The following is a 246,086-nucleotide window of genomic DNA, read 5'->3' as shown; positions in this document are numbered from 1 at the left end:
CTGCACTCAGGGTCGCAGAGCTAGAATCAGGTGGGAGCTGGTAACCCAGCCACCGAGTAGCCTAAGGTTGGGGTCTGAGCCACCTTGCAGCCCTAACCCTCAGGGGCAGAGTGAGACTGGTTTTGGCACACTGGGTAAGTGGATAGCCACTTCAGCAGTGATTCCAGCGACAAGCACTTCCCTGAGAAAGCTTCTGCTCAGCAAGTTTACAAGTTCAAAGTGCCTTTTAAGTGGGCTGAAGAGAGATTTAGGGTATCTACCTGCTGGGGATTGAGAAATCAGCAGCCTCCAGTCGTATCAGAACTGTGATTAATATCTCATACCCCAGAAGACCATGTGTTGCCCAGACAATATTCAATAACATATACATACTGCTTTGTTTTTGGTCGTGTTTTTTTTTTTTTTTTGGTTTGGTTGTATTTTTTTGTTTATTTTGATGCTGTTGTTTTTTTTCTTAATTTTAACCTTTTCCATACAGATCCTTTTTCTTTCTCAATTTTTCTAGTTTAATTATAATTTCCCATTGCTGCCTTTTTCACTAACTAGAACTTCATTTTCGCTAGTGTTTCTACTGCTATTATTTGGTTTTCCACCCAATTTTATCCCGTAAAGTTTTCTGTTTGCTTGTTTTGGTTTGATTTATAGCATTTCTGTCTTTCCTCTCTACTGGGTGGAGGTGGGGTACTGTGTCTGATCAGGTTAGCAAAGAGCTGCTGACCTCAAGGGAAGCACCCAAATGGGCACCCCCAGAAGGTGGTTTTTTTTTTTAAGGTTGTATCAAAGTACCCCACTGTACACCTATATTGCTCTGTCTACCTCTTTCTGTGCCTCTCTTCTTTTGTCAATATTCCTTTTACCCACCTCCTCTCCTTTCTAAATTTTTCTTTTTTTTTTCTTATCATTTGGTCCTCCTTTCTTTCATCCCATTTTTGCTCTTCAACCTTCTCTCCCTTCTGGTCCTGTAACCCTTAGTCCACAGGCACGAGAACTTAAAGAGCAAGAGGAAGTGAAAGGAAAATTAGGGCAAGGAAACAGGTAAAAGAAATCACTCATGAGGAAGAATCAGCAGAAAACTCCAGGCAACATGAAGAACCAGTCCAGAACAACCCCACCAAGGGACCATGAGGTAGCTACTGCAGAGGATTCCACCCATAAAGAAATGTTAGGAATGACAGAGAGGGAATTTAGAATACACATGTTGAAAACAATGAAAGAAATGATGGAAACAATGAAGGAAACTGCTAATAAAGTAGAAAATAACCAAAAGGAAATCCAAAAACAAAATAAAATAAGACATGAATGACATGAAGAATATAAAAAAGATATAGCAGAGCTGAAGGAACTGAAACAGTCAATTAGGGAACGTAAAGATGCAATGGAAAGTATCAGCAACCGGTTAGACCATGCAGAAGAAAGAATTTCAGAGGTAGAAGACAAAGTTCTTGAGATAAGTCAGATAGTAAAAGAGGCAGAAAAGAAGAGAGAGAAAGCAGAACGTTCACTGTCAGAATTATGGGACTTTATGAAGCGTTCCAACATATGAGTTATAGGAATTCCAGAAGGGGAAGAAGAATGCCCCAGAGGAATGGAAGCCATACTAGAGAATATTATAAAAGAAAATTTCCCAAATATCACCAAAGATTCTGACACACTGCTTTCAGAGGGATATTGGACCCCAGGTTGCCTCAACTCTAACCGAGCTTCTCCAAACACATTGTGATGAACCTGTCCAAAGTCAAGACAAAAGAAAAGATTCTGCAAGCTGCCAGGAGTAAGCGCCAGTTGACCTACAGGGGCAAAACCATCAGAGTGACTGCAGACTTCTCTAATGAAACTTTCCAAGCAAGGAGACAATGGTCATCTACCTTTAATCTACTTAAACAGAACAATTTCCAGCCCAGAATTCTGTCCCCTGCTAAGCTAAGCTTCAAAATTGATGGAGAAATCAAATCATTTATGGATATACAAACACTGAGGAAATTCGCCACAATAAGACCAGCTCTACAGGAAATACTTCAACCTGTTCTGCACACTGACCACCACAATGGATCAGCAGCAAAGTAAAAACTCAGAAATTAAAGGACAGAACCTAACCTCCACGCTGATCCAAAAGATAAAACTAAGCAATGGACTCTCACAAAATAAGACGAATACAATACTACCACACTTATCAATTATCTCAATAAATGTTAATGGCTTGAATTCCCCACTGAAGAGACATAGATTGGCTGACTGGATTTAAAAACACAAGCCATCCATTTGCTGTCTGCAAGAAACACACCTGGCTTCAAAAGACAAATTAAAGCTCCGAGTCAAGGGTTGGAAGACAATTTTTCAGGCAAATGGAATTCAGAAGAAAAGAGGAGTTGCAATCTTATTTTCAGATACATGTGGATTTAAAGCAACTAAAGTCAAAAAAGACAAAGATGGTCACTTTATATTGGTCAAGGGAAAAATACAACAAGAAGACATTTCAATTCTAAATATTTATGCACCCAATTTAAATGCTCCCAGATTCTTGAAACAGATCTTACTCAGTCTGAGCAATATGATATCTGATAATACCATAATAACAGGGGACTTTAACACTCCTCTTACAGAGCTGGACAGATCCTCTAAACAGAAATTAAACAAAGATATAAGAGATGTAAATGAGACCCTAGAACAACTCTGCTTGATAGACTCATATAGAACACTCCACCCCAAAGATAAAGAATATACATTCTTCTCATCACCCCATGGAACATTCTCCAAAATTGATCATATCCTGAGACACAAAACAAAAATCAACAGAATCAAAAGAATTGAAATTTTACCTTGTATCTTCTCAGACCATAAGGCACTAAAGGTGAAACTCAACTCTAACAAAAATGCTCGACCCCACCCAAAGGCATGGAAATTAAACAATCTTCTGTTGAATAACAGATGGGTGCAGGAAGAAATAAAACAGGAAATCATTAACTTCCTTGAGCATAACAACAATGAAGACACAAGCTACCAAAACCTGTGGGATACAGCAAAAGCAGTTTTGAGAGGAAAATTCATCACTTTAGATGCCTACATTCGAAAAACAGAAAGAGAGCGCATCAACAATCTCACAAGTGATCTTATAGAATTGGAAAAAGAACAACAATCTAAGCCTAAACTCAGTAGAAGAAAAGAAATATCCAAAATCAAATCAGAGATCAATGAAATTGAAAACAAAAGAGTCATTCAGAAAATTAAAGAAACAAGGAGTTGATTTTTTGAAAAAATAAATAAAATAGATAAACCATTGGCCAGACTAACAAGGAACAGAAAAGTAAAATCTCTAGTAACCTCAATCAGAAATGATAAAGGGGAAATGACAACTGATCCCACAGAGATACAAGAGATCATCTCTGAATACTACCAGAAACTCTATGCCCAGAAATTTGACAATGTGAAGGAAATGGATCAATATTTGGAATCACACCCTCTCCCTAGACTCAGCCAGGAAGAAATAGAGCTCCTGAACAGACCAATTTCAAGCACTGAGATCAAAGAAACAATAAAAAATCTTCCAACCAAAAAATGCCCTGGTCCAGATGGCTTCACTCCAGAATTCTATCAAACCTTCAAGGAAGAGCTTATTCCTGTACTGCAGAAATTATTCCAAAAACTTGAGGAAGAAGGAATCTTCCCCAACACATTCTATGAAGCAAACATCACCCTGATACCAAAACCAGGAAAAGACCCAAACAAAAAGGAGAATTTCAGACCAATCTCACTCATGAATATAGATGCAAAAATTCTCAACAAAATCCTAGCCAATAGATTACAGCTTATCATCAAAAAAGTCATTCATCATGATCAAGTAGGCTTCATCCCAGGGATGCAAGGCTGGTTTAACATACGCAAGTCCATAAACGTTATCCACCATATTAACAGAGACAAAAATAAAGATCACATGATCCTCTCAATAGATGCAGAAAAAGCATTTGGTAAAATCCAGCACCCTTTTCTAATTAGAACACTGAAGAGTATAGGCAAAGGTGGCACATTTCTAAAACTGATTGAAGCTATCTATAACAAACCCACAGCTAATATTTTACTGAATGGAGTAAAACTGAAAGCTTTTCCTCTTAGAACTGGAACCAGACAAGGTTATCCTCTGTCACCTTTACTATTCAACATAATGCTGGAAGTTCTAGCCAATACAATTAGGCAAGACAAGGAAATAAAGGGAATCCAAATGGGAACAGAGGAGGTCAAACTCTCCCTCTTTGCTGACAACATGATCTTATACTTAGAGAACCCCAAAGACTCAACGACAAGACTCCTAGAAGTCATCAAAAAATACAGTAACGTTTCAGGATATAAAATCAATGTCCACAAGTCAGTAGCCTTTGTATACACCAATAACAGTCAAGATGAGAAGCTAATTAAGGACACAACTCCCTTCACCATAGTTTCAAAGAAAATGAAATAACTAGGAATATACCTTACAAAGGAGGTGAAGGATCTCTATAAAGAAAACTATGAACTCCTCAGAAAGGAAATAGCTGAGGATATTAACAAATGGAAGAACATACCATGCTCATGGATGGGAAGAATCAACATTGTTAAAATGTCCATACTTCCCAAAGCAATCTACCTATTCAATGCCATTCCTATCAAAATACCAACATCGTAATTTCAAGATTTGGAAAACATGATTCTGCGTTTTGGTTGGAACTGGAAAAAACCCCGTATAGCTAAGGCAGTTCTTAGTAACAAAAATAAAGCTGGGGTCATCAGCATACCAGATCTTAGTCTGTACTACAAAGCCATAGTGGTCAAGACAGCATGGTACTGGCACAAAAACAGAGACATAGACACTTGGAATAGAATTGAAAACCAAGAAATGAAACTAACATCTTACAACCACCTAATCTTCGATAAACCAAACAAGAACATACCTTGGGGGAAAGACTCCCTATTCAATAAATGGTGTTGGGAGAACTGGATGTCTACATGTAAAAGACGGAAACTGGACCCACACCTTTCCCACTCACAAAAATTGATTCAAAATGGATAAAGGACTTAAATTTAAGGCATGAAACAATAAAAATCCTCCAAGAAAGCATAGGAAAAACACTGGAAGATATTGGCCTGGGGATAAACTTCATGAAGAAGACTGCCATGGCAATTGCAACAACAACAAAAATAAACAAATGGGACTTCATTAAACTGAAAAGCTTCTGTACAGCTAAGGAGACAATAACCAAAGCAGAGACAACCTACACAATGGGAAAGGATATTCGCATATTTTCAATCAGACAAAAGCTTGATAACTAGGATCTATAGAGAACTCAAATTAATCCACATGAAAAAAGCCAACAATCTCATATATCAATGGGCAAGAGACATGAATAGAACTTTCTCTAAGATGGCAGATGAATGGCTAACAAACACATGAAAAAATGTTCATCATCTCTATATATTAGAGAAATGCAAATCAAAACATCCCTGAGATATCATCTAACCCCAGAGAGAATGGCCCACATCACAAAATCTCAAAACTGCAGATGCTGGCGTGGATGTGGAGAGAAGGGAACACTTTTACACTGCTGGTGGGACTGCAAACTAGTACAACCTTTCTGGAAGGAAGTATGGAGAAACCTCAAAGCACTCAACCTAGACCTCCCATTCGATCCTGCAATCCCATTACTGGGCATCTACCCAGAAGGAAAAAAATCCTTTTATCATAAGGACACTTGTACTAGACTGTTTATTGCAGCTCAATTTACAATCGCCAAAATGTGGAAACAGCCTAAATGCCCACCAACCCAGGAATGGATTAACAAGCTGTGGTATATGTATACCATGGAATACTATTCAGCCATTAAAAAAAATGGAGACTTTACATCCTTCGTATTAACCTGGATGGAAGTGGAAGACATTATTCTTAGTAAAGCATCACAAGAATGGAGAAGCATGAATCCTATGTACTCAATCTTGATATGAGGACAATTAATGACAATTAAGGTTATGGGGGGGGGAAGCAGAAAGAGAGAGGGAGGGAGTGGGGTGGGGCCTTAGTGTGTGTCACACTTTATGGGGGCAAGACATGATTGCAAGAGGGACTTTACCTAACAATTGCAATCAGTGTAACTGGCTTATTGTACCCTCAATGAATCCCCAACAATAAAAAAAAAAAAGAAAAAAAAAAAAACCACCCTGAGATATCATCTAACCCCAGTGAGAATGGCCCACATCACAAAATCTCAAAACTGCAGATGCTGGCGTGGATATGGAGAGAAGGGAACGCTTTTACACTGCTGGTGGGACTGCAAACTAGTACAAGGTTTCTGGAAGGAAGTATGGAGAACCCTCAAAGCACTCAAGCTAGACCTCCCATTTGATCCTGCAATCCCATTACTGGGCATCTGCCCAGAAGGAAAAAATCCTTTTATCATAAGGACACTTGTACTAGACTGTTTATTGCAGCTCAATTTACAATCGCCAAAATGTGGAAACAGCCTAAATGCCCACCATCCCAGGAATGGATTAACAAGCTGTGGTATATGTATACCATGGAATACTATTCAGCCATTAAAAAAAATGGAGACTTTACATCCTTTGTATTAACCTGGATGGAAGTGGAAGACATTATTCTTAGTAAAGCCTCACAAGAATGGAGAAGCATGAATCCTATGTACTCAATTTTGATATGAGGACAATTAATGACAATTAAGGTTATGAGGGGGGAACAGAAAGAGGGACGGAGGGAGGGGGGTGGGGCCTTGGTGTGTGTCACACTTTATGGGGGCAAGATATGATTGCAAGAGGGACTTTACCTAACAATTGCAATCAGTGTAACCTGGCTTATTGTACCCTCAATGAATCCCCAACAATAAAAAAAAAAAAAAAGAAAAGAAGTTGGGAGTTGTGTTAATCTGCTAGTGCTGTCGTAAGAAGGTACCACATGTGGGGTGGATTAAGCACCAGAAATGTATAGCCTCCCTGTACTGGAGGCTAGAAGCATGTATTCAAGGCACCAGCAGGGTTGGCTGCTCTCTCCTTGGCTTGCAGATGGCCAGATTTGTGTCCACAGGCATCCTGCCTGTATCTCTGCATCATGTGATCCTTTGCACATGTCTGTCTCTGTGTCCAAATTTCCCCCTTTTTTAAGGACTCCAGTTATCTTGGATTAAGGCCCATCCTAACAACCTCATGTTAACTTGATTACTTTTGTAAAAGTCTGATCTCTAAGCAGGTTCACATTCGGAGGTGCTGAGAGTTAGGACTTCAATATATTAATATAAATTCTGAGGGAACACAATTCAATCCATAAGAGAAAGCAAGTGTGGACTGGACCACGATGGACCTCATAAGATGTATTGAAGAATATGGACTGATTTCTAAAGCAGTGGAGTATCACTGACGGGTTTTAAGCAAGGAAGTGTTATAATAGTCTTCACCCTTTAGAAAGATGACGGTGTGGATTGGAGTGTCAAGGACAAGGAAAGGGCACCCTAGTACATTTTTATAAATGAATTTAATAAATCACTGTGTTCTCCTTCTTCTACAGACACGAGTACTTAAAGAGAAATGATGAGTAACCCAACATATTGGATTTAGTAAGCAAAAATAATGTGGTTGGGGCAGCAAGAGTGAAGGTGGTGCCTTAAGGGCCTATAGCAACAACCTCATCAAAGGGAAGATGGTGGCCTTGACTAAGAAAGTGGTACATGGAACAGAGAGACGAAGGTAGTATTGGACCATGTTAACGGAATGGAAAAGATGAGACTTGATCATTGGATGGGGATGGTGAAGGAGAAAGAGGCTTGGATTTCAGGAAGGGAGAATTGGATGTTGGGTACATGTCAGTGCCATTCACAATAAAAAATCGAAAACAAGAAAGAGTTACATAGCAGGAAAAAACAATAAAAGTGGGTTTTGAATGTCTAGTGTCTGTGGGACACTCAAGCTAAAAGTCTTCACTAGAGAGGTCTGGAGCTTTGTATGAAGACAACAGATACAGACGTAGTCAGCACTTGGACGTTAACTGAGATCGTTGGAAGAGCTCTGACCTGCACATGCATGGAGTGAGAAGAAAAGAGGATATGCTGAGAAATGCCAATGTTTACAATATTGGTATAGTAGAATGAGAGGGAGTGGTTACAAAATCAAGAGAGGGTGGAATTTCTATCACCAAGGCTGGAGAAAATTTCAGGAAAGAGGTAGTCTTTAGCCCTATCTAATGCTACTGTGTTCCACTAACATAAGGACTGGAAAGTGTTGATTTGACTAACTAACAAGGAGGTGACTGATAACCAAGGTGAGAGAGAGCAGCGTGTTGGCAGTTGTGAGGCCAGTTGGGTGTAGACTGAGGAATTAAAGGGAGGTGAGGAAGTGGAGACAGCAAAACCAGCTGCGACTTCAAGAAGCATGGCAATATGGGAGGAAGACACACAAGGCCGTGGCAGAGAGTCAAACATAAAAAGGAGTTTTCAAGAGGCGCTAACAAGGAGCTGATGTAAAAGCTAATGAGAATAAGGTAGTATAAAAGAGAGAGAAGGTAGGAGAGAATGAGATCCAGGCTGATTTGCTTTGAGGAAGCAGAGTCCTGGTTGCTGTGGCAGGAGAGAAAAATGAGTGTGTGAAGAAGCAGGAGCGATGGGAGGACATGAAAAAGGTAGTTCTCAGATGACAGCTTCAATTTCATACTTTGAGTGAGATGAAGAGATGATGGTCATTTATGGGGACAGAAGAGGCATGGGAGGGGGCCCATTGCTGGGCATCTACCCAGAAGGAAAAAAAAAATCCTTTTACCATAGAGACACTTGCCCCAGACTGTTTATCGCAGCTCAATTTACAATCACCAAAATGTGGAAACAGCCTAAATGCCCACCAACCCAGGAATGGATTAACAAGCTGTGGTATATGTATACCACAGAATACTATTCAGCCACTAAAAAAGATGGAGCTTTACATCTTTTGTATTAACCTGGATGGAGGTGGAACACATTATTCTTAGTAAAGCATCACAAGAATGGAGAAACAAGAATCCTATGGACTCAATTCTGATATGAGGACAATTAATGTCCTAGTACATGGTGGGGGATAGGGGATAGGGAGAGCTGAGAAAGGGAAGGAGGGAGGGGGTGGGGGCAAGGGGTATGGTACACCTTTTGGGGGCAGGACACAATTATAAGAGGGTCTTTATATAACAAAATCAATCAATATAACCTGTTTCTGTGTACCCTTAATGAATCCCCAACAATAAAAAAAAATTAAAACAAAAAACTACTAGAAGAAAATATGGAAAGATTCATATGTATATATTTTTATAACTTTGACTTGGATGCTTCTTTCTAGGCATTGTATAAAAGCCAGAAAGCATAGGAGACTTCAGTTTTTCCTTTATGTACTTCAGTGTTGCTTTAGTTTCTATGAGAATTTTTTATTATAAAAAAAAAACTAACCCCGTAAAGTAAACAAACAAAAAAAGAAAATGGAAGAAGGCAGGATTAAGAGCTGTGGAGAATGGGAGAGAAATTGATGAGATGATATGGACAGATGCCTGGGAAGAGCTGGAAAGTTTGGCTGCAGATCATGTCCTCTGCACGATGGTTAACAACATTAACAACAGTGGAGAGGGGAGTTAAGTTCAGGATGCTGCAGAAGTGGATACGAGAGCAGAAAAACAGCACTAAGTAACTCAGGGCATGACTAAAGAAGTGAAATAGTGAACTGCGGAATATACAAAGTATAATTATTTATACAAGTGAAGATTGCATTCAAAAAGTGGTAAAATCAAGAAACTAGGAGTGGAACAAACATTGATGCAACACTACCAATAAGGCCATTATATTGTCATCATGATGTAATGACGTAAATGAGTACCCATGTTAGGGTTTAATAGAAATGAACAACAGTTTCCCAGGAGTGGCTCAGAGAGGAAGTCTTGCACTTGACATGCCTAGATTAACAGGAAGTTCACTTTTTTTTTCTTTAGAGATAGAGTCTCACTATGTCGCCCTCTGTAGAGTACAATGGCATCACAGCTCACAGCAACCTCCAACTCTTGGGCTTAAGCAATTCTCTTGCCTCGGCTTCCCAAATAGCTGGGACTACAGGTGCCTGCCACAAAATACCTGGCAATTTTTTTGTTGCAGTTGTTTAGTTGGCCCCGGGCCGGGTTCGAACCTGCCACCTTTGCTGTATGTGGCTGGCATGGTAACTACTGTGCTACGAGCGCTGAGCCAGGAAGTTCATTTTATCAACCCCCAAATCACATCACTCCCAAACATCAAGGAATGCTGATGGAAAGAGAGCCCTTCTGCTCTTATCTTTTGTAGTGGAACTGGAAGACAGTATATTCCTGATACTACAGAATGGTCCAATAGCCAGCTAAGAGTGGTTATTGGAGATGGGTGGAGGTACCTCTAAGGCTTCGGGGTAGAGAATTGGTGTCACAGCTGCTAATAGGGGAAACCAGGGACTTTCCACTAATTACTGCCACAAGGCTGACAGGCTCTCAGCAGGTGTGGTCTTACTCCTTGGGGATCACTCTCAGGCAAGTAACCCCCTGTACAAGTGAGCTTGGACTCTCCCCAGGGAGAGCACACTTGCCCTTTGAATGCCATTCCCCTCTAGAAAAGAGTGTTAAATTCTGTGCACTTTTTCCTCTTCCTGAGTCCAGGAGAGGCTGTGAGCCCCCCATGCTTCTGCCGTGTGTCACACTGGTAAGGGTTCACACACAAGAGCCAGTGGGGGTAACTGTATTATTTGTCATCCAGAGCACGATGACACTTTTGTCCAGGACAGATGCTAAATCCTAAAGGAGCCCAAGAAAATAGGAATATCCAAGATGGTTCCAGGCAAATCAGGATGATAATCACCCTAAATATGAGCCACTGGGAGCACACTGAACCCCCATCCACTTTTGTGGACCCCAATTGTTCAGCTGATTTGATGCAGGGACTAGGCCACTGGTTGTACCTCTTTGTAGCCCCAAGGTAATTTAAGTGGCAACCTTGCCCCTGGCCTGATACCCATCTTCTTTAGATATAATCTCCTTTCCCCTGACTGTGAAAGGTCACTTGAATCTTAAATTTGAAGCCAAGGGCTTGACCTCTTGGTCTCTTTCCTCTTCAAAACCTCTGGGATCCACATATTAATACAAATGGATCTACCCTTCTTCAGCTTTCCCTAGATCATCAGGAGGTATTTGGAGAAGCAGCTACATTCATCTTGGGCTTGGGGACATCTGTCTTCACGACACCTATGTAAATCGAGAGAAGTCACTAAAGAAAGAACTCCCTATAATAATAAAAACATTCTCCAAAACAGAATACTCTAGCACAGAAGACTTGTCACAAGGCACTGTCTTAGGTTAGTACCGTTCATTTAAAGTCTACTACTGTATTTGCATGATTCCAAATAAGCACATTCTACATATACTTTCTTATTGAACCCTAAACTCTGAGAGTTAGATTCTACTATTATCTCCATTACTTTTAGATGAGGAATGTTAAATGATTTTCCCAAGAGCATCCAGAAAATGGTAGAGGCAGGATTTGAACACGAGTGTGCCTGATTCTTGCCACGGGCTGTCTTGCCTCCCCAACACTCTATGGGTGTGGTGGAGAGTAATCAGAGATATTTTCATGCTAGGAGGTCACTCCAAGAGAAACATGTTTGAATTTAAGTTTCTGTAGTTGGAAGCTCCACATGAATACCAAGGGGTTCTTTGAGGATAAGTAGCTGAAGTGAAGCAAATGTCAAAATCATTGAGGTGGACAGTGTGAAAGGCTGGGTGACCCAGCCATGTAGACATCGCATAATTCAAAATGACAGCAGGACACGGGGGTGCAGAAGTAGGTCAAGCCGAGTGCAAAACCTGTTGATGAACGAGGAGAAATAACCAGGAAGTATGAAGATGACAACGGGAAGGAAGGAGGGACAGTGGTAGAGCCCCCAACCCCCTAGCAGGAGCCTCTGATAAGCCGGAGCTCCTGCATGAAGGTGGGTTAATAATAGCATGGAAGTAGGAATGGGAGTATGGAGGATTTCAACCCCAATGCCAAAACCCAAGGAATGTGGGTGGGAGAAAATAGGAAAACCTACACTTGAGAATGTTGCAGAACAGATGAGATCAAATTCCAGAGGCTGTGGATGCGAGAACATTGATTAATCCCAGAAAGCAAGTGTGGAGGGAAGGGAGCAGTGAGAGTTTGGACCAGCAGTGAGGGCACATAGCAGTATGGAGATGAAGTATACAGAGGAGATATCGTACCATCTGCTGGAGCTTACAGCTCGGGCAGGGCCAAGGTGTTTCTACCTAGCCACAGGGCTGCAGAGGGAACCCCTCCCAGTAACCTCTCCGCAGGTGACATCCAGAGGAGTCACCACTGCCTGGATGGAGTGTGGTTTTGAGGGCGTCCTCAGCTTGATGCGCAGTCAATGAATGAGCGGGAGAGAGAGCAAGAGCTTAGGGATGAGAAAGACCTCAGTTAGAATCCTATCTCTACCACTTACACAATTTAAGACAAATTTAAAAAATTGTTCTAAGCCTCAATTTTCCCTTTGGAAAAATGGAGTGAACAATACATGTAGTACCTATCTCTCAAAGCTGTGTCCAGGTTCAACAGGCTAGCAAATAATATTTCCAAAGACTTTGTCCAGTACCTGGCACATAGTAAATGCCCAGTAATGTTAGTTCTTCCTATTTGTGTTTCAATAAAAAGTGATAGAGACCATGGTATAAGAAATACAGGGTGATATTAGTATATACAAGTGGAGGCAGCAACATATTTAGGGAAGGGACTGGGGAAGCCTTTGTAGACACTGAGTTGGGTGCTTCCAAGATGAGGAGGTGATAGTATTCCTACCAAAGGAAATTCACAGGTGAAAGAGATAAGGTGCATGGCAAAATCCTGGAAGAATTGCAGAACAGTTGGAACAGAAGATTGTGGCACAGCTAAGGTAGGGGGTTAGAGTGGGGAGAGCTCCTGTGACATCCAGACAGAAGACCAGAAGGGTGACCACAGAGGTGGAGGAAGATGGGCAGATTCAGTGGTATCCAGGGGGTAGTAAGAAAAACAAAAGGACTTAGAAATTGGGAGAATAGAAGAAGTGGGGTAAGAAAAAGAGAGAGGAGTATTTGAGAGAAATTCTTATCTGTATTTACCTCTATATCCCTGCCTCTGCCACAGCACCTGCCCAGCAGTATACACCCACTAAAGATTTGATCTTTACACAGGTACATCATGTTTTCTTAAAATTATCTTCCTGACCTCTGCCTCTGACATTTTAATCATCAACCAACAAAGAAATTCCTTCCCTCCTCTCCTTCCTATGTATTTTCCCCACTTGCCCCAGGCACCCATGAAATTTGCACCACCAAATTCCCTAAGGGAAGGAAAGGTGTCTAAGGTTAGCATGACAGCAAGGTACCGACTGTCAGAAAGAAAAGGGCTCTGTGAGATCCAGGCAGACAGACAGATCCCAGCCACCTGCAGAGGTCTGTTCAACCACGGCAGTTTCTGGCCACCTGAGAAAGTACATCTGCTGGAGTTTCTTGGACAGTGTAAATGAGTTGCCTGTCACCTAGAAGGGCATAGAAGGTGTAGAATTGCTTGAGCACTTGTAGGGGCATGAATTGGAGTTAGATGGAAGAGAGAGAGAGACCTGCCAAAAGGCTTGTGGTCTGCAGTGAAGGTACTCTTAACAGTGATCTACATAAACTGACGTCCAGAAATCGGATAGGCACAGGCTTCTGAGCAGATAATGGCAAATAAGTATGATAACCCAGACCAGAAGCTCAACTGCCTCAGACGGCTCCACCCACTAGGCCTGGTACCCGTGGCACATTCTATCCCCATGAAAACTGAATCCTGACCTAAGAAAAAGCAGATAACTCTCAAATGCCTAAAACTAAGTTGCTGCTACTCCACAGACTGGATCTCAAAATAGCAGATAGTCCCGAGTTTGCAGATTGAGATCTGAATCTACAACCTTTTCTCATTTTTAATGTTGTATATGGATGTTTTTCACTCTTGGGCTGGTCATGTATTTGTTTCTTTTACTGTTTTATCCAAAGAGTATTTTTTCTATTTATTAATACATTTTATCTTTATCTTTTACTGCTTTATCCAAAGAGTATTTTTTCTATTTATTAATACATTTTATCTTTCTTTCTTATTCATATTCTTCTACTACTTTTATTAATTTATTTCTCTATGTTTCTGGTAGTGATTTGATATTTTTCTGCTTTTTGAGCTTCTTTAGATAAAAGCTTAATTCATTTCTTTTTCCCTGATAGTGTTGAAAATGTTTTCTATGAATTTTCTTCTGAGTACAATTTTGAAATAAAACTGTGGGTTTGTATACAATGCTCCCATTGTAATATATTTCCTATCTATTCTGTAATTACATTCTTGATTTCCTCTTTGATATAAACAATAAGTTGGACGACTGCTTTATATTTTACAAGTATTTATGTTTATTAATTTATATATAAACAGTAATTTTTGAAATATGCATACACAAAAGATAAAAAATCACAAGTGTAGAGCTAGATGACATTTTGCAAAATGAATATACTCAATGTAACCATCACTTAAATCAAGAAATAGGACAATTTCTATTACCAGAACCATAGACGCTGTACCCTACCATAATCTTTTGCCACATCCCCAAGGTAAGGTCTATTCTGACTTCTATCTTCTATAAGGTAAGCTCTTATCACTGATTTGTTTTGCTTGTTTGAAAACTTTATGCAAATGAAACCACATAGTGTGCACTCTTCTGAATGTGGGATTTTTTTTTTTGCGCAGCCTTCTCTGTGAGATTCATCCATATTTTCATCCACTGTTGGGTAAAGCAGGAAAGAATTAATTTTCCTTGCTGTATGGTAGTCCACTGTGTGACTGCACCATCATTTTTTATTTATTCATGTTATCAATGATGGACATTTCAACTGTTTTCAACTTTTGACTGTTACAAATACTGACAATACATACATCCTAGCACTGGCCTTTTATTGCAAATATGTATCCATTTTTGTTGAACATGTGAAATTGCTGAGTCATGAAGTATGCATACTGATTAATTTTAGCAGATGCTGCAAAATAGTTCTCCAAAGTGTTTGTCAATATTATCAGAAAGAAAAATGAATTAAGATTTTATTCCAAAAACCTCAAAAACCAGAAAAGCACTTGTACTGATTTCCTTCCCACCAAAATGTATGAGAGTTGCACTTGCTCTGGACCCCTACCAACACTGGGTTAGCCAGTCTCTTTCAATTGTAGCCATTCTGTGGACATTTCATTATAATAACAATTGGCACATATTGGATGATTAATAAGATTGAATAACTTTTCATATATCCTTTGGCCATTTGGATAGTCACCGTGGTAAGGTGCCTACTCAAGTCTCTTGTCCATTTTCCTTTTTCCTATTAATTTGTAGGATTCTTTATATTTCTGGAGTTGAGTTCTTCCACATTTTATGTGTATTGCAAATAACTTTTCTCCATCTGAGGATTGCTTTTTCATTCTCTCAATGGCATCCTTTGATGAACCAAAGTCATCAATTTTCCTTTGTGATTAGAGTTTTTGGTGTCATATTTAAGGAATCATTGTCTACCACAAGGTCATGAAGAAATTTCTCTCTCTTATTTTTTATTTTAATTTCTTTTAGAACAATCATTTTTTTTAATTTTTTTTTATTAAATCATAGCTGTGTACATTAGTATGATGATGGGGCACCATACACTTGGTTCATAGACCGTTTGACACATTTTCATCACACTAGTTAACATAGCTTTCCTGGCATTTTCTTAGTTATTTTGCTAAGACCTTTACATTCCACATTTACTAAGATTCACATATACCCTTGTAAGATGCACCGCAGGTGTAATCCCATTAATCCCCCTTCCTCCACCTACCTCCTCCCTCCCTCCCCTCCCTTTCCCCCTTCTCCCTATTCTTAGGTTGTAACTGGGTTATGGCTTTCATGTGAAGGTCCTACATTAGTTTCATAATAAGAGTGAGTACATTGGGTACTTTTTCTTCCATTCTTGAGACACTTTACTAAGTAGAACAATCATTTTTTGAGTAATATTTTCTTTTCAGAAAGGATGACTAGTTGGTAAACCTTTCCAGTTTCAGAAAATGACCTTTTCTCATCCTTGTTTGTGAGTATGTGGTCATTTCTGGGTTACCTTTGATTTGCAACCTATTTCTGTGGGAACTTTGTAATGTTGCTCCAAAGTTTACCGGCATTGACTCCACAGATGCAAAGCATAAGGATAATATCAGCTTTTCTATTCTGGAGACAAATTTCTGTTTTCTATTTAGTACTTATGTATATACTTATATCCATCTTTGAAATTCAGAAGTTTAACCAAGATACACCTACGGTTATTTTGTTTGTTTGTTTGTTTACCTGCTGTAATATTTTCTAGTGCTTGGTATATTATTTTGATTTGGGGCCTTCATCTCTGCAAAATATTCTTCTCTATTTTTATGCTTATTTCTTCATCATCTGGTCTGGAAATTCTATTACATATTTGAATATTTTGGAAAAAAAATCCATGTTTCTTTTCCTTTCATTACATTTCATACTTTTTCCTTCTGAATTCTCAGAGCATTCTGGCAGTCCATCTTCTATTGCACTAATTCCATTTTGGGCAGTGCCAAATCAGCTATTTCCTGTCTCTATTGAGTTTCATTAGTTGTAAGTCATGTGTTTCTTGTCCAAGAACTCTTTCTTGTTTCGTGTGACTCTTTCTCATGGCAACCAGCTCCTGTCATATTAAAGCAACATTCTCCCAGTTCTCACCAGGAATACAAATTAGAGTGAAAAAAAAATATTTCCCTTACTTCTGCATAACTTTTTCACTGGAAGATATTTTCTCTGAATTCTCAGGCTAGTCTCCCTGTTTTAAGACAGTAATAGCCTGGAATGGCAGGACCGGTGTCTGAACCAGGAAAACCTGGGTTTGAGTCCCACTTCTGGTGCTTGAAAGGCAATACAACTTAACCAGTGATTTTCAGCTGGTGTGCTGTGGCACACCCGTGTGCCGCGAGAGAATCTTAGGTGTGCCTCAGAAATTTTTAAAGATTGTTAATTAATTATTTTTGAAATAAGTTCAAACCACAGTGAGTATATTCTTTTGTTTTTTTAATCGCCATAATTTTAAGAGTGCCATGGAAGTTGGGTTTAACTATAGGTTCAAATATGCCATGAGATAAAAAGGGTTGAAAACACTGCCCTAAACCCTCTGAGCATTGGTTTAATGGGAACAACAAAGCCCTATCCTAGAGCTCCTCTGAGGATTAAATAAGATAAGGTATGTTCATACATTTACAGTAGTATGAGGCCATAGGGTTTATTATTATCTTTTTTTTCATCATCACTATCATAATGAATTACTGAGTCCTTTTTCCGTTTGTTCAATCTCACAGAGAGAATTCTGTTGGTCCAGATTTCATGGCTGAGATGTCCAAGAAAGCAGTATGTTAGAAATAGTACAGATCTCAGCTTAATTTCCTCCAAAGGGTTACCACACATAGGAAATTCTGCCTGGCCAAGATTTCTCTCACTCAGAAATCACCTGTGCCAAGGTGATTTTTTAAAACCAAGACTATGAATGAGACCTTTCTTTAATTTCCATGAGTGACACACAATTGTTCTATAACTCATTGATATTGGAAGGATAAATGAGTCAAAACTACTGGATTTAGTTAACATTTTGGTACTAAATGTTGAATGTAAAAATTACTATAGATAATAGAAATGAACACATAAATGTTTTAGGTAAAAAATAGAGTCAAATATTTCTAACCTTTGGGGATAAGGGAAGCTTTCTAAGGATTAAACCCAAGGTATAAAACATAAAGGAAAAGATTGATGGATTTGATCATGTTATGAATGTAAGACTCCTGGAAGATAAAAATCAACATTACAGACGTGGAAAGAGAAAGGCCAAACTAGAGAAAACATTCGCCACTAAAGAGCTTTTACAAATCCATAAGAAAATATAGAACCTATAACCAAAAATCGGAACACAAAATTTTTTTGAGGACACACAAAAAATTAATTAACTAAAGAAGAGATGCTGATGGCCTTGAAATGGGGGGAAATGTATTAATGTGGTAAAAACAAATGCAAATTAAAACAGCACAGTATTGCTCTTCCTCAAATGTACATCTGGAAAGATTATTAAAAGTCATACTACCCAGGTGGGGAAAATGGCATATTTATACACTGGGGGTGGGCCTGCAAAATGTTCTCGTTTTATTTATCTATAGGATAATTCGGCACTATTTATAATCAGCTTAAAAACATGGCACAGTTGGATACAGAAATTTTAATTCTTTAATTTCGATCTTAAGTAAACAAGTATATGTACCGACCATTTTTTAACCATTAACACATCAATCATAGAGATATTTAGAATAACAGAAGATAAGAGAGAACATATTGTCCTAACAACAGTCTGATCCTATTTTTGAAATACATTTATAAATTCACAGAGTCTTCTTGGTTACTCAGATATGGGTGTTTTTCATTTTTTAAATGTATCTGAAGTATCCAAATTGTTATTCAATACCACTAAGATGTATACATGTTTATATATAAGCACACATACTGTTACATTTTATTTACTAAGATTTATTAATAATTTTTATATCTATTTTTGTAAGTGATCTTGGTTTGCTATTTTCATGTTTGCACTATCTTCATCTGGCTTGATAACAGAGTTCAGCCAATTTCACAAAATGAATTGGGATGCTTTCATTTTATTTCTGTGCTAGGGAACACTTTAAATAGCAGAAGAATTATCTGTTCCTTGAAGTTTTGAAAGAGCTCCCCATAAAACCATCTGGGCCTGACTCCTTTGGGAGGTGTTGTTCCCTGACTACTTTTCCCATTTCTTCTGTGTTCCTGGTCCTCTCATGCTTCCTACCTGTTTTTGATGCACCTGTAGCAGTACACACACACACACATACACACACACACACACATATTCACACACACACACACACCACACACACACACACACATATTACACATACACACACACATACACACACGTACACACACATACACTCACACCACACACACCACACACACATATTACACATACACATATACACACACACATACACACACATACACATACACACACCACACACATACACACACCACACACATACACACACGTACACACACATACACACACATATTACACATACACACACATACACACACCACACACACATACACACACATATACACACATTACACATACACACACACATTACACACACACGTACACATACACACACATTACACACACGCGTACACATACACACACATACACACACGCCTACACATACACAAACACATACACACACACTTTTTCCAAGCAAATAAAGAATTTCCTTTAACATAAGTAAACATAAAATTGAAAAAGCATTCTCCTATTATATTTCATATTTTTGCATCTGTGATTAAATCTTATTTTTTATTCCCAAAGTTGTGTGATTCTTCTTATTCCCTTTCCTCATATCTATTCGTTTTGTCTGTCTTTTAAAAATCACCTGAAATGAATTTTTTATTCTGAGGTCTTCATCGGCCTGCTGAGCAAGTGCCATCTGGAGCCCAAGATGAAAGACAAGCAGCTGCCAGGGGCAAGTTCTTATGCTGCTGGCAGATGTTCCCCAAGGCAAGAGGGAAATGCACAAAGCCTCTTAAAGCACAGGGCAGAGATAGCACTTGTCACTTCCATCCACATGCCATTGGCCAAAGTAGTCTCACAGTCAACCCCCAAGTTTACATGTATTGGCTGGGGAAACATGCACTGCCAGTGATGAGGCCATGGCAAAACTATAGATCAAAAAAGGCCATCTACCATGCCCGAAGATGGGAACATCATTAATCCTGTTTAAAAGATACCTTGGACTAACTGATACACTTTCATGGTGCAAGTTTGTTACCTGCAGGTAAAAAGGTTATCAGAATCTGAAAAGGATATGTAATATCTTTCAGCTGTATTGTAGCACTGAATTTGTTTCAACACACTGAAGGCATAACTACACCAACAGCAATTTATTGATCAAGTAGACTGGCCAATTCATTGATTCCCCAAAACCGATGGCTTAGAAATCTTGTACTATAAACCAGATGGTAGATTAGGAAAGAGCAGCATACAGAAGTCAGGTAAAATGACTGACCATAATGATGTCAGAGTAAGTCTGCAACCTCCTATTCAGCTTCCTTTCTGCTGCTAGATCCTATAAAGCCATGTGTGATATAATGACTTTGGGTCAACAATGAACTGTTTATGTGACTGTGGCCCCATAAGATTATAATACCGTATTTTTACTCCACCTTGTCTATGTTTAAATATGCTTCAGTACACAAATACTGAACTTAGCAACTGTGCTGCAATTGCTTCTGGTATTCAGTATGGTACCATGCTGTGTGGGCTTGTAGCCTTGGGTCAATAGGCCATACCATACATCCCCGGTGCGTCGTAGGCCTTACCATCTGGGCTTGTGTGAGCATACTATGTGATGTTCAAACAATGATGAAATTGCCTAAAGACACATTTTTCAAAATGTATCCCTCTCGTTAAGTGATGCAAGACTGCAGCCTGAATTCTGTTCTATAGACCGGTGTCATCCAATAGAACTTTCTGTGGTGATGAAAATATTCTCTGTTACCCTGTATAATAAGGCAGCCACTAGCCAAACGTGGTTATTAGACACTTGAAATGAGAAACTCGTTTTACTTTATTTAACCTAATTTAAAATCACATTTACATAACCACATGCAGCCAGAGACTCCATGTTGGCCAGGGCAGTTCTTATGAATGCCCACACTCAGGATGAAGAGGCCAAAACCATTCTAATCTGGGGGCTTCTAAATGGAAAATCAGACATCTAAGGGAGCATATCTCAGATAAATAGCACTATAATATTGCTAAAGCATGTAAAAAAAAACCCAACTCTTTATTTTGTTGGATAAAACAAAGTTACAAGGCCAAAGTGAAGGTCAACAGGAGGAGGAAAATGTAATCCTCCGACAGGTCAAAGTCAGGTATTAAGAAATGAAGTTTACTTTCCTCTTTTCTCCTTGTTATTCTCCTTCTCCTCCTGCTATTTCTCCTTCCTTCCCTACTTTCCTTCTTTTGCAAGTGAACTCAATTTTATTTCTATTTTTCTAGGCAGCAAAAATTAAATTTCAGGCAATCCAGTCTTCTTTATTCCCCAACTTGGCCAATGCTGCCTCCTCCTCCTCCCTCTCCTTCCTCATTTTCAATCCCATCAGCTTTCACATCTGGCTCTTTCAGGGACATTTGTATCCCTGCAGACACACACCAAGTTGTTGTGCATGGCTCAGATGTAAGTAGGTGTGGCGCTGCCACAGGCCTTGCTTGCTGTAGGTGCCTTGGGCCTTCCGTGTAGACATCCACCCTGCTCCGGTGCCTTAGAAGGGTAGAGGAGCACTTTGAGCTTGGCCACTCCGAGCCTGCCTTCCAGAAGTGAGGATTGGTTCCTCCACGGGGCTCACACCCCCAAAGCAGATGTATCTGCCTCCGGCCTGCTTACCCAACCTCCATGTGGACTACAGGGGAAGGCAAGCCATTTTCTTGAAGATATCCACTATTAGCCATCAGCTTAGACTCAGTTATGTTACAGTAACAAACAATCCCCAAACCTCTGAATTGTTGCAAAGGTACCTTTTGCGCTCAAGCTGGTTGTACCACAGCTGCTCCTAACTATTCATTGACTGTGTTATGGTAAAGTGAAAAAAGAAAGGGGGCAGGATTCACAAAATTACTCTTAAAACTGCAGCAATCAGAAGTAGTACAGGTCACTTCTGAGCACAGTCATTGTCCAAAGAAAATCTCATGACCGATCTTGACCTCAATGGTAAAGTAAAATATGATAGTGGACGTCTAGGCCTTTAAGAGTGGCCTTTGGCCTGAATTCAAATTTTATAGGACAAATCCTTTTATTAAAAGGAGAGCAGCAAAGAGAGATGACATCATTGGGTCTTCCCCCTCTCCTTTGGCTCCCCATCCCAGATCCTTTCCCAGAGGGACTGACAGTGAAATTTTGGGATATTAATATGGAATCTGTTTTCTAGTCCCCATCACCATACTTAACACCCTACAGTCTGTAGATTCTTTATCTAGACTAGGCAGGATAGTATGTTCTTCATAATCTACTCTGATGACATAGAGTATCAAAACTCTAAAGCCCATGTTCTTGAAACTCAAACTCTTCTTTGAAAACTGTTCTCTCAAGTGTGTTTCTGAAGCTCTTATTTCTGCACTATCTTCACTTCCTTGAGTGGGAAGCAGAAAATGTACTGGTTGCTTCCTGAGTGGAGAGAGAGTTCATAGAAGAACAAGAAATACGTGGGGAAACGATCACTCAATAGAGTATTATTGGACCACACTCTGGCAGGGTAGTCTGTCTTTAGCAAGGAAGCATAGATTTTCCTTTTGGAACTGAAACATCTTGGGATTGAAGGCAGCGGCTGGTACAATATTGGAGCTGTCTACCAGAATTCTTTAGGACTACTGCTATCCTGTAGAACATTCTGAGAGGACAAGAAGGTTCTACCACTGTGCTGTGCCTTATTCACAAGAGGCCCTTGGCCAGATGTGGCTTTTAAGGTCTTAAAATGTGACTTGAATGACTGAGGAACTAAATTTTGTTTTTTTGGTTTTTAAAATTAATTACTTTTTATTTCAAAATATGAAGGGGGTACAAAAGTTTTTGTTACATGGATAGTTTTTTTTACTGCTTAAGCCATGGCTATAAGTGTGCCCATCACCCAAATAGAGTTCCTTGTATCCATTTCGTAGGCTTTTGCCTCCTCCCATTGTTGCCCCGATGATTTTACTGCCCTCTGCACACATGTGTGCCCCTCAGTTAGCTCCAGTTTCTTAGAAAGTACTTGTGGTGTTTGTTTCTCCATTCTTGAGATACTTCACTTAGGGGAATGGTCTCAAATTCCATCCAAATTGCCACAAAAGGGATTATTCACCCTTATTTATGGCTGAGTAGTATTCCGTGGTATACATATACTACATTTTGTTAATCCACTCACGAATTGATAGACACATGAGTTGATTCCACATCCTTGCAATTATGAATTCTCCTGCAATAAACATTTGAATGCAGGTATCTTTTTGATAAAACGACTTCTTTTCCTTTGGTTAGATACCCAGTAATGGGATTGCTGCATTAAATGGTAGGTATGCTACCATTAATTCTTTGAGGAATCTCCATACTGTTTTCCACAGAGGTTGAACTAATTTTCAGTTCACCAACATCTATTGTTTTTGGACTAGGGACTAAATTTTATATTTTAATTAATTTAGATTCAAAAAGGCACCTGTGTCTAGGGATTATCGTATTAATGCTGTTGTAGAAGTTATCAGAGATGGTGCTGCTAAAAGTCATATAGTGACCTTAATGTCTAACTATTATTTATACATACTAAGACCATACAGTGCCTTGTTTTTGTTTTTAAATTTTTAAGGAAAATAACTTCAGTTCATATAAACACATTGGCATTATAGGTATAACACTGTTGGTTAAAAGCAAACAATGCCTTCACTTATTATTTGGCTGGAACTGTCTGACCTAATAAGCAGAGGCTAAATTTACAATTAATTAAGATTTTATGTTCACTCAGCCAAGACATGCCTCAAACCATTTTTTGTTCAGCTAGCCAGCAAGATACTTACAGCCATATTTAGAACATCTTGCGACTATAATCAACATATGCAAAATACTGCATTTCGAAGAAGTTCTTCTATTATTAAGTTAGTAATTCTGTTGTAGTAATAGGGTTTTTCTCTATTATGCTAACTGTAAGCATATTTGTAGTAAATGAATATGGCGATATATCACATGGGAGTTTATATGTAATTTGATTGTTGGTAAATTAACACATGGTTTTCCTACTTTGCTATCAAGCAGCATATTTCTTTATTAGAGATGAGGAAACCAAGGCTTAGAGAGATTAAGCAATTTTTCCAAGGTTATACAGTAGGTATGTGGAATTATGATACATGAATTCATATCTTTTTGATCCAAAGTTCCTAGCACCCAATAATACTGCTCTTATTTGCTACATAATGGTAAAACCTCAGTGCAATCCCCTCTCTTGTCCTTAATATAGAGAACGAGGAAAGCCACGGCTCCCCGTCAAGGAGCTAACTGATGCCAAATGGGCTGCGGCTACTGAAGGCCTTCTGGGCGCGCCCCAGCTGAGGCCTCTGGGTTTCCTGGTGGAGGAAGGGAAACCGGAACAGATGTGAGACTGGAATCTGAACCATGTCAGAAAGCTGTCCCAGACAGGGTGGCCATTAGATGTTATGTCCCTATCTGTATGTTTGGTGAACATTAAAGGTCAGACATTCGGAAGGCAGGCTATGCCTGGTTCAAAATCTGCCATCAGGCCCCGTGCTCCAAGCTTAACCTCGCACCTCAGCATTAATCCGGTGACCTTACACAATTTTATAAGCTCCGGTCGGTACCTGCTGCATAAATCACCCTCCTGAGAATTCATAACAGTGATGCTCAAATTCACTTAAAATACAACGGGAGGCAGATGCTCACTTTTTTTATTTGCTGTTGTATTCTTGGTCCCACTTGGCCATTTTTGAAACGGGAAAGCGTTTCCCTTGCTGGAATGCTAAAGGGCAGAGCTGCTGGCCGCGCCGCCTCCTTCTCCCACCCCTGCACCCCGCTGTCCTTGCAAACTTTGGACAGAGGAAAGGTGGGCACTGGGCGTGGAACTACAAGTCCCAGCATGCCCGGCGCCCTCCGCACAGGCGCACGGCGACCACCTGGCCAGCCGGCCAGCCAGCCTGCGGAGACTCCCGGTGCCCGCGGCGGACTGGGGCTGGGGGCGGACAGCCCGCGCGGACCGGCCGGGCGCCAGGGCGGTCCCGGGATCGCGATGAGGGCGCCGCGGCGCGCGTGAGGGGGATGCGGCAAGAGGCGGCGCGTCGGGAGGAGGAGTAGGCGGTGGTGCCCTCGGGAGGGAGCTGCGCGCGGGCCAGACGGCTCCCGGAGGCTCCGCAGTGCCGCCGCCGTCGCCCGGGAGGCTCCGCGCGGGAGCCATGTAACCCTGCGGCGGGCTCCGGGCTGCTCCGTCCTTCCCCAGCTCCCGGGCTAGCGCGGCAGCGGGGCCACGATGAAGAAGCAGTTCAATCGCATGCGCCAGCTGGCCAACCAGACGGTGGGCAGGTAGGTCACCCGCTGGCCGGCGGGGCCGGTGCGCGCCCGCGAGGCTGCCTCGGCCGGGGCGCGCAGGTGATGGAGCCCGCCTGGCCTCCAGTCCTCCTCCCGCTGTCCGTCCCCCTGCGCCAGCTCGCTCCAGGCGCGGCTCGCGGGCGCGACCCCTTTTCTCTGAACTTCCCAGACCCCGCAGCCCTTCTCGCTCGCTGCCTGCTGCTCCGGGGCTCCAGTTGCCCCGTGCAAAGTGTGACGCATCCTTTACCTGCGTCCCCAGCTGCCCCTTCACCTCGTCCTCCCTGCCGTTCCCCGGGACTCTCTTCTCTCTCTGGCCGCGTATCTTCCTGGAAACAGGTGTTTGCTGTGATTGTGCTGGCGGCAGGCGAACTGCAGTCGGGCTCCGGAGATCCCTTCCCTCCCGTCCCCTGCGCCGAGTTCAGGGCTGCTCCTGGGTCCAGTGGAAGTGTTGGGCCTGGTCGGCCTGCCCCTCCGCCGTGCTTGTTTTCAGGGACTATGACTGTACCAGATTCTGGATCACTTTCCTAGCCGCGTTTTTAAAAGGCGTTTGGTGGTGGGGAGAGGATGGGGGTGGGGAGTGTGAAAAGAGGGAAGGTGCTGGTGGAATGGCGCTGCTCTGGGCTTGGTCCTGAGTCTGATTTCAGGGGGAGGAAGGACGCTTCAGAAAGGAGGCCCACTCCTCTGGAAGATGAGATAGCAGAGGATGGCAGCCAGGTAGGGAGAGGGACCGAAGCACCAAAGGAAAGAAGAGCCAGGTCCCCAGGGGAAGCTTTGAGACCCAGTTTGCTGTCATCACGATGTAAATGGACTACATCTGGGCTGGTGACACCAGGAGCGGCTCTGCGGGGTGCCAACATCTATTAAGGTTACATAAGGATTTTTTGGTGGGTCTCTACTAAAGCCAGATATTTTCTGAACACAGGATTGTTAGGGAGAGGGGATTAGGGGATTAATTTTTGAGGAACCCCTACTCCCGGGGAGGGTTTTCCCTTGCTACTGTGGCAAAGGAATGAAGGTGTGCAGTTCTAAAGCAATCGGAAAGCAAAGAACCCAGCCTTGGGTGCAATTCAAGTGCACGTTCAACACATGGAGAGCTCTCCACTAGGTTTATCAAGAAACCAAATACCTTTCTTGGGTGGGAAGTGGAGCCTGAGCTGGCACCTGCTAGGGTGGGGGTGGGGGTGTCTCTGGTGAATAGGGGACATCTAAACTCCTGTCTAAGCATACTGCCCTAGTTACAGTGGGCATTTGAGGGCAGGGGATGCTGTGGCTTCTTATGCTTCCAGGGACTCCAGATGGTTTCCAAGTAACAATGTCTAAAATTGACTTGGATTCAGTTTTCCTTCCCAAACACATGTGCTTTAACATGAGGGGGAATTTATGAATAGCAGAGTCAGATTAGCCCAGATTTCTGGCATGGTATTGCCATAAATATAGCCTCACGTGGACTGCCTTGATATGCTGGATGCCGAGATAGTGTTTTCCCGGTGCTTGTTGTTAAGTGGGTAACAGTCAGGCTGACCGGCATTTAATGTCTTCTTTATCTCCCTGTAGGTTGGCATCTCCCATCCTATCAGACCCACCAAGTGACCAGGAAGCCCCTGACTTTAGACTTAGATTGCCTGTTTCTCTTGGTCTCTGGCTTTGAGTTCAGGGCTAGAATCTAAATGTTTGGAGGGTATTTATGCCTCTTCCCTGGCCTCCCTGAAGCACAGATATTCTTTCTTTTAAAGGGGGAATATTTTTGAGCCTCACCATGGAGGGAATGGAAAAGGATGAGGGAAACTTGGGTTTCAAAAAAAGAGTTGTGTTATTGAGAGCACGTTCTTGGAAGTCTACGCAGCTGGTCACCAAGGGCACCATCCACTTTTTGGTTGGGACTCTGGTGGATGTTGGCATATGCATGAATTCTTGTCTCTTTCTCAGATGCTAACCATTGTGCTGTGTACCTGGTAAAGTGGTGGGCCTCTATCCCTGTTGATGACATCCAGAGTGAACCATTTAAAGCAAAAACCAGTCCATGTTACCTGGCTGTTTAATAAAAGCTTTCAATGACTTCTCATTGCAGTTAGCATCTCAAATCTGGCCAGTGGCCTACAAGGCCATACCTGATTTGGCCCCTGTGGGTCTCCCCATACTCATCCGTTCTACACTCTTCTTCAGTGCGCTCCAGCCACATGGCCTTTATGACCCCAAACACCCCAAACTCATATCCATCTTGGGGCTTTTGTCCTTGCTGTTTTCCCATCTTCCTTGTCTTGCTGAGGATGTGCTCCTCCCAGGGACCTTTCCCCATCCTTTTAGTCTTAGTGAGAAGGCCTTTGAGAGGCCCTCCATGGCCCATGCTCTCCAACCCATCATCCTTTCCATTTTTGCACAGCACTAATCACTGTTCCCAATGCTCTTATTTTTTATTTTCTTGTCTGTCTGCTTCTGATAGAATGTATTGATTGCCATTGTATCCCTAGTGTATATAGTACAATGCCTTGTAGATAATTGATGCTCAGTCAATGTTTATTGCCAAGATTAAAGCAGTTTAGTCTAGAGTCCTTGAGGGCAAATGAAAGAAGCAGCATCTTTATCTTATTGACCATATTTGGAGTCATGATTCTGTGTGTCTTGGAATAAAAGGGCCACAATTTGCTTCTTAATGTCTTAAGTCAGTAGAAGCACATAGGTTTGGAAGTTTGGACTTTTAGGTATGCAATTACAAAGCACTTTCTTGAGTCTTACCCATGTGTTTTTATGAAATAGGGACTTTCCTCTCTCTTGGAGGACTGATAGATATACTTGAGAGTTGCTCTTCCATGTGGCTGGTCTTCCCTACGCTGCAGGTCCTGGAGCCCTGCATATAAAATTAATAGGGAAGCACTCCAGTTATTTTAAGAATGTGAGAATTTCCCTGCTTAAACATACTCTGTTGGGTTACTTTCTCTTGAAGTGTTCATATCAGCAACTGTGAAAAGAGTTGATAAAACCTATTGTATTTAACTGGGAAAAGTTTCCTCTCCTCCTTGGTCTGGTTCCCCAGTCTTTGCCCTTCTGGGAAGCTGCCCCTGTGTATCCTGTCACTTCAGTCCTCCTTCTTGGCCACCATGTGCCTCCTCCTTGGCCACCATGTGCACAGGCTTCCCAGTGGGGCGGATTGGGTTTGTCGCCCACTGACTATGGAATGTACAACTTAAGTTGAAGTTTGCACATAAGTTTTTTTTTTTTCTCTGCAAAATGGAAATAATAAGGATTGCACTGTGCTAATGTGGTAATTGTGGTAATGATGACATGAGAAGATTACCTCTGGAAAGTGCCTAACAGTGCGCAGGACTAGGAAATGCATAGTAAGTAGCAGCTACAAGTATCTTTGGGCAAATGTTATAACTATTATTGGATTATATGCTCTGAGGCCTGGCCACATTCGTTTATTCATTCAGTACCTATTTGTTAGATGCCTTCTGTGTGTCAGACACTGCTCTGGTTTGGGGAACATTGCAATACAGAGCAAACAAATTACCCATTCTCTCGGAACCTGCGTTCTATCTTTTTTTTTTTTTTTTTTTTGAGGCTGGGTTTGAACCCGCCACCTCCGGCATATGGGGCTGGCGCCCTACTTCGTTGAGCCACAGGCACCGCCTGGAACCTGCATTCTAAAGGCATGCTATGGTTACAATGATTAGATTGTATTATAATTTTTATCTTTTCTTACTTAGCTTCAACCCTAGACTTAAAATTCTTTGGGGGCAGGGACAGCTGCCCTGATGCTGCCTCAGGTAGTAGGTTCTCTGAAATTCACTGGCAACAGAATAAATAAATGAACAAAAGATCCAGGCGTTATAGACTGGGGAGTCTTACCAAGTAGTTCAAAGATGGAGAAAGCTCTTGACACAGTAGTTCTTTAATTTTGTGATGGGAATGGTGTTCAGAGCAGTGAGGAACAGGTAGCTGTACTGACGAGTTTTGGAAGCACACAGTAAGATTGAAGTGAGAAATTAGTGCATGCTTGATCTATGGTACAATTTTTTACCTTCAAGAAAGTCCTGTAGTTGCTGGGGTATTAAGCATCCAGAAAGGCATAGAATATTTTTCTTGGAAATAATATTGGGTTTATATTGGTTGGAAGAAAGCCCTGAGCTGAAATTTAGCTCCTAAGAGACCAGCTAAGAGAAATCAAGAAGTAAAGTTGTCACCTTGGTCTGGTGAGCCTGCACCTCGGAGGGCTGTCAGGAGGTGGAAGGGAGCCTGTCGCACTGGGGTGCTCAGCACATGGTTGAGGGCATTCATTGTCATTTTCCTTTTCTGCTTGCCCATTCAATGTTTCAAAAAATGTTAACGTCCTAATCAGAAAGGGCTTCTTAGGAGCAGATAGCGAAGGCCACTGCCCAGTATGGCCCAAATGGACCCTGTGCTCTTGTGTAAAATAGTCAAGGTGCCTGGGAGCAGGCAAGGAGCTGTGGGCATGTGGAAGGGACATGGTTGGGTCTGGTAGGATTGTATGGTTTTAGAGGCTACAAGTTGGGAGGCAAACACAAACTTTTGTCTCCAGAGCTCTGGTTTTCATTCCTAGACTGCTCAGCCCGCAACGCTAGGTGGCTTGGTTTCTGGTGCCCAGCCTTGCCAAGATCATTGCTGCTGTGCAGTTCTCTAGTCCATCTGCAGAGGTCCCAGCATTGGCCAGTGGTGGCGAGGTAGGTGCTGAGGCCCCAGCAGCTTCCAGGAGCGCCGACGCTGCAGACATTTCTGCTTAGGCCCCAGCAGCCAAAGCCAGTGAAGATCTTTTCCTTGAAGGTTTCTCCGAGATCCTGCCCTGCCCTTTAGCAGCCTTCTAAGAGCCATGACCCAATCAATAGGACATGAGGGAAAAGTCAAAACCAATTCCATATAAGTCATGGGACTGCTTTGTTCCCTCGCTGCTGTTACCCTGACTGTGGCTTGGCTGGGCCAGACCAACACAGGCCCTGCCTAGGCTTCCTGCACAGACCCAAACCTGTCCTCCCAGGAGCACTGTGCACACGGATTAGGTCTCAGAGCAAAGTTCTTCGTGAGAGTTTTGCAGAAGCCCCGGCTTAACAGCCTACATACGGTGCAGTGTCGACCTGGGGCATCACAGAATGTGCTAACCTGTGATCACTGGGTTGGCAAATCCGGGGAGAATGTTTTTTGCTCTTGTCTCCTAAGTTCCTTACTGGGCAGATCTGCCTGCTTTCACCTTCTGCCAGGCTTCAGCCGTCGGCCTGAGGCTGCTGGATTTCCTGCAGAACTCTGTTATCCTAGACCTGCAAGTCATTGAGAGGAAGCCATGCTCTTAAATAGCAGTCAATCATTTCTCCTCTCATTTGTTCTCCACTAAAGAAATTTATCAAGATTTTTTTTTTAATGGTGAATGATAAGGACTATTCTTTTTTCCCCTTTAGAAAAAAGGAATCAGTAGCCATGTGACTATCAGAGCTATTTATGCCTTTCTCTTTTAGAGGGGATCCATAAGCATCCCTTTTGTTCATAATCAAGAGCAGGTTATTTCAAATACTGTTTGATAAGGACAAAAAATAATAAAATTATGGTTCAGCTCTGCCTTGAGGTATTTGCAGGCAGCGAGAAAAGGTTACGGAGGGAGCAGGAGAATCCGGAGCTCCCCGGGGCACGGGGCATCCGGCCGAGGGGGCACCCAGAGCCCCACTGCCTTTGGGAAGCTTATGGCTGTCTAGCAATTTAAAACTCCCTTCTGTCCAGGAAGCAGATGTTTTTGCTTTCATTTTCCAACTTTAGAGCTTATTTTTAGAATAAATGTTTATTTTCCCACAGAATTCAATTTACTTTTTTTAAACTGTCTTTTTGGTTATATAATATTTTAATGTATACTATTTAGTGTTTAAATAATATTTAAATGTGAAATTATTGCAGAAAAATCATAAACTTATGAGATGGTCAAAAATGGAGAAATACATCTCATAATCTCTTGACCTTGGGTGGTGCCTGTGGCTCAGTGGGTAGGGCTGCAGCCCCATATACCCAGGGTGGTGGGTTCAAACCTGGCCCCGGCCAAACTGCAACAAAAAAGTAGCCGGGCATGGTGGCGGTCACCTGTAGTCCCAGCTACTCAGGAGGCTGAGGCAGGAGAATTGCCTAAGCCCAGGAGTTGGAGGTTGCTGTGAGCTGTGTGATGCCACCGTGCTGTACTGAGGGCGATAAAGGATAAAGTGAGACTTTGTCTCTACAAACAAACAACAACAAAAAAAAAATCTCTTGACCTGAGACCACAGTTAATCTTTTCAGTATAGTCTTCAAAGTTTTTTTTTTTTTTTAGGTGATTCTCTTGCCTCAGCCTCCTGAGTAGCTGGGACTACAGGCGCCCGCCACAACACCCGACTATTTTTTGTTGCAGTTTGGCTAGGGCCAGGTTCGAACCCGCCACCCTCCATATATGGGGCTGGCGCCCTACCCACAGAGCCACAGGCGCCATCCTAGTCTTCTAAGTTTTAACAGACATTCTTAGAATATTCTTAGAAAAGAGTGGAGTCCGTACAGTGCATAGTAGTTTTATAAGTTTTGTTTTTCTTCATGTTGCATCTTGAATATGATCCTTCTTTGTCACTAACAATATATCTACAGCATAATTTTTCAAGGTCATTTATTATTTTACAGTAGTTAACTGATTTATTTTGTTAATCATTTACCAAATATTTCTCACCTATTTAATTCCTAGGACAAAGTCTTAGAAGTGGAATTGTTGGGTCAAAGACTGTGCATGTGTGTGTTTTATATATTCAGACAGGTACACATTATTTTCCCTTGTCAATCTCCTTTTTCCATCCCTATCAACAGCTAACATCGCGGCTTTGTTAGTTATATGGGTGGAAACAGAAAATTCTCCTTTAACCTTCTAATTTCTAGTGAAGTTGAGCATTTTTGATGTTTGGCATTTATTGCCTTTTCTGAATTGCCTGCATATGTCTTTGCTCCATTTTCTAAAGTCATGTTCATAATAGTTTTTTAATAGTTTTTATTACATTAAACATATGCACGCTCTGTCATATGCCACAGATTATCTCCCTATAGTTTTGTTTTAATTTTGTTTTATGCCTTTTTTTTTAAATGTAGAAGTCTAATACGTATTTTGTGATTTTAATTCTATCAATTTATGGTTTGTGCTTCAATGTTATGTTTAGGAATACTTTTCCTAGACCCAAATAACAGACATTTTCACAACTAGTTATAATAATTACCATCAAATCTTTAAATGTCAATTATTAATTTTGGTATATGACATGAATTAGGTGTAACATTTATTTTTTTAAAATTAGTTACCCTACTTTTAAATTGAATAGTTTAATTTATACCAACTGTATTGAAATATCGTCATCATTATGTGCTAAAAGATTTCATCTACTAATATTTATTTATTTTTACTAATAATATAATAATTACTGCTTTTATTTTTAATATGGATTTAAGTTCTATAAATTAAACTATACAGTAGATGAAAAATTAAAATATCAATTTAAATGGAGATACCAGAAGAAGAAAACAGCCATCCCTGTGGCCAATGCAGTGGTCCGCATTCTTGGTCCCATCATTTACACTGCCTTATAATTATACCTTAGTGACCAGAGTATACGCATAGAGCTATACATTATGGCCCTTATTAAAAACTTTTGTTGATTTTTTAGGGTAATTTTGACAACAGGGGATTTTCATCTTATAGACTTAAGAATTAGGCTACAAATATGATTTGGCTGCCCCACCTCGTGAATCTTTTTTTTATTTTTTCACCATACACTGGTTTTATATACCATTTGACAAATTTTCATCACACTGGTTAACACAGCCTTCCTGGCATTTTCTTAGTTATTGTGTTAAGACATTTATATTCTACATTTAGTAAGTTTCACATGTACTCTTGTAAGATGCACCGTAGGTGTGATCCCACCAATCACCCTCCCTCCGCCCATCCTCCCACCTCCCCTCCCCTCCCTTTCCCCTTTCCCCATATTCTTTCATATGAAAGCTATAAATTAGTTTCATAGTAGGGCTGAGTACATTGGATACTTTTTCTTCCATTCTTGAGATACTTTACTAAGAAGAATATGCTCTAGCTCTATCCATATAAACATGAAAGAGGTAAAGTCTCCATCTTTCTTTAAGGCTGCATAATATTTCATGGTGTACATATACCACAGTTTATTAATCCATCCGTGGATCTATGGGCATTTGGGCTTCTTCCATGATTGAGCAATTATGAATTGGGCTGCAATAAACATTCTGGTACAAGTATTTTGTTACAATGTGATTTTTGGTCTTCTGGGTATATACCTAATAGAGGAATTATAGGATCGAATGGCAGGTCTATTTTTAGATCTCTAAGTGTTCTCCAAACATCTTTCCAAAAGGAACGTATTAGTTTGCATTCCCACCAGCAGTGTAGAAGTGTTCCCTTTTCTCCATATCCACGCCAACATCTCTGGTCTTGGGATTTTGTGATATGGGCTAAACTTACTGGAGTTAGATGATATCTCAAAGTAGTTTTGATTTGCCATCTACTAATATTTATTTCTAGGATTTCTAGTTCATCCCCTTGATCTGTCTGTTGGTTCTGGCAAGACGTTGGATAGGCTCCACTGCTCAGATTTGCAGTGGTGGGTCAATCCTTGTGCGAAGACGCCATGTATTGGGTGGGGGTGGAGTCACACTGAGCTGTGCATCTGAGCTTCAGCCAGAGCTGTTCCTTGGGAATTAGAATCAATAGGCTTTGCCTAAGGATCTTGCTTTCTCTTAAGCTCAGCTAAGCTCCAAATTGCTCCCTATGAAAGAAATATTTTCTTGACTGTGATTGTTTCTTTGTTCTTTCTTAGTATTATTTTATTTTATTTTTTTGAGACAAAGTCTCACTTTGTTTCCCCGGTAGAGTGCTGTGGCATCATAACTCACAGCAACCTCAAACTCTTGGGCTTAAGTGATTCTCTTGCCTCACCCTCCTGAGTAGCTGGGACTATAGGTGCCCACCGCAGTGCCTGGCTATTTTTAGAAATGGGATCTTGCTCTCATTCAGGGTGGTCTTGAACTTCTGAACTCAGGTGATCCACTCGGCCTCCCAGAACGCTGGGATTACAGGTGTGAGCCACCATGCCTGGCCTCTTTCTTAGTATTTTTTAAATGTGGAAATTGACATCTTCCCATCTGCAAATAGGGTACGTTTATGCAAGGCTGTATGTAATCCTTAAAGGAGTTTTTATCCATTAGGACCTATACAGTTTTGCTGTTAATTTTAGATAATTTTTCATTATTGTTACTGTAGCTTCAGTGCTTAGAATCTTTTGTTAAGTTACATTTTTTCCCATAGCTTCTGAGCCTTTTGGCTAAGATCAAGTGAAGTTGTATTTGGTCTTATTTTTTATTACTGGAATTTAGGGAAGTTAAATTGATTTTTTTATATAATTATCTTAACAGTCATCTTCACAAACTATCTCATTACTTTTAAATAGTTTTCTTTAAAAAAAAAAAAGGAGTGGGTGGGATTTTCTAGGTAGATAATCATGTCTCCTACAAATAATAATTTTGTATCTTTCTCTCCAGAATTTTTACTTACTTTGTTTTCTTATCTAATTGACTTGTCTAGGACTTAGAGAACAGTGTTGAAATACTGTAGCCATGTAGTATGTGGGCATCTGTGTCTTCTTATTAATCACAATCAAAATGATGGCTGGTTTGAGAGTTTGATTTTTAAATCATGTTACATATCGCAAACTTTTATTATTTTACTTCGAGTTTTTCTTTGCATCAGAGTTAAATTTGATTTGTTATCATGGCCTATACAGATAGTCATAATGTTCCCACCCCTTTTGATATATTAATATTTATGCAATAATTTATTCTGTAAATATCTATCGATCACTTAGTATGTTCCACACATCATTCTTTGTGCTGGGGGTACATCAATGACAGTGTCCCTAAACCTTGTGTTTTGGGTGCTTGAACCTCAATAGATTTTCTAGTATTGGTTGCCTTCCTGCAATCAGTTTTGACTGTGGTTTGTTCATTTTTTTTCTATACTACTAGATTTAATTTTTTATTATTTTATTTAGGAAGTTGGCATTCAATATTCATAAGGAAAGCATTTGAATATTTCCTTTTGCTGTATCTGTCATGTTTTGATAGCAGTGTAAAGCGAATTAATGAACTTCTCTCTTTTTGTATGGAAAGAATGAGGTGGGGAATTACTCTTTCTTTGAAGGTTGGAAAGAACTCCCCAGGGACATTTTGCGGATGTAGTTCTTTGAAAGTTTTCCAAATTTCTTGAACGGTCAGTGGGCTATTTGTGTTTTCTATGTTCTCTTGGGTCACTTTGAATAACATTTATTTTACAAAATAAATAAAAATAGCATTCATCTTATCATGATTTTAAAGTTTAGTAGACTCTTCCTGAGTATATGATTGTATTTCTATTGTCATTTCTAATTTACATTCCTTTCTCTTTATTCCTCTTGCCTAGCTTTGCCCCAGAGGGTCTGTTGTCATTTAGATTTCTTTCTCATTAGTTCTTGATAGTATTTTTTTCCTAGTAAATACTGCGTTTTAATTTTATTATGTATTCTTTTTATTTTTGAGACAGAGTCTCACTCTGTCACCCAGGCTAGAGTGCCGTAGTGTCATCTTAGTTCACTGCAACTTCAAGTTCCTGAGCTCAAATGATCTTCCTGCCTCAGCCTCATAAGTAGCTGAGACTACAAGCATGAGCTACCACCCCGCCTGATTTTTCTATTTTTTTGTAGAGATGGGGTCACACTCTTGCATAGGCTGGTCTCCAACTCTTAGCTTCAAGCAATCCTCCCACATCGTCCTCCCAAAGTGTTAGGATTACAGGCGTGAGCCACTGCGCTCAGCCAAATTTTGCTTTTTTAAACTTCAGATTCCTTCCTCTGATTTGCTTGGGTTCATTTTGTTCTTTTCCTAGTCTTCAGTCTTCTGTGTTTTGTTAGTCAAGATAGGTTAGGCTCTGTTGTGATAACACATGAGCTCTGGCATCTCAGTGGCTTAACGTAGCAGAAGTTTACTTTAAGTTCATGTGAAATCTGATGGGAGTCAGGGTGACGCCTAGGACAGCTCTCCATCATGTGTGATTCTGGAATCTCCTATATCCATCTTCCCCTCCAGGCACTGCTGAAGGTGGGGAGAGAATATTGAAATGGCATACTGGCTCTTAAATATCTTGGCCTGGAATTCACAAATGTCACTTCTGTTTATTTCATTGGCTAGGATGAGTCTTCCCTGGACGTGACAGGGGATGGGGAACCTCTACCACCGTTGAATCCCAGGAGTATTCTCTTTCTCCTCTCCCACTGGGCACTGTGCTTTAAACCCCGATTCCCTCTGCTGTTCCTTATCTTCCAGTGTCCAGGTTTGAGAATGTCAGTCTTTGTGTCCATCACAGGAGACGGCTATAGATTCTCTTTGTCCTCCATAGTAATTAGATCCCTCAAAGAGGAGCATCGTAAAGACAACAAATTTTAGTTTTTAATTTTTTTTAAAGCCCATCATACAACAGGGGGAGGAATAGCAAAGAAATCAGGAATTCTCATCCTACCTTACTGGAACGGTACATGCTTTATGGGATTATTGCTCAGGCTAAGTGAGATAATAAATATAACATCCTTAGCCTAAGCCCTGGTTATAAGAAACATTCAATAAATGATAGCTATTACCACTATCCCTTGCTGTGCTGAAAGCTGCTTTGACGTGAAGCATTTGTTGTGCTATATTTATATTCCTAAGTACCTGGAAATCACAAATGGAAATGAATACCCATTTGTCCTCTTTTCTTCTATCAGACCTAGTTTTTCTGTATTTAACCAAGAACATGACTGAAGGAAATACCTCGAGGTATCAGTAACTGTAATGGCTTCACTCATTCAACCCACATTGTGACTACTAATTAGAGTATCACGCAGGCTAGTGTAGGTTAAGCTGCTGTAACAAAAGGACCCAAATCTTGGCAGCTTACAGCACTTGCCAGCTGGGGTAGAAACAGCTCTTCTAGGACCTGGCTGCCTTAAGTTCTGTTCCATACCTGCCTCTGTGACCGGAAGAGACAGGAAATGAGGACTCTGGCTCTTGCTATGTGTTCCAGAAGTGCCACTTCTATCAATTCATTGGCCAGCGTGAATCACATGTCCACTCCCCACTCCAGATGGAGCATGGAAACACATTCCTGCTGTGGGTCTGGAAGAAGGAGAGCCGCAGAAGCCACCCTCTGTCACGATGGGCTTTATATGGGCACTATTTTAATTCACTCACTGCAGCATCTGTATGAATTGGGTGCTATTTGCAGCCCCATTTCACAGATGGGGAAATGGATCCTAAGAGGGGCAGAGCCATATTTGAACTGGGTCCTTAGCAGGTCAGTCACGGTCAGATGCCTCCATGGCTCTGCCCTCCCAGACCCTGTTATCTCTGCAGCCTCAGGGCCCCTCTCTTTCCTTCAGTTTACATGGTTTCAGAAATGCTAATTAGCTGCAGCTGACTTCAATAAAAATAAAAATGTCACATGCATTTAAGATAACTGAGTATCTTGTATGTACCCTTAACCACAAGGAGCATAAAATGAAATTTCTGCCAACAGAATACTTTTCATTTTGTTTCCTTACTGCAATTTCAGCAGAAAGGGTAAGAGAAAGTTCTTTACAGTGAGCTGTGTGCTCTGTGTTGAAAGAAATCAAGTTTCCGTATCTGCAAAAGCCCTTATAGACTCCTATGTAACATACTTAGTCCAAACAAGACCAGAAAAGGGACAGTCTAAGAAAGGAACGTGGGAGCAGCCTGAGCTTATTGTGTTCAGAATCTCATGCACACGGTCTCCTTTGCAGACAGGTGTGCGTACAGGCTTGGTTTTGGAAGATGCTGTTTTTTAAAGTACATCCTGTGACATTTGTGCAGTACCATGCAGACCCTCCTGATGAATCCTCACAACAACTCAGAGTAGGGTCCAGTGTTTCCGCCGTTGTCTACTCAAGTCTCAGGACAGGTCAGTGGTTGGGCAGTTGGTGAGGACAGCCACCAGGATTTGTTTCCAACATTGATAAACTTCCTCCATGTATCCTTTAATGATTCTGCAGTAGTGTAAAAAGCATAAAAAATTAAAACTCTACTATTGATGGAATGATTCAGTAAATTCTGGCATATTTACATACTTGTAACTATTATAGTGTTTTTATAACATTCGAAACATATCTCAGGGCTGAGAGAAATGTTTCAGATAGGAAAACAGGCTTGGCAGGTGCAGATAGATAAGATTGCACAGTATTTTTAAAAATGCATTGAAAAGACTGGAAGGAAATCAGGAAGGACTATAGGTTAAACATTCCACGTTTACCTCTGGGTAGGATTATGAGTGATTCTATTACTGCTGCTTGTGCTTTACAAATTCCTTAAAATAAACATGTATTTTATTACAGAAAAAAAAAAATGGAAGATGCTCCTAGGGCTCACAAGTGGGCAATTGTAGTTAGAATTTCTTATAATGATATTTTAACTCTGGATCCTTTGAAGGTCTAAATCCAAATGTGTTTCAAGTTTTCTTGGGCCTTGGTTTCAAACACGGGAAACCTCTTATCTTCAATGTTCTGGGAAGAACATGACGTCAGATCTTGTTTTATAGAATAAAATCATCTGCTCTTAAGAAATGATATGCTAGTAGACTTTTGGGTCATCACTACTAATTTTAAAGACCTAATACTTTGAAACCTGGTCTGTGTGACATGTAGCTGGAGACTGGTGGTTCTCCCATGGTCGTGAAGATTCTTTGGTTGTAATAGCATAAATAGACTCTGGCTAATTTTAGCAAAAAAAAAAAAAAAAGTTTGGGGAACAGCAGTGGGAGTGGCTCGCAAAATCAAAGGAGAGCTGGACAGTGCTTCCTGGGAGTGACCACAGTGTGTCCCTCTCTGCAGGCTGTGAGGACAGCCTCTTCAGAGGCCACCGGCACCAGAGTTGCCTCTCATTTGTATTCTTTTAGTGGGTCATTCAAGTGATTCACAGCTGACAGCGAGAGAGGACATTCTCACAAAGACAGCAGTTGGGGGAGAGGCAGTTTGCAAAAGGAAAATCAAAAGCTCTTGCCCAAGGGACAGAGAAGGGATGAAGCTGTTCCTCATTTCCAGATGTTGCCCAGGCTCTCCGATCAGTAGCCTCCAATACCCCACCTTGATGACTTTGCCAGGCTTCTACTGATTCAGCGTGTGTCCTTAGCCATTTTTCAGCCCTTGTAGATACAATTACTTACTATGAATTTATCCCTGAAATGCATTTCATCCATTTCTTTTTTTAATTTCTGTATCTGAATTAGAGTTTGTGTCTCTTGCTTGGCCTGTAGCAGGGACCCCCTTCCTTGTATTCTTGACTTATCTCTTCTTGCTGACTTCCTGCAACACAGGCCAGACTATATTTTTGAATACATGCACTCAAGAATGTTATTTTTCTTCTTTATCAAGTTTTTTCCCCTGTGTGTGGGGGGAATTCTAGGGTTATGGGAAATGTTGCATAACATAAATTTATCTTAGAAATTTACAATCCATATTTGTATTTAAAATTCTAAGAACTTCTGCAATAAAGAAAATTGGTGACCATTTGTATCTTTTGGATAGCGTTCGGTTATGATAACAGATGTCGTAATACAAAGTGGCTTAAACAATAAGGAAACTATTTCAGATGACAGGGTGTCCAAAGACAGGGAGAGTCCAGGTGCCTCATGATCGGGGTATCTGTTTTCTTCAAGATGAAAATACAGGTTTTTGGGAGCAACTAAGGCCATTTGCTTCCGTGTTGACAAACCAGATCCAAGAGAGAAGAGCAGGCCAGATGGTCCGCATCATGGGATGAGAACCCTTTCCTCTACTCTCAGCAAGTTTATTTCACGTGTTTATTATTGACTGGTTTTTTTGGAGACAGAGTCTCACTATGTCACCCTGGGTAGAGTGCCGTAGCACCACAGCTCACAGCAACATCAAATTCTTGGGCTTAAGTGATTCTCTTACCTCAGCCTCCCAAGTAGCTGGGACTACAGGTGCCTGCCACAACACCTGGCTATTTTATTTTTTTTTGTTAGTGTTGTCATTGTTGTTTAGCAGGGCTGGGCCAGCCCCTAACGACTGAGCTACGGGTGTTGAGCCAGTTTATTATTGACTGTTAACACTAGTTGGAGGGAGGGGTTGAGGCGGGCTGATTGGGTCCAAGAAGGCAGGGAGACTGTGACTGGCTCTGGAGCTGGAGGAACCCTTGCTCCATGTTGGGAGACCTTCGTGACAGGTGCAGATACCTGACAGAGGCAGAGTTCTGGGAAGGAGGAGGAGGAAAGCCTTCTGGTAAACCGCCAGTGCTGTCCACTGTGGCTTGCTTTAGCCCAGCATTCTGAGGGTGAAAACCATTTCTCATGGGACACCCCTTTTTTTTTCTTTTATTTGAGATTAATGTGAGGGCACAAATGGTTAGGTTACAGTGTTTGCATTTGTCAGGTAAGGTTCCCGTTGTAGTTGTCCCCCTCACGCAGGAGTTCTGCCACGTACCCTTGTATTGTACCCATTAGGTGAGAGCTCACCAATCCCCTCCCCTCCTCCCACGTCCCTCCTCCCATTACACCATTTCCCTCCTGCCCCCAGTTAAGTTTTTCGCTTGTGTGGGCGTGTCTTAGTTCATCTACTAGCTTCATATTAGTATTGAGTACATTGGATACTTGCTTCTCCATTCTTACGATACTTTACTAAAGAAAATGTTCTCCAACTCTATCCCAGTTAATACAAAAGAGTCTCCATCTCTTTTTATGGCTTGAATAGTATTTCAGGTACATGGGTTGATGGGCACTTGGATAACTGTTTTTTTAAAGCTAGAGCAGAGGTCCTCAAACTTTTTAAACAGGGGGCCAGTTCACCGTCCCTCAGACCGTTAGAGGGCTGGACTATAGTTTAAAAAGAAAACTATGAACAAATTCCTATGCACACTGCACATATCTTATTTTGAAGTAAAAAAACAAAATGGAACAAATACAATCACACCGCCTCATGTGGCCTGCGGGCTGTAGTTTGAGGACCCCTGAGCTAGAGTTTGCAAAATGTATCCTGGGGAATGCTGGTTAGCGAAGTCCCAACATTCTCTGATGTTTAATATTTTCACTTGGGGCCGGGCTGCTGCCTCTCCTTTCTATTTATCAAAACTGTTCTTCTACATTCTGGAGTGCTGGTATCCGCTGCTGTGTAAGACTTGGTATAATGTATTCAGTTAGAGTTCTGCACACATCTGTCTCTTCTCCTGGTCTCTTTTTTTATTTTTTTGAGACACAGTCCCACTTTGTCACTCTCAGTAGAGTACCATGGAGTCATTGCTCACAGCAATCTCAAATTCTTGGGCTCAAGAGATCCTCTTGCCTCAGCCTCCCAAGTAGCTGGGACTTCAGGCATCCGCCACAAAACCCAGCTATTTTTAGAGACAAGGTCTCTCTCTGTCTCAGGCCAATCTCGAACTTGTGAGCTCAAGCTATCCGCCCGCCTTGGCCTCCCAGAGTGCTAGGGTTGCAAGCATGAGCCACTGCTCCTGGTCGAGATCCTGTCTCTCAAAAAAAAAAAAAAAAAAAAATAGCTGGGTGTGGTGTCATCTGCCCATAATCTCAGCTATTTGGGAAGCTGAAGTAGGAAGATTGAAAAGTTTGAGGTTACGGTGAGCTATGACCACACCACCCACTCCGGCCTGGGAGAGAGAGCGAGATCTCTATCTCTTAAAAATAAATAAATAAAATTTAAAAAAAGAATCGTCCAATTCATCCTCAGAGTTCAGTTCCGACATGCCCCTTCCGTCCTTTGTACGTCCACAGCACTGTCCTCTTTGCTCACCCCTCTTGTTTCATCCTGCCTGGACTTCCAGTTGCTGTCCATTCTGTTTTCTTCACTGGACTGGATGCTGTGTGTGTGTGGGGACCAGGCCTTCCTCAGCTCTGTGTCCTGTGGTGTCCACCATGCTTTGTAAATATGGGTGGGTCCTTATCAGGAGTGTGGAGATGGGGCTGTGTATGCTGCTGTGAAAGATGTCAAAGATAGGTTTTTATGGCCCCTATGTGGAGGTTTCCCATATGTATCTGTTGGTTTATAATCATGCCTTCATGATCGCTAAGATTTTCCTGTACTAGCAGAGATCTGACATGGCTTTAGAATTACTGGTTCCTAGTATATTGCCATCATCTCCAAAGTCTGATTCTCCGTTGTGGAGCTATACCTTTGCCATTAAAGAGTCACATATACCAAGAGCAATGTGCCAGCTGTGGAAGAGTGTTGGGTGCAAAAGTCATTCATTAAACAGGTGTTTCTGGACCTCTTACTTTTGCAGGTGCTGAGAGTAACATGCTGAATGTTACTGGGGCTCTTAGTATCAGCACCTGTGGAAGGGGGAGAAGGAAGCAGAGTGGATGGAGGGAGCTGAGCTGTGACGCAGTCTCCATGAAGGCCTTAGCTGGTTCCCCGGTAGGGGGGAGTGCAGTGATGTCCTGAGTTAGGGAGAAGGGGCTGAGCCTTTATGTCTCTGCACTGAAGTCATCGCATGTGGGCTTCACACTGCATGTGACCTTGCGGCAGAGGCAATGTCAAAGGGGCCGATGGCCGAGGGTGGTCGTGAGGCAGCAATCCCAGCAGCTGGGAGTACATCCTTCGTTCCTGAAGGGGAACCTGGTGCCAGGTCCTCTGTTAGGATGCAGATGGGCAGCAAAGCAGTTAAGCCAGTCATTTCCATAGAGCTGCTATCTCGATGGTGAAGTGTTCATGGTGTGTTGAGAACATTATTGGGTTTGACTGGAGAAAGTCACGAGAGCTGAGACCTAAGGGGTGAGGCGTTGTTAGCCGGCTGAAGAAAGTGGAAATTGCATGTGTGATTGCTGAGGGGTGTAGGTGTGGTTTTTTTCAAGGATGTAAAATCCATTCTCTATGCTTGGAATATCACTGGCTGTTGCAATGAGGCTTCTAAATAGGATGCCCATCTCATTTATCATCCACCATATTTCTGGGATTATATAACTAATGAAGCTAGGACAGCAGGCAAAAGCCTAGACAATTGGTGTGGTCACTCTACTTATAGATTGGATTCTTTGCAAGGACCAGTGATAAATTACTGAGTGGCCACTTGACCCCTCCCCATGATTCTTGGGTTATGAGCGTGGATTCTGATGACACATTCCCATCTGTGAATTTTTTTGGCTCCCTGGTTAACTAGTTGTAAAATCTTGGACAAGTCACTTAGGGTTTATAAGCTTTCATTTTCTTATCTTCAAAATGAAGATTACTGTCCTATCATATGTTAAAAGGTAAACTTAGGTGCATGTAAATTCTAATGAGTTTATATGAACCTTCAGTGGTGGACCCTGACAGGGTGCTAGGAGGAAGCTCAGAAGGTGTCTGTAGAAGCCAAACAGAAAGTATTTGATTGGTTGAAGCAGAAAGTCCCTGGTTAGAGGTTAGTTGTCTTTTTCTTGATTGTAAAGTCACTAGTTAGGGATTCGTTGGTGGTTTCAGATTGGTTAAGCTTAAGTTTCACTTTACAGTTTATGTCGGGTTGAGTTTCAGTTTCTCAGGTAGGAACCCAGGGTGCTGGCATCATCTTAGACCAATTAATTTTATTGACACTTACTTTACAAGAATTAATACACATAAAAAACATAGTTCCTGGGACAAAGTGAATCCTCAGTGAATGTGAGCTGTATGTTGTTGTTTTATGTGGGGACAGCAAAGTTGGACTTGGATTGTAGAGAGACCTCACCAGAGGCAGAGGGGAGAGGATGGGATGCTGTCAACCAGGAGACTAGTCAGGTAGTCCAAGCGAAGATGATGGTCAGCTGAATCAGATATGTGGCCGTGGGAAGAGTCATGGACAGGTGCTAGAGATGAAGGTGCTAAAAGCAGGGACTTGGTGGGACTTGAGGGCACAGCAGGATGGGCAAGGGGTGGGTGCTTGTGCCAGTCCCTGAGAAGGAGCCCATGAGAAATGCCAGTGAGACAAGGTGGAGTCAGTTGGGCTAAGCCCAATACAACACAGCTGGTCTGCTCAGTTTAGGGCAGTGTTTTTCAATCTTTTTTATCTCATGGCACACTCGAATCTATAGTTAAACTTCCAAGGCACACTTAAATTATGTTGATCAACAAAGGAGTAAAAACTGAGCAAGAGTGAGACCCCATCTCTGCTAAAAATAAAAAAATAGCCAGTGTTGTGGTGGGTGCCTGTAGTCCCAGCTACTTGGGAGGTTGAGGCAAGAGTATCTCTTAAGCCCAGGAGTTTGAGGTTGCTGTGAGCTGTGTGATGCCATGGCACTCTACCCAGGGTGAGAGAGTAAGACTTGTCACACACACACACACACACACACACACACACAGGTTAAAAGAAAAAGAAGATACTATGCTGTGTACTTCTTTCAAAAATAAACGGCACACCAGTTGAAAGTCACTGGTTTAGGTCCTAGGTGACCCCACGTCTTCCATGCTTGTTGTTTTATAAATTTAGCTTTAACCTAAAAGTGTGTATCTTGAGTAGTTTAGGGTGATTGGTTTAGGAGATTGACTTTTGAATTAGAAATGTTGTTTTGGTCATGGGTTATGCTAATTATTGTTTATTATGGGTCATGGGTTATGCTGATTGTTTAAGATAAGGGTTAATTATTAAGGATTAGCATGGTTTTTGCTTTGAACTTTTATGTATAAAACTGTGGCTTGGGAAGTGGAAGGGCAGAACAGTCTTGAGACTGTTGGTGTTATAGAATAGTGCGGGAACAGACACGTCTTCCTCTTTGCCCCTGGAGTTGGGAACGATCCTTAGAGTTCCTTGGCGAATGGACACAGCTTTCCCTCTCTGCCCCCGTCATCCCATGGTGTCCTCCATTTGTTTCTGTCTCTGTGTCTCATTTCCTTTTTTATAAGGACACCGGTCATACTGGATTGAGGGTCCACCCTCCTCCAATACAACCTCCTCTTAAATAATCTGTCCCGACCCTCTTTTCCAACTGCAGTCACATACCGAGGTTCCTATGGTTAGGATTCCATATTTTCAGAGGTCAAAGACCAAAAATAAAAAATATTCTAAGACACAAAACGAAAGGAAAACAGAATCCAGGTTCTGTGTGGGCAATAGTGGCCTTGATTTCCACTCCAGTGAGGATGAGTTGAAGAAGGAAGTCAGCACGTGGGTAAGAGTGGATGGGGGTTTTAAGGTCAGAAGGGTGGGGGTGGGTACATTTCCTTTCCTGGTGTAACATCTGTCGGAAGGGTGGGGGTTGGCCCATTCACGCTTCCTAGGTGGGACATCCAGTTTTGGTGGGTTGATTCTATTGGGGTGGGTCCCTCCACTTGACTCTGTCACAACCTACAACACCCATGAAGCACACATTTCTTATTCAACAAATGGTATTTTTTTCTGCCTGCTCTATGCCCAGCTCTCAGTGGTGGGGCTGTGGTGGGGCCCTGTGGCCAGCAGAGATGAGTAAGTCTGATAGTCTTGCCTCTAAGACTATCCAGTAGGATATACTCCAGTAGGATATATTCCAGTAGGAAAAATAAGCCCTAAACCCTTGACAGCTATTTGAGGCTAAGATGATGGGTTATGCTAGACTGTTGGGAAGGCGGGACAGTCACGTATGGCTTTAGTGACCAAGAAGGACTCAAGGAACGAAAGGTGATTTCATTTGGACTTTGGAAGCACACATGGAATATTTGACAGACAGAGATGAAGGAAAGATAGAATTGAAGATTTAATACAGCAAAATGCACTACAAAAAGGGAGGCCTGTTAGTCTAAGGCGTGAATGCGCATAAAATTACTAACTCATTAAATAGATTATGTGACATCCATGGATGGAATGTTACCTGAATCAGATGCACGTGCACCACCTGCAGCCGTCTCTGGGGTGCACTGATGGGAGAAAAGGGCAAAACGCAGCACACCGTGGGGAGGGTTTGACCTAGTTTCTGTGGAGTGCATGGGGGGGTGAATGGGCTCCCGAACACATGTAGTTGATGTGTTTATAAATGCGTAGAGTCTCTGGAAGAATGTAAAATCCTGCCTGCAGTGCCTCTGGATAACTGGGAACAGGGAGTAGGGGAGTGCATGTGCAAGTTAGTTGAAACTCATTTTTTAAAACACATTACCGTTCTAACTGCCCTTACTTGTACATTTTGAAAGACCTAATTTCTCTTAACAAAAGCTCCTGACTTAAAAAGAAATCACTGTCTTACTTTGTTCTGTAAAAGTCTATTTATCTGGAATATTTGGTTTATTGATTCACTCACTGAACAATGGCAAACATGCCAGGGCCCAGGGCTGTTTGGACCCCCATGTACCCGAAGTTCCATACCTCACATCCTTGGTGGCTGCAACCAGGCCAGTGACCCTGGAGCTGCTGTGTGCTGTCCTGCCCACGCCATGTCTCATGTTGTGAGTTTGCTTTGCATGCTGTGGGGAGCAGCAGAAGTTGTCATTCACAATTCAGCAAGCACAAATGCAAGGTCAAAGGCAGGTAGGTCACCTGCCACCAACCAGGATCTGCTTGCAGGCAAGTTATTCCCAGATTGTCCCAGGGAGGCGTTTCTCCTGGCCCGTGGTGAGTACCATGTGGAGCTGGGATGCGCTTGCTCCTGCTACTTACCGTGGTGGCTCCCTAGTCCTGTTGACCTTACCCCCTTGGGGTCAGATTTTAAGATTGTTTCTTAAAAATTCAGAACAGTCTAGTTGCTATCTTCTCTATTAGGGTTATCTGTTATGTTCTGTCTTTCTATTCCTGGCTAAAAGCTTAATTGTCCACTATAGAATTTATCAGGCTTTCTTAATCAATGTCCTTTTTTGATAGCCCTGAAATGTATACGCTCTTCTTGTTGGGGTTTCTCAGGTTCTGACACATCCTCCCTTGGGTGGTGAGGGGGGCGCCAAATCATACATCCATGCGTGGCCTTGTGCATACGGCTCCCAAGCTTGTTGTTGGGACTTTTCTACACCTTTAGCTGATACAGATTAATTCCTCCTTGAATTGAGGCCAAAATGAAAGATAAGGAAGCTCACATATAAATATAAACAAATGTATGTATTTATGTGCACGTGTGTCTGCGTCTGTCCGGCACGGATGCAAGCACACGCACAAGCTCAGATACGCCATCACATGGACACAAGGCAGGTGTTTTCAGTGGTTTTAATTCTTCGTGTCTACCTGGCATAGTCTGAGGTACCCCTCTTGTTTTTCCCTGCTCCTCCTTATCTTCTGCTCTCTCCTTATTTTACTTTTGATTTTTTTCTTTCTCCTTACCTTTTAACAAAAGTCTCCTTTACTTCCCACACGTCTTACAGTGCTGTATATGACGAATGCCTCTCAGGGTCAGGTTGTTGTGAGGCAACCATCCAAATTCCTTCCCTGCTCCCCACACCCTGTCCCACCCCTCACAGGTATGAAACTCTGCATGGAGTTGAAACGCATTCTTGTCAGTAAAGTGTCACAAGAATGGAAAAGCAAGTATCCAATGCACTCAATACTAATAGGAAGCCAGTAGACGATCTAATACAGGCCCACGTAGGAGGAAAACTCAGTTCAAGTTGGGGGGAGGGGAAAGAAAAAAGAGGAGAGGGAGGATTGATGTGCTTCCCCTGAATGGGCACAATGTAGGGATGTATAGCTCACCTTTTGGGTGTGGGACATAACTACAAGAGGGACTCTACCTAACAAATTCAAATATTGTAACTTGGTTGTTTGTACCCCCACTTTAACCTGAAATAAAAATAAGAAAGAAGAAACTCTGGTGAGATCTCGATTCAAAACCTCCCCCCACCTGCCTTTACCTCCATCTCTCCTGGCTTTGCAGATAGATGAGTACAAAAGATTCTGCTGCAGGTCATTCTTTGGATTTTCAAAAAAGGTTCTGGTCCTGTCTTTCTTGATTCTCCCGACTCTCCTGGGAGAGGAGGGAGGAGAAGCAGCTTCCCTTACAATTATCCTGTAGTAGGCACTGAGGATGTGCAGTTTAGGCTGGGCGCGGTGGCTCACGGGAGGCCACTCTGGGAGTGGCTGAGGTAGATGGATTGCTTGAGTTCAGGAGTTCAAGACCAGCCTGAGCAAGAGCAAGACCCTGTCTCTACTAAAAAATAGAAAAATTAGCCAGGTGTGGTGGTGGGTGTCTATAGTCCCAGCTACTTGGAAGGCCGAGGCAGGGGGATCACTTGAGTCCATAAGTTTGAGGATGCTGTGGGCTATGATGATGCCACTGCACTCTAGCCTGGGCCAAAGAGCAAGACCCTATCTCAGAAAAGAAGGAAATGGGTTCTACTTTGGAGAGGTATATGGAAGGTCAGATGTTGGGAAAGTGAGCTGTGGCCAGTTGAGCACAGGGGTTGAGATGTGGTGGGCTAGGCAGTGGGAATTACTGAAGGCGATTGAAAGGTGGGGTGAGGTTCGAGGCATTGTTGTTTTAGAACGTGCCTTAGGTACAGTATACAGGGTGAGCTGAGAACTCGGGGAGGCCTAGAATGGAGGAAGTCAACCAAGGAAATGTCAAACAGAAGGAAGATCTGGTTGAGCCTCTGGAGTTTTACACAGGCATATTTGGGTGGGGTGAGGAATGTTCCCCAGCATTCTTTTGTTCATCCTGAAGCTTAGGGCTTGAGCAAGGAAGGCGACCATCCCCAGCTGAGAAGGTATAAAGTAACCCTACAACCCTGTGCTAAAATTGCCGCACAAGCTTTTAGGAGGAAGCTTTTAAATTGAACAGAAGATGACAAAGGCACATACACGTAGAATGTGTGTATAGGAATATAGGGTAGGAATATGATGTACAAAGTCAGACAGTAAAGTTCTAGAACTCAGCCTAGAAAAAGTGGTACAAACCTCATTATTATCACCATGGTCGCTTTGGAAGTACTCCCCTTGGGAAACTAGGCACCAGTGCCAGGGCCTAGTCCACTCTTCAAAGTAATTTTGAAGCTGAGGTCTGACAATTAAGTTTGTGAACTCATCCTGGAAAAAGTGCTTTGATGAGGTGCTGGCATTGGTGCATAGCTTCCCAAGGGGAATACTTAGAAGGTGACTGTAGTGATATTCAGCAAGGAGGAATGTTAGCACTTTTTCTAGGATGAGTTCATGAACTTAATTGTCCTACCTCATGTTAGTACCTATCCTTATAAGGATAATTCATAAGCAAAAGTTCTTGAGTGTGATTTTAAAAGTATGAAAATTGTAAACTGTCATTTTTAGAAATGATTGTCTATATAGAAAACTTCCAACCTGCTGTGAGTTGTTAGAATTATTAAGAGTTCACAAGGTTTGTTCAATTTCAAAGAAAGGTTAAGTGGATATATTAATATGAGATGCAATACATTTCAGGCCAAGGAAAATTGTGGGGATAAAAAAGACATTACATAGGGCGGTGCCCGTAGCTCAGTGGGCAGGGCGCCGGTCACATACACCGAGGCTGATGGGTTGGAACCCCGCCCAGGCCTTCTAAACAACAATGACAACTGCAACAAAAAATAGCCAGGTATTGTGGTGGGCGCCTGTAGTCCCAGCTACTTTGGAGGCTGAGGCAAGAAAATCGTTTAAGCCCAAGAGTTTCAGGTTGCTGTGAGCAATGATGCTACAGCACTCTACCCAGGGCAACGGCTTGAGACTCTCAAAAAAAAAAAAAAAGACATTACATAGTGATAAGAGGTTAAGTTTACCTAAAAGCATAATAATCTTACATGTATGTGCACCTGAGAACACAGGTTCAGATTCACAAAGGAAAAGTGGTAGAACTGAAGGGGGAAGCAGACAAGTCCACGGTACTAGGTGAGGAATTTGACACCCCTCTCTTAGTTAATGGTAGAATTATTACACAGAAAATCAGCCAGGGCATGGAAGACCTTATGCCACCATAAACCAGTGGGATCTAATTGACATTTATTAACCTAACAATACGTGTACAACATACAGAGGATACATAATTTTTTCCAGCGCTCATGAAACATTCACCTAGGTTGACTATAGCCTCTGTCATAAAATAAATCTTAGCAAATTAAAAAATTTGAAAGCATACAAAGTTTATTCTCTGAGTATAACAGAATGCCACTAGAAATCAATAATAGGAAAAAAAAAACCTAGAAAACCCCAAGTGCTAAATAATATACTTGTAAATAAATATTCCATAGGACAAAGAGGAAATTTCATGGGAAATTAAAAAATGTTTTGAATTGAATGAAAATAAAAATATATCTAAATTTGTGGGATGCATCTAAAGCTTACAGGCAATTTAACTGCCTCAAATGTTTTAGAAAAGAATAGTCTCAAATCATTAATCTAAGCTTCCACCTTAAGAAAATAGAAAAAGAAGAACAAAATACACACACCAAGCCTGTTAAGTGGCCATAATAATAATAATAATAATAATTTAAACAAAAGCACAAAAATAATCCAAAATCAAGCAAAATGAAAGAAGCAATAAAGAGATGAGTGGAAATCATTTAAATAGAAAACAGAAAAAAAATAGAATAAATAAAAATAAAAGCTGATCTGAAAAGATCAATAAGGTTGGTCCAGCCAGACTAGGGAAAAATATGAGAAGACATATTATATATTGTACAGAACATTTACTTCCAGGTTTAAGTAAAATTAAGGTTAAAATTTACTTTTAGGTTATGACCTGGGGAATGGATTTGATAAACTATTGTTGAGTTTGTCCTGTGTGCCTGGCACTATTGTGGGAATACCAGAATGCTTGAGAGGAATCCCATCCTCAGGTCTCACGTGGACTCATGAGAGAGATGGACCATATATTATAGCTTCTCTGAGACATTGTGCAGTGTGGTGAGTCAGGTGATTGCAGGTTTTTCAAGATAGGGTAGAATTAAGTGATCTTGGAAAAGAAGATTGAATGATAGAGATTTTATGTTATCCCACTGCATTAGTTATAGAAGACATGGGAATGTATGAATCTGGGAACAGGAATCTTCATTTTCTTCACTTGTTGTGACAGTCAGAGGCTCTGAAGACTTTATATTATACCCTTGAGAGGACAGAGCATCCCTTGGCTTTATGAGAGAGAAAAAGTCATAAAGGTTTGAACTGTGGTTAACTGTGCTCATCTTCATGCTTTTTCAAAGGTGCCCATTAGATTTTAGTTTGGGAAGATGCTTGACATTCAAGACCATCTCACGAATTTGGAGGATTCAGGATCCATTTGAACATTAGAAGAGGCAACGTTGTATGTTAACAGCAGGCACTGGCCAAATCTGACTCAGAATAGGACAGTTGTGCAGCTCAGCCAAGATTACAGACAGACCAAAATTAGGCATGGTGACCAGGAAGAGCTGTGATGTGTTCAGGTGTTTCCTTTTACCTGGAAATCACCGACAGAAACCGGCACTCACAGTGCAACTGAAGTTTTGAGTCTGGATCATTTTGTTTGTTTGGTTTTTGTCCTCAAAAGAAGAGTTCCCACGGTGCCTTGAGCCTTGTACTTTGCTTGGCTGTATATGCAGCCATCTTGGCCTTAATATCCTTAAGGCAAACAAAATTCATTTCCTTGTATATTATGCAATGTTAGAAAACCAGTATTGTTTATGAATTACAGGAGTTGAACACACAACATTGCTGGGGCACAAAGCTTTCCCTGGCCTACCGGGAACTAGAGAGTTCCAACTAGAGATCCAGTGCATTATAGTGGATGTCTGAACACTGATCTCAAAACACCGACTAGAGAAAATAGAAAAAGCAAAAAACATAAGAAGCAGAGCACCATCCTTCTTTCCTCTAGGATGTTTTCTGAGCAACCTTTTTGATTTCACTTTCAGTGTTACTAGGGAAAGGTAAGTAGCCTACTTATCGCATTGTTTTGGACTAGCATCTTCCATGATTATCCCAACAGTACTAGCAGCAGATTTACAAACCACATTGCCAACTTATGTGTAAAGACCTGTGTTTGGGTCCTGGTGCTAGGTTGGCCTTGGGATTTCATTGGCCTTCGTGACCAATTCCAGCTGATTGATACTTTGCTGAGACACTATCTTCAAAAGTAGAGAGGGTCGGAGCCAGGACTTGGCCAGGAGGGGCTTGAATAAATAAGAGGTCAGTAAACATTTTTGTTCAGGGCCAGCCAGACAGTAAATATTTTAGGCTTTGTAGAAAAGACTCTGCTGTTATAGTATTAAATCAATCATAGACAATGCATAAATGACTAATCATTGCTGTGTTCCAGTGAAACTAGTTATAGAAAGGTATTTGAGCTGCATGTAATTTTCACATGTTACAAAATATTATTCCTTTGATTGTTTTTTCAATTAAAAAATGTAAAAATGATTCTAACCTTGGGTCTTTACAAATCCAGGTGATGGGCTGGATGTGGCCTGCAGGCCATAGTTTGTGGACACCTGTGATAGACCTGCAATAGATGGTCACTGGCTGCCCTTAGCTTGGGAGGAAACCTGGTGGCGTTTGTGTTGTTTACATGAATTAAAACTCTGATGTTGGCTGAGCGTGGTGGCTCACACCTGTAATCCCAGCACTTGGGAGGCTGAGGTGGGAGGATTGCCTGAACACACAGGTTCGAGACCAACCTGAGCCAGAACAAGACCTCATCTCTAAAAATAGCCAGGTGTTGTGGCAAGTGCCTGTAGTCCCAGCTACTTGGGAGGCAGAGGGAAGAGAATCACTTAAGCCCAGGAGTTCAAGGTTGCTGTAAGTTATGATGTCATGGCACTCTACAAAGGGTGACAAAGTGAGCCTCTGTCTCAAACAAAACAAAACAAAACAAAAAAACCTCTGATGTCTTGGAGAATTCAGTGCCAAGAGGTCTATGAAGCATAAGGCCATACTCTGTTTAATAAATCATTGCTGTTAATAATTTACAGAAAGAAACCAAAGTCTAGAATGCAAGCCATTTGCAAATGGGCATACCATTACCTCATTGCCTTAGACCTTAGTAGAAGTGATGAGTGCTTAACAAAGACAGTTGTGTGTAGCAACAAAGGCAGGAAAAAGATATGATGCCTGATGAAATATTGGTTCTCCTGGCTGCCCTCCTTGGCTAGTTTCTCTCTACCATCCTCCTCTACCTAAGACAGGCATCTCCGCCTCTGAGGCTGGACTTAGGTAATTAGATACTGTCTTAAAGGGGGCAGTTGTTCTGCCTACCCAAGTTGACCTCAAAGTCAATAGGAAGTGTCAGATTTTGTTCTGTTAAAGTATCAAGATGGTGGTGGTCCTAGGCCGCCCTTTCTCCTTGTCTGCGGCACTGTGCTTTCTGTCTACTCTCATCCACAGAGACTCTTAAACCAGAAATCTACCTTGGTGGACTGGCCAAGTTAGTGCAGGCTCTGTACCACAGGGTAAAGTTCTGTCTGGCAATCTCGTTTGATGGTGACTATCACCAGCCACTTATTCCTTTGGTGGACGTGATTGTCTTTATGTGAAAATGAATCTTCAGAGTTTTGGATTCCTTTAATACTTCTCATCAACTTGCTAACCATCAGACCCTCTTCAAATACTTCCTGTGGCCAGAAAAACTAGCTCTGAACATGTGACAGGAGACATCACATCTTTCTTTGGGCCTGCACCCAGCTAGAGGAAGTAACTCAAAAAGGCAGGTTGGTAGTGGGACCCACTTGCTGCTGTCAGATTCTCCTTTTGTCAGGTCGGTTTACTCTTTGATACTCCAAAATTATAGTATTTCTTCTCTTTCCTAGTTTCCTCAAAATTCTGCCTCCCCAGTGCTTTCTCTCATGGCCCTCCTCACCTTCTGGTTCCTAGAGAAAATTGAACTCAAGTTAGAGGCCCACCTGGATCTCTAACCATGCCTTGCCTCCTCCCCACCTGTTCTAGTAGAAGCAGGTGTCCTTTCCCTAACCTTCCATCTGTGCCCCGGTTCTCATCTCCTCCTGGACCTCAGTATTGTATCAAGTATCCCTTCTCTCTCCTGTATGTTCAACTAATCTTTTAAATAGTTTGTCTGGAATCAGGCAGACCTCTTGGGAGGTTAATGTCAGGAAAGAAGTGTTCACATTTGTCCAATGTTCAAATGTGAACACTTGAGTTCATGTTTGATCTGTTTCATCTCAACAACAGAAGCTCCCCCCAACCCCCACTTGCCTTTCCTTCCTTTTATAGCCCCAAACTCTTGGAAAGACTCGTCTGCATTCATTGGCTCTGTTTCTTTGCCTCTCTCATTCATTGCACATCCTTCCCTACCTGGCTTCTAGCCCTATTGCTCTACCAACACGCTCTGCCTGGATCACTAACGCATCAAAGGTCCCGGACTCCATACCACCCAACCCAGTGGACGTCTCATCTTGTGAGTCTTTTTTATCTGACCCTTCAACAGTCTATGGCATTGTGGGTCACTTTTTCTTAAAGTGCCTCCGTTTTTCTTCCCCTTGGCTTGAGTGATACCCCCACATTGTTCTTGTTTTTCTGGCCACTCCTTCTCTGTCTCAATTGCAGGAAATAATGGATTTCCTCAGGGATCATTCTGTAATCCTTCCCTATGCAATTTCCTTCGGTGCCTGTTCAGTGCAGATGACTCACAAACTTTCTTCTCCTGAGCCCTCTTTGAGCTGCAGATGGTAGATCCACAGGGCCAATACCATGGAAGAAATGTAAATTTTGAGCCAGAGAGTAATGTGTTTTTGCTTACATTTTTAAAAAGATCACTCTTTCTGCATTGTGCAGAATAAATAGTAGGAAGGCAGAAATGGAATGCGTCAGACCTCTTGGGAGGTTAATGTCCAGAAAAGAAGTCTCGGGTGATGTCTCCTGTCACATGTTCAGAGCTACTTCCAATTCGACATGTCCAAGACCCAATTCATGATCTTCTGCCCACACTTCCTGCTGTCACCGTCCATCCCGTGGATGAATCAGAAACCTAACCCCACTTTCTTCTTCCAATTCGCCACTGTACACTCTTGGCCCTTTTCTGTGTTTCGAAGGTAGTACCCAGAGTAGTCTTCAAAATACAAATCTGATGTCATCCCAGGCCAATTCCTTTCAGTGTTTTCCTTTACTCAGAGGATAATGGCTGGAAACATCTGAATACAAGGCCTGACAGTTAAGTTCATGAACTTGCCACTGTGTGCTGCTGTTGGCAGCACTGTTCAAACCGCTCAGTGAGGGTTCGTGACCTTGGCGTATCAGGGTCTTGTGGCTGTGTCCACGACCACATGCCGCAGCATTTTGCTGAGTGTTGTTCATTATTGTTGAAAGTTTTTGTTGCTATCTCTAGAATGTCAGAGCTTGAATTAGAGCAATGAACAAACATTTGTAAATTTCTTGTTAAACTTGGCAAGAGTGGAAGTGAAATCAGGGGCATGTTAGTCCAGGTTTATGGGGATAACGGCCTGAAGAAAACAGCAGTGTGCAAAGGGATTAAAGGTTTTTGTGAGGGGAGAGGAAGCATCACTGGTGAAGAGAGGTCAGGGCAGCCGGTAACGAGCAGAACTGATGAAACGTTGCCAAATTTTATTGAATTGTGTGTCAGAATCATCCGCTGACTGTGAGACGCATAGCAGACCAATTAAACATCAATAGAGAACAGTTAGGAAAATTTTAACTGAAAATCTTGGCCAACTCATGGCTCTTGCATTATGATGGTGCACAGCTCACATAGCACAGTGAGGGAGTTTTTATCCGTGAGCACTAATTATATTGGAACACCCTCCCTACTAACTTGATCTGGCCCCAAGTGACTTTTTTCTTTACCCAGAGATAAAGGAATTGTTGAAAGGAAGACATTTTGATTACATTAGGGTAATATGATGACAGCTTTGATGGTCATTCCAGAAAAAGAGTTCCAAAGTTGCTTTAAAGGGTGGACAAGGTCCTGGCGCTGGTGCATAGCTGCCCATGGGGAGTACTTTGAAGGTCACTGTAGTGATATTCAGCAGTGAGGTATGTAGCACGTTTCCTAGGATGAGTTCCTGAACTTAATTGCCAGCTCTCATATGTCCACCAGAGGTTCTTGACAGTCTGGCCTTGAGGTACCTCTCAACCCTCCTGTCCTATCCCCTCTCTCTGCTTCTGCACTTCTCCCCTTTCTGCTTGCCGTGTTCTCTGCTGCCCTGACCACTTTTATTTCCTTAGCCTATTCTTCCAGATTCTTGGCTGAAGTGTTGCTTTTGGGGAAGATTTTTCATAATGCTTAATACCAGTTTAGGTCAGATTCTCTTCTTCCTCTTTTTTTTTAATTTCAGATTAATTTGAGGGTATAAATGATTATTAGGTTACATTGTTTGCATTGGGTGAAGTCCAAGTTGTAGTTGAGCCCTTCCCCTGGGAGGTGTGCTGTGTACCCCTATCTTGTGCCCATTGGGTGAGAACTGACCAACGCCCCTCTCCCTCCCCCCACCTGAGTTAATTGTGTTTTTCTCTTGTGTGGGTGTTTGGTTGTTCATCCACTGGTTTCACATTAGTATACTTGCTTTTCCATTCTTGTGATACTTTACTAAGGAGAATGTTCTTTAACTCCATCCAGGTAAATACAGAAGCTGTAAAGATGTCTCATAATGCTTGACTACAGTTTAGGACACATTCTTTTCTCATAGAGCCACATTTCTTTTCTTTTGTAAGTTTATCTTAGTTTTGTAAATATATAGAGGGTTCCAAGGAAACATACACATTTTAAGAAAAGAAAAAAAAATCTATATTAAAATTGTAATACTCAGTATATACTGATAACAAAAGACAAATACAAGTCACATTTGAGCACCTCTTATAAAATTGCAGAAGTCAAACGTGACTTGAGCATTATAATTTTAATATAGTTTTTTCCTTTCTTAAAATGTGTATCCTTTTTTTGGCACCTTCTGTATATTTATTTATAGGATAATTTGATGACTATCTTTTATGACATAAGGGACTGTGTTAGGGTTCTTCAGAGAAACAGAACTAATGTGTGTATGTGTGTGTATTCATGTGTATATTTACATGTGTGTTTATGAGCGAAAGAGAGACTGATTTTAAGGAATTGGCTCATGTGACTGAGGGGACTGACGTGTCTGAAATCTTTTGGGCGGGCAGCATGCTGCAGACCCAGGGAAGATTTGGCAGTTGCATTCTCAAGTATGAGGGCTTTTCTCTTAGGGCCTCCATTGATTGGATAAAGTCTAACCACATTGGGAAGGGTAATTGGCTTTACGGAAAATATACTGATTTAAACGTTAATCATTTGTAAGGATGTTAATCACAGCAATATGGTGTTTGGCTTCAAACTGGGTACTGTAGCTTAGCCAAGTTGACACATAATATTAACCAGTGCAAGGACCGTATCTGCTTCAGCCCATTATCGTATCCTCAGCGTCTGTCCCAGTGTGTGACATGGAAGGAAGGCAGTGCAAAACTGAGTGAATGGATTTAGGAGAGTTAGATTTCTGCTTTCACCTGCAGCCAGTGCCAGGATGTATAACACATTTCATGACTGTTTTTCAGAGTAGTTTTCTCTGTTCTTTCTAAAACACATATTTTGTTGATAAAGTTTTGTGATTCAAGAGACGTCTCTAATTCTTTTTATTTTTTTACCGCCCTTGAAAAAAATTTCAGATTAATATGAGGGTACAAACAGGTGACAATGTTTGCATTTGTTAGGTTTGCATTTGCAGCACTTTAAAAAAAAATTTCAGATTGCTATGAGGGTACAAATGTTTATTTAGGTTACATGGTTTTCATTTGTAAGGTAAAGTTCAAGTTGTAGTTCAGCCCTTCACGGGGTGGTGGTGGGGTGGTGGGAGGTGTGTGCTGAACACCCTCACATTGTGCACATTGGCGGAGATCCCATCCATCACCTTCCCTCTCCCTGTCTCCTCCCCCTCGGTAGACTGTACTTGTGTTTTCCTTTCTAGTGGGTGTGGAGGTTGTTTATATTCTTGGTTTCATATTAGTATTGAGTATGTTGGATACTTTTTTCCCCATTCTTGTGATACTTTACTGAGAAGAATGTGTTTCACCCCCACCCAGGTAGACACAAAGGTGTGAAGTCTCCGGCTTTGTCTCTAATTTTTGACAAATTTCTTTCCTTGTAATTCATCTACAGTGCCCCTTAGCCTCTGAGCCTTTTTTGTCTCGTCCTATAAAAGGGATGAGATCTTCTTAATCATGGATTTGCTCTTCTCTGGTCTTCTGATTCTTTTTCCCAGAGTTTTCTTGGTTGTAGTAGCTGGAGCCAACTTTCTTCTCAGGGTGATTGGACCACGGCTTTCTTCAAGGAGATAATTGCGTTTTTCTTTCCCAATGCTTTTCCATTTTATTGGCCATTTTGGCTACAGCAGCACAATGTGCTGAATTTTCTATTTCTAAAACCAAACTTATCATCCTGGCCCTGAGTCCAGAGTTTTCTATTTCTGTCATTGGTGCCAGACACCATGACAAGAATGCTTGAGAGTCATCCTGGAATTTTCCTACCCCCACTATTCTCATTCAATTACCAGTTTCTCTTGATTCTTTCTTTATATGGTCCTTCAAAATCGATCCTTTTTGTTTTTCCATTTCTCCCAATGAGCCCTTGTGGGCTTGTGCCATAATAATAGATTGATTATTGGCGTCCCTGCCACTTTTCTCTCCCACCTTCAACTTACTGTATCCAGCAATCCCCCAGGACTCTTACTAAGTGTCAGCATTAAGTATGATTTCTTCTCCCTAACTCCCAATATCCTGTCCTACTTCAAAACTTGGTGGTCTCCTCTACATACCAGATTAACACCCAGACTTTATTTCCTTTTCTTATTGGACCTTCGGTACAAAGGGTTAAACTAATTTTACTTTTCAGACCATGTTGCGCTGTCATCTTTGAACGCTGTAACCCTGAACTCTTGCTTATTTCACTTTCTCTCTTAGTAAATTGTGAATGTCCTGTTTTTCTCTGTGTGTGTTCCTATAAAATAGGTATCATTGCTTTGGTTATTTTAATTTACATGACTTTTACTCTAGACCTCATTATATTTTGTTTTATTTTATATATTTCACTGTCTTTTGGATCTATCTGTGATGCCACGTGAACCCATAGTTCAAAGCTTCTAATTGCTGTTTCTCTTTTTCTTCACCTTGTCATTTGTGTTTATTAGAACTTTAGTACCTTTCTTCTTAGAGGTCAGATGTATTGGTTAAATTAATATTTTTATATTTCATGGTTTATATTGTTCTTATGAACGATGTATTGTTATACTATATTTTGTAGTTGGGTTTTGGTACTGCAGAGTAATGAGATTGATTTCTTTATAAATTATCAACAACCTTGATGGAGTCTCTTATTAATTTATGTAGTTGCTTGTATACTAACTTTTTTAATATTGCGTTGAATTATATGGCATTGCTGATATTTGACTATTTTGCCTATAAAAACTGTAATTTCGGGCGGCGCCTGTGGCTCAGTCGGTAAGGCGCCGGCCCCATATACCGAGGGTGATGGGTTCAAACCCGGCCCCGGCCAAACTGCAACCAAAAAATAGCCGGGCGTTGTGGCGGGCGCCTGTAGTCCCAGCTACTTGGGAGCTGAGGCAAGAGAATCACTTAAGCCCAGGAGTTGGAGGTTGCTGTGAGCTGTGTGAGGCCACGGCACTCTACTGAGGGCCATAAAGTGAGACCCCGTCTCTACAAAAAAAAGCAACAAAACTGTAATTTCAAATCATTCAACTTAATAATCATATTATCTACTATGGAAGAGTTTTTTTCTCTTCCTTTATACCCTATGTTTTTTATTTCCATAGGCTTGTGTTAAATAGCAGATAATGAGTGTCCTACCATTTTCTTAATTATATTATTTATTCTAGGTTTTGGATTCATGTAGAGATACTTTATCAAGCTTAACAGAGTCCTTATCCCAGTTGATAATGAAGTATTCTTTTTTTTTCAAATCATGATATATGTTGAATTGTATCAAATGCTCTTTTTGTATCCATTGTGATATCATATTTTTTCCTTTACTACACATAAATAAAGTAAATGAAATTGATGGATTATGTTTACATTGAATCATCTAGGTATCACCGGGATAAACAGTGCTTAATTATAATGTTATTTTAAGATAATACAGTTGGGGGTCTCTCTCTCTTGGGGCTGTTGAGGGTCCAGTTTCTCCTCAGCCAAAGATGGGGGCCAATATCAGCCCCTGAGGACCATTGTCAGGCTGCCATGAATGGGCAGCCTTGTGTTCCTGCCCCAGACATTTGGAGTAAAAAAAAAAAAAATGATAAAGTTAGGTTTGTTTGGCTAATATTTTATTTTGAATTTTTGTACCACATTCATAAGGAAATTGGCCTATAGCTTAATTAATTAATTTTCTTATAATCCTTGCATGACTTAGAAATCAAGTTTGTAAAATTTAGTCTCATTAAGTAAGTTGGGCAACTTTAGTTCCTGTTTTCTGGAGCAATTTGTGTAAGATGGGTAAAACTGTTTCTTGAAAGGCAAAACTCCTCTGAAAACTGTTGGGTCTTGAAGGTCAAAACCATTTGTCCTTTCTGACCTTAACTGTGTTCCCATGTCATCCTTCCCATCTACTGGAGCTGGCCCCTTATTTCTGCTTCTGTTTTAACATGTTTCCTCTTGCTGTTCTTCTTCTTGATGTAATGACTTTTCTTTCCTTTGTTTATCTATAGCCAGGGTATATCCAGAATCACTCTTAAAACCCTTTTTGATGCCCTGGGTCTTCTGCAGACCTCTTATTTTTGGCTTTCTATGGCATCAATCATCTTTTTCACTCTTGTGACCCTTAGCACAAGTACCACTCCACATATGGGCTGACTTATCCCTGTGTGTGTTCTGTCAAGGGCCCTCTGCCCTCTCCTCTTCCAAATATGAATTTTAGGCCTCACTATACCTAGCGCCTCACTTCTCTTCAAACCTCTAATTGTTGGTGGTGACTATTTGATTATATCACATTCACCTTTGGTCAGCCTGGCCTTTTCATTGTTTCATAATTGCTCCAAACGTATCCACACCCTAAAGCTTATTCATTCTATCTTTCTTCTCTCTGGAATATTCTTCTGCCTCATACCTGCATGTGTGGATCCCTTCATTTTATTCTGTCTTTGCTGTAATGGCACTCTCTTGATCTAACCTTCCTTGGCCATCCTATTTAAAATTGCAGTCCCACCACCTGACATTCATGATCCAACCTCTATATCCTGCTTTATTTTTTCCCCCAATGGCACTTACTTTATATATATATATTGAGATTATTTTTCCCTTCCCATTGCAATAGGAGATCCACAAAGGCAGAGATTTTGGTTCACTTTATTCACTGATGTATCTTAGTGCCGGAGGAGTGCCTGGGATCTATTTAGTACTCAGTGAATGTTGGAATAAATGAATAAACTTAAATATGCAAGACTTTTGTTAAGAATTTTTCCTGCAATTTAGGCTTTCTACCACTATGTGGCAGCAAAAGAGTTGTCTAGGCCTTGGGATTTGAGATTGCAAGGGAGTTGAAGTCTTTTCATAAGTATGTATTCAAATGCTCCTCTTCTTTGCCAAAAAGACCTATGAACTTTTTCCCTCTGATTGCTAAATTCTCTTGGGTTAGGAAACTTATCTTCTCCCTTTAGATGAGAAAATCATCTTATAGTGGGACTCTTTGGAGCTAGTCACCTCTGTGACTAGTTACTCCCTTTTCTTCCCTGGTTCTGGGGTCCTTCCTGGGCTCTGCCTCAGCCCCATCCCTCTTAGAGTGGGAGGAGGTACAAGGTAGGGGACATTTGGTTCTTTAGATTGTTAAATCTTCACTCCTCAGATTATTTTAAATTTGTTGTCTCCTGACTCTAATTTCTTGTCATCATCAGAGATATTTTGTGATGCTGTCCTATGAACTGTTAATCTGAAGAGTCAGCAAGGTGTGTGAGATTTGCTTCTAGGTCCAATCTAGTCATTAATTGCCTTGGGACCTTGGGGAAATTGTGTTGCCCCTGGAGGCTTAAGACTCTCCCACTGTGAAGTGTGGGACTTAGATTAGGAGCCCTGTAAGGTTTTGTTTTGTTTTTTCTTCCTAAGCAGCTAAACAAAAATCTAAGGAATATGTTTTATTTATTTTTTTTCTTTTGATAGGGAGCTATTCCAGACAGCTCTCATCTGGTGTTTTGCTTAATTTACACACAATGATTAATTTACAACAAGCTTAGCCTGTATCCCTTGGCAACGCTTAGCAACTGCCTGCTTTCTGAAAGTAGTTCAGTAAGGTTGTTTAAAGGGACATTATCCCATATATCAAAGCAGAGAACTGAGGATTAAGTTGACTGTGTCTGCTGGGCACACGGCCCCTTTCAACTTGGCAGTTATTTTTCTTTAATCGCTTTACATTCTCCTGTCTTGGTTTTGCCCACCTGCACACTTTGTATGAACCCTTCCAGGGGTTATTCCTTCTAGTGTCTTTAGGTGTTATTCACAGAGTGCTTACCATATTCTAGAACATGATCTAAATTCACACCACACCTTGTCTCATTTAATCTTTCAACAACTCTTGTGAGGTAGAAACTGGTGTCACCTTTCACAGATTAAAGAAAAGATCTTGAGCCACACAGCTAGTGTGCAGAGCCCGGCACTCAGACCTCGGCTGCCTGAGTCCAGACTCTGTGGTGTGAACGCTGTACACTGTACTGCCCCCTCCGCCCCGTTATTTCACTAAAGTCGCCTGTTTACCTCAGTCAAAAGTGTATAAAGCCAGATACTAGTTACAGTGGTAAGGACAGAGTTTAGTGGGTTAATATCCTACTGCAGTAGGAAGGTACGGGGTGGTGGGTGGAGGGGGGAGTCCAGTGTGAACTGTGTCAAAGGAAAAGAATGAAATTCTATAAAATAAATTAAGGAGATTTATTCTGAGTTGAATATGTGTGACCATGGCCCAAAGAGTCATGCCCAAGAAGCTTAAAGCAAGTGGTCCCCTGGGCGGCGCCTGTGGCTCAAGGAGTAGGGCGCTGGTCCCATAGGCCGGAGGTGGCGGGTTCAAACCTAGCCCCGGCCAAAAGCCACAAAAAAAAAAAAAAAGAAAGAAAGAAAAGAAGCAAGTGGTCCCACAGGAGTTGACTTGCAGTTTGGTTTTATATATTTTAGGGAGATGGGAACACATGTAAAAACATTAAATCAGTACATGGAAGGTGTGCATTGGTTTGGCCTGAAAAGGAGAGACATCTCCAAGTGGGTGTGGGGGCAGTGCTTATGGGTTATAGGTGGGTTAAAGATTCTTTGATTTATAATTGATTAGAGAAATGAAGTTTTGACCAAAGGCATGGAATGTTTTAAGTTAAGGAAGTTTGCTAATCTTAGAAAAGCCATGGGACATATACGGAGACTCAACATGTTAAGTACATTGAAGAGCGTGTGCTTTAACTTTTGTCTTACATGGCCTTAGGCTTGTTAATGATTTAGTTTCTTACTGGTACAAAGAATAACTCCAAAAGGGACAAGGAGTAACTTGGTATTTCTAACTTCCCTTCTCCTCGTGCCTGGCAACTCAGCTTTAAGGCTTTTCTGGGGTCTCTTTGGCCAAGAGGGACTCCAGTCAACTGGGGGGGCTTAAGATTTTTATTTTAGTTACAACTGGACCCAGCTGGGATTTGTGTGGAGCTGACTGAGGGTTTTAAAGAGAGACTGTGGGAGTAGTAGGCAGGCTCAGTAGCGTCAGGGGAGTGAAGAATTGCAGAGGGTGAGGGTTGGTCAGGGTCGGTGCTGATTAGACCAGCTGTGTGTTTAAGCTGGCAGCAGTCCAGGAAGTGAGGGATTCACCCTCCCCATAGAGACCCTATTTCTTCTGATGATCACATTTCAAAGGAATGGCTTTCATACCCTTGAGAAAGACACTCTTGGGTTATAAGAGATACAGATTCATCTTAAAGGGCCATAGGAAGTATTCACTACTGTGAGGCCTTTGTAAAAAGGGATCTCAGAAAGAGTGGTAAGGGGTCAAGTATTGGCTAGAAAAATGGTAAATTTTTGTGGATCCTTGAGCTTTCTCAGGCACTTTAAGGGGGTTGAGTCGAGTCATCCTAAGGATAAAATCTTGACCTATTAGAAACTTTAAGTCTTTGTTAAATATGATGAACCTGAGGAGAAGGTTGGATGAAATAATTTGTGATGAGTGTCTGTAGTTCCTATAAGCCAAGATTGAAGCTTTGTTGAAAAGAGGGCTCAGAGGAGCCTGGCTAGAGTGTGAAGGAGAGAATCTTTGTCACCTCTGTGTTTGTACAGTTGAAACATTGCAAGTCTGTAGAGATCATTCCTGATCATTCATGGTTGGTTTCTAGAATGGGTTTGGTTCCAGATCGTAAAATCACAGGTCTTCTTTTTTCTGCCAGAACTTGCCCAGTTTGTCTGTGGTCTTTTCCTTCCTCCACAGAAGGAAACATTCTGTGTTTCCTTCCTTAACATCACAGTTTCTGTGCCCAAGCTTGGGACTACGTGAGGGCTCCCCCATATTCCCATGCCATTCCCAGCTGTGGTGGAGCTGGGGGGAGTGTCCTCTCTATAAGCAGTGTGGAGTGTTCTTCTGTCTATTCCTGTTTGAGCTGAAAGGGCAGTGCTGCTGGGTGCAGGCAAAGGTTGGGGCAGGAAGAGGAAGCAGCAGGAGTGGCCAGGAACCGCTTGAGTGCCGGGAATAGTGCCCTCTGTCTGTGTAGGATGTCAGCACCGCAAACAAGTTTCATATTACTGAACTTTTAAATGTGTGTCTATCTGTATTTGTCATATCCCTGTGGTGTGGGGGCACAGTTCCTGTTTTACAGTTGAGAAACTGATACGCAACCAACTGAAACTCTTGGCTCTTGACTCTTTTCCATGCATCTTGTTTTCGTGTTTTCCATTTCTATGTTGTACAATTCACATTTGCCTGGGATGGCGTGGCAGACCTGGTTACCTTGAAGAGGGTCGTTTTCTGTGATACCTGTTGTCCCACTCATCCTCCTCTTTGAGTTTTCACTTTTCCCGTCCTCCACTTTTGCAAATTTTAAGTACTCAGCTCTAGGAACTGCGCCTCTGTCCCCTCCCCTCCACCTGCTCTTCTAGCTTTCTGCACTCAGCCATTGAGTCTTGTTGGATATTTTTTCCTTGTTTTAGGATACACTTTGACACCCTCGGTAGAGTGTCTCGGCATCATAGCCCACAGCAACCTCAAACTTTTGGGCTCAAGTGATTCTCTTGCCTCAGCCTCCTGAGTAGCTTGGACTATAGGTGTGTGCCACAATGCCAATTTATTATTAGAGACAGGGTCTCACTCTTGCTCGGGCTGATCTCAAAGAGTCTTGTTGCACTGATCTCGTCCCTGTGTCTCCTTCCATGTGTCTAAGTGACAATACGCTCCTCTCTGTATGCACTATTAAACGTGTAGATTAGGTTTTGTATTCTCTGGATAAGGAATATATCTGCTCTGAATTTCTCCAGCATTGGAAAGCTAACCATAGCATTCCACATTTCAACATTTAATGACACTAGTGAGTTTTGCTTGAATATTCGCCTATTGTTTTTATGTCTCCTGCTTTGTTTTGGCATTGGACATAATACAGTTGCATTACACAAATCTACTCTTTAAATAAGTAGTAGTTCCTTGCCTCATGGAGTTTATTTTCTAGAAATGGTGATTTTCTCAGAAGAGGTATATAACATTTGGGTGTTGGAGAATAAGGTGAAGAAATCACTGAGAAATAGAGAATTTGGAGAAACTTCAATGTTTTTCCCTTTCTTTTGTCTCTCTCAGCCACCCTTGTCTCAGCCTCCCAAGTAGCTGGGATTATGGGCATGCTTTACAACTCCTGGCTCATTTTTCTGCTTCATAGAGACGGGAGTCTTACTTTGCTCAGGCTAGTCTCAAACTCCTGAGCTCAGGCAGTCCACCCACCTTGGCCTCTGAGAGTTCTAGGATTCCAGGCATTAGCCACCATGCCTGGCTTCAAACTTTGTATTATCCTATAATCATGTTTAGTATATTAGACTTTAAAAGTCCAGTTTATTCTAATTATGGCAAGTTTAATTGCTTTTAATTATTTTGAGTATTTGGTTGCTAAGGAGACTAACAGGCAAGCTACCAGGGTTGGAAAGTTCTGAAAAACAAAATGCATTTTTTTCTTCATCTCAAATAATGAAGAGATGAAATTAGAGAAAGAGAGATTCTGTGTGATTCAGAGAAAGAACATCCTATAGAAACCCTGTGGCTTCAGGGTTTAGTCTTTGGATGGCTTTAATTTAGAAGGGACATATCAAGGAAATGTTTTCAGCTAAGGTATAAATGATCAAATGATGTTGTATTGCGTGAATTTTATTTAATTGAGAACCTAACATCTAATTGAGTAGAGGCAGCCCCTCCTACTGTAAGAAAAGCATCCATGCGTGTGTGTGTGTGTGTGTGTGTGTGTGTGTGCTTACGCCTGTATGTCGGGTATTTTTGTTCATGTTCAAATAAGATGAAGAATAAGAAATATCAGGTTCCGGGCTGCGTGATAAAGGACAGAAAAGCTAGATCAATTTCATGGGCTTGATAAAAGTTGATAAACAGAAAGGGGACAATTAGACTTCTCACTTTTGGTCTTCTGTCTCTCAAGAACAGTACTCTTCTGACCTAAAAGGGCAAAATGAGCATTAGTGATTTGGCGTTAAAGCCTCAAATTTTGTAAGAGAACATTACTTTGTTTTTAACATTGTTACTTCGCCTTGTCCAATTGGCAAACAATAGCTGGTAACTTCTATTTTTCTATAACTAAAAAAATTACTTGTAAAGAACATACCACATCTTAACCATGGTAAGTGTACAATCTCATGGTGTTAGGTATATTTACACTGTTGTACAAGAGGTCTTTTTTATCTTGTAAAACTTGAACTCTGTACCCATCAAACAATGACTCCCCATTTTTCTCTCTTTTCAACCCTGGCAACCACCGTTCTCCTTTCTGTCACTATGACTTTGACTACTTTAATTACCTCATGTAAGTGGAATCCTGCATTTGTGTTTTTGCGTGTGGCTTGGCATTTAGCATGGTGTCTTCACGGTTCATCCATGCTGTAGTGCGTGACAGGATGTTCCTCTGAGTAATATTCCATTGTGTGTAAGTGCCCCATTCTATTTATCCATTCGTCCATCAATGGACATGTGGGTTGTTTCCACCTTTGGCTGTTGTGAATAATGCTGCTGTGAAAGTGGGTGTGCAGGTATCTCTCCCGGATCCTGCTTTCAATTCTCTTTCAATTAATTATATCTCCAGAAGTGGAATGACTGATAACTTTTAAGAATTTATAGATTAGAACAGAAATACTTGAAGAGCAGAGCTGAGGAAAGTCATGCTACTTTTGTTGTTGTTGTTTATTTTTAAGAAAAGAAGATTGATTTTTAAGGTGTAGTCGATTGACATGTTTGACTCAAGTCCCAAGCAAGGTAGTAGGACAAACAATTAAAGAGTTGACTTGAGGAAATGTAGGAGAGGAAGCAGGGGTCACCAGGAGCCAGCCTGGTAAGGGTAAGAATAAGTCATGGAGGGCTAACCTCATTTAGTTTTTCTAACCTCATTTTGTTCTTCTAACTGGGCCACTGGACCTATGATGTGGGCAGATGGTAGGGCCACTGAATGTGCCGGCTTAGGCAAGGGCTGATAGTAACTGTGGGTGATACAAGGAGAAGTGTGGGATGTGGTGTTTTTAGACTTAGTGGAGCTGGGTTATTATGTATTGGTGGCCCCACTGAGGGGTAGAGGTAAGAAATAGCTTATGGTGGGTCACTATGAAAGTTTTGAGACAGGATGTGTTACGGCCCCTTATTGCATTTCCAAGAAACACAGTTGACAGCGTCCTTTCTGCCTCACCCGTGCAAGGCTCACCTTGCTCCGCTTATCAGTGTTGCTGGGAGGGCTTCCTTTGTTTCCGTCCATGCAGATTTTAGGTTTCTTGATTTTTTTGTGTATCTCAAAACTTTTATAATGACCCACATAGTATTGTGCTGTTTGGGCCCTGCCCTGTTGACGGATGGTTTGAGCCAACAGTCAGGTGTATAAGCTCATATTCATAGATGGTGGATGTGCTCGTTCAGAAGCCAGCTGTTGACTTTCCAGGCATCCTTCTTCCTCTCCTGGGCTGACCAGTTCCCATCACCTAATAGCTGTCTGTGCTGGGTTCCTTTAACCAAACTCCTTCCCCTTCCATGTCTTTTTGATAATAAGTAAAACAGTAGATTGTCTTTCTATTGGTCATGTCCTCACCATCATAAATACAGTAGAGCCTCCCTAGCTGATCACCTCTCTACATTGACCACCTCCTTAAGCTGACCTGATTTTCACAGACTGGACATGCAGTGCATGTACCTGTCAGCACAGGAGGCCTGGTTCCTTCTGTTGGTCACCTCTGTGTGTTGACTAGTCTATTATAGTCCCGTGGTGGGCAACTTACAGAGATTCTGATGTATTTAAATAACATTTTGTAAGAAACAATTTGACCGTTTAAGAGTAATTTCTAAAATTATCATTGCCCATTGATATATGGGATTGTTGGCTTTTTTCATGTAGATTAATTTGAGTTCTCTATAGATCCTAGTTATCAAGCTTTTGTCTGATTGAAAATATGCAAATATCCTTTCCCATTGTGTAGGTTGTCTCTTTGCTTTGGTTGTTGTCTCCTTACCTGTACAGAAGCTTTTCAGTTTAATAAAGTCCCATTCGTTTATTTTTGTTGTTGTTGCAATTGCCATGGCAGTCTTCTTCATGAAGTCTTCCCCCAGGCCAATATCTTCCAGTGTTTTTCCTATGCTTTCTTGGAGGATTTTTATTGTTTCATGCCTTAAATTTAAGTCCTTTATCCATCTTGAATCAATTTTTGTGAGTGGGGAAAGGTGTGGGTCCAGTTTCAGTCTTTTACATGTAGACATCCAGTTCTCCCAACACCATTTATTGAATAGGGAGTCTTTCCCCCAAGGTAAGTTCTTGTTTGGTTTATCGAAGATTAGGTGGTTGTAAGATGTTAGTTTCATTTCTTGGTGTTCAATTTGATTCCAAGTGTCTATGTCTCTGTTTTTGTGCTAGTACCATGCTGTCTTGAGCACTATGGCTTTGTAGTACAGACTAAAATCTGGTATGCTGATGCCCCCAGCTTTATTTTTGTTACTAAGAACTGCCTTAGCTATACAGGGTTTTTTCCGGTTCCATACAAAACGCAGAATCATTTTTTCCAAATCTTGAAAGTACGATGTAGGTACTTTGATAGGAATGGCATTGAATAGGTAGATTGCTTTGGGAAGTATAGACATTTTAACAATGTTGATTGTTCCCATCCATGAGCATGGTATGTTCTTCCATTTGTTAATATCCTCTGCTATTTCCTTTCTGAGGATTTCATAGTTTTCTTTATAGAGGTCCTTCACCTCCTTCGTTAGGTATATTCCTAGGTATTTCATTTTCTTTGAAACTATGGTGAAGGGAGTTGTGTCCTTAATTAGCTTCTCATCTTGACTGTTATTGGTGTATACAAAGGCTACTGACTTGTGGACATTGATTTTATATCCTGAAACGTTACTGTATTTTTTGATGACTTCTAGGAGTCTTGTCGTTGAGTCTTTGGGGTTCTCTAAGTATAAGATCATATCATCAGTAAAGAGGGAGAGTTTGACCTCCTCTGCTCCCATTTGGATTCCCTTTATTTCCTTGTCTTGCCTAATTGTATTGGCTAGAACTTCCAGCACTATGTTGAATAGTAAAGGTGACAGAGGACAACCTTGTCTGGTTCCAGTTCTAAGAGGAAAAGCTTTCAGTTTTACTCCATTCAGTAAAATATTGGCTGTGGGTTCGTCATAGATAGCTTCAATCAGTTTTAGAAATGTGCCACTTATGCCTATACTCTTCAGTGTTCTAATTAGAAAAGGATGCTGGATTTTATCAAATGCTTTTTCTGCATCTATTGAGAGGATCATGTGATCTTTATTTTTGCCTCTGTTAATATGGTGGATAATGTTTATGGACTTGCGTATGTTAAACCAGCCTTGCATCCCTGGGATGAAGCCTACTTGATCCTGATGAATGACTTTTTTGATGATAAGCTGTAATCTATTGGCTAGGATTTTGTTGAGAATTTTTGCATCTATATTCATGAGTGAGATTGGTCTGAAATTCTCCTTTTTGTTTGGGTCTTTTCCTGGTTTTGGTATCAGGGTGATGTTTGCTTCATAGAATGTGTTGGGGAAGATGCCTTCTTCCTCAGTTTTTTGGAACAATTTCTGCAGTACAGGAATAAGCTCTTCCTTGAAGGTTTGATAGAATTCTGGTGTGAAGCCATCTGGACCAGGGCATTTTTTGGTTGGAAGATTTTTTTATTGTTTCTTTGATCTTGGTGCTTGAAATTGGTCTGTTCAGGAGCTCTATTTCTTCCTGGCTGAGTCAAGGGAGAGGGTGTGATTCCAAATATTGATCCATTTCTTTCACATTGTCAAATTTCTGGGCATAGAGTTTCTGGTAGTATTCAGAGATGATCTCTTGTATCTCTGTGGGATCAGTTGTTATTTCCCCTCTATCGTTTCTGATTGAGGTTACTAGAGATTTTACTTTTCTATTTCTCGTTAGTCTGGCCAATAGTTTATCTATTTTATTTATTGTTTCAAAAAACCAACTCCTTGTTTCATTAATTTTCTGAATGATTCTTTTGTTTTCAATTTCATTGATCTCTGATTTGATTTTGGATATTTCTTTTCTTCTACTGAGTTTAGGCTTAGATTGTTCTTCTTTTTCCAATTCCATAAGATGGCTTGTGAGATTGTTGATGTGCTCTCTTTCTGTTTTTCGAATGTAGGCATCTAAAGCGATGAATTTTCCTCTCAAAACTGCTTTTGCAGTATCCCACAGGTTTTGGTAGCTTGTGTCTTCATTGTTGTTATGCTCAAGGAAGTTAATGATTTCATGTTTTATTTCTTCCTGCATCCATCTGTTATTCAACAGAAGATTGTTTAATTTCCATGCCTTTGGGTGGGGTTGAGCATTTTTGTTAGAGTTGAGTTCCACCTTTAGTACCTTATGGTCTGAAAAGATACAAGGTAAAATTTCAATTCTTTTGATTCTGTTGATATTTGTTTTCTGTCCCAGGATATGATCAATTTTGGAGAATGTTCCATGGGGTGATGAGAAGAATGTACATTCTTTATCTTTGGGGTGGAGTGTTCTATATGCGTCTATGAAGCATAATTGTTCTAGGGTTTCATTCAAATCTCTTATATCTTTGTTTAATTTCTGTTTAGAGGATCTGTCCAGCTCTGTAAGAGGAGTGTTAAAGTCCCCTGTTATGATGGTATTATCAGATATCATATTGCTCAGACTGAGTAAGGTCTGCTTCAAGAATCTGGGAGCATTTAAATTGGGTGCATAAATATTTAGAATTGAAATGTCTTCTTGTTGTAGTTTTCCCTTGACCAATATAAAGTGGCCATCTTTGTCTTTTTTGACTTTAGTTGCTTTAAATCCACATGTATCTGAAAATAAGATTGCAACTCCTCTTTTCTTCTGAATTCCATTTGACTGAAAAATTGTCTTCCAACCCTTGACTCGGAGCTTTAATTTGTCTTTTGAAGCCAGGTGTGTTTCTTGCAGACAGCAAATGGATGGCTTGTGTTTTTTTAATCCAGTCAGCCAATCTATGTCTCTTCAGTGGGGAATTCAAGCCATTAACATTTATGGAGATAATTGATAAGTGTGGTAGTATTCTATTTGTCTTATTTGGTGAGAGTCCATTGCTTAGTTTTATCTTTTGCATCAGTGTGGAGGTTAGGTTCTGTCCTTTGATTTCTGAGTTCTTACTTTGCTGCTGATCCATTGTGGTGGTCAGTGTGCAGAACAGGTTGAAGTATTTCCTGTAGAGCTGGTCTTGTTGTGGCGCATTTCCTCAATGTTTGTATATCCATAAATGATTTGATTTCTCCGTCAATTTTTAAGCTTAGCTTAGCAGGGTACAGAATTCTGGGCTGAAAATTGTTCTGTTTAAGTAGATTAAAGGTAGATGACCATTGTCTTCTTGCTTGGAAAGTTTCATTAGAGAAGTCTGCGGTCACTCTGATGGATTTGCCCCTGTAGGTCAACTGGCGCTTACTCCTGGCAGCTTGCAGAATCTTTTCTTTTGTCTTGACTTTGGACAGGTTCATCACAATGTGTCTTGGAGAAGCTCGGTTAGAGTTGAGGCGACCTGAGGTCCAATATCCCTCTGAAAGCAGTGTGTCAGAATCTTTGGTGATGTTTGGGAAATTTTCTTTCATAATAATCGCTAGGATGGCTTCCATTCCTCTGGGGCATTCTTCTTCCCCTTCTGGAATTCCTGTAACTCGTATGTGGGAACGCTTCATAAAGTCCCATAATTCTGACAGTGAACGTTCTGCTTTCTCTCTCTTCTTTTCTGCCTCTTTTACTGTCTGAGTTATCTCAAGAACTTTGTCTTCTACCTCTGAAATTCTTTCTTCTACATGGTCTAACCTGTTGCTGATACTTTCCATTGAATCTTTAAGTTCCCTAATTGACTGTTTCAGTTCCTTCAGCTCTATCCTTTTTATATTCTTCATATCATTCATCTCTTATTTGATTCTGTTTTTGGATTTTCTTTTGGTTATTTTCCACTTTATTAGCAATTTCCTTCATTGTTTCCATCATTTCTTTCATTGTTTTCAACATGTGTATTCTAAATTCCCTTTCTGTCATTCCTAACATTTCTTTACCGGTGGAATCCTCTGCAGTAGCTACCTCATGGTCCCTTGGCGGGGTTGTTCTAGACTGGTTCTTCATGTTGCCTGGAGTTTTCTGCTGATTCTTCCTCATGAGTGATTTCTTTTATTTGTTTCCTTGCCCTAATTTTCCTTTCACTTCCTCTTGCTGTTTAAGTTCTTGTGCCTGTGGACTAAGGGTTACAGCACCAGAAGTGTGAGAAGGTTGAAGAGCAAAAAAGGGATGAAAGAAAGGAGGACCGAGTGATAAGAAAAAAAAGAAAGATAGAGAAAGGAGAGGGGGTGGGTATAAGGAATATTGACAAAAAGAAGAGAGGCACAGGAAGAGGGAGACAGGGCAATATAGCTGTACAGTAGGGTACTTTGACAGAACCTTAAGATACCCCACCTTCTGGGGGTGCCCAGATGGGTGGTTCCCTTGAGGTCAGCAGCTCTTTGCTAACCTGATCAGACACAGTACCCCACCTCCACCAAGTAGAGAGGAAAGACAAAAATGCTATAAATCAAACCAAAACAAGCAAACAGAAAACTTTACGGGGATAAAATTGGGTGAAAAACCAAATGATAGCGGTAGAAACACTAGCAAAAATGAAATTCTAGTTATTAAAAAAGGCAGCAATGGGAAATTATAATTAAACTAGAAAAATTGAGAAAGAAAAAGGGATCTGTATGGAAAAGATTGAAATTAAAAAACAAGAGAATATCAACAACGTCAAAATAAACAAAAAAACCCAACAAAACAAGAAAAAAAAAGAAAAAAATACACAACCAAAAACAAAGCAGTTTGTATATGTTATTGAATATTGTCTGGACAACACGTGGTCTTCTGTGGTATGAGATGTTAGTCACAGTTCTGATACGACTGGAGGCTGCTGATTTCTCAAACCCCAGCAGGTAGACACCCTAAATCTCTCTTCAGCCCACTTAAAGGCACTTTGAACTTGTAAAGTTGCTGACCAGAAGCTTTCCCAGCTTTCTCGCTGGAATCAATGCTGAAGTGGCTATCCACTTACCCAGTGTGCCAAAACCGGTCTGACTCTGCCCCTGAGGGTTATGGCTGCAAGGCGGCTCAGACCCCACCCTTAGGGTACTTGGTTGCTGGGTTACCAGCTCCCACCCGTTTCTAGCTCTGCGACCCTGAGGGTGGAGCTTGCTGGGGCAGATCACTGCCAATGGTTCCGTGTGACCCACCACCAAACACTATTAGCTCCGTCTGGCTCAGCGGCTCAGACTGGGGCCCTAGACAACGGCCAAAGTTCTCCGCACTCCCGCTCAGGCCTTCCCGAAGGCAGTTCAACTCAGTGGCAAGTCCAAGGACATCAAAACAGTTCACAGGTAAGGCCTTTCTGGTTTGCAGTCTCGCTGCTACTGAACTTACAGTTGTGGGCGGGTTTAGACGGATTGAACACACGCGACCACTTGCCGGTTTTCCACTGTTTTAGTCCTCCTCTTGGGGTCCAGAAGTCTCTCGCTGACTCCCTGTATCCTCATAGGATGATGATAGGTAGATCCCACCAGCCAGAGATGCCTGGAGTCCTATCTCCCCAGACTCACGGTGCCCAGATGCAAGGAAGCTGTTACTCGGCCGCCATCTTGCTCCGCCTCTCATCCTCCAGGTCCTTTATCGCATCCTGTGAGGTTCATTGAAGAAGTGAGATCCATCTTGTTTAAAGTTGTCTTTCCTTGAATTACTGTGAAAACAAGGTACCATAACTTAGTATGTTCTTTTACTGATGAGACTTGGTCTGAGATACCTTTTTTTGTTTACCTGTATGAACTTGTTGGGGATTATTTGTAGATTCTTGGCTAGATTAAACTGTACTTTGCAGGTTTCCAGAATGGATGAGTGGAAACCTGCAAAGATTTAGCAGAGGTATCTCACCAAGGACCTTAGGCTTCAAGTGCTTTTATTGTTGTCATTACAATGAGGAATTCAATACTTTCAGTTGGAAGGATACTCATTTTTCCTTTCTTCTTGGCTCTTCTTTCCAAATTATGTGTTATCTTCATGCAGGTTAGTGTATTTTCTTTCTTTTTTTTAAATTCATTTTATTTATTTTATTTATTTATTTATTTATTTATTGTTGAGGATTCATTGAGGGTACAATAAGCCAGGTTACACTGATTGCAATTATTAGGTAAAGTCCCTCTTGCAATCATGTCTTGCCCTCATAAAGTGTGACACACACCAAGGCCCCACCCCCTCCCTCCGTCCCTCTTTCTGCTTTTCCTCCCCAACCATAACCTTAATTGTCATTAATTGTCCTCATATCAAAATTGAGTACATAGGATTAATGCTTCTCCATTCTTGTGATGCTTTACTAAGAACAATGTCTTCCACTTCCATCCAGGTTAATACGAAGGATGTAAAGTCTCCATTTTTTTTAATGGCTGAATAGTATTCCATGGTATACATATACCACAGCTTGTTAATCCATTCCTGGGTTGGTGGGCATTTAGGCTGTTTCCACATTTTGGCAATTGTAAATTGAGCTGCAATAAACAGTCTAGTACAAGTGTCCTTATGATAAAAGGGTTTTTCTCCTTCTGGGTAGATGCCCAGTAATGGGATTGCAGGATTAATTAGGAGGTCTAGCTTGAGTGCTTTGAGGTTTCTCCATACTTCCTTCCAGAAAGGTTGTACTAGTTTGCAGTCCCACCAGCAGTGTAAAAGTGTTCCCTTCTCTCCACATCCACGCCAGCATCTGCAGTTTTGAGATTTTGTGATGTGGGCCATTCTCACTGGGGGTTAGATGATATCTCAGGGTTGTTTTGATTTGCATTTCTCTAATATATAGAGATGATGAACATTTTTTCGTGTGTTTTTTAGCCATTCGTCTGTCATCTTTAGAGAAGGTTCTATTCATGTCTCTTCCCCATTGATATATGGGATTGTTGGCATTTTTCATGTGGATTAATTTGAGTTCTCTATAGATCATAGTTATCAAGCTTTCGTCTAATTGAAAATATGCAAATATCCTTTCCCATTGTGTAGGTTGTCTCTTTGCTTTGGTTATTGTCTCCTTAGCTGTACAGAAGCTTTTCAGTTTAATGAAGTCCCATTTGTTTATTTCTGTTGTTGTTGTAATTGCCCTGGCAGTCTTCTTCATGAAGTCTTCCCCCAGGCCAATATCTTCCAGTGTTTTTCCTATGCTTTCTTGGAGGATTTTTATTGTTTCATGCCTTAAATTTAAGTCCTTTATCCATTTCGAATCAATTTTTTTGAGTGAGGAAAGGTATGGGTCCAGTTTCAGTCTTTTACATGTAGACATCCAGTTCTCCCAACACCATTTATTGAATAGGGTGTATTTCCCCCAAGGTATGTTCTTGTTTGGTTTATCGAAGATTAAGTGGTTGTAAGATGTTTGTTTCATTTCTTGGTTTTCAATTCGATTCCAAGTGTCTATGTCTCTATTTTTGGGCCAGTACCATGCTGTCTTGAGCACTATGGCTTTGTAGTACAGACTAAAATCTGGTATGCTGATGCCCCCAGCTTTATTTTTAATACGAAGAACTGCCTTAGCTATACAGGGTTTTTTCCGGTTCCATACAAAACTCAGAATCATTTTTTCCAAGTTTTGAAAGTACGATGTTGGTATTTTGATAGGAATGGCACTGAATAGGTAGATTGCTTTGGGAAGTATAGACATTTTAACAATGTTGATTGTTCCCATCCATGAGCATGGTATGTTCTTCCATTTGTTAATATCCTCTGCTATTTCCTTTCTGAGGATTTCATAATTTTCTTTATAGAGGTCCTTCACCTCCTTTGTAAGGTATATTCCTACGTATTTCATTTTCTTTGAAACTATGGTGAAGGGAGTTGTGTCCTTAATTAGCTTCTCATCTTGACTGTTATTGGTGTATACAAAGGCTACTGACTTGTGGACATTGATTTTATATCTTGAAACATTACTGTATTTTTTGATGACTTCTAGGAGTCTTGTGGTTGAGTCTTTGGGGTTCTCTAAGTATAAGATCATGTCGTCAGCAAAGAGGGAGAGTTTGACCTCCTCTGCTCCCATTTGGATTCCCTTTATTTCCTTGTCTTGCCTAATTGTATTGGCTAGAACTTCCAGCACTATGTTGAATAGTAAAGGTGACAGAGGACAACCTTGTCTGGTTCCAGTTCTAAGAGGAAAAGCTTTCAGTTTTACTCCATTCAGTAAAACATTGGCTGTGGGTTTGTCATAGATAGCTTCAATCAGTTTTAGAAATGTGCCACTTATGCCTATACTCTTCAGTGTTCTAATTAGAAAAGGATGCTGGATTTTATCAAATGCTTTTTCTGCATCTATTGAGAGGATCATGTGATCTTTATTTTTATGGTGGATAACGTTTATGGACTTGCGTATGTTAAACCAGCCTTCCATCCCTGGGATGATACCTACTCGATCATGATGAATGACTTTTTTGATGATAAGCTGTAATCTATTGGCTAGGATTTTGTTGAGAATTTTTGCATCTATATTCATGAGTGAGATTGGTCTGAAATTCTCCTTTTTGTTTGGGTCTTTTCCTGGTTTTGGTATCAGGGTGATGTTTGCTTCATAGAATGTGTTGGGGAAGATTCCTTCTTCCTCCATTTTTTGGAATAATTTCTGCAGTACAGGAATAAGCTCTTCCTTGAAGGTTTGATAGAATTCTGGTGTGAAGCCATCTGGACCAGGGCATTTTTTGGTTGGAAGATTTTTCATTGTTTCTTTGATCTCAGTGCTTGAAATTGGTCTGTTCATGAGCTCTATTTCTTCCTGGCTGAGTCTAGGGAGAGGGTGTGATTCCAAATATTGATCCGTTTCCTTCATATTGTCAAATTTCTTGGCATCGAGTTTCTGGTAGTATTCAGAGATGATCTCTTATATCTTTGTGGGATCAGTTGTTATTTCCCCTTTATCATTTCTGATTGAGGTTACTAGAGATTTTACTTTTCTATTTCTTGTTACTCTGGCTAATGGTTTATCTGTTTTATTTATTGTTTCAAAAAACCAACTCCTTGTTTCATTAATTTTCTGAATGATTCTTTTGTTTTCAATTTCATTGATCTCTGATTTGATTTTGGATATTTCTTTTCTTCTACTGAGTTTAGGCTTAGATTGTTCTTCTTTTTCCAATTCCATAAGATGGCTTGTGAGATTGTTGATGTGCTCTCTTTCTGTTTTTCGAATGTAGGCATCTAAAGCGATGAATTTTCCTCTCAAAACTGCTTTTGCAGTATCCCACAGGTTTTGGTAGCTTGTGTCTTCATTGTTGTTATGCTCAAGGAAGTTAATGCTTTCCTGTTTTACTTCTTCCTGCACCCATCTGTTATTCAACAGAAGATTGTTTAATTTCCAAGCCTTTGTGTGTGGTTGAGCGTTTTTGTTAGAGTTGAGTTCCACCTTTTGTGCCTTATGGTCTGAGAAGATACAAGGTAAAATTTCAATTCTTTTGATTCTGTTGATATTTGTTTTGTGTTCCAGGATATGATCAATTTTGGAGAATGTTCCATGTGGTGATGAGAAGAATGTACATTCTTTATCTTTAGGATGGAGTGTTCTATATGCGTCTATCAAGCACAGTCGTTCTAGGGTCTCATTTAAATCTCATATCTTTGTTTAATTTCTGTTTAGGGGATCTGTTCAGGTCTGTAAGAGGAGTGTTAAAGTCCCCTGTTATGATGGTATTATCTGATAGCATATTGCTCAGGCTGAGTAAAGTCTGTTACAAGCATCTGGGAGCATTTAAATTGGGTGCATAAATATTTAGAATTGAAACGTCTTCTTGTTTGTTTTTCCCTTGACTAATATAAAGTGACCATCTTTGTCTTTTTTGACTTTAGTTGCTTTAAATCCACATGTATTTGAAAATAAGATTGCAACTCCTCTTTTCTTCTGAATTCCATTTGACTGTAAAATTGTCTTCTAACCCTTGACTCAGAGCTTTAATTTGTCTTTTGAAGGCAGGTGTGTTTCTTGCAGACAGCAAATGGATGGCTTGTGTTTTTTAATCCAGTCAGCCAATGTATGTCTCTTCAGTGGGGAATTCAAGACATTAGCATTTATTGAGATAAGTGTGGTAGTATTCTATTAATCTTATTTGGTGAGAGTCCATTGCTTAGTTTTATCTTTTGCATCAGTGTGGAGGTTAGGTTGTGTCCTTTAATTTCTGAGGTCTTACTTTGCTGCTGATCCATTGTGGTGGTCAGTGTGCAGAACAGGTTGAAGTATTTCCTGTAGAGCTGGTCTTGTTGTGGCGAATTTCCTCAATGTTTGTATATCCGTAAATGATTTGATTTCTCTGTCAATTTTGAAGCTTAGCTTAGCAGGGTACAGAATTCTGGGCTGGAAATTGTTCTGTTTAAGTGGATTTAAGGTAGATGACCATTGTCTTCTTGCTTGGAAAGTTTCATTAGAGAAGTCTGTGGTCACTCTGATGGATTTGCCCCTGTAGGACAACTGGCGCTTACTCCTGGCAAGTTGCAGAATCTTTTCTTTTGTCTTGACTTTGGACAGGTTTATCACAATGTGTCTTGGAGAAGCTCGTTTAGAGTTGAGGTGACCCGGGGTCCCGTATCCCTCTGAAAGCAGTGTGTCAGAATCTTTGGTGATGTTTGGGAAATTTTCTTTTATAATATTCTCTAGGATGGCTTCCATTCCTCTGGGGCATTCTTCTTCCCCTTCTGGGATTCCTATAACTCGTATGTTGGAACACTTCATAAAGTCCCATAATTCTGACAGTGAACGTTCTGCTTTCTCTCTTTTCTTTTCTGCCTCTTTTACTATCTGAGTTATCTCAAGTACTTTGTCTTCTACCTCTGAAATTCTTTCTTCTGCATGGTCTAACCTGTTGCTGATACTTTCCATTGAATCTTTAAGTTCCCTAATTGACTGTTTCAGTTCCTTCAGCTCTGCTATATCTTTTTTATATTCTTCATATCATTCATCTCTTATTTGATTCTGTTTTTGGATTTCCTTTTGGTTATTTTCTACTTCATTAGCAGATTCCTTCATTGTTTCCATTATTTCTTTCATTGTTTTCATTATGTGTATTCTAAATTCCCTCTCTGTCATTCCTAACATTTCTTTATAGGTGGAATCCTCTGTAGTAGCTACCTCATGTTCTCTTGGCAGGGTTGTTCTGGACTGGTTCTTCATGTTGCCTGGAGTTTTCTGCTGATTCTTCCTCATGAATGATTTCTTTTATCTGTTTCCTTGCCCTAATTTTCCTTTCACTTCCTTTGCTCTTTAAGTTCTCGTGCAGTTGCGGGTGGGTTTAGACTGATTGAACACACGCGACCACTTGCCGGTTTTCCACTGTTTTAGTCCTCCTCTTGGGGTCCAGAAGTCTCTTGCTGACTCCCTGTATCCTCACAGGGGTGATGAAAGGCAGATCCCACCAGCCAGAGATGCCTGGAGTCCTATCTCCCCAGCCTTACGGTGCCCACATGCAAGGAAGCTGTTACTCGGCCGCCATCTTGCTCTTAATTCTTGAGGATTAGTGTATTTTCAAATACTGTTTAGACATTGGCCCAGAATTAACACGGGTCTAGCCCTGATACCCACAGGTAAATATTATGTCCTGTGACCCAAATATTAAGCCAAAGGGGGGAAGAAATAACAACCCCCATTCACCCTCAAATATATTTGCTCTCTAATTAGAGAAACTGCAGATACACCCCACTCCAGCTCTTAGACATCCCCCACCCTTCCTTGCTCTTCAGTGAAACACCAGCATATATTTTGCCTTTTTGTCATTTGCTGTGGATGTGTTTATTAAAACTTGATTTCTTTCTTCTTCTGTTTTTTTGTTTTAAATTTTTTTTTTTTTTTTTTTTTTTTTAGAGTCTTGCTTTATCACCCCAGGTATGGTACAGCGACATCATCATAGCTTACTGCAACCTCTGACTTCTCAGCTCAGGTGATCCTCCTGCCTCTGCCTCCCAAACAACTGGGACTTCAGGCACCTGCCACCATGCCTGGCTAGTTTTTCTAATTTTAGTAGATACAGGGTCTTGCTCTTGCTCGGGCAAACTCCTCAGCTCAGGCAATCCTCCCACCTTGGCCTCCAGATTGCTAGGATTACTGGCATAAACCATTGCACCCAGCCAAAACTTATTTCTTTTATGGCTTAGATTTTTAGCAGTTTTTATTGTTGTTTTTATCAGAAAGTTTAATAATAAACATAATAAACCCACAGTGGAACCTCTGCCAGTTGACCACACAAGGGACTACAACAAACTGCAATGGACAGAGGTGGTCAACATAAGGAACTGGGCCTACTCTACTGATATGTACATGTGGTACGTATCTGGTTTGTGAAGATCAGGAAGGCAGTCAGTGTAGGGAGGGGATCATCTGTGGAGGGCCTCCTGTATTTCATTCTAAATCTCCAGTATCTACTATATTGGTCTTGTCTTAATAAGCTGTCTTCTAGTGCACCCTGATGCAAACAACCCCCACTGCTTTTGTCTGGGAGCATCCTGTGGTTAGGCAGCTTACTGTGGGCAAAAAGCCCCTGGGACTCTGTTCTTAGCTTTGTCACAGAGGCTCTGCCATGTGTTGGTTAGACTGGATCTTAGATTTGGAAGGGATGGCAGGTTCTGCACACAATGAATGAATAACATGGTGCCTTTTAGATCTCAGGGCTGACCTAGGGTCAGAGTGGCCACTGATGTTTGTTGCTAGTTGGCCACGCTCCTCATCTAAGAAGTCTTTTAGTGGCTTTTGTCCCCCAATTTCTTGGGGTGCAGCTTATATCCCAGTTCATCTCTCCTTCTTCTGTGAGAGTAGGAACACACCTGGGATCGCCAAGGGGGGTGAGTGAGGAGAGGTATTGGGTGATTCACGTGGGCAGCAGAGATAGGGGAGAGATTCTGCTCCTTGTGGGAGCAGATGATAGGTCCCACTCAGTGTGACTATAATAGGGACTGCGGTTTTCCCCTGCTCAAGTTGCCACATGGAAGGGTGGGGATTCAGTCCCAGATATACATTAACCTGAAAGTAAATTCTGGCTTTCCTGGCCAAGTCTTGAGGCTGCAGGAGAGAGCCCTGTCTACATGAATCCCACTGATGCCCATGGTGTGGTCACACCCTCCCCTTTGTGTGTGGGGTGGGAGTGCCATGGCCTGATGTGAATCAGGAGTCCCTGGAGGTCTGTTCCTACTCCCTCAGGATGCTGACCCTGACCTGGTTCCCTTCCTGTGTATATGGTAACAGATGGCATGCATGTGCTTTCTGTGGTGCCTGACGGACATGTAAACAGGTGAGGGTGACATGGGTGGTGCTTCCGAGTTCCAGAAAGCCCCTCCAGGTAGAACTCTTCACAGCGTGCGAAAATGTGACAACTTTAAAATAGTTGTACTTGAGGAAGGGGCTTCTCTTTCACTTTGCACAGAGGCACGTGCGGGGCCAACAGCAGCCTGTTTGTAGGTTCTCAGCTCAGTGACACATATTGTAGAGAAAGTCCCCTCCTCAGTGAGGTCCCAGAGCTGGGACAGGGGATAAGTAGCCACCTGGTGATCTTGGATTCTTCTTCAGTGTGTGTCTTTGGAGGGACACACTTGGGCTCTGCTCTCACTTCTTCCACTGCCCAGCTAAAGTGTGATCTTGGGTGTGCTGTGAACCTCTCTGAGATGCAGTTTCTTCATTTTTGACATGGAGATACTGGAGGCATATTTGTGTTTTCCATATGGGAAGTTCATATGATTTAGGAGGCCTGTGTAAAAGAATTTTACAAAATTATTTGGGTTTTGCAAACACTTAACATGTTTGTTAAGTTTGCAAACATGTTTAGAAAGAGCTTTGCAGTAGGGGGAATAGTCTGTATAGATCTAAGGCAGCTTGAAATGGCCTAATCAGTTTGGGGAGTGAGGAGAATAGGGACAGCGGTGTTCTGTAGCCATGGCACTGAGTTTCAGCTGAACAGGAGAATCACCTCGCAGGGAGCTGCCACATCTATGCCTGGATGCCGCCCTCCAAGGCTGGATGCCATTGGTCTATGATTTAGAACCCCTGGTTGCTGGCGTTTTAAAAATCTTCCCAGGTGATTTACACATTGATGCTTGTCCAGGTTGGGGACGCAGTTGGGAAGCTGGGGTTCCAGGTTGGGGACGCAGATGGGAAGCAGGGCTTCCAGGTTGGGGATGCAGATGGGAAGCTGGGGTTCCAGGTTGGGGACGCAGATGGGAAGCTGGGGTTCCAGGTTAGGAGCGCAGATGGGAAGCTGGGGTTCCAGGTTGGGGATGCAGGTGGGAAGCTGGGGTTCCAGGTTGGGGACGCAGATGGGAAGCTGGGGTTCCAGGTTAGGGGCACAGATGGGAAGCTGTGGTTCCAGGTTAGGGGCATAGATGGGAAGCTGGGGTTCCAGGTTGGGGACACAGGTGGGAAGCTGGGGTTCCAGTTGGGGATGCAGATGGGAAGCTGGGGTTCCAGGTTGGGGACGCAGATGGGAAGCTGGGGTTCCAGGCTGGGGACGCAGATGGGAAGCTGGGGTTCCAGGTTAGGGGCACAGATGGGAAGCTGGGGTTCCAGGTTGGGGACGCAGATGGGAAGCTGGGGTTCCGGGTTGGGGACGCAGATGGGAAGCTGGGGTTCCGGGTTGGGAATGCAGATGGGAAGCTGGGGTTCCAGGTTGGGGATGCAGATGGGAAGCTGGGGTTCCAGGTTGGGGATGCAGATGGGAAGTTGGGGTTCTCCTGTCACCTGGAGGACCTGTTAGAACATGGAGTCTTGGGCTGAACCCAGAGTTTGTGGGTCGGGAGTGGAGCCCAACAAATTTCCTACCTAACAAATTTCTAGGTGCTACTGGTGCTGCAGGTTGGGGACCACACTCTCTGAGAGCCACTGGTCTAGCCAATGTGTGTAGTATGTGATGTTGACTAAACTGTGAATGTCCAATCTTGAGGGTGGAAGAGCAGGTAAAGACCTTAGAACAGGTTTAGAAAAATAATTGTCCCAGTGTAAAGGAAGTATAAGTTAATGTATATTAAACTCTTAGCAAGTGATGGTGACAGTGAAGCCAGATGTGGTGTGTGGATGTAGCCCATTAAACACTCCAGATAACACATGCCATCACTCAGATCACCCATATTTCTGTTCCCTCCTGTCCCCCCTAGAGACAGAAGGGCAGTACCTTCTCCCAACTACAGGCTTTGCTGGAGCAGCAGTTCTTAATGCTAAAGTTGGGAGGGGGTAATTCTCTGTTTATCCATCCATGTGCCTCTCCTCTGATCCCAGCCTGCACATTTTCAGCAGCCGCCTTTGGTGGAATCTTTATCTAATTGCTCTGTCCATGGCAGAAAATACATGAGTGTCCCTTGTGCCCTGTTGTTGCACAGCTTAAGGGAAATTTTGCTGGGATTTGGCTGGCCTTGAGGTCTTCCAACGTCTTTCCAATTCTAATCTTTCTTTCCCTTATTTTCTCTGTGCTGGCCCCTGCCCCGACCCCATCTCAGGTACCTGTCTGCACCTGTGGCCTTAATTGACTCTGGACTTAACCTTTCTCTTCAGACCTGTGGTATCTGCCATAGCTCTTCTTCTCTGCTAAGGTTTGCTATCTGTTCATTCATTACAACCATTGTTTTCTTTTATTAGTATGTCTTTGGCCATAGTTATAATAGCTGCCTTTAAATCCTTGTCTGCCAGTCCCCAGGGTTTACTTCAGTGGTATTTAATCTTTTGGCTTCTCTGGGCCATGCTGGAAGAAGAGGAGTTGTCTTAGAACACACATTAAATACAGAAACTGTAGCAAAAGCTAATGAGAAAAAAAAAAAATTCCATGTCCAATTTTTGTGTTATCTGTCACCACAGATAAACAAAAATGACTTCATACAGTCTTAATTATTTAAGGGCCATTTCAAATAGTCTTTTAAAATCATTGAGTAGAGCCCAGGTGTGTGATCACAAATATAGAAAATGGGGGTGGCACCTGTGGCTCAGTGAGTAGGGCGCTGGCCCCATATACCAAGGGTGGTGGGCTCAAACCCAGCCCTGGCCAAACTGCAACATAAAATAGCTGGGTGTTGTGGCGGGCGCCTGTAGTCCCAGCTACTTGGGAGGCTGAGGGAAGAGAATCGCCTAAGCCCAGAAGCTGGAGGTTGCTGTGAGCTGTGTGATGCCATAGCACTCTACTGAGGGCGATAAAGTGAAACTCTTGTCTCTAAAACAAAACAAAACAAAACAAAACAAAAAACAAATGTACATATCTAAATAACAAACATCTTTGGCTTTTTTTTTTTCAGTTGGGTCTTTATTTAAAAAATGTGATCTGCCAACATAGCATTTTCCCCCAAGGCAGGGAGCAGAAACCTTCACAGGCTTCACAGTCTTTTGCTCAGGAGCTGCCTCTGTGGGAGCCTCAGCAGCAGCCACTGCAGTCCTTTTCGATACCTTATTGGCCTTTTTTGCTTCCTTTGCAGCCCAGGTGGCTTGTTTTTCTTGAGCTTTTCTAACTTCTGGTTTCTGATGATTTTGCATGGCCATCACCTCAGCAAGCGATGCACCAGGGATGGGCCTCTGGAATCGACTGCCTGGCCAGCTCTTTTCCTTGGAATGTCCTCCCACTGTCCTTTCTTGTGTTGTCTTCTGTAAGGTTCAGTCTAGTTTATCTGCCGAGCATTCCTCTTGGAAAGGAATGCCAACTCACGTTTTGCCTTCAGAAACTGGATAACCTCGCCATCCGTCCTGGTGTGACTTCTTCCAAGTCGGGTAGATCTTATACCTGTGAAATGACACAGCTTGACTTTCATGGCAGCAGCATCAGAGAAAAGGCTTCTTTTTTTTTTTTTATTATAAAAGTAAAAGTGAGCAACATAAATCTAGCAGGGTAGTTGACATTGTACTTGAGAAACTAATGCATCAATATCTGATTGATGAAAATAGTTGGAATTCTTAGTGAGTTATCAAGGTGTTCATGAAATATTTTGCTTCTAATTTTACTCTTAATGTGCTTCATTCTTGAAAATAGTTGCTCACAAAATTAGGTGTTGCCCAAAAGTGATGACATGAATAAAGCATGATTGTGATGCAACTGATATTTGACCCTGGGAAGGTAGGACCAATAAAAGTACAGTAGAGACCCATTTTTTTTAAGTTGAATGTCAGATTGCAGCTCTGTGCATTCCATTTGAAAATTGGCAGGTAGGTGAGGGGAGCGGCACGAGGAGGAGACGCCTCTGTTGCCACCGCAACAGATTGACTCCAGGTCCCCACATTGGGCCTTGCTGTCAGCAAGCTTCAGCTCCGCAGCTCAGTTTGCTGCAACCTCAGATTTCCTTACCTCCAGAAAGAAAAAAATTGACCCCTAGCATCCTGGAAGATTATTTAAGAATCTGAAATTAGGGACTTCTGGGAGGCGGAGCAAAATGGCAGCCGAGTAACAGCTTCCTTGCATCTGGGCACCGTGAGTCTGGGGAGATAGGACTCCAGGCATCTCTGGCTGGTGGGATCTGCCTATCATCACCCCTGAGAGGATACAGGGAGTCAGCGAGAGACGTCTGGACCCCAAGAGGAGGACTAAAACAGTGGAAAACCGGCAAGTGGTCGCGTGTGTTCAATCCGTCTAAACCCGCCCACAACTGTGAGTTCAGTAGCAGCGAGACTGCAAACCAGAAAGGCCTTACCTGTGAACTGTTTTGGTGTCTTTGGACTTGGCACTCAGCTGAACTGCCTTGGGGAGAGCCTGAGCGTGAGTGTGGAGAACTTTGGCCTTTGTCTAGGGCCCCAGTCTGGGCCGCTGAGCCAGATGGAGCTAATAGAGTTTGGCTCTGGGACACAGGCAGCCATTGTGAGTGATCTGCCCCAGCAAGCCCTGCCCTCAGGGTCGCAGAGCTAGAATTGGGTGGGAGCTGATAACCCAGGGACCAAGTAGCCTAAGGGCGGGGTCTGAGCCGCCTTGCAGCCCTAACCCTCGGGGGCAGAGGGAGAACAGTTTTGGCACACAGGGTAAGTGGATAGCCACTTCAGCAGTGATTCCAGCGACAAGCACTTCCCTGGGAAAGCTTCTGCTCAGCAAGTGAACAAGTTCAAAGTGCCTTTTAAGTGGGCTGAAGAGAGATTTAAGGTGTCTACCTGCTGGGGTTTGAGAAACTAGCAGCCTCCAGTCGTATCAGAACTGTGATTAACATCTCATACCCCAGAAGACCACGTGTTGCCCAGACAATATTCAATAACATATACATACTGCTTTGTTTTTGGTTGTGTTTTTTTTTTTTTTTTTGGTTTGGTTGTTTTTTTTTGTTTATTTTGATGTTGTTGATGTTGTTTTGTTTTTGAAGTTCAACCTTTTCCATACAGATCCTTTTTCTTTCTCAATTTTTCTAGTTTAATAATAATTTCCCATTGCTGCCTTTTCTAATAATTAGAACTTCATTTTTGTTAGTGTTTCTACCGCTATATTTGTTTATTCACCCAATTTTATCCCGTAAAGTTTTCTGTTTGCTTGTTTTGGTTTGATTTATAGCATTTTTGTCTTTCCTCTCTACTTGGTGGAGGTGGGGTACTGTGTCTGATCAGGTTAGCAAAGAGCTGCTGACCTCAAGGGAACCACCCATCTGGGCACCCCCAGAAGGTGGTTTTTTTTTAAGGTTGTATCAAAGTACCATACTGTACACTTATATTGCTCTGTCTCCCTTTTTCTGTGCCTCTCTTCTTTTTGTCAATATTCCTTTTACCCACCCTCTCTCCTTTCTCTATTTTTCCTTTTTTTTCTTATCACTCGGTACTCCTTCCTTTCATCCCTTTTTTGCTCTTCAACCTTCTCACCCTTCTGATCCTGTAACCCTTAGTCCACAGGCAGGAGAACTTAAAGAGCAAGAGGAAGTGAAAGGAAAATTAGGGCAAGGAAACAAATAAAAGAAATCACTCATGAGGAAGAATCAGCAGAAAACTCCAGGCAACATGAAGAACAAGTCCAGAACAACCCCGCCAAGGCACCATGAGGTAGCTACTGCAGAGGATTCCACCTATAAAGAAATGTTAGGAATGACAGAAAGGGAATTTAGAATACACATGTTGAAAACAATGAAAGAAATGATGGAAACAATGAAGGAAACTGCTAATAAAGTGGAAAATAACCAAAAGGAAATCCAAAAACAGAATCAAATAAGAGATGAACGATATGAAGAATATAAAAAGGATATAGCAGAGCTGAAGGAACTGAAACAGTCAATTAGGGAACGTAAAGATGCAATGGAAAGTATCAGCAACAGGTTAGACCATGCAGAAGAAAGAATTTCAGAGGTAGAAGACAAAGTTTTTGAGATAACTCAGATAGTAAAAGAGGCAGAAAAGAAGAGAGAGAAAGCAGAACGTTCACTGTCAGAATTATGGGACTTTATGAAGCATTCCAACATATGAGTTATAGGACTCCCAGAAGGGGAAGAAGAATGCCCCAGAGGAATGGAAGCCATACTAGAGAATATTATAAAAGAAAATTTCCCAAATATCACCAAAGATTCTGACACACTGCTTTCAGAGGGATATCGGACCCCAGGTCGCGTCAACTCTAAACGAGCTTCTCCAGACACATTGTGATGAACCTGTCCAAAGTCAAGACAAAAGAAACGATTCTGCAAGCTGCCAGGAGTAAGTGCCAGTTGACCTACAGGGGCAAATCCATCAGAGTGACCGCAGACTTCTCTAATGAAACTTTCCAAGCAAGGAGACAATGGTCATCTACCTTTAATCTACTTAAACAGAACAATTTCCAGCCCAGAATTCTGTACCCTGCTAAGCTAAGCTTAAAAATTGACGGAGAAATCAAATCATTTACGGATATACAAACATTGAGGAAATTCGCCACAACAAGACCAGCTCTACAGGAAATACTTCAACCTGTTCTGCACACTGACCACCACAATGGATCAGCAGCAAAGTAAGAACTCAGAAATTAAAGGACACAACCTAACCCCCACACTGATGCAAAAGATAAAACTAAGCAATGGACTCTCACCAAGTAAGATGAATAGAATACTACCACACTTATCAATTATCTCAATAAATGTTAATGGCTTGAATTCCCCACTGAAGAGACATAGATTCGTTGACTGGATTAAAAAACACAAGCCATCCATTTGCTGTCTGCAAGAAAGACACCTGGCTTCAAAAGACAAATTAAAGCCCCGAGTCAAGGGTTGGAAGACAATTTTTCAGTCAAATGGAATTCAGAAGAAAAGAGGAGTTGCAATCTTATTTTTAGATACATGTGGATTTAAAGCAACTAAAGTCAAAAAAGACAAAGATGGATTAACAAGCTGTGGTATATGTATACCATGGAATACTATTCAGCCATTAAAAAAAATGGAGACTTTACATCCTTCGTATTAACCTGGATGGAAGTGGAAGACATTGTTCTTAGTAAAGCATCACAAGAATGGAGAAGCATGAATCCTATGTACTCAATTTTGATATGAGGACAATTAATGACAATTATGGTTATGGGGGGGGAAGCAGATAGTGGGAAGGAGGGAGGGGTTGGGGCCTTGGTGTGTGTCACACTTTATGGGGGCAAGACATGATTACAAGAGGGTCTTTACATAACAATTGCAATCAGTGTAAACTGGTGTATTGTACCCTCAATGAATCCCCAATAATAAAAAAAAAAGAAATATTAAAAAATAAAAAATGAGAAAAAGTGGAAAAAAAATAAAATAAATTTGAGGAAATTGCAGGGAATGATAATAAAAATAAAAAGACAAAAAAAAAAAAGAATCTGAAATTAGGGACTTCTTTCAAATCTGGACATGGCTAATCGAGGTGCAACAAGACCCAATGGACCGAATACTGGACATAAAATGTGCCAGTTCAAACTAGTACTTCTGGGAGAGTCTGCTGTTGGTAAATCAAGGCTAGTGCTTCATTTTGTGAAAGGCCAATTTCATGAATTTTAAGAAAGTACTATTGGGGCTGCTTTTCTAACCCAAACTGTGTGTCTTGATGATACTACAGTAAAATTTGAAATATGGGATACAGCTGGTCAAGAACGATACCATAGCCTAGCACCAATGTACTGCAAAGGAACACAAGCAGCCATAGTTGTATATGATATCACAAATGAGGAGTCCTTTGCAGGAGCAAAAAATTGGGTGAAAGAGCTTCAGAGACAAGCAAGTCCTAACATTGTAATAGCTTTATCAGAAAACAAGGCTGACCTAGCAAATAAAAGAGCTGTAGATTTCCAGGAAGCACAATCCTATGCAGATGATAACAGTCCGTTATTCATGGAGACATCTGTCAAAACATCAATGAATGTGAACGAAATATTCATGGCTAAAAAGTTGCCAAAGAATGAACCACAGAATCCAGGAGCGAATTCTGCCAGAGGAAGAGGAGTAGATCTTACAGAACCCACACAACCAACCAGGAGTCAGTGTTTTAGCAACTAAATCTCCAGTTTGAACTAGCTGGAATTTTCTTTTGCTTTCTAAATGTTAATAACAGTGAAACTGGAGCATTTAACCAGCCCAGTATGACTTCCAAAAAGAAGAGACTTACAATAGAGTCAAGTTTCTAATACAGAATTATTTTAAGTGTTTTGAACTTAATTTTTAATAACATGCATGTGTCCCTCTGACTAATATTTCAGCAATAGAAGGGGACAATGAGAACGCTGTGTACACTTGTTTCATTGGAAAGTTGGGGGAACCATTCCTCATCACTAGGGATATGGACAAATGATTAACCAGCCAGTTTCTCCACATTGGTACAGTAGTTACCTATGAAAAAGATATGCAACTTATTAATTTGGGATTTTTAAAAGTTTATTTTTTTAGAACAAGATTCTAAAGATATTTATGCTTAGCTACAGCATTCAGGCAAATCATAATTTCTCCTGGTATTTAAAGTGTACATTCCACATTTTACTAAATTAACCACACTAAAACTGTCCCCCATCTCCTGAGGGAAAAAATGAACATTAGGGCATCTAAAATAATAGCCAGTCTTACTATTTTTTTAACTGGGGCATAAAAGTCAAATGTAACCCCGTCTCAGAGATATGAAAACTGATAAATGCATCTTAATGGATAGTGTTCCCCTTCACATGTGTGAGCTCTTCAACAAAAATGAAACAAACCAGGTGTCTGTGATTTCTATGTAATCACTGCGGGCCATTACGTAGGTTTTGTTGTTTGTGGGCAGGGAGGGAGCGTTTGTTCCCTTTTGACATCATATAGTCAGTGCACTAACAATTATGTATATTCAAACTTGATTATTTTAAATTCGATCTTCAGCTGTACTGTAAATAGGGTATTGTAGTCTCCATATATGTATTACTTTTCTGTAATGTTTAAGAGTTCCTTAAAAGTACAAAATGTACAGTTACTAAAACAGCTAATTCTTTCCCTCTTTGGACAGAAGGGGCTTCAGTTCTTACATGGTTAGAACTATAATAAACAATGTACCCGTAATTTGTAACGTAAGTATTGCAATATGTTAGTAATAATCTTGCAGCCTTGTTTTCCAAAGTTCATTTTATTTCGATCAATTCAGTATATTGCACTAATTATTTTAGGTATTTTCATTATATGAAATCTACCATGTGTCAGAGATGATTTAACTTATTTAAGTATTGGACTGCTAGGAGAACTTATACATTTACAATAATGCAGACTTAGTAAGGAAAATGGTTCACCAGTGCTTAGTTTTATATTGAGGTGCTCAGGTTGGAATAAAGTGGTATAAAAAGCAAAAAAATTAAAAAAAAGAAAATTGGCAGGTGACATGTTATGTCAACTGAAAATGGAGTCGCAAATGCCCCCAAATATTGATTTCTTAGAAATCTTGAAATCTGTTTTCAAATTCTTGTCTCAAATTGAATAGCAAGGCTTCGTATTTTTTGCTGTTTACAGGACTGTGTTTAGCCAATGTGTTGAAATGCATAAAATTCTTTGCCTTAATTTGAGTTTGCCTGAATTGTTTGCCTTAATTTCAGTTCATTTGGAACACTGTTATGGTTTGAAACATTGTATGGATAAGGGTTTCAGAGTGGCAAAATCTGCAAAAAATACTAAGTTTGTAAGCTAGTTTTCATCATCAAATTCTGGAATAAATTTGGTTTTTGATACCATAACATAAATGACTTGGTAAACTGTCACAAAATCATAATTTTTTTTAACATTTGGCCTTGACTTAGCCACCTTACTTCTGAAGAGTAAATGATGTCACCATAGTTGGCATCAATACTTTTTTTATTATGGGTTAATATGAGGTTGTATACAATTAGTTTACCTTATTTGTGTTTGTAATGTAAAGTCCAGTGTCTGAGTTGCAGCTGAGTCCTTCACCCAGGAAGTGTGCCGTATACCCTTACACTGTACCCAGCAGCCTGGAACTTAATGGCGCCCCACCCATTCTTGAATTGAATTGTGTTTTTCTCTTGTGTGGGCCTGTAGTTGTTAATCTGTTAATTTCAGATTACTGCTGAGTCCATGGCATATTTGTTTTTCCATTCTTGAGATACTTAGGAGAATGTTCTCTAAAACCATCCAAGTAAATAGAAAGATGCAAAGTCTCCATCCTTTTAGTATTCTACAGTATACACATACCACAGTGGTTCATGGCCACTTGCATTGTTTCCACATCTTTGCCATTGTGTATTGGGCTGCTGTAAATATTTTAGCGCACATGTCCTTCTGATAAAATTATTTTTTTTCTTCTGGGTAAATACCTAGTAATGGTGGGATTGTGAGATCAAATGGGAGGTCTACTTTTTGTTCCTTGAGGATTCTCCATACTTCTTTTCAAAAAACTGTACTACTTTGCAGTCTCACACCAGTGCATATGTGTACCCCTCTCTTGCACCCACTGTCAGCATCTGCAACTTTGGAACTTTTGTGGTGTGGGATGTTCTCACTGGTATTAGGTGATATCTCAAAGTGGTTTTGATCTGTATTTCTCTGATGATTAGGGGTGGTGAGTATTTTTTCATGTTTGTTGGCTATTCTTCTGTCTTCTTGGGAAAAGGTTCTGTTCATGTCACTGGCCCGTGGATTGAGGATGGTTTGCTCTTTGCTTGTTGATTTGCTTGAGTTATTTGTAGATTCTGGTAACTGGCCCTTTGTCCCATTTGTAACATGTCTTCTCCCACTCCGAAAGTTGTCTGTTTACTTTGTTGATTGTGTCCTTAGCTGTGAAAAAGCTTTTTAATTTGACTAGGTCCCACTTATTTATTTTTGTTGCCGTAGTTAGATAAGAATTAAAATCTAGCGAAAATATCTATCATTAATTTTTATTAGGTATTTGAAAATTGGGAAACAAGTTCAAAAACATAGTAGCTTTTTTTAACAGTGCAAATTAAAAATGTAAGCATTTTCCTAACCCTGAATCTCCCAGGCTCCCCTTCCTGGAGGTAACCCCCCTTAACAGTTATGGTGGATACTTGGTGGACATGTCTGGGTGCGTGTCTGCACATCTCTGTGTGTGCACATGCGTCTCTGTAAGTACATATCCTATTCCTTTTTGAAAAACATAGATTAATGCTGTATGTATTATACTTCTTCTATTATTCATCAGTCCATACAGGTATGCTATCCATTTTTATGATTGTGTGGTATTTTATTCCACAAATATGTCATAATGTATTTAACCAGTTCCCCATGGAAGAATATTTTGTAATGAAAACATTACAATTTGAGACTGGATAAACATCTAAGAAGAAATAATGGCAGGTGATGCAAACTGGAGTCTGAGCCAGCTGTAGAAAAAAAAATAGTAATGATATTTTCCTTGATGTGTATCTGGTTGCCCTGAAAACCTGAGATGTCTTCAAAAGCCAGGATATCTCTCATGAGGCCACTCGTGGAGGTAAATACATGTGAAATAGTTCTCTAGTTCATAGGAGTTTGCACAGGAACTTTATGGCCACCCTGTATATGAGTAAAAAAGACTAAAGTACAATGAATGAAAAGACAAGACCATGGACTGTTGACAATGACTTCAACTGGAGAGCCTGTTTTATTATTTGTTTACTTAGTTCCTTTAACCGGACAATTGAATTTAATTTTGAGTGCACATCAATTATACTGTTGACTCAGGCTACAAAATAGTTTTAAATGATCTGTCATACAGGGGAAACCTTTGATGGTGTTGGAGCAGAGCTGAGAACGCTCTGTGGTGGCATTTTAAAGCTATTAAGGTCGTTCCACTAAGAACACAATATAGAGAGTGTTGTTGATGGAGCAGGTCACGCTGTGTTTCCACCTGTTCTGAAATGAGGTCCTTTTTACCTGTCATTTGCTCAGCATAAAGATAGCATAAATTGATTTACTTCATTTGATAGGTAACATTCTTTAAAGTAATTAGTAGGTACAGGCTAATGTGCTACAAAGTGTGCTTTGCTACCCTAATTAGAGCACACATGATTGGTAAACAGGGGAGTAGCATCAGTACCAAGTAGAAGTTGCATTATTTCCCACACAGTTTCCCCTTGTGTGAGCATTTTGTTTCACCAAGTAACGGGGAGCTGAACACAAAAGAAACGAATATAGCTGACCTCATGAGGTGTGGAGAAATAAGCTATGGTTCAAGATGCTTTGTCTCGGATGCTTTGTCAAGATGCTGGGAGGGATGTAGGGAGAAAGGTCTCTCAGACCTCGGTGCCTTTTCCTTTAACTCTGTGAATTGGCAGGGGCAGTCCTCCCCTATACCTTGTTGTAAGCTGCTGTCACTTTTTTTTGTTGTTGTTAAATGTAAAGACCTAGAATAACTGTATTTTCAAAAAAGTAAATTAGGTTTATTATGGTTTTGTACCATGCTTGTGTCTTTGTTAGAATTGCTACTCCTTCTGGTGACGACATTGTATATCCTTACCCCAACCCTGTCTTCCCTACGAGTGCTGGTATTTTTAGTGTGCAGTTTTGCATAATGTATGGTTTTTCAGAAAACACATACTGCATTATAGCAGAAATGTCTCTGTTCTATAGCTATGAATAGCATTGAGGTGCTCAACCAACCAGACAAGTGTCACTTAGAATGTGATCTTCGATAATGACAAATATCAGCCTGCTTCTTGTTATTTGCTTTTTTGGGTAAGAATAAAATGGAAAATGTGAGAACTCTGGTTCACCTTCTCAGATGAAGTATATAGCATGGAACCTTTCTGTTAAATATAATATTAATAATTTTGAATCAAAGGGTAGAAGTGCTTTTTTTTTCCTTTCCAAATTGTCATCTTTCTTGGCATCTCCTTTACTGTCTCTTGGGGCATAAATGTCCAGAATTTGAAATGATTTAGTTACTTCTGCAAGGTAACACTGGGTGCTGCCCCCAAACCACAATGTCGGCATCAACCCACTCATTTCTCAATTTTTATTAAATTTGATTGGTATGAAACATGAGTATCCTTCAAGTATTCCTGCTAATGTATTCTTCCTATAATTCATGCTAAAGCCTGCAATTCTGTTTTTCTAGTCAGAAGACACTTCAGTAAATTGCTTACCAGATTACATTTGTGTAGCCCCATGCCAGGGCACTTCTGGCCCCTCAGATGCCGGAGTTGCTTCACCATCTCTACTTGATTGCAGGCTCCATGAGTGCAGAGACCGTTTCTTCCTGGGCAGTATCATACATTCTAAGAAGGAACACAAAATACATGTTTACTAGGTTCTAACATTTAGATTAGAGGTGCAGGGACTGTTCAAAATGCTCTTTTATGTTTTCATGAGAATGAGTCCTTTCCAGGGTACATGTGTCTGAAATCTCACCCTGAGATATATGTGTGTGGGTGTCAACTTTTTATATTCTGGATAAAGCACTTTTCTGAGTCTCTTGCGCTCTTGGTGAATGACCCCAACATTTAAGCAGCCCCCTATGTCCCTCTGTCTGTTCTTCCAGCTTGACCCTGTACCATCTGTGAATCTACGCCAGTATTTTCATCTTAACACTCTTCACTTGTGTTCATAATGTTGGCTGGGCTTGTTAACCTGAATCTGATTTTCTGTTTTGGCTTGAATGGTGGTTGCTCCCTGGAACCCGATCTCTCTGCTTCTGACATTTGTCAGTAACCTAGTCTTTCCTTCTGATATTCGTCCTTTGTTGTTATTTGGCTTTAGTGATTTCACTTTAGATGTGTCTGACCCCACATCCTGCTTTTGCTAATCAGTAAGTATTGCCCAAACCTAGTTCCTAATAGGTTCTGATAAAGCTTAATAGTATTCCTGGATTATTGGCCATCTAAGGTATTAATTCCTTTGAGGTCCCATATAGTAGCACATATCATAAAAGATATGTGACTTTTTCTCATTTATAACTCTTTGCTTTCTTTTTTCAGGCTGCATTGAACGTTGGTTGACTGAGCATGACGTGGTCCAGGGAGTGTTTGCTTGCATGAGTGATTCTGGCATGATTCAGTTTGTTTGTCATTGAAATGTTCGTTTTCTCCAAGACCATAAAAAATAGCCTGTAAAAGAGCATTCAGATTTTCCTTATGCTGCAATTCAAGGGCACTGGATTCACTTTTGCCTGCTAGATTAAAAGTTGGTAAATATTGCCAAAGTTGAATTTCACTGACATGGTAAGACTTGTTGGAGGCTTGTTCAAGTCTAAATAAAAATGGTCAAATATTAGAGCTATTAGCTCCAAGGAAACTCAGCATCTTCCAGCCAGCTCCGTTTAGTAGACAAGTACTCGTGAAGGGAGAGACAGATGAAAGGAATTGACCACAATCCAACGCAGAGCTGGTTAATGAGGACCTGGGGCCAAGTCAGCTTTTCTTAGTCACAAAATTGTATACAACAAGTTGTTTATCAAAATGTTGACTAGATTCTAGCATTTAGATTTGAGGTACAGAGACCATTCAAAATGCTCTTTTATGTTTTCATGAGAATGAGTCCTTTTCAGGGTACACGTGTCTGAAATCTCACCCTGAGATATATGTGTGTGGGTGTCAACTTTTTATATTCTGGATAAGGTGCTTTTCTGAGTCTCTTGCGCTCTTGGTGAATGACCCCAACATTTAAGCAGCCCCTGTGTCCCTCTGTCTGTTCTTCCACCCTGACACTGTGCCATCTGTGAATCTACGCCTAGTATTTTCATCTTAACACTCTTCACCTGTGTTCATAACGTTGGCTGGGCTTGTTAACCTGGATCTGATTTTCTTTCTCCATATTAATGGGACTTGAAGGAACAAAACACCATTTTTTAAAAGTGGCAATTGCCTTGCAGGGTTTCATTGGCCCTCAGGGAACCTTGCCTACAGTGAGTAAGACTCGGTAATCCCCAAGCCCTGACGTTCATGGACAGGGGTCGGGAGGATGTCAGGGGCTTTCTCATGCTCTGGAGATATTCACCTCTCTGCTGGCCTCCATGTCACATAGGTAGGAGTGGAGAGGGGGCCCAGGAGCTTCAGAAAGAGTCTCCTCTCCTTTCCCACCCCCAGTGGCACCAGTACTGCAGCCTCCCCAGGACTGATCTTTATCTTTCTGGGTCCCAACAGAGTACCAGGATTAGTGGTGCCAAAGAGCTTAGGAGGGACAGAGATTTTGCATTCACCACTGTTCCTGTAGGGTCTGTGTCAGTTCCTGGAATATAGAAGGTGTTCAGTAAGTATTTGGTGAATAAATAAATGAAAATCTGGTTAAAGATCAACGCTTTCTTTAGCACCAGGCACATAACAGGTGGTCTAGGGCCTGTGTGAAAATTGGAAGAAGTACATTGTATCACTCACTTTGTCTTTGATCAGTGTATCAACTTTGGGGGCGTCATTTCTGCTTACTTCATCAGGAAGTTTAGATATGACAGGATCCATGGAGTCTCTTTCAGGTGTACGTTTATGGTTCTAGACATCCACGTGATACGACTCTGGATAGCTTTATCAGTATCAGAAGTAATAGTCTTCATTCCTATGTCCTTCCTGTCAATCACACAACCTGCTCATGTAAGGCTGGCCCTTTCATCGTGGCCTCTCTCTGCAGCTGCTGTATCCATTGGCATTAGATTGGGTTGAATATAATAGGAACATTCCAGATGGTGAAGCTATAAACCAAATAATTTTTATTTTATGGAGGAGTCTAGAAGGTGAGAAGGCTGTGCCTGGTACTGGAGACACACACTTTCACACCACCTCCAACCCTCTTGCTGATTCAAGACCTGCAGGCCACCATCCTTTCTAAAAAGGCTGTGTCTCCACCCAGTCCATTGAAAAAGACTTTCTAGAAATTGAGTTGTGTGCACTTTTTTCTGCATCTCACTGGCCCAAAATAGAGGTGGTGGCCATATCTGGGTTAAAAGGGCCCAGGGAATCTAATCTGTTATTGCAGGGTGAGTGTGCTCTGCTAAAAAAACAGTTGTTAGGGGCGGCACCTGTGGCTCAAAGGAGTAGGGCGCTGGCCCCATATGCTGGAGGTGGCGGGTTCAAACCCAGTCCTGGCCAAAAACTGCAAACAAACAAACAAACAAAAAAAAACAGTTGTTAGAAAAATGAGCTGTCTGGTCAGTCTGTTTGAGCAGTCTTTATTTCATTCTGGTTTCAAGAGTGTCGACATGAATTGGATTTTGCCTCTGGTGTTCTTTGGAGTAGTTGGAGTAGGCAAGATTGAAACGCCCGTTCCTTGCCTGGGTGTACAGCTTGTCCACAGGGCCTCCTGCACCTGCTCAGCTGTTTTGTATTAACTTAGGGGAGGGTGGTATTGTGTAGCATAGATTTTAAATCCTGATTAAATACATCCTTACTTTTGAACACTTTCCCAAGTCAGTTAGAGTGATTTATGTGTTCCTAGAAATTTAAACCACAAATCCTCTCCATTTTCTTTTTGTTTTTAATTGTTTGGGATTCATTGACGGTGCAAAGAATTAGGTTAAATCCTCCCCATTTTCATTCACAACATTTGTCAGTTTTTCTTTTTTTTTTTTGTAGAGACAGAGTCTCACTTTATGGCCCTCAGTAGAGTGCCGTGGCGTCACACAGCTCACAGCAACCTCCAACTCCTGGGCTTAAGCGATTCTTCTGCCTCAGCCTCCCGAGTAGCTGGGACCACAGGCGCCTGCCACAACGCCTGGCTATCTTTTGGTTGCAGTTCAGCCGGGGCCAGGTTTGAACCCGCCACCCTTGGTATATGGGACCTGCGCCTTACTGACTGAGCCACAGGCACCGCCCTTGTCAGTTTTTCTTGATTCATTGTCTCAGGAGCTTTTCTCTTTTATGTCTTTTTGAAGAACCTATATTAGCTTTGGTTAATTCCTTCTATTACTTATGTCTTTTATGTTTATACAAAAATGTACATGTATCTATATAAAAATGCCTATATATGTATTTTTTTTCTATGCTGTTTGGTTTCCATCTGCTGTGTTGTTTTTAATTTTATCTTTTTTAAGGGAGAAATGAATATGGATCACATGGTCAGGTGACTTTTTTTATAGTCAGGTGACTATAATCACACCTGTAATCCTGGCACTGTGGGAGGGTGAGGCAGGAGGATTGCTTGAGTTCAGGAGTTCGAGACCAGCCTGAGCAAGAGTGAGACCTCCTCTCTACTAAAAGTAGAAAAAATAGCCACAGGCTCCTGTAGTCCCAGCTACTGGGGAAGCTGAGGCAGGAGGTTTGAGCCCTGGTGTTGGAGGTTGCTGTGATCTATGATACCATGGCACTCCACCCAGGGTGGCAGAGAGAGACTCTGTCTCAAAAAAATAAAAATAAAAGAAGAAATAAGAGTAATACACAGAAAAATCTATTTTAAGTGTGAGAAATGTTATTTCACTCAGTAAGAATTCTGAGGCCTTGTCTGTGTTCATAGCAGCGTATTAAGTGCTGAAGAGCTCACAACGTGTAATAAAATGACTGTGACCGGCCCCAGGTTTACAGGGGGAGGTGGGGACAAATCGTAGCCTGCTGGAGTAGAGTAGTTTAAAGGAACTATTCTTGAGACAAGTTTGGCAGTTGCAGGGATAGAAATGTAAATGTGAGCAAGAGAAAGAAGGAGGGAGCTGGGGACCACAGGGCAGGCGTCATGTCAGGAGTTGCCTTTATCCTGGACCCTTCAGACTTTCCTGGCAGCCTCACGTTCTCAGTGACCCAGATCCACTGCAGACACAAGCTGCCTGACAGCGCAAGGTTACCTGGCATTTCCTGTGTTGCCGAGGCAGCTTTCGTTACACTGTGGCTGACCTGTTCTTCTGCACACCTAGCGTGGCCACCTTCCTTCCTGCCAGTTTTCTGATTCCCAGTCCAGCTGCCTACGCGTGCCTTTTCCCTTCTCCCTGGTGGACTCCTTCGCCTCCGCCTGGCTTCTAACCCACCTCTTGTGCCCCCCTGCCTCTCATGTGTTCAGGCCCTACGCTCATCTCGTCCCTGCTAACCCAACTTCTCACTCTTTCTCCACCCACTCCCTGTCAGCTGTAGCAGGCATGCCTCAGTCTCCCCAGGGCAGGCTGGCCTGTGGCTCGCATAACAAGGTGTGGCTGGATTTAGAAGCAGGTGCCGTGTGTCTTGGTGGTGGTGAGCAGGCTCCCAGGAGCTCTTCGCAGATGGCCCCAGTGCAGATGGAGATGGCACAGGAGGGTCGGGGGAAGGAGCCAAGGATCCTAGGAGCGTCTTCAGGCATCGTATAAAAAGGACAGCAAAATTTGCTCGCCACTTGGGAGCAGTGGCCTCATCTGCTTTGTTCTTTTTCCCTAAAGCATATCATAACCCTGAACCATGTTAGGGCAATATTATATAGAGTTTTGTAATCTTTTTTCTTTCCTTTTCACAATATTCAGAAAGGCAAATGCACAAGGTGTTGATTGGTACATCAGTTATAAGAGGAACACTTTGGACAAAACTTAACTGTCAGCTGGGGTGGTGGTGGGGGGGCGTGTAATGAATGTCAGTACAATCGGTGTTCTCCTGTGCAGCTGACTGAGAGTGGGGCTGAGACCTGATGCGTGAAGACGTCAAGTCCCACCACAGTGCAGGGAGAAGAACCCAATAAGGCAAAAAAAGAATCAGAGCCTGCATGTACATCTCTGTGTATCTACAGATGTTTAGAGAAGGGACAGGGGGTGGTGCCTGTGGCTCAAAGGGGTAGGACGCCGGCCCCATATGCCAGAGGTGGTGGGTTCAAACCCAGCCCTGGCCAAAAAAAAAACTACAAAAAAAAAAAAAAAAAAGAGAGAGAGAGAAGGGACAGGAAGGGGGGAGACCTTGGAGGGTGCTTGGGGGAGAGATTTGCTGATGAGGGTGTGTGGGTGAAAGAAATCCACTCCCCGCCATTCCTTTCAGATTTCACCCTATGCTGCATAAACCCTGCCCGGACTCTTTGCAAGAGAAATTAGCTCTTTGTGGCACATATTGCAAATATTTTCTTCCAGTCTGTCATTTGCCATTTTATTATCATATCCTTTGTTCAGCAGTTTAAGAAAATTGTGTCAGGAAATCTATCCTTTTTTATTATGATTTCTGAACTTGGAGTTCTGCCTGGGAAGGCCTTTCTCATCCTAAGGTTATGTATTATCTTCATTTTTGTGCCCCCAATGTTTTCAGCATTTTATTTTCTTCTCAACTAATTATGTAACCCATTTGATATTTACTTTTCTGTGTGGTCTGAGTAATGGAACGCAGTTATTGTACAATCAATGGACCCAATTTTACATATTCTAAATCCCCATACATCCTTAGCTACTTATTAAAATTGATCTAAAATCGAGGTCTCTTTGTCTACAGAAGCTCAATTAAGTCATTCACCGATGGTGAAGATTTGAGAAACATGGGTGTGAAGTATGTAGCATAGCTCTGGCATGAAATGAAAGCTGCTGTTGTAACACAGAAATGGGAACAGCAGACAGTGCTGTGGGTATAAGGCTTGGAAATGCCTTTTGCAGGGTGTGTGGATGAAAAAGTCCAGACGTCCAGAACCCTCAAGCTACATTAAGCAAAGGTAAGCTTCATAAGGACTGGCAGTGGGCGGTTTGAGCAATGCCAAAACCTAACCACGGGCAGGTGAACTGCCACTGGGAGCTGAACCTGCTCCATAGCTAGGAGGCACTTTCCACCTGTTCTCCTGTCCTTGCCTTCCCTCACCACACCCATTCCTGCAGGTTTCTCTGCAGACAGCTCATGAAGCCACTGGCCCTACAGGTCCAGTTTTACTAACTGTCTTCTATTTTAAAATTGCAAGAGAATAGAGTGAATTCTCTACTGTCTGGTCCACTCTGGCTGGAGGGATGGGAGTTGCCACATTGTCTAATGCAGTGTTTTTCAACTTTTTTTTTTATCTCACAGCACAGTTGCACCTAGTTAAATTTCCATGGTACACTTAAATTATGTTGGTCAAAAAAAAAAGGGTTAAAAAAAAAGGAATATACTTATTGTGCCTTGACCGTCTTTTGAAAATAATTTAATTAATGATCTTTAAAAACTTTTACAGCACACCTGAGATCCTCTCCTCGCACGCCAGTGTTCTGAGGCACACCAGTTGAAAATCACTGGTCTATGGGGTAGCTGCTTCCAGAGGTCCTAGAGCTCAAGTCTGCTGAGCATGGCAGCTAAATCCCCTTCTTTTCTACTTCCCTGTAGGTAGATAGAGAGCAATGATTTTCTACTGGTTTTTAAAAGTAGTAAGACTATATATAAGAAAATATAAAAAGTTGGCCCTAGGTCATTGTGAAGTAGGTGAAGTTTAATTTTGCATTCCCATCCTCATTCTCTTTCACAAGAAAATTTTTTATCTCGAAGACACTTTGGGGATTGTTAGCATTTCCAAACTTTTGAAAAGCTGTCCTGATATAGAGCCCATGGAAGTGGTCTCGGAGGTCAGACTGATGCTTCTCCAAGCTTTGTGACCTTGGACAAGTTAATGTCAGCTCTAAAACCTCAATTTCCCCCATCAATAAAATGATGCTATTAATAGCCCCGATCTCAGGGATTGTAGTGAAAGTTAAGTGAATGTCGAGCTTTTGCTGTCTGGCACTTAGTGAGGGTTCAGTGAATATTTGTTTGGGTGATTTTTAACTAATACAGATCCTACTCGTGACAGTGCATTCTTGCTCTTCTTTCCGTATATCCTTGTGCCTTGATCAGATGTTGAGATTTACTTTCTGTAATTCACATTTTGAACATGTTGGAAGTATAATGAACACATTGGAAGTATAATGAATATACTTTTCCGCCCCACTCTTGCCACATTTTATTTTAAAAAGTTGCCTCACTTTGAACCTCAATGACATGTTGCTATTTAGTAAAGCACTGGTCATAGTGCAGACCTTCCCAAGTCCCTGCCAATCCCCTTCCTTCCTCCTTCCATGGAAGCTTTTTCACGTGTAAGAATCTGGTTAAGTGTGTTTCCTGCACAGGCCTAAGCGGCTGATGGGATATGTCTTAGTTCACTTTTTGTTTTTGTTGTTATAACTGAACATCAAAGACTGGTCAATTTATAAAGAATATGGTCAATTTATAAAGAATAGGGGTTATTTAGCCTACAGTTCTGGAGGCTGGGAAGTCCAAGCACATGGTGACAGCATCCGGTAAGGGCCATCTTGCTGTGTCATAACAAGGCGGAGGGTGTCACATTGCAAGGAGGGCAAGAGTTTGTGTGTCAGCTCAGGTGTCTCTTCTTAGAAAGTCACTAGTCTTATCATGAGAGCTCCACCCTGATGACTTATCTAATCCTGATTATCTCCCAAAGGTCCTGCCTTCAATCCATGTATGAATGTGGGAATAAGTTTCCAAAACATAGAATTGGGGGGGCACATTCAAATCAGGCAAGGTCTAATAGAGGATAAAGTCTTAGGCCACTGAAAGATGGGAAGTTTAATAGTGGTATTTTGAAGGGGCAAGGAGTGGACTACCTTGAAAAAATTAAAAAGTCACCTCAGATGGGACTCACAAGCTTCATTAAATGTGCAGCTCCATCAGAAGAAGGAAGTTCATTCTTTCAATAGGTTCTGCATTGTTTAGACCCTAAAGAGACCACTTGGATTCATTAACTACTGACTGACTGAAGAAGATTTGGAGAATCTGCAAGTCAAAAACAGATTGAGTATTAATTTTGAGTATTTAAGTTAGAAATTTAGAAATTAATCTTTTGCCACTGAGTGAATGTCCTCCTTATGGTTTTCTTTCTAACAGGTGCTCACAGCTGTGTGTATCTTACCTAAAATCTGAGCTTCACAGGGATGGGGCAGCAGTGAGCAGTCGAGTCTCTCCCCTGCCTCTGTTACATGGATGATCAGAGACACCTGCCATGACATGTCTGCTCTTTGAGTGCTTTTTTCTTTTCTTTTCTTTTTTTTTTCTGTGAATGTGGATATATATTCTTGTGGAGAGAACTTTCTAGTGCAGATGTCCTGGTGGGATTGGTTGTTCTACAATGGCAGAATGATTTGGAGTCATCTTCACTGTGCAATGACACTCAACTATATTTCCTACAGCAAGCAATATGGTCCACCAACAAATGTTACTGTATTGATTGTTCATGTTATTTACTTATATTCTACCCCATTCCAAAGCAGACATATAAGTTTACTCAGCATCTATCACCAGATGTTGCTAAAGATCATGTCCAGCTTGGGGCAAGTTCTGCTTTGGGGGGTTAGGGTCACTAATAAACAAGCTTAGCCACTTTTCGTGGCTTAGATTTGGCTGCCAGTAATCCTGCTTGTGCTTTTACTACTGATTTTCCTTGTGCAAGGGACCTGGGAGGTTCTCACGTATGTTGTATCTCAAGATGCCAGCATTTACTCCGTTCTTGGAAGGAAAACCAGGACCAAGTCTTATGCCAAGCCTGTAGTAAGCTTTTGGCTATGCCTTTGTCCACAGTGTGTGGGTGCAGAAATCCTATGAATGGAACGTTCCAACTAAGTCTGCCATTCTAAAAACATAGAGGTCAGCCAAGTATGGGGGCTGTGCACAGCAGCCATCTCTCATTCCCCTCCTTTACCTGCCCTGCCCCCTGTTTGTTGTGGGGAATCTGAAATCCCCTGACCACAGTCCTCTCACCATTACCTCAGGCACCCAGGAGAGAAGACTAGGAAAGGGTGCTCATTGCTGGCCGGGCTTGGGCCATGCAGGTATGCAGGGATTCCTTTTGTCTCTTTGGCAGGGTTCAGACAAAACAACTATCTTGGGTCCCTTTCTTGAAGGTTAATCCTGTGACCTTATCTTTGCATTTCAGGTTTTACTTTGAAAGTAGTAAAAAGGGGTGGTGCCTGTGGCTCAGGTGTAGGGCGCCAGCCCCATATACTGAGGGTGGCGGGTTCAAACTCTGCCCCAGCCAAACTGCAACAAAAAAATAGCTGGATGTTGTGGTGGGTGCCTGTAGTCCCAGCTACTCAGGACGCTGAGGCAGGAGAATTGCCTAAGCCCAGGAGTTGGAGGGTGCTGTGAGCTGTGATGCCATGGCATTCTATGGAAGGCAATAAAGTGAGACTCTGTCTCTACAAAAAAAAAAGAAAGTAGTAAAAAAGGGCAAGGGGGCATATTGAGATGAACTAAAGAAAAAGAACACCAAGAGATAGGGAACAGTTAAGGGTTGAAGTGTGTCCCCTCAAAACCTGTTGATCCCATGTGTGTCTGTGAATGTGAGCTTTTATGGAAGTAGTGTTTGTGCAGGTGGTATGTTAAGATGAAGTCATTAGGGTAGGCTCTCATCCGGTATGACTGTGGGTCTTTATAAAAATGAGATATTTGGACACAGAGACAGGTGTGTCCTGAGAGAAGATGATGTGATGGCACATGGGGACGGCCCAGGGGAATGGCCATCTACCAGCCAAAGAGTGTGTGAGGCCACCACATGCTAGGAGACTGGAACACATTCTCCCTCACAGCCCTCAGAAGGAACCAGACTTGCTAACCCCTTGATTTCAGACTCCAAAACTGCAGCAGTAAATTTGTGTTGTTTAAGCCACCCAGGTTGTGGTACTTTGTTGTGGCAGCCCTGGTGGACACCTGTAGGAGCCTTCTCAGGTCCAAAGAGAGAGCCACCCTCCTCTTCTGGGCATGAACCCATTACTTCATCAGGTCTGGTCAGTGCCAAAGGCCTGTGTTCTCATCATTACTTAAGATTTTGAGGTTGCTTTGCTAGCCCTGTGTTGGGTTGGTACCCAGGACCTCCAGATCATTCCCAGACTTTTTTGTTGTTCTATCTTCACACTTCCTGAGACGTCATGTTGCTCCTGTTGGGTCATAGCTGCCATCTTTTACTGCTCTGCAAATGCACCAAGGACTTGAATTGAGCAGGTGTAAGACACACAGATGCAAAAATGGTTGGAAGAAGTGTCTGATGACCTTTGCAGTCTCCTAGAAATGGGCACAGCAGGGCCATGTGGGGAAGCCGTGAGATGGATAGGCAGAGGGAGGATTATGGGGGGGCAGTCTTTACTTCAGTGGACCAGGGGAAGGAGAGGGGAAAGCAAAGTGAGCAGACAGCGCTCCTCGTAGACTGGGAAGATTGGGTAGTTTGAATGATGACAGCAGGCTCTGAGCTGTAGGGGTGGTTCCCAGGTACCTGGCCCTGTGGACAATAGGGCAGTGGAATAGCATCGCAGACTGAAGTCTGATAAAGAGAGACTCCCGGAGGCATTCTGGCAGGTGAGATATTAATTTTTATCTCTAGAAGTAAGTTAATCCTGGCAAGAGCTCTTCGTACCCAACCCATAGACCCCAAATGCCACAGAATCAAGAATACAGAAAATAAGAAAATACAGTTACTACAAAGCATTAGTTAATGTTAATACACCTATAGTTGTACAGTCTTATATGGCTCTTACCCACTCCTCCCTCCAGTCTACCCTTTGGAGAATTCCAGATCAGCATAGCAAGGCCCCTGAAAAAGGCATTCCCTCTAGCATTTGCAAGATACACTCTAGTCTCATGTCACAAAACTGTCCAGAAATCCAGGCTGTGATTTAACATCCTCCATCTGTGGACCTGCTTCCATTTATATTTTCCTCTTTCTTCAAAAGCTGTGACCTTGGGGCAGTGCCTGTGGTTCGAGGAATAGGGTGCTGGCCCCATATACTGGGGGTGGCTGGTTCGAGCCCAGCCCTGGCCAAAACTGCAAAAAAAAAAAAAAAAAAAAAAAGCCATGATCTTGGAAGGAAACCAAAGTTGAGAAGTTGTTCGTAGCCTATAAGTTTCTTTCTGACACCTTCCTTATTCTAGAGATTTGTCCAGGGTTCCTTCTGGTCCTCCTCATACAGATTGGATAACTTTTTCTTTTCCTCCCTTTGCCTGTTTATTCTGTTACCCATTCCTCTGGTGCTTTTTTTCCCTGGGGAACCATCACTTCCCCACTCTTGGTCCATGTGGTGTAAGAAGGATTGCTTTCAGCCTCAGCGGTGGCATGTGATCTGGGTCTAGCGGAATCATCAGGTCAGGCAGAGCAGGGGAACCAAATTGGACTGATCAGTTGGTGTGTTATTTTTTTATTGCCACTATGACAAATTGCCCTACCTTAGTGACTCTAAAACAGCACAGATGTATTACCTTATATTTCTAAAGGTTAGAAGTAGGATGTGTGTGGCATGAGGGTAAAATCAAGCTGCCAGCAGAACAGGGTTTCTTTCTGGAGGCTCTAGGGGAGAACTAATTTCTCTCCCTTTTCAGGCCTCTGGAGCCACCACATTTCTCACCTCATGCCCTTTCCCCAAAATTTGAAGCGAGCAATGGTCAGACCCCCCTAACACCACAATATAGCCAGAATTTCTTTGTCTGCTGAGTCCTTGGTCTCGAGGATTAAGAGTGAATCTATAGACCTTGCAAGTAAGTGGAAGGACAGAGTTTATTAATAGATTGATAAGCTATAGAGGAGGAACATTGGAGGGGGAACCCTCCTGTCTAGGGGTTTATGGACTGCTTGTCCTATCCTGCAAGTTTGGAGTGGGGGGTGTTGGGAATGTATGTCTGGAACATGTCACAGTTGGCCAGGGGCCTCCAGGCAGAAAATTGTTTTTAAAACTGGCAGAGGAATGAGGTCCTTGCGGTCTTTGCTCAGGTGAGGCTGTAGGGTGTGTGCTCCCTACTCCAGGAGGAAATGCCCAGATGAGATGCTGATGAGGCTGCTTTTCTCATGACCTTGCTTGAGCCCAGAGAATGCAGCCTAGAAAGGGCCTGTTTGTGCCTAGAGATGGGGTCTGGGATGAGAATCATTTCTGAGCTCACCCAGGCCTAGAAAATGGGGGGAGTCTCTGTCTGGCCCTGAATGGGGGAACCCTGTACCAACATCACCCTGACCCTCTGTCGTCCTAGCTCCCTCTGAATCCCTCTTCTGCCTCCTCTTCTACTTTTAAAGACCTTTTGAGACAGAGCAGGGAAGAGGCCTGTTTGGCTCTTCCACGTGGAAATAAAGGAGAATCTTGGGTCTCTTCAGAGGAAGTTCTAGGCACCTGGCTGGGCTTGAAAAACGAATGGGCAACCTGACAGAGCAGTGAGCCAGGGTCGGGAGGTGCTGTGGCTCCCTGTGGAGACTAAAAGGTGGCATCTGAACATAGGTTCTTGAGTTGTTTTTTAAAACCCTCACAAGATGGAAAATGCAGAGAAGGGGGATCTGAGGAGTTGAACTCTGACTGCCATTCTTTGTTCTGGGTTGCCCCTGGAAGGGCTTGTCACACTCCTCTTAACTTTCCTTTCTTGTCAGTTAAGGTGAATGTTAGCTCAGATCCCGGAAGCTCTGAGTCCTTCCCCACTTCGGGATATCCCACCTTTCAGTCTAGGCCAATGTGTAACCCTCAGAGATTGATTTGCAGTTTTGCGTGCCTGACATGCACCCCTGCCTTTAAAACCCTGGCTTGTGAGCCATTAGGGAGTTAGCTGCTGGTACTCCTTGCCTTGGGGCCCTTTCCTCCCTCTGCTGCTGCTGTGGACAAGCAGACCTCAGTTTGGTTGGTAACACCTTGGATAGTGGTGGACCCTCCTGCACAATCTCGGATACTCTCCTTATCTCCAGGTGCATCTGGACATCTGAGAAGCCTATTTTGCCATGTAAAGTATAACGTACCACAGGCTCTCGGGATTAGAACATGGACTTTTGGGGAATGGGAGCATTATTCTGCCTACTGCTATGGGAGAGATCGATTCTGAGACTGGCTGGGTCTGTTGGGAAGAGACTCTCCCTCTGTTGGGATTCCTGAGCAGGTAGGCTTCACTCTGTGGCTGTTGGCAGCTGTGGGTGATCTAGGAGGGGAGAGGGTGCCAAAGAATGGAGCCCACCTTACGAAAAGCAGACCCGAGAGATGGGTGGAGCAAGACTACATCCTGGTGATGTCCTCAGGGCCACCAAGGCCCGCTCAGACTTGTCACTCATTGAGTCCCTCCGTTGATCTCTGTCTCTTCCTCCTGAGGTTGGTGACGCAGGAGTGGCACGAAGAATCCCTTTTTATCTGGATTGATCGTCCTCAAGCAGAGTCTCCTGGCGGCATGTTGTTCCAGGATGTAATACCACTCCTTCCTTTCCCCTGGGTCCTAATCAGGTCCTCAGTGCTTTCATCTGTGAAATGATGGGGTTGGGAGCATAGTGTGTTTTTGGTATCTAATATGAATGTTCATTGATTCCCAGCTGGCAGAATCCTCTTAAAGGTCACTGCAGACCAGGTACAGTGGCTCACACTTGTAATCCCAGAACTCTGGGAGGCTGAGACAGGAGGACTACCTTGAGGCCAGAAGTTAAAGACCAACCTGGGCAAAATAGTGAAACACTGTCTCTACCAAAAAAATTAAAAAAATTAGCTGGCCTGAAGTCCCAGCTTCTTGGGAGGCTGAAGCAGAAAGGTCACTGGAGTCCAGGAGATCGAGTCTGCAGTGAGCTATAATCACACCACTGTACTCTAGCCTGGGTGACAGAGATCCTATCTCTAATAATGACAGTGATGATGTTAATAATAATATTAATAATAAAGGCCATGTTGCCCAATTTCCTTATTTGACCAGTGAGGAAACTGGTAACTGGAGAAGCTAAGCAGCTTCCCTGGGGAGTGGGCCACTTGGAAACAATGTAGGGAGAAACAGAACTCTGATTGCTAATCTCATTACACCATATTTCTAAAATCCCTTGACCTAGTTAAGTGAATTCACGTAAGAATGTTTTCCCCTAAAATTTGCAAAATCTATTGTCATTCACTAAGATAACTCAAGATAAATTTGAGTGTCAGCCTGAGAATTGACATAACATTTAGCATGTCTTCTTTGTTAAGCGTATTTTTATAGAATACAATTTTTGTATTAAGCCGTTTTTCTCCCATTTTACTTCTCACTGGCAGTCATGTTAGCACCAAAAAGTGGATGGTTCTAGAATCTCCTCAAAGCCGTTCTTAAACCCAAGGAGAGGTCTGGAGACAACACTGAATCCTTGAGAAATGTGAAAATTCTACATTAATGTGTAAATCCTGGGGGGTTCTAGAGAGAAGTTGGTCTGAGTACATGTCCCTGATTTCTTCGGTGGAATGGCACAGTGAGCAAATGAAGTAGTGGCTGTTCTGGTTATCCATGTGCTATATAACCACCCAAAAACTAATGGCTTAAAATAACTATTGGCATTTACTTTCCTCATGAGTCTGCTATTTGGGCAGGGCTCAAAGGGAACAGGTCATTTCTGTTGCCCTCAACATGGCTCTTAGATTTTAGATGCTGAGGGCTTGGTTATTCACCTGTCTGTCTATCTATGCTGGCATCAGCTGGGACCTCAGCTGGAGCTGGTGGCCACATACAGACATGTGGCCTCTCCGTGTGTTTTGAGCTTTCTCATGATAGAGGATCTGGGCTCTAGCCCTTTGACCTCGCCTGAGATGTTGTTACTTCCACAATGAGGCAGTCAAAAACATCCTCCTTGTTTCAGGGAAATAGAAATAAATTCCGCCTCCTAATGAAGGAGTGGAGGGGCTCTGGCAGGGCATAAAGGATTGGAAGTACTGCGTTGGTGGTTGTGTCTGAGGAAAGGATCTTTTTATTCTTTTTTGAGAAAGGATTTTGCTCTGTCGCCCTAACTAGAGTGCAGTGGCATCAGCCTAGCTCCCAGCAACCTCAAACTCCTGGGTTCAAGGGATCCTCCTGCCACAGCCTCTCAAGTAGCTGGGACTGTAGATACTTGCTACCATGCCCAGCTAATTTTTTTTTTATCGTTAGTAGACATAGAATCTTGTTCTTATTCAGGTAGGTTTTGAACTCCCAACTTTAAGCAATCTGCCCACCTTAGCTTCGTAGATGGGTTATAGGTGTGAGCCCCTGAACCTGACCTAGAGGCCAGGATTCTATCTGGGTCTATGATAGGCCAGTTTTGTTTTGCAAGTTTGACACATGAAGGCCTTGGAGTTTATACTCGTGTAATTTATGACTTATTCAGGTCATGATGGCCTACAGCAGTGATTTTTCAATCTGTGTGCCATGAGAGGATCTTAGGTGTGCTGTGAAAATTTTTATAAAGATCATTAATTGAGGGTGGTGCCTATGGCTCAGTGAGTAGGGCGCTGGCCCCATATACTGAGGGTGGCGGGTTCAGACCTGGCTCTGGCCAAACTGCAAACAAAAAATAGCTGGGCATTGTGGTGGGCGCCTGTAGTCCCAGCTACTTGGGAGGCTGAGGCAAGAGAATCGCCTAAGCCCAGGAGTTGGAGGTTACTATGAGCTGTGACACCATAGCACTCTGACGAGGGTGATAAAATGAGACTCTGTCTCAAAAAAAAAAAATCATTAATTAAATTATTTTCGAAAGAAATTCACAGCACAGTAAGTATATTCTTTTTTTTTTTTACTCTTTTTGATCAACGTGATTTAAGTGAGCTACAAAAGTTTAACTGCAGGCTAGATTAAAAAAAAAGGTTGAAAAACATTGCCCTATAGTTTATTGTTACTCATGAAATTTAGCTGGGGACACAAGTGGTAAAACGTTAATTTCAGGAGTGATCTCAAGAAAATGGAACATAAAAGACAGAAAGCTTCATTGCTTATTTTTGCTTTCTTCCTTTTATGCTCCAGTTTCTTGAGAGTGCTACTAAACTAGTATGAAGAGGTGGGATTGTTTTTACCAGGAATCGATGCTGTATTTTGAGTAATGATTATTACTACAGAATAGAAGAACTAGGAGGGAAAGCCCTGATAGTAGCTTGAAGTCAAATCTCAACCAAACTCAGGAGTCGGGTGGGAGTTGGGACCTTGGAAAAATACACGTGCTCTGTAATAAATGCATCCATTCATGGATTGGGGAGAAGAGTGAGGAAGTGGAACAGCTAGGTGGGAGGACAGAATTACCTACTACTGATCCATTAATAGAGAGAAAGTTTAATTATGATTTTACTGGTGGCAAGTTTCTTTTTGGATCAACTCAAAGTTCTCATATCCTCCTGTAGGTAGCTGTTCCTCAGCAGGGAGATAGCTGATCCCCAATAGGTGACCCACAGGCCTGTATCTCATTGTTTACTTTGGTATTTTTGATCCCAGACAAACTTACTTGGCGTAGAGAAGTTTGCCCTGTGAAGTCCCTTTCCTCTATACCTGACGGCATCCTCTTAGACCACAGTCTGCCTAACTTCACTTATGGCTGAATATCATCAGCTAAAAAGCCTTCTCGTTGCAGGATAGGAATTTTTTTTCCTCTGTCCTCTTAGGTTTTCTGCTGGAGAGAAACTGACAAAAAACAGATAAACCAAGAGAAAAATAGTGTATTAGCACATGCGTAATATAGGAGAAAAGCTTGGTGATAAGTAATACAAAGGGGTGGTTAGAACTTGGGCTTATAAATCATCTTAACGAAGAACTATAAATTTATAAAGAGGTGAAAAGACAAAGGAAAAAGGGTTTTAGGCTTTTAAGGGGTAGCAGACTGTGGCAAGGTAAATATAGGGGAAAACTCATGAAAGATAAGGACTATTTTAGCAAAGTTTGGCGGGTCTGTCTTGGTACCGACTTTCCATCTTCTTTATGGCCATAAAGCTTCCCCAGGAGAGGGCGAGTATGGAAGCCTTTATGTCTCAGGAGTTTCTGCTATGGGTCAGATGAGGAGGCTCTGAGAAGCCTTCTTTCTGCATTTGTTGATTCTTCTGTGCCACTAGCTCGAAATTGTCCTTATGTGGAAGTGACATATTATGTAAGGAGTGGCATGTTTTGGTCCCCTGCAGTAGTGGGGCTTGGAGATTGGTTGAGTCACACATGAGAAAGAGTGTGGGTTCCAGGAAGTGAGACGAGAGATCTAGTATCTCTCACTCCCAGGGAGCACGATAGGGTGCACTTGTAAGAAGGAACTAACAGACAGTTTCAGAAGGATCTGGGGGTTGAAGGATTGCCAGGAGAGAGGCCACAATGCACTCGAATTAATGTTTCATCTGGGCTAGACCCTTCTGCCTTCTTTTGGAGGTGGTCAGGGAATTGCAGCCTTCTAGGAAAACAGTGTTTGATTAGCCCCACGGAGGAAGGGGGCGTGCGAGAAGAGTCAGCCCATCCTCTTACTGGGACTGGGGGGTTGTAGTGTGGGGAGACTTCTCAAGGTAAAATTTGAAAGCCGTACATGACATGTGCACTAAGGAACATTGTCATTTTCAGTGTCACAGACTCGCTCCTGCATTTACAAACCACTTTGCCTTGGACTTGATCACAGGTCTATCTTTAGATCTGTGGTGAGAGCATTAGGCTAGAAAAAGACCTTGGCAGGCCATTGAGTCCATCCTTAATTCTTTAGAGAGAACCGCACTTAAACTCCACCCCAGAGAACCTTTCTTCAGTGACAGATATCTTCAGTGACAGAGGCTTGGGATCCTCTTGGGATACTTTGCTAGTGTTTATATAATATACAAAGTGCTGTTCAACCAGAGGAGTGCTGTGGTCTGGCAGACAAGGCACCCAAACGGGAGCAGAGGGATGATGCGTGGTGCACGGACACTTCTTGCTCCATTCTACGGCTCCATGATCACGTTGTAAGCAACTCTGAAAACCACAAAAGTCTTACAACTCTTGGAATTCACAATGACAGACAATGATTTGGAAGATGAAGAACGCGCTCCAGTATGAGTCTATGTGTGCAATTACAGTGAAGTGCCCTGGAGGCATAACAGAAGTTATTCTCTTAGGCTGGAAGTCCACTAGCAAGGTGCCTGCAGGACTGTCTCCCTATGAGGACTCTTTCTTTGGCTTGTGAACGGCCGCCTTCTCCTGTGTCTGCACTCTGCACGTAGTCCTCCCTCTGTGTGTGCCCATGTCTTCACCTCCTCTTTCAGGGACAGCAGTCATAATAGATAAGGACCCACACTAATGACTTCATTTTAACTTAATCACCTTTTATAAGGCTCTGTCTTGAAACATAGTCCCTTTTGTAGATGCTGGGGGTTAGGGCTTCAATGTGTGAAATTTGGGGGTGGGGGTGGGGACATAGTTCAGCCCATAACAGTTACAAAGATCAGGTAGCAACAAGAGCACCTTATCTGTATCCTCAAACCACTGCCAAGACCATGGAGAAAGCCCATTTTTCAGTGTTGGTCTATGTACAATAAATGGGGAGATATTAAAGCGCCAAACACAAAAGACATTTTAAATATACTTGCATAAGAAGAAAATATATATTACATATATATTCTTACTATAAAGGAGCATAAAATTATTGGGTGGACACAAAAATACATATTTGAGGATTTAATACAGTATATGGCAAGACCTTTGAATTTTAAACCATCTTATTCTTGAGAAGAAGGTGTTAACCATGGGGCTAGAAAACACCCTTGGGAAAGATTGATATTGTTGGAAGGACTCAGAGAACAATGAAGAATTGGTAGGATTTGGATTAGAGATTTAAAAATAATGCCTGCATATTTTAGAAACCAGCAGGAAAATTCTCCTTTTAGGACTAGGGGAAAAGTAACATTTGGAGAGAATCTGAAATATAGTTAATACTTTTTAAAGTTCTACCTTACCGTATTACTTCTTTTGGTTAACCTCAGTATTGTGATTTCTTATTTGTGATTTGGTTTGTTCATATATTAGTCTAAAATATTCTAGTTTATATTATTTTACAATATGTTTATTTTTAGTTTTTGATATATTTTATTTTTAAAACTCTGGTAAATGCACACAACATAGAATTTGCCACCGTAACTGTCTTTAAATGTACGGGCCGGAGGCGTCGAGTACGTTCATGTTGTGTAGCCGTCACCACCAGCCACCCACACAACTCCCTCCCTCTTGTGAAAGTGAAATTCTGTTCCCAGAAAACAATAACTCCCGTTTCTCTTCCCCACCACCTGCCTTTCAATACGTTTTTACAACACATGTGATGTTCATTGTAGAAAAATTAGAAAATTTAAAGCAAGAACAGAAGACTGGCTAGTAACACTTTGACATAGCTTATGTTTTTGTATACCTTACATATCTTTTTCCATTATGTGTATATATACATGTGATCTTTTTGTTTTTGCTATACGTACTGATTCGCAGCTTGCCATGTCACATTTAATATATCTTCAGTAGTTTTACATATCAAATAAATGTTGTCATTTTTAATACTTAAATAAAAGTCCATTTACTTAAACAACCTCCTTTGCATTTATAGAAAAGCTGTTGGATTCCCCCCCCACCCCCCGAGTCTATCCCAACCCTGAGGGGATGGGGACAAAAGTCTAAATACAAACATGGACCTTCATTGGAGCAGTGCTCTGATGACTTTTTCTTTCCATCTTCAATTAGTTCTTCAGGATGAATTTCTTCATTTAAATTGCTTCCTGAAAAGGCCAGCACATTTGTGGTCTATTAATGCATATTGCCAAATTGCCTTCAAGAAAGTTGTACCAGCGAGTCCTTCTGGCAGCCTGGATGAGCATGTCTGTTTCCAAACCCTAGCAACCCTGAGAATTATTCTTTAAAAAAAAAAATTGGATGTGGTTTTAAAAAATCAAGTCGTAGAGAAGTGTTTATAGTGAAAGGTATCAGCCCCTTTATTCTGATCCAGCTCCCAGTCCTGGTCCCAAGAGACAGTTCCTCTTAACGGCTTCTGTGTTTAATTTCTCTGCCGGTTTACCTCCCCATCTCTAAATAATAGTGCTATCTATGCTGCTAGTTTACACACACACACACACTTTTTTTACACACCTTTTACTTCCTGCTGATGAGATGAGCTTTTGATTCTATTGCACTACCCATATCCTCTTTTATATCCATTTTAAAAATTGTCATATTACCTACCTTTTCATTTACATTCAAACCTCTCTGCGGCTGGCATGGATGGTCTAATAGTTTCTCTTGATAGGCTTTACTGAGTGTTAGAGATTGAGGTTTTGCCGCCCTTTCGTTTACTTCTGGCTTTGGCCAACTGTTCCTTTTTCTTTTTCTTTTTTTCTCCTCTCTCTTTCTTTGTTTTCTTCCTTTCTTCCTTCCCTTCCTCCTTTTCCTCTTTTTTTTTTTACTTTGAAGATTGATAAAATTTCCATTCTGTCTTGTAATCATCATAATGTGGTCTTTTATGCCTTGTCTGTAGGTTGATGCTAAAATTTCAAAAGTCAACTAAGTACTTCTGTTATGGCTACTGAAATGTTATTCCTTGTGGACTTAAGTGTTGGTGATAGTCCCTGCTCTGTGATTCCAATGTCAAGATATTTATTCCACATAAAGGAAGAAGCAAGAATGTTCCTAGTGCCAAGGCCAAATGGATTCTTTTTTTTCTTGTATTCTACAAATTATTCAGTCATGTTTTATCACTTTACTTTGATTCATATTTGAATTCTAACTTTCTTGGACTTTTTTTGGGGGGGAGGGCTGGGATTTTATGTGCTATCTTGTTTTTCCTATTGTGAGAATCATATGCCTTCATATCCTCCAATTTAACTCATTCCATCTGTTATCTTCATTCCACTGCTTTCTTCATCTTGGAACCTAACGAATTCTAATTTGAATTGACCTATTTCTAAACCTCCTGCTGGTCTGACAACCTTGCTGGATTCTGGTTTGGTTTTGTCATTTCTTATTGGGTCGAGGTTTTATCTTATCTTTCCTGAGTTTATCCTTAAGGAACTTTCTCAGAAAGGGAGGTAACCTTATCTCTTGAAAAATGATTTTGTTTTACATCTGTATTTGACTGTTAAGTTACCATAATAAGATTTTTTTGATTCAAATGAATTTTCATTCAAATCTTTGGAATTTCTCTGTTATATGCTAGTATCAATTATTGCTGATAAATTTTGCTACTGGCCTGATCACTCCATCTTGATTGATAACTTCCTCTTCTCTGAAAGCTTTTTAATATCTCTTATTTTTCACTCTGCCCCTCAACAGCCCACACCCTTTCAGTTTGAGGACATGTGTTTTCTCTTTAGCTCTGTGAAACTAATTTTTCTCTTTCTTTCTTTCTTATAATTTCCCATGTTTTGTTCAAGAACTTTACTATTAGAGTTTCATCTAACGGTCTTTCCTATTCTCCAATTGTACTTTTTCTAGCATCTTTTTTTGTTTGTTTGTTTTATAGGTGCCTTTTACTTCTTGAATATCTCCAGAGGAAACTAGTTAAGAATGGTTTTTGTTTTTTAATAAAAATTCTCTGAGTTTAGATCTGTTGTAACATTGTTTTGAAAACTCAGATTTGTTCCAACATTAGAATGACTTTGCCACTATTTCTCCCCTCTTTTTGTTGCCCCATAATTCCCAAGAAGTAATTTTCCTCTCATCAGTTTAATTCTCTTTATTTAATAGCTTGCACTGCTGCTAAGGGACAGCTTTTAGTGGTTGCTTTGCCATTTCAAGACCTTCTTCCATATCTGCCCACCAGCCAGGAAGCCTTTCTCAGTACTCTCAAAACCACCCCTCTACTGTGTAGTCCTTTACTGCTTAGTATTTATTACAGGCAGAGGTTTAGAGTAAAGTTAATCGTTGCTCTAGTGATATATAGTAAGCATGAATAATTTCAAGAACATCAAATAATTGTACTTTTACTCAGAATAAAATTAATCTTAAAACGTGATTCTTTGCTGCCAATGTATTAAGCTAGGATTGTATTAAGGTACAGTAATAGAAACCCTTGCTTAGAATGGCCTTAGAAATAATTTAATTCTCTCAAAAATAAGTCCAAGAATAACTTAAATCAATGACTCAGTAATGTCAGATCTTAAATCTATGCAGTTCTCTTTAGCAAGTCTTCATAGTTATGATACAGCTGCTGCCACTCCTGCCATCATGTCTGCATTCAAAATGGGAAGAAGAGAACGAGGCTGGCAGATGAGTCCTATTCATTTTTGTCAGTAAAGCAACACTTTCCCAGATGGCCCTGTAGCATACTCTGTTTTTGTCTTACAGCCTAAGACTAGGTCACATGGGAGCTCCTAGTTTCAGGGGAAACTGGGGCAGTATTGTTCTTTACCCTCTGTCATGGCGGGCAGCAAAGAAGCTCAAGTGGAGATGGGCTCTGGAGAGCCAGTTAAGAGTCTGTTGCTATGAGCAAGACAGGGTAGGAAAAGCATTTGCACCTAATATATCAGGTTCATACTTCATTTTAAGTGTGTGTGGTGTGCTTACTCTGCCACAGCACTGTGCCGGGTGCGGACAGTGATATGGATCCCAGGGAAACTTATTTGGGGAACAAGAGAAAACGAGGTGGGCCTGGGGCACAGAGTGTATCAGGCAGGGCAGGGCTGGAGAGGTACAGAATGGGATGCTGGAAGATGGCTGTGGTTAAGAAAACTGGGAAAATTTAGAAGACCTTGAAGGGTTGAATTTGCTCATTCAGAATGAATGGGCTCCAGATCAAGGATTTGAGATTTTGTTCCATACACCAGTGGTTCTTAACATGTACCAGGATCACCCGGAGGACTAGTTAAAACATAGATTGCTGAACCCCACTCCCAGGGTTTCTGAGAGGCCTGAGCTGGGGCCTGAGAATTTGCATTGCTAGTAAGTTTCAAAGAGAGGACAGCCCTTTGGCATATTGTGCTGAGGCAGTGAGTTAACTGAGTAGCCCAAATTTCTCATATAAAAAGTTGGACATAACATCAACTGAGGAATGGATTAACAAACTGTGGTATATGTATACCATGGAGTACTATTCAGCCATAAAATGATGTTTACATCTTTTGTATTAACCTGGATGGAGTTGAAGTATGTTCTTCTTAATAAAGTATCACAAGAATGGAAAAGCAAGTATACAGTGTACTCACTACTAATATGAAGCCAGTAGACAATCTAATACACACTCACATGAGAGAAAAACTTAATTTAATTGAAGTTGGGGGAGGATGAAGGAGGGAGAAGGGAGGGGCATCTGTGAGCTCCCACAGAATGGGCACAATGTAAGGGTATATGGAACACCTCCTGGGTGCAGGACACAAGCGCAACGGAGACTCCGCCTAACAAATGCAAATATTGTAACCTAGTTGTTTGTATGTTCACATTCATCTGAAATTTTTAAAAAGTTAAAAAAAAATTGTGTATGATAACACCTTCATTGTTTTGGGGCATGAATGATTTTGTGAACTCTATTTACTTTTTTTCTGTATTCTTGTTCTGGCACCTGTGGCCTCACTGAGTGGGGAGAGACTGGCTTCCCAGGGCCTCCTGAAGACATCAGACACGTGCCTGCAGAAGCATCTCAGTGTGCAAACCAGTCAGTGCACATGTCCACGAGGGTCCTACAGTGAAGGCCACCATCCCACAGCCTTAAATCATTCCAGGGCCAGTTACCCAACAACCAGGAACCACCCTTTGAGCCCAGAGGTTGCCAAATTATTAAAACTCACCAATCCCAAACCTGCTCAGCTTGCTCAACTCGCTTTACCTCCTCCTTCCCACAAGACCACAGGAAAGGCCCATACTCCAACTTCCGTCTCTCTACCTTCCAACCGAGCCAGGTCCTGGGACTTCCCCAGGCGGTTTTGCCCCCTAAGCATAAACTTCTTCATGACAATCACATCCATGTCTGTGTGTCTTACCATACCCAGTTAAAACAAATCTTGTGAACATTTAAAATGATGATACCCACACAGAATGCTTGTAAAACACTTGCAGAGAGAGCCCCACCTATGCATCAGGCAAAAGGGAGTCCTGCAAGGCATTTTAGGATGAGTGTCTTTGTCTAAGGGTAGCAGAGGATGGATGGGAGATGGAGATGGGCAGAGATGGGGTGGAAAGATTTTGTGTTAGTCTAGGGCTGAGTTCTAGCTTGGGACTGTGATAGAAATGGGAGCAATTGGTGCTAAAAATATTAGTGATATAAAATTGGGAAGATTTGACAATCTCATCAGTGTTGCAAAAGCTGGTGACATCACCTGAAATGGTTTGTAGTAAGACTATCTGCACTTTAAACGCAGCCTGGCAGCTTCTGATGACAGCAGAAGAGTCCTCATTACTTGATTCCTGTCCAAGTAAGTGTCTTGTTTTTAATGAGGCCGGAACAACTAGGTAGCATGTTAGATGTCCAGAGTCAAGATGTACCGTGGTGATTATTTTCTTCCTCTTCCCATTCCTAAAGTATGTTTAGCACCTGGTATTCACCAACACCACATTTATTAACTGGGTGTTACATGAAATACATTTTCATATTTTTTTAGATTGGGAAATGACAGGTTAGCTGAAATTAAAGCCATTTTACTTATTGCAGGACTTCTCAGAGTGTTTAGTATTATAATGGAACTCAGTTAATGGAGAATATTATATTCAGTGTTCACAAAAGCTTTTCCTTCAGTGTCTTATGAATCAGTTTTTCCGTGGAACACCTTTTGGGAAATACTTCTGCTTCCTAACAAGCTCACAATTAGAATTTTTATGGGCGCTGTTGATTGTTCTCTGGAAGCTCTGGAAGTAGGACAGTGCAGGATTTTTAGATCAATTTGCCCAGACGCTGTTTTGCTTTTAGTTTGTTGTGTAAAGGAAAATAATTAAAATTAAAAGATATGACTTATACCCAGATGTCATGTACACAGTGCCTGTCATTCTGTGGAATGACTCATCCCTTAAAAATGGTATACAGTATCCATCATCTTGATGGTGAAAAATGATCTGTCTTTCACTTACAAGGATGAGCCCTAAAAATAGAGACTTCCTAAAAATAGCATCACCTGTTAGGTCGCTTCCTTTCCTTGAAGATTACCTTCACGGTCAGGTCTTTAATGTTGTGTTGAGGTGTTTCAGGAATAACTAAGGAAGGCTCAGATGAGTGGAAAATTGGCCTAAGGGATCTCCCATGCCTTTTCCACCCAACATTGATGATTTTTTCCAGTCAGTAAAACGGGTTCTAGAATTTTCTTTAATCCTTTTGATCTTCATTCACATGAGTTTATGACCCCCAAATTTTGCGAACCGAGTTGAGTGGAATTTGTAGCCCAATCAGCTGCCCTACAGTGCTTTTATTGGCCATTGTAATTTACATGTAGTTGATGTGTAATTGCTATAGCTAGCTGTCAGGATACCCGAAAACTCAACACTTATTTTTAAGCAAAAATTAGTAAAAACTTTAAAGAAAGTATTACAGCTTAAAAACATGTATATAGTATAAATGTTTATATTTAAACCAGGATATAGAGGACCTAATGATCATAGATTGTTTGTTTTTAGTCTTTGGTGGGAATCATTTATGCAAAGTTTGTGCTTAAATAACTAGTGCTTGGTTTTTGTTAATTTTTGTATTATTTATAACTTTTTAAAACGCAGATCATGTGTATTCTTATATATATGGTAGAACCATCTCCCTACATCGACCACCTCAAGTTGACTTAATTTTCTTTTCTTTTTTTTTTTTTTTTTGAGACAGAGTCTCACTCTGTCACCCTCAGTAGAGTGCTGTGGTATCACAGCTCACAACAACCTCAAACTCTTGGGCTTAAGCAATTCTCTTGCCTCAGCCTGCCAAGTAGCTGGACTACAGGCACCTGCCACAACACCCAGCTGTTTTCTTGTTATTGTTGTCATTGTTGTTTTGCAGGCCCTGGCTGGGTTTGAACACACCAGCCCTGGTGCATGTGGTTGGCACCCTAACCACTGAGCTACGGGCGTCGAGCAGTTGACCTAATTTTCATAGACCGGACATATCAGTACAGTAGACCTAGACCCTTATGTTGACCACCTCTGTATGTTGACCAGTTTGTTACAATCCCTTGAGTGGTCAGCTTATAGAGGTTCTGTGCATGTTATGAAACAGATTAAGAAAATCTTGAACCTACTACACAAATTCAGAACCAGAACATTACCAATTCTGTTGAATCCACCTGTAATTTATCCCCAAGTCCAATCTTGTTCTTTTTCTGAGAGATTATCACTGTTTTAAATTTAGTATTAGTAATTGTCATGCTTTCGTTTTATTTCACTAAATGTGTATATATCCCTTCCCGCTATGTTGTTTGATAATGTTTGGTTTTGAGCTTTCTGAAAATGCTATCCCAATTCAAGTAATCTTTTTGTTATTTGTTTTCTGATCAACATTGTTACTTCTAAGATTTACTTATGTTGTCTGGGGTAATTTTATTGAACTGCTTTTCATTACTGTATGACATGTCATTGTGTGGCTATGTTCCAATTTCTTTATTCCCCTGTTAAAGGCTATGTTTTGAATGTAGGTTCCAAGGATGGTAAAATCCATTTAATGAGCATAAGAGTGCACATCAAACAGTAACAGGAAATATCGTTATGTTGAAAGGCTTTTCATTTGGGTGTGGAGTTTCATTGTCAAATGTACAAGATAACAACATTGTTTTCTACGATGCTGTTAGCAATTTATATTTATAGTAGTGGTCTGCAGAGATCCCGTTACTCCATAGCTTCACCGTTAGGAATTGTCAGATGTCTACATTTTTGCCAAAATAGTATATAAAATGGTATATCTTTGCGGTTTTAATATTCCTGGTTGCTAATGACATTCACCAAGCTTTTATATATTTGTTAATCCTTACAAAAGAGTACTAGTCTTTAACCCATTTTTTAATAGAGTTGATATTTTTTTCTTCTTCTTGTCTTATGGGAATTCTTGGCATAGTCCGAATGTTAGTCCTTTGGTGGTTATATTTTCTTACAAATACCTTTTTTCCAGTGTCTGACTTTCTTTTTACTGTTTTTTTAACCATCATAATGATCTTAATGCAAATATATTTATTAATCTTTTATTTTATGGTTAGTCTTTGTGTTGTATTTTCAAAAGCACTATCCCAGGGTCAGAAATATAAGATATTCTCCAGGGTGTTACAAAGGCTGCCCCTTTGTAACAAAGGGAAATAAGAAAATTTTATAAAATAGTTATCTGTACATGTTGGCCCACCTCTTTATAAAATTTTGTAATGTATGTTTTGAAAACAAAGTTATAGGCAATTCCTGCGTTAAAAAGATGCGACCAACGTACAGCTTGCACTTGGGAATGGAAGCTATTCCAGTAAGTTCCCGAGTTACAAACATCCTACTTAAATATTACTCACACTTTCAAATAGAGGCTATTACAGGTCACAGGTAAATGTCCCCGTTCCCGGTTACACACACATTCAACTTAAAGATGAACCTACAGAACCTAGCTCATTCTTAACCCAGGGCTGCCTGTATGTTGAGCTACAAAGTCCCATGTTCCTTACGTTTGGCAACTTTGGGGACATAACTTATCACACTGTATTGGTGTTATCATTGTACCAATGATATCTTTCCTCCCTTTATGTCCCTTTATCCTCCCCTGAATATCATATAATTGTAGTATTTCCTCTCTCTATATTGAGGACTTGTCAGACAATGTTATAAGTATTGCTTCAGCCATCAAACATAATTTAGAAAACCTAAGAGAAGGATAGTCTATTATATCTACCTGTATATTTTTGTTCATCAAGTTCTTTCTTCCCTCCTGATATTCCAAGTTTGCTTTCTTTATCATTTTTTTTTTTTGATTATTTTTGGGTAACTTCATTTAGCAAAATCTTTAACAGGCTTCCTTGTGACACATTCTGTTAAGAAATTTGAGATTGTTTTGATTTCCCCTTCATACCTGAAGAATATTTTCATTGGATATAGAATTCTAGGCTGACACTTTCTTTCAAACCTTGAAAAATGACATGCCACTTTCTTCTCGTCTCCAAATGTTTTCTGAGAAATCTGCTGTCATTCTAATTATTTTCCCCCTATTGTTACAGTACCGCATATGTCTCCTGCTTTAGAGATTTAGCTTTAGTTTTTACAAGTTTGGATTACGGTGAGTCTTGGTAAAGATTTCTTTGTCTTTAGAAGATCCTCATTGGGATTTGATCAGCTTCTTAGACAAGTAGGGCTGTGTCTTTTTGCCAAATTTGTGGAGTTTTTAGACATTATTTTTTTGAGTTTTTTATTTTATATTTTTTAGCCTACCTTTTTCCCTCTTCTTCTGGGACTCTGATGACACAAATATTTGATCTTTTGTTACAATCCCACAGGTCCCTGAGGCTTTTTTGTTTGCTGATGTGTTTGGTTTATTTTTGTTCTATTGTTCAGATGGGAACATTTCTATTACGCTTTGTTCTAGTTCACAGATCCTTTCTTCTTCTTTTGCCTCCATTGGGCTATTGAACCCATCCACTAATTTTTTTTTAAGATTGCTGGATTTTTCAGGTCTAAAGTTTGTTTCTATTTTTTTATTTAAGTATGTTCATAGCTGCACATTGAAGCACTTTTGTCATGAGTGCTTTCAAGTCTTTGTCAGATAGTTGGCATCTATCGATTTTCTTTTTTCATTTAGTTTATCTTTTCATATGATAGTTCTTCATATGATGAGTAATTTTTGACTGAAATCTGTACATCACAGGTATTATGTTATGAGACTCAGGATGTCATTAAACTTTGTCTTGTAGCTGGCTTTTCTCTAAACCATTCTGGTAGGGGACAGAGGAGTGCTGCTGTCTTTGTGCTGAGTACAAGTCCTGATTCCCACTTGACTGTCAGTGACCCTTCACGGAGGGATATGGCTTCCACTGGGCCTCTCTGCTGCCTCCATGGCTGGGAGGGAGAAGTGCCTCTTGATTGCTCTCCCCACCGTGCCACTGAGGCTGTGGGAGGGAGTGGCTTTGTTACTACTGGGCATCAGACTGAAGGCCTGCTGTCCACAGGCCTTCTGTGGTACCACCCTAGTGGCAGAGAGGGGAAGCTTCATTGTCACTGGTGGGAGTAGATAGGTGTCTGTCCCTGCAGTGGAAGAGGATGGGCTTTGTCACTGCCCAGCAGTGATAAATATCCCTCCCCTCTACTTGACATTCTTTGACACTTCTACCCTGATGAGGGGAGGGAGTTGGGTACCTTGTTTCGGCCTGGCAAGGGTAGAAGCCTAGGCTCCCCAGTCAGCTCAGCTTTTACTAGTATGGGTAGAGCAGGACAAGTGTTTTTTGTGGTATTTGGCTTCTGTGAGCATTTGTTGCCTAAAAATTTTCTTGCATAGCTACCCCTTTCTCCATCATTTATCTACTGAGACCAGGCTTTTATTGAGAAGCCTTTGTTTGTGCCTGTTTTAGGTTGCTCATTTCTTTTCCTTCTTTCTTTTTTTGAGACTTGAGTCTCACTCTGTCACCCAGGCTAGAGTGCTATAGTAGCATGTAGTTCATAGCAGCATGATCCTCCTGCCGCAGCCTCCCAAGTAGCTGGTATGACAGGCATGTGCCATAACACTGGCTACTTTTTTTTATTTTTAGTACAGGTTGAGTCTTGCTCTTGCTTAGGCTGGTCTTGAACTCTTGAGCTCAAGCACTCTGCCTGCCTCGGCCTCGCAGAGTGCTGGAATCACAGGTGTGAGACATGGCACCTGGCTGAGTTGCTCATTTCTTGAAATGGAAATGTGAAGCAAAACATCCTCACCACTTTGTTCTGAGGTCTGGAGGTGCCCAGCCAGTATTCCTTCTCTCCCCTTTTCAGAGGCTTCTTGTGTTTGTGTTATATACACTGTCCTAGGTATTTACTTGTATTAGCAAGAGGAATTACTGGAATATATTCATGCATCTTCTTGGAAGCAGAGGTCCAATCTCTTATGTTTTAATACCATGTATTGTTTGTTCTTTGATATTTCCTACATATGTCACAGTCTTTCCTAATACCAGTAGTCGAAGTCCTTCAGGCTCCTTATATGTTATTTCTTCTTTCTTTCTCTGATTCTGAAATCCTGACAATTTGCTCCTTTCCTGGCACCACCCCGAAGTTACTGCGGCTTCGTGTTGATCTCAGCCTCATACTTCTGCTTACCCTCATTTACCGTTTCTCGCATTGCAGTCCACGTACAGGCATGAATGTCTGTAGATATATTCTTAGGGGTTGATACGTTTTTTTTTTCAAATTTCAGAATCCTGGGCGGGTGTGTGTGTGTGTGTGTTTCAAACTGTCAGTGAGAAGGGGGTGGAGATGCCATGGAGCGGGAAACGGCTGTGCTTGTCATCTGATGTCCGGCACTAGGATGGGCCTGTACTTGTAAATTTCTGTTTCAAACTATCTTTTGACTTTTGTCATCCTCGTTAAATGCTTTCAGTGTTTATTGATCAAAAAAAGTCTTGATTGTTTTCATATGAATTTGCAGGGAGACACAAGCTGAGAGGAAAAGATGGACCCCACACATTAGATTTAGGGGGTTGCATTACCCCTGACGTGCGGCAGGGGGCGCTAGCAGGTCAGGTGGGACTGCTTCTTTCCACATCTGAGTCTTTTCCCTAAACGTGGAAATCTCAGGTTTAAGGTCTAGACTTTCAAGTAGACCCAACACTTACAGCCAGACCTTGGTAGTGGCATTTGCGTTGGTTGCCAGGACTCAATACCATCCATTTGTTTGTTGTTTATTGATCCCGTCTCAGATTTCTGCAAATTAGGTTACTTGCTGGGGGTAGGGGGAAGGGCTATGGGTGAAGAAACCTTAATTTTGCTACTTTAAAAAATAGATTTGTTGGGGAACAAAAAAGTATGTTTATTGTTGTTAATCCATGTTCCAGTCTTTAACCAGAAGGCTTTCAGAGAATCCTCTTTGCCGTGGTTGCTGGTGCTCGGTTTCTTTGAGTTTCCTAGTAAATGCCAGTCCTGCCCACATAGTCTCTTGTGAGAAGTGTCTGCTACTAATGTCTCTGTTTTTCTAGTATTGAAGAGACTGGAGAGTGATTATAAAGGTGCGTTCTTAGTTTTCTCACTGATATGTTTCTTATGTTCTCTTTAGGGCTGAAAAGACTGAAGTTCTGAGTGAAGACCTTCTTCAGGTAAGGCTGTCACTGACTCTGGGCTCATGGACACCAAACACGTTTTCACTTTTAAAATTAAGCCATCCCCAAAGCTGTTAAAACTGCTTCAGCTGCTCCTCCGACACACTGTTGAGAGATACAATTTTTTTTTTTTTTGGTCTTCTACAACAGTGCTTTGCATGTTACGTGCTGGTTTATGTAAGAAGATCTTTCCAGAGAGATTTAAAGTCATTTTATCAGGCCAGGCATAGTGGCTCACACCTGTAATCCTAGCACTCTGTGAGGCTGAGGCAGAGGGATCGCTTGAGCTCAGGAGTTTGAGACCAGCTTGAAAAAGAGCGAGACCCTGTTTATGCTAAAAATAGGAAAAACAGCCTGTAGTCCTATTGGGACTGCCTGTAGTCCCAGATTCTTGGGAGTCTGAGGCAGGAGGATAGCCTGAACCCAGGATTTTGAGGTTGTGAGCTATCATGCTACAGCACTCTACCCAGAGCAATAGACTGAGACTCCATCTCTAAATAAATAAATAAATAGATAGATAAATAAATGAATAAATAAACAAAATAATTTTATCACACAGTTAGCAGGAGAGTTCCAGAGTCTGTGATCACTGTCCCTCCCATTCTCTATGGCTGAAAGTTTTCTCCCAGGCATCCTTGTCTCTGTGGAAACATAAGCCCTGATCATCCTCCACCCCTGCCCTCTGCAATAGCACCACCCCTGTTCTGTCTACAGGTGGAGAAGCGTCTCGAGCTGGTGAAGCAGGTGTCCCACAGCACGCACAAGAAGCTGACCGTGTGTCTGCAGGGGCAGCAAGGGGCAGAAGCCGACAAGCGCTCCGTAAGTGCCCTCCTCACCTCAAGCAGCTTAAACCTTGCCCACTGAGGACAGGGATCTCACTCTTGGAGCCCTATTTGGTGTAGCTGCCCCACCCTGCCTGTTTCTGCAGCGTGACCGCCCTCCGACTGTGCTTGCTTTTTAGCCCCACCTGAAACATCCCCACCCTCCCCAGGCAATGTTTGGGTCCCACGTGCCATCCTCCCCAGGGTGATGCAACCAGGGGAAGGGGAATGGCAGGGGCATGCTCCACATCCCACCTCTAAAGAAGCTTTATCCTTGATGGATATCTTACCCTTGATTCAGCTCATTCATAGATTTCCATTCAACATCTTAAGAGCTCGTGGAAAAAGTAAATTATACTGTAGATTTAGGGGTTACGAGTCAATAAAGAGAGCTTGCTAAACAAGGCTACTCTACTGCCTTTGCATATCACTCTCATTAGTGATTACGGCATCACACAGTGATGGTCCACTCAGCGGCTGAGGTGTGAAGAGTCGTTGCAGGAGCCTTCCCCCTCAATAGTCACCAAAGACTAAGAGACATTCTTAGATGTGGCTTTATGACAAGGGATTTGCCATCTGGGAGATCTTTTTTCCTACTTCTTTGAGTTTGTAGTCTACATTTGGTTTCTGTTAGGGTTTTTTTTTTTCTGACATGGTTATTGGCTTACCCATCCCCACGTGCTCCAGTCCTCCCGTCACTGGCTCTACTGCAAAACCTGTTTTACTTCCTCCGTCAGTCTTTCCTTTTTTGCTTCCTGGCCCTGATTTCTTCTTTCTTAATATTCCTAGTGGGAGTCACTTGTGTGTGGTATAAATGAAACTTTCACTGCTCTGAAAAAAATATATAGAAATAATTCTGCACGTATCAAACATTTCAAAAGGGGCGTCTACATAGTCTAAAGGGAGAGTCTGAAAAACTATTTGACATGAAACCTTTTTAACAAACCAATATCTAATGGGTGGACTCTAGGCATGGCTGTGGGGGTAGGTTGGGGCCTCGCCTGCCTGTGATCTGTGTTTTTTTGTTTGCTCCAGGAAGCACTGTTTTTAAAATAGTCCAAAGTCCACTATGTTTTGGTATCAAGAGTAGCATCTGAATGTCACCATCAGAGACTTGGAACCAGCCTTTGGTCTTGGGAGGTGGATTAGTACTAGCACTATTTTTCTAGAATAAGGTGGCGTTTTCAGTAAAGAGATATATCAGTCCCTAGGTGTGGTCCATGCCACATTCTGCATGTTATTTGAGCACATGTAAGTTGCTTTTAGTTATTTAGTTAGTTATTTCTCTTTTAACAAGCTGTTTGCTCTTTAGCTGTGTAGCTATGGTTTCCAACGCCTAAAAGTTTATCACACACCTTTAAACATTTGGCCCTGAAAACTGTGGCTGACTGTCAAATGCAGATGGGCAGAAAAGTGGGGTTTTGTTACCACTATCTAGTGACCAGAGAAAGCATTATTGTCCTTTGGGTACTGAGTAAAACTGGGTTCCTTATGTGAGATGGAGACGGGAAGGATGTGAGTTAGACTTCCGTTTCACCAGCTGTAGTCCAGGCTAATAGCTGCTCATTCATAGGTGTTTAAGTTTCTCAGTATAAGGAAGGTGTCTGGTTTGTCGAAGTCCTTGCATTTCCAACAACTGAACTGCTGGCGTGTGAAAGAGTTTCTCCGCCTTATTCAACAAATGCTTGGAAAGCACTGAGTCTGCCATGCAGGGCTGCATGCGAGCCAAGTGCTGAGTAAGCCGTGCAGGACCCGTGTCCTGGGAGCTTCTCGTGCAGGGAAGCAGGAGTCACACGCTACACACATTCATGCTGAGCTGTCTTCCTCCTGAGAGGAATAGCTTGCTTGCAAGTAAATTATAGGAGGTTCCCTGGGGGAGTGGCCGTGAAGGGCAAGTAAACAGTAGCAGCTCCTCCAAAAGAGTGAACATGCTTCTAGAATGGGGGGGCAGCAGGAAGGCGTTTGGCATTTTTGAGAAACACACAGGTGGCCAGAGTGACTGAACTACAAGCAATGTCCAGGTAATGAACAAGATAGGTTCTATAGGTTTTTTCTTAGGTTGAATTTGTATGTAAGTTGGAACAGGCACATTTACCTTGTATGTAAGTTGGAACAGGCACATTTACCTATCACCTGCCATCGTCGCCATTCATTCAGTGTGAGTCCTGTGTCAGTGGGATGTTTATAACTTGGGGACCACCCATGTAGAGTGTTACAAACCAACGCAGAGAAGGGGAGAAAACCAGAGTGGAATTGGTGGGAACTGAGGAAAATACAGCACAAGAGAAGACACAGAGACAAAAGATGGGTTTGCGAGGACTGACCGACCTGATGGCTGCAGCCAGCACCAAAGCACAAAATCAGCTTTATTTTATAGGATCTGTACAGGGTTGTTGGGGAAGTAGCCTACACAATATGGGGAAATAGCATAAATAAAAGACATATTTTTGGTCTTACAGTACAATTGAAAAATGTAAATGACTTCAGTAAAGACAGATCATCTTGTTAGTAGTTTCTACTCAACTTCGTTAACATATGACAAAAAGTAAGAAGGGAAAGATCAGGAGGATCTCTGCATAGTTAACTAGACAAAGAAAGAGCTACGTGACTTCTGGCACAGTGAGCATGAAGAAAGGAATATGGCTGTTTTGGGAAGGAGGAGAAGCAGTTGGGGGTTCATTCCCTGAATGTTCCCCAGGCTGTGGGGGCCCTGCCGCCTCACGGCCTGCTCTCCACAGTAGAGAATGAGGAGGTTGTAATGTGAGATGGGATTTCAGGGGATTGAGCAGACTTTGTAGGGCATGGTGAGGATTTGAACTTTGTCCCTCAAAGCAGAAGAAAGCCAAGGTTTTGACAGTGACATGATCAGATGCTATGACGATTGTATAGATAATGAATTCATGGGGTGGAGGCCAGTTGCACCAGTTTGGGAAGGATCCAGGTGAGATGCTCTGGGGGCTGAGAGGATGGACAGAAAGGAGGAGTTGTGGTAGACCCTGGAGGTGGAGCGTAAAGGGCTTGGTAATTGAGTGGAAGTGGGGGTGTGAAGAGGGGACAGGGGTTTTGTGGTCCCTACCTTAAGCCACTGTTGAATCCATGGAGTTGCTGAGGTCACAGGGAAGAAGACACTGGGTGAGAAGACAAATGACCCTTGAACCCAAGCCCCCCAGAAACTGCAGCATTTCCAGCTTTGATGGGAGGTGGACCTAGCAAAGCAGGCAGTGGCACTGTGGTAGGGAGAGGTACTGTAGGTCCACATACTTGCTGCTCCCAAATCCCAGGCACCATCCTGTCTTCTTCCCTTTCTGTGCCCCCCACGTCCTGCTTTCTGGCTCTTCCACCACACAGTTTCCATTCTGTTTCAACACTTACCGCTCTGGTCCAAGCAGCTGTCATCTCTTCCTGAACGCAGAGGTTCCTGTCACGTCTTTCACTCCGACCCCCTCCCAACCTCCTTCCCTGCAGCTGCTGAGCGAGCGTTTAAATGGAAATCAGATGATGTCACTCTTCTGCCTGAGTCTCACACAAGGATTCCCATTGTGGAATACCATCCCTACTCCTTACCTCAGCCCCCTGGACCCTAAGGATGTGTCTCCCACCGCATCTTGGGGTTGCTGCTCCCCACCTCTTGGTGGGTCTCTGCCTCTGCTGGCCTGGCACCCCGCACGCCTGGCTCTCAGCCCTCTCTGGCCCTCGCACTTGCTCTGCCTTCAATAGGGAATGCTCTTACCCAGTATTTCAGGCTCAGGGAGCTTTTCCCTGACCTTCTAATTGTATATTTGCCGTTTCCTCTCACTCCAATCCTATCACCCTATTTTGTTTTCTTCATTGTGCATATTATTATTATCTGAAATTGCTGTGATCACCCATTCCTACCCCTGATAAGGAAGCACAGATCTCCTCTCTCCATCAGCTGAGTTCTCAGGGCCTAAAACAGGGCCTGCCACAATGGAGCAGTGACAAAAATAGGTTCATGTCTTGAATGGCTGGTCTGTGAGTATTTCAGGCACCGGCCTGAACACACTAGCTTGCCAATTTGAATCCTTCCTGTTCTGTAATGGGCAATTTAGCTTGGTGCTTCTGAGGTGAAGCTCCAAATCTGATTGCCTGAGGGAGCAAAGCCAAGTTCTGTTGCTTTCTGATTTTGCCTGACCTTGGGCAAGTTAATTACCTTGTAAGCCTTAGTTTCCTCATTTGGGAAATAAGAGCAGCGAAAATTTTCTACCCAGTAGGGTGTTTGGGAATTTGACAAGGTAATGCGTGCTCATGCCTAGCACAATGCTTAGCTTAATACGAAGGATATTAACCTGCTGCTGTCAGCAATGGCCCCACTTTGATTGGGCCAAAGTAACCATTGAGAACTATTGAACCCAGGGCAAAAATTTTGGGCTTTGTCTTTTGGGGTGTGAACCGCAGAAGAGCCAGTTTCCTGGGCTTGTAATTAATTGGAGGATAGTAGGTAACAGTTTTTGGAGGTAAGGAATATGATAGTATGTGTGTGTGTTTGGGGATCAGGTAGGTATTAGAATGATGCTTTCTACCTCTGAGTCATCCTGTGAACTGTGTTGCATATGCCAAGGTAATTTTTAGAGAGAACCTGTCTCAGATAGGTCAGAGTGACTGCACCCAAATCTTGGTACATTGTTTCCATCTCTTAATTCATAGGATTCTATCTGAACTCTAGAACCGGGGGAAAGTTTATTTTAATGGCCTCTCTTAAATCATCATGCAACATGAAGTTTGCTAAGATCTTTCTACCTGGGCAGTATTGGATCAGGACTGGCTTCACCCAGCGTGAAGATCAAACAAATTTCAGCAGCTTTCTAGATCTTTGGGCAATTTAATCCTTTTGAGACTGGATGGTCTTGTACATGAAATGGGAGTGTCCAAAGTGTTGGGGAAGAGAGCAAATAAATAATGCCTTAATTACAGAGAGTCACTAGGGTATATGAGATTGCTACAATGCTTGGCATGTGTTGAACCATCAATTTTTCCTTCATCTCAGAGAATTTCTTTAGAAATTTATAATCTGTTAGATGCTACAGTCTCTTAACTTCTTATCTAATGCTTTTGGTCATGGATTGCCCTTATCCCCTTTTGATATGAAGATATACCTCCTTAATCCATTTCTTCTCTTCTCTGGTCATTTGGTGACATCCTTTTGACTTGTTGATACTTAAAGCATTGACACAAATAAAAATTCATCATTAATTTCCACCAAGTTTTACCTGGAAGCCCCTTTTCCCACCCATGGAATCTAAGCGCTCAAATTCACATCAGTATCTCTCCTGGAATGACAGTTAGGTACCCCATCAGTAGAGGACTTGAATAAACGTATTTTGTCAATTGCATCATTCAGTGATCTATGTAGCCATTAAAACAAAACTTTAAAAAAGACAGCTCTGTATGTAATGATAGGAAAGGTAGACATCCTTGCGTGGAAAGGAAGGCAAGGCACAGAGTCATGCATGTAATATGCTAATATTCGTAGAGGGAAATAGTCACTATAAGTGGACACACATACACATAAAATTGGATCTGAGACTGGAAGTGGTGGCTCACACCTGTGAAATTCTAGCACTTTGGAAGGCTGAAGAGGAAGGATTGCTTGATGCCAGGAGTTCAAGACCAGCCTGGGTGATATAGTGAAACCCCATCTTTACAACAATTTTTTTTTTTTATTAAAAATGGATTTGCTCAGAATATTTATGGATCAACAAAAATATGGTCACCATCATGGTCTTTGGTGAGGGGAGTCAGTGGTTGAGGGATAGGGTGGAAGGGAGACTTTGCTGTAAGTACTCCAGTACCTTTTAGTTTTACACCATACGTATGCATGTATTTTGTACTCAAAAATTTATTTATTCACTTGACAGAGAGCAAGAAAAAAGAAAAATGGAAAAGTTATGTACCTTGTTAAACATTTAAAAAACGAAAAAGCAATTGAAACAGCAATACTTTTCCTAATTTTTGGTACTTTTCTCTTAGTACTGTCCTCTATGTTACTTAAAGGCATCTCGGAATTGTCTGTGAGGATTGAAATGAGGAGAAAATGATGTTGCTTAACCTGGCTCAGGAGCAGGGCACCTCCAGCCCTGCCACTTCAAACTCTGTTTCCAAGTCTGAATTTTGCAGAACAGATGCTTTGCTGTCCCTTCACCATGTTCCCTCCAAGCCTCTGGTCAGCCTCATGGTCCTCCAGTGGCCATTCTCGTCCCGTGGAGCTTGACCTTCACTTTTCTATCACCCACTGGCACCATTTTCTGCTCAATGGACTAATAGGACAAATCAGACTTAGTCTTTTTTCACATTTAGAAAAACTCCTCTGTTCTGGTAGATAAATTTCTCCAAAGGATGTTGACTCCTGGGCCATTAGAAGTCCCCTTCACGATAGGCAAGATCCTCACTTCTCTCTTGGATTTTGGAAAGATTCTGAAATGCTGAAGTCTTGTCCTGAAGGACAGTTATGAGAGTGTGAATGTTCATCATAAACCAGAATGGTCTTTTTATGTGAGCTGGCCAGTATCACGGCTGCACTATCTGACATTTTGAAGTAGAGTGTTTTCATGGATTGGTTATTGGGATGTTTTAGAAACTTGCCAGGGTTCTCAACCTCATGCTGTTGACATTGGGAGCCTGGCAGGTCTTTGTTGTAGGAAACTGTGGTATGCATTGTAGGACACGGAGCAGCATTCCTGGCCTCTGCCCACTGGGGGCCAATAGCATCCCCCATATTGTGACAACCAAAAATGTCTCCAGATGTTGCCAGATGTCCCCAGGAGGGCAAAGTCACCCCTTGTTGAGAACCTTGACCTGTGCCCTTTCTCTGAGGCTATAGCCGGAATGTTCTGCCTGTTTCTGTGAAGAACACACTCTATTTCTCTACACTCTCACACACATTTCTGTGACCACAGGTATGGGTGTTTCCCCCACCCCAAGCACTTCTCCAACTCTCCAAACACCAGCTGGGTTTCCCACAATTCAGTTCAGTTCTGACATGTCTATCTGGAGTTGGGATGGGATCTCACAGCTTAAGGACTCTGTCTGGCAAGACCTTTCACCCCAGTTCAGACGCCAGTTGCAAATCCTGGCCTTTCGTATTTCTGACTGACCGGCCCTAAGGGGGTTCCCACAGCCACCTCCTTAGCTTTGATAGTATTTGCATGAGCTAAAATGACTCTCAGACCCCAGGGAAAACCACTAATGTTAGCCAGTTGATTGTGAAGGATCTCATAGAGGGTGCAGAACAGTCAGATGAAAAGAGACTTAGGGCAAGGCGTGGTGACATTTATTCTGCAGCTCCACCATTAGAAATAAGTTCCATGAGAGCAGTGTCTGGTTTTCTTTACCACTGGCGTGGTACCGGCCCTCCATAGACACTGGGTTAGTGAATGAATTATCTTGGAAGCTCCCTGCATTTTAGTAATACCAGGAGGCTCTGGGCTGGGCGTGAGTCAGTCACTTTCTGTTGCAGACCCACCTTTGCAGCCATGCAGACTGGAGGACCTGAGGGGATGGCAGCAGCTCTGACCCTGTTCTTGCTCTGCCTTCTGTCTACATGTGCTGTTTGGTCTGAGCTCAGAAAGGAGAGGGCTGGTCGGTACTCAGTGAGGAAAGAACAGGTCATGCTACACTCCCTGCCCTCCCTCTAACGTGAGGTCTTAACATTCAATACATTTGCAGTCTTGCAACTATCACTACTATCTAATTCCAGAACGTTTTCACCATCCCCAAAGGAAACCCCGTGCCCATTAAGCCGTCCTTCTGCATTCCCTCCTCCCCTCACAGCTCCCTGGGAAATACTACTCCATTTTCCGTCTCTAAGAAGATGCTTATTCTGCATATTTCCTATAAATAGAGTCGTGCAGTCTGCGTCCTTTCGTGTCTGGCTTATTTTGCTGTTATCTGCATGACGTCTGCAGTGCTGGTCCGTGTTGCCACATGTCAGAACTTCATTTCTTTTTATGTCTGAATAGTGTTCCCTGTCTAGCATTCCCAGTATGGCTGGATAGTCCACCTTTGTTAATCCATTTATCCATCAACAGATTTTTGAGTTGGTCCTACTTTTTTGGTTGTTGTGAATAGGAGTGTTACTTGCATGTGTGTGCACGTTTTAGTTTGAATATGTTTTCAGACACCTTAAGACTCATGTACACTCACATACATACACAAACACACTGCCCCGCGAGTGTGCCATACAGAAATTCTTTTTAACTTATCGACATACTACTAAACTTTCACAGCATTGCACAGTTTTAAATTCCCACTGGTAATGCTGGGAATCATTTGGGTTTGTTTCTGCAGGTGCTCACCAATATTTATTTGCTGTTTTCTTTTTAAATTATTATTAATATTGTTATAACCATCTTAATGAGTGTGAAGTGCTGTCTCATTGTGGCCTTGATTTGGGATTCTCTAATGGCTAATGAAGTTCATTACCTTTTCATATTCTTATTGGCCATTTTTATATCTTCTATGGAGTGTGTCTTTATTTTGATGTCTTTTTCCTTTGCATTATAATTGTGGGTGAACAGTTTTCTCCCTTTTGACCATAAGGTGTCTCATTTATAAAATAGGGCTAATATTCTCTTCAAGAAAGAGACTGATGTTTAAAAATTATGTTTATATTGCTCAAATCTTTGTTAACATGATTTTGAAATGTTTTCCTTTTTTTTCCTTCTCGCTATACTATTTCATTTTAACATGCAGCACATATAAGCCTTAGGCTTCCTTTCTAAAGTGACAAATTTAATTCAGTTTTAATTTTCTGAATTTTGATATCTCTAAGCCTAACCCATCACTACATAATGTGAATCTTTAGGTATAGACATATTTTACAGTCAGTTTGTTTCTAACCTAATATAATAACAGCTAGGCAAATGTTAGCCTTTTTGCTATTTTAAAGTCATCAGGTGACTATTGAAAGTAGTTTTCATTACACTATTTGTTTCCTTTTCAGAAAAAGTTGCCTCTGACCACACTGGCTCAGTGTCTGATGGAGGGGTCAGCTATCTTGGGAGATGACACCCTTCTTGGGTAAGATGATACTTTGCATGTATTTGTGCCAAATCTAGGTAAATCCCCATCCATTAAAAAAAGGGATTAGAACTCCTCAGGGAGGCAGGGAGGACGCCTGAGTTCTGGTTGGAGACTTGGATGGAGAAGCAGAAAATGTTACCCATGAGAAATCAAATCGTTTGGCTCTAAAGCTATTGGCTGTGTGTGAGGACAGACCCACATGCAGAGGTTAACAGACAATTGGTGAAGGGCAGTGGCCACACTGCTGACTCTCACAGCACTGTGCTACTCGAAATGTCCACGGCCGATGCATTTGGATTCATTTCTGTACATGCTCACCAGTATTTATTTTCTGAGTTTTTAAAAATTATTAGTATTGTTGTAACCATCTTAATGAGTGTGAAATGGTATCTCATTATGGCCTTGATTTGGGTTTTCCTGATGAGTAATGAAGCTCATCTTTATGTCTCCCATGGAGCACGCTCCATGCAGGGCTGTCACAGAAGCAAACGTGAAACCTCTCAGGTGTTGGAACTTACAGGATTCCCAGGTGAGCGGGACTTGCTGATTCTGAGTTCACAGTAAAACAAACTAAAAATAGCCCTGTGAGAGAGCGTCAGCAGGTACAGTGAGATGTAGAATCACACACTGAGGAAGAGCAGTCATGGAACAATATGAAAAAATGAAATGACTGTTTAAAATGAAATGTAAAGATTAACTAAAGGAAAAATAATTCTTGACAAAAAGATCAATATGAAAAAAAGAATGGGAAGAATAAAAAAACAGAACTTAAAAATGATTATGTTGATAATTTTTAAATGTTAGTTGAAGTAAACTGGAAATAGTACAAAAATAAAGAATTGGTGAACTTGATGCTACCCAAAGCAATCTGTAGATTCAATGTGATCCTTATGAAAATACCATTGTCTAGCCAGGCATTGTGGTGGGCTCTTGTAGTCCCCGCTACTCAGGAAGCTGAGGCAAGAGAATCGCCTAAGCCCAAGAGCTGGAGGTTGCTGTGAGCTGTGACGCCATGGCACTCTACCAAAGGTGACAAAGTGAAACTCTGTCAATAAATAAATAAATTAATTTAATTTAATTAAAAAAAAGAAAATACCAATGTCGTTTTTCATAGAAATAGGAAAAAAATTCTAAAAATTGTATAGAACCATGAAAGACCTTGACTAGCCAATGCAATCTAGAGCAAAAAGAACAAAGTTGGTGGAATCATACCACCAGACCTCTAAATATACTACAAAGCTGTAATAACCCAAGCAGCATGGCACAGCATGTAAACAGACACATAGACCAATGGAACAAGATAGACAATGCAGAAATTAATTCACTTATCTACAGTGAAGTGATTTTTTTTTTTTTTTTTTGAGACAGAATCTCACTGTTTTGTCGTTGGTAGAGTGCCATGACATCACAGCTCACAGCAACCTCAAACTCTTGGGCTTAAGCGATTCTCTTGCCTCAGCCTCCCAAGTAGCTGGGACTACAGGTGCCTACCACACGCCCAACTGTGTTTTTGTTGCAGTTGTCATTGTTGTTTAGCAGGCCCAGGCCAGGTTCAAACCCTCCAGCCTTGGTATATGTGGCTGGCGACCTACCCACTGAGCTACTGGCACCACCTCCAGTGAACTGATTTTTAACAAAGTGCCAAAAGCACTCACTAGGGTACTGGAAAAACTGGATGTCCATAGACAGAAGAATGAATCTAGCCCCCTCCCCCCCCAACTCTCACCCCATATAAAAATCTCAAAAAATCTCAAAGTGATTGCACCTCTAAATGTAAGGACTGAAACAATAAGATGGCTAGGATAAAACAGGGGAAACGCTTCGGGACATTGGTCTGAGAAAACGAATGAATAAGACCTCAAAAGCACAGGTGACAGAAGCAAAGGCAAACAAATGGGGTTAAGTCAAATGAAAAAGTTTCTGCACAGAAAAGACTAGAGAGAGTGAAAAGGCAAGCAATGGAATGGGGTAAAACATCTGCAGACTTCTTATCTAACAAGAGATAAATATCCAGACTATTAAGTAACTCATACATCTCAGTAGCAAAGAAATAATTTGATTTAAAAATTGGCAATTGAATGCAAATAATATAAACCTAGTCATTTGTATCCTCATATTAAACTGAAATAAAAAATATATAGTTGGTCATTGTGATGGGTGCCTGTAGTCCTAGCTGCTCGGAAGGCTGACACAAGAGGACCACTAGAGCCCAAGAGTTTGAGGTTGCTGTGAGCTGTGATGACACCATGGCACTCTACCCAGGGCGAGAGAGTAATATTCTGTCTCAAAAAATATATATATACAGAGAGAAAAATGTTAAAAGAATAGATAAACATTGGCAATTTGTCTAAACAGGCATATCTCAAGAGAAGACATACAGAAAATTATATATGCAAAAACGTTCAGCATCACTAATCAACAGTGAAATGCAGATCAAAACCACAGTGAGGTATCATCTCACCTCAGGATGGCTATTGTAAAAAAGGCAAAAAATAACAAATGCTTGTGAGGATGTGGAGAAAAGGGAATTCTTTTTTTTTTTTTTTTTTCAGTTTTTGGCCAGGGCTGGATTTGAACCCACCACCTCCGGCATATGGGGGTGGCGCCCTACGCCTTTGAGCCACAGGTGCCACCCGAAAAGGGAATTCTTATACATTGTGCTAGGAATGTAAACTAGTACAGCCACTATGGAGAAGAATATGGAGGTTCCTCAAAAAGCTACAAGTTTTTTGAGAAATAAAAAAACAAATAAAATAAAAAATAAAATTTTTTTTGAAATATCACGTGGTTCAGCCCTCCCATTACAGGGAATACATCCAAAGGAAAAGAATCTGTAGTGTATCAAAGACAGGCCAAGATCCACATGTTCATTGCAGCATCATTCATAATAGCCAGGATATGGAATCAACCTAGGTATCAAACAAAAGATAGATGGATAAAGAAAATGTGGTATATATAAAACATAGAATGCTACTCAGCTGTAAAAAAGCATGAAGTTCTGTCATTTACAGCAATGTAGATGCTACTGGAGGACATTATGTTAAGGGAAATGAGCCAGGAACGGAAGGTAAAACACTACGTGTTCTCACTCATACGTAAAAGTTTAAAAAAAAAAAAAAAGGGATCTCAGGGCAGCACCAGTGGGTAAGGCACCGGTCACATACACCGAGGGTGGTGGATTCGAGCCCAGCCTGGGCCTGCTAAACAACAATGACAATTGCAACAAAAAAATAGCAGGCATTTGGGGGGGCACCTGTAGTCCCGCTACTTGGGAGGCTGAGGCAAGAGACTCACTTAAGCCCAAGAGTTGGAGGTTGCTGTGAGCTGTGACGCCACAGCATTCTACCAAGGATGACATGGTGAGACGCTGTCTCAAAAAAAAAAAAAAAAAGAAATGAATCTCATAGAAGAAAAAAGTAGAACAAAGGCTGGGAAGGGGAGAGGGACGAGGGGTTAGAAGAGATTTGTTACAGGATATAAGTTCTAGCATTCTATACAAGTAGAGTGACTATTGTGAATAGTATGTACAGTATAGTTTCACATAACTAGAAGAAACATGTTCAACAGAAAGAAATAGTTTTGAGGTGATGGATATCCTAATTACCCTAATCTAATATACATTACGTGTATCAAAATAGCACATGCCACCCCACAAGTATATACAATTTTTTAAATTTTTTTATTAAGTCTTTTGTACATAGATCATAAATACATTTATGCCATTTTCAATGTGTTGATTATTTGTACAAATTGGAGTGCTTACATCAAACTAATCAACATAGCTTTCACCTCATTTACCCAATTATAGCATTAGGACATTTGTGTTCTACACATGATAGATCCAACTTGTGTTTGCAATGTGCTCCATAGGTGTAGTATATACAATTATTATCTGTTAGTTAAAGCAAAAAGAATTGATGAACTTGAAAAAAATCAGGAGCCGCCACCTGGAATGAACAGAATAAAGTGCAGAGATGAGGTCCCAGGTGTAGTTGAGAGACGTGGGTGTTAGAATGCAAAGGTACGGCATTCTGTGTAAGTGGGGTTCCTGGAGAGGAAAATAGGCGCAAGGGGAAGTTTGTGGTTGAGTTTTTCTTTTTTGGATTTGAGGTAAAACATAAGTCTGTAGATTTAAGGAACACAAAATGTTTTGATTGAGATCAACAATAGGATGTCCATCCCTGGACACATTATAAAAACTAAAGATTATCAACAAAAAAAGAGAGAAATTAAAATCAACCAGAGGAAAAGAGATAATTGCCTATAAAAGAGCAATTAAACTGATAACAAACTATTCCTCAGCCACAGTAAATGCCAGTAGATAATGGTGAAATATCTTCAAGGACAATAAACCTAGAATTCCATGATTAATTAAAGCATTATTTAAGAATATGGGAAAATAAAGATTTTCTCAGGCAAAAATTTAGATAAGTTAGTCAGGCACGGTGGCTCAAGCGTGTAATCCAAGCAATCTGGGAGGCTGTGGCAGGAGGATCCCTTGAGACCAGCCTAAGCAAGAGTGAGACTCTATCTCTACTAAAAATAGAAAAACTAGCTGGGCCAAAAAAAAAGAAAAGAAGAAAAAAAACTAGCTGGGCATGGTTGTTGGCACCTGTAGTCCCAGCTACTCGGGGGCTGAGGCAGGATTGCTTGAGCCCAGGATTTGAAATTGCTGTGAGCTAGGCTGACGCCATGGCCCTTTAGCCTGGGCAACAGAAGGAAGCTTTGTCTCAAAAGCAACAACAAAAACATTTAGACAAGTTACTCACATATTCTCGCTGAAAGATCTAATTAAGACTAGTGTGATGTAGATTATGTCCAGGAGAAAGGCAGGAAATGCAAGCAGCCAGGTAGAATAAAAAGCGAATGTGTTGTAGAAGAGGAAAACAACGGTATCTTCTCTCTCTAACCATTGGCTGGGGGTCTGTAAATTAGAGTGATGGAAGTGTACAGCATCTATGGCTGGAAGAAGTAAGAGATGAACAACTGGAAGGGTGCTTATAGTAGAGTACGCAGCATCTTAACAAAGAAATTACTAGACAGAAATGAAAGACTTTGAGTTTCTGGGGTGGCGCATTGTGAGAAGGTAAATATTTGGGGAACCAATGGAAGACGCTGGTTAGCCACTGAAGTCTGTTATGTTGATTCCTCTGGTGCCAGCTGGTAGGGGTCTAGCCTCTGTCCCTCCTGGTAGGGAGGGGAGAAGAGAGACACCTTTACAAATGAATGCCCTACTTTTAGGCATACGGAGGGAGAGCAAAGGGCTTTTTTAGTGTCTCCTTTTCATTTGCCTTAAGCCCAAAATAATTCTTATGCCAAAGTGGTGCATTTTAGGGTGGCAGATTCTGCTGCCTTTCAGCAGAAAGAAATTTAAGTAAGCATTGAATTAAAAGAAAATAGCAATATAATAATGGATTTGCGGGGGGGGGGAGGGGGTTACAGGCAAAGTGAAACCAAAATACTAGGCTATAATACATGAACCATTGGGGAGGGAGTCAGTGTTTCAAGCTCTTTTGTTGTTTGAGAGGAGGATAAAGATATTACATTTAAATTTAATATCAAGTATACATGTGAGAAAAGTAACAGAAACCCCCAAAAGAATACAGTGAATAACTTCTGAAATAGTAAAAAGATGAGAAAGAAAATAGAGGAAAACCTATAAAAGGGACTGAAAGATAAAGAATCAAGAAAAGAAAAAGCAAAATAGAAAACAAAGGTCACAGCAATTACTGTGTATATAGCATCTGGAATCATAAGAGATGTAAATGAACTCAACTGTTAAAATACAGAGAATCTCAGGTGGCTAAACACGAAATCCTGTTATACGGTATTTCTACGAGTTATGCCTAAAATATAATGACATGGCAAGGTTGGAAGGAAAGGTGACAGATTGAATACATTTGATTTTGTCCCTTTCCAAAACCCACTAAACTTACAATAAATAGATTTTTTGGATTTTTTTGGATTTTTCCACCATGGCAGAAAAAATAGGAAAAGAAACAACAGCAAGACAGTTTTGTGAAATGTAAGGCATGTGGATGATGAGAACTAGCGCGACCCGTCTGGGAAAGCCGACTCCCAGGCAAGAAGTAGGAGGTGCTGAGCTCCAGCAGAACTGACAGCAGGAGATGGTCATGCTCAGGAACTGGTGGCAGCTGCAGTCTCCGGAATAGGGGGACTTTGAGGGGGGATGGGTGGCTAGAATAAAGAATGTGGGTTGAAAACTTTTCAAGTATCAGTTGGATCTCTAAAACTCAGCTCCTGCCCACGTCTGTAGGACACTCTCATTCCCAGCACCACCACCACAGCAGAAGCCCAAGCTTTATTCCCTGCAGGGGACAAAGCAAAGCATCTCTAGAATCGGGGCTCCAGGCACAGTGGAGCGTGAGGCTGCCACTCAGTCAAGTGGAGGATTGAGTGATCTGACACCTTGGGAGGCCAGGGCTGAGACTCCTCAGCCCCTCCCCCAACTCACATGGCCCCAGGCCTTTATTCTGGGGAATCTGATAAGCCAGAAAAAGAAAGATCCCTGAGCAAGAGACCCCGTCTCTACTAAAAATAGAAAAATGAGCCAGGCATGGTGGTGGGCACCTGTAGTCCCAGCTACTCTGGAGGCTGAGGCAGGAGGATCATTTCAACCCAGGAGTCTGAGATTGCTGTGAGCTAGGCTGATGCCATGGTATTCACTCTACCCAGGGTGACAGCGAGAGTCTCTGTCTCAAAGGAAAAAAAAAAAAAAAGAAAAAAGAAAGAACCTAAAGGTATGAGGACCTCTGTCACCTAGGCTATAATGCAGTTGTGTCACCAGAGTTCACAGCAGCTGGGACGCACATCATAATGCCTGACTAAATTTTCTATTTTTTGTAGAAATGGGGTCTCACTCTTGCTCAGGCTGTTTTCAAACTCCTGACATCAAGCAATCCTCTCACCTCAGTTTTTAACTCATGTTTAAAATTTTTTAAACTAGGAAGTGACATTAGAAATATGGAGGTTAGCACCAGAAAATCAGATCAAAGACACCATTAAAAGGATAAAACCACAACCTGGGAGTTGACATTTGCAGCAGATATGAAAAGGAATTATTAATAGAATCTAAGTAGATGAAGAGTTCCCACAAATATCCCTTCTCAGCCTTTTGGCTAAGATCAAGTGAAGATTTCCTACAAATAAAATTTGAATAAAAAGATTCTAATACAAAAATAGCCCAAGGATGGGCGGCGCCTGTGGCTCAGTCGGTAAGGCGCCGGCCCCATATACCGAGGGTGATGGGTTCAAACCCGGCCCCAGCCAAACTGCAACCAAAAAATAGCCGGGCATTGTGGCGAGCGCCTGTAGTCCCAGCTACTCGGGAGGCTGAGGCAAGAGAATTGCTTAAGCCCAGGAGTTGGAGGTTGCTGTGAGCTGTGTGATGCCACGGCACTCTACCGAGGGCCATAAAGTGAGACTCTGTCTCTACAAAAAAAAAAAAAAAAAAAAATAGCCCAAGGATATGAATAGATAGTTCATGGAGAGGGATGTTGGATGGCCCAAAACACATGAAGAGAAGTTTGCTCTCATTGGTAGTCAAGGAATGCAAATTAAAACTAGGACGAGTTTATGTATATCCACCAGTTTGGCAGAAATTAAAGACAACTACCAGTACCAAGGATTGGTAAGCACATGGAGCAGTGGGAACTCTCATCTGCTCTGGTGAAATTCTTTTTTGTTGTTTTTTTCTGGCGAAATTCTTACCATTGGAAAAGAAACTATACATGTGTATTTACTGCAGCACTGTGTGTAATAACCAAAAACTTGTTTGTGGGAAAGCTTAATATAATGATGGTATATTCATAACATGGAATTGTAGTAATATATAGCAACATGATCTAATTCTGCATGTACCGGCATGGGTAAGCCCCAAACACAAACATAACGATGCATTTTGAAAGCGTATAGTATACGAATATGTTCAGTCTAAAACCATGGATAGAAACTGTTTTAACACATTTGTTGTATTTAACTTATGCTCGTTTTGAGCCTGGGGCCCCATGAAGTGTATATAACTCATGCATCTCTTGCACAATGACTGCCATGCTAGAAATTTTTTTCCCCCTTGGGGCCAGGGTGTTTTATTAAGGCAAAAGTTGTCTGAGTTATATATGCCTCCCAAGGCCCTGGGTTGAAAACTTGCATGAGTTAAATACAACTCATAAGGCAGTTAATGTGCTTAACCTAGTAAAACACCAAGACCCCCAGGAAAAAGCAGTTTTTTCCTAGTGTGGCTGTCAATGTGAACACATGGAGATAAAATATGAGTTAGAATACAGACAGGGAAGGAACATACTCACTTAAGAATAATAGTTACTTCTGGTCTTACATCTGTTGATTTGTAAAAACTTTTTATTTGAATTTCAGTTAACATGGTACTATGCAAAGGGAGGAGGGTGTGTATGAAATTTGGGTCAAAACAAAACATCTGTGAAATAATGTATTCTCTTATCTAGGAGCATAGCATAACTTTCTGCTCATTCAGATCTTCTGTCATTTGCTTGTTATTAATCAACTTTTGGATGGTTTTTCTATCGGATAAATAACTATATGTCCTGTACTAATTAACCTCCTTTCTAATCCTATGTCAGACAAAAACACTTTAATTATTTTATGTAACCTCAAATAGATAAACTCATCAGATGCGTTCAGATTTGTTTTTCTCTTTTAAAACTGTAGGATAAGTATAAGTAATCTACCAACCTCTTTCCCACCCAAAATAAATAAGAGCTGGGGAGTATGCAGGTGGCAGAAAGATTGGATTGGAGTTAAGTTTTCAAGACCTAGGAGTAAGGGTTTTCTTTCTGTTAGGACCTACTGCAGGTGAGCTTTTGCTGTGTTTGAAGATGCTGGTTGGTCAGCAAGTTTTTCCAGTGCTCTCAGGGGAGAAGGAAGCATCTGTGAATTTGGCGTGTATGAGTCTGTTTTCTTCACATCTCTCTCGTGTGTCCCCTCATGTCCCCTCTTGCCCCAGGCACACACGCTATATGCTCAGCACCATTTCTGAGAATTAATCATTTCAGAAATGAAACGAACTGGAACAGGTTGGCTGTGGGACGCTGTGGAGACCAACCAGCTTGTAGACATTGACTTGGGAAAGCGTCCCCAGGTAGGACAATGCAGGTGAAATGTCTGTGAGAGTATTCAGTATGTTTTTTTCCCCCTCTGATTGCAGGAAGATGCTGAAACTCTGCGGAGAGACAGAGGACAAGCTGGCCCAGGAGCTGATACATTTTGAATTGCAAGTAGAGAGGGATGTGATTGAGCCCCTGTTTCTGCTGGCAGAGGTGAGCAGCGGGAGCGGGTGGGCCTGCAGGAACTGGCCTCTGAATGGAAGCCTGCCACGGGAACGGGCACCTCTGTGGTCGGTGGTTAGTTTCTGTTCCTCACTCGTTGCGGCATGTTTTTGCCCAAACTCATGGTCAAGGTCCCCGACTTTAGCAGCCCTTTCAGCTGTTCAATACACCCAGTACGTTACCCAGACCTGCCCTGGTGACATCCCCGTGGGCGGAGGGGCACAGAGGGCAGCTTAGCTCCTTCTCTACCAGAGGGGCGAGTGCTGGAAACCCCCCCATCTCAAGTCTAGAAGGACGTTCACAGCAGGGGTTTGGGACCCCCGGTCCAAGAGACTCTGTGAGGTGCCCTGTAATTTGTGTCTACATATGTCACCTCTCTTTGGACTTTCAAGGTCACTGAATTAAACTACCTTATTAAAAATCAACTTTAATGTCTGTGTTTTGCTACAGGAGACAGGAGGTGAGTGGGGAGCTTTATCTGTCTCGAACCCTGGGCTCCTCCAAGTCACCTTTCATGGCTCATACAGATTGAGCATCTGAAGTCTGAAAAACTCCAAACTGAAATGCTCTTACCCCTGAATTATTTGGAGCACCAAAAGGACACCCCAAAGAAATGCTCATTGGAGCGTATCAGATTTTCCATTTGGCTCACTGTTACATATAATGCAGATATCAACAAAAATCTGGAAAAAAAACCCTGAAATCCAAAATACTTCTGGTCCCAAGCATTACAGATAAGACATATTCAGCCTGTAAAAAACCTACCCAGTGCTATCCCCTAGAATTCTGTGTTAGGGTTCTCCAGGGAGATGGAATCCATAGGATACATGAGAGGGATTTATTACAGGTAAATGGCTCATGTGGTCACAGCAGTGGAGAAGTCCCACAACAGGCCATCTGCAAACTAGAGAACCAATAAGCAGGTAGAGGCTCCATGAGAACCCTCAGGACCACAGAAGCCCCCCTGTCTGAGGCTGAGAGCCATGGAGCCCCCAGGAGGCTGCTGGTGCAAGTCGCAGAGTTTCAAGGCCCAAGATCCTGGAATCTGATGTCCAAGGGCAATAAGAGAAAAGCTTCCCACTGCAGAAGGGAGACAGCACAGAGAGAGCGCCCTTCTTCCAGCTGTTTGTCCCAGCCGGGACCCCAGGGGACCAAATGGTGCCCACCCCATTGAGGGCAGGTCTCCCTGTCAGCACTGTCAGTAAGGCAGTACACTGACTTACACATTGGTCTTCTCTGCAAACCCCCCTCGCAGACAGGCTCAGAAACAATGCTTCACTGGCCATCTAATCCAGCCTTCAGTCCAGTTAATTCAACAACTAAAATTAACCATCACCCACGCCCTGCACTGGTAGATGGGTTCAGTATCTGCACAGTTTGAGAGTCACTGTTTTTACCTGGCTATTGAGCCCTTGCGGTGTGGTTAGTGCAGCTCAGAAACTTGGGTTTTAATAATTTAATTTAATTATTGGTTCATTTAAATTTAGAATTCTATAGCTGCATGTGGCTAGAAGCTACTGTATTAAACACCATTGCCCTGCACCCTGTCTGGTTTCCTTCCTGGGCCACTCTAGTACCTCTGCACGCCCAGGGCTCTTTCTGGGACAGATGTACGTATTTGCTCGTGGGCCTTAAAGTAGTCTAGGAGAGCCTGACAGGTCATCCTCTCACCTGGAGCATTCACGAGAGGCCATCTGCTTCTGGCAAGGGTGCTCGGGGCTCCAGCCAAAGCCCAAAGCAAGCCGAGAGCAGGTCCGACATGGTTGCCAACACTCAGGACACCCACATAGCTCCCTGCTTTGCTGCAGTCCTGATGGGGACGCAGGTTCTCCAGGGACAATCACACTTCTTCCTATCCAAAGTTGTTACACTCGGTACATGACTCATCCCTGCTTGAGAGAGAGAATAGAGAACGCTTCAAAGAACATCGGATTCTCCTCGCAATTTTCCTTGTATGAAAACCACAGCCTGAGATAATTTTTAGTTCAATTTTCGGCCAGTTTTCATTTTTCATTCTCGCATCCTGCCATCCTGCCCTACTTTTGCTGGGCCCGGAACCAAAATCTTGTACTGGAATGTTCAGGGAAGTCATTTTTAGAATGAAAAATATAAAAAGAGCATCCACATACAACCAAAATGGAAGACATGTAGCTGGGGAAAGCCATGATGGCAATGTTTATTCATTGGCTTTGGAAAGATCTTACTTTATTTCTATAAATACAAACATTCGCTTCCTTTGTCTCTATAAATATAAAACCAGTATCCTGGTTGCCATCCTCATCGCATCTCAGAGCTCTTCTTCCCATGTGTCAGACCTGAATGGGTGGCCCCCTTCATTGCTACCCATTTTTGGCACCCTTAGAAGTAGAGTGAGATGTGATTGAGCCCTGGTTTTTGCTGGCTAAGGTAAGGGCAGGGAAGTGGCAGGCCCCAGGTGAGCAGGAAAACACAGAAGCTCTGAGATGGTCTGGGGTGTCTGGGGCTTGGCCTGTGTCTAGCAGGGAGAGAGCAGAATTTAGCTCAGAAGAAGCCATCAAGAATTTCATTTGATGTTGGTCAAGGGGTACAAGGTCTCATTTGCACAAAATGAGTAAATTCTAGAGATGTGATAGTTCAAGTATCCTTGAGATTTGCTAACAAGATAGACCTTAAATGTTCTCATTACCAAATAAATAAATAATGGGAAGTGAGGAATATGTTAATCCAGCTTGATTATAGAAATCATTTCACAGTGTATACAGATCAAAACCTCAAGCTGTACACCTAAATATATACAATCTCTATTTGTCAGTTATGCTTCTGTGAAGCAGAGGGGAAAGTCTGTCATCTGAAAATAGGGGTTGGGAGATCTCCAGTGAATCTGACCAGTGACTGCCCATAGTTCTTTTTTTTTATTTTTCATGTATTCAGGTTTTATTTTAACTTTAGGTCATTACTACTATTTGATATATTTATTCTTTGGATCCACTTTGATAACGTCAACATTGCACTACTATATATTAAGAGTTACTGAAAGTATTTTTCCACCAGACAGTGATTTAGACAGGAGTAGGGAGGAAGGGTTCCTTAAATATACAAATATTACCACATAAATAGTCAATCAGATTGTCCCAGCATGTTGGTTACTTCTAGAAGTAAGCTATGACTACCAGCAGTTCTGAAAGGACTGTTGTAAAGAATAGTTCTTAAAGAATTTATCTTGAGCTTCAGTCTCTGTCTTTCATCTCCTGTAACCACAGGTGGAAATCCCCAACATTCAAAAGCAGAGGAAACACTTAGCCAAGTTGGTGCTGGACATGGACTCTTCCCGAACCAGGTAGAGTTTCTTTGCTTTCCTTTTTTGCTTCTTTGAAGGACCAGTGATCGTATGTGGCGGGAGGATTGACATGTGAGTGAGTGTATTTTCGTTGTCCAAGTTTTTTATTAACATTTCCTATGTGCCAGGTGCTGGAAGTAGTTAAGTGGTGAACTTGAGATGCCTGGTCCCTGCTCTTGTGTAAGCTTTGGTTAAGTTTTGGAGAGAGACACTAGGCAAGTGAAGAAGCGAGACAATTTCAGACAGTCGTCTATCATATAAAGAAAATAATACAGGGTAATTTTGGAAGGGGATGGTGGAGCAAGGGAACAATTACATTAGTAAGGTAAAACAGAGAAGGCTTCTTTGAGGTGGTATCACTTTGTCTGAGACTTAAATGATATGGAGGCTGCCCTGCAAAGATCTGATGCAAATTATCTGTAGCAGAGGGAACAGCACATGCAAAGGCCCTGGGGTGGGAATAAGCTTGACGTAATCAGTGTACAGAAAGAAAGCCAGGATGGCTGGGGAGGAATGAACAATGGGGAGAGAGATAGCAAGTGAGATCCGAGAGGTGGGATGGATGTTATATCCTGTGCTGAGGGGAAAATTTCTAATGCTGAGGATATGCTTAACCTCTTCCAAAAGCCGACAGTGTAGATACCTCTTTCTGTAGCCTTTCTCTTGAGTCCCTTCAAAGTAAAGTTCCTACAGTGCTGTTCCTGCCTGCCTCCCAGAGTCCACTAGAAAATTCCTATTGTAGCAGTAGAGTGCCAATGGCCCTGAGACGGTATCAACTGTGGATGTTATGTGGGGACTGTGCCTATGTGTCTGGTTTTTACAATGAGGGGTGTGTAAGTTGAAAAGTACTGGGGGCCTGAGAGTTAACATGGAAGAACCTACTTGGTTCTACTGTAGGTTTTTTTGTAGGTCACTTGTGATTATCCCGATGTCTTCTTTTAATTTTCTTGAAATAAAGAAACAAAATCAGGAAATGCTTGAGCAGAGGGATGTAGGATAGAGAGGCTTTCAAGATACCAAGATTCAGGGCAGTTATTTTCTAGACATGTGGCTTGGTCAAGCCACTTAATTTCCAAGAGTGTCATTTTCCTCACTTGTATACAGGTGATAACAACATCTGTAAGCGAACCTGAGGAGGTGGTTCTGAGTATTAATTTGATACCAAATGTCACATTACTCCCCAAGTGCTTTACGAAAGGAAGCTGACACGGTATCTAGTTAGAGCACTGGATGAGCTAGGGCAGGGCAGCCCCCCAAGACCAGAAACAAGACAGTTAAATCAGCAAAGAAACAAGAGTCTCCTCGGTTACCTTACTGTTCCTCAGACTCCCAATCTACCTGGATGATTTTCGCCATCTGTATCCTATAAAAGGATAGATCCTTCGTATCTACATATCCTTTTAAAGAGTTGATTATTTTTTCAAAAGAAATCTTACGGCACTGTCATAAATTGGGAAGCAGTGGTGCCCTTTCCTGTAAGTATCAGGTAAAGCATAAAAGTAAACAGATGAAAGCAGAGCCGATGTTATTAAATCTTAGATCCTGTTTACTGTGGAATGCTGTCGTCCTAAAGCTTATCTCCTTTTGTTAAAAAGGAAGAGGAGGAGGCATTGGAGAGGTGTTAAAATTATTCTGACGCAGATCTGATGCTGTCTCCTTAGAGTGCTTGGAGGAAGGAAAGAACAGGATGGGTGGGGAGTATTGATTATGCTATTAATTCTATGGCTTTGCCGTACATAAAATTGTGTCCCATAATACAAATGTTCAAGTTTGAGGTGTCCTTGAACGTGATTGAAGAAAAGCTGACCACTGTCCACTCTTGGGGTGAGGTGGTCGCTGTTCTTGAGTTTGAGGAGTGATTTCGTTCTATGAAACCTGGGTCTTAGCTCCAAGGTCTCTGCTTCTCCATAGAAAACCCAAATGTCCACCACATAGCTTCTGGTCAGAGGGCTAAATGCTAGTCTCAAAGCATGTCATTACCATACCTATTTTTGTTTTGTTGTGCTATGAGAAGGACAGTTATCCTTGGTCACAGCCATAGTCCATTTTGTCCAGTGCCAACACCAAGCGGTGAATAGGTTCTGGAAACTCAAGAAGTGTCATGAGGGACCTTGCACGCATGGTTTAATGGACATTTTTGTATCTCCAGCTTATCATCTCTTGGATCTGGTAAGGAAATCTCTACCTCTCCTATCCAAATTTCTGTGCTTATGAACTTCAGCTTGGACTCTTTAACAATCTTTATTGTTTTTGACTGAAAAGGGTCCTTTTAGGTTATTTCCATATAAACCTGCTCCATCTCCTTTTTCACATCAGTGGTTTTTGTGCAGTTGTGAGTTCAGGCGCAGGGGATTGCTTTGGAGAGATAGTTGGGAGGACGTTCCCCTCACAAGCTCAGTTGCCTTCCCTTTGGGTCTCTGTGTTAGTCCAGGGTGGAGGATCTAACTCAAGGCCTCTGGTTAGGGATTCTCTATCAGCGGAGGTTACAGGCCACAGGATGAAAGGGCTATTATTAGCACAGGTGTGCTCTTTCTTCCCACTTGACTCTCAGGCTAGCCATTTCTGGCTTGAGTTTCTCTGTCTTGTTGGACTTTGCTGGAAACCACCAGAAGAAGCTAACCCACCCCACCTTCCTTCCATTTCCCCTAACCACTCACTCTTCATCAACATGAAGACTGTACCCCAGTGTAGCAGTGCTGTCAGGCAGAGGGGTGACAGCGGCTCCTCCCCCGTACTCTTTCTCCGTGAAGCTGCTGGCATACATTAGATTCCCTTCTTACAGCACCTCAGTCCTGACCACCAAAGCTGTCTCTCATCTGCCCTTCGGGAACTACACTCCACAGAACTGAAACACTGTACTCCAATGCTGCCTTTTAAGACAGGCAGGATCTTCATATGATGCCAGCTTATCTCAACCAATAGGTCCATGACTGGACATTTGAATTCTACTACAACTCTGGTAGGAACCATCAAGTACAACTAATTTATCTCATGTTTAATTAGGTCTCAATCAAATGTGTACATTTCTCACTATTCAAGTAAATCTGGCTTGTCTCTTGGCAAAGCTGATGATATAGACCTTAAAATCCTTAGAAAAAATTATGCTTAAAGGATGAATAAAAGGAGCCAGGTTGTGGTGGCTTACGCCTGTAATCCAGGCATGGAGGATCTAACACACCCTGGGAGGCTGAGGTGGGTGGATCACCTGCACTGGAGAATTCAAGACCAGCCTGAGCAAGAGTGAGATTCTTTCTCTACTAAAAATAGAAAAACTAGCTGGGCGTGGTGGCAGGTGCCTGTAGAACCATCTACCTGGGAGGCTGAGGTCAGAGGATCACTTGAACCCGCGTGTTTGAGGTTACTATGAGCTATGATGCTACAGCACTCTACTAAGGGTGACAGAGTGAAATTCAGTCTCAAAAAAAAAAAAAAGATGATAAAGAAGGAAGCTCTAGCCACGTGCAGTGGCTAACACCTATAATCCTAGTACTTTGGGAGGACAAGAAGTTTGATTGCAGCCTCAGCATGAATGAGACCCAGTCTCTACAAAAATTAGAAAAACTAACCAGGTATTGTGGCAGGTGCCTATAGACCCAGCCACTCGGGAGGCTGAGGCAAAAGGATTCCCTAAGCCCAGGAGTTTGAGGTTGCTGTGAGTTATGATGATGACATCACTGCACTCTAGCTCAGATGACAGAGAAAGAGTCTGTCTCAAGAAAAAGAAGAAAGTTTTATGCTTAATCAAAGATTGTGAATTGAATAGAATTGAATGGAGTGACACATAAGCACCTTTTGTGTGATAGGCTTGGTTTGGCAGTGATTAAAGAAGAAACCCCTTCTGTCCCAAAGTCAACCTCACCTTTTCCTAGACATACCTCCAGGTTAACCCTTCTGAGTCCAGAATACATTCCGGTTCTGCTGAGCACCTGAGTGAATTGTGCCACACCCTCCCCGCAATCGTATGTTGAAGCCAACCAGCAACATGTCTGTATCTGGAGATGGGGTCTGTAGGAGGTAATTATAGTTACATGAGGTCACAGGAGCCGGTGCCCACTTTACTAGGACTGGTGGCCTTATAGGAAGAGAGAGAGACCTGTCTCTCCCACACTCAGACGCAAAGCTGTGTAAGAGCACAGCCATGGCCATCTGTGAGCCAGGAAGAGAGCTCACTGGAACATGAGCCCCACCGGCACGTTGATCTTGGGCTTCCAGAACTGTGAGAAAATAAGCTTCGGTCGTCGAACCGCCCAGTCTGTGGCGCTTTGTCATGGGAGCCTGAGCAGACTAATACACCTGCCTTTGGAAGCAGGTGAACTCGTGGCAGCCAGGAGAGTGTGGGGAAGGAAATAGGGCAGCTTCTGGGGTTCAGGAGAGGTAGATAACTGGAAGGGGAGCTCTGGGGCCGCAGCACAGGGGAGAGCCTCTGGGACTGGAAGCAGCATCTGCACGGCCGTCGAGAGTCATTCCTCGTCTCTCCCCTCCGCGGTTAGGCTGGTTCTCTTCATGCTCCCTGATGTCCCCGGCACGTCTTCCAACTTCCGCTTCCTTTCCCTCCAATTCCAGGAGTGCGTGGGTGGGGACTGCATTTGTCTGGCCTTTGCTGTCGGGCCCCCTTCCATGACCCTTTGGTTAGCCAAGGTGATAAAGTACAGGTGCAGGTGTGGCTTGCCTCAGGGGCCCTCGCCTGGCCCTCCCTCCCGCTGTCAGGGTCCTGCCAGAACTGGCAGCTCCCTTCCCACCACACCTGAGTGCATTGTGGGAACAGGAACTCGGAAAGTAAAGGGTGCCAATGACCAGGGAAAGGACAACACGGGGCGAATGAAACAGGGAATGTCCCACTGAAGAAACTTCCCCGTTTGTTTCCAGAATCCTTCTTGTTGTTGACCTGAACCTGTTGACCTGAACTTGCCTCGCCTTTGTCCTCTTTACCTATCCCCTGGTCCCTGAAATTCCAAACCCTTGTTCCTCATGGCTTCCCTCTCATTAAAGCTCAGGTCCTGTCTTCATCTCCTCCAGGTCACAGAGTCACAGCCTTTCCCCAGAGATGAGGCTGGCACACGAGCTACCTCAGTGGAAAGAAATTATTTTTCTGCTCTTCAGCTTTCAAACCTCAAATTCTTCTTGGACAATTCTGGTACCCTGTCTCCTCTGATGAAACAGTCCAACTCTTAATGTTTATTTGTAGAACAGGTGTCTGAGAAGACTGCCATATTTTTCTTTCTTGTTTTTTTTTTTTTATTTTTTGCAATTGTCATTGTTGTTTTAGCTGGCCTGGGGCCAGATTCAAACACACCAGCCTGGGTGTATGTGGCCGGCACCCTACCCACTGAGTGACAGGCGCCACCTGTCATATTTTTCAATTCATTATGCATGTCAGTTTTTCCAACAGATACTTACCTTTATAAATTTTTCCAAGTTTTTTTTTTTTTTTTTTTTTTTTTTTTGTGGTGTTTGATTATTTGAGTTCAACAAAGGGAATATTTTGGCCAGGCACAGTGGCTCATATCTGTAATATTAGCACTTTGGGAGGCTCAGACAGGAGGATTGCTTGAGGTCATGAGTTTGAGACCAGCCTGAGCAAAAGGGAGAACCCCTCCATCTCTACTAAAAATAGAAAACAATTAGCTGGGTTTACTGGTAGCCGCCTATAGTCCCAGCTACTTGGGAGGCTGAGGCAGAAGGCTCACTTGAGCCCATGATCTGAAGGTTGCTGCGAGCTGTGATGACACCCCTGTACTCTAGCCTGGGTGACGATGCAAGATCCTATCTCAAAAAAAAAGGAAGGGGGGATATTTAGGGGACCTCTTACCATTGTTTTATAATATCAAAATAGATTATTTTTATACACTTATTGCAAATAAAATTTCCTATTGGGAGAGGAAAAGCATGTGTTTTTAAAGTATCAAAATACTGACTAAAGAACAGAATTTGGGGGAAAATAGAGGAGAATAGAGAAGAAAAGAAGGAAATAATTGGTAAAATATGTTCATTTTAATACGTGTATCTTAAGTATAACTTTTAAAAAAGTCTAATCTTTGTTTATAAAGCCATAAATATGCTTAGTGTTTGTGGTCACTTTATATATACTTTCAACACTTCCACATTGTTTTTTCCTTCAAGTAGCATGAGTCAGATGGTGATTATAACTTTATTTCATAATCTAACCATAGAGATATATTTATTGTCTGAGATATATTTAAATTATAGCCATAGCATCTCATATTTTATTTGTCAGAAAACCCCCCAATACTTTAAAATTTTAAAACTTTGGAATGGCTAAACTGGGGAGTTATTAATCAAATATATTATTCAGGAATTATTACTGATTCTTATATGTTAATTTATTTCAACTTAGATTTTATGACATCTTTCAGTAGAATATTTCCTTTCTAATTTGCCCTGAATTCTTATCTTGGAATCAGGAATCTTTTCCAGGACATGTGTTCATTTCTGGTGCTTCAAACCAGCTTGATGTCCCAAAACCTTTTTTAAGTAATTTTCCTGTGGCTGCATTCTTTAAGTGACAGAGAATCCTTATTTTTCTACTTTTTGCAATTAGCAAAGAGACATTTAGTTTCCCTTCCTTATGTTATAGAGCCTTGCATTCTTCTGTTCTTCCTGCAGGTAACAAAAGAGAAAAGAAAAATAGAGAAAATACTTAATGATTAGATTGCTACCGCCCAAGATAACGGTGACATTCTACTGTACTTTTTTTTTTTTATTAAATCATAACTATATACATTGAAGCATTTATGGAGTACAATGTGCTGATTTTATATACATTTTGGAATGCTTACATAAAACTGGTTAATATAGCCTTCACCTCACTTAATTATTGTGTTAAGACATTTATACTCTGTACTTCATAGATTTGACATGTACCCTTGCAATATGCACCATAGGTGTGGTTCCATCCTTCACCCTCCTTCCATCCCCGCTCCCCTCCCGTCTCCCTCCTTCATCCTGGGCTATAGTTGTGTTTTATCTTACATATGAAAGTATGGGTGATTATAAATTGGTTTCATAATAGTACTGAGTACATTGGATACTTTTTCTTCCATTCTTGAGATACTTTACTAAGAAGAATATGTTCCAGCTCCATCCATGTAAACATGAAAGAGGTAAAGTCTCCATCTTTTTTAAGGCTGCATAGTATTCCATGGTGTACATATACCACAATGGATTAATCCATTCATGGGTCTATGGGCATTTCTGCCCCTACGTTGGAGGCCACAGACTGACGGTCTGAGAGCCAGAGACAGCCTGGAGAGCTATTTTGTTTGATCTATACACTATTGGCCTGCATGGTGTTTATAAGAAATTAAATCAAAATCTGCTGCCACATTTCATCAGGAGCGTTCCTGTGAAAATTCCCAGCTTCTCTTGTCCATTGAGACATCTGGCAACCCAGGGTCCACCCTCCTGCCTACCCCGGTCCCATGGATCCTAGAGAGGGCAGCATCCCTCCTCCTTCCCACCTGTCCCTCACATCTCCTCCCTTCTTCTTCCTCCCTCCCAACTTCCGACTATTGTTTCTATTAAAGCCAAGAAATGGTTTTATGTCTCATGTCTCTGTTATAAGTAGGAAATAAAGGATTGAGTGTTAAGATATGAGATAATAGCTCATATGACTTATTTTTCTTCCTTGCTGGCCTCTATAATCTGCTTACTGGAAAAGGAACTGTCAGCCAAGCCCCAATCTGGCTATTACCATCTAGTGTAATTGGATCCTCCTTTCTGGGCCTGTTTTTGGGAATTCCCTGATGAGAACATAGCAACCAGAAATATTTGTATTTCCCTCTGAAAAGTTATATGAGTGGCCTCCATGGAAGGCCGGCATTCTCCCTACAAAGAGAGATATTTATGAGAATGTAAGCGAGGTTGATAGGAAGTTGTTTCGTTGCTTACCAGTGGAGATTTTTGCTTTCATACTTGTTTGTAATCTTACTTGCGTATCTCCTCACTTAGCATACATGATTTCTCAGCCAGCTAGGGAATGTTTCCAAACTCAGATGCCTACAGGACAGTGAGGGAACTTGAAACCAAGGGCAGAGACTGTGCTTAAAAGGCACAAGACAAACTGTGCTTAAAAGGCAACAATACTGATTTGGTCAATACAGCATTGGTCACACTGATTAAGTTTCAAATGTCCGGCCATAAAAAATGATGAGTAAGCGAGGTGATTAGTTGATTTAATCTTTCCACATTGTCTCCATATATCAAAATATCGATCACATTGTGCCCCACAAATGTATATAATTATGATTTGTCGATTAAAAATAATGTTATAAAAAAAGGCAGCAATAGTGATTGTTGTTTGGCTTTGTGTTTTGAAGAAAAGAGGAAAAACAGTGGTGAATTGGAGGGTGGGGCCCCCTTTCTCCAGGGCTTTCCATCACCTCTCCTTTCCAGGGAGGGTGTGTAGTTCCCTGGGTAATTGTTTTCTCAGCATTCCCACGATATCCCCAGGGCTCTACCTGTCTCACATCTCTCCTCTTTTTCTTCTATTTTTTTATCAGGTGGCAGCAGACTTCCAAGTCTTCAGGTTTGTCAAGCAGCTTACAGCCTGCGGGTGCCAAAGCTGATGCCCTCAGGGAAGAAATGGAGGAGGCTGCCAACAGAGTGGAGATTTGCAGGGTACCTGCCCTCTTTGCTCCTCTCTACTGGGACAGACTGGGGAGCCCTCAGGGATTTCCTTTCTGTTCTCTGGAGTCCTCTTTAAACTCTTATTACTGAGTCTCTAGTTGAACTAAATGTCCCCACATTTGCCTGCTAGCATCTCTGAGGACAGTGCAAGATGAACCCAAAGAGATGGGGCTCCCAGGGCGCCCTAGACAGGGTTAGATTCTCACTGGTGCTTCTGCAGGGTAGGCAAAAAGAAGATGACTTTTGTTTCTATGCGAAGCTTTTGTAAATTAATTCTTTGCATCCCAAAGAATAAATTCTAGGCCAGGCTGGACAGTTGAGAATTTAGAGCGTGGATAACCCTGACTCGCTATTGGCATTAAATTGTTCCTTTTCTGAAGTTTGCCTTTTGATTTTTCCTGAGTCACTTTATCAGTCCTACGCTTCCTGCAAGACATTTATCTGGAAAGTTGAAATGCTAGCTGTGGAGATAGTCACAGAAAAGAAAACTTCCCTTTTATTAAGAGACAGTGCATCATTTAAAAACTGTGTCTCTGTACTTGTGGAATGATGTCCTTGGTTATGCTCATTTAAATGTACTTTCCTGACAAAAGTTTTATGGGATTGAATGAGCAATATGCCATCCATGGTACTCTGTGTATATGTACATGTGTTTAAGTGCTTCAGTTTGGGTTTCCAAGGCAACAGAACTATATTTAGACTTATCAAACAAATCATGTTTTTGTAACTATTCTGGAAATCTCTTGTTTTAATCGCATACCGTTTTAAAGGAGAACGGCCACTACACATGTGGACCCCTCTGTTCTCATAGCTGTCGAGTCCTGTTAACCTGTCCTTTGGCTTATTTTTTTATAGCCATGTGTGAAGGTGGCTTTGACCTTGCATTCACATGACATTCAGAAGCAGGTAGCATTTCTCTCTGGAATTAAAAACATCAAAAGATTTCTTTAAGAATTCCTTGTTTCTCAGCCTACAGTACTAGGGAACCAAGCAAAGTACAACCAATTCCTCAGATCCAAGATTCTTTCTAAGGAAAGCCAACTTGTCATTGGAACATCTGCGTAAATGCAAATATCTGGCTGGGCTGCTATTCCTGAAGCTTAAGTCTTCTCTCCTGTTGATTTCACTGTTGCTGTGTGGGTTCTTAAACCGTCTTCCATAGATCTATGTTCTTTAGTGAAGAGTCTTTTAAAAATTCTTTTTCCAATAGACAAGAAAGGGTGGCATTAAAGGGGATGCTGAAAATGAGTGTCCCAAGAGTTTGAGGTTGCTGTGAGCTGTGATGCAACAGCACTGCATTGAGGGGTGACATAATGAGACTCTGTCTCAAAAAAGAAAAAAATGTCAGGGTAACATCTCAATAGCTTCATGTATCTTTATGCAGCTTCTTACATCTGCTAACATGCCAAAAAACATGTTCAGTTTCTCTTCAGAGGTTACAAAAGTAATGTATGTTCACTGTATTCAGTTAAAAAATACAAAAATATGTTAAGAAAAACTCCAATATCCCACACCCTTTCCCCCAGCAATCTCTGTGTTTCCAAACAAGGTGACCAAGTCCTCTTACTAAAATGTTGTTGTGGCTGGGCACAGTGTCTCACACCTGTAGACTCCCTGGGCTCAGGGGTTCGAGACCAGCCTGAGCAAAAGCGAGACCCCCATCTCTAAAAAATAGCCAAGAATAGTGGCTGGTGCCAGTAGTCCCAGCTACTTGGGAGGCTGCGGCAGGAAGATCTCTTGAGCCTAAGAGTTTGAGGTTGCTGTGAGCTATGACACCACCTCACTCTACCCAGGGTGACATAGTGAGACTGTGTCTCAGAAAAATAAAAAGATGTTGTTGTGACAGTACCCCATCACATGCTAAATTATAAGAATAAGGAAGCTGTCTTAGAGCCTGTCACTTACCCTCCATACCATTCTTTATCATCATACAAACGCAGGCCATCCCCAGGCTACAAATGAGATTGGTTCTGTAGGTTCATTTCTTAAGGTGAATTTGTATGTAAATTAGAACAGGTACATTTACCTATTACCTATAATAGCCTCCGTTCATAAGTGGGAGTTGTACATCAGTGGGGTGTTTGTAAGTCAGAGACTTCTGCAATAGCCTCTATTTATAAGTACCTGTTGTACGTAAGGCAGTGTTTTTAACTCAGGGACTGCCTACATATATGCACATATATATTATGGCTTATTTAGTTATTTTCTTATTGAGAGGTATTCTCTGTGTGTTTCTGTTTTACTTTTTACTATCCCCAAAATGATAAGATATATATCCTTATGCGTATACCCTTAAACCCTGATAAATTTTTTTCTATAGCATTGACTCCCAAAAATGTTATTTTTAGGTCAAAATCCATGCATACATTTTTAACTTTAATAGATATTGGTAGTTTATTTCTCTTAAAAGGGAATTATAATTCACATTCCCACCATCAAGATATAAAATATGTAAATTTTCCTTAATTTTTACCTGAAATGCACTTTGTTACCATTTTCAGTTTTTGGTGGTCTAATGAGGAAAGAAAAGCCATCTCTGTGTTATTATAACCTTAATTTCTCTGAATATTAGGGATGATGAGTATATTCTAATGTATTTTTTGGACATTCTTCATATATTGGGGGTGTCAAAAAAATGTATGCACATTTTAAGAGATATTATAGGAAGTAAAATTGATCTTTCCCCCAGAGTATATGAATTGCAGGTTAAATTGATGTGCATAGCACATGTAGGTACAGTAACAGTGGCTTCAACTCAGCCACGAGAAGGAAGACCTAGACAACAGTGCTTGAAATGTGTATACATGGGCTCGGCACCCGTAGCTCAGTGAGTAGGGTGCTGGCCATATTCCCCTAGGGCTGGCGGGTTCAAGCTTGGCCCAGGCCTGCTAAATAATAATGACAACTACCACAAAAAAATAGCCGGGTATTGTGGTGGGCACCTGTAGTCCCAGCTACTTGGGAGGCTGAGGAAAGAGAATCACTTAAGCCCAAGAGTTTGAGGTTGCTATGAGCTGTGATACCATAGCACTCTACCGAGGGTGACATAGTAAGACTCTGTCTTAAAAAAAAAAAAAAAAGTGTATACATTTTTTTGGCACCCTCTATCTTTATATGCATTTTCAATTTGATGAATTCCTATTCATATTGGCTTTTGGACCAATATTTCTGTTGCTTTTTAAATATTAAGTTATAAAAGTTCTCTGTATATTAGGAATATTAAACTTTCTTCTGTCTGTTTTGCTGAAGCTGCTTCTTTGAGTCTGCCATTGTCTTTTAACTTTGTTTATGTTGATGATCTACCATTAAAAAGTTAACCATATACTTACACAGAGTGGACATAAAGTTCTTGTGCAAAATCTACTTTATTTTATTAACTTTGAAATGATCATAGTCAGTTTTGCACATGAACTTTATGTATACCCTGTGTTTCCTTTTCATGGGAAAGAAATCCTTGATGGCCCATTGGGCATTTGCTACCCAAAGGTCACACCAGTTTCCTTCTTTAATTGCACCTATGTACCTATTTATAAATTTTAGTGCGTCTGATTTTTTTTTTGCAGTTTTTGGCCGGGACTGGGTTTGAACCCGCCACCTCCAGCATGTGGGGTCAGCGCCCTACTCCGCTGAGCCACAGGTGCCACCCACATCTGACATTTTTATAGATGGCATGAGGTAGAGGTTTTTTTCTTTTTTTCAGATTGATAGTCAATTATGCCAGCACCAGTTATTAGCCATCTCTTCCTGAGATGAAATCCAACCATCTATAATTAATTACTCAGATTTATTTCTGGACTCTGTGTCCCATAATGTTTGCCTATTCCTGAAATAGTCATATATACTTTCTAGTTTAAAACCCCCAAACAAATATAATCTCTAGTAAGATAACCTCCCTCTTTTCGTAGTTACCTTGGCTGTTCTGTGATATCTACTTTGTTTTATGAACTCTGAAATGATCGTATTCAGTGAGTAAACCCCACATGGTGCTCGAGGCAGCCTTCTTTGTGTGCTGAGGTCATCTTCTTAGTGGTCACTGCTGGTTTTGTTAAAGTTCTCTTCTGACTCTTTTATCTGTACTTTTGTGGTTTCCAGCTGCTTTAAGTATCCACCTTGTCTTCCACCCTTCCCTTTCTGGGTTTCCTTGAATGGATTGTTTTTCTTAATCTCTTCACGGGTTTTCTATATTCTCAGCAGGCAAGACAGGTGTTTGCGTCTCCTACATTGTGGAAAGTGAGCAAAGTGCAAGTTTGTGTCCCAAAAGTTAATGAAATAGAGATCTGATTACTCTTTGTTTAGGCACTGAGAGGACCAAGCAGAGCTTCCCAGATATTTGGGACCCGAGGAGCACACAGAAAAAAATCAAATTAAGGCGAGTTGAGACCTCTGGAATTACAGGGGCAGACTGAGTCCATCAGACCCTATTGTGATTATCCCCCAAAGGGACAAGCCTCACCCTTCAGAGCTGGTACCTGCCTTCTCTGTTCCTCCCGAGACCCTCTGTACAAGACCCCTGAATCAATCCATCCAAGGAATTGTAAGTAGCTGGTAATTTTTCAATAAGAGGAGAGAAAGTGAAGGACCTGTGAACAAAGAAGTAACAATAGAAAACAATTGGAAATCTACTCCCCTTCAAGATGGCTGTGTCGGTTTTGTTCTGTTGCGTGTAGGAAGGAGACTGGCTGCAGTCTTGGGATTTTCACTGGAAGGCGATGCTTTCCTTTCGCCTTTCCTTTTTATCTCCCCATATTCCATCACATACATTCTTATCATGACTGCCAAAACATCAGTGTGGCTGCAGTCATGATAAGAATCTATGTGATTCATTTAGCCTCATCCTCTCTCCACCTCTCTCTTTACTTACGTCTCTTCATTTCCATTTTTATTCATCTCCTCTGCATAATCTTTGCTCTTTGAAATTTGAGCTTAAATCTTGGAAAGATGACAACTGGAAGGAGATGTCAAGCTCATCTTTTCCTCCTCATAATCTGACTTAAACATATATTGTCAGATTAAAAGACAACATAGATGTTGACCTACAACTCTTCTTCTTACTGAATTAGTGGCACATCTTGGGAAGTGAATGAACAAGATCCTGGCAGAAACTATGAATACCCTCTTAACCAGAGGAAGAGGGTATGTGGAATGATTGAGGAGCACTTACGTTACTTGTACTCTCTTCTACCTGGACAGTCCAAGAGATCTCAGGGCCAGCATGGCCACATCCAACAGGAAGCCAGCAGGTGGCTGGGATCTTTCTTGGTGTGTCAGGTAGCAGTACCAGGAAGGAGACTGGGCATAGCCAAACCATTTACCAAAAGAGAGGATGGACCACATTATAAACAAAAACATTCCCTGGCCTGATGGCTTTACCAAACTCAAATAATTTTAATTGTTGTGATTTTTGAAGTTGGCTACAGGTATCCTCTGTGGCAGAAGCTCCAGAGGATTTTACATCACTAGACATATCAGAACATAGGTTTGGAGAAGATTCTGTCATGGGGGAAATAGGGGCAAAAAAGGGCATGTTCAGTATCTTGAGGTTAAAAAGTAGCCACAAGTAGATTGTTTTTCTGTGTTAGAAAACAGTAATAATATACCCAAGAATTAAAACACTTCTGAAAAAGATTTGCTGGTGGTAACAATAAATCGCTAGATTCAAAGAAATGTGGACTTGAGGCATCAGTAGATAATGGTTAGATAAAATCACCGAGTAACATGGAAAGGGAATTGAGTGAGATTAGAAGGATATTTTAAAAATAGAACAATAGGACAGGGCATGGTGGCTCACTCCTATAATCCTAGCACCCCAAGAGGCTCAAGCAGGAATATCCCTTGAGCTCAGGAGTTTGAGACCAGCCTAAGCAAGATGAGACCCTGTCTCTACTAAAACCAGAAGAATTGGCTGGACATGGTGGCACTTGCCTGTAGTCCCAGCTAGGTAGGCTGAGGCAGGAGGATTGCTTACGCTGAAAAGTTTGAAATTGCTGTGAGGTATGATAATGCCATGGCACTCTAACCTGGGTGACAGAGTAGGACTCTGTCTAAAAAAAAAAAAAGGAAAAGAAAAAAAGGAAAGAAAAAGTATACAGACATGAAATTGCTCTTAGTAAAGAACAAAATTGACAAAAAATTATCAATAATTGCAAGAAATTGAGCCATTAATATAGAGAACTTGAGAATTTCTTATAGAATGTTAATGCAAGAGTCAAAAGGAATAAAAACAATGAAAGAAAAGATGGTAGACATTGAAGATACACAATGGAAGCCAATGTACAGATAACAGACTTGGAAAAACAGAACAAATCAGAAGAATGTAGATAAAACTGGCTACGTCAGAGATTTCTATCTCAAATTTGTGCTTCTGAAAAACAGGGCTTTTGTGCTTTCCTTTTTTTTTTTGTTTTTTCCTTTACTTTTGAAATGATTTTTTAAACTTTTTAAAATTAATAAACTTTGGTTTTTAGAGCAGTTTTAATCTCACAGCAAAATTGAATGGAGAGTTACAAGGAGAGTTCCTAAATATCTCCTGCCCCCACACATGTGCACAGCCTTCCCCACTAGCAACACCCAACACCGTGGTGCAGTTTGTTACAGTTGACGAAACTACATCGATATATCATTATCACCCAAAGTTCATAGATTATAGTGTCATAAAGAATAGTTTCACTGCCCTAAAATCCTCTGCCTCCACCCATTCATTTCTCCCTCTAAGCCTTCCACAGATCTTTTTTGTTATACAGTATGCAGCCTTTTCAGATTGGCTTCTTTCACTTAGCACTATAAATGTAGGTTTCCTTCGAACTTTTTTATGCTTTAAAAACTCATTTCTTTTTAGCACTGAATAACATGCCATTCTCCGGACATACCACAGTTTATCCATTCACCTTCTGAAGGACATGTGTGTTTTGACAATTATGAACAAAGATGCTATAGACATCCACGTGAAGGCTTTTGTATGGATGTAAGTTTTTCATTTCTTTGGGTAAAGAGGAAGGAGCATAATTGCTAGATTGTATGGTGAAAGGGTGTTGAGTTTTGTAAGAAATGGCCATACCACCTTCCAAAGTGCTGTATATTATTTTGCATTCCCACCAGCCAGCATTTGGTGGTATCAGTGTTTTGGATTTCAGCCATTGCAATGAAGGTTCCGATCCATGTTCAGTCTCTTTAATCTATATTTTGCATTTTAATATGCTTTGTAATATTTTGTTGGAAGGTGGGCAGTGATGTTTTGAGTAAAGGGAATAGCAATAACAGATCTTTAGTGATATAGTCGTAAGGTGTACAAAAAGGGGAAGTGTCCTAGAGACCTGTGACTGGGTGTCATTCTTATGGTAAGTCTGTATTCCTAGGCTGTGAATTTTACCAGTGCTTCTGGATTTTAATTATTTCTTTCTTAGGTGGGACAGAATGGCTACAGAAAGCTGGAACTGAGGTTGGTTAGGCAATGAAAAAAGCCCAATATTTAGACTTTGGTAAACTAATTTCTCTTGAGGGCAGACCATATTGAGAATGAGAGAATGCTCTAGCATATCTCCAAATGGTTACTTTTTTCCCTCCTCCTGCTGTAAGCAAGAGAGGATTTTTCTCAGAAATTCACCATGAGAACCTGGTAGAGGTTCTGAAGGTAAAAGTACCTCCCTGCCCCTCGTAACTACATCCCCCCCAGACTTGCCCACACTGCACCTCCGGCAAGTCCTCAGTTACACTGTGGATTGTCCCACCCCATTACTGGTTTCTGCTGCACTGAGTTGTGATTCTCTGTACCTGCCTGTCCATCTCCAATTTGGGGGGCAGCAGTTTGCTCTGTGACATCACTGCTCCAACAGATCTAAGCACAGTTTATTTTTCAGTTTGTCCAGTGTCTTACTGGTTGTTAGGACAGACTTCTAAGCTCCTTACATGCTGGACTGGAGGCCAGAAGTCAGTAATAAGAACTGAGGTTTATTAATTACCAAGAAAAAGTGCTTAAGAAACCAGTATTTATAAGTATCTTGGGGAATTGTTTTAATAATAGAATATTTTAAATTCTACCATAAAAGTATGAAATACAGGATAATTATAAAATAATGCTGAGGAAATCAACATTATGAACATTTGAATTTCCCAGAATTAATCTGATTAGTACTGTGGTAACTAGATATAATTGTAATAAATTTTTCAAAAGGTGATAAAATATTTCTAAAGTTAATATGAGAAAATTATTGGAGCTTTGAATTACTCTCTCAAAATATATTAAAGAGCTACATAATTAAAATTTAAGTATGATTTCAAACATACATAGATCAGTAGAGGGAAAAAAGACATCCCAGCCTGATGAAAATCCAAGTATATGAGAAGTTTCATCTGGTAAATATGATATTTCCCATCCATAGGGACAGACTACTCTATTCATAAATAATTCTGGGACATTTGGTTAGATATTTGAGAAAGTTTTTTTCTGAGTTGGTATCTGAGATGAGTAACAAACTAAATTCTAAATATATTAAACATTTCAAGTTATGTTCTTTATTGAACATATATATATATATACATAGAGAGAGAGAGAGATAATTATATCGTTGATTGAGGGAGGGGATCATAAAGAGAAAAATTTAATACATATTACTATGTGCAAAAGCTATAGAAAAGTACTATGGATCCCCACATAATGTTATAGTGCCCCAGGTGACAAATTGGGGGAAAGTATTCACAGTATTTGATAAAGCCAATGGTCTCCCCAATCTAAATAACACTTAAAAATCTTATAAATAAGAAGACTGGACATAGTGGTTCACACTTGTGATCCCAGCACTGTGGGAGCTGAGGCAAGGTGGATTGCTTGAGGCTAGGATTTCAAGACCAGCTTGAGCAGCATAGCAAGAACTCATCTCTACAAAAAAAAAAAAAAAAAAATTAGCCAAGCATGGTGGTGCATACCTGTAGTCCCAGCTGCTTAGGAGACTGAGGCAGGAATTTGAAGGTGCACAGGAATTTGAGGGTGCAGTGAGCTATAATAATGCCATTGCACTGTAGCCCAGGCTATAGAGCAAGACTCTGTCTCAGAAAAAAAGTAGGTGACACCTCTCATAGGAAAATGGATGCTCAGTGTAGACAGGAGTTGAGAATGGACAATAAATCCACTGACAATGGATAATAAAAGGAACTGACAGACTCCTAACGGCCCAATTGATTATTTTGTTTATAATGTTTTAAAATTTATAGAGAATTAAATAATCAGAATTCATTTAAGTGTAGAATTTATCATCAGTAGGATGAATAAACTGGACCACATAATCCAGAGATGGGCACAAACCTGCATAAACAGATATAAACAGATGTTTATTCAGCTGTTACTATAATATGAAAAACTAGAAGCATAATAGTCAATAATAGAAACATAGTCCGTCCATATAATAAAGCATCATGTGGCCATTAAAGCATGTTTATCTGGAGGTAAATAAGCCACAAAGCAATCTGGGCCCATTTTTTTTTTTTTTCTTTTTCTTTTTGTAAGTAAATTAATTGTACAAAAAACAGAGGTCTGGTTAGAATAGACAGACACAAAATGAACTAGCCTCAGTGTTTATAGTGGTGTGGCTGTGATGAGGCTGCAGGTGAATTTATTTATTTTGTATTTACCTGAGTGTGGATTAGTTACAAAATCAGAAAACATGATTTTTAAAAATATGTTAAATTTGGCAATTGTTGATGAAAGTTTTTTTTTCTCTTTATAAGGAAAATTTGCTAGTGATCTGGATAAATGGAGGTTTGATTTGTACCTTCCACTTTTATTACTTACTTATAATGCAGTTTATTTGGAATCCATATTATTAGCCTAATAGTGCAGTAGTCCAGCCATAATTTTATAATTCCTAGCTCTTCCTGCGTATTTTTGTATCATCTGTTAGAAAAGCTCAAATGCTAAGATGTTAAATGTGTATTTGATGCAAGAGTCCTTCCGAGGCTCCCTTCCTTTCCTCTATCTGCTGAGACATTTTTTTTTCTTTTTCTAGAGACAGAGTCTTACTTTATTGTCCTCAGTAGAGTGCTGTGACGTAACAGCTCACAGCAACCTCCAACTCCTGGGCTTAGGTGATTCTCTTGCCTCAGCCTCCCGAGTAGCTGGGACTACAGGCGCCCACCACAACACCCGGCTATTTTTTTGTTGTTGTTGTTGCAGTTTGGCTGGGACCAGGTCTGAACCTGCCACCCTCAGTATATGGGGCCAGAGTCCTACCCACTGAGCCTCAGGTGCCGCCTGCTGAGACATTTTTATCACTCAACTCTGTTTTTCTTCTTCTTCTTCCTCTTCCTCTTCCTCTTCTTCCAGACTCTTGCTCTGTTGCCTTGGGTAGAGTGTAGTGGCATCATCATAGGTCATTGCAACCTCAAATTCCTGGTCTCAAGCAATCTTCCTACCTCAGCCTCCCATAGAGGTAGGATTACAGGTGTGAGCCACTGTGTCTGGCCTCAACTCTGTTTTTTTCTGACTTGAAATATCTCTGGCTGGGCATAGTGGCTTATGATTATAATCCTAACATTCTGGAAGGCTGAAGTGTGACAGTTGCTTGAAGCTAGGAATTCAAGTTAAGCTTGGGCAACATAGCAAGACCTCATCTCTACAAAAAGATTTAAAAATTAGCCAGGCATTGTGGCACATACCTGTAGTCCCAGCTACTCCATAGACCTAGGTGATAAGATTACTTAAGCTCAGGAGTTTGAGGTTACTGTGAGCTATCATCAGTCCACTGCACTCAGCCTGGGGGATACGGTAAGATCTGTCTCTGAAAAAAAAAAAAAAGAAAGAAAAAGTAGTATCTCCCTTATAACTGCCACTGCCATGCTGGAGATGGGCATCCCCTGAACACAGCTGCTGCAGGGATGGCAGAGACAAAGCTGATTCCCAACAAACTGTTTTCTCTTGAACCTTTGATAGACTGGGCATTCTTCAAAGGCCTTCATTTAAGGGATCCTTTAATGAAATGGAGCCGGGGTGGTCTTTGAGCCCATTTTATTATTCTTCAGAAAATTTACCATCTCTGAACCCTATTGCACCCCTACAGTGCTAAGCATGTTGAGACAGTGGTCAACAGATAAGACCATTGAACTTGGCTGCCTATTGATCTGAAATTGGAAATTTAATACTTACCTAAGAGGGTTAGAGGTGAATTCTGTGTAATATTGTGTCTGGCATCTGGAATATTCTTAATGAGTGTTAATTCATTTTCTTCTTTCTTCATTCTCTGAAACTAGACCAAGAGTGGAATTGTCTGGTCTGTGCTCAGAGCTCTCCAGAGAACAGATTTCTTCTCTTAACTCTGTTGCTTGATTCTGTTGCCTGTGTACAGAAACTCTTGAATAATATTCTCAGCAATTGCTTGACTTTACAGACACTGAAAAAGAACCATTATTCCTGCATATCCCAGCTTCTTCCTGAGAATTGGTTTAAATGGCAACTGGAAAGATTGAGAGTGGTGGGGTTGGTTCAGCTTCCTGGAGGTTTCATGAAACAGGTGCTTCCTGAACCATGTGGGTGTGTGTGCTGCTTATTCATTTGACATCCAGGTCAGGTCTCTTGAGCTGTTTTCATGTTCTCTGGCCTCACCTGAATGTGTATGTTCTTCTTTCGTCAACTAAGCATCTTCTCTGAGGTCTCTCGCCAAGAGCCGGTGAACAAGGAAGGGTGTTGGAGGTTGATCATGTGACTTGTTCAATTTTCATCATATGAAATTATGTTTAGTGATGCCCCCAAATATGGTTAGTGTGACAGAGTCTACATTATGTTGAAAATGTACTTAAAAAAAAAAAAAAAGAAGAAAATGTACTTTTATTATACCATGCTATGGTTCAGTCAGTGGAACTGAAAACTGTTCTCCTCAAAGGATGAAACGTTCCAGAGTCCAGGCAGCATTAAGTTGTTGCCACCCAATCCCATGGAGCCCTGAATGATGATGGTTTTGTTAACACCATTAGATTTGTGTGCAATATTGGATGAGCCAGATTTTGCCAAGCTTTGAGTCAGCAGTTCTTTCCCTGTGCACCTGTCTTACCCAGGCTTCCTCCAAGTTGGAACATTTCCATCTTTTTCCCATATGCTTATGATCAACCAATCAGTAATAAGAATGAAAGAAAGCAGAACAGTAAAATGATCAAAGAGAAGAAACGGCAGAATGAAAAGGGCAACAGCACAGAGTGTGCCGGAGCTGGCTTCAGAGTGGGGGCACAGGCTGCAGAGACACAAGGAAGTGTCCGCACGTCACTCCCCTGCCCCAGCTCTGCCTGTAACTCTGCAGGTGGCACATGTGTTCCTATCCCCAGAGAAATGACTGGCTAGGTGTTCTTTACAAACTGACATGCATCGGAGCTGTGGTTGGGAAACATGGAAATGCCCCTGAGAAAAGTCCATGATATATGTACATATCAAGTGTTATTAAAAAGGAGGTTAAACAGTGTTTAAGGCTTTTTCTGCAGTGCTGTCTTGAGTCAGGCTTTAGCCACTCTCCACTGGTGGATGCTTTATCTGGGTTGTATGTTTTCCCTTGCACAGGACCAGCTGTCTGCTGACATGTACAGTTTTGTGGCCAAAGAAATTGACTATGCAAACTACTTTCAAACGGTAAGGATCCAGAAAGGTAAGACTGCTCAAAGACTGTTCATAAGAGTCATGGTGCAGACAGGTGGGGAAGAGGGTGGGGCTTTGACTGTTTTACCTGAAAACAAATCCTGCCTTCTGTAATCCCTTGTATGGGTTTCTTCAAAGACCTGACAATAAAACCCACCTCCAACCCTCAGGATTATTACAACTCAGTCCAGTGGTTCTAAGCCAGCAGTGATTTTGCCCTCTCCTCCAGTGGACATCTGGCAACATATGGAGCCATTTTTGCTTGTCACAGCTGGGAAGGGAGGTGCTACTGGCATTTAGGGAGTAGAGAGCAGAGATGTTTCTAAATATTGCACGGTTCACAAGAAGGTCCTCACAGCGATGAACTGTCCAGTCTAAAATGTCAGTAGTTCTGACATTGAGAAGCCATGGTCTGTGAAAACAAGAGACTTAAAAGATATAGAAAGATAAGCCTTTCTCCTTATGCATATGTATATTTTTAAATCTACATTATTATCAAAGACAATGACAAGTGGATAAACAACGATCAGTGTGGCCTATGTGCTAGCCTCTCATCAATCAAGGAAGATTTAGAGAGAAAGAAAGAGGAAGAAACAAGATCGGAGTCATCTAAACTTGAGTAATCTGGTGCAGATAATTAGGGCTGTTTACTAGGGTCAGTGCAAGGCTAGTAAAAATTAAAATTAAAATTAAAAAAATTAAATTTAATTAAAATTAAAAATTAAAAAGGCTAGTAAAAATTTGTCTGGGCACAGTGTCATGTCTGTAATCCTAATAGTCTAGGAGGCTGAGGCAGGTTGAGCTCAGGAGTTTGAGACAAGCCTGAGCAAGAGTGAGACCGGTCTCTACTAAAAATAAAAAAACTAACTGGACTTGGTGGCACACACCTGTAGTCCCCAGAACTTTGATGAGGCAAAGAAGATTGCTTGAGCCCAGCAGTTTGAGGTTGCTGTGAGCTATGACAGGGTGACAGAGTGAGACTGTTCCAAAAAAAAAAAAAAAAAAGGGAATAAAAATACAAATTAAAAAAGAAAAAAACAATTACGCTCACCTGCTTTCAGTGTTGGGGATAAAAGGCTACCACCTATAAGCTCTCTATTTATCATCAAATATCTAAAGAAGGGAAAAGAAAGGAAGGGAAGGAATAACAAGGAAGGAAGGAAAAGAGAAGAATAACAAGGGAAATGCTGAAAAGTTTTAAATGCTTTGACAGTAAGATGAACAGCAGTGATCTGGCAGCAGTTTTCCATTTTCATTAGGTATCCAACTTACAGACGAGTCCCTTCTACCCCGAAAAGGTGTCGACTTCCCTTACTTCCGACTTAGAAAGTTTATTCTAAAGTAGTAGTATCTTTTCAAGTGTATTCCAATGTTTCTATTTGTGCAAATGTTTAATTTAAATTTTTTTGTATTTAACTAGAATCAATGCAGACAAATGTTTAATTTTAGAGTTTCTTAAATTAATGAACTCACTGACATTCCAAGCTTCACTAGCCTACCTAATTATTATTTGTGTACCATTTACTGCAATATTCTGATTTAAAAAAAAAATTATATTAAATTTGCTTTAGTTTTAGTTGGGGACCATCATGTCTGCCATCTACACCAAGCTCACAAACAGGGGCTCCCTCCCCTCCGTTCCTACAGGTCTGATTTTGGAGGGTGATGGGTTCAGGAAATAAAGTAGCTATTGTTCAAGGGTTTTCATGAGCTCTTACCAACATTGTGGCCACTTGGTATTAATGGAATATCAAAATAAAACACTTTGAAAGAATCTCTTCTTTGGGCTGCATCTCCATAGCTAAAGTGGTTTTACCTCTGGAGGTGTGCGAAGAGGATCAAGCCTCAAGTTTTCTGATCAATTATGTGCTAAACTGACTTTGCAGAAGCTAAGATAACATACAGGGTAATGGCGTTAATGTGTCTATCTTTTAGACACATGAATTTCTAAACTGTTTTCCATTTCCATCCTCCTATGGCTGCACCTGTCTCTTAGGCAGGGTGATGGTGAAGGCAGGCTTGCCGGGGGCCCACTCCTTCTTGATTCTTCTGCCTTGCAAGTTCCCACTGGGGACTTCTTCATTATGGGGCTAGTGAGGATGCACTCCCATCAGGTTAGGCAGATTAGAGGCGGGAACTGGGCACGATGCCCCCTTCCCCGGTATAAGTGCCTTCCTGCTGCATATGCCAAAGGTGACGCTTGCCCTGTGTTTTCCAGCTGATCGAAGTGCAAGCTGAGTACCACAGGAAGTCACTGACCCTCCTGCAGGCTGTGCTGCCTCAGATCAAAGCACAACAGGGTGAGTGCAACCTTCCTTGGAGAGGGGAGGGCTGGGACTCTGCTTGCTTTCCTGGGTGAGACCAATTCCCTGTATGGTGTTCACCTTATGCTCTGTCCAGCGGGGCCCCTTCACAGGAGTCTCTAGGACTTCCAGGCTGGTGTCTCGATCCAGTTATGGCGTGGTAGAGCGCACGCACACACACTGCCCCCACCACGGGGAGGCATGAGGGGTGTGTGAAGGGGTGTGTGTGATATTAGCCCCAGTAGTTCTGGGCACAGCTGGCTGGCTTTCCTCCCTCTCCAGTCCCCCTGTCATCCCCCAAACCACAGACTGGGGGCTCCACTGGGCCTCCATTTCTTTGAAAGTCTTAGAAGAATCTGGAAGGAAGATTCCAGCATGACTGACCATCTCAAACTGCTGACCGACCCCTTTCTCACTCCTCCCGCTCAGAGGCCTGGGTGGAGAAACCCTCCTTCGGGAAGCCCCTGGAGGAGCACCTCACCATCAGCGGCCGGGAGATCGCCTTCCCCATCGAGGCGTGTGTGACGATGCTCCTCGAGTGTGGGATGCAGGAGGAGGTAGGTCTGAGCATGGCCACCTCCGGCTGGAGCAGGTGGCCAGAGCAGGTCTCCTCCCCCACAGGACAGGCCTGATAAGACCTTCTTTTCTGTGTCGTCCTGCTCCAGACTTTTTGAATCCAAATGTGTTAGGACGATGGCACAGCCTCCTCTCCTGCACACGCTGGTCCTGCCTTTACCATTAGCTGTCACTGTTACAAGCACTGTGAGAGAAGTTAGCCAGGAGGAATTGATGGTCTTATTCCCACCATCTTTCCTCATCCTTAACGTGATTTGCTGCTGTAGCAAATCCGTCTGTCCGTCTGTCCGTCTTCCTGTTGTTTAATATGTTACCTAACTTTAAAAATAGAGCTCTTCACCTTGATGATCTCTACTCTTTTATAGAGATCTTGAAAACAAGGTTGACAGAAATGTAAGAGCACTTTTTAAAAGTCGAGTGTACAGGGGCGCCTGTAGCTCAGCAGAGCTGATGGTTTCGAACCTGGCCCAGGGCCCGCCAAACAACAATGACAACTGTAACAAAAAAAATAGTCAGGTGTTGTGGCGGGCGCCTATAGTCCCACCTACTTGGGAGACTGAGGCAAAAGATCACTTAAGCCCAAGAGTTTGAGGTTGCTGTGAGCTGTGACGCCACGGCACTCTACCGAAGGCAACATAGTGAGACTCTGTCAAAAAAAAACACGTGTAAAAAAGGTCTACAAGAAATTGGTCACTATGGTTATAATTATTGCCCTGTAAATCATTCCCTGGGAGACAGATCTCAACTTTGCTCTCTGCCTTAGGCTGTTTTCACATCTTCATCTTCCTTCGATCTGATCAATCAATTCATATTTATTTAGGGCCTGTTACATGTTTATCACTGAGCAAAGTATGCAAGAATGAGGTGGTACATAGAAACTTGTGTTGCGGGGATGAGTCTCGCCTTCCTCCAATGAGCTTCATCATTCCAAGACAACGTACGCGTCTCTGAATAAGCACTAGATCACGCGGGGAAAACGGTGAGGGTTGTGGGAGAGAAGGGAGCAAATGAGCTCATAGATGTGGCTGCTTCCGTTGTGCTAGGCCTAGTCCACATTCTGGATATTCAGAGAGGAATGGGAATAAATGTGTCTTTTGACCACACATTTTTGCTGGACATTTCATGTTTGTTACCAATTAAAAAAGGGTGGGAGATGGACTGGGCCTTTTCTTTCTCCATTTTTTTTTCCATTGTAGAAAAGCATAGACACATAAAGATAAAATAATGATCCCATCTCCCAGTTTATGGTCAATCTTATTCATCTCTGCCTTCATCTCCTGCCCCCAAATCCATGCCTTGGATATTTTGAAGTAAATCTCAAACATCTATCATTTCAGTGCATTCAAAGCTTGGCGCCTGTAGCTCAGCGGTTATAACACCGGCCACATACACCGGGGCTGGCACGTTCGAACCCAGCCTGGGCCTTGCCAAACAACAATGACAGCTACAATAAAAAAATAGCCAGGTGTCTGATGGGCTCCTGTAGTCCTAGCTACTTGGGAGACTGAGGCAAGAGAATCGCTTAAGCCCAAGTGTTTGAGGTTGCTGTGAGCTGTGACACCATGGCACTCTACCCAGGGCAACATAGTGAGACTTTATCTCAAAGAAAAAAAAAAAAAAAAGACTTGATTGCACTAATGTACACAGCTATGATTTAACAATAAAAATAAATAAATTAAAGAAAAGAATGCATTCATATGTATCTCTAAAAGATAGAGTGCTTTCAAGTGTAACAGTATTACCATATCCAAATCATAACTAATGTATTAGTATCATCAAATCTCTAACCAGTATAAACCGGCTCTTGGGCATTCTCTTGGGCATCTCCCACCCTGTCCCCCCACTCTCCTGCCTCTGTCCTCTTTGGGCCATTCCACGTCCTGCCAGACCTCAGTCGGCCACTTTCACATCTCCCCACTTTGTATCAGCTCTTCTCCTGTAGTAGCAACTAGGCTCAGGTTTCCTATAGCCTAGAAAAAATGTATTCTTTCATCCTGCTGCAACTCATTCCTTCAGCAGCTCATTGGTTTTGTATTTATGTAGCCCACTTGCTTAAAAAGCTTCCATTGTTATGGCACAAGCAATGACCACCAGACGGATAATTTCAAAACCCAATTCAGAGTCTTTATTGACCGGCCAGCTGGCTGTCACCCTGTGTAATGAGAGCAGCCGCGACCAGCTCAGAATCAGGGTTTTATAGGGTTGGCCGATACAGGCAAGCAAGCAGTCGGTTATCGTAACCTACCTTCACAGAAGCAGACTTTGCATTTGCGGTTAGCGGATAAGCAAACAATTTTTCACAATACAAGCTCAGTAAGTTCTTCTCCCGTCTCCCCATTCTTCCCTCCGTCTCCTGCCCCCGGTCTGAGGGGGTGGCACAGGGCCGTGGCGGCCATCTCACCATCACTTGCCACTTTTGCTGCTTTGCCACCACCTACTGATCTTCTTCCCGGGGTGTTACATCTGCTCCCATCCTGCAGTGGTCCCCAGGGACCTCCCCCTCCAATGTTAGCCCCAATGACTTAGTCCCAGCCTCCTGGGCCACGTCACCACCTGGTGCTACCAATGGAGCCGTCCTTGAAACGAGTGACCCTCCCAGGTCCCCTTCTTGCCTCTGACCCCAGGGGCCTCAGGGGCCTTGTTCAGTACCTCTACTTGCTCTGCCATTCCAGAACTGTGCTTGAGCCTCAGTGACAAGTCTTCTGGTGGAAGGCACCACTCTGTTCTCCGCCATTCTTCAATATTTCTATACAGATTTTCCTCATGCACCTCTAAAACTGGACTCCCTAGCTGTCTTAACTATATCCTCCTCCGCATGGGTCTTACACGTCTAAAGGCTTACACCTGGCACATCTATTTCCCTCTCTTTGGCACTGGCCATCACCAGATCCTGCTAGTGCTCCTTGCATAGAGGTAGCACAGTTTTAGAAAGCTCTAAGCTGCCTCTCTATTGCATCCTCCAGCTCGCTGGCTTTGTCCTGGCAGCCTCACTCATACACTAGTCCAATTGTGTTTACGTAGCTTTCTCACATACATGTCGAAGAGTTTTGCACATCTATTTACCCAATACACCCTGTTTTGAGAAGGGAGCTGATAATCCCAGCAGGCCGTAAGCTCTTTGGGCCAGACCAGGAACATATTCTTCTAAAGGAACTTGTAAGTCTGAATGGCCATAAACCATCAAAGGAGTGAGATTCTGCCTGCATATTTCTCAGCCTGTGGATTGCTTCCCAGTATGCAGGGAGCTAAGAGAATGGAACAGAACAGATAGATAGGTCTTTAACCCACATTGCCTTACTGTGATGTGGAGGCTTCTTTCCAGCTCTGCCCTGCATCAGCCTTCTCTTCCACCCAGCCTTCTCCTGCCCTTCTTTTCCTTTCTCATAGCTCACTTTTGCTCTGCAAGGTACAATGGTTCACTCAGAGGAGGTGGCAGTGATTAGAAAGTAACTTTTAAAAATGCAACATGGAGGGACTAACGTTCATTTATTCAACAAACACTTACTGCACTAGACCCAGCAGTGGTCAAAGTCCAGTCCCTGCCCTTGAGCTGCTTATGTACAAAGGAGGAGACATTTGGAAAACAAGTAGCTGTGATGTTGGAAAGTGATGTTGGACAAGTGCATCTAAGAGGTTTTGGAGGAAAGGAGGAGATAGACTGCGGTCTGTCTGCTGTGCTCTCGCGCCTGAGAGGTGCAGAGCTGCCTACTGACCTTCTGTCCTGTTGGCAGGGACTCTTCCGAGTAGCCCCCTCTGCCTCCAAGCTGAAGAAGCTGAAAGCTGCCCTGGACTGCTGCGTGGTGGACGTGCAGGAGTACTCGGCAGACCCCCATGCGATCGCAGGTGGGAGCTCACGCCTTCTCAGCACAAACCTTCTGTGTGCTGTGGGGACCCATGGGAAAGGAGGCTGTGTGGCTACATGTCTGGGACACTTGGGCCAGTGGTGTGCCAATCTGATATGCTTCAGACATGTCCACTCAGGGCCCAGTTCTAGACTTTGGTGCTGTGGCCCCTTGACGGAAGGCCTCCTGGGGTGTGCAGAGAAGAGGCAGTGGTGGGAAGTAAGAGGGCTATGTGGTTGTCAGCCCCTGGCAGAGCCTTGCACCTGTTCACATGGGAAGCCACTCTGTGATCTTGGCACAGTGGTTGGGGGGCCCTTCTCCAAGGGAGTCCTCGTGGGCAGTGCTGGCTGGTGGATCCTGTCTCTGCCGTGTCATAACAGTTCACAGACAATGTTGTAATCATACCCAGGAGCTTTGAAATCTTACCTCCGAGAGTTGCCAGAACCTCTTATGACCTTTGAACTCTATGACGAGTGGATCCAGGCCTCCAAGTGAGTACCCTTTTGTTCTGGACTGTCTTGTGGGTTGGTTGGAGTTTATTTGGAAGTATGTACAGAAATTAGGAACACATGTAACTCATGATCTAGCAACCCCATTGCTTGGTATCCATCACAAAGGATTACTTCTACCTGCATGTGCCCAGCGAGGCACGCACCAGGATGGTGATGGTGTGGAGCAGCAGGAGCCCAGAGTTACTAAAGGTGCATTGGAGAAAGGAAGAGGTTAAATAAACCAGGCTCTATCTAGAGCATGTCATACTCAGCAGCAATTAAAAACTAGGTAGAGCAAACTCTAACCTAGTCATATATGCTAACAGGAAAAGGTTTGGGGATTTACTGTTAAGTGAAATAAAGGAGTTAACAAGGACATGTGTGATAGTCTGTTGTTGCAAAAAGGAAAATAGACATCAAACAAACGCAAAAGAATGAAATTTTAGGAGTGCCTGTATTTACCTGTAAATGCATAAAAGAAGGTTCTAGAAGGGCTAACACAGGCCGATGGCCGTGATTCCTTCTAGAAAGAAGGATAGGACCAGGAATAGGCACAAGGTCTTAGCCTTATCTATAATAGTTAAAAATATTTTAACAACATCTAATGAGCCGTGAACAAAAAAAGCACAATATGTGGGCAGTGGCTCGTGTTTGCCCCTCCGAAAGGTGTGCCAAGGGAGAGGCCACAACTTGGCGGGAGACCAAGGACTCTAGAGGTGTGTCGGGAACAATGAGAATGCAGAGAGCTTTTGCAGCTGGTGCCGAGCAGTGTTCAGCTATCGGCACGCTTGAACTATACTTAAACTTGCACAGCACACTTAAATTATGTTGGTCCAAAAAGAGATTAAAAATAGAATAAATTTACTGCACTTTGAATGTGTTTTGAAAGTAATTTAATTATGATCTTTAAAAATTCTTGCAGCACACCAGTTGAAAATTGCTGGCCAGGCCGGGCACGGTGGCTCATGCCTGTAATCCTAGCACTATGGGAGTCCAAGGAGGGTAGACTGCTTGAGCTCAGGCGTTTGAGACCAGCCTGACTAAGAATGAGACCCTGTCTCTACTAAAAACAGAAAAACTATCTGGGCATTGTGGCGGGCACCTGTAGGCCCAGCTACTTGGGAGACTGAGGCAAGAGGACTGTTTGAGCCTGAGAGTTGAGGTTGCTGTGAGTTATGATGCCACAGCACTCTACCCAGGAAACAGTAATTTTGCCTAGAACAGTGGTTTCTAACCCTTTGTGTGCCTGAGCATGTCCTGGGAAGTTTTAAGATACCACTGCCTTAGCCTTTTTTTTTTTTAAGATTTGGATAGAATTGGTCTAGGTTCTGTTGTCTCAGAGCTCCCAAGGCTGTTAGGCTGATAACCATTAACCTTTGGTGAAGCTGAGTTTCACCAGAGGGCAGCACCAGCATTCCAGGGGATTGGATTTCAGCCCAGCTTAGCAGGTCACAGACAGGTCTGGTTTGGGGCTGGGACATCTGGCCGTCAGTCAGAGATGGAGCTAGGGGTCACCAGCACAGTGTGAGATGGCTTGAAACTCAGAAAGAACACATCTTTAGAAGCCCTGTAAATTACGCGCTTGCATGCTGAAGTCATACAAAGCAGAGGCTGAGAGATACTTGGAAGGAGACTGTAAGAAGTGCATCCCCGGCTCCATCTCGACTGCCAGTTGTCCCACTCCAAGGCAGACCTGTCTGCGTCCTGCTGAGTTGGGTCTGAAATACAATCCCCTGTGAGGTTGGTGCTTCCCTCTGTGCCAGATGTCAAGGAACTCAAATGTAAGCATGGAGCTCCCTGACTGGTACCCTGTAGCCCTGCTGTGCCAGAGCAGGCGTCTGCCCTCTGCCCTTACCTACTCCCCAGCACAGGTTCACTTGGGAAATATGATGTGTGCAGAGTAAGTTCTGTTTGAAAAGCACAGGACAGAAGGAGAGCACCGAGAGGGAAATAATAATAACCAGTTTTTAAAATAATAATGTCCCAATGTGGTCAGTTATGATGATTGGCTCCTAGTTGTTAAATATTACTATTACGATGACTAGTTAATATAATTGCCAGTGAGACTTCATTGATTCATCATCACCCAATTTCCTATCAATTTCCCAGTATCCAGGAGCAAGATAAAAAGCTTCAGGCTCTCTGGAACGCTTGTGAAAAATTGCCGAAGGCCAATCATAACAACATCCGGTAAGTGGATTGTAGGGCTTCAGACACAGTTCCCCTGCTGCAAGTCATGGTAAGTAGCATGCACAGCCAAGGTGTGGCTTACACCGTGTGCTCTTTTAAACCTCAAACTGCCCTATCAGGCAGGGGTACTTACTACCTTTGTGCAGATAAGGAAACAGACTGAAAGTAGCTATTTGACTTTGGAGGCACTAGCTGTTGGCTAATTTAGTTAAGTACTTTGATTTGCAAGGAACAGAAGTGAATGCAGGTGATCTTAAGATGTTGGAGACTTATGGTCAAGATGTTTTTGGACACCTGGGTGAAGCTGACCCATAGTGAGTCCATGGGAAGGAGAGGCGTGGGAGAATGTTCTCCAGTGCTCCCGCATTCACAAGTCCCAGATTCCACATCTGCCTCTCACTTTTCTTGCAACCACCCAAGATTTTACTTCCCGCCATGTTGCAGCTCTTCTCCCCGTGCCTGGCTCCCTCTGTTTCACACTCGGCTCCGCTTCTCCATCGCTCTGTCTTGCCAGCACCCCTCCCAGGGCTGCACCCCTCCCAGCGCTGCGCCCCCTCCCTGCTCCTTCGTGTATAGACTTTTAGCATCAGTACCTGCTGCCATCTGCCTGATTATTTCTGTTTTCCTGTTAAAAGTCTCAAGAGTTATGGAATGACAGGTTCATACAATCCATATGAACCCAAGAGAAGTGTTTACACACCCATGTTCATTTACATGCATCATTTACTGTAGCAAGGTGGGAACCCAGATGTCCATTGCTGGATGTAGTGGAGTATGAAATTCTGATTCTTGCCACAGCAGGGACTTGGGATGAACATCGAGGACGTGATGCCACGTGAAATAAGCCAGACACATACTGTGTGATTCCACTTACGTCAAGTACCTCGAGTAGCCAGACTAAGAGAGAGAAAATAGGAGGGTTGTGTCTGGGGAAAGGGAAGGGAAGGTTGTTGTTTAATGTGCACAGAGTTCAGTGGGGGGAGATGAAATCCATCTGGACATGGATGGTAGTGATAGTTTCATGACACTGTGAACGTATGTTACGCCACTAAATCATATACCTACAAGTGGTAAAATAGTAAACTTTGTGTACATCTTACCACGATTAATAAAAAGAACCCCAGCTCAGTGCCTATGACTCAGTGAGTAGGGAGCCAGCCACATACATCAAAGCTGGCAGGTTTGAGCCCGGCCGGGGCCTGCTAAACAACAAAGACAACCTTTACCAAAAATGGCCAGGCGTTGTGGCAGGCGTCTATAGTCCCAGCTACTTGCTCCCAAGACTGAGGCAAGAGAATCGCTTAAGCCCAGGAGTTTGAGGTTGCTGTGAGCTGTGACACCACAGCACTCTACTGAGGGCTACATAGTGAGACTGTGTCTCAAAATAAATAAATAAATAAATAAAACAAAAACAATCCCAAGAGTGAGAATCAGGTCACTTCAACTGTTTAACTCATGGCGTGTTGCTGACACCAGCCAGTGGATTCACTGCCCTTGACATAGGTCCCTGGTGTCTTTGTATGCTTTGTGGCCTCCTGGAGGGCAAGGCATGGTCAGAAGTCAGGTGGAGTCACTCATCACAGTGATGGCTTAGTGACCACATGGTAGGGCCCTGCATCTGCTGCATTTTCTCCCTGGCTGACAGAAGGTGAACAACCCATCCCCTCACTGAGTCAGTTCTCTGTGAGCCAAGCAAAAAAGGGTTAGGACCACAGCCTTTTGTAACAGAGTCCAGGAGAAAATCTGTGCCCTTACAGGGTCCTGGGACTTCTTGTCAGGGCCTGGCAGATTTTTAGTGCATTTCATTGGAGCTACGTTCTGTGCCTAATTTGTGCTCTTTTTTAAAAAAATAAAGCTGTGATTCACATACTATGGCACCTTTATCATTATTTTTATGTATTTAATTTCAGATTAATATACATGTACATACATCATGGCCGTGAAGTTCATGTGCATTTTAAGTTGCACACTATTTTAAATTGCACACGAATTTTATGGCCACCCCATACCATTAGTTTATATTGTACCTTTTTAAAGTGTACAATTTAGTGGGGTTTTTTTTAATGGATTTGCAGCGTTGAGGAGCTATCACTTCTATGTAATTTTAGAACATTTTCATCACCCCAAAAGAAACCCTATTGCTATTAGCAGTCACTCACCATTTCCCCCAACCCTGTCCCTAGCAACCATTAATTCTCCTTCTGGCTCTCTACCTTTCCCATTCTGGACATAACGTATGGTCTTTCATGTCTGGCTGCTTTCATTTAGCATCATGTTTTCAGGGTTCATCTGTGTTGTGACTTGTGTCAGTAATCCCTTTTTTGGCTGTACAGTATGACACTGTTTGGGTATCCCACATTTTATTTATCTGTCCATCTTTTGATGGGTTATTTGGGTGGCTTCCATTTTTTTGGCTATTATGAATAATGCTGCAATGAAAAATTTATGTTCAGGTTCAGTGCCTGTAGCTCAGTGGGTAAGGCCCCGGCCACATACACCAGGGATGGAGGGTTCAAACCCAACCTGGGCCAGCTAAAACAACAATGGCAACTACAACAAAAAAATAGCTAGGCATTGTGGCAGGTGCTGTAGTCCCAGCTACTTGGGAGGCTGAGGCAAGAAAATCACAAAGCCCTTAAGACTTTGAGGTTGCTGTGAACTGTGACGCAACAGCACTCTATAGTGAGGCTCTGTCTCAATTAAAAAAAAAAGAAAAAAATTGTGTTCAATTTTGTGCATGGGCAGAATTTCTCTTGAATATATCTGTAGGAGTGGGATTGCTGGATCCTACGCTAAGTCTATGTTTGATTTTTTTTCTTTATTGGATCTTTCCAGAAAGCCCAGCTGAGGGTAATTCCAGGGGACACCACTCCTGGCATGCACATGTCCCTGCCAGCAACACCCCAACACTTTGTCACTTCTGCACCCAGAGGGGGAGTAGGTCATGGTCATTCTGTATTGCGACAAAAGGAAACATGATGGCTCTGTGGCCAGTGTTAGTGGAAACAGTTGTCAACATCTACCTGAGTTAAGGGCTGAGTCTCTCTATTTTGAGAAAGGGAACACGGAATTCCCATTTCCTGATGCATTACATTGTAAGTGGTGTGAGTCTCCTTGTCAGTAAGACCTGCAACGGGAGAGAAGCTTTTACTCAGGCCTTGGGGAACACGGCTGGTGCTGAGCCCTAGTTAAAGCTGGCCTTTCTGATTTCCTTTCAGATACTTGATCAAATTTTTATCCAAGCTGTCAGAATATCAAGATGTAAACAAGATGACCCCTAGTAATATGGCAATTGTTTTAGGACCCAACCTCCTGTGGCCACAGGCAGAAGGGTGAGTTCAAGGTGGGGAGGCTGTCTGGGGGCTGCAGGTGGGCTGCGGGGCCTGGAGAGGGGGCCCGGGGTGGCTGGGGCCCCGGATAACTGCTGACCACCTGTGATTTTCACATCCCATATCTATCATGGCCTGTTTCTTTTCGGGGTTGGGGAGGAGGTGCAGAATTCTATACCTTCTTTTTTGTTGTCGTCGATGGTCTCAAAGGTGTGAAGTAAGTCTTCCCGGAGCTAATCTAAGTCAGCATCAGGAGGGGAGGAAAGGGGTGAGGGACGTGATGGCACAGGTAAGGCAAGCTCTTCCAGGCCCCCTGAACACTCCGTCATCCCAGTGTCAGGATTTAGAGGGCCGGAGGACCATCCCAGGGGCAGATCAGGAGCCTGGGAGTGGTGAGAAGGAAGGCATGTTGAAGACCAGCCTATTTGTTTTGTTGTTAATGGACTTTGTTCATTTGCCCCCAGGGTTGTCCCTATTCTGTAGATGGGAAAGAGAAATTCTGAAAGGTGAAGTGCCCTTTTCAAACCCTGGTCTGCACAGTTCCAGGGCAGGGCCCTTCCCAGGCTCTGTGGCCAGAGGCCTGAGGGCCTGTCTGCTGCCTTGGCGGGTAACCCCACCCCGTCCTCCTTGCTCTGCACTTACAGGAACATCACGGAGATGATGACCACAGTGTCCCTGCAGATCGTCGGGATCGTGGAGCCCATCATCCAGCACGCAGACTGGTTCTTCCCTGGGGGTACGTGGAGCCACTGAGGGTGGGGGCAAGAGGCAGGGAGCTTTGGAAACTAAGTACTATTGCCCACGGGTTTTTGTGTCTTTGTTTGTTTGGGGACTATCGCTTGCTCTCAGCAGCCAGGCAACTCTAGGGCAGTGGCGTCATCACATCTCACTGCAACTTCAAACTCGTGGGTCCAAATGATCTTCCTACCTCTCAAAACATAGCTGGGACTATAGCTGTGCACCACTGTGCTTGGCTCATTTTTTAAATGTGTATAGACACAAGATCTCACTATGTTGCTCAAGGCTGGTCTTAAACTCATGGCCTCGAGCTATCCTCCTTCCTCAGCCTCCCAAAGTGCAAGGATTACAGGCTTGAGACACCAGCTGTTTGTTGAATTAACTCTCCTACACACACACAGAAGTACAGAAATGCGTGCTGGCACCAGGGTAAGGTCTGGTGGTAGCTTCCTGCTCTCTAATCCCTGTTTAGAGGGACATTCTAGCCTACACGCGCCCACAGTATGAACTAATCGTGTCTATGGGCTCTCCTGGTCTAACATCCACATCATGATTTCTTCCCGTCTATGAATTGTGCCACATTAGCACAGTAAGGAAAGAGAGGTCCTTTCTCTGCTCCAAACCCTTCGCTCTTTTAGATGCGGAAGGAGCCTGAGAACAGAGATGGATGGGAACATTTACTCAGCACTTACAACCACCTGGGTGCCCTGTAGCTCTCCTTTTGCTCCCTTAACCTATGTCCTTCAAGGAGCCCCTCAGCATATAATGGTGAGGCTCAAAGGCACCGAGATTTTTTTTTTCATCTGCTTCAAATTTGGGCTTTCAAGGCAACTTCCCTAAGAGGAAGATTCAGAGATGTCTGAGCCGTGGAAGCCCCATTCCATAAGCAGGTGACTTTTCAAGGCTGACAGCTTTTGAAGAGATAGCAGTAGTTACACTAAATTTGGTGTTTGCATAAAAAAAAAAAAAATTGGTATCATACCTTATGTTTGACAGATATTAAGGGAATGCTTCTGGCTGTGTGACAGCAGCCGTTAACAGATATGAGGATAAAATGTTATAGTTTTGTGCTCTATCCTCTAGAGCAGCGGTTCTCAACCTGTGGGTCACGACCCACAGGAACTGTATTAAAGGGCCGCGGCATTAGGAAGGTTGAGAACTGCTGCTCTAGAGCTAAACAAATGACTCCTGATCTGACATTGAAGAAGTTTAGTTATCTTTCTTTTGCTTTATGTGTTTTGACTGTGAGAGCTCCAAATTGCTGATTTCTGAAGAATTCTGTGATGACACAAAAAGTTAGGTGGACGTAGGAAATCAAGCTAACAAAGGAAACTAGATGGGCGTTGAAGGCAGTGGTTCTGTAGGCCCTGTGGGTGACCTAGCTTGGCACCCTCGCAGACAAGACAGAACTGTGCAGAGCCAGCTCATCCCAACTGACCAGGAAAGGATGGGATGAGTACATCTGGGCACTGCTTTGACAGCCAACAAACAGCCTTGATGAAATCTCATACCATTTCTAACCTTTTTAATTTCTTTGGTTTTCCAGAAAGACATTATCATCATTCTCTAATTTTATTTTCTTGACTAATTTCACTGGCCAGCATTTCTCAAATAGTGTTAAATAATATTGATGATAGTGGGCATTGTCATTTTTTCCTGATTTGATTGGGACTGCTCTGAGGTTTCACTCTGAAGCATGAGGTTTGAGAAAGATAATTCTGTCTGTTTCAGAAGGTATCCATCTATCCTGTTATAACTAAGGTTTTTTTTTTAATCACAAACATCATTTATTAAATGCCTGCCTTTATTAAACACATTAAATCACATGTGTTCTCATCTTTGGCCTACTAAATATGATGAATTATGTTAATAAGGTGAATTAACATCAATAGATTAGCTAATGTGGCACCGGAGGATGATTTTTCCTAGGGGGTAACCTGTGAAGGAAGTGTCTGCTCATTCCTCTCCCGGCCAGGAAGGGTGCGACAGACCAAAAGTTTACCTATACCGATTCTTTCTTTTCTGCAGAGATAGAGTTCAACATTACAGGCAATTATGGGAGTCCAGTACACGTGAACCATAATGCCAACTACAGCTCAATGCCCTCCCCAGACATGGACCCTGCTGACCGGCGCCAGCCCGAGCAGGCCCGCCGGCCCCTCAGCGTCGCCACAGATAACATGATGCTGGAGTTTTACAAAAAGGATGGGTATGACCTGGTGTCCCTTTCTCAGCATTGGGGATTGGGGGAGTGGTGGGAGGTGGAGGTAAGATGTAAGAGAAACAGAATTATAGGAAGGCTGTACTTACTCTCAGCAGCTTGGAGGACTGGTAGCAATGAAACTGCCACTTCAGCCTTGATGCCTTCATCTGCACTCTCCTGAGTGAGTTTATTGGGCTGGCTTCGCTTTGGGCCAGAAGTAAATGCAGGCTTCTTTGCCAACACAGTTGAGATTGGTATCAACTAGTTCTCATCAGAAGAAATAAAAGTCGGTCAACAAGGGGAATTCAAAAAAATACATAATCACCTTATTTGGACTCAAAATGTATATATGCATATCAATTCTCAAATTTTCAGCGGTTTTAGTTTTATTATAGATCTGCCCATTTACATCCTTGCACAAAGAATACCTTTATTTTATTTATTTATTTATTTTGAGATAGAGTGTCACTTTGTCACCCTTGGTAGAGTGCCATGGTGTCTTACTTAGCTCACCGCAACCTCAAACTCCTGGGCTTAAGCGATTCTCGTGCCTCAGACTCCCAACTAGCTGGGACTACAGGTGCCTACCACAACGCCTGGCTATTTTTAGAAACAAGGTCTCACTCTGGCTCAGGCTGGTTTACTCAAGCAATCCACCTGCCTTGGTGTTCCAGAGTGCTAGGATAACAGGCGTGAGCCACCACACCCAGCGAGGAATACCTTTAATTGCATACTTTAACATTCCTGTTTCAGTCTCTTTAAAATAGAGAGAAAACCTAAAACTCAAAGCAGTCTCAGTGTAAAATATCTCCAGGTTTTTAAGATGTTTTCCTATCTTTTATTATTTTTTTTTGTAGAGACAGAGTCTCACTGTACTGCCCTCGGGTAGAGTGCCGTGGCATCACACAGCTCACAGCAACCTCCAACTCCTGGGCTTAGGCAATTCTCCTGCCTCAGCCTCCCGAGTAGCTGGGACTACAGGCGCCCGCCACAACGCCCGGCTACCTATCTTTTATTATTAACACTTGCACCTATTTTGATGTAGTGGGTTAAGAGAGTCATAAGTGCATTCGATTTAGTTTGCATAGCAACAACTGTCCCCATACTCATATTAAATATTTAACTACATTGTATAGTTCATGTAACGAGTAGAGTGGGCCTAACCAGGCTTCCTGCCGAGCACAGCTGACTCATGGTGGGCCCCAACCAGTTACGGCAGGCAGAGGATGTGGACGTGTGGAGTGTTCAGACGATGCAGGCATCAGGGAAGATGTCTTACAGAAAGAGCGGGTTGCACTGGTTGATCAGCCAAGCCAGTGAAGTAAACCTTGGTTAGGAATGAAAAATCACTATGGTAAAATGCAGTTTTGCAGCTGCTCCTTAAGGATAGATGGGGGTCTGAGAAATGCAGGCAATAGGAAGTTAAGTAGCTGCATCCCTCCCCTGTCCTGACAGGCCCCTGGGCAGCCAGCAAGATCTGGCTGAAAGGCCGATGGCCTAAAGGGCTTCGGAGGGAGGCCCTTCTTTCTGAATGGACGTTGGCATTGGAGACCTAGAGTTGGCAGAGAGGACCTAGTCCTGTTTCTTGGAATGATGGTGGAGTCTTCAGAATGTGGCATCCCTTTTTCTGTTACCTTACTTATCGGGGATAATTTGCTTCTGAGGCAGATGGAAGCTGTTTGTGTGCACTGTGCTCGTGTTTGTTGTTTTCCATCCAGTGGGGAAAGAAAACATGGAACTTCTTAGAAATGTAAGTGTGTCAAAAGAATCGGAAAGACAGAGACAACGAGAGAGTTACTGGAGTTTGTTTTTAAATCTTGTTCCAAGTAACTCAGTTCCTTTGTGAAATCACTGTAAGCTGAGGGGATGCTCATGCGGGTCACCTCCAGGCCTGGCCAGGCAATAGAGAATTTCTGCTGTTTGGGACCAGGTGTTTCTGCATCAAAAGTGTGCACCTCCATCCTCTTGCTAGACCTGGCGTGATTCTCGGCATTCCCCATAGAGCAACCCAAATGGGCTCAAAGAGGGAGTGTTATCACCCTGGAAGCTTTGGGGTATTTGTAATGTGCTGGCTACTTTGGGCAGACAGGTGCAAATGTCCCATCTCTGATAAAGTTGTCTTGCTTAAGAATGTTGTAAATGATACACCCATTCCATGCTATTCCCATGTAAAGTTGAAACTGCCACCATCTACTTTAAGAGTGTAGGGAAAGCACTGTGTAAGTTGTTGCACATGAAGTAAAATGTATTTTCTGCATTGTTAAAGTTATATCACATATTAAATTCTATGGAAGTCCAATCAGTTCAGGGTGACCCCGAGTTGTCTGGGGTTTATGGCCTCTATACACATATTTTCAGGTGCAGTGAGTTTGTGGAAGATCATTTCTTAAGTGATTCTAATCGAAATAGAAAACTAAGGTTGTCAGTGTTTTGTGAGAAAGGGAAGGAATTTGTGTCCACAGAGTTGCTATGTTATCTTAGACATATGAGAGCAATTCTATACCCATTTCTGGCCTTTTAAAATCTATGAAATGCATTTTAAAGCTTTCAAACCACCCATAGAAAAGACTGAAAAATTAAAGCTTGTGGAAGTTTTTTGGCTAGATTAAAAAAGAAATATGAATTATATATTAATAAAGCTATGACTTAAGAAAGGGCGGAAAGTTTGGGGCACAAGAACCAGATAAAATTAGAAGGAAATGATAAGTTTCCGTCTGCATCAGTGGTATTTTTCTAATAGCTAATGGCTATTAGTCCTAGACAGCACAGCTTACTCCCCTACCCCCACCCCCGGACTCTGGGCATGGATCCTGATGACTTTCCAATTCATGATGACACAGGAGGCTGAGTTTCTTCAGGGAGTCCTGGGTCAGATTCTGGAGTTTAATGACACTTTTCATCTTTTTGGTAGGCAGAATAATGTCTCCCACCAAAAAAAATAATAACAGGTCCTAAACCCTAGAACTTGTACATAATATCTTATTTGGTAAAAAGATCTTTGTGATTAGAATAAAGATCTTTAAATCAGGAGATTATTCTAGAGTATTGGGGTAAGCGTCATGTAACATCACACATGTCCTTCTAAGACGGGATTGGAGAGAGATTTTCCCGCACACACAGAGGAGGACAACTGAACCTGGAGCTGAGAGATCTGAAGATGTGGCCACAAGCCATAGAACATCTACAGCCCCAGAAGCCAGAAGCACAGCACAGACTCCACCCTGGAGCTTCTAGAGGGAGCACAGCCCCGCCAACTCCTTCTTTTCAGCTCAGTGACACTGATTCTGGACTTCTGGCCTCTAGAACTGTGAAGGATATAAACAATTTCTCTTGTCTATAAACATTGCGTACTTGTTACAGACACAGGAAGCCAGTACTGCTGACGAGAGCCTAGTGTGACAGCAGCCCAGCTGACCACTGCAGCTGCACACGAGAGCCTGGTGTGACGGCAGCCCAGCCGACCACTACAGCTGCACACAGAGCCTGTTGTGACGGCAGCCCAGCCGACCACTGCAGCTGCACACAGAGCCTGGTGTGACGGCAGCCCAGCCGACCACTGCAGCTGCACACAGAGCCTGGTGTGACGGCAGCCCAGCCGACCTCTGCAGCTGCACATGAGAGCCTGGTGTGACGGTAGCCCAGCCGACCACTGCAGCTGCACACAGAGCCTGGTGTGACGGCAGCCCAGCCGACCACTGCAGCTGCACACAGAGCCTGGTGTGACGGCAGCCCAGCCGACCACTGCAGCTGCACACAGAGCCTGGTGTGACGGCAGCCCAGCCGACCACTGCAGCTGCACACAGAGCCTGGTGTGACGGCAGCCCAGCTGACCACTGCAGCTGCACACAGAGCCTGGTGGTGTAATGGTAGGCGGTGCTTAGGTCGTCCTCCTGTTGAGCGTTGGGATCGGATTCCCCTCCCTTCCGCTGTGAGTGGCCTTACTGATTTGCTTGTCTGATAGATATGATGTGGCAGAAGTGATGTTCTGGGACTCATGAGGCTACATCAGAAGAAGCCTTGTAGATTCTCCCTGGGTGTCTGGGAGACACTAACTCTCGGCACTCAGCCCCAGCAGTGCACGAAGCTGACAACCGGCACAACCTCCCAGCTCTGAGAGCGAGTCACCTGGGAGTCATCAGCTCAAGTCAGACCATCTCAGCCAGTGCTGTGTGGTGCAGACAAGCCATCCTTGCCAGGCCTGCGAAAACTGTGAAGATTTGTGAGAACTTTGGAGACATTTGTTACATCACCAAGTTAGAACAAACTTTAAAACAGAGTGAGAGAGGATACTGTTGTCCTGTGCCCCTGCCTCCCAAATCCTCCCATGTGATTTAATTGGCCCGGCCTGGGTTTGGTCTGTCTTCAGACTACTCCAGATGATACTAACGTGCATCTAAGTGTTGTGAGCTGAATAACTGTGCCATTCTGAAAAAGAATTAGGCAGTGGTATGATTTTTCTTTTTTATTTTGATACAGAGTCTCACTATGTCGCCCTGAGTACAGTGATGTTGTATCACAGTTCACAGCAACCTCAAATTCTTGGGCTTAAGCGATTCTCTTATCTCAGCCTCCAAGTAGCTGGAACTACAGGTGCCCACCACATCGCTTGGCTAGCTTTTTTTTTGTTCCTACTTTTAGTAGAGACAGGTTCTCTCCAACTCCTGGACTCAGGCAATCCAGCTGCCTTGGCCTCTCAAAGTGCTAAGATTACAGATATGAGCCACTGTACCCAGCCAGTGGTATAATTTTTTTACCTTATCAAACCTTTCTACTGGCCAGGTGTAGTGGCACACACCTGTAATCCTAGTTCTCTGGGATGATGAGGTAGAAGGATTGCTTGAGCTCAGCAGTTTGAGACTACCCTGAGCACAGTTAAGCCTCATCTCTACAAAAAAATAGAAGCATTAGCCGGCATGGTGGCTCACACCTATAGTCCCAGCTACTGAGGAGGCTGAGGCAAGGAGGATCACCTGATCCCAGGAGTTTGAGGTTGCTGGGAGCTATGATAACACCATTGCACTCTAGCCTGGGCAAAAGCCAGACCCTGTCTCAAAAACAAAACAAAACCTCAAAACTTTCTACAATCGTTGGTGTGACATACAGATTGTCCTAATGCTGCCAACCTTCAGAGCAACCAAGTATGACAGAGCAACCAAGCTGCCACCTAGAAATTTTTTGGTGCAGGTTACTTCTTTTATTGTCTTTTCTATTCGTATTGCTTTATAGAATAGTAAAGTTTGTATCTTAGTTTGTTAGTCCTAAATAAGAAATGAAAGAAACCTTACACATCCCTTCTGTTTTCTGACAGGGGGACAATTCATAGTCAACTTTTTTTTTTTTTTTTTGTAGAGACAGAGTCTCACTTTATCGCCCTCGGTAGAATGCCATGGCATCACACAGCTCACAGCAACCTCCAACTCCTGGGCATAATCAACTTTAATATTTAATTATTTTGCCACTGCTTTCAGAAGAGTTGGCCAAAATGTCTATACTTTTTTGCTTGTTGGCCAGGAGGCGTCCAAGAGGCAGCAGTGGGCTTTGTTTGGACTCTAAGCACTTGTCAGATGCCTCCACTGGCCACATCCGCGACAGAGTCTGGATGAGCTTGGCCAGAACTGTTGAGGGCCCTGTGGAGAAGCCCAGAGGCGAGAATGGAAACGGCATCGGTGATTCAGCCCTCATCCTAGCCTCATGTCTGCACCCTCAGGTGGCTGTCACCTTCCCCTTATCCTCCTCCTCTCTGCCTCGACTCTCCCTGAAAGTTGCCAGAGTGAGACTCTGCGGACACAGTTGAAGGACCAGGACTGCCTGGTCCCCATCTCCATCTGGAGTTTCCTTGGCACCCTTTCCTGGCTGCCTCTGTGCTTCGTTCAGCGCTGGCCCCTGCTCTCTGAACTTGTCCTGCTGGCTTGTCCATCTGTCCCTTTGTCCCTGCTTAGTTCTAGCAGTTCACGGCCTGAAACCCACCAATGGGTGTGGCAAGGCCTTGACAGCACCTTTGTGAAGCTACCCACAGACGCAGGAGCTATCAGTCTATTCACGGAGGTCCAGTCACTTCAGGTCTCAGAAGACTGACATGTAGCTCCTCCTTCCAAGCTTAAAACCAGACACTCCTGCCCCATTTCACCAGCTCCATCATGTTCTGCTCCTCAGAGGTTCCCCGCCAGAGCCAGTTGACAGCTGCCCAAAAAGTCTATGGGGACATTAACACCGGGGTTAGTGGTCTCCCTTGGAGCTCAGTGTAGCGTGCGACCCGTTCTCAGACTCACCTCAGAGTTGCTGTGCTCTGGGTCTTTAACCTAGATGTTTAGTGGTTTAGGAAAGGCACACTTTATTGAGAGTGCTCTAGAATAATCTGAACTAGGCTCTGTGGAATACTAGTTTCCACCAATTATTATGTTACAAGGTGGGGGTGGGGGTGGAGTCTGATGTCTGATGAGTTCCCAAAACACACGATTCAACCAATTTAAACCAGCTTCTTCAGTATGTGACTTCCTAGAGTCCACTCCATGCTGTCACAGGCCACAGATCTCTACAAGCCGGCCATGTTGGCCTCATTTCCCCAACTTATTAAATCATGAAGCCTGAGATAAACAGAACCAGGGCTGCGGATCCTACAGTGGAGGGATGAATAGCCTATGGAAGATGAAACCCTGAAAGGGTCACATCCTGGAAGAGTGATGTTGTATTTCACCTCAGTGCCTGAACCCCTGATAAGATGGGCTAACCTGGAGGGTCATCTGCATACGGATGGAAAATCAGACTCACGTTTTGGTTTAGCCTTGTCCAGGTGGAACTTGGAGAGGCCTCCCCTCAGCTTCCTCTCCTGAGGACTTGTGTATTTTTGAATGCTGGCTGTGGGTCTGAAATGTTCAGAGTATTTTGGCCTTTGTTTCTGAGGAGGTTAAGATACTTGGTTGCTAATTATTGAGAAGTTATTCCCACAAGAGCTAGAAAATTCCCAGTTCAGGCCTCACAGGTCCTGTCTCCTCATATAAGTAAGATAAGGAATTTTTGCCCTCCAGGACATCCGCTGACCCCAGTCAGTCCCAGGCACCGCCTTAGGGCCTTGACATCCCTGTACTTCCAAGTTCTCTGGAGATGTTCAGGAAGCTGCTAGGTTTTCTTGTCTCCTTGTTCTTGGCCGGCCTTTGTCAAATGTAACTGATCTCTAGAGCAAAAACCAACACCATCCAAATCTCTACAGACTTGAACACTTAGCAGCCTTGTATTGGCTGACACCTCCTCTGGCTGGGATTCTTCCTGACCAGGATTCAAAAATAGCACCATGGCATAGTGGATGTCTATCCTTCAGAGGGAAAAACCCCAGGCGGCTAGCCTCCTGACAGCAGTTACCTAGAATGGTCCACAGCATACTCCTGCTCAGGGAGAAGGGTGTGCTACCTGTACACACCTGTTTTTCTTGGAGCTGGGATCTCCTAAATTTCAGAGTTTTTTTTTTTTCTTTCTTTCTTTTCTCTTTTATTCTTCTCTTCCTTCTTTTCCTTATTCCTCACCCCTCACCCCCCACCCCCCACCCCCAGGTCAGGACTTTGTCTCTTGTCAAGTTTGTAGGGTTGCCATCCAGGAAGGACAGAAGGTTATTGTATTATCTCAAGGGCTGGGCACTAGCCAGGGTTGGAGTCATAAATTGAAAGATCCTAACCTGGGCCAGGTGTGGTGCCTCACGTTTGTAATCCTACCACTCTGGGAGGCTGAGGCAGGTGCATTACTTGAGCTTAGGAGTTTGAGACCAGCCTGAGCAAAAGTAAGACCCCATCCCCATGAAAAATAAATGAAACCAGCCAGGCATTGTGGCAGGTGCCTGTAGCCCCAGCTACTCGGGAGGCTGAGGTAGGAAGATCACTTAAGCCCAAAAGTTTGAGGTTGCTGCAAGCTGTGACAGCACCATACTCTACCCAGGGTGATAGAGTGAGTGTCTACCTCAAAAAAATAAAAATTAAGGCTCGGCGCTGGTTGCTCAGTGGTTAGGGTGTTGGCCACATACACTGTGGCTGGTGGGTTCAAATCCGGCCCGGGCCTGCCAAACAATAATGACAACTGCAACAAAAAAAATAACTGGGCATTATGGCAGGCACCTGTAGTCCCAGCTACTTGGGTGGCTGAGGCAAGAGAATGGCTTAAGCCCAAGAGGTTGAGGTTGCTATGAGCTATGACACCATGGCACTCTGCTGAGGGTAACATAGTAAGGCTCTGTCTCCAAAAATAAATAAATAAATAAAATAAAAATAAATAAATAAAAATTAAAAGCGAGATGCCACTTCATTTCTAATATCAAGGAGACATTTCTAGGTATTCTTACTTCTCCCTGCTCACACTGTATGCAAAGAATAACCCTATAAATAGCCTTATACGAAAGGCCAAATTCTGCTTACTGACCCTCTGAATGCCCCAGTTTCTTTATATGCAAAATGGGGAAATACTAATCTCAAAATGATGAAATGTTACTGTGAAGTGTTTAGAACAATGCTCAGCACATGGTACAGGTTAGCTGTTTTTTATGAATAGTACGTGAACCAGATTTTTAGCCACATTCTCATGTGTTTTTAAGACAGCAACAGGGCTGGGCCTACTTTTGCACTGTTGAAGCATCTAGGAAAAGCCTTTTTTTTTTTTTTTTTTCCAATCTTAAGTACTTGAGTGTTTTTATTTTGTCTTCAACTTACCATGAGCAACTGAGCTAATTCTGTAGCACAAAATCTATTAAAATCAAAAGAATCTGGCCGAGGACAACTGAAGGTTGGCTTCAGGAGGCTCCCCTGGTATGAGAAACCCTCTGTAGACAGGATATGTGGCCCTTCCTGGCTGGGTCTCCTGCACCCAGCACAGTTTGTTTTCCAAAGAACCTTTCAGCCAAGTCAACCATATTTTGTGGGGGCGGGGACAGAGTCTCACTCTTTTGCCCTGGGTAGAGTGCTGTGGTGTCATCATAGCCCACAGTAATCTCAAAATCCTGGGTTCAAGTGATCCCTCTGCCTCAGCCTCCCTAGTAGCTGGGACTACAAGACTGTACCACCACATCCGACTAGTTTTTCTATTTTTAGTAGAGATGGGGTGTCTCTTCCTCAGGCTGGTCTCAAAAATCTTCTAACCTCCGCCCTCCAGAGTGCTATGATTATAGGTGTGAGCCACCACACCCAGCCAGCCAAGCAGACCTTTATCCTTGCCTTCTTTGCTGCCCCAACTTAGATTGGGCAGTAAGTGTTAGGAAGATTTGTAAGGACCCTTCCCTTTATTTTTCTGTTTCTAAAGCCTACAGTCATCTAAGTAGGCTTTCAGCATCCCCTCCTCTGAAACCCATATTAGCCCATCTAACTTACCAAGCCCTAAAAGACTAAGGTACTTTTGGGGAAAAGGACTGATAAGTACCTCTATTCCTTGTTCTTTGTTCCCTTCTCTACTTTGGGGGAGAACCCACCCCCAAATCTTTTTATGTTTAGGGCTAGCATGAGGAGGGGAAGAAATTTGATGGCAGGCCCCCTAAATCCAGGGACATAACCCCAGAGGGGTCTTCCCAATATCTCCATCTCATGCTGTGTCTAATGCACTGATACCGTATCCTCTTCCCCTTGCCAAACATATTTTAGACTTGAGTTCACTCTGTTTCTTTCTCCAAATGGGTTTTTTCTTTTAATGAAATGTACCTGGCTCATAGTATAAAGACACAGTGCTATTGTTGGCATCACTACTTAGCGATTTCTCAGTAAGGGCTAAGGACGTTTTGCACTTGATTCTGCTGATTCCTTACAACAACCTTAAGGGGGACAGATATGTTACTACTTTGATTTTACAGAGGGTGATCAGAGAATAACCAGAGATAACTCTTCCATATCATACAGTTAGGAATTAGAAAATCAGGGATTTAAACCCACATTCCTGTGCCGAGCAGGAAAGGGTGTCATATCACCACATTACACACAAACCAGCCACTGGGCCTTTATATTTTCTCCATCAAGATGATATTTAATTCTCTGAGCCAATATCTTGTCAGCCCCATAAAACACGATTTGCTTAGCTAGCGAGACCTCTTATTGCACACAGCTTGTGTTTTCATCTTTTACACCCCACTACAACCCCTGGTGCGACCACTCAGCTCCTGTGGCCAGGTCACAGTACAAGGGTGAGCTAAGTCTATCTTAGCACTCAATAATTGGCAAGTTACCCTCATGGAAATGCTGAAAGTGGGGAGGGAGGTAATAGCCTCATTCTGTAGATTAGGAGTCAGCTGTACCAGATCAGTGAATACTTAACACACCATTGACCGGTCACAAGTTAGCCGGTAACATGGACAGTTTCTGCATAAAATTGCTGGTCAGCAACGTGTTAAGAGGTTAGACACTCTAAGTGATTCGGTATTATAAGCACCTGAGAGATGAGGAGGGGAGAAAGAATAAAATAGGCTGAGTTTGGGACAACTGGGAATTGAGACTGGGAGCAGGGAATCAGGGAACAGCTGCTAGGGTAACACATTGTTGACTGGCATTTTTACTTAGAAACTGTCTGTGTTACAGGGTAACTCGTGACCAGTCAGCAATGTGTTAACTGGGACCGTAGGCCTGGGTCATTCCAGAACCTATTCTGTGATACAGTCTTGTGAAAAATGCAGAAGTGTGCATTATGAGAAATGCCATGCACACATAAGGCACTGGTAAGCAGCAGGGACCGCAGCCATGCAGCTGGGACCGCAGTGGGGCTTCCCTGCCAAAGTGAAGACTTGTCATCTGGCTCACCCTCTATGAATCTCAATGGGGAGCAGTGACAGCTCTGGGATGCCTGTCGCTGTCTCCTCACCCTGAGAGAGTAGTCGGTAATGAACATCTCAGATCAGACCCTCAAATTCCACAGCCTGTCCACCTCCTGCCAGGAGAGAGGCTTGCCTCAGGTCACCTCCTGGACTCTGCCTCCTGCTTACTGATTTCCAAACTCTTTGCTTCTTGGAGATCTTTCCTGGCCTCAGGCTTCTTGCCTTCACCTTGATTCAGCTATAAAGAGATCCGAAAGCCATGTTGCTTTCGAGTTTTATCTTTGACATCCAGACTGGCCTTGGGTATCCATACAGTCATTCCTACCGGAGTCAATTGTTTTTAATTAATTCCATGTCCGTTTTGCTCCTCTCTTAAGAAACACAAGCAGTTCTTTGATGCCGGCTGCTGTTGCTTCTGTATGTGATAAAATAATGAACAGAAATGTGTGAAATGCTGATAAAACTTTCTGGTTGGATGCTCCCATCTGTCCCTTTCTTGGCAGCATGCTGAGCAGTGTTATAATTTCTGTCTTTGGGTTGAGTTTTATCTAGACATTCGGAAGGTTAAATGTACGTTCAGGCCTCCAGGAGCATTGGTGCTGCCTCTGTGACGATTCTGTAAAGGTTGTGTTATTGTTTGAAAATGCTAGTGAGCAGTCAGTGGGCGTTCCCTGTTGATGTGGGTGCTGCCTCCCATGAGAAGGTCATTTCAGCTGGGGAATTGGTAATGCCCTTCAGCACTACAGTCTCTGTAGCAAAACAGGGGTGGTACATTGAGCCAGTATTTCTCTGTTGCTGACATTTTGCCAGTGATACTTATCAGGTCTTACCTGGCACCTACCCCATGCCCAGGCCGGCACCTTCCCTCACTAAAAACCAGGGAAAGATCAGTGGGGAGCCTGGTGTCTGAGGTTACTATTGCCAGAAGATGACACCAGAAATAGAAGGCATCCCCCACCAGCTCTGGCCCAGGCTTCCCCCAAAGTGGGAAAAAGCTTTCCAAGGAGAAGAGAATGGGGCAAGGAAGAGAAGATGTGAGGGGCTTACATTCTTTAGGGCTCCTTTAGCTGTTCACCACAGGAAACATCTTGCACACCTGCCACCCTCACCAACCACTGCAACTTAGTGGATCAGTTCCCTTCCCAAGTGAAGTGTTGGGCTTTTTGTTCTTTCCATGCTGATAATTTCTGATGCCTAGAGAGCATAGTTTGACAATCCTCAAACAGACAATCCTCTGCTGTCCACCAGGGTGCAGAACTGGACACTCCCCCAATCTTAAGTGGCCTCCAGGAGTATTTCTGGGCATCCTATAGAAAACATTTATAGAGCAAGGTTCTCAGACCCAAGATGACTTAAAAGGTGATGGGTTTAGGAAAGACACATCCCTCCCCTTCCCCCATCCCAGATGACTCCTGAAGCCATCCAGGGACCACGAGAAGCTCTGACAATGGCAGTAGACATGGACCCTTCTCTGGTGACCCTAAGGCAGAGAGGTGTCAGGAAGTTGTCCCACTGCAGGGTGTGCTGTTTTCAATATCACTTTCCTTTCCTTGCCCCTCACTGCAGGCTCCCTCCTGAGGCACAGTTCCTTAAAGGACCCAAATCCTACCCACTACAGCCAAATCTCTATACTTGAACTGTTTTTTTTTTTTTTTTTCAATCTTGCCATACTTCTACAAGGTAAAGGTGTCCTTTGTAGGTGGGCAGGGTGTTATGGTGTAATAGCTTTTTTCTTCTGACCAGTGTAGATGACCATTTGGTAGGGGAAAGGTGAGAGTGAGTGTGTGACAGTCATAACCCTGCCCCGCTGTGCATAAGCCATAGAGATCAGTGCTGGCCGGGAGTGTGTGTCTTCTCCCAGCGTGAATGTGCATCCTTCCCTTAGTATTAGAAACGTGAGCTCTTCTTAGTCAGTGGAGCCCTTAATGACGGATCTTAGTACCAATGCCTCCTGCACCAGAGAAGCTCAGCTCCCTTCTAGGCCCAATAATGCAGAAGTGAGCAGGTTGTTTCTGCCAGTGTCTTTCTCCCTCTGCCTCCTGTGCTCCGCATTACACCCACAGATCTTCCAATATTCTCCATATTCCCCTGTGCACCAGGGATAGCATGAGTTTCACCCACACAAATAGAAGAGTCACTTGAACTTGAACCCAACCCAGTTGTAATGTCATAGCCCCATAACAACCCCACCCCAGGACCCTGACCACGTGGAAAGAGACTCCGTGCAGAAAGAACAACCTTTATGTCCAAAAGAAGATGTAGACGTTTTTGACACTAATATCTGTATGTTTCTGTCCCTGCAGCCTTAGGAAAATCCAAAGGTACAGTATCCTCTGGTAGCTCTGAGGCCGTTTCAGGCTCTTACACTCAGCCAGCTCTGCGTCCTAGTGAGCTCCTTGAGAGGGTGAATGCGCAGTGTGTGGCTGCTTGGCGGGCTTACTTGAAGCTGTGAGCCCATCAGGAAAACATCATCTGAGCCCAGAGGGCCCACAGGATTAGCAGCCCCTTCCCTGCTGTATAGAAAAGCAGGAGTGGCCGGCAGAGATGTGACTTGGCCAGGGTTCCTGGGAGCAGCAGAGCTACTTAACTAGACCCCACCTCACAAGGATGTGTATTTATTGAGTTATCTCCTGCTGATCAGTTCCATGTTCTATAGCTCAGTGTGGCCCCCACTGGGGAGGAGTGAGCGGCCCCCACTCCCCATACTCCCAACAGTTGGCGGAGGAAGGCTTGGATTCTACCCCCCGGGGAGCTCGTCAGGCCATTATCCTAAGGCCAGCTGGGGTTGACTCGCAGCTTGCGGACGCCAGCGCTGCTGCACCTGTGCCCTGCTCCTTGCCGCCATGAGAGGGTCGCTCTGGCCAAGCCTGGGCTGCCCAGGGCGGGTCTCAGCCACCCTGAGCAGCCGGGCGCCCGGAGCGCTGCCCGCAGCGCGTCGCTTCCCGGCCCTGGGTGCTAAGGCTGCGCTGCTGCCTCCTGACACCGACCTGCTTGAATGTCTCCGCTTCGAGGGGGGGAGCCTCGCCCCTGTCCCCTGTCTTCACGCGTGGGTAAGCAGGTGTCTTTGTGTCCCTCGCCAGCATGGGTGTGAGGGTCATGGACACCTCTTGGGTGGCTCGAAGAGGCTCCTCTGCTGGTCGGAAAGCGACATGCGCCCCGCCCTCCATGCAGCCGCCCGCCCCGCCCACAGAGCTCAACGCGCCACCGCCGTCGCTGCCGTCGCCGCTGCCGGAGCAGCCCCTGGACAGCCCCGCGCCACCGCCCGCGCTCTCTCCTTCCGGCGGGGGCCTGCAGGCGGGGCCCGAGCGCGCCAGGTAAGCACGGGCCGCTGCGGTCCCGCGGGCTGTGCGCTGTGCCGGGGCCAGGGGGCGAGAGGGGGTCGGCTGCTGCGCTCCAGGCCTCTTGGATTGGGTGCCTCCACACCCCAATCTCTAAGCTCGCATGTTTGGCTTTCCGTATCGCTCTGGCACCATATTAAGTGATCCGCAGCTCCCTGGATTACCCGATGAAGTCCAGACTTTCCAAGAATTGCATCGCAAGCAGACATACAGAGGGGCAGTTGACGTTCCCCAGTCGCTATTTCCCTTCCTCTGCCTTTATAATTACAGCGCCGCCCCCACCCCCCTTACCCGGTCCATGACCTCTGGTGTGCGTCCGAAATCTCCATGTACAGTGCAACCTCCATAGCTGGCCACCTACCTACAATGACCACCTCCTTAAGTTGACCTGATTTTCACAGACAGGACGCGGACCCCGTGTACGTGTCAGTCCGGGAAGCCTGGTTCCTGGTGCTGACCACCTACATATGCTGACTCTGTGGTCCACTTACAGAGGTTCTACTATAATATGTTTTTTCCTATACATAGATACCTATGATAAATTTATATTTTTTATTTTTTTGAGACAGTTTCAAACTGTCACCCTGGGTAGTGTGATAAAGTTTAATTTATAAATCAGGCCCAAGTAAGACCAAATAAGTAATAATAAAGTAGAACAAGAATAACACTGTACTGTAATAGAAGTTCTGCACCTGTGGTCTTTCTCTCAAAATATCTTTTTGCACTGTACTCACCTATTTTTCAGGCCACAGTTAACTGTAGGTAAATGAAACAGCAGAAAGTTTGAAACCACAGATGCGGGGGGTGTGTGTGACTGAACACTATTTTGAAATTTAGAATGTTGGTGTTTCTCCTCTTTCTTTAGATGTGTAGCAGCCATTTTTGCTGCTAATATGGGTGCAAATCCAGGAAGGAGGGAGGGCAAAGCAACCATTGCGACCTGTGACCTTTGCAGCTGTTGCACAGATGTATTCCGTTCTTTTAGGGAAAGGAAAAGAGGGAGAGAAGTCCATCCCATGGCTAGTTTTGTGAACATTAACTGAAAACTTAATCTTTCAATCCAAAGATGAAAATACAGTCACTGGCCTTAAGGAATTTTATCATTTCAGTGAGCAAACAGGTGGTAAGGAGTGATTACAGAACTCAGTACCCGGCCCTGCCCTGAGGAGGGGGAGAGACTCTGGATGTGGGAATTGCACTGTGAAACAACTTTGCTGTCTGTTTGCATTTGTTCTCAAACAGCAATTCAGAAAACTAGAAAAGCTTCTTCAAATCATATGCTGCTTGCCTCCTGTTAGGGGCCTGGCATGCCTCCATCACCACTGCCAGGAAAATGTTGGAGACTTTGGGAAGCTGAACCTTCTAACCAAAGTCTTTGTACACACACACACACACACACACACACACACACACATATGTCTATGCCAACTCTCTAAATGGGAGGGTCATAGACTTTTAATTTATTTAATGAGTAGGAAGTATTTTCTCTGTGGAATTGGGAAATGACAAAGGGAAAAATGGATGGTCTTAGATACTGGGTGTTCTGCGGTTTTTGCTAAAGGCTTCAGCTCAGAGGGGGTGTGACCCTGGCTGTGTACTTGCTGGCCTTGTGAACTTGAGAGGTACAGAGGCGGGTGGAGTTCAGTGGAGAAGCAGAGCACAAGTGTGGAGGGCCAGTGTGGCTGACAAGGAGGAGAAGGACACGAGGAAAGGTGGCGGGCTGGGATCCTTCCCTGTAAGGACACTCACTGATGTCATCCTCATTTCCCACTTTATAAAGGAGACTTGGTGCCATATGGCATTTGGCACATAAATGACATTTCTAAAAATTGCCCCTTGAAGACAGGTTCTCCTAGGCTCTGAAAGCATTCCAGGAATGTCTTGCAGAGTCACCCCTGGGCAGGGACCATCACCTCCTGGTTCACCTTATTGAAAAGGTCAGTCTCAGTGCCCTGCAGCCATATGTCTCTCCTTCCCCTTTGCCTGGGTTGACTGGTTTTGCAGCTTTTTTTGAGTGTTCTTGTTCTTATTTGTTTTATACCACTCTTTTTTTCTCTCTCCATGTGGATTTTTCCCAATACAAACGGGTGTTCCATTTTTTTTTTGTTTGTTTGTTTTCTGTTTCCTGGACATTTGCAGCACAGATGATGTTTCCTGCAGTGGCCGGATTCCTGTTACGGCTGCCCCTCCCCTGAGGGTGGCAGGCCCTTCCTTCCCTCTGCCTTGGCCCCACCTGCCTTTGCCCCACCCCAGGCCTCAGCTTCAGCTTGTTACCTGCTGGGCCTGGTGATGACCCTGTCCAGCCAGGCTTTGCCTCCTCATCCTGCTCAAACTGCTTAGCATTAATGCCATCCCCAAACTCTGCTTCCTGCTTCTGGCACCCAGCTCACCGACTGAGCCATGTAGCCCCAGAACTAACCTGTCCTCACATGTGCCTTAACCACACCTCCTTCATCTAGCTCCTAATATAACCACCCCTCACCCCACCTCTCCCCACTGGGTCAGCTACACCTATGCTGGCAAGAAAGGACCGGGCTAAGTAGGTAAATGCTTGTTTCTCTGCTGGGGAAATTGTTTCATGTGGGAGGGGAAGAAGGAAGAGCTCAATCTTCGAGTCCCTGGATAGAAGTCTTGTCTATCCAAAGGAAGGAAGAAGACTCTGTCACCCCACTAGAAGCAATGTTCCAATTTGCTTGTTTTGTTTTCTGTAATTGTTCAGCTTTCTTCTCAATGGAGGCAGAGCTTATACAGACAGCTAGGCAGATATTTGGCATTAATGCCTGGGTGCTGGTGACCTTGCACCTGAGGATGAGTGAAAACAAATGTTTGTTCATGGTTGTCTCCAGTTTTCATTAACAGAGGAGAGAACAAAATCACTATTCTTCTGGTTCCTCTGGATAAAACGGCCTTTTCCTCTTGGGAAATTTCTTGGTGTAGTTTAAAACTCGTCCCAAGAGGGAGAGAATGTGCTACTACCTTGAATGTGGCCTTTCCTTTCTTCCTTCCCATGGGGCAGACGACTTGTGCATTGACGCTGCATAGCCCCCAATCTCCCACCACGCTGGCCATGAGTGGTTTATCCCTATTGGTTAATATTTGGAGTTTCTAGATAAATTTAAGGAAGAGGTAGGCATGGATGCTCTTGTGGGGGAAGAATAAATAGCCACTGGGAAGGATTTAGGTTCTCAGACACTCCTGCCCCACCCAAGAGCATCAGAATCCAGCTCAGTTATAGGGTTGGTGATAGATAACTCCCGATTCCAGGGCACCTGGCAGACTCACTCGGGGCTGCCTGAGAACACTGGAGGGAATGTGGAGACAATTAGTAGCATCCCTGGATGATGTGTTGATGATGGTAGAATGTGACCAACTGCCACGTTATCTGCTGTCCCAGATCTGTTGAGTCAAGTAGGGTGTCTTCCCATGTGAACTTTATGCTTCAGAGAAGGCCCAAGAAAGAGCCTAGCATAAGGATGAATCCTATTTAGGACCTGCTGACCTCGGGTGCCCCTTTGTCTATTGAGGCACTGCAGAGGCCAGAGACCTCACTGCCCTTGAGCCCTCACCCCTCTCTGAGCTGGGGACTAGGATGGAACTGGCCCACGGTCAGGAGTGTAGCCTGGGTCTGTGCCAGCCCCACCATCTGCTAGGCCCAGTTATTGAGTTTGAGGAGGGGTCCCAGAATTCCTCTGCTACTTAGAGGAAGATGTAGGTAAAGAGCTGGAGTGCTGTGGCCAGAGGCTTGGCATCCTGAGCCCATAGCCACAGTCCTTTTTGGGCACATGGACTGTCCTCTCCACCGTGGGAAGCTGTGACGGTAGAAGTTAAACACTTGAAGTTCTAGTGTCATGGTGTTCTGGAACTCCATGGTGATGAGAGGATGGGATACAGGGGATATACAGGAGGTACCCTGCCCTCTCACTGTTCATGGTCTCCTTGAGAGGAGAGGGCGGAGTATGACGGGGATGCTTGCAGCAAGAAACAGGTGCCACAGAGACAGGAGCAGGACCCAGGCCAGCTGAGCTCCACTCGGGGACATTCACCTCTGGGGCACCCATAAAGGCTTCAAGAAGGAACTGAGACAGACAAGGGCTGGGACACACTCACACAGGGCACAGAAGGATGCTGGGATTGCAGTCGGCAAGGCTGATGCTTGAGTCGACTGAGATTAGGGGTTCTCTTTCGCCCCATATGCTTGTGTTTCAGCACATCTAAAAGCAAGGAACTTTCTCCAGGCTCTGGGCAGAAAGGAAGTCCAGGTTCCATCCAGGGGACAGTCTGTGCAGGGACGCAGCCAGGGGCACAGCCCAGTGCCAGCCCCAGCCAGCTACCTGCAGACCAGAGTCCTCACACACTTCGGAAAGGTATGTCACCGCCTCCCTCTCGTCACCACCACTTCTCCCCATGGGTCCCAGGCTGGAGGTGGCTGTTGCAGCCCCTGAAGGCTTCTTTCCCTCAGTTACCATGGATACTGAGAAACCCTGCAGCTTGGAGAACTGTTCCCATCTGCCTAGTAAGCTTTTTTGGAAGTTAACCAACCTCGAGAGGGATTGATTCACCATTATTCCTCAGGTCACTGTTTGGAAATGCAGGCTTGTTCGGGGAGTATATTGGACAGTGCTTCCTCTACGCCAAATGATTCCTCCACCAATGCAGGGCTCATGGTCCAGGAGGACATGTGTCTTCCACAGATCTGCCAGGTCCCACCCTCCTTTGCCATTTGAGAGGCCCTATGATGTCTGGGCACCTGTAGCTCAGTGGTTAGGGCGCCGGCCACATGCACTGGGGCTGGTGGGTTAGAACCCAGCCTGGGCCTGCTAAACAATAAAAAAACAGCTGGGCATTGTGTGGGTGCCTATAGTCCCAGCTGCTAGGGAGGCTGAGGCAAGAAAATCTCTTGAGCCCAAGAGTTTGAGGTTGCTGTGAGCTATGACACGGCACTCTACCAAGGATGACAAAGCGAGACTCTGTCTCAATATAAAAAAAGAAAAGAGAAGCCACGTGGGGTTCTTGGCAGGAGCCCCTGCCCCCAGGGCCAGCCTTGCACCACTGCTGCCTCCACCAGGACGGCTGGCATACGGTTATAGCTCCAATTGTTCCTACAGTGTCCTGACAGCCAGCAGTTTTCTTCTGGTCTGCCTCATGGCTGACCCAGACCTGTCCCACCTAGAATTCTGCCTCTAGAATACATTGTAAAAAGCCCAGTCATTCTCTCTTCAGAGAATCACTCTCTAAAGCTAAAGATATGCTCTGGAGTGGTGTTTCATAAATCGGGAGCTATGCTGAGTGTACTTATCTGAGCCCTTTTGGTGCTTTTTATTTTATTTTGTCATCTCTTTGTAAAGTCTTTCATTTATCTAAAATAGTATATCATTTAATGTGTTCCTAATTCATACTTCTAGGAGGAGCTTTAACTCCAGGATCTGCAAAATAGGGCTGAGTTCAGCCCATCCACACAGACCTCCACAGCGGGTCCCTTCCCAGCCCTCCTGGTTCTAGACCACAGTGGCTTCCTTCCTCCCCATCCGCCCTCACCCCCTCCTTTGATCCATCCCCATTTATTCCTTATACATTCTATAAATGTTCATGGAGCCTCACTCTGTGCAGAGCTCTGTGCTGTCCAGAAACGTAGACACTCAGCAGTGATGCAGAGGTGGTGCTGCTATGCTGGGGAGGTGTTCAGGGCACTGTGGGGACACACAGCAGCAGCACTTCCAGACTCAGCGGTTAGGTGGGTGGCCCAGAAGAAACTTGAAGGTTAGGCCAAAGTGGTGGTGGTGTTTCAGCATGACTGGGCTTCTGTCCAGCAACTTTGGAGTCTAGATGCCGTACTCGCTGGTGCATCTTTGAGTTCTTTAATCATCTTTCGGTCCTACAAGGCAGGGGCAATGGCTAAGCCATTGTTTTGTCCAGTGGGAGGGCCAGGGCTCAGTCAGCTTCTTGATGCTAGTGACAGGTTGGGCCTTTGGGTTTTTGTAGCACATGGGACCTAAGCAGGCAATGTGGACCCGAATGACTCAGGTCCCTTTCCTAAGTGACTATTAGTAGTTCAGAGCCATCTTTTGAAAGGTATAACTTTCTTCCCTACTCTCTCCCCATCCTTGCCCACAAATGGCCCACTTGGCTGGTTTTTGTTTTTTATTTTTGACAACTCAGTCTTTTGACAGTGTACCTACAATTTAGCATCATGGCCTACTCCTGTCACCACCTGGAAGTGGAAAGTGTCATCACAGATGGGGTGATGTCACTACATCCTCTCACTCAGTGGAGTAATTCCTGGCCCCATCAGCCCTGACCACATGGCTATCAGGAGTGACTGTAGCAGGTACTGAGAGAGTACTTCCCCTGTGCTCAAGGGAAGTTGGAAAATTAGGTGGTTTTATTATAAGGCGTGATTATATGGTGCTTCACATGCATGATCCATCTAATTATTACAGTGATGTAGACAGAATATTATTCTTCCCATTGAACAGAAGAGGTTTGAATAAATCACCCCAAGGCACAGAGCAGGTGAGTAGCAGGACAGAAATTTGAACCCAAGTTGGTAGGACTCTGAAAGGCATGTCCTTTTCTTATACACATTGCAGACTGAATGAGCCAGGGAAATACCTGAAGTCTCCTTACAGTAGATACTGTCCTGTGAAGGTAGTGGAGGTGGAGGAGGACTTTCCGATGCCTCCCTGGGGACTTACAAGATAATTTCTTCCAGAATCAGAGCTACCCACAGCCAGTCGTCACTTTAATTCTGACAGTTTAGTGATTATTTTCCCCCTGTCTTCCCATCAAACAGATCTCTTCGGTGTTTAAATTTGTTGTCTTTCCCAATTCATTGTCAGTTCAATGTATTTGTCTGCCTTTAGGATGATTAGGTAAACAGAAAAGGAAATGGAAGTAATATTAAATACAAAGGAGGTTGGGGCAATGATGTGTTTTGAGAAATGGAGTCGATGTGTACATCCTTGTACCCAGAGGGAAAAAGAAAGAACAAGAAAAAACCGTGAGGTGGGTAGGCAGGGTGGAGGCAAGGATGGAGCCGTGGAGGGGTGAGCTGTCTGTGGCTGGAGGATTTGGCCAGATAGGTTGATCACTATCAGGGAGTCAGAAGCCCCAGGGCAGGTTTAGCGGAAAGTCAGTTCCCCAGCCCTGGCCCTGGCCCTGGCCCTAGGTCAGGGCTCCCCCAACCATTGTGGCAAATTGAACTGGCATGATCCTCTGGTGGGCCCAGGCTCCCTGACTCACTCTCTTCCTCAGAGTGTAGGAGCGACACCTTTCACCACTGGGAAAACAGCCCACCACTTGTGGAGGGGAAATGTGCTCTCCAATTTGGCTGGGTGTGCCTGTGTAGATCCAGGCAGGAATCCAGAAAAGAGGAGGAGAAATTAGTTAACAGATGGGAAGATATGAAGACTTGCAGTTCTGGGCTAATTTTTAAAAATGGTATTGGCCGATCTCAGCGTGGCAAGTGGCAGGGTGCAGGGGTCGTGGGCGGGTGGGAAGGGGAGGGTCTGGGACAACTCTCAACGCTTAGGGTGTTTGAACAGGCCGTGGCCACACCCATAGGCCTCATTTAACAGCATCATGTTTTGTTGTTGTGTTTTCTCTTTCAGTATCAAAGAAGCTGGCACCAATTCCACCTAAGGCCCCCTTTGGCCAGCCGGGGGCTGTGGCTGACCAGTGCACGGGCCAGCCGTCCCCAGTCAGCCTGTCTCCCACCCCCCCAAGCACCCCATCACCCTACGGACTGAGCTACCCCCAGGGGTACTCCTTGGCCTCAGGCCAGCTCTCCCCAGCTGCAGCCCCTCCCCTGGCCTCTCCTTCTGTCTTTACAAGCACTTTGACCAAATCACGGCCCACTCCCAAGCCCCGACAGAGACCCACCCTGCCGCCTCCTCAGCCTCCCACGGTCAGCCTGTCAGCCTCTAGTCCCCAGTCTGTGGAGCCCCCCACGCTGGATGGCATGTCCCCCGGGGAGAGCATGTCTACAGGTAACCAAGCCACGTGCTCTCTCACATTCCTCTGTGAGCCACAGTAAATGATCCTGGTGCCACGTGTTGCTTCTAGAAGGACCTCAGGAGCCCGCCCATGGTGGGCAGCCCTGGGGCTGAGCAGAGGGGATTGTTAGGGGATTTCTCCTAGACTAAGCCTGTCAGCCCAGGGGGGCTATTTCTGCTCTTAATTTTTGGGCTTAAGCACTCTGAATCCTTTGGAGTAAGCCCTGGAGAGAGGCTGGAAGCTGGTTATGATAACAGAACAGCATCAGAAACCTCATGTGAGGTATTTCCTGGACAAAGCCTATGAGACTGATGGGTACAAATGCTTCTCTGGAGAACAGGGGATAAGCACCAAAGATATTTTTCCCTATGAGTAAAATAATACTTGGTAGAAAAACATATTTCTAGGTATGTAGAGAGGCATCAATCTCAGAAAAGATACATGTCTCTCCTCCTAATTCTCCACTATCTGTTCTTTGAGGAGCTAATTGGACAAACCCACTATTTAATTTAGTTTCGATTTAAATTTAAAAACAAAGGCAGATCTATATTCCCTCCCCTTAGAAAAAAGATGTAAGCATGAAATCCCCCACACATACCCCACATTTAGCCAAAACCATTCACTGGTTGGAAGAAACAAGATGTTTTTGAAATATCTCCAGACGTGTCAACCACTTGAGGGTCTCATGTCAGGAGTGTGTCTGTGGTGGCCACGACGGTCATGTGAGCCTTGTTCTTGTTTAGGAAGACAGGCAAACTGTGGGGCTCTGTCTTGGAATGGAGCCAACCTGTTTCACCGCAGGGCAGAGAGCCTGGGCATATGTCTGTTCAGAGTTGTCCCAAGTGGCAGAAGGTGAGGCAGCTGGGGTTGGAGCAAACGCACACACGCAGACACCACACATACACACAGGCGCAACTGCCACGTGAAACAATGCTGTCCCAGGTCCTAGGGCGCACTGGGACTTCTCACAGATACCCACTTTTGTCCTTGCATCCTTCTCCAAAGGAGTGATTTCTTTTTCCTTCGGTTAGATAGGAGCAGTGAGTGGGGTTCAGCTCCTGGCTGCCTGTGAAAAAGCTAGTCCAATTTGCCAGTGTTTGCCGTGGGTCAGATTTAAATATTATGGGGAACAGCCATCTGGGGATCTGGCTTTCTTTATATTTGGTTGTGATAAATGCTGAATGTGCAACTGCTGTCATCTATCCTGAGGCTTATTAAAAATTAAGTCCTCAGTGGTGCCATTTCCTTAAGGGCCTGTGGTGGGAGGCACTGGCCTGGGGAGCTTGTGGTCACCCAGGTCAGCTCTCGGGGCTGCTTCTCCCATCCACCTACCCCAAGGAAGGGACAAGGTATAGTTTCCACACTCCGAGCAATAGAAGCAGGGATAACACTCAAGAGAGCAGAAATGAGTGAAATGAGAGGAGAAATTTGGGAGCAGAAATGGGCAACAGAAAGAGTGACAGCGCCCTTGGAGCTCTCTAGAAGTAGAATGAGCAGCTTCCATCACAAAGCTCTGAGAACTGCTGTAGGATTAACAATGCCCCTTGCCTCCTGCAGACACTGTTCTGTTTTAATGTCCTTTCGGTGGCAGACTGTCCTTTTGTCCCATCTGTCCAGGCCTGAGCCAGTGCAGACTCCATAATGGTTTGGTGTGGCCCACCTGGGACTGTGATTTTGGCATAGCTTTTTTGTGACGTTCTTGTTTCGTCGTGTTGATGCCTTTCTCCGAATCCTGTCATTGTGTTCTTGCAGCTGTGTGACATGAGTGACGCAGTTTTGGATACGTGTGAGGGGGATTTGCAGGGTAAGCTGGTGCCCCGGCCTCGCTCCCTTTTCCCGTAGGCAGGCCAGCTGCTGCCCGCTCCTCTCTCCGCTCCTGTCTCTGCATGTGGCTCTGCCCATCCGCACGGCTGCTCCACCCTCCAGCCTTCCCAACCTCAGCAAGGAAGAGCTGACCTTTGAGCTCGTTGGGCGTGGAAGGGTCACTGGCCTTGTTTCTTTCTCTGCGTTAGGAGGAGCTGGGGGAGAGGGCAGCCGGCAAATCTAGCTCTCCTGTGCCCTGCCTTCTGGTCACCAGTCACTTCCCTGCCGTGCCTCCTCTCTCCCTCAGGTGTAGAAGGTGGAGGGTGATAGATCTATTCAGATGACAGATGTGTGGGAGGGTTTTGTGCCCAGTGCCCTGGAAGTGTTTTGCTTAGGAAGGGGCCCTGAGGAGAGGCCACACCTGGTGCAGCTTGGCACAGGGTCCACCCCCACGGCCTGGACCCCAGTCCTTGTGGCTGTGAGTTTGCACTGACAGACTCCACTTCCAGATTCAGGCTCTAACGTCCATATTCCTCTGGTCTGGTCTGAGTACACGGGCAAGCCCTGGAGTACCCGTTGTGCCGAACTCAGCCCAAGCTCCCCTCATCCCATCCCAGGTGTATGTGGCCAGCCAGGTCCTTTCTAGCCAACACTAAAATATTTTAGGAGCATTTATATCTTGGTCTGCTTGGTCTTCTCCTATAAAGAGTGGGCACTCAAAACTAAAACCATGGCAGGAAAGTGAAAGAAGGCAGAGGAATTCGGGGTATCTGCCTCAGTGGGGAGGGGCAGCCACAGGAAACCAGGGCTTTCCCATCATCTTGGCCTTCATCCTGCAGAAACTCAGGCAGGTCTCCTGGCAGAATGGCCTGGGGAACAGAAGTTACTGCTTCCCTTCCCCAGAAATGCTGGTGAGGTCTTCTCCAGAGCCCTGCTCCTTTTATAAGTGGTTCTACTCTCTCAGGGGTCTCTTTATTTAAGAGAACAGCAAGGACGGTGTGGCAGCTGACACCAAGTGCCTGTCTTGAGCTTTTCTAAACTTGTCACTCATTCACTGCTGAGGTGCAGGGAAAGTCAGAAATTCCTCCAAGGTCACACACATATTGTGTGACAGATTTGCGAGTTTGAATCCAAACAGTGGAGCTTATGCTTATCGATAATGAACCCCACACAGTGGTGGGCCACAGGCTGGCACAGCCTCACACCTGGGCATGGGGGAAAGGAGAGGGCAGAGGCAGGCCCAGGACCACGGTCACCCTGGGAGGCAGAAGAGCCACCTGCTGTAGGAGGGGTGGGTGGCACCGGCTGAGCCTCAAAGCCCCTAAATCTCTCCTCCATCAGGCAACTAAACAAAGACAGGCTTGGTGACATTTAGAGGACTACCTGTGGGGTGATGGAGGAGGACCTTTGTCCCAGAGCTTCCATGTTTGTATGACTTCATTAGGACAGTGTCCGAATGTCTGTCTGTATGCAGTATGGTATTCCTCAGTCTGAACATGTGTCCTACAAATCAACAGGGTCAGAAACCCCTGCCCTGAGCGTGGTCCAGAGCTGCTCCCCTGCCCGCCCACTGCTTCTGTCACCTAAGGCTAAGCAAAGGCCAGAAACTAAGCAGCAGAGTTGGGGAGATAGCATGACAGGGTAAAGGGCTCCAAGATCTTGGCGCTCTGGCTTCAACACACCCCAGTTTGCTCCTGCAGCCCCTGGAAGCAGCAGGCTCAGCCTCACCAGCGTCCACCAGGGCCAAGGCTACGGCTCCAGGGCCGTTTCCAATATGAGCGTCCAGTAAGAGTCTTGTACAGATGGAGCTGCTGGTGGCTCTGTCCCCTTTGCTAACTCACAGATGGCCACACTGAGCCCTGTTACTCCAGGTACATCCTTCCTGATCATCTCACCAGGAAGAATGACCTGTGGTGCTCCTAACAGGGATGTGACCATAGGTGACTTGCTGCTATGACTTCCAGCATCCTGAGGGAGACCCTCTGCTCTGCCTCCACCAGCTGTCTGCAAGGTGGCAGTTTCTGAGTGAAGACGCAGGCCCAGGGTGCCCCCATTCATTCTTAGACTTGGGAGAAGGAATAGTTGCTTTCTGCTATCTGGAGCCCTATCCCTACAGATTCTAGGAACAAATTGCAATCTGATATAGATTCGTATATCAGAGCATCGTATCAAGAACCAAGCACTGGCTGGGCTAGCCGGGACATGCTGTTCTAGCCGGGACATGCTGTTCTAGCCTTCCTCTCCTAACAGCCTTGCCCCATCCCAGATGCTGCGGTACTGTGAGCTTATCGGGAGGCCCGAACACAGCCAGATCGTGAGCAAAATGCTTAAATCAGCCTCCAAATGACCCATCCCTAGAACAGCTTCCCCACCCTGCTGCCTAATACTCTCACTGACAGTAGCCAGCCTCCTGGCAGCCGGAAGCCCCTTAATGACCTCTCCCTGCCCCAACTTGCAGATCTCGTCCACTTCGACATCCCTTCAATCCACATAGAGCTGGGGTCGACACTCCGCCTGAGTCCCCGGGAGCGTGCACCACGACACTCAGTGACTGACAAGAGGGATGAGGAGGAAGAATCCGAGAGCACTGCCCTCTGACGTGCACCCGCCCATCCAGCACCCTGTACATATACACGTGGGCCCGACACGCCAGGAGCAGTGTCCCCAGCTTGCCAAGTGTTCTCCATTGGCTCTTTCCTGTCACTACCAACGCGGTGTTGGAGTTTGGCAGGAAATTATGATCTCCGGTCTGTGGCGATGCTGGTGGTGCAGATTTTGTCTTTTCCTTTCGGGTGGTGACTTCGGCCTTTTGTTTGCCTTTTGACTTTGTGCCTATTTTGATCCACTTTCAGCTCCCACGCCAAGCAGCATCTATCTGCCTCTCCACCCAAAGGCTCGTCACTGTTGTCTGGAGGGTGGGGTGGTGCAAGAGAGGGATGAGTTGCCTGGTTAGATCAGAGGGCTGCTACGATGTTCCTCCTACAGCTAACGTCAGGTCCTGCAGATGTCTGCGTGTGGCTACAGGAAGGGAAGAGGACAGCAGGGACCTCTCTCCCTGACAGCTGGACTAGGCCTGGGGTTCTGGCAGTCCTAGGGCAACTGACCTTGACCAGCCCCCTTAAGAGGACGACTTACCACTGTAAAAACGTTCTAGGCACCCCCCTCTTCGGTGGGCTCCAAAGTAAATGGCTTAAAAGTTTGTTTCACTTCCTAAACAGTTCTCTTTCCCCACCATGTGGCTGAAAGCTGCCATTACTCCCTGTCACTTTATACTTTCCAGGGTAGGACATGACCATGCTGTTATCTTGAAGGCAGCCCCCATGCCTCCCAAAATATTAGCTGAGAGCAGTCCACCCCTCGGGGCACCTAGAGGCACCCAGCTCGTGAGTATATGATATCCTGGAGCCCTCTTTTCATTCCGAAGGTTACAACTGAATAGCAATAATTCTGTTACCCAAAGCATGTAGGGGAACATGAGACCAGCCACGGAGACGCAGGCCCCCGCGTGTGGCCTGCTTTGTCACTGGCCTCTGCCACCCATCCCTCTCATGAGTCCTACCCACCCCCAGACAAAGGCCAGGATGGCACTGGGGAATAAGGAAGTGAGACAAGATTTGGGCCATGCATGCAAAGTCAAAGTTCAAAATTTTATCCTTTTAAAATAGATATAATATACCTATACATGATATAATATTTGTATATATGAAATCTATATTTGTTTAATTTGAGCCATTCAGTCTAAACCAATGTACAGGTGTACAATGAAAAATTTAAATGCTTAGTTTTTTCCCAACAGTGTAAAGCCACCCTTCTCTGAGTGAGATTTGCAGACTTTTGATGTTACGGCTTTTCGCACTTCCTGGCAAGGGCAGGTCAATCCTCAATTTGTAATGGAGTGGGGGAGGGGGGTTGAAAGTTACCTTTAAATACATGTACAAATTATTGTCAAAAGTAATGTTATTAAAATAGATTTATTATCCCTGAGCTTGGCATATGTTTTCATTTTAATAAACCCATGGGGACACAACTACAATCTCATGCCCTCGCGCTGTACCAGGAGGGCGCCCAAATGTCACTGCTAATGAAGGCAAGGCCTTGTTTTGTCGGTCACTCTGGACACATTCTCGTGGGTAAGCAGAGTACGCAAATAACAGGTTCAGCTTAGAGAATTTTCTTTTGATTTTTCAAATCAAGCACTAACTTGTTTCTAAATCCCACAAGAAGGTAAGTGAACCAGCCTAATGTGACATTTCTCAAAACTTTCAACAGCAAACAGTAATCCCCATTCTCATTTAGAGCAAGAGAGCAAATCTGTTGTCTCCATTTTTACCCAGAACAAAAGACTGCATTTCTCTGACCCGCTGCACTGGCCCGTGATGTGACATACCACTTGAGCCAGCCCAGCTTCTGCCAAAAGCCTCAGCTAACAAGGGTAGCTCCCCTGCATACAAGCTCCAGAAGTCCTTGCTGGTCAAGGCTAACTTCCAGGGTACACCAAGTCCCTGGCAGCATGACACTATGGCACGTGGAGCTCTCCAAGGCAGCATTAGGACGGAGTGAAAGAACTCAGGGTGCCAATCTCAATCTTTATTGTACCTATTTTTTGGAAATATTATTCCTTGAGTCTTGGAGTCTCAGACCCACTGTTCCCTGCCATTTGGTGTGTCTCTGACGTGCAGAGGGACTCCCTGTTGGAGTAGGTGTGGGATCTATGTGACTTATTTAAAACAAACTTGTAGGCTCGGTGCCTATAGGTCAGCAGCTAGGGTGCTAGCCACATACACCAGAGCTGGCGGGTTCGAATCCAGCCCAGGCCAAACAACTACAACCAAAAAACAAAAACAAAAAAAAACAACAACCAGGTGCTGTGGTGGGCACCTGCAGTCCCAGCTACTTGGGAGGCTGAGGTAAGAAAATGGCTTAAGCCCAAGAGTTTGAGGTTGCTGTGAGCTGTGACGCCACGGCACTCTACCCAGGACGACAGCTTGAGACTCTGTCTCAAAACAAACAAACAAACAAAAAAACAAACTTGCAATGGAGTTAATCATGCCTATTGCTTCTGCTCCACAACCTTGTGTCACACAGCTGTGCCAGGCACCAGTTATAGGTGGTATCTACAGGCCAGGGCTCACCCAGGGCCCAGCATCGGCACAGCTCACTGCTGCCCATGCTGGACTGCCTCCTCCTGGTGAGGTCGTGCTCTTCAGCTTCCACCAGGCAAGGAGAGCAGATATGTTGCTGGGCATAGGCCAGAAGATGCAGCCTTAGGGATTGGGGCTACTCCCAGATCTTCACTGGGCTCTGAGCTTCTTGCTCTGTGGGCTGGGCGGCTGCTCTGTGTGGGACCGTTTCTGCTGGGACTCCTTGTCCTCCGGGCCAACCGCCAGCTGCCCAGACAAGAGAGCGGCCCGCACCAGCCGCAGCTCCCGCTTCTCCCTGCGCTCCTCCATCTCCTCAATGTCACTGGCAAACAGGGCTTTCAGGGGGGCAGTCAGCTTGGGCACTGTAGGGAAGTCTCCAAAGCAGACCTAGAATGCAAAAGAGAGGACCAGGACACACCTCAGAAGGCAGGGGCAGGTGTGGGAGAGGTTGTGTGCCACGCAGCAGCACCAACTCCCTTACAGACCCTTAAGGCCAAGGACCACAGCCTAGAAACAGGCAGGCCATGGAGGGAGGGAGGAGGGAGAGACAGGGCCATCTAAAGAAAGGGGCAGTGACTGCCCATATCTGGCCTCAGGAAACAGGATGGGAAAGCAGTCCAGACAGCTGCTGATAAACAAGGCCTGGCCACACCCTACCCTGCCTTCTGGAGGCTGGAGGAGCAAGGCTGACTCTCCCGCACATGAGGTGAGCACCTGCCTCAGGTCTGTGCCAAGGCTTAAGTGGCAGAACTCTAACTGTCCAGGCCTAAAAGACTCTTGAAAGCTACCAGTGAACCTGAGGCTGACGTCTACATGGCCCCTGCACTGGGTCTCACCATCAGACCCGGTGCTGGGCATGACTAGCCAATGATAGATAGGTTACCTCTCCTCTGGGCAACCCTGAGCCAGAAAGGAAACTAAACTACTGTCCTGTACAGTGTGCAAAGTCCCATTTCTCAGCCCCGTCCCCACCCCCACTGCTCACGTGACATACAGACCTTCATATGGTCAAAGGCAATCCCAACTTTCTCATTGAATTCAGGGCTAAAGAGCGGGACCTTGGCATATCGCTGGCTGAAGTGGTTCAGCATGATGAACTCTGCGTTCATCCTCATCCCCACGCCAATGGCCTGGGAAGTGGTGCTGAAAGGAGGACACAGCAGAAGGTGACGTGACCCTCCACAGCTCAGGGCCCCCGGGAAGCAGGTAGCCAGCACCATGCCTCCCTCACATGCTCCCTTGCATGAAGCCCACCCTCCATCCATCAGCAAGGGGCCCACTTAGGGGAACATGCTCTTCTGCTTCCCTAGATTTGGTCTCCGGCCCCCACCTCCCCTGGCAATTCCCTTACATGGCTCACAGTTTTTATTCCAGCCTACTTCTAATTCTTTCAAAAAGCCAAGCCCTCCTTACTCCACAACCTGCCTAGGCAGAGGCCGGGAGGCACATGCGGCACGTGATGGGAAGCAGGGCTGCAGCGTCAGGACACAGTCCTTCCCCAACAGGCAAATGCAGGGTGCCCAGAGCTTCACGTGGGGGACAGAAGGAGTGGGGACAAGCCTTAGTGGCCTTTGCTACCTGTGTGTCTTTTCCACAGCCTCCTTTTCTAAGCCATCTTCCAGGGTGGCTTCATGTATCAGGAGGGTGGCATCTTTGCCTGGAGAAAAAGCACAGGCATCAAGGCAGAGTCTCCTGCAAAAGCAGCAGGTGGCCCTGCATCCCAGCTGTTCTCAGCCTCACCCTGGCCCTGTGACTTGTAAGGACAATAGCTGGCGGCTGACATTTCCCCACAAGCTCCTCTGTGTTCACCTCTGGCTGCATAAACCCCAGAGCAGCCAGCCTCCGTGTGGGTCATCCCATCCTCTACTCACCCATCTGAACAAGAGCCTCACAGGGCATGGTGTCCCCAGAGTACACCACTTTCCAGCCGGATGTGTGCACCAGTGCACAGCCAAAGGCATGCTTGCAGTGCCGCACCAGGCAAGTCTGAAACTGAGAGGGGGAGCTGGGCTCAGTCTCTGTGGCTCTGACCCCACTAGTTCCCCAACAGCTGGGACCTTACCTCCTTCAAATCACACATTCCCAACAGTGAACTGATCAGTATCTCAGCTGTGGGACTGGAGACCTCAGCCCCTTTCTGAAGGCATTTGGCAGGGATCATACTGTGAGAAGACAAAACATTTAAAATGACAATAAGCATTAAAAAAAACCCTAATTCCTGCAGATCATCTAGGGCAGGAAAAGAAAAAACACACACAAAAAAGCACTGAACACCTGGAATCCAAGTTCAAGTCTTTGACTGGAGAGCCCCCAAATCATTCTTATGAAGAAATGTAATTTAAAACATAGTCACTAATTAAAGAAATGTAATTTAAAACATAGTCACTAATTAAGATGGGGAAACAACAGTTAAACAAAAAGATCAAACCACACCCCCTCAGACCACTGTAAGAACTCTAACAGGCTGGGTGGATGGGGGCTGCCTCCCTTTGAAATGAGGCTGGGACCAACCCTTAGCCATTCGTCCACCTGGTGTGTACCACTATGCCAGCTCTTCTTCTGGATGCTTGGTCCTGGGACCATCTCATGGAGAAATGTCATAGGGGCCAGGAGTGGTGGCTCACGCCTGTAATCTTAGCACTCTGTGTGGCTGAGGTGGGTGGAATGCGTGAGCTCACAAGTTTGAGACCAACCTGAGCAAGAGTGAGACACCATCTTTAAAAATAGTCAGGCCCGGGCGGCGCCTGTGGCTCAAGGAGTAGGGCGCTGGTCCCATATGCCGGAGGTGGCGGGTTCAAACCCAGCCCCGGCCAAAAAACCAAAAAAAAAAATAGTCAGGCCCTGTGGCAGGTGCCTGTAGTCCCAGATACTTGGGAGGCTGAAGCAAGAGAATTGCTTGAGCCCCAGAGTTTGAGTTTGCTGTGAGCTATGACACCAAGGCACTCTACTCAGGGTGACAAAGTAAGACTCTGTCTTAAAAAAGAAAAGAAAAAAGATAACAGCTCAGAACTAGAAGGACAGCTCAGCAGAAATGCTTCAAAGAAAAGACATTAAGTGGGAGCCATATAATGGTTTCTACCCCCAAGTCGAAGCCTTCTCTTTCTGCCACAGGACAAAGTTAGGGTGAGGCTGCTGGGGCTGTCATTAGCAAGGAGGTAGCAGCAGCCAGCAGTAGCCTGAGTGCCCAGGCCACCCTGGACACGCACCTGACGTGATGAAGGATCTTCTGGCACTGGTTATGGTACTGTTGGAGCCAGGCCTTGAGCTGGGTGGGGGCGACCACCAGGAGAGGGTGAACTGGCTTTCCCAGAGATGCCTGAAACAACAAAATCCTGGTCAAGGGCAAAATACCTCAATAAAAATGGCCTGAAGTGTGGAGAGGTGTGGCTGATTTCGTGTAAACCACCAAAATTCGTAACGTCAATACGTCAATCAGTTTCTGCTCTTACCAAAGCTCGTTCTCTCTGCAACAAGATCTGTAACAAGCCCTGTGAAGGAGACGAGAGACATGGATTAGCCTGGTCCCCACTCCATTTTCTCCCCAATGTTAGGGTTCTGGACCCTTCTGTTAATCAATAGCCCTCCAACCCGATGGCCCCAGTGGGGGCACATCTGACCCATGAGCCTGAGAGGCAGGCAGCAAGCGATGCGGCCTCTGCTGGGAAGAGAGCGCAATGGCCCCAGACCCTGTGCCCTAGGAGACCAGGGTGAGGGCCTCACAGCCACGCCTCCCGTGCCCACCCTTCCTCTGGCAGGCTATGTGGGAAGGCGAGACTCAAGGAAGGCGGGGTGAACCCCAAACCCATCCCGCTACAGGAGATGGAGCACATAAGAAGACAAGACATTCTTATTGAGCCCAAGGACAGTGTTAGGGTTTTATCAAAGATCATTTTCTAGCAAAAGATGCCCAACAAAAGCTTTGGGCAAGTCTGGGAACAGGAGGAAAGGAAAGCAGCCAAAGTTCTGCAGTCCCATCTGACACTCACCGTGTGGTGATCTGCATGTAGATGGGACACAAACACAGCTGCCAGGCTGCACAGGACCCTGTCCACCTGATCTCCGTAATGACGGCACAGTTGCCCAAACGTGCCTTCGCCACAGTCCAACAACAGACACTTGTCAGGGCTATAGAAAAAGAGCAACAGATTCAGCACTACGGGAATGGCTGCTGGCAGTCTAGAGAGCAATGTCTGCTTTAGACAATAGGAAGCAGCTGTGGACATTCCCATGCCTTCCTTAAGTTCTCATGTCTTTTCTACGAGGAACCTGTAGAAAAGCCAATTAATTTAACCATGAAGGTAATTTTAGATTCTTTTATATCAAAGAATCACCCATGGAACTCGAAACCCCCCTAACGTACACAGGGGGGCATAAAAAAAAAAAAAGACAGAAAAGCTTATGAGAAAGAGAAGAAGAAAAGATTTACTCCTGATCGTGAATCATATGCAGATTGAATGTGGCCACAGCCTCTAAGGAGGAAATCACAGACAGGTACAGTGTACATGTGAGACTGTTCCTGCTGCCATGGGATTCTTCCCCTTGCTAGCTGCTGGGGTTTTCCCAGCCCTGTCCTCAAAGCTGCCTGGTACAAGACAGGCTACCTGTGCTTCTTCAGAGGAATTAGTTAATGCATACTCCTGGGTTCCACCGAGGACTTGACTCAGTTGGTCTGGGGAATCTTAGGAGCTTTGCTGTGTAGTCTGTTGCAGAAGCCCTGTTCCAAGGTGGAGACGGTGGTGTTCCCTCTGCCCTCTCTTCCTTCTCTGAGAGGTGCCATGAAGGCTGGGAGGGCTGCACCCACTTTGCGGAGAGAAGCCTCAGAACCAAGACACCACCTTCCAGCAAGAAACTGGAGTGGGGAGGCAAGCTGGCAACATTAATAACTTCCCATTACCTCTACCAGGTTCAAGGTCACTCTCAGGCTGTTGGGACCAGCAGGCAAAGCAGGTCTCCTTCCTGAGCCTCTCAGCCCCCAGGATAGGCCGGCTCTCTCTGAGCCGCTCTGCTGCGCCTCCTCAGTCACAAGTGACGCCAGCCCCAAATTTGCCCCTTTCTGAGGTCAGGGTACATCTCCTCAGGGTTGTGTACAATTTAATGCATTATTTGTTTGACTGCCCACTGTTAGCATCTGAGATGACAAAGCAAAACATAAAAGCTAACTTGGTCCTTCACACTCTCATTTCTTTCACATACTATCACAGCATACGCACATTTCACAATACCTCTCATGGATTAATCTCTCTGCAGATAAATGACGCCTAGCAATCCCAATCAACTAAAAAAATCTGTCAAGGGGAGTCCAGTAAAGAGGCTGAGGACAAAACAAATGTGCAAAACCCAAAGCTTCTTAACAAACCAGCTAAAGGGAAAGTATGTGTAGCAATTAAAATACCACTTCAAATTTCAGACCTGCTGCTCACCAGCTGCAGGACTAGAGTAAGCAACCTCTCTGAGCATCAGTTTAGCAGCCAGTGACATGTATTCACTACTTCACAGGACTCATGAAAGTTAAGCAAGAGAATTTCTTAGCAACATGCAGAAGTAATATCAACTCTTTCCCCCTGCAACTCCTTATTGACTTATTGGGCCTTTTTACAAAAGGATGAAATTTGGTGATTCCCAGAACTAAAATTAGCTACTGAAGCTATAAAATGAAATAAGGCCCATTTGTGCCCCTCTCTGGGACACTCCAGCCAAAAGGACAAGCTTACCAAGCTCTGTATCACAGCATTTACAAATGAGGCTGGCAGGTGGAGCAGGACTTTCATTTAAAGACAAGCATGCTCCCAAATGGACAGATGTTTCTGGGAAAACAGCAATACCTTATGTTGACAAGTGTGGAGCTGACATTTCGAATCTTCATTGGGATGGCAGACCCTGTTCCAAGGAAGATGATTTCTGGATATTGACTTTTTTCTGGAGAAAAATACATGTAAAATAAGCCATCTCTTTGGGTTAGATGTGAGCCAGCATTCAGCCATGAGACAGTGCTACAGTTTGGATACGCTTCATCCCTTTCTCCCAGTAAGTAGTAAGTGCTCGCTCTGAGACTGAAGTAGTTCTTTTTCTTTTTTTGTTTTTTAAGAGACAAGGGCTGGGCACAGTGGCTCATGCCTGTAATTCTAGCAATGTGGAGGCTGAGGCAGGTGAATTGCTTGCGCTTAGGAGTTCAAGACCAGCTGAGCAAAGCAAAACTCTATCTCTAAAAATAAAAAAATAAGGAAAAAAAAAGGCAGATTTATTTTTCTTTTTTCTATTGTTTGAGACAGAGTCTTACTTTGTCGCTCTGGTTAGATGGCCATGATATCATAGTTCACATCAACCTCAAACTCTTGGACTCAAATGATTCTCTTGTCTCAGACTCCTGAGTATTTGTGACTATAGGCACCTGCCACAACACCCAGCTATTTTTAGAGATGAGGTCTCTTCTCTGGCTTAGGCTGGTGAGAACTCATGAGCTCAGGCAATCCACCTATCTCGGCCTTCTAGAGTATTAGGATTATAGAGGTGAGCTACCTCGCCCAGCCAAAGAAGATTTAAATTAAAAAATAATAATAAATAAAAAAGACAGTGTGTGCAGAGGTCTGATCATAGCTCACTCACTATAAACTCCAACTCCTGGGCTCAAGCAATCCTCCCACCTCAGCCTCACAAGTAGTTTGGGATATATGCCACCTTGCCCAGCTAATTTTTGAACTTTTTTAGACAGAGTCTTGTTATATCGCCCAGGCTGATCTTGAACTCCAGTGATCCTCCCACCTTGGAAACTGGATCAGTTTTTGAGGAAATGGATTAGCTCCCAGGAGAGTGGATTGTTAAGGCCAGACCACTTCAGTTTTTCCCCCTTTACACGTGTCCACTTTCCCTTTGACCTTCTCTGCTATGTTGTGACATAGCACGAGAGCCCTCACCAGAAGCCAAGGCCAGGACCTGCAGTCATGACTTAAATAAACCTCTTTTTTTATAAACCCAGTCTCAGATATTCTTTTATAGCAACACAAAACGGACTAAGACAGACAGATGGGTGAGCAATTCAGAGAAGTCCAGCTCCCACCAGGCCCCTGGTGACCACCGTTGTGCACAGGACTGCACATGACTTCTTCATCAGAGTGAGATCTGTAGGCTGTGTATGAGGAAAGGACTGTCTTTGGGAAGTGCAAATAAGTTCTGTAGACCTTCCTTCCAAAGAATTGCTCTAATTATTTTAAAGTAAAAAAGAGACTTCTATACGCTATGATTCATTTACTTCAAAGAAAGGGTATCTACCTTGCATTCAGCTCTCACTACAAACCCATGGCCTCCCCTGCATCCTCACAGCTCTACCAAGAAGGAAATGCTCTGCTTTACAGGGGGAGGAAACAGGCTCAGACAGCCAGGACTACACGGAGTATTCAAATCCATGGAAACCTGATGATTCTAAAGCCCAGGCTCCTTCCTCAGCCTCACCTAGCCTGATAGGCCCCCTCTGCACATCTATAAGCATCTCAAGAGTACCCTTTCAGGTACACATCAGAAAACCCATCCAACAGCAAGGAAAGCAACTCCTGGGAGTCCTCCCAAGCACCTATGGGAAAGGCTCTTAAAGAGGAGGGGCACTCTGCCAAATAAACCCCTAATCCACCTTCTAGTCCAGTGTTCTATTTCCATCACTAGTAAGAACATTTACACTAAGGAAAGCAGCAGTGAGAGCAGAGGTCCTGGGAGGTGCCTGTGGCTCAGTGGGTAGGGTGCAGGCCTCATATTCCAAGGGTGGAGGGTTCAAACCTGACCCCGGCCAAATTACAACAAAAAAATAGCCGGGCATTGTGGTGGGCACCTGTAATCCCAGCTACTCAGGAGGCTGAGGCAAGAGAATCACCTAAGCCCAAGAGCTGGAGGTTGCTGTGAACTGTGATGCCACAGCACTCTACCAAGGGTGATAAAGTGAGACGCTGTCTCAAAAAAAAAAAAAAAAAAAAAGACACAGGCCCCAAGTTCCCTAACTACTTTTTCTGTTGGGGCAGTGAAAGCCCAAAACACTGTGACTTGGCTGAAATCTTCCACAGAGACTTATCAGCAAAGCTGGGACTAGATCTCAAGGCAGCCGAGTCCCTATTCAAAGCTCCCTCCACAGGGTCTCACAGGTGTTCCTCAAACTGTTTCACTCAGCACGTGCCTTGTAAAGAATGTCTGGGCATCATCAAAAATGCTCTGATTTAGTGGGTGGGGCCTTGGTGAGTGTCACACTTTATGGGGGCAAGACATGATTGCAAGAGGGACTTTACCTAACAATTGCAATCAGTGTAACCTGGCTTATTGTACCCTCAATGAATCCCCAACAATAAAAAAAAAAAAAAAAGAAACAGGCAAATTCTACTTGACTTGAAGTCAAGTCACCTCAGGGGGAAAAAAAAAAATGCTCTGATTTAATTGGTTTGGGATAGGGTACAGACAATTGGGATTCTTAAATTCCCCAACCCTTCCTGCCATGGCTATGTCTTTTTTTTTTTTCCATTAAATCATAGCTGTGTACATTAATGTGATCATGGGGCACCATACACTGGTTTTATAGACCATTTGACACATTTTCATCACATTGGTTAACAAAGCCTTCCTGGCAGTTTCTTAGTTATTGTGTTAAGACATTTACTAAGTTTCACATGTACCCTTGTAAGATGCACCACAGGTGTAATCCCACCAATCACCCTCCCTCCATTCCCTTTCCCCCTTCCCCCTATTCTTAGGTTATAACTGGGTTATAGCTTTCATGTGAAAGCCATAAATTAGTTTCATAGTAGGGCTGAGTACATTGGATACTTTTTCTTCCATTCTTGAGATACTTTACTAAGAAGAATATGTTCCAGCTCCATCCATGTAAACATGAAAGAGATAAAGTCTCCATCTTTCTTTAAGGCTGCATAATATTCCATGGTGTACATATACCACAATTTATTAATCCATTCGTGGATGGATGGGCACTTGGGCTTTTTACATGACTTAGCAATTATGAATTGGGATGCAATTAACATTCTGGTACAAATATCTTTGTTATAATGTGATTTTTGGTCTTCTGGGTATATACCTAGTAGAGTAATTACAGGATTGAATGGCAGATCTATTTTTAGATCTCTAAGTGTTCTCCAAACATCAGCTGTAAGTCTTAATACAGCCAGAATAGAAAAACAGAATATGCCCTGTTAACACTCTACTTAATGCTATGAAAATACCAGCAGGGGGCAGAGCCCAGGGAATAAAGGCTGCCCCTGGTCTCCCGCTCACCTGCTGGGGTTGGGCCATCCTGTGCACTCTTCCTATACTCCTGCAGGCTCTCCTGGAAATTGGGAAGCTCCAAGGCCTCAGCTTTAAATTCATCAGGATTGCATGTAATAATAGCATCCCTGTAGGGAGAGAAGCATTTCCGGTGACTGGGAGTGAGGGGGCTGTGGCCTTAGCAAACACCAGGCTAGATATCCAGAAGAGATTCATGGGGACAATCTGCAGATGGTAATTCCAAATTATGGTCTGGGGCAAAGCAGGTCTGTTCTATTGCTCTTTGCTATCTTTCTCTACTGAGAAGGGGTAGCCGAGGGTATTCTGAATAACTAACTCATCAGAACATTTCTCAGCCTCAAAGCTGAGCAACCAGGCACTACTAATGCTTAGGACAGGACAAATCCACTGTGATGACTGCTGGTCTGTACAGTATCCCCACCTCTACCTACTTCTCTCCCACCCTCCACTGACCCATATTGTGACAACTCAAATTAGAAAGGTGTCTCCAGACATTGCTGATTGTCCCCAGGGGTTCAGGAGAGCAAAATCATCCCAGCTGAAAAGCAGGACTCTAGAGCAGTGACTCTCAAACTAATCCCAGGGGAACTGTGTAAACTGCAGGACCCAGTTCGGGGCTCTAGGGTTGAGCCTCTTGCAGCTGTAGCAACCCCCAGAACATGCTGATGTTGCTGGTCCTGACCACAGCTGAGCTCTTCACTCTGGATGAGCAGTAAAATCACCCAGGATCTTACAAAGTATATCCTGAGCCTAATTCCCAAGATTCTCGTTCAGTGGGTCAGGGACAGGCCCAAGAACAAGATGAGGCTGAACTGGCACTGACTATATCACGTAAGCACTGCTTTATGGATGCAGCCTGTGCAGACGCTGACAGAGGGACAGCAGGCGCCTCAACCCCAGGACGCTGCCTGTGGGCCTGCAATGTGCTACTAGTCTCCTGAAGGACCCCAGCTGCTCAGCCACCACAGCACTCATCTGGAACACGGCCTATTCTGATTGGACACTAGGAAGTGGAGGGGGCGGAAAACTTAAAGTTATTCAAGGTTCAGATCTTAAAAGTTAAAGATTTGGGGCAGTAAGATTTTTCACTTTACCGGCTGAAGTTAACTGGGACAGGCTTTCCAAATGGCCATTTGTATTTACCAAGTGCCTTAAGAAGTATCGTACTCTGACCCAGGAATCCCACATTTAGGAACTACCTTAAGGAAACAAGGTTTTATTCAAGATTTCTATCAGAGACATTTATTGTTCCATTGAAACAGAAAAAAATTAGATACATCCCCAATGAGTAAACATCCCTATCTGGAACCCAAATCCTGTTACTGAGGACTATTTAATGATACAGGAAAATACAATGTCAGGCCATAAACTGGTAGCTTATACTTAAAAAAAAAATATCGCATCCCCATATATACAAATTTTAAAAACATATAATGTTAGCAATCATTGTCTCTGGGTGACAGGATTGTGGGTGAGTTTTTTTCATTGTCAATACATTACTTACTTTTCTTTTTTTTTGCAGTTTTTGGCCAGGGCCAGGTTTGAACCTGCTACCTCTGGTATATGGGGCTGGCACCCTACTCCTTTGAGCCACTGGCACTGCCCGTTTTTTTTTTTTTTTTTTTTGAGACAGAGCCTCAAGCTGTCACCCTGGGGAGAGTGGAGTGGTGTCACAGCTCACAGCAACCTCCAACTCCTGGGCTTAAGTAATTCTCTTGTCTTAGCCTCCCAGGTAGCTGGGACTGCAGGCGCCCGCCACAACACCTGGCTATTTTTTGGTTGTAGTTGTCATTGTTGTTTGCCAGGCTGGGGCTGGATTCGAACCCGCCAGCTCTGGTGTATGTGGCTGGCACCTTGGCCACTTGAGCTACAGGCACCGCTGTTACTTTCCATATTGTCATGCAATGAACCTGATCATTGTTACCACCAAGGAAAACAGTCTTAGAACAGAATGAGCACTGGCCCCAGTCCTCCCCGCTCGACCCAGCCCAGTGTCAGGCCGTTTTCTAAATAGACATGTATGGGCACATGGCCAGACCCCTCATTTACATATTGTCTATAGCTCTTTGGTGCTACCCAGGCAGCAGTGAGCACCTGTCTGGAGGCCACGTGGCCTGAGAAGCCTCCTGAAATATCCACCATGGGGCCAGATGCAAGCCCTGACCCAGAGGAGTCTACCAGTTAGAACAGCCCTGACCTCTGCCACTCCCTCCTGGGCCGGAGCTGGTACTTGAGGAGGCATTCCCCCCGAACCGCAGGCACACAGAGGGCAGCACCTTCTTCCTAAAAGAAACAAAACACACCCCCTGGAGAGAGAGAAAAGGGGGCAGGAGCCAGGCCCGCGGGACCATCCTGGGGCACTACCTTACAGGGGAAACTGGTGAGTGGGGGGAAGATGCCAGGGTGGATGAGGCTGAGCTGTGCCTGGATCTTGTGGCTGCGGAGGTTGTGAACGGAGGCACAGTTCTCATTCAGGATCAAGTGCTGGGTGTCAGGCCCAAACCTAGGACAAGACAGAGACGTTCACCTTGTCACTTGCATGGCCCTGAGGGGCGGCACTGGAGATCAGGGGCCCTCACGCTGACGCAGCACTCACAGCTGAGTGATGTGCTGGGAAATACTGTCACTAAGAGCCCAAACATGGTCCTCTTCCTGTCTGAGGCCACTGCTCACTCTCTAACTCAGCTGCCTCTCAGGTGAGCTGGAAAGAGTGTAGAAAAACCAAGACAAATTAAGATATGCAGGGCCTACAGAGAGGGATGTGGAATAAAATGGGGAAAGGGCCTAAAAGGAAAACAGATAATGGATGTTAAGACCCAAATTCTGACAGAGCAAAAGTTGATACAGCTGGAGAGCAAGAGACTGCGGGGGCACACAAGGTGGAGGGCTGTGGGGGACATGGGCAGGGGGAGCAGGTCTCACACACCAGGTTCTACTCATATGCTGCCATGGGAGGCTGGCCTTGGCCAACGATGCCACCAAGCAGAGGTAACGTGGCCTGTCCTTCCAGTTACTAACCACGGTAGAACACATAGCTCCCGGTGTGGGGAAGAAGGGAGGGGATGAAGAGCATCGCAGGGGCCAATACAAGCTTTGGGAAATGGAAGCTATTATTTTATATTTGCAAGTCTCTTTTTTAGCATTCACGTGTGGAACCGTCACTCAAAAGGCGGTATTTATTCAGATAAATACCGGAGAGCACTCAGGGTATAAACTGAGGCAAGAGCCAGCCCCGTGCAAGGGACGTGTGCATGCACTCGCCACCTAGCAGCTTTGTCACAAATGTGGCACAGGTGTGTGCCCAGAGCTCAGGGAGGGCAGGAGAGTCCCAGAGGAGTTTAGGTAGGTGCAGAAAGGGAGGTGACAAGTCAAAGAATGAGGAGAGGAGAGAGGAGAACTCAGTGCGGCCGGGGTACCATACCTCTCCATCCACTGCTGGTACCTGTGGTCCATCAGCACGGATTCTGGGGCCATGTGAACCACCAAGGCCACGGGGGCATCAGCCTCTCCCTGGTACCTGGGTGGAAGAAGAGTGGGGCTCTGCTTCATAAAGAGATCTGTACTCGGGACACACACTCATGGGGACTATACCCCAGCTGGGCCCTCTGCATACTGCAGTGAGCCGCCAGCCTCCAGGCCCACTTCGTGCTCTCCCTGCCCTAGCACTGAGCAGCTCCCACCTAAGGCAAGCTCTGTTCCAGGCCTTGTGGGTAGCCGGGCTGAGCCCTGTTAGCACTGTGCTGTGCTGTGCCCTCAGGCTCCTCCCGTCCCCTGCATTCACAGGGCTCAGACCTGCAGAGATGGACAAAGGCTCTCCCTGCCTACCCCTGATCCCTCTCTCCTTCCCCTCTCACATGGTTTCCCTCTAATAAATTTCCTGCATCTCCAATGCCACCTCGGTGCTACCTTCTAGAGGACCTTAGACATGGGCATGGAAAATGAGAATCATCTGGCTGGGTACAGAGGTCCACGTCTGTGAGCCTAGCACTCCGAGAGGCCGAGGCGGGTGGATGGCTTGCACTCACAAGTTTGAGACCAGCCTGAGCAACAGCAAGACCCTGTCTCTTACTAAAAGTAGAAAAAACTAGCAGGGAGTGTTGCCAGGCACCTGTAGTCCCAGCTACTTGGGAGGCTGAGGCAACAGAATCACTTGAGCCCAAGAGTTTCAGGTTGCTGTGAGCTGTGACACCACAGCAATCTACCCAACAGAGTGATAGAGTGAGACTGTCACAGGGAAAAAAAAGAAAATGAGAATCATCTGAAATTCTGCGACCCAGAGAGAAGACCACATACTAATATGTGGATGTGGTTCCTTCTAGTTCCCTTTAAAAAAAATACCCAAAGTAGCAATTTATATTTATGCTCCCCAACCACCATCATACAGGTACATGGCTCTCAAAACCTCGGCCAGTGATTTGAAGTAACTTTGCTGTGCAAACCTTGATTAAAATACAAAGACTATGCCACCAGAGTACCCAAATTCCCTCAGAGGATAAAGTGGACCCACGAATAACTTCTAACCCCCTTACTTGGAAGGGCACAGCAGCATAAAAGGATTTGTTATGTAAATAAAGTAAGTAAAAAAAATATAGATAAATAAAAATTAGGAACAGCAAAAATATAGATATACCATTAAGAATGGGAGAAAAAATTAAAACAAGATATCTGGGTCAAAGATTCTACCCAGGAATAAAGCTGGACTGCAAAACTGGTTAACTACTTTTTTGGAGGACAAATCAGAGTGGCACTTGGGCCTGAAAGATATCCCTAGGCTGATTCTGCCTCTTAATAGACTTCTGACCCAAGACAGTCTCAAACAGTCCAATTTACCTCAATAGCTACAATGTAGATAAGTTATAAAAACTCATTCAGGTAAAAATAATCTAAATAATAATTTGGGGCATTAATTAGAACTCAGAAGAGTTCTGCAAGTTATTCTAGCGTTCAACTTAATTTCCTAGCCCTTAGGAGTTTCTGGTTTTCAATCTTTTCTAATTTTGCTTCAAGGCTGTGTACACCACAAAGCCTACTAACTACCAAAAGTGACATAAATCCTGCCAGTAGGCCTGACCCAGAGCTTCATTCAGACCCAGAAGATGGACTTTTACAGAGACAAGGCTCTATCCACAGATGCCTACGTTCTCCCTCCCCAGGAATCCCCCATTACCTCTTGAAGGTGGCATTCTCACAGATGGGTTGAATGAATCCTTCATCTGGACATTCTACTACAATAAAAGCAAGACCAGGATCTGGGGGAGTACAGAGCTCTTCAGGCAAAATCTGCAAAATCAATTACAGCAGCACACTGGGGTCATGGTGTCATCACTATCCCAGAACAGAGTCGCAGACAACCAAACTGAACAGCAACTGCCAACGTGATGTGTCCCTACTTAGCAAGCTGAGAGAGGAGCAAAGAGCACAGAGCCTGCTGTAAGGGTCACCACCTACACCCCTTCTGCTCTGTGTACACTTAGGCAACTATCTTTGCAGAGATATCTCAAACCCGTAGTGGCTAGGAAACGAGGTTTGGTACTAAGGTTCTCTTCAGTCTGTGGCCATTGGTCCCTAACATGCTTAGAAGCCAGAGTAAACACTCTGATGAAGAACACAGTGGCAGCCATTCCTTTGGAACACACACCCACGCCCATTTGCATGGGGTCTGCTGTTGGACACTGCACTGAGCTCCAGCATCAGGGCGAGCACCCACTTTTCATGAGGAAGCATCAAACCCTACGTGGACAATCCACAAAAATCCCAACACTGCCAGTGCTAGCACACAGAACAAGTCTAGACAAGACAGCCCCTTCATCACTCAGCCAAGTGACATGATTCCAATTTGCTCTATTCCTTCAGAAGTGGGGCTTGAACCAGATAGTGACTCTGTCCCAAATTCCAATTGTAACTGCTGAAGCGTTCAGAAAACCTGGCGTCTTACCACTCTTCCTTCATAAGTGACACTTTTCCCGTCCTTGACGGCAGCAATGATGGGAGCAATGGCAGCTGTCCCACTGAAAGGAAGGGCAAGCCCCAGTGAGATGCATTTTCCCTCGGCACAGAGGTGTGCCTGGCATGTCCCCAACACCCTCCCTGACACTCACACTGGGAGGCCGAGCTCCTTCGCTTTGAGCACCAAGAAATTTCCTTTCTTTAAGTGAAGCTGCAACAAAGAGAATGTGAGTGTGATTTCAGTGGCCAGTGGAGAAGCTGATTTAATCAGTTTTCTTAGAAATGTATCTTTCAGAGTCTTTAAAACTAATACCATATTCTGAAGTCATGTATTTTGAAATACTTGAATAGTAAAACCCAAATTATAGAAAAGCACAGTGCTTTATTTCCCAACATCAACTCACTACAAATTTAACAAAATGTAACTCATTTCAATATCAAAGTAAAAGGTAAGCGTTCTCACGTGTTCTTGAGGAGAAACTGTTCTATCATTCTGCACCCACCAATTCATTGTAAATGAGCATCACCAGATCCATCTAACAGAGCAATCGCCAAGCAAATTCTGCACATCACAATATTCCCATGACAGGGTATCAAAGGATGAATGATTTTTGTTTTCTCCTGTATTTTTCAAATAGTTGGCAAAATAGTGTTGTTGCTTTTATATTAGAGAAAAATTATAATACAAAATTCCCAATATTTTGGGAGCAAAATATTAAAGAGCAAATAATAATCCTACCATAAAACTTTGAAAGTCAGAAATGTTAATAGGTCCTTCAATATTGAATTACATTTGATTTTCATTTTCTTCTTTAAATCTTTTTTTTTTCTGAGACAGAGTATATCACCCTCAGTAGAGTGCCATGGCATCACAACTCACAGCAACCTCAAACTCTTGGGCTTAAGGGATTCTCTTGCCTCAGCCTCCCAAGTAGCTGGGACTACAGGTGCCCAGCTTTTTTTTTTTTTTTTGGCTAGAATTGTCATTGTTGTTTAGCAGGCCGGGGCCAGGCTTGAACCCGCCAGCCTCGGTGTATGTGGCTGGTGCCCTACTCACTGAGCTACAGGCGCCGAGCCTGTAAATCAGCTCTTCTCAACCTGTAGGTTGCGACCCTCAGGAACTGTATTAAAGGGTCACGGCATTAGAAAGGTTGAAAACTACTGCTCTAAATCTTTTATTGTTTTTTGAGATACAGTCTTACCCTGTTGCCCCAAGCTATAGTGTCATGGTGTCAGCCTAGCTCACAGTAACTTCAAACAAGTGATCCTCTTGCCTCAGCCTTTTGAGTAGTTGGGACTACGTCACCACACCTGGCTAATATGTCTATTTTTTAGTAAAGATGGGGGGCTTGCTCTTGCTCAGGCTGGTCTTGACCTCCTGACCTCAAGCAATCCCGGCCTCAGCCTCCCTAAGTGCTAGAATTACAGGCAGGAGCCACCCGCCCTGCCACCTTCTTTAAATCTTGATGAACTATTTGCATTTTCTTTTAATTTCCTGAAGTAAGTTGAGAAGTTACTCCTAGGGCAAAGAATCAAATTTACATCCTAAAGTCTTTTTCTCAGGATTCTAGAATTTTCCACTTGGAAAAATTGATTCTAAAGTAAGAATTACAGCTTCAGTGAGTGCACATCACACAAAAGTGGTCAAAGTGGTTGGCTGGCATCTTTAGAAACGACGTTAACAAGCACTATCTTGATCAGACATACTCTCTACACATCCAAATGACTTTGAGCCTGGCAACTACACATTTCTAATGTTTAAAGGGAGCTTGTAGACCTAAAACTATGGAAACCCATCTTTCCATGCGCCAAATTCAACCCACAGAGATTTGCTCACATCTGAGGAATGCACAGCATCTGAAAGGTGGCTGAGAAGCAGCGCACAGGTCAGCAGCAAGGCACTGCCCCGAGCTCACGCTCTTTCTTCAGATGAGCTTCTCAGGCCTTTAGGCCTGGAGCCTCCTAGAACTTGCACTAGTTCAGTGCTACTGCTTTCCAAATCCTCCACTGAAAGCAGCCAAGTATTGGAAGAAGGAAGGGGCTACAGGCTGACCTAGTAACAGCAGCCCTCGGAAGTGGCAGCAGACAGCAGGGAAGAACAAAAGGAGGGTGGGCAGCCAGCAGCTACTTAGAGTCAGGGCCTGCAGCTCCCAGGACCAGGTGCTTGAAAACAGGGCAACTGGCAGAGTAAGAGTGAGCGGGTACCATGCAAAACACATTTTGTCATGCCCAATGTCATCTATGCAGGAAGGCAGGAATACAATTTGAAAACTAACATAAATTAATTTTAAAAGATTATTTTCCTGCCTATACATTCAGAAACACATAAGCAATAAGTCTATTGGCAATAGTACTTAACCTTAATATAATCACAAATTATCATTCAAATAAACAAAAATGATACTAGCAATAATCCTGCAACTGAAATTTCTAATGCACCCTTCAAAATTCTTTTCACTTGTAGGCATCGGAATCTGGATAAAAATTCCAAACTTTTGTTTTTTCAGAGTTTCACTTTGTCATCCTGGGTAAAAGTGCCATGGCGTCTTAGCTCACAGCAACCTTAAACTCTTGGGCTAAAGTGATTCTCTTACCTCAGCCTCCCAAGTATCTGGGACTATAGGCACCCGCCACAACCGCTGACTATTTTTAGAGATGAGTTCTCGCTCTTGCTCAGGCTGGTCTCAAACCTGTGAGCTCAGGCAATCTACCCACCTCAGCCTCCCAGAGTGCTAGAATTATAGGCATGAGCCACCATGCCTGGCCCCCAAACATATTTTAGAATCAACATTACTTTTTTTTTTTTTTTGGTAACAAAGAAATTTTATTTAGGAAGAACAAAGTCTCATGACCCACTTAGAGGCAGGGCCTGTGGCCCTGATAGAAGGTGAGAAAGACCAATGTAACTTCTTCAAAAACAAAAATCAAAGCCTACGAAAGGACATGTAGTCATTTTACATTAGACCAAAGTATTTTTATAGATTGCATTTTAATAAAATTTTAATGCAAAGTTCTAGTAACAGTAAGCCATTTGTCAGGTCTTACAGATTGCCTACTATAATAAAAATGTTTAATGGAATTAATCAACTTCAGAGTGGAAGGTCCGGGCCCTTGTGAGTGCTAGCTAATATTAAAACTGATCTGATGTCAGACCTCAACTACTGCAGAGAAATGAAATAAAATGAAACACAGCTGAAAGAGTCTGAAAACAGATCTGAAGGGAAAAAACACACAACAGCCTTCAACAATTTCTGAATTCCAAGAAGACCAATTATAGACAAATATTAATATAAATGAATATATCCAGAAACTGACAGAGCCCTGGAAGACAATTTAAAAGGACATAACAATACAGGAAGTATCTTAAGAAATTGGTGTCTGTGTTTCTTATTGGCACAGGTTAACTGAGGAGCTTCTACTTCTGAATTTCTTAAAAAGTACTAGCCAAAGGCTGCTGACCAAGCCCAAGGTCACACACAAGCCCATGGAAAGGTGCTCTTACCTTACAGACAAAAGCTACAACCAAGGAAGGGTCCCGGCCATTCCCTTTTTGGCTAACACCTGAGGAAAAACACACTTGATTACAACAAGGTAATGTGAAGGTTGTACAGATCATACAAATAAAAATCACCTGATACCTAGTTTTACTGTACATAAAAATTAAATGAACATTACTGTACCAATAGAAAAGATGAAGACACTAATATTCTCAAGCAGATCTTTCTTCCTCTACTTATGTTGAGATGTACTTGGGTAAATGGAAGACACAAAATTCTTTCCAGAAAAACTTTAGAATAGCAAGTGAATTTTTTTTTGGGGGGGGGGACAGGGTCTTACTCTGTCACTCTCAGTAAAGTGCTGTGTCATAATTGTAGCCCACAGCAACCTCAAACACTCTAACAATCCTTTTGCCTCAGTCCCCAGGTAATTGGGATTATAGGCACCTACCAAGATGCCTGGCTAGTTTTTAGGCTAGTTTTTCTGTTTTTAGTAGAGAGGGGTCTTGCTCTTGCTCAGACTGGTCTCAAACTCCTGAGCTTAAGCAATCATTCCACCTCAGACTCCTAGAGTGGTAGGGTTATAGACCTGAGCCACCATGCACAGGTGAAATTTTTAAAAATGATTTCAAATGACACATTTTATCAAGGACTAGGAAAGAGAGAAAAAAATGGAACGTGCTTTACAACACATGTATAAATACGTGAAATAACACAAAAGCTAAAAGGTTTGCAGAAAAATGTATGTTTCAGTCTTCACCCTGGGCTATCCAAAAAAAAAGGGACAGTGCATGGGGTTGGACTTTTCTAAGTCACCAGACAGAAATAACCTTGGGGTAGAAAGAAGAAAGTCCTGTTGAGCTTTGCCAGCACTGTCCTTCTATCAAGGACAACAGACTTCTTCAGCTGTCCAACCCCTCCTGGACTTTTAACTCAGTTAAAAGTCTTTTTACTTTTAACTCAGTTATCTAATCCTGGACTTTTAACTCAGTTTCCCAGGAGACTGTCATTCTGGAAGACAGGGTACAGATCCTTTCATTGATTTGACTGTCTTGTCAGCTTAGCAGTTATGGTTCTTGCATTAATGAAAAACTAATTTGCATTAATGACCCATTAATGAAAAGAAAAATATAAAAGCCCGCCGTATCCATCAGTTTGCAGGCTCTGTTCTCCCCTCACCAGGCCTTGGTAGGCTCCAAACTGTTGCCTGCTCTTTACAGTTCCCAACGCCCTCCTCACTCTCTCCACAGACAGAGTCACAATGTGTCCAGGAAGAAGAATCTGTTTTACACACATGGCTTCCTTCTAATAAAGAACATGCAAGTCTTCCTGGTGTTTTGTTTGTACCTTTACCAAGTGGAAGCTGCTGCTTGTTTTCAGCTGACCCAGAGTCTGAAGACTGATCTGGACTGAGCCTGCTGAGAGGTGTTTCTGGACTCTGTGATGGCTGGTGCTGATCAAACATCTGCTCACCTGGGCAGTACAGGACACCATCAAATTACAGGCTGACTAAACAGCGTGCAGGCTGTAGTGCACTGATTCATTATTACCACTCTCACTAAACACCTGGAAGCCCAAAGAGTACCCATCTCCAGAAGGAATGTCACTTTGCAGTTAAATCTCAAGGTCAAGATAAAAAATTCATGGCTCTAAGAAGCTAAAGCAAGCGATGGTCTCCGGAGAAGCCATGCTTGCCCCTTTGCACTCACTCATTTAAGGCCTGTTGGGACCCAGGAGAAACAAGGATCAGCAAAATAAAAAATCAAATCCTGAAGAAAAGTAAACTGTAATGAGCAACAGAGGGAAGAACAGGGTGCTGGAAAGGAACAACTAGGGCTGCACTACTCTGGTGGGGTGAGAGCAGTCACGAGGAGGCTTCTGACCAGGAGTGAACAGGCCAGGGCAGTGTTGCCCAGCACAGTCTGCTCCAGGCCCACAGGCACTCATGCCTTGCTCCAGCCACGCCCTCCCGCAGCCTCTTTTGCCCCGGAGCCAGCATAGGCCCTGTCTCCCTGTCAAACACCAGACTTGTCTGGCCTTTTTTGGGCGCTGGCATCCGAACGTCCCTGCTGCTTTGTATTCTCTTCACATAGGTAAAACCAGATGCGGAACATGTTTAGGACGAGACTGACACGCAGCCGGTTCCTCAGTCAAACCCACACCATCTGGCCCCAGAACCCACAGCTCTGTAGAAGCTTCTGATCCCTTACTCCCTAACCACACTTCCTTTAGTATGCAGTTATCAGGATTTATTAAAAAAGTATTTATCTGGGCGGCGCCTGTGGCTCAGTCAGTAAGGCGCCGGCCCCATATACCGAGGGTGACGGGTTCAAGCCCGGCCCCGGCCAAACTGCAACCAAAAAATAGCCGGGTGTTGTGGCGGGCGCCTGTAGTCCCAGCTACTCGGGAGGCTGAGGCAAGAGAATCGCTTAAGCCCAGGAGTTGGAGGTTGCTGTGAGCTGTGTGAGGCCACGGCACTCTACCGAGGGCCATAAAGTGAGACTCTGTCTCTACAAAAAAAAAAAAAAAGTATTTATCTGTGCAAATCTCTCCAGAAGCCTCTCATCAAAGGAGGACACTGATGTCTGTGCCAAATAAACCCTAAGCAGTGAATGTGCAAATCTGTGTGCAATCTATTTTCTGATAGTGGTTGATCATGTAATATTCCAAAGCATAATCACTATCATTATGTTTGAGTTACTTAAAAAAAAAAAAAAAAAAAAGACTAAAAGCTTCTGAAGGGCAGAAACTATATCTTAATTCCTTAGCTAAATTCCCCAGTCATTCTCAGAACACAAAACAGGGTGCCCCAATGGCAAGTATTCAGGCAGTTTCTGGCTTTCCTTACTTAGGCCTTCCATCCTCCTATGAGGAAATCAGGCTTTCCTACTCACTATATATGGGAATCTGGTAAACAGTCATGGTTTCATCCTTGTATTCTGGTGCAGAGTGGGGCCGCACAGCTACATGAAAAACACACAACAGGAAAGTGAATGGTTAGTAAAGATGTGTGAAAATTAACTTCCAAGTCCACCAATCATTTAAGTAACTGAAACCACTAAACAAGAATGTCTGAATAGATTAAAATGTTTATGGGAGAAAAAAATGTGTTTTTGTCAGTCATTTATATTAGCTACAGCCAAATGAAAAGAAGTGTTATGAGCACTGGTAACTACCCACTAAAACAATTTTTTTAAAAACGGTTTGGCGCCTGTAGCTCAGTGGGTAGGGTGCCAGCCACGTACACCAAGGCTGGCGGGTTCGAACCTGGCCCAGGCCTGCTAAACAATAATGACAACTGCAACAAAAAAATAGCCAGGCATTGGGGTGGCGCCTGTGGCTCAAAGGAGTAGGGTGCCAACCCTGTATGCTGGAGGTGGCGGGTTCAAATCCAGCCCTGGCCAAAACTACAAAAAAAAAAAAAAAAAAAAAAAAAAAATAGCCAGGCATTGTGGCTGGCACCTGTAGTCCCGGCTACTTGGGAGGCTGAGGCAAGAGAATTGCTTAAGCCCAGGAGTCTGAGGTTGCTGTGAGCTATGACATCATGGCACTCTACCAAGGGTGACATAACAAGACTCTGTCTCAAAAAAAAAAAAAAAAAAATTAAAAATTATTTTAAAAGGGTGGCACCTGTGGCTCAGTGGGTAGGGCACCAGCCCTATATACCAAGGGTGGCAGGTTGGAACCTGTCCCCAGCCAAACTGCAACAACAATAACAAAATAGCCAGGCGTTGTGGTAGGTGCCTATACTCCCAGCTACTTGGGAGGCTGAGGCAAGAGAATCGCCTAAGCCCAGGAGTTGGAAGTTGCTGTGAGCTGTGACGCTACAGCACTGTAATGAGGGCGATAAAGTGAGATTCTGTCGCTAAAGAAAAATAAAATTATTTAAAAAGAAACAATACTCAAATTTAAGAGGTCCAAGTTAAACAGGACTGTAAGGCCAAGAGAATCTATTGTCTCAACCATTAAGGGGAGGCATGCAGCCAGAAACAAAATAGTTCATCTACAAAAGAGGAGTATTAATAATCCAAAGATGAACAGGCGACCAGGACCAGGGTACAAACTCAACCCTGTCAGCTGCCATCCTCAGGGAAGCCTCTTCCCATCAGGAGCCTGTGAGCCTCCTGCCACAGCTGGATGGAGCTGAAGTTCAAGGTACAGACAGCCACAAAACCTTCTCAGCTCACACCCTCACTTCTTCCTGCAAGGAATTCAAGGCAATCTGACAATGGGAAGCACCTCCAGGACTCAGGAAGAAACCTTGGTGTGTGGATGCAGACTGTTATGTAGAATGTATGTGGGCACAGATCAGCTTTTAAATCACTCCTGACTACCTGGCCCATATTTTTGCAGCATGAGGTGGGAGCATATAAAACGCCATAGGCGGTATTTTAAAAATCCATCTCAAGTTGATGAAACATTAGATTTTAAGGTTTAATTTACATTTTTTTTGGAGGGGGGGGGTCTAATCCCTACTTGAAAAGAGATATTTTAAATGGACTCTAATTTGAGAGGTCAGGACATATATGAGTAAGAAATAGTAGATAATGAGTCATAGTCAAAGACATACCCAGGTCTATTCCATTCAATGGACCAGAAAATATTTTGATCGCTTCTATGTACTTTTCCTAAAGAAGATAAAAAGAAAAAGGTGAATAGTTATGGTTAAATAAATACAGAATACAACAAAATACTCAAGCATATAAAAAGTATCAATGGGTAACAACATAAAGGAAACTTTAATAAGTATTCTGCACCTCATTTAAACAAATATTTACTAAGTGTCCCCTATGTTAGATGCCAAGGGTTTAACAGTGACAAAGAGATGGACTCTTTGCTCTTATAAACCCAGTGGAGATGATAAAAATGAAACAAATGATAATACAGACAAGTTTGTAGCAAAGATGATAAACACTCTGCATAAAAAACACAAAACACAGAAAGCTAGGATCTACTTTGTCCAGAGATTAAAAAGGAACTAATACTCAAAATTTAAGAGGTCCAAGTTAAACAGGATTATAAGGCCATGGAATCTATCTCTCAACAATTAAGGGCTTGTATGCACCCAGAAATAAAATACTAGTACTCTGAAGTAAATGAGCTGCTGGTTGAGCCCTGAATGTTCAGTAATGACACAGGCAGGGATAAGAAGAGGCAAAGGGAACTCACGTGTGGACGAAAGCTGTGAGGTATGCATGGGCTTTGGCTGGGCAAAGGGGTGGGAAGACCAGCTACAAATGGAAGTGTGGGCAGGGGCCAGGGCTTACAAGTCTAGTAGGCCATATTATGGTGCTTGGAGTGTATTATAATGGGGAATGCTTGAAGAAGGTTGGGAAGTGACATATTTCTGCTTTAATAGTGATCTCTGTGGCTGGATGGATTACAGAAAAGCAGGAAAATATCTGGGAGGCTACTGAAGTACACAGATATAGAAGACAGAAATAATAAAGGCCTTAATGAGATGTGAACAAATAGATGAATTTTAGGCATTATTTTGGAGACAGAATGCATAGCTTTTAGTGACTGGTTGCCTTTCTTAAGAACTGGAAAATGAATGTTACATTCTACAGTATTAACAATGTGTACACTTCTCTGCAGTGTAATAAGCTGGTTTGGAAGGTAAGAAGATGTCTTAACTTTGATACATGAGTATAAACAAAAGCTACCACTTATTGCAGACCCACTTGGTGCCAAACATCTATAAAATGACTTAGTGCTTTATATGTGTTATTTAATCTTTGATATATCCTCTATGAAACATTATAGCCATTTTATAGATGAAGAAACTGAGGCTGAGAAGGAATTTATCTCATCCAAGGTCACACACTTCATTAGGCTTTGAACTCAAAAGACTATTTTACTTGTTAGGTGAAGTGCTTACTCTGGAGAGCAAAAGACTTATTTGCAAAAATGAGAAATTTTTAACCTTTAAAAAAAAGGGGTTGGTTTTGAAAGGTGAGTCAGGAGAGACTCACCAGTTGTGGAGGTCCAGAAAGTACACATTTTGGAAGCCCGGTTTCCTTTAACGTAAGAATCATTCCTAAAAAGGATGAACAAAATCAGATCTCTCGTCAACTTGACCTGTAGTCGTTGCCAGGAGTGGGGGGGGGTGAGGAGGAGGAGCAGCCTGTGCTTATCTGTTTATCTACATGTTCTCATTCCAGCTTCTAAACTGTCTCCAGGGAACAAGTGCAGGGCAGAAGTGAAGCTAGCCAGAGGCATAAGGGATGCCTAATATTCTCAAATGCCTCTAGAATGGGCTAAGCTGACAGTAGGGTGAGGCAGTGAGGCACCTAGAAAAACGGACCTTAGGTGCCTCACCTGCCTCAGCCAAGTCTCAGCTCTGGGAACAGGGAGACTGGTCCAACATTCCACTCCATCCATCCATATCACCAACCTTACAGAATTTGTCTACAACACAATCTTGATCTTCCCAGTTGATCAGCTAATGAACATGAATGATGAGATACTCTTCATAGTTGGTATTGGTGTGTGCCTGCCAATAGCTCCCATGGTAATTACCTACTGTACTTACCTCTGCTAAACTTTCCAGTTTTCTGCCAAAAAACTCTGGCCCAGCAACCCAAGAAGCCAAGTAGGTGGTAACACTGAGCTGGCACAAAAAGATACCAGCTCCACTGGACTCAGAATATGAAAGCAAAGGTGAACCAGGTTAAAATCCCAGACTTCCCACCAGGCTCTGATCCTGCAAAGAATGTACTTACCAGACAACCCCCCAACATTACACCAGTGCATTCGTGTCAGGAATATGTTGTCCAGGCGAGCAACCTTCAACCTAAGAAAAACATTTGCGCAGGATAAAATGGACTGACCAAGGACCGTGTCTTCTGCTAAAATACACACCAGCCTCTCAGTTCAGCTTTTTTTTTTTTTTTGAGACAGAGTCTCACTCGCTGTGGGTAGATGCCTTGCCTCAGCCTCCTGAGCTGGGACTACAGGCACCCACCACAAGTGACCCTCTTGCCTCAGCCTCCTGAGCTGGGACTACAGGCACCCACCACAATGCCTACCTTGCTTTTTTTTTTCTTTTTCTATTTTTAGTAGAGATGGGGTCTTGCTGTTACTCAGGCTGGTCTTAAACTCCTGAGCTCAAGCAATCCACCAGCCTCTGCCTCCCAGAGTGCTAGGATTACAAGCACGAGCCCCATAATCATCTCCACCCACCCCAAAAGCAAATGACTGACTCACTTGTGTTCCTGCATGAGTCGTTGGACGCCTTCTCCACAGTTGAAGAGATACCTATAAGACAAACATTACACAAAAGACTCTAGTCTGTAAAATCCCTGACATCGATTAGATGTGTTATTGTAGGCTCTGGAAATGAACAAACGTTAAAAATCCATGTGCTGCCTGGCCACGTTTCTGCTATTAGGATGACAGGTTCTGAACCCTTCTTAGAAGGGGCGGAGAGGAGTGGAGGCTTGTGTGGACTTGTGCCGGGGCAAGACGGGTCTTTCTCCCCTCCCATCGGCTTCTCACCAAACTTGTCTACCCCATATACTAACTAACAGCCCCTGGCCTTGGGGTGCACGGAAGTGGATACGGCTTAGAGCATGCGAAGAGACAGCCCAGGGCCCAACGGTTGGGAAGAGGACGCTCAGACCCAAGTTTGAAGTTCTTCCCTGAAGGCCAGAAATCATATGAACGAAAACATTCTAAACAATCTAGGATTTCCCACCCACCAAACGCCAAAAACCTCTGCAACAGTGAAATCCCACACAGTAAATCAAGGGAAACCGAAACTGGGGAGGAGCCGCGATGTTCTGGCACCGGACAGCATGGAGTGCCCAGCAGGGCGGGGCTTGGTCAGGGGATGCCGCAGAGGCCCAGTCAGAGTCCCGGCGAGGGCGCACTGACCGATTGTACTCGGAGAAGACGTAGAGCGCTGCGCCCACATCCCGGCCGCCGGACGCCACCACCTGGAGGTACACGGTGTTCGGGCCCCCGGGGATCCCCAACTGACCGCGCTTCTCTCGCGTCTCCCGCGTGCGCAGGTGCCTCAGTGGGTCCTTGGGCGGCCGCTGGCGGCGGACAGATCCCTGTGACATGGTGCGCCCAGCCACGGACCGCAGCAGCGAGCGTAGAGCCCACATGCGCCCGTCTCCGCCTGGAGCAAGAAAGCAGCGGGTCACCTCCGTCCGCGTGCCCCAAGAACCGCCCCTCCGTTTCGCATGGCGGATCCAGCCAATCAGCGTGCCTCAAACCGAGAGGCCCGCCTACACGAGGCTGCTTATCCAGTAAACAGGAGTCTTTCCGCTTGGGACCTGTCAATTGGCAGTGGCTATAGAGTAGAGGCATGCTAGAGCGCCACGGAAGGCACGCCCCTTGTCCCTTTCCGGCTTTTCCCACTTCAACTTTTTCCGGTACCGCCCTTCCCCTCGGGCGGGACTTCCGGGAATATAGGCCCAGATAAAACAATACTGGTTAAAGAATTGGTCTTTGGGAGTTTAGCGTTATGCTGGGAGGCACCAGTGTTGTCTCCACCCTAAAAGTAGCGCCCTTAGGCAAAGTCAACCGCTCAGAGCTTAAGTTTGTACTTGGGAGGATTAAATGTGAAGAGATAAATTATGTTGGTTGTTAGCATACAAGCTTTCACTAATTTTATTTCTATTGTAATTTGCACGAATCCATGTTTCAAATGATCATTCTTACTGGAGTGTGGAAAGAAAAGCAAGAATTTAACTATTCTTAACTTCTAGGTTAAGCGAACAAGCTCTGGAGTGAGAGAGTCTTGGGTCATTTATTAGCTGAGTGATCTTGACCTCTTTGAGTCTCAGTTCCTTTATCTGTAAAAAGGAGTAATAACGTACCTGCTTCAGAAGGTTTCTAGAATTAAATCACCTAATAACATATTGACATTGCTTTGAGTGACACTGGCACAGAAGAGTGGCTCATCAAATGATAGCAAGTCAAAGGGAAAATGATTCAATCTACATAAAATGTACACTGACCAAGGTCATCACAAGGGTAGATGTTTCAATACTAGTCCTTTGAAAAGCAAAGAGAGCGGGTGCCTATAGTCCCAGCTACTCGGGAGGCTGAGGCAAGAGAATCGCTTAAGCCCAGGAGTTGGAGGTTGCTGTGAGCTGTGTGATGCCATAGCACTCTACCAAGGGCCATAAAGTGAAACTCTGTCTCTACAAAAAAAAAAAAAGAAAAGCAAAGAGAGACCTGGTACACCCTTGTGTAGCTAATAAGGATTCCTCCCTGAGAGAGATCTCAATTAGTGCTACTAGAAATACAGAGAGGGAGCATCTTTAAAGGAGGAAGATAATTGACCTGGAAGCTCCATTCAAATATGAAATGGGCTCAATGAAAGATTACCAATTGCTCTGTGAAAACATGTTTTGTACTTGAAGTAACCATACCACTGAGGGTCAGGCAAACTCTGTAGATCTACTTCATACCTTTAGAGGGCTTACTGAAAAGATTATGACACCACCATCCCCATAAGTAAATTCAAAATAAAAACTATGGTAGTAATAGGAAAACTTTATTTAAGAGATTGGGATAGGGATGTTTTTGTTTCCATGGGATCTAAGATACTACACATTTACACCCCTAGAAACCAGACAACTCCAAATTTGCTGGCCACAATGCATCTGAAATAGATATTTTAAAAGCAAAAGTGATTTTGAAACAAATCATGTAGTCTGCCAAGGAAAAATTACTTTGCCCTTAAGTCCCTGAGCAGGTTCTAAAACTGTCTATGTGTGACTATGAACTTTTAAACTTCTCAGTTTACTCTAGTCACTAGAGTCTAGGGGCTAGACTCTAGAACAGGCATCCTCAAACTTTTTAAACAGGGGGCCAGTTCACTGTCCCTCAGACGGTTGGAGGGCCGGACTATAGTTTAAAAAAAAAAAAAACTATGAAAAATTCCTATGCACACTGCACATATCTTATTTTGAAGTAAAAAACAAAACAGGAACAAATACAATTCACACCGCTTCCTGTGGCCCGCGGACCACAGTTTGAGGATGCCTGCTCTAGGAGAACCATCACATTGCCTCCATCTCCTTTCATGTAAGCTGTCTGGTTGCGCACACTTGGCTTACTGATCTCACTCTTTATAGATGCCATTACTTCATGAAATTGTTGTCTTCATTTCACAGATTAGGAAAGAAGCATAATAACTTGCTAGAAACTATGCAACTGACTTAACCAAACTGTACATGGAACCAACTCGTGGGACTTAGCACAATGTGAGGATGGAATTCTGATCTTTTGGCCTAGGCTTTCCATTCAGAAAGGGCCTCCAATTGATCTTTTGATTGGTAGGCCTAGACTAAAGTAGAACAATACCAATTAACTCCTGGAAAATTTCTGGGCTACAAGCCCTCAACAAAATGGAGTAAGTCTGGTTCATTCCCAAGATAGATGGGAAAGTACTCACTAACTTCTTGCTTGACTAACTCCCCTTAGAAACCGGGAAGTACCTATTATCCCCAGACTGACCTTTAAGAAATACCAGGTGGGGAAAATATTAAAACAAAGAGGTACCATGTATAGCTAACTACAAAATTCTGCTTCTGTTCAGGGCTTGCTTGCTACCCTACCTGGATGCACCTGGACAGCCTGCGTGCCAACCAGGATGCAGACCAAGCCTTAAAAACCTGACCCCTTAAGCACTCGGGGCTGCTCTCAGAAACCCCAAGTTGGGACGCTGAGGCAGTTGCTGGCTGGTTCTTCAATAAAAGGACTCTGCTGTAAATTTGACTTGTTTGGCAGTGTGGTCTTTGTGGCACTCCTGGGCACAACATGATAAGACAGTATTTCTAAATGAGGTTATACAATCAATCACAGAAATACAATGGCAGGAGTGAATGAAGATGCTTTTCATACAAATTTAAACTTGTATCCCCTTACTGAACCATATTGGCTATACCAAAAGTCAGCAAGTCTCCTGACAAAATCCAGCCTATCATCTGTTTTCATAAATAAAGTTTTTGGGGGACATAGCCATGTCCTTTGTTTAGATGACTTTGTTGGTGCTTTAACAGCAATGTTCGGTAGTTATGACATATTGCATGCCCCACTTGGGGTTATGGCTAGGGGTTGTTTGTTACCGACTGGATTGAGCCCACCCTGTAAGTCCTTTTTTTTTAGATTTCACATATAAGTGAAATCATGCAGTACTTTTCTTTCTGCATCTGGCTTATCTTAATTGATTATTGAAAGAAAGCCTTTTCTTCTTTTTTGAAACAGAATTCTTCTCAGTTGCCTGAGCTGGAGTGCCAAGGCATCAGCCTAGCTCATAGCAACCTCAAACTCCAGGGCTCAAGCAATCCTCTTGCCTCACCCTCTCAAGTAGCTGGGACTATGGGCCTGTGCCACCACACCTGGCTAATTTTTTTCTGTTTTTAGTAGAGATGGTTTTTGATGTTTTTGGTTTTTGGCTGGGGCTGGGTTCGAACTTGCCACCCTCGGTATATGGCGTTGGCACCCTCCCCAGTGAGCCACAGGCGCTGCCCATAGAGATGGTTTTTGCTCTTGCTAAGGCTGGTCTTTAACTCCTGGCCTCAGGTAATCCTCCTGCCTCAACCTCTCAGGAGTGCTAGGATTATAGGCTTGAGCCACAACACCTGGACAAGAAAAGCCTTTTAAAAAATAAGTTTAGTGGGGGGAGGGGCAGGAGGGGGGAGATATGATGTGTTTTCACTGGGTGAAGGACTCAACTACAACTTAGACTTTACCTAACAAATGCAAACAATGTGACCTAAACATATGTACTCTTATATTAATCTGAAATAAAAAAGTAAGTTTAGTGCAGCCCAGGTGTAGAGTGTGTATAAAGTCTACACTGGTGCACAGTAATGCCCTAGTCACTCACATTTACTCACCACTCACATCCTAATTCACTCAGAGCCACTTCCCATCCTACAAGTTCCATTCATGATAAGTGCCCTAGACAGATGTACTTTTTTTTGTTTGTTCTTACATGGTATTTCTACTGCACCTTTTCTGTGCCAACATGTTGGGATGCACACTTATTTACCATTGTGTAACAATTGGCTACAGTATTCCAT

General features: G+C 43.3%; 2 protein-coding genes, 1 non-coding gene and 1 pseudogene across 10 annotated transcripts; 3 read left to right on the top strand and 1 right to left on the bottom strand.

Moving 5' to 3' along the window:
- Positions 1-24,852: 24,852 nt before the first annotated feature.
- On the top strand, positions 24,853-214,166 carry ARHGAP44 (Rho GTPase activating protein 44). 5 transcript variants are annotated; one of them, XM_053568022.1, is made up of 23 exons: positions 24,853-25,244; positions 126,821-126,860; positions 127,578-127,682; positions 136,644-136,720; positions 145,926-146,037; positions 149,286-149,362; positions 157,882-157,999; positions 170,538-170,606; positions 172,831-172,912; positions 173,345-173,472; positions 177,223-177,334; positions 177,743-177,824; positions 179,934-180,014; positions 183,233-183,346; positions 183,988-184,079; positions 186,110-186,290; positions 199,353-199,370; positions 200,130-200,363; positions 204,594-204,751; positions 207,995-208,372; positions 209,123-209,231; positions 210,132-210,183; positions 212,641-212,778. In XM_053568022.1, exons 1-22 carry the CDS (start codon positions 25,192-25,194, stop codon positions 210,142-210,144), a joined length of 2,433 nt encoding a protein of 810 aa, XP_053423997.1. In that variant the 5' UTR covers positions 24,853-25,191; the 3' UTR covers positions 210,145-210,183; positions 212,641-212,778. The 5 variants fall into 5 exon arrangements, with proteins under 5 accessions (XP_053423997.1, XP_053423998.1, XP_053423995.1 ...); XM_053568023.1 differs by lacking the exon at positions 209,123-209,231; XM_053568020.1 differs by lacking the exons at positions 209,123-209,231; positions 210,132-210,183 and having other exon boundaries at positions 212,641-214,166.
- LOC128571474 (small Cajal body-specific RNA 20) lies at positions 60,273-60,402 on the top strand. The gene has a single exon (XR_008375881.1). It is a non-coding gene; the product is annotated as a small Cajal body-specific RNA 20 (non-coding RNA).
- On the top strand, positions 89,535-90,398 carry LOC128569685 (ras-related protein Rab-5A-like; annotated as a pseudogene).
- Positions 213,816-242,522, bottom strand: ELAC2 (elaC ribonuclease Z 2). 4 transcript variants are annotated; one of them, XM_053568015.1, is made up of 24 exons: positions 241,915-242,514; positions 241,246-241,296; positions 240,762-240,832; positions 240,012-240,076; positions 238,607-238,664; positions 236,931-236,999; positions 235,384-235,509; positions 234,042-234,100; positions 230,692-230,750; positions 230,529-230,601; positions 229,761-229,873; positions 228,015-228,110; positions 226,958-227,096; positions 226,791-226,876; positions 224,582-224,700; positions 221,146-221,239; positions 219,310-219,448; positions 218,773-218,811; positions 218,530-218,639; positions 217,386-217,485; positions 217,195-217,315; positions 216,902-216,980; positions 216,322-216,466; positions 213,816-215,710 (listed from the first exon to the last, which is right to left on the bottom strand). In XM_053568015.1, exons 1-24 carry the CDS (start codon positions 242,148-242,150, stop codon positions 215,474-215,476), a joined length of 2,484 nt encoding a protein of 827 aa, XP_053423990.1. In that variant the 5' UTR covers positions 242,151-242,514; the 3' UTR covers positions 213,816-215,473. The 4 variants fall into 4 exon arrangements, with proteins under 4 accessions (XP_053423990.1, XP_053423991.1, XP_053423993.1 ...); XM_053568016.1 differs by lacking the exon at positions 235,384-235,509; XM_053568019.1 differs by lacking the exon at positions 216,322-216,466 and having other exon boundaries at positions 215,535-215,710; positions 241,915-242,522.
- Positions 242,523-246,086: the final 3,564 nt, after the last annotated feature.

The sequence above is a fragment of the Nycticebus coucang genome, chromosome 18, assembly GCF_027406575.1.
Source record: "Nycticebus coucang isolate mNycCou1 chromosome 18, mNycCou1.pri, whole genome shotgun sequence".
NCBI classification, from domain to species: Eukaryota; Metazoa; Chordata; class Mammalia; order Primates; family Lorisidae; genus Nycticebus; species Nycticebus coucang.
This window is presented reverse-complemented; position numbering and strand designations above follow the sequence as displayed.

Bases quoted from the DNA above. Each gene is read 5' to 3' on its own strand.
- ARHGAP44 (XM_053568020.1), top strand. From the start codon at position 25,192: ATGAAGAAGCAGTTCAATCGCATGCGCCAGCTGGCCAACCAGACGGTG. The intron at 136,721-145,925 runs GTAAGATGATAC...CTCTGATTGCAG, and splicing joins GGAGATGACACCCTTCTTGG to GAAGATGCTGAAACTCTGCG. The intron at 177,825-179,933 runs GTGAGTACCCTT...TCAATTTCCCAG, and splicing joins GAGTGGATCCAGGCCTCCAA to TATCCAGGAGCAAGATAAAA.
- ELAC2 (XM_053568015.1), bottom strand. From the start codon at position 242,150: ATGTGGGCTCTACGCTCGCTGCTGCGGTCCGTGGCTGGGCGCACCATG. The intron at 240,833-241,245 runs GTGAGTCAGTCA...TGTTTTTCTTAG, and splicing joins CGACTCATGCAGGAACACAA to GTTGAAGGTTGCTCGCCTGG. The intron at 230,602-230,691 runs GTGAGTGTCAGG...CCTTCCTTTCAG, and splicing joins AAGGAGCTCGGCCTCCCAGT to TGGGACAGCTGCCATTGCTC.